This window comes from Necator americanus, chromosome IV (genome assembly GCF_031761385.1).
Source record: "Necator americanus strain Aroian chromosome IV, whole genome shotgun sequence".
In the NCBI taxonomy this organism is placed as follows: Eukaryota; Metazoa; Nematoda; class Chromadorea; order Rhabditida; family Ancylostomatidae; genus Necator; species Necator americanus.
The window spans coordinates 37,402,847-37,626,173 of NC_087374.1; the positions used below are offsets into that span (position 1 = coordinate 37,402,847).

At 38.7% G+C, this 223,327-nt stretch overlaps 26 protein-coding genes across 41 annotated transcripts; 13 read left to right on the top strand and 13 right to left on the bottom strand.

Moving 5' to 3' along the window:
* Positions 1–4,363: 4,363 nt before the first annotated feature.
* Positions 4,364–5,361, top strand: RB195_003901 (uncharacterized protein; the record flags this gene model as incomplete). The annotated part of the gene is made up of 3 exons (XM_064201769.1): positions 4,364–4,531; positions 4,587–5,109; positions 5,183–5,361. 3 exons carry the CDS (start codon positions 4,364–4,366, stop codon positions 5,359–5,361), a joined length of 870 nt encoding a protein of 289 aa, XP_064057650.1.
* A 4,350-nt stretch (positions 5,362–9,711) lies between these two features.
* On the top strand, positions 9,712–10,712 carry RB195_003902 (uncharacterized protein; the record flags this gene model as incomplete). The annotated part of the gene is made up of 3 exons (XM_064201770.1): positions 9,712–9,879; positions 9,938–10,460; positions 10,534–10,712. The coding sequence occupies 3 exons, from the start codon at positions 9,712–9,714 to the stop codon at positions 10,710–10,712; spliced, it is 870 nt and encodes a 289-aa protein (XP_064057651.1).
* A 2,851-nt stretch (positions 10,713–13,563) lies between these two features.
* Positions 13,564–35,748, bottom strand: RB195_003903 (uncharacterized protein; the record flags this gene model as incomplete). 3 transcript variants are annotated; one of them, XM_064201771.1, is made up of 31 exons in its annotated part: positions 13,564–13,626; positions 13,699–13,830; positions 13,949–14,080; positions 14,141–14,245; positions 15,505–15,573; positions 15,644–15,767; positions 16,895–17,035; positions 18,192–18,268; positions 18,324–18,418; positions 18,895–18,997; positions 19,061–19,143; positions 19,735–19,833; positions 19,900–20,002; positions 20,068–20,139; positions 20,257–20,364; positions 21,380–21,538; positions 21,795–21,879; positions 22,342–22,998; positions 24,643–24,741; positions 24,818–24,897; positions 25,989–26,069; positions 27,780–27,886; positions 27,939–28,086; positions 28,505–28,597; positions 29,376–29,575; positions 30,165–30,339; positions 31,333–31,425; positions 32,213–32,301; positions 34,369–34,478; positions 35,461–35,576; positions 35,650–35,748. In XM_064201771.1, 31 exons carry the CDS (start codon positions 35,746–35,748, stop codon positions 13,564–13,566), a joined length of 3,897 nt encoding a protein of 1,298 aa, XP_064057652.1. The 3 variants fall into 3 exon arrangements, with proteins under 3 accessions (XP_064057652.1, XP_064057654.1, XP_064057653.1); XM_064201773.1 differs by lacking the exon at positions 22,342–22,998 and adding an exon at positions 14,287–14,292 and having other exon boundaries at positions 35,650–35,724; XM_064201772.1 differs by lacking the exon at positions 22,342–22,998 and having other exon boundaries at positions 35,650–35,724.
* Positions 35,749–37,491: 1,743 nt separating this feature from the next.
* On the bottom strand, positions 37,492–38,231 carry RB195_003904 (uncharacterized protein; the record flags this gene model as incomplete). Its single annotated transcript, XM_064201774.1, has 2 exons — positions 37,492–37,626; positions 38,151–38,231. The coding sequence occupies 2 exons, from the start codon at positions 38,229–38,231 to the stop codon at positions 37,492–37,494; spliced, it is 216 nt and encodes a 71-aa protein (XP_064057655.1).
* Positions 38,232–42,136: 3,905 nt separating this feature from the next.
* On the top strand, positions 42,137–42,826 carry RB195_003905 (uncharacterized protein; the record flags this gene model as incomplete). Its single annotated transcript, XM_064201775.1, has 4 exons — positions 42,137–42,206; positions 42,263–42,411; positions 42,484–42,628; positions 42,720–42,826. 4 exons carry the CDS (start codon positions 42,137–42,139, stop codon positions 42,824–42,826), a joined length of 471 nt encoding a protein of 156 aa, XP_064057656.1.
* A 1,448-nt stretch (positions 42,827–44,274) lies between these two features.
* On the top strand, positions 44,275–56,850 carry RB195_003906 (uncharacterized protein; the record flags this gene model as incomplete). The annotated part of the gene is made up of 7 exons (XM_013449951.2): positions 44,275–44,350; positions 51,843–51,941; positions 55,341–55,489; positions 55,551–55,709; positions 55,921–56,024; positions 56,317–56,476; positions 56,725–56,850. The coding sequence occupies 7 exons, from the start codon at positions 44,275–44,277 to the stop codon at positions 56,848–56,850; spliced, it is 873 nt and encodes a 290-aa protein (XP_013305405.2).
* Positions 56,851–59,017: 2,167 nt separating this feature from the next.
* RB195_003907 (uncharacterized protein) lies at positions 59,018–71,997 on the bottom strand (the record flags this gene model as incomplete). The annotated part of the gene is made up of 18 exons (XM_013449953.2): positions 59,018–59,098; positions 65,073–65,180; positions 65,436–65,615; positions 66,155–66,292; positions 66,493–66,556; positions 66,708–66,809; positions 66,912–67,007; positions 67,074–67,148; positions 67,204–67,314; positions 67,472–67,668; positions 67,736–67,934; positions 68,905–68,993; positions 69,053–69,114; positions 69,176–69,304; positions 69,361–69,487; positions 69,559–69,624; positions 69,682–69,915; positions 71,938–71,997. The coding sequence occupies 18 exons, from the start codon at positions 71,995–71,997 to the stop codon at positions 59,018–59,020; spliced, it is 2,118 nt and encodes a 705-aa protein (XP_013305407.2).
* Positions 71,998–72,436: 439 nt separating this feature from the next.
* RB195_003908 (uncharacterized protein) lies at positions 72,437–76,773 on the bottom strand (the record flags this gene model as incomplete). The annotated part of the gene is made up of 9 exons (XM_064201776.1): positions 72,437–72,639; positions 73,246–73,413; positions 73,494–73,619; positions 73,690–73,801; positions 75,172–75,267; positions 75,397–75,502; positions 75,559–75,617; positions 75,680–75,814; positions 76,591–76,773. 9 exons carry the CDS (start codon positions 76,771–76,773, stop codon positions 72,437–72,439), a joined length of 1,188 nt encoding a protein of 395 aa, XP_064057657.1.
* Positions 76,774–78,944: 2,171 nt separating this feature from the next.
* Positions 78,945–90,692, top strand: RB195_003909 (uncharacterized protein; the record flags this gene model as incomplete). 2 transcript variants are annotated; one of them, XM_064201777.1, is made up of 16 exons in its annotated part: positions 78,945–78,971; positions 80,029–80,159; positions 80,215–80,296; positions 80,438–80,518; positions 80,583–80,674; positions 80,745–80,856; positions 81,533–81,706; positions 81,829–82,086; positions 82,900–83,298; positions 84,122–84,228; positions 86,675–86,764; positions 86,828–86,893; positions 89,028–89,037; positions 89,088–89,091; positions 90,476–90,585; positions 90,663–90,692. In XM_064201777.1, the coding sequence occupies 16 exons, from the start codon at positions 78,945–78,947 to the stop codon at positions 90,690–90,692; spliced, it is 1,773 nt and encodes a 590-aa protein (XP_064057658.1). The 2 variants fall into 2 exon arrangements, with proteins under 2 accessions (XP_064057658.1, XP_013305410.2); XM_013449956.2 differs by lacking the exons at positions 86,675–86,764; positions 86,828–86,893; positions 89,028–89,037; ... (1 more) ...; positions 90,476–90,585; positions 90,663–90,692 and having other exon boundaries at positions 84,122–84,235.
* A 3,893-nt stretch (positions 90,693–94,585) lies between these two features.
* RB195_003910 (uncharacterized protein) lies at positions 94,586–104,970 on the top strand (the record flags this gene model as incomplete). 3 transcript variants are annotated; one of them, XM_064201779.1, is made up of 9 exons in its annotated part: positions 94,586–94,627; positions 95,125–95,285; positions 96,446–96,666; positions 97,562–97,731; positions 97,806–97,877; positions 98,953–99,086; positions 101,548–101,642; positions 104,802–104,878; positions 104,941–104,970. In XM_064201779.1, 9 exons carry the CDS (start codon positions 94,586–94,588, stop codon positions 104,968–104,970), a joined length of 1,002 nt encoding a protein of 333 aa, XP_064057659.1. The 3 variants fall into 3 exon arrangements, with proteins under 3 accessions (XP_064057659.1, XP_064057660.1, XP_064057661.1); XM_064201780.1 differs by lacking the exon at positions 96,446–96,666 and having other exon boundaries at positions 94,615–94,627; positions 95,125–95,137; positions 95,194–95,285; XM_064201778.1 differs by lacking the exons at positions 98,953–99,086; positions 104,802–104,878; positions 104,941–104,970 and having other exon boundaries at positions 101,548–101,571.
* A 200-nt stretch (positions 104,971–105,170) lies between these two features.
* RB195_003911 (uncharacterized protein) lies at positions 105,171–108,324 on the top strand (the record flags this gene model as incomplete). The annotated part of the gene is made up of 4 exons (XM_013449958.2): positions 105,171–105,305; positions 107,692–107,802; positions 107,989–108,102; positions 108,175–108,324. 4 exons carry the CDS (start codon positions 105,171–105,173, stop codon positions 108,322–108,324), a joined length of 510 nt encoding a protein of 169 aa, XP_013305412.2.
* A 1,292-nt stretch (positions 108,325–109,616) lies between these two features.
* On the bottom strand, positions 109,617–155,069 carry RB195_003912 (uncharacterized protein; the record flags this gene model as incomplete). 4 transcript variants are annotated; one of them, XM_064201783.1, is made up of 31 exons in its annotated part: positions 109,617–109,686; positions 110,022–110,167; positions 111,002–111,140; positions 111,228–111,325; positions 111,401–111,496; positions 111,625–111,693; positions 111,766–111,864; positions 111,938–112,006; positions 112,112–112,225; positions 113,114–113,194; positions 114,378–114,464; positions 114,728–114,805; positions 117,294–117,365; positions 119,160–119,279; positions 119,625–119,684; positions 120,838–121,047; positions 121,121–121,372; positions 126,402–126,527; positions 130,156–130,266; positions 132,104–132,800; positions 132,923–133,012; positions 133,065–133,243; positions 133,306–133,386; positions 134,396–134,525; positions 137,777–137,856; positions 144,682–144,780; positions 148,420–148,569; positions 150,851–150,876; positions 153,545–153,615; positions 154,820–154,938; positions 155,004–155,069. In XM_064201783.1, the coding sequence occupies 31 exons, from the start codon at positions 155,067–155,069 to the stop codon at positions 109,617–109,619; spliced, it is 3,885 nt and encodes a 1,294-aa protein (XP_064057663.1). The 4 variants fall into 4 exon arrangements, with proteins under 4 accessions (XP_064057663.1, XP_064057662.1, XP_064057664.1 ...); XM_064201784.1 differs by lacking the exon at positions 144,682–144,780; XM_064201781.1 differs by lacking the exons at positions 150,851–150,876; positions 153,545–153,615; positions 154,820–154,938; positions 155,004–155,069 and having other exon boundaries at positions 148,420–148,560.
* A 3,053-nt stretch (positions 155,070–158,122) lies between these two features.
* On the bottom strand, positions 158,123–171,187 carry RB195_003913 (uncharacterized protein; the record flags this gene model as incomplete). Of its 5 annotated transcripts, XM_064201785.1 has the most annotated exons (19): positions 158,123–158,218; positions 158,864–158,959; positions 159,018–159,092; positions 159,544–159,657; positions 159,751–159,841; positions 160,523–160,605; positions 160,666–160,783; positions 162,134–162,292; positions 164,027–164,156; positions 164,838–164,931; positions 165,622–165,741; positions 165,803–165,868; positions 165,928–165,973; positions 166,615–166,724; positions 166,793–166,837; positions 166,892–166,992; positions 167,096–167,212; positions 170,980–171,095; positions 171,147–171,187. In XM_064201785.1, 19 exons carry the CDS (start codon positions 171,185–171,187, stop codon positions 158,123–158,125), a joined length of 1,818 nt encoding a protein of 605 aa, XP_064057666.1. The 5 variants fall into 5 exon arrangements, with proteins under 5 accessions (XP_064057666.1, XP_064057667.1, XP_064057668.1 ...); XM_064201789.1 differs by lacking the exons at positions 158,123–158,218; positions 158,864–158,959; positions 159,018–159,092; ... (7 more) ...; positions 170,980–171,095; positions 171,147–171,187 and adding exons at positions 165,463–165,489; positions 167,385–167,430; XM_064201786.1 differs by lacking the exons at positions 164,027–164,156; positions 164,838–164,931; positions 165,622–165,741; ... (6 more) ...; positions 170,980–171,095; positions 171,147–171,187 and having other exon boundaries at positions 162,134–162,246.
* Positions 171,188–171,947: 760 nt separating this feature from the next.
* RB195_003914 (uncharacterized protein) lies at positions 171,948–175,033 on the top strand (the record flags this gene model as incomplete). Of its 2 annotated transcripts, XM_064201790.1 has the most annotated exons (5): positions 171,948–172,109; positions 173,368–173,373; positions 173,490–173,652; positions 174,701–174,828; positions 174,896–175,033. In XM_064201790.1, the coding sequence occupies 5 exons, from the start codon at positions 171,948–171,950 to the stop codon at positions 175,031–175,033; spliced, it is 597 nt and encodes a 198-aa protein (XP_064057671.1). The 2 variants fall into 2 exon arrangements, with proteins under 2 accessions (XP_064057671.1, XP_013298135.2); XM_013442681.2 differs by lacking the exon at positions 173,368–173,373.
* A 1,866-nt stretch (positions 175,034–176,899) lies between these two features.
* Positions 176,900–177,686, bottom strand: RB195_003915 (uncharacterized protein; the record flags this gene model as incomplete). Its single annotated transcript, XM_064201791.1, has 3 exons — positions 176,900–177,037; positions 177,105–177,232; positions 177,524–177,686. 3 exons carry the CDS (start codon positions 177,684–177,686, stop codon positions 176,900–176,902), a joined length of 429 nt encoding a protein of 142 aa, XP_064057672.1.
* Positions 177,687–181,922: 4,236 nt separating this feature from the next.
* On the top strand, positions 181,923–186,896 carry RB195_003916 (uncharacterized protein; the record flags this gene model as incomplete). Of its 2 annotated transcripts, XM_064201793.1 has the most annotated exons (5): positions 181,923–182,113; positions 182,294–182,496; positions 185,236–185,328; positions 186,568–186,695; positions 186,759–186,896. In XM_064201793.1, the coding sequence occupies 5 exons, from the start codon at positions 181,923–181,925 to the stop codon at positions 186,894–186,896; spliced, it is 753 nt and encodes a 250-aa protein (XP_064057673.1). The 2 variants fall into 2 exon arrangements, with proteins under 2 accessions (XP_064057673.1, XP_064057674.1); XM_064201792.1 differs by lacking the exons at positions 181,923–182,113; positions 182,294–182,496 and having other exon boundaries at positions 185,166–185,328.
* Positions 186,897–187,842: 946 nt separating this feature from the next.
* Positions 187,843–188,982, bottom strand: RB195_003917 (uncharacterized protein; the record flags this gene model as incomplete). The annotated part of the gene is made up of 1 exon (XM_064201794.1): positions 187,843–188,982. The coding sequence occupies one exon, from the start codon at positions 188,980–188,982 to the stop codon at positions 187,843–187,845; it is 1,140 nt and encodes a 379-aa protein (XP_064057675.1).
* Positions 188,983–192,683: 3,701 nt separating this feature from the next.
* RB195_003918 (uncharacterized protein) lies at positions 192,684–194,208 on the top strand (the record flags this gene model as incomplete). The annotated part of the gene is made up of 3 exons (XM_064201795.1): positions 192,684–192,846; positions 193,880–194,007; positions 194,071–194,208. 3 exons carry the CDS (start codon positions 192,684–192,686, stop codon positions 194,206–194,208), a joined length of 429 nt encoding a protein of 142 aa, XP_064057676.1.
* Positions 194,209–196,995: 2,787 nt separating this feature from the next.
* Positions 196,996–198,508, top strand: RB195_003919 (uncharacterized protein; the record flags this gene model as incomplete). The annotated part of the gene is made up of 3 exons (XM_013442682.2): positions 196,996–197,158; positions 198,179–198,306; positions 198,371–198,508. 3 exons carry the CDS (start codon positions 196,996–196,998, stop codon positions 198,506–198,508), a joined length of 429 nt encoding a protein of 142 aa, XP_013298136.2.
* A 2,567-nt stretch (positions 198,509–201,075) lies between these two features.
* Positions 201,076–203,023, bottom strand: RB195_003920 (uncharacterized protein; the record flags this gene model as incomplete). 2 transcript variants are annotated; one of them, XM_013442684.2, is made up of 3 exons in its annotated part: positions 201,076–201,224; positions 202,271–202,370; positions 202,438–202,551. In XM_013442684.2, 3 exons carry the CDS (start codon positions 202,549–202,551, stop codon positions 201,076–201,078), a joined length of 363 nt encoding a protein of 120 aa, XP_013298138.2. The 2 variants fall into 2 exon arrangements, with proteins under 2 accessions (XP_013298138.2, XP_064057677.1); XM_064201796.1 differs by lacking the exon at positions 201,076–201,224 and adding an exon at positions 202,861–203,023 and having other exon boundaries at positions 202,233–202,370; positions 202,438–202,565.
* A 4,934-nt stretch (positions 203,024–207,957) lies between these two features.
* Positions 207,958–208,323, bottom strand: RB195_003921 (uncharacterized protein; the record flags this gene model as incomplete). Its single annotated transcript, XM_064201797.1, has 1 exon — positions 207,958–208,323. The coding sequence occupies one exon, from the start codon at positions 208,321–208,323 to the stop codon at positions 207,958–207,960; it is 366 nt and encodes a 121-aa protein (XP_064057678.1).
* A 31-nt stretch (positions 208,324–208,354) lies between these two features.
* On the bottom strand, positions 208,355–208,798 carry RB195_003922 (uncharacterized protein; the record flags this gene model as incomplete). Its single annotated transcript, XM_064201798.1, has 1 exon — positions 208,355–208,798. The coding sequence occupies one exon, from the start codon at positions 208,796–208,798 to the stop codon at positions 208,355–208,357; it is 444 nt and encodes a 147-aa protein (XP_064057679.1).
* Positions 208,799–210,550: 1,752 nt separating this feature from the next.
* On the bottom strand, positions 210,551–210,856 carry RB195_003923 (uncharacterized protein; the record flags this gene model as incomplete). Its single annotated transcript, XM_064201799.1, has 1 exon — positions 210,551–210,856. One exon carries the CDS (start codon positions 210,854–210,856, stop codon positions 210,551–210,553), a length of 306 nt encoding a protein of 101 aa, XP_064057680.1.
* A 1,749-nt stretch (positions 210,857–212,605) lies between these two features.
* On the top strand, positions 212,606–213,792 carry RB195_003924 (uncharacterized protein; the record flags this gene model as incomplete). The annotated part of the gene is made up of 3 exons (XM_013442685.2): positions 212,606–212,768; positions 213,464–213,591; positions 213,655–213,792. 3 exons carry the CDS (start codon positions 212,606–212,608, stop codon positions 213,790–213,792), a joined length of 429 nt encoding a protein of 142 aa, XP_013298139.2.
* A 1,395-nt stretch (positions 213,793–215,187) lies between these two features.
* On the bottom strand, positions 215,188–218,545 carry RB195_003925 (uncharacterized protein; the record flags this gene model as incomplete). The annotated part of the gene is made up of 3 exons (XM_064201800.1): positions 215,188–215,245; positions 215,425–215,515; positions 218,488–218,545. The coding sequence occupies 3 exons, from the start codon at positions 218,543–218,545 to the stop codon at positions 215,188–215,190; spliced, it is 207 nt and encodes a 68-aa protein (XP_064057681.1).
* Positions 218,546–220,759: 2,214 nt separating this feature from the next.
* RB195_003926 (uncharacterized protein) lies at positions 220,760–222,016 on the top strand (the record flags this gene model as incomplete). Its single annotated transcript, XM_064201801.1, has 3 exons — positions 220,760–220,922; positions 221,688–221,815; positions 221,879–222,016. 3 exons carry the CDS (start codon positions 220,760–220,762, stop codon positions 222,014–222,016), a joined length of 429 nt encoding a protein of 142 aa, XP_064057682.1.
* Positions 222,017–223,327: the final 1,311 nt, after the last annotated feature.

The following is a 223,327-nucleotide window of genomic DNA, read 5'->3' on the forward strand; positions in this document are numbered from 1 at the left end:
TAGCGGACATCCATCGGATACGAAATGATTCGGAGGCATTCGTTGTGAAATCTACTGCAGTCTCTTCACCGTTCTCCTGGATAAGGAATGAAGAATGAAGAAATGCCTGGCGTTAATCAATCCGCTTGGGACGCGCCCCCACGTTCACTTCAATTCAGAATCGTTTGAGGTTCACAAACATGTAACTGGCCTATACAATAACTTGCTGTGGCTAGCCGACGGGTCAAATCAGTTCTTTTATCCTCCCAGATGAGTCTGGTACCAATTTATCGACGCCGGAGAGATGATAGACTTGGTGAGCACTGGGGCGGATTCGAACCTCCGATCGATCGTGCAGTCATAGCCGGACCTCTTACCGATTGCGCCACACCTATAGTCTAAAGAAATCATAATTTGAAAAAAAGGATTAGTTGATTTTTAGGGTAGTGGTTTTATGTATGAAATGACCTCCTACTGACTGTGCTACAACCGCTCCAAACTCGGATAATATTTGAAATTTGTTGGAAAATTGAGAACAAAAAAAATGACTGTTGAATTAAATGTGTTGAGTGCTTTCAGTTAGGTATTCTCCTACAAAATCATTTTTTCTAAAGTCACTAGAACAGAATTTTTCCGCAGTAGTTTTTTCTACTCACTAATGCAGTTAAACGATTAACAAGTACTTAACTGCATTAGTTAAAAGAAGAAAAAGTGATAGAGGAAATAGTTGCCGGGCGAATATGAATTTTATCCGTTAACCATCTTGTAACCCGTCAAAATCCAAAGAATCCTCGTTGTGATTGGATTCTAATCTCTGGACTGTTCCGATTCCTGCTTCTCCTCCCCATATGGGAACGTTCAAAATTTACTCTAATCCCGGCCCCCTAAAGATCCTCTTTTCTGGAAAAGAATGCTTTCAGTTGAAATTTCTCTTGCATTCTAAACCAGTTTTTGCTAGGGCGGCCTTGTTTGCATTTGCACAGGAAGTTTTTTTTTTCTCTACACATAAAATGGTATGGAACTGGTCATGTAAATTCCTAATTTATACGGAAATCGCTAAACGATCGAGAAAAAAAACATATGACTTCGCAGTGCGGCGGTGGAATTCTTCAAAACGTGCACTTTTGATGGAGCATTCTCGTTGTGATACGTAGGAATGACACTTTTCCCCCCGGTTTCAAGGTGAGAATGCACATTAATGGAACCGTTTCAGTCGATTTATTCATGAGCCAATCAAATAGTTCTGTTTTTTCTTCTCAAGAAAAAAGCACCCATCTGTGCATGCAATGATTGGCCTTCAAATTTTACTTACTTATGCGTCAAGGTGGCATCTCAAGGACAACAGTTATGCCGACCGAGAAAAATTGCACATGCGAGAAGAATAGAGAGATTCCTTGTCAACACTATCATCCTGAATCGATCCCAAAACATTTGTAACAATTGTTTTAATGGTGAAGAAATCCTAAATTCGTTAGCATCTAATTTGTTAGAGGCATTCGGGAAAAATCGTGTTTTTTTCATCGACTGATTTCCGCAACTTTTTTTCGAGAAGAAAGATTTAAAAAGAAATGAAAGATATGTTCGAAAAATTGATCTTCACCTAGATACTATGCTAAATTCCTAGGTAATGTAATGAGCGAGGACGCCAATGAACGGAAGATCCTTAAAGAAATTTGATTTGTTTGTTATTTTCAATTTTTATTTTTCAGCTAAACAGAACCGCCCCTCCCCTCCTCTACCATCTTTAAAAAGTTTCAACATTTCCCTTGAGCCTATGTGATACAGTTCAAAATAATGACTCAGTCGTCAATATGGGAACCAGTGGTCAAAATCAAATATTCTGATCAGAAAATTGATTCACCAGCACATGAATTTTTCTGGATTCCTAATTAGCGACAGTATTTGAAAACTTTTAATACGATGGAATATTTTGGAAGGTGACTATCTCTGCCGAGATCTAAAATTTCCAGCTTCGATTTTGAATTTATCTACCAAGACTCTTTCCAGAATGTTTTATAGGACACCCCTCCAAGAAATAATTTCTATCTGTATTTCTGTGCTATTTCCATGCGCTATGAATTTAGAAAAGAAATGAACAAACAATAAACGAAGAGTTTCTGGTGTTACTCAATTTCCTTTGGATCCAGGAGCTCATTCTCTTCAACTCAGACCCGTTTGAGGTTTATGACGGCATGTTTAGCCTATGCAATTGCAATTGCAGAGGCAAGCCGATTTATGAAGTCAGTGTTTTTATTTTTCCAGGCAGGTCTGGTACCCATTTATCAACATCCCGGTGGTATAAAAAAAAACGTTACTGGCCTAGGATGGTTTCAAACTACCGTGTACGTTTGTAGCCAATCTTCGTGGAAACTGTGATACAGTCCCATCGTCTCTGGAAAGAAAGTACGCGCTGATCCTTTACCGTTATTTGATAGTACTTAGTACAAATATAATTAAATAACGAATAACTTACTTTTCGCTCAAATAAATAATAAAATAATAAATAATGAAATAAAGTGATAATAACTTAAGAATAATAGATAAATAATAAATAATGAATAATATAATAATAACTTAGTTTTGACTTGAACAACTCACTTTTTTGCCTAAAATGAACGTTTCAAGTCCTTTTTAGAGATTTCTTCTCCAGTCAAATGTTTTATTATTTTATGGCTCACTTGAATTCATGAAAATGATCTCTAGAATTACAAGAATTTTTTGGAAAAAAATGCTTCATATAATATTTTGCCGAACTTCACATCAGAATGAGATATCTACATGAATAGCTCAATGTGATTTTTACGGAGAAATTCGCTGCGCGGATGCAAAGAAAATTACCTAGAGAAACTGGTTTAAACTGCAGGAAATTTTCAAGGTAAAATAATTGCTCTAACTACCACACAAAAAAAGTGAATCAGTATGGATGGCAAAAATTTAAATTGATGTCGAATTTGAATTTGATGTGTTACGTGATCCCTAAAGTATCCGACAATCGCCGTCAATTTTTTTTTACGCTGATCATTTGAATACTTCCGTACGTGCCGTTAAGTGCTTAAGTAAATTATCCATGAGAATAAATAAAGAAAAATTGTGGAAACGATTCCGTTTCGATGATTTTAGAGACGATCACTTTTTCAGTAACGAATACCAGTCTAGCGAATAAGAGGACACACCACCCGTTTAATTTAGAGGTTACTTTTTGATGCATCCTATTTTTAAAGAGTGGTTGATTATTACCACCGCATACACCATCGGAACCCCTAGAAACAAAATCGGCCGCTCAACCACGGATTCACCACGGATTCAGCACGGCTTCATAACTGTAAGAATTCTGAAAAGAGTGTGAACAACGATTTTGAAATTTAATTAAAAATTAAAAGTTATTATCAATTAATTAAATTAAAAATTCAAAGGAATTAGACAGAATTGTACCGCAATAGCGGTATGGGCTGAACTCGTAATTCGAGGCCAACGTCAACTTTACCTCAAAGTATTGCTGAGGAAATGAGGTCATTCTTCTTCTACTACTAATAGTTTTCACTAAACAAAAACTAACAATTGTTCCTATGGAAATCACATTAGAAGGAGAAACTGTTGAATGCTAAAATAAATCTAAATCCACGCCTAAAACTTAATGTTTTTCTGGATAATCCAATTACAAGTAGTTAAGCGTTAATGAATTCCTATTCTTCTTTACTACTGTCTTAAACGGGACCAAAAAATAAAAATTGTATTATTTTAAGGTCTTAGAACGAGAAAAAAAAACTTTTTCAGACCAAACATAACTATCAGCTTTCATTCAAGACTATCTAAATAGTTTCTATCTAAGTAGAAATTAAAATTGTAGTATAACCTCAAAACCAAACCAACCTATCGTCAACAACTAAGTAAGTTCTAGAACAAATCATTGAACATTTGAATTTTTCGATCATCTTAGAAAATAAAAGGCCATATAAACACCGATCGAGAATGTTCCACTGCAAATCACAGGTTCCAGTATTTTTGCTCGTTTTGTAACATTAATCATGTTAAAATTACACTAGTTCCAATAAGATGAACTTTTTGAAAATAATGTAGAGACCATATCAATGAGAGAAGTCAAGATTCAAGGAATTGTTTCGTAAATAGGAATAGAAAAGGTTTAAATTTGATAAGAATAAGTGTACTTTTGTGATAATGTGCTGAGAGGCTGCAGAACTGCAAATTGTGACACACTTTTTTCACGGAATTGCGAAAAATAATTGATGAATAATCTCTCCACAAAAATTTTGACCGTCGACAAAATTTTTCCCCACAAAGTTGAATGTAACAAAAGAAAGGGGGCGGTATTGTAATCGTACAAGCATATATAAGCCGAGTACGGGAGGTATCAGCACCTCGCAAAATGGAGGCAGCTGACAAGCATCGTCTGGCTGCATATCGTTTTGTCGCCTACTCTGCTGTCACCTTTTCGGTGATAGCAGTAGTCTCCATCTGCATTACTCTGCCCATGGTGTACAACTACATCCACCATGTGAAAAGATCCATGAGAACAGAAATTCACTATTGCAAGGTAATAAGATTAAAACAAACAATCGTATTTTTGATCCTCACTTCTTTCTTTACAGGGATCTGCTAAGAGTATCTGGGGCGAGGTGACCCACGTGAAAAGCATCCCCTCCTCTAACAGAACTACTAGACAAGCAGGAATGTGCGACGATTGCTGTGCGCCGGGACCAGCAGGACCAGCAGGAGCACCAGGAAAGCCTGGCCGACCCGGTACTCCGGGCGCACCGGGAATGCCAGGTGCACCCGGTCGTCCACCTCAAAAACCCTGTGTACCGGTTGCACCTCCACCGTGCCCACCATGTGCTGGCGGACCGCCCGGACAAGCAGGCCCTCCGGGTCCTCCTGGACCTCCAGGGCAACCGGGTATGGCTGGCGCTGGACGAGGAGCTGGTGCACCAGGTCCTCCTGGGCCGAAGGGACCACCAGGTCCACCTGGAAATCCAGGCGCTCCCGGCGCTCCAGGAGCACCCGGAGAGTCGGCAGTAGGAGCAAGAGAAGCTAGTCCACCAGGCCCTCCAGGACCGCCTGGACCACCTGGTCCGAAAGGACCCGATGGCATGGGTGGTGCAGCAAGAGGAGCGGGTAAGAGATTATCGTTAATCGCTTGTCGTATCTACATTTCCAACGAAAATGTTGACTGACACTTTGACTTTAGGAATTCCTGGACCAAAAGGACCTCCCGGACCACCTGGACTACCTGGTCCTCCTGGAAATCCTGGAGCACCAGGAATGCCTGGAGCACCGGGAACACCTGGCGAACGTGGTATCTGTCCGAAGTACTGCGCTCTCGATGGCGGAATCTTCTTCGAAGACGGAACAATGCGTCGACGCTAAGGGATTGCGACATTCTTATGATGTAGTACTGAGCACTTCGTGGAAATTCTTTTCACCGATAAATAGTGCGGAAGCGAATTAGTTGTAGCAGTATAGGTTGACCATACAGTCTCTGAAACACAATGAGAACACAATCGGTAGAATTTGTATTGAAATCTATGAAATCAAACCAACTCTATTGTTTTCTGCCCCTAGAAAGTTAAGCATATAATACCTGGAATAGAAAACGCAGAGTATGCTTAAATTGCACAGCTTACGTCAATATTATTCCAAGTCAATCGAAAAGGCCAAATATGAGTAATTTTGACTTAATTGCCGTGATAACTCCCAGATATGACTTCCATACTTTTCCAGAAAAGACTCCCTGCCTTCTGGTAATAACAGAGGTAGTAAAGTACATTCGAACAAGATCATTTTAAATGAGAAATTGAAGTCTCAAGATGTTGCGAGGGAGTTGGCTAAATCCGATCTTAAAGGCATCACTCTACGAATCTGAGGTGGTGCAGATTTCAGGTGGAGTATTCGTATACGGGATGGGAGACTAGGGAGAGGGGGGTGATTCCGTCCATTTCTTCCTAATTGCCGTAAAAAACGGCCCGGAAGATACGGCTTCAGGCGTTTTGGCGCACTATTTTCTACAGGAAGCTGCAATATGCAAGGGTAGGACATTAAGTGCCTTTTCTTACTCAGATTACATCCATAAGTATAATTAAAGACAATGATATCGGCTCCATCCTTCATACTTTTCATTTATTACTTTGATCTTAATTACATCATTTTCGTATTAATTAGTACTGTTTATAAAACATCACTGGACATCAGTGTTTGATAAAAAAAAAAACTTCCTGCACGTATAGTAGGGTCAGAACGACATGAAGCACTGTGCAGTTGTGTAAGCGGCTGCGTTCGATGCGACGCGGTGAAGAAAGCGGTTGAAATAGAGCTGAGATCACCGCAAACTGCAGCGATGGAAGATGGGACCCCCTTCGATCCTTACCACTACGCTCCACCATAGCGCTTCGAGCACAATCGTTCACACAAATTCACCTAGATTTATTTCCGTTTTGACTCTCAACGTCCACGTACACTGACTTCTAATCCGTTTTTTTCAAAGGCATCATCCCCGACTCTGAGGTGGTACGGATTTCAGGTGGAGTATTCGTATACGGGATTGTAGATTATGGAGGGAGGGGTGATTCCGTCCATTTCTCCCTATATCAGTGGAAATGAGAAACCCCGGAATGCTGTTTCTTATGACGGCTTATGTTGCAATGCGCAACGTTTGCGCTCCGCCCAACCCCGCCCCGCCTGCGATTCGTGGAAATCCCATTCGGACGAATCGCAGGCGGGGGAGCGGCGCAAGGGTGGCGCGCTGCACTTGAGGACGTCGTAAGAAACAGCGTTCCGGGGTTGTCTGTTCCCACTGATACAGGGAAAAATGGGCAAGCATCCTCTCTCCATAATCTACGATCCTGTATACGAATACTCCACCTTGAATCCGAACCACCTCAGATTCGTGGTGTGATGCCTTTAAATCGAAAATGCCGACACACAACTCCATTTTCGTATAACTGCTTTCAGTTTTAGCATTGTGGATGCATATACTTACACAAAACTAAAAAAAAACCTTAACTGCGGTATAGCAGTTGGCCAGCATCCTCAGCGAAATCGCCGTTCAAACTCAACGTTTCGGGCTCGATACGCAATCCATGTTGACAAATCAAAGTCGGCGTATCACAAAATTGGACGTAGTTTGGAGAAGTGATGCTAAATACAGAGTTAGGAATGTACATTGAGAATATGACCGTGACATCGCTCAATTTTCCCTAATTGTGCAAAGAAACAGCATGGGAAACAGCGTTCGTTCCGGGGAGGTAAGCTGGGAACCCGCAATTCCCGGGAACGTGCACGCATCGCATCCACGTGCAAGCGGTCACAAATCAACGAGGTCTCCTCAGTGAGCGATTGAATTGAAACCAAAGAATAAGCTGCTGCTAGGGGATCGAAGTGAGTACTAGGATAGCGCGTTCTAGTGTATCTCGTAGGAATAAACGCTGTTTCCCGTGCCGTTTTTTTACGACGATCGATTGACCGGCTTCATGCTCGTAATTGTATTTTAAATTCAGGATGCTCTATGCTTTCTATTAGGTTTCCATGCCACGTCAATTTCGTGATATACTGTTTTTACGTATCATAAGAATACAAAATAAAGTAGCGAGAAAAATCATGCAACTGTAAAATCCCTCACAGAGATTTCTCTTCACGTATTCCTGGCGATCTTTGCTGTCTTCCGTGTTCAACCTCTCTTCCACCAAGGCTACGCTTCTAAAAATTTGTGTAAATGTGAACGGAAAAATTCTAAAAAAAAAGCTTTTTCTTTCAATTCATGTATTTTTTGTTGATTTATGTTTACCTAAAGTAAGTATAGTGAGCAGTTTGTCGCACAAACCCATATCCATAGTCAGCGCCGTATTTCACCGCTTGAAAGCGATGAGGCTTCGATTAGGCATGACAAAGGGAAGAGGGATGGAGGTAAGGGACAGGGAGAGTGTGAGCTGCCGTAAGGTGCGATCATCAAGTTTAAAACTGTCTTGGCTATGTATAATTCAAATTTAAAAAGTGAGCCTGAGTTGATGTTTTGTGGCGTAGCATCCTCCTGTCAGCGGTGACGCGGAAGCGGCACAGTTCTGCGGTCCAGAACCTGTGGGTGTAGCAGAACCATATAGATAGGGTGGTTTCATGCCCAACAGTGAAACGCGAAAGAGTTCCGCCACAAAAATTGTGAATTTTTACCCGACCCCTATGCATATAAGTGCTGCGGCTTACCTTAAAGGGCAGCATACCACGAATCTGAGGTGGTGCGGATTTCAGGTGGAGTATCCGTATATGGGTCGAAGATTATTGAGACGAGGGTAGTTCCCCTCATCTCTCCCTGCATCACTGCAAACAGCCGCCTCCAAAATGCTGTTTTGTACGACGCCATCCATTGCAACGCTCCACCCCTTGCGCCGCCTCCGCACTGCAATTCGTCGAAAATCAATTCGGACTGCCCCGATAAGCAGTAAGGGACGCCACGCGTGCAAGGGTGGCGCGCTGCAATAGAAGGCATCGTACAAAACAGCATTCAGTGCCCGCCTGCTTGCCATGATCCCGGGAGAGATGAGCGGAACCACACCGATCTCCATAATCCCGTATACGGATACTCCAGTTGAAATCCGTACCATTCTAAATTCGTGGAATGCTGCCTTCAAATGGGTTCTGCATTCGACCGTGAAATATCACCGTAATATGTCACGATATTTGTTGTTCAATCTATTTGTCGGATTTCAATCCAGGACCGTCTGATTTTTTTAAAATGAAAGTCTATAGAGTCAGTGCAACAATTTGAAGACGATGAATTTATATTTCAATCCTTTCATGCACAAAGAAAACTCTGGTACCTATCTATCGAAGACATAGGCATGAATCCTTGATTGGTCTGGAGAAATTTCGAACTGTTGACTACGCAAATGCAATGAAACTTCTCAATTCAACGAAAAAATGTCTCCTTTCAAACTCTCACCGCTTCCTTATTCCTCATTAGAACGGTGCCTTTATGGTCCATAACGCGCCTTATGACAGAGTGGAGAAGTGGAGACGAGGCGAAGGAGACGTGTGCACGTTTTTTTGCCGATTTTGATCTTTATATGTGCTTTTGCGAACCTGTGTAGCAGCAGGTCCTAACTACAATTCCGTGAAAATCATACACATTAGGTTGGCCCGTACGGTGCGAGTTTTCGCGGCGCAAAAAGTAAGGCGAAAATGGATAGTGGAAAATGGATAGTGGGTTGAGAGAGAGGAGAGATAATGTTTGTGAAAAATTTGCACAAACATACGATTTCAACCATCAGCGCAAAGGGAACGAAAACTTCTTCGGCGAGCTGCACAAGACTCATATTCCTAGAAATACACCAACGCCGGTAATGTTCCACTGCAAATCGCAGGTTCCAGTATTTTTACTCGTTTTATGACATTAATTACGTTAAAACGACACTAGTTCCAATAAGATTAGCTTTTTTTAAAACATAAAGTAGAGAACAAATCAACGAGAGAGATGCAGACTCAAGGAATTGTTCATTCAGGAACACTTCTGTTATAACGTGCTGAGAGTCTGCAGAACTGCAAATTGTGACACGCTTCTTTTTCGAGGAATTGCGAAAAATAATCGCTGCACAATCTCTCCACGAATAAAATTATGATCGTCGACTGCATTTTTCCTCAGAAAGTGCAAAATAACAAATGAAAGGGGGCGGTGTTGTAATCGTACAAGGATATATAAGCCGAGTACGGGAGGTATCACTACCTCGCAAAATGGAGGCAGCTGACAAGCATCGTCTGGCTGCATATCGTTTTGTCGCCTACTCTGCTGTCACCTTTTCGGTGATAGCAGTAGTCTCCATCTGCATTACTCTGCCCATGGTGTACAACTACATCCACCATGTGAAAAGATCCATGAGAACAGAAATTCACTATTGCAAGGTAATAAGATTAAAACAATAAACAATCGTATTTTTGATCCTCACTTCTTTCTTTACAGGGATCTGCTAAGAGTATTTGGGGCGAGGTGACCCACGTGAAAAGCATCCCCTCCTCTAACAGAACTACTAGACAAGCAGGAATTTGCGACGATTGCTGTGCGCCCGGACCAGCAGGACCAGCAGGAGCACCGGGAAGACCTGGCCGTCCCGGTACTCCGGGCGCACCGGGAATGCCAGGTGCACCCGGTCGTCCACCTCAAAAACCTTGTGTACCGGTTGTACCTCCACCGTGCCCACCATGTGCTGGCGGACCGCCCGGACAAGCAGGCCCTCCGGGTCCTCCTGGACCTCCAGGGCCACCCGGTATGGCTGGCGCTGGACGAGGAGCTGGTGCGCCAGGTCCTCCTGGGCCGAAGGGACCACCAGGTCCACCTGGAAATCCAGGCGCTCCCGGCGCTCCAGGAGCACCCGGAGAGTCGGCACTAGGGGCTAGAGAAGCTGGTCCACCAGGCCCTCCAGGACCGCCTGGACCAGCTGGTCCGAAAGGACCCGATGGCATGGCCGGTGCAGCAAGAGGAGCGGGTAAGAAATAATCGTTAATTGCTTTTCTTATCCACATTTCCAGCGAAACTGTTGACTGAGACTGTGACTTTAGGAATTCCTGGACCAAAAGGACCTCCTGGATCTCCTGGATTGCCTGGTCCTCCTGGAAATCCTGGAGCACCAGGAATGCCCGGAGCACCAGGACCAAGTGGCGAACGTGGTATCTGTCCGAAGTATTGCGCTCTCGATGGCGGAATCTTCTTCGAAGACGGAACAATGCGTCGACGCTAAGGGATTGCGACATTCTTATGATGTAGTACTGAGCACTTTGTGGAAATTCTTTCCACCGATAAATAGTGCGGAAGCAAATTGGTTGGCATGTAGTCTTTGAAACACAGTGAGAACAGAAGCAGTAGGGTTTGTTTTAAAACCTATGGAATTACCCTAACTCTAGTGCTTTCTGTTGCTAGGAATTTCAACATATAATGGTTGGGAAAGGAAACGTAATAGATATGCCTTAATTGCATGGATTACGTCAATGTTATTATAAATTTCTCGAAAAATTCAAAAAAAATGAGTAGCTTTGACTTGATTAGCGCGATAACCGTTGGATATTACTTCTATACTTTTTCCGAGAAGACACCCTGCTCTCCGGAAATAATACCAATAATGTATGTAGTAATGCACATATGAGTAAGAGTATTTTCAATGAGAAGTTGAAGTCTCAAGATGTTGCGAGGAATTGCGCAAAATGTGATCTTATATAAACTAAGGTTAAGTTTGTGAACCTTTATGCTCAACTCGGAGTGGATTATAAAAGGATAAAGTGTCTGGGGTTATTCAATCCTCTTGGGATGCGCCCTCACTTTCACTTCAATTCGGAATCGTTTGAGGTCTGCGAACGTGTAACTGACGCATACAATGACTTGCAGTGGCTGGCCGATATGTCAAGTCAGTGTTTTTTATCCTCCCAAAAAAATATGGTACCAATTTATCGACCCCGGGGGGATGAAAGGTTTGGTGAGCACTAGGGCGGATTCGAACTTCTGATGCGTGATCATGCAGACTGCAGAACCTTTGACGGTCTCTCTACGCGGAATTTATCACTGGAGCTTTTAGAGTATCTCCAAATTTCTATTTCTCCATTATAAACAACAATTTCTGAAATTTACAAGTGAAGAACACTTGGCTTCGTGCCTCTTCCTACTTAGATTATGTCCTGTATATAATTGAAGGAATCACCCCACGAATCTGAGGTGGTACGGATTTCAGGTGGAGTATTCGTACACGGGATAGTAGGTTATGGAGAGGGGTGTGATTCCGTCCATTTCTTCTTAATTAACGCAAAAAATGCCCAGGAAGATGCGGCGCGTGCACAATGCTGGCGCGCTCCAGTCGAACTCCTTGTAGAAAATAGTGCGCCAGAACGCCGTAAAGCCGCCTACGCAAATTCACCGAGATTCATTTTGTTTTAAAATGATAAAGTCACTGGTGTGTCAATCCTGGTGTTGGTATGCTAAAGCGCCTCTGCCACCGATTTTCTTTCATTTGACTTCAGGACTGCCAGGACTTTTTGGCTTCCGAGACTCATCAGCGCCCTGTAAATATACGTCAAAATGTCCTCTATAGATCCATTGAACGCTACAAGCAGCTTGAAACCGAGAATGCTTGATCTGGTCCAGAAATACATACTTCTGTGACCTCCTCAGGCAAAATCAGGAAGGAATTTGAAAGAGGTTGCAGTAACACGGCGCGCTCTTTCCACGAGAACCCGCAGACTTCGATGAGAAGAATCGTTCACAGGCTGAGATTCAAGATGCACGAAGAATATGTGCTAAAAAAATCACAGATACCTAGAAAATCAAGATAAAAGAATTACCGAAGCAACTATCCAAAGGACACTAAAGCCAACGAGCCAACGAACGAGCCACTAAAGACATTCTTTAACCCTTTTCGCAGATGAGAAGTTGTTTACAGTTGAGAAACTAGTAAGCAGGCTAATTGTTTCGAACCCTGGACACTTGTGTGTCATTTCTCTCATTCAAATTTTTCCTCTGGCATAGTTTTCCTGGGATAACAACCCACGGTAATACGTTGTTTCTCAACGAGTGAAAGTGAACTATCAGAACTATCTGGATATTCTGGAAGACAAATTGTAACCCTTCGCTAATTTCAAAGTTTTGAATAGAAAAATAAGAGGTCAGGAAAAAATTGGGAACGAATTCCAAGGATTGTTTTTTATGCACCTTTATGATTGAAATCGCTTTGCAACACATATACTTGATAAAAACCGCAGGATTTGTGCACTATTTTTGCAACGATACATCGTTGAAACGATGACTAATAAATAACAGATTTTTCAATGAATGCGCTCCGTATAATATTGTGTATAGTCACAGTTAATTCCACTGAGAAGGAGATAATTTTATAAAACAGCCGGAAAAAATTAACAACTACATTATCTTTGGCTCCGAACTTCTAAAGAACGCCCGTAAGTTGTGATCATTCTCCGCTTTTCAAGTGCATTTTCTTTTCAAGAGCAAAAAAAGATTTTATTTCACAATTGTCTCTTCCGATGAGATTTTCTTTTGATTCAAAAGTGATCTGGATCTAGAAATGGATAAGAATTTCTATCCGGGCTCACCTGCTCCTTGGAAATGGGACGTGGCTGGTGCAGTTGTGTCCGAACATAACAGTTCAGGTCTGTGTGTAGGCCTGGGAAAACCATAATTACATCGGTTAGGATTTTATGTATGAGGAAGTAGGGTTCGAAAAAAAAATCGTATTTGTCAATATTTAAACAAATTCATGACATATTTCTAGAAACCGTTTATTTTCAGCTGGAATCAACAACAGCTCAAATCGGTTTGCAGCTGGAAATCAGCTTTACTGAACCAATTGCAATTACAAACTAAGTCAATTGCAAAAAGACTAGAGAATGACTATAACATCCTGATTTTCAGGACTTTATTACAAAAAAATAGAACTTTGAATCTACAAGTGTCACTCAACTGAAAAATGAAATTCAGATTATAGCACACCTTTGCGAATTACAGAAAAATTGGGGCCAGATTAGGCCTCCACCAATCAATGAGGAACGAAAATTTTATCACTAAAGCCTCTTGTATTGTGTCCCGGATAATTACGTATTGAAGCAGCTACGATCCTTACTTAGGAGCCAGTATGTGGTGCGCTCTCCTTTACCCTGTAAATAGAAAACAAAATGGTTCGAAGCATACGCTCGAAATCTTTTAATATTTCCCTGAAAAACTCCTACCTTTACTTCCATGGTTCCTCGTTTGACTGTAACGAATTCTGGATAATCATTTGCAAGAAGGTCTTTCGATTCTTGTGATATTTGGATTTTCCCTGGCTCTCCTGTGGATTCCATCCGTGATGCCAAGTTCACCTTAAATAGGTTGAACGTAACATGTGTTATGTGTTTTACGGTTTGGTGAGTTTTTGAGTTTTTTTTTTCGAATTTTTTGAGCATGAGTTTTCACTGGAATACGTCTTCAAATGCTTACTGTATCTCCAAAAAGGCAATATCTCGGCGAGTTCAGACCAACAACAGCAGCAGCCACTGATCCACTATGAAAACCGACACGGATGACCAGTCTCTCCGATTTCCGATGTGGGATACGGTAAGTGACGAGGAACTGAAATTCGAGGTCCACAGTAATGTGGGTGTCTACATTGTCGTCCACACTTTGACCTACCTCCATGATCTCAAGGGAGATATCAGCAATATTGCAGATATGCCGTCTACCATTTTCTTCGGGTACACCGGACACAACCATGTAGGCATCGCCGATTGTTTCCACCTGCACAGGTGGACTTTGCGACTAGGCCTTATTTTCTCTACTTTTTGCTATAATGAAAAACTTATGAGAGCTCTTAAAAATGCAAATTCGAGAACTAACACTCAAAATGTTCAGAAAGTAAAAAAAAATCTAATCGAGAAAAAAAGTTAAAAAATAACAGATGACCTTGAATTGATGACAATCAACGTACTCCTATTTTTTAAATTTTTCATATTCGTGTTGATAACAAAAGTCAAAAATTATTAGATTCCTCCGAAGGTCCTGAACCAAGATACACACTTTTATTCGAACAATTATAATTCTATTATCTGTAGCCATCAATAAAATAATAATGACTATCATGATCCACCATGTATATACAACACTATACTAGATCATCATTTCCGGAAGTAAGAAACTAAAGCGGGCTGCGAGTCGAAAAAGCGCAAAAATCTCATTTTCCAGTTTCTTTTAATCATAATATTTTTCCTCTCGTGAACACAGCTTCAGCGCCCGAAACAAGTCGTAGTTAAAGGCATCACCCCACGAATCTGGGGTGGTGTGGGTTTCAGGTGGTTTATGCCTATACAGGGTCGTAAATTGTGGGAAAGAGGGTGATTCCGTCCATTTCTTCTAATTGCCGTAAAAAACGGCGCGGAAGATGCGGCTTCGAGCGTTCCGGGGCGCTATTTTCCACAACGAGTTCGATTGGAGCGCGCCAGCCTTGTACGAGCGCCGCATCTTCTATTTTTTTTAATGGGAACTAGGTAGAGATGGACGGAATCCCCCACCATCCCAGATTCGTGGGGTGATGCCTGTAGGTCAAGCCAAAAGAAGAATTAGGATGCGGTAGAACTTCCCAACAAAGTTCGAGAATTTTCCTTCGAATATGCTTTTCCACGAGGGTTAGGTCATGAAGCTTACTCGCCAGAAAATTCTCAAACTTAGTTGCGATGTTCAACCGTATCCTACTTATTCTCTTGTCCTGGCACCGTCTAACTACCATTTACTTCGGGTAATGGGTCAGAAAGAGCTGAAAAGTGAGACTTCTGCATTTATTTGACTCGCAACCGCCTGAGTTCTGCACTTCTGGATTTGAGTCTAGTGAGACGTTGTACATACGTAACAGATTATGGTTGACATTACTTTGTTGGTTGATATGGACCATGAAATTATAAAAATTGTGTGAAATCCTATGCAAGACTATCGGAATAACCTCTGTTCGTCGTTCAAAACGACTAGTTTGGATGCGAAAGTTTTCTAGAGGAAAGTCTCCGTACCTTGTAGCCATCACGTTTGTTGATAATCTCATCAAATCCCGAGTAGACGCTATTTAGCAAGTTGACGACCTGAACGTATCCACATATTTTGAACTTGCACTCTCCCATCATTGTATAACAGCCAAGTCAAATCACTAACCTCAATCGGGCTCGATGAACTGCAAAGCGTCGTGAATCCCACTACGTCAGAGAAGAATACGGTGGCTGATGTGTACAATTTTGGTGGGACAGGACGGCCATTCTTCAGCTCATTTGCCACGTACCTATAATATCCGATAAATTTTTGAATGATTGGCAATTTCCAGTGAAGTATTTCATGCTAGGGAACAGTTCCTAATAACCGTAAACTTTTTAGCTTTAAATGTTCAGAAGGGCGGGTGTAGTGTAGCTGTTAGAGATTCCGCTTCCTGCACGATCGATCAGAGGTTCGAATCTGCCCTGGTGCTCACCAAGCCTTTCATCCCTCCGGATTCGATAAATTGGTACCAGACTTGTCCGGGAGGATAAAAACACTGACTTAACACATCGGCTAGCCGCCGCAAGTCACTGTAGAGGCCAGTTACACGTTCGTGAACCTCAAACGATTCTGAATTGAAGTGAACGTGGGGGCGCATCCCAAGCGGATTGATTAACGCCAGAAACTTTATCCTTTATCCTCTAAATGTCCAAAGGCATTAATAAGTGAAGACACTGGTTTCGAATCCGTTTCCATAACTTGTTATGGGTCGTGCTGAGATAATCCTGCGCACATTTTTGTGTGGTGCATAAGTGATAGAGAAGATCATAGGCTACCCTCCAACAAAATGGTTTTTATTAGTATCCGGGGATTTTTTCAAATCACCTTCTCCCTGGCCCTTTAAATCCGATAGGCTTCTCTATGCGCAGCATGAAACGTTATTCTTGAGCATTCTGTAGAGAATACAGGAGAAAGATAAATTAAAATGCTGCTAAGTCGTGAAAAAAAAATCGTGAAAAAAAAGCTTTGAAGGGAAAGTACATCCAGTTTTGATCTGAGCTGCAGTAACAGCGTGGTGACCTGCAGTGAGGTGAGACGCAACTGTAAAGCTGTTGTAGAAGCATGTACGAAGGTAAACAATAAACAAATGAGTGAACTTTAGTCTGTTAAAACTTTAAATATTTGCCATTCTCGAATCTTCTTCTACTGCGCATTTAGAAATTCTGAGGTTTGCGAGGAAAAAATAGTAGAATTTCGCCGATAGGAGTTCCCGTAGGTGCTACGTTTAAGATTAGTGCGCAGCAGAATTTCAATTGTATTCGAAGTGATTTTATTAAATATTAAGTAAAGTAGACTAAGGTAGTATAAATTCGAACATTTAGTTGAAAAAATCAAAGTCAAAGGGCAACGTTGTCTCGTTAAAAGAGTAGTTACTTTGGTAGAAGTTGAGAGAGTAGCTTGTCGGCTCGTACTGTCGCTTGCTCTAACATTCCCGTTCTTTCGCTGACAAGTTTTTCCAGATTATTTGCATATTCCTCCATCATTCGAGTCATAGAGTCGACAAGACTTCCTTTTCTAAAAAAAAAGATCACTTAGAAATAATGTGGTCAACTTTACAACGTCAAAGAAGTATGTTAAAGTTATTTTGATGGTTTTGAACGGTTGGTATAACTTTAACACTTTTTTCTGGTCATTTAACCACTGTCTATTTTCTTTTTTTTTTGATAAGAAAGAATGAGATGTTTCATTCTATTAGTAATTCGCATCATGACTTTCTCTGGGCGGAAATTTATTCTTTATTATATCTCTGTCCTTCTTATCATTCCATTCTCTTTCTGGCATCCCAATTCTACTTTCATTCTGAACTTCTGAACTTTGGTTTAGTTGTTCAAAGGCAGCATACCACGAATCTGAAGTGCGGGGGAAAGCTAGAGATTGCAGGATCCGGGTTGGTTCCGTTCACCTTCCCTAATCATCGTAAAAAATTTGCTTTTGGTAACAGCATTTGCTCCTACGTGGCACGTTAGAACGAGCCGCCTTATACATGCTACCTCAATTACCTGTTGTCAGGATGCGGCTGCGCAAGGGTGAAATGTTGCAAGTGTCTTCCACGCCTTTTTTCTACGACGATTAGAAAGAGGTGAGCGGGACCATTCGGAACCGCAATCTATTATACAACTCCATCTCTAGTTTTTCCCCAGAATTCCCTCACCACGTCAGATTCGTGATATCCTGCCTTTAGAGGCATCACCCCATGAATCTGGGGTGGTGCTGGTTTCAGGTGAGTTATGCCTATACGAAGTCGTAGATTATGGAGAGGATGGTGATTCCGTCCATTTCTTCTTAGTTGACGTAAAAAACGGGCCGGAAGATGGGACCAGCGCACAAGCTGGCGCGCTCCAATCGAACTCGTAGAAAATGGCGCGCCGGAATTCGCGAAGCCGTATCTTCCGGGCCGTTTTTTACGGCAATTAGGAAGAAATGGACGGAATCACCCTTCTCTCCATAATCTAATCCGTACAAGCATAAAACCACCTGAAACCCGCACCATCCCAGATTCGTGGGGTGATGCCTTTAATGAAGTTTTGAACAGCTAGCAGTTAGCTAGCTAACAGTGCAGTCCTCAAAGCGCTTCCTTTTTGATTTCACATTCACAAGTCCCAACTTTTAGCGTTCTTGTAGTTCACTTCTTTCAAAAATCTCTATAAACATCATTTATAGTATTACATACGTTTTCAGTATCGATTCCGTGGACAATCTCACTCGACGAATAGTGGGTCGCGCATCTGGTGAATCGTGCCAACAATCCTGAAGTTTCCACAAATCAGTTTCTTTTTTTTTGGAACGTTCCTTCAGTTAGTACCTGAAGAAGAGCCTGGAGATCAGGATGCAACTGTTTGTCCTTCTGAACTTGTGGACGACAAATCTTCTCTCCTTCCATAGCTTTCGTGGACATCTCTGAACACACATATTATATTTAAGTAAGCTGAACTTGCGGAACCATAATTTTAGACCACGAAGAGATCCTCATTCTCCTTCCAGAACATGCACCTGATCTCTCCTGATCAGCGGCACAACATGCACCTGATCAGGAGAGATCAGGTACATGTTCTACTGCTGTTCGGTCTTTTCCTCCGCTTCGATTTCAATAATGAAGTCTTTATTTTTAGCTGCGCTACTGTATTATCGACTAAAATTAAACAACTTATTCAAATGTCCACTGTAAAATTCAGATAATTTTTCAAGAGTTAAAACTCTCCGGATAGAACAATGTACATAATTATAGTAATTTTTCATCTTTTTTTTTTGTTTTTTGAGCAACAAATTTAAACAACTGTTGCCACAAATGAATTCATAGCACACTCCCACCAACTTTTTGAACCTTTTTTTTCTGACAGTTCACTTAGAAGTGTTTCTTGTAGCCTTCGACTTACCATTTAAATCAGTTTTATCGCTAAAAGGAAAATTCCTGAAGAGTATCTCGTACATCACCACTCCAAATGCGTAAATATCTGCAGATCGTCTCTTCTCAAGAGTCTGCAAAAACAATCTCTTGAAAAAATTCTAAAAAATCCTTTAGGAGATTTCTGTCGAACTCACCTGTCCAATCCATGCTTGGTCTAAACGTCGGTTCTTGTTCTTCTCATTTGAAAGCCGTATTTCCGGAGCAACATAAAGGATGGCTAAAAGTACACAACTAACGAACGCAGGTAGTGTAAAATGAGAGTAAAAACGCAATATCTTTGTGACGTTGAAAAATAAGGCAAATTTCCAATACAAAAAAAAAGATTAGAAAAAAAAAGAACAATACTTTTGTAAAAAAAAAAGATAGTGTTCTCCTTACTTCATGTTTCTGTCTCATGGTTCTTTTCTCCAGTAGTGATTTTTGGTGTCTCGTTGGGAACTTTTACCTCATTTTGAGGTGAAAAGTAAAAATCGTGGAAATTTTTAGTGTTTTGTCTTTTCCATTAGTAAGTGAGGTTCGGGACTAAATTTTTTTTTGAATCCCAGTGGAAATGTAGCTTGGAATATACCATTAATACGGATGTAAAGAGGTGCCTCGTAGCGCAGATTGTGGTCTTTTGTTACTTTACTGGGGAATGTTTTTGAACCTGTGATCCTAGAACGATCGTTGCCACTCGCATTTCACGCAAGAGCTTTCTCTACGACCATCTGTTTCCGGAAAATTGCCACAGTCAATGAAGGCATTATTTGCTCACTTCCGTTTTTCTTTGACTCTTTCGGCTTAGAATAAAAAAATGTGTGGATCTAACCTGTTTTTTGCGTAGCTTCCGTCTTTTCTCCTCCATCGTTCACCGTTTCTTCGTTGATACTACCATGCTTCACCCATCTCCTCACGGCGTCCGAGATTCCTTAAACAATGTTTTATGCTGTTCAGAATAAGTCCTCAACTACTAAGTCCAGTGATTTTAAACTACCGTAATCCGTCAGTTTGACTAGCCAGTTACGGTCTATAAGGGTACTCCACGTGGTGAGGCTACCATGGAACCCGATATTCGATAAATGCAGATACTCCAGACCCTGAAGGTAGACATTAGAAAATACAGTAACCAGCACCCAGTCGGTTACAACCACAATAAACGTACAAGTGTGATGTCTCTCAGGAACGCTCCGTGGAATTTTTCATCCAACACAAAATTATCGTTGTAGATAATATCCTAAAAAGAACAGAAACTCAAAGGAAGGTCTTGTTGTTTTCATTGAGCTCGTGTTTGACAAAATCAGCTCGATCCATAATCTTCTGTACATCCAAAAACAAAAGAAGAACAGCTCACTTGAAGTGTTCCTCTAGAGCAGAACTTCCAAAAAAGCAACATTTCTGCCTTCTCATTGAATGCCATCCCCAGGAAAGGGTTGAGATTGTCATGTACAGCTTGCTTGATCTGGAATATATGATCTGCATGTTATTCCCACTAGTCCTTCCGAAGCGAAAATAAACGGCTGGAATGGAAACTATTGCCGAAGCTTACTCTTAAATTATTCCTAAAATTATCTGAGTTACGTTCCGTTTGGTATTCATAAGCAAGCACTTATTGGTGAATCCAAGCTTGTGGATCAATCAATAACTTAATTGTCAATGCTATGGAAAGTTTAAAGTTTATGTAAACAAAAACTATCTGGTATATGTCCCCGTCAGAAAACGTAGTGGGGGTTCTGTTTTGAAGAAAAAACCAATGAGCGTTTACGAGTTTGAAATGTTGAAATGTTCAAATCTCTCCATTAATAGATGTGAGAAGCAACGTGGTTCGTTTTGAGTGCGATCACGATCTCTTCCCAAACTAACTTTTAAAAAAGCGTGAGAAACAGCTCTGTGTGATCCCATCTCTCTACCGATGCAATTTGTTACAAAATAGAACGCGGGAAACCTCGTCGTCCAACAAAATGCGAAGTCCAAGTACCATAACTCATCTAAACAGCCGAAGATGCCCGACCTGTACAATCGTTGACGCCCTAGGAATCCCAAAGACCGCTCCGAACATCTTCTGGATTACCAGCGGGATTTAAATTGAAATTGAGCATAATATTCGAAACTACACCGCTGTCTTTATCTGCTCGTTGAGAGAAAATAGCAACGCCAATTTAGTGATAAAATGCTTCTAACCAAAATAACCTTCCGGAGGAGAAGACCCAAGTCCGTAAGCTTCATGGATCCCCATGTGATCAGCAACTCCTCAAGGCGGAACGATGATATCCCAGCAAGATCAGAGAAACCGTGATTTGAGTGCATACAACACAAGTATTCATTGTAGCGTTCGTTGTTTTGGACAAAACCAGACCGAGTATGGAGGAAATGAGGGATAGAATAGCACTGAGAGACCGGAACAGCGTGTGTAGACATAATCGTCCCTTTCGTATTTTCCAACTGGGTAAAGTCCGTTTTCAAAATCAAAGACATACCCTCATGAGTAGGATAAGATCTGCCCTAGCGAATTTGATCGGTCTTCTCTGTTCGTACATGTGGTATGTAGCATGTGTGTTCACACCGATGATAGCATGATGCTTAAGGGCAATCGCGTTCGAGCTTGACAGTTTCGTTTTTTGTGAGTTCAATGAAAGCTGAAAATAATAAAAAAAATAAAATAAAATAAATGAAAAATATCACTACGCATAACCTACTGAATCTGTGCATTTGTAGTTCACTTTAAACCCATTTTTCAAAAAACGTTTCAAAAAAAAAAAACTTCAATTCAATTAGCACTTGTTTTCTAATAATAACATCATTAAGATTTTTAAGTGAGAGCTATTTTATCTACAAATTCATACAATCTCGACAGTTTTGCGTCTTCCTCAGTCTTTGTCTAGTGTTACTTACCATAGACTTCGCTTGTTCCTCGTCAACGAGCTGCATATCATCTCTAAATATCCTCCAAGGCATGCTATCAAGCGATTTGGATTCACTGGAATAGATTATATATCTACATATATCTACACCGTATATATATATATATACATATATATATATATATATATATATATATATATATATATATATATATATATATATATATATTAATAGATGTTTCTCTCAATCATTTCAATAGCCAGATCTCAAATTTTATCTTAGAGGGAGCATATCAAGAATTTTACGTGGAAACCGCGACAAAAGCTAGAGATGAGGTTGTAGATTGCTGGATCTGAAGTGGTTGCGCTCATTTCTTCCTAGTCCTCATAAAAAAACGGCTTTGGAACCGCTCTAGTTCCTACGATGTACGTTAGAACGCTCATCTATGTATTAGGGTGTCCGGGAAGTATCTGCTGAAATACGGCAAAATTTCAAAACAACGCAACTTTTTAATAACATTTTATTATTCGACGAAATAATCTCCATCAACATCGACAACCTTCTGCCAATGTCTCACAGGATCACTGATTCCTTTGGCGTAGAACTCCACGTCTTGGAGGCGAAGAAAGCTCGAGGGTCATTTTCGAGGTGGTCACGATCATCGTAGCGCTTCTCTTCCAGGTGATGCTGAAGCGATCGGAAGAGGTGATAGTCGCTCGGGGCCAGGTCCGAGCTGTATGGTGGATGCGGTAGAACTTCCCATCCGTGCTCCAGAATTTTCTGGGAAGTCTTCTTCGGGTGCTCCTTGCGGATCTTGTCGGCCAGTCTTTGCAGTTGAGCGCAATAGACATCGGCAGTAACTGCCGCGTTGCCCGGCAGCAATTCGAAACGGTAGATTCCATAAACTACCCACCAGACGCTCAGCATGACCTTCTTCTCATGGATTCCACCTTTCACGAAAAGATCCGGTATTTCATCGCCAGCGCACCACGCACTTTTCGGGGTGGGGTTGACGTAGAGGATCCATTTTTCATCTCCAGTGACAATGGTGTCCAGCCAGTCGAATTTGCGGCTTCTGGAGAGCAGCTGAGTGCAGATGTCCTGTCGTCTTTGCCGGTTGCCGTCGCTGCATGTGAGAGCCACTGACCGAGCTGTTTCACCATTCCGAGAGATCGCAGTCCATTGCTCACGGTGGACAGCGAATAGCCAAGACCGGCAGCAAAATACCGCACACCTTCATATGGATGGTGCTCCGCCAGATTCTTCAGTTCGTCGCAGTCGCTCGACCAGAGCGAGGCTCATCTTCGAGTTTCTTGTTTCCGGCTTAGAAGCGCTGGAACCAGGCGCGCACAGACCGCTCAGAAGGGGCTTCAGTGCCGAATACTCGACTTAAGTTTCGATGGGCTTCAGCAGCGGGGTGGCCAGATTCGAACTCGTGAAGGAGTATGTGTCGAATATGGGTGGAATGTTCGGCCGTTACAGGATGAAATAAGCAAGGAAGAGGGAGCCAGATACGTTATGTGTACACAAGCGGTAGTGTCCTTGTATAATACAATATATTTAAAACGGGAACTTCCAGAACGTCTAAAAAAATCTGCGCTACTGCGAAATTTTCTGCAGATACTTTCCGAACACCCTAATACATGTTCCGATCACATGAGTCTACTCATCGGTTTCACTTGAATGGACCGGTGAGAAAACCTCATCAATCCTCGACCGCTCGCAAATGGACGCGGGGTGTGCACAACGATGGGAGCGTTATAACTGAAATCATCATGGAAAAAACATCTTCTCGCCGTTTTTCAGAACAATTGGAGAGAAATGAGGGGAACCACCGTGGATACCACAATCTACAACCTCATCTCTAGTTTTTCCTAGCGATTTTTTCACCACATTGGAAACAGATGATGTGCTGCCTTTAAACATCAGCTCTCCTTGCTCTTTCTATTGACAGAAGATAAAATTAATTTTTTATTTACAGTACACATTAAACCACTCCACTAATTAGAAAGAAGAAGAAGAGAAAGAAAGACATGAAAAAAAGAAAAAAGGAAAGAAAAGAATGATTGTTTTTCGGTAACTTTCCGATACCATTACATTCTCTTTCCTAATTCGAGATCTGGAGCAGAAACAAACTATCTGAACCCAAAGGACATTAGGGTACAAGCCTACGACTCTTTCAAGGGGTGCCAAGATAGCAAAGAAAGACGTAAGGTGGAGTTTATTTAAAGAAGAGACATAACGATAGAGTGGGTGTCGTAACCGTACTACAATTTACAGATCAGAATCATTCTGCAGCAAAAGTATGTGAAGCAGAGATTATTTAAAGGCATCATCCCACAAATATGGGGTGGTAAGGGTTCCGGTAAATGCCTTTACGGGGTCGTAGATTATGAGGAAGAGGATGATTCCGTTCATCCCTGCATCAGTGTAAATGGACGACCCTGGAACGCTGTTTCTTACGACGGCTTCTGTTGCAGTGCGCAGTGCGTTGCACACCGCCCCTCCTGCGTCTCGTCCGAAATGGTTTTCGACGAATCGCAGACGGGAGGACGCAAGGGTGGCGCGCTGCAATAGAGGACGTCGTAAGAAACAACGTTCTGGGGTGTCCGTCTATACTGCTACATGGAGAGATGTTTGGAATCACCCCCTTACCACAATTTACGCCCCTATAGGCAGTACCCAAACCCTGAAACCCGTACCTCCCCAGATTCGTGGGGTGGTGCCTTTAAAATTTGGTGCCTGACATGAAATGATGAGGTAAATCAGTGCTCAATATTGCAGTACAACTATACTTAGCGTAGTAAGTTTGCTCATTCAAACAACAAACAACCATATTTTTTGGTAAAAAAAAGTGTTCCAGATAAAAAATTCATACCAATATCTACGAAGACACCACGCTCCTATTGCAGCAAGGATAACACAGACTGTTGCCGAAATTCCAACAATAATCAATGTATAGTCGCATTTCTCGCCCCTACAAAAATATTTGTTACCTCTTAATTTCTTTCTTACTAAAGAGAGTAAAGTCTTTCAAAAGCGTCCCTCAGTACCTGAATCCACATACAGGTTCATCTACTGGAAACTGTCCATCAGTTGACGGCCAGAACGATGACAGCACTTCGGTGACATTCTAGAATTGGTCAAAAATCCACAGTTCAATGATGATGGTCAAGAATCCACGGTTCAATGATGCAGATGCAAAAATGTATACATGTTTGTTAAACCTTTCCACTCCTCACTGGAAAAAGCAAGGCATTATTTGAAATTTAGCGTCCCTCGCTGCCAGATTTGCCAGAAAGGGGCGCTTTTTTACTTGTTGACCAACTTTTCACGCGAGATAACGCTTCGGAGGAAGTTTACATGGATCTGTATGTCCAAGTTGAAAACGATCAAAGTAAATGAACTACACCATGAACAATGCATCGCGATACCTCGAAGAGTTCTGGAACGAAGTGAATATACCAATATACTGTTTCAAAACTCATCGAAGTATCGCGAGAGCACAAAAGTCCGTTGCGTCTCTTCATCAGCTTGATGAAGGTCCCCGATTTAGTTGAGACGGAAGAAAACCGTTAAACTAAGGCCGTGAACGACTGCGTTCCACGCGAAGTGGAAGGCAGCAGACCATGAAAATGACGATATCGGGATTTCTGTGGAAAAACGTAGAGTTTAGAGTGTAGATTATGAGTACGGACGTGGCCCCACTCAATCCCCTCTAAAAAAACAGCGTGGGAACCTTCTCAGTTAGTACGAAGTACGTAAGAACGTGCCATTCTCGTGCACGCGCCAATTTCCCCAGCAGGCTTCCCATTGGTTTTATTCGAATAGGCTGGGGAGGAGCGAGCGGTCGAGGGTAGCTGTGAGGAGACGTTCACAGCTACCGTCGAACGCTCGCTCGTGGATGCGGCCGCGTGCACAAGAGTGGAGCGTTCTCACGTATTTCGTAGGAACAAACGTTGTTTCCCACGCCTTTTTTCAAGACGATTGAAGGCCTTCTCCCTTCTTTCTAGCTAATTTTTCATTATTTAGTTGAAAAATCCATAGATACATAGTATAGCTAGTTAGCATAGCTTCTACTCATTCTAGAGTATCACCTCAAGGATTTCACTCAGGCTTCTGTAGGTAGCTGATCACAACTATTCTTCTTGCTCTCTATTCAAATTTAATATTTAAATTTAATAATATTAGTAAGAAGCAACGGTTAATTCTCTGGAAACTTACTATTTCGAAGCATCCAGTGCCTGTTTTCAGCCCATCGCAGTTCGCAATCATCATAGGAGCCATATTCGCAAACGGAGTTACCTAGAACATGATGACCACTAACAAACAATACAAGAACAATTACAATAACAAGTATGTTCGTTCATTTTATTTCTTGCATTCACAAAATCTACACATGAATGCCTAATTTTCGATGTTATAAAGATTTGTTTGATAAGATCGCATTCTTTGCCGGCTTGCGAAGTTTCCAGGTGATGAATAGCTGGTACTTCAGATGTCTTCGTGAGTGGGTTAATAGAAATCCCTCTATTTTTTTATAAACATCACTTTCTGCAGATGAAGTAAGAGTGAGAACAACGTCTTAAACGAAATGAAGAAACTAAAACTGCTCGGTGCCAATTTTCACACCTACCCAATCCCTATCAATCGCCCTGCCGAACACTTTCCTTTGTTGTCGAATGAAGTTCTGGTTCTCGTTACACAATTCTCAAAATACTATTATGTACTGAGTCGTGGTTGTCCTAAGCTTCTATGACCGCTTCCGTCTCAGCAGAGTCAGAAGCTCCTCATGTCGGCGGAAAAAGTTCTTCATGTCGGTCTCTTGTACGCCCGCGACATTCTGATGATGAGTTGCAAAACAGTATGCATGAAGTCATTCGTGCTGAATCATTATCAAAACCCTCTTTTTAAAGATCACTCTTGTAAAGGGGTTATATAGAGACATATTCCCCTTGGTTCAGACGGTGGACATGGCTGCCGAAGAGATCAGAATAAAACTCGTATATGAATTATATAAAGTCGATGCAGTTTTAGTCCCCGTCGAGTTCCAAAGCGCAGTCTTTCTTGCCCTACGACGTTCCTACTGGTCCTATGAAGTTACTCGACCATAGTGGATTCTCTTTTCCGCTTCTACCGCTTCAGTCAAAATTGCTTTTCAATACAGTACGCATGTGGTCATTCGTGCTGAATCATTTTCGACTTTAGGGTCTTCCTTAATCGCCTCTCTGCGGTAACACACGAACCACCGCAGCATGGCGTCTGCGACTCGTGTGACTAGACACTGACGTATTTGTTTAGGAGTTTCGGGAGACAAGGCCTCATCTTAGCTTTCAAAAATATTTTGATGATTTCAGGAAGATCCATAGTGATTTATTGACTTTCTAGATACTCCGTCAACCTAAGAAAAAGTAGTTGGTGCATGTTGAACACTTTTGAAAATCTTGCCTTTCTCAAAATTGCTACTGGGCCACAGGCGAAGCTGCATAGTGGTACCTGTTACATGCAGGAAATTCACTTCTCTCTCGTCACATGCGGTGCGGAGAAACAACAACATTATGGGCAAAGAAAACATTTGGTTTGGCTGCCTCCATTTGAATCAGCGGGCGAAAAAACATGGATAAAAAATGTGAGGTCAAGCCGTGGAAAGCAGTTCCGGAATTCGAAAATGTGCGGGACTAGAGGAATAGATACAGGGGAAGATACTATATAAGGTTGACGAATATAGTATATAGAAATAGAAGATCAATAGTACGGGAAAAAATTAAAGCAGGATTGAGTTCCTTCTTAGGGGACTGCTTTGAAGCTGCACCGGTCTGTGTGCATCAAAGAGAAAAGGTGGATGATTAGCAACGGAGGTGTCGCACCCTCTCGAATAACCATCCGTAATGTTGCCAGCATTACCTCCAAACCATAGTCTCTCGGTGAGTGCACCATAATGTATTGTGCAATAATTTCACGAATAATTTGCAGTAGAATCTCGTAGCGCAATGACAGAAATTTTGATAACAGCACCTGGTTTCTATTTCCATCAACAAAGAAGGCGGAGTAATAGGGGACTCGTTCAGCAAGATCGTCTAACATTACAGTTCCACTCCCGACACCAGCATCAGAAACCATACCTGGAAGTGCTTCCTCGATAATCTTCCTAGTTAACGAGTTGAGTATCTATACCTGGAACTGTCATTCTCCTCATCGTATTCCACATCTTCTTGCCATCAATAACAGAAGATATCTTCCCAGTTTCTTTGAGAATACGACGACCAGCGGTGCCAAACATTTTGTAGGCGTCAAAAAGCGCAATATATGCGTAAATATTGCTCTGAACGACCATTCTCTATTATGAATACCACAATTAGGACAGATACACACAACAAAAGCAACAAACAAGAAATCGGGTATAGCAAACTATGATCTTGCTGCGGAAGATGTAAGGATGTACTCCTGAATGTCTTGTCGAACCTTTCCAATTTCTTAGTTACATCCTCACCCCTTTTTGTTGTTAAACAATTTTTTCTAGGACTTTAAAATAACACTAAAAATTACTAATACGGTGCCTCCAACAAAAAAAAAATTCTACAAGTTTATTACCGCTTCATGATTTGAAGGACCTCAAAGAAACTCAGTTGTAACTCACTCCAAATATGGCTATGAGGAAAATTTTCAAGAAGATTTCTATTTTTAACACATTTTTTAAAGAAAGAATTTTAGCCATTACACGCAAGATGTAAAAAAAATACCAGATCTATATCCTTCTCGTCAAGTCCGATTGTACGTAGACGTTCCACAAACGGTGTTATCATGCGGTCATCAAATCCGTTAGTGTCGTCGATCTAAAGTACTTCTTATCGTTTTTTCTGAACATAACTTTTTTCTGTGCAAAAAAGATCAGAGAAAATATTCCCGTGAAGCTCCGATAATCGCACAAACTTCGCAACTGATTGTTGGCAAAACAAACGAAAGGGAAGAGGGAGACGATTAGAAGCTCAAGTTTCAAAAAACGTCAGCTTTTCCATAACTCACTATCATTTCGTTTGATTGAGGTGCAGGTAAGTTTTTGAGGTCTGATCAGGGATATAAACATACCTAACATGTGTGACTATCAGATTTTCTAAATATGCTTTTTTTCTTCACATTTCATTAGAGTCTGCATTTCTGGGAGGCAGATAAGAGCGATCCGTTGCTGTTTTTATTGTTTGTGGATCAATAAACATCGTTTTAGCGGTGCTGAACAAGTGACAGTACGATACAGTTACATCCCTGGCGCCATTTGTAGCATAGTTTTCATAGCCTTCTGCGTAATATTGTAGAAAAGAAAGTAATTTTTATGTAAAATACGAATTTCTCTGGTCTGAACTACAGTATTTGGTGAAATGCATTTTTTTACGCTTTCCCATTTTGAAAAACGAAGGAAGTGGACACTAACAGACTCAAATCTCTTCGTTCGTTCTAGACGAAGTCCAGACTAATAAGTACTTCTCACTCTGTGTTTTTTATGAGGACTTTCGAACCTATTACGACTTATCGATGGCGATTAATTTTTGCTGCATTTACGTTCTTCGTATGAAAGTTTTTTTCGTATCCTTTTTTTTAGAATGACACAGAACTCACCAAGACGCAATTCGTATAGGTCTTTTTGACCTTCTCCAGAATGGAACTGTCACTTCCAACAAACGGGGAGGCTCCGTTGGCTCCCTCCTGCAGCCATGGAAAGATGAAAACATATTCCGTCTCCGATAGCCCGTACTTAACTGTTGCCTCCCGAAACATCGCTGTCAAGTCTTGTGCCGATGAGAACATCACGATAACGACTGAAATGTAAATGTTGGAAAACAACCGGAATGCGATATTCACAAATTATTATAAAAGGAAATATCATTTGATAACACTAATCATTCATTTTCATTTGTATTTCTCAAAACCCTGAACAAGCAAGAAATAAATGAGAATATCATGGATGGGAAGGTAGAGGTATGGATTCCGCTCAGAAACTCTCTCAATGCTATGTAATCAATGTGAAGCGCATAACAATATCTAAATTTTTCTGTTTTTTTTTTCTTGTTTTTCCATTTATTCTTTGTTCTGTATAGTCATACTCGAACAACGCAAAATTTCTCTAACCGAACTGCCGCTAAGCGCGTCCGATTGGACGGAAACGAAGCGAATAGAGGAGCTCAGGAGAGAAAGAACACGCATCCAGAAAGCAGTTTGCCGCTGTCGCTTAGTTGAACACATTCGGCAAAGAGTAATTTTTATAAAATCCATGCCTATCGCGTTACACATCATCACTCCTTTTCAGTTAGAAAAAACTAATCCAGTTTTTGTATTCATCAAGTAAATATCAGTAATCTATCCAGAATATGATTTCAACTATTCGCTAACTGGTGAAACTCTACTTACTCCTGGAATTTGAAGTGATTTCTTCCATTTGACCACCGTTAAGCATATCCTGAACGCTAACAGACTCTTCAAATAGTATCTTCTTCGTGACTGTGATTCCACGCCGCTTCAACACTGGCTCGAAGGCCATAATTTTTTCGTAAGCGGAAGCACCAATGTTTGATACCAATGTTACCTGAATATGCATTGTATAGACACAATTTTAGTAATATATGGAATTATCACATTATTTACCTACACTTACAACCATTATTGCTAACCATCAAAAATTAGGTCGAGCAAAAAGTCTTGTACTAAAACAACTTGACTTTTCATTTATTCCATGTTATCATCTTACTCAATTTGTTCTTAATACATATTTGTCTTCTTCAAACTATAATGTAATCAATGTTATTATCTATGGCCTTCTTCTCTCTGTAGGAACACTTTTCGATCCGTATCTTCAACAGCTCGAGGTGTTGCAAGACGAAGAAGTCGGTGAGAGTTTTTTTTCGAGCAGGTCATTGCAGCTGGCGAAAGTTTTCCTTTGCAGAAAGCAGCTCATGGCTCGAAAGAGGTGGTCGTCGAAGCGCGCGAGATCGGAGGAATGTGGAACTAGTACCAGTAGAAATTCATCAAATTTTTCCGGATGATCTGCGCGACGCATCGAGCTCGCAATATCATGCAAAGTTGAGCTCCTCCAGGACTTTTCTCCTACCCCTTTGGCCAATTTCTGTAGTCCTGCCCGATGTAGGTGAACGTTATGATCCTGCTATTAGCCGCGAGTATAATCACAACTCTCACCAACACTGAACAACACCAGAAATTCGTCAGAAGAGCACTTTTTCGTCGTGGCACATATGTATCTCCGGCACCAAAACGATCCAACCAGTTGTTGGCTGCCTAGCGGTATACGATAGTGTCCTTTAATGTAATTCCTGAGAATAGTGGGTGCCGTGTTTGCGTTGCACCTTTGTTACCACTCGCAGAAGATTACAGCTCGTAGGTCTCGTAGGTCTCGTTCGTGGATCGACGTCACTTGGTTGTTGACTGAAGCCGAGATACCATAACTCTTCTTCTTGAAACTACAAGGTTTTTAGATTTTTTGTTGCATTTCTTTCCGCTTAACCTGTTACTTCTTCCTCCCGATTCAAACTAGCAATACTAATGACATTTCCAAAAATCTCACCTTCCTCCATTTATAGTGTTTAACAAAAGCAGCTGTTGACTCAGCAATAGTGTTCATGGTTCTCAAAGAAGTACGGACCAGTGTTTTGTAGATCTAAAAAACATTAATTGAACAACTTCGCAAACAAAGATGTGATCAAAGGTGGCCTAAGCAGTGATTGGCGCACACATCACACTCTTCATCCTCTTCGTTCTTTTCTAACGCAAAAACTGACGTAGTTAGGAAACCTAGGAACATATAGTTCAAAACGAAAGTAGATAACGAATAGCGGCGTGTTTCCGCTCAATTTCCCTCAATCGCCCTTTAAAAACGGCGAAAGAACCGCGTTTGTTCCTACGAGGTACTTTGGAACGCGTCATCCTTGTACTTGGTTCGCTTTTGTCAGCAGCGTGTTCACTGGTTTTACTTGAATAGGCTCCTGAGGAGACCTCATCGATCTCGACCGCTTGCTCGTGGATGCAGCGCGTGCACAAGAGTGACGCGTTCCAACTCACTTCGTAGGAACGAATGCCGGGTCTCACGTCGTTTTTTGAGGTCATTTAAAGAATTTAGCGGCTCCACGTTCATATTCGTGATCCACACCCCGAACTCTATACTTTCCTGCAGGATTTCCAACTACGTCAGTTTTGTGATACCCTGCCCTAGATCTGTCAAAGTCCATTGCATACAGAGCCTGATACAATGAATTTGAGTGGCGATTTTGTTGGTGATGATGGTCAACTCCTATACCGTGATTTAGTATTTGCTTTTAACACAGGTCTTAAACGTATCTGGTATAGATAAAAAGAGGCCGAATTCATACTGACAAAAACAAGGAAAAATGAATCACAATATTATTGTGTCTTTTTCGCTCGTAACCACTTTTCTTAACCATGCTCACCTTCTTGTCTGACAGCGAGTTGGCTGTAGCCATATAAGCAATAATAGGTATATTCCAATAGTTTGCCATTGTGGCCACAGCAATCATCTCTAAAAGACACAAACTTCCTTTTATTTTAAAACCTATCCTCAATGAAATTAAGAGTAAGCCTCTTTCTGAACATAGGTGCGACAGGGAAGAGACAGACCCTCCACACGTGAAGGGGGTATAGCTCATGGGGCGAGGCTAAAGTGATGAGGATCCCTTCGCCAATCGTCCAAAAGTGAAGGGGGTTCCTTCGCCAACCGAAAAGGGAGGGGGGGGGGGGAGGTCCCTTTGCCAACCAACCAAAAGTGAAGGGGGTCGGAGCATCGGGTGCGACTATCGCATCTATGTCACGTTGATCAGTTCTTTCCGGAACCACGATCGAATTCATTTCAAAAGGTGCGAAGTTTATTAACGGAAAGATGACCCCAGGAGTTAATCGATGTAATACGTCTGCGTTTTCATCTTTCCTGACAAGTTAGGTCCCAATTTATCGATACCAGGGTACGAAGGGCTTTGTGAGGAGCGATTCAAAGCAGTAGACCTTGCAAGCACAAATACTGTATAATGAGACCCTTGCCTGTGGGGTTGGGTAAAGGAAAAATAAAAGTTTTAATGGACCATAACTTTGAAAAATTGATCGGCTGATAACTAAACTTTCTCTGGTTATCACTTTATTAACTGAAGCATCCTTAGCAAAGATAAAGAGAAAGCTTAAAATTGGATCCTAAAAACACCCCGGACCCTGTCTTCAACAATCCGTCTATGTTCGGTCGAAATGAATAATTTTGGGCTTTCTTGTCGAAATCAAGGATTTTCATCCGTTCTTCCACCCACATCCCTATCGTTCGGATAACATGTGGATAGCTGGCAGCTTATGCAACAACGAAAGCACTTATATAATGAGAATCTGTCTGAGAGATTTTCAAGGCATTTTGGTTTTTTACTAATCCTTTATAAGCTTCTCTAGGTGGGAGGTTAGAAAAGAAGCCAAAATCAAAACAAATGTAAACCTTGTGATCTTTGCGACTATATTATGCTTCTTTTTTCATTCAAAACTGTAAGGAAAGTATCCAGAAGAACGAAGACTAGGAGTGATTCCGAATTTTAAAAGAACAGCGATTAGCATTTGAAACAAAAAGTGTAAAAACCGTCTTCTAAAGTTCCTATTAAAAAATCGAATCCAACCCTCCGTTCTTCTCAGGGACATGAACTTCTTCAAAAATTCATAAAATAGGTGCCAAATTTACATGCCACTCAGTCTCCCCCAACTTCCAGTGCCGTCAAAAATCCCTGAATTCTTCAACAGATCAAAGTTTTAAGTGTGATTTCTCAGTCAATCTGATTTCTTGGAATCAAATGGCACTTACTGTATATGTAAGAACAAAGAATAGTATTCAGGAATTCCCACTTCACAACGATGTGGAGGTGGTTTTGGGTGTTGAAGCGTTTTGCACACCTCAGGAGTGTTTCTGTCAGGATTTGCCCAGCTCAAGAATCTGACTTCCACGAAATCATGAGATGTACTTGCTGAGTTCTACACCAGTTACTCACGTGGATTATTCTTGCGTTCATAAAAGGAATAATGGAGGAGGCTCAACCCCAAGAACAAGAAGCAGCAACAGAGTGTTCCTCCTTGCCTTCACCATTGTCATTTGTGACTAGAGGACATCTTCCTCTTTTACAGCACAGAAATGAAACCTACATACAGTACCAGCGTTACTCAATACAGAGGCTAAAACGACTTGTTACATTGCTACAGAAGGATGACGGTTGGGATTGAAATGGGATCATCGCGGCCTGTAGCGGTGAGCGGTGTTAGCAAGGGCCCTCTTTCGATCCGATCCGCTACGGTCCTCGGCACCGTTTCGAGCGGACGCGCTTACGAAGCTGCTCCGAGCTTCATGTCGCGTTGACCCGGCTACACCATTTTTCATTTTATTCATTTCATTTTCAATTTTATAGGTGAATTGGATTAGTCCACCAAGCAGACGGACCAACTGACAGTTCAGCAGGTTACGACACAAAAATCTCGATTACTTCAAAGCCAATTGCTCATTCATGTGTAAGAATTACAATATTCGTCTGAGTATCCTTGAAGAAAATGAAAATAGATCCGATGAATCACCAACCTTCGGTACAGTATGGTCCCAAAAATGTGGTCACATGTTCCACGTGATAGAGATCAGCCGCCGCTGCCACTCCTTCTAAAGCGTCACCGCAGCCGTTTCGTGAGATTATTCTGAAATTATCGTTTTACACTCACATTCAAATTTAACAGTTGATTACATCTACTGGCAGAGTTTGCAAGTAAATCACTAGGAATCTTCAATTCCATTTTAGCTCACATCAGACGGAACTGTGAGAACTGTATGAAATCGAAAAAGTAATCCGGAAAAGTGAGGAAAAATGACAGCATTAATTTTATTGCTTTCTTTGCAGCAATTTCTCCTGAAATTGCTTAAATGTAGATTTTTTTTGATTTTAGATTTTTTTAATGTCGATTTTTTATGATGATTTTGGAATTAGATTTTTAATATGTAGATTCTTTTATATTAGCTTTTACAGGTAAAAGAAAAAGAGGCGATAATTATTTCCTTGAAGTGACGCTGATTTGAAAAAATGGATAGTTTTGTGCTAATGAAGCAGAGTTGTTGAAGGCGTAATGGCATTCGCAGGTTAAAGGTCAAAAATAACTTTTATCACGATAACAAGAGTTCCTTCATCTTTTTTTTTTCAAATTATCTTCTATGTTAATTGTGTATTTACGATAATTCCTGTACAATGTCAACTTCACATAACTAAAACGAGAGTAATAATGATAATAGCAATGATAAGTCAGCAAATCACATCCTCTGATTACGTACGGTACGTTCAGATTCAGCTGATAAGCATAAATTAAGCCATTTGCTACGAGAGAATGAACGGCGCATTAAAAAAAAGAACATTCAAAGATTTGACTGGGGATAAAAATGGGAGCAGAATGAATGAATTTGCGCACAGTGAGTGAGAGCACAAAACTGAATAAACGAAAAAATACCGAAATATGCGAGAGAAGCGAGAAAATGAATGAGAATGGAAGAAGAATCCCAAAAAGAAACGTTAATTTTACATTTTTGTACGGAAATCCTGTGATGGCACTAAGGTATGGGAGAGGCCACGTATATTATATTTTTACTGAAATAATTTCGGAATTCTTTCAAGTTGAACGCTTTCAAACTCACTCAATGTCAAAATCTTTTCCAAGAGTTCCATCCTCTAACAACTCTTTTCTGGAGAGCTCTAGAACCTTCTCATAATTTGGCAGAGCGCCAATCGCTCCGATATGCCCAATAAGAACCTGAAATTATGTCTTCTATTAACGTCTGCACAAAAGAAATTCACTGAATTTTAACGTTTCTCTCAAATCTTACTATGTTATCGCTCCTTGTCGAGTTTGCGATGACCTGTACGAGAACAAGGGAGAACGACAAGTAGAGGAAACTCATATCTACAAGTAGTTGACACCTCATGGACGGTAATGAATAACTGCTTCCGTATTTGTTAGAGTGTGTGTCAAGCCGTTTTGGACGGCTTTATACCACTGAGACTAAGCTCCCCTTCTTCAGTGATTGAATAAACCATAAAAATCTAGTTGAGTGATCCTTACAATCAGTTAGAGCACCTGCAGAAAAGATCCAGCTCAGATGAGATTATTGCAGATCGCTTAGACAGCTTAAGAAGCCTAAGGAGGATTCATATGCTAAGACTTGGTAAATCTACAGTAACCGCACAGCCTAGTGAGTAATATATTTTTGTAACAAAATTTGAAAACTTAAGAATCTTTGCAATTCACGGAAGATTCTTCCTCCGGGGAAAGGATCGAGGTCAGAGAAAACATCGAAGAGCACACAAATGCATTCACCAGCATTTTTCCAAGTCTAATCTTTTTAAGGATTGCACTATATGTCAAAATGCTTGAATAATGAATGCTAAGGCAAAATGATCAGTCAGTTTGACGTTGCATTAACGGTAAGTACAGTTTTCAATAAAGGAAATACAAATAAATGAATGATTTCATTTTCTTTCATTTTTAATGTTCGCGCATATTAGCGATTCAAGATATGAAGGAATTTTATGCAAACAAATTCTAGTTTTAGATTCGTGAGTACTTTAGAGAAAAATAAACGCTTTTGGACTTATTCTAACCACCACAAAAATAGTCCCATCATAAGCGGAGGCGGATATATGAAGAAATTCCTCCCCGCCAGTGTCAGTCGGATTGTAAATGGCATCCATGATCATGTTGCCAACACCTTACCTTGTCAACACTCATCCGTACTACAAACGCACAAACTCCGTACACTCACATAGTTTTCCAGTTTGTTCCAGTTATTAATGCATATTATTTCATATCATTTTCATTTTTTCACATTTTTAACGTAATCCAATCTGGTGGTAGGTTCATGCTTACGGTAGGCTCGGCTTCAATCGTTAAAATTACGTGAGAACTAAAATTTAGATGTTATTTCTCCTTTTCTGAAGCTTTCTAGAACGTGACTGATTTTGTCGTTATGTGCGTTTGTGCGATTACTGTTATCCACTTAGTAGTACTTCAAATATTTTATAGATATTATACATGAATCCAGAAGGAAGTAACAAATATTAGTGTATTTTATAACCTGTAAACAAGTACATTATTTTCTTTTCTTTTTTTCAGGTTAGACCCATTCGAATCTTGCACAATAGAAAAAACACATTTTTTTTTGCGCGGACAATGGTAAAACTATCTCCTGAGATGTGATACTGTAATTTTATTCAATTTTCACTATCCATTATTTTTTTTTGGGGGGGGGGCAATCTTACGTGGGGTATCGCTCAGCAAGTAAGAAGTATCTTATATTTCCAGGTAACTCATTGAATTTCAATCCAGTTCAAGATCATACTGCTATTTATTGGGGCAGTAACGTAAGCAAATAGATAAATAAACGATTCTAAGCACATTTAACTGCAAAACTCGAGCTCTTAATGAACTTTACAATATAATGAAATGATACGTTCTGGGACTCACGCTTTCATACTCGCTTTTTTTGCATATAATGCTCTTCATGAAAAATTCCAACATTTTACACGAGATTTGATTTCTATTTGTTCTACCACATTTTTCTTTCAATATTGCTGTAAGATGCCTGGTTAACATCATATTTTGAGGTCAAAAACAGAATTCATTGATTCATTGTCAAACAGGAAAAAAACTTTTAATAGATGTTATTCAGCTACCACCAGGGATCGTTGCAAAATCCACATGTCTTCTTGCAGTGTGCCTTAGCATGCATTTTAAGCATAGGATTCTTACAGATCGTGTTCAGCCAACTTCGACAAGCAAAACTGTCAAGGTAGTCCTTGCAGAACTGAAAAATTCTTTTCATAAATTTGTGAAAAATTCCGTCTTAATAAAAAAAATTAGTTGAAAGCATAAGCAGTTTATGATAATTTATCTCTTATTTGTATGCAAGCATCAAGTAAATCGAGTCAAACCTCATGGAAAATGTTTTCACCTTAAAGGCATCACTCCACGAATGTGAGGTGGTACGGATTTCAGGTAGGGTCTTCGTATACGGGATGGGAGGCTATGGAGAGGGGGGTGACTCCGTTGATTTCTCCCTAATTGCCGTAAAAAATGGCCCGGAAGATACGGCTTCAGGCGTTTTGGCGCACTATTTTCTACAGGGAGTTCGATTGGAGCGCGCCTCCTGTGTGCGGCGCCGCATTTCCCGGGCCATTTTTGACGGCAATTAGGAAGAAATGAACGGATTCGCCCCCTCTCTATAATCTACTATTCCGTACATGAATACTCCACCTGAAATCTGCACCACCTAAGATTCGTGGAGTGATGCCTTTAAAAAAACCTATCGCAATTTACATGCCCACTCACCGGATCGTCACGTGCGCTCACTTGACCGTACTCGACCGCAACAGTAAGGATGAGAAGGATGTAAAATCCGTATGGAACCATTTCTCTGCAGAAGACACCGCTAAAAGAATCTATCCTTAGGTCTTCGCAGCAAAAAGGCACCAATGAAGTACTTCACAGCTGAGTCGTACGGTAATGTCGATTAAATTCTACAATAACAAGATTTAAGAGAATTTGAATATTGGATGTACCGTAATAGCTAATTAAAATGTGCTGATGACTGCATGACTCTGGTGGATCATGTTTGAAATATAATTTCCTTTTACCAACAAGATATCTGCAATTTTTCCCATAGTTCCTTCAAATACACTGTTACCACAAATTATTTGGGGTAGGATATTTTTTTATTTCTTATTTCCGTTACACTTATTATTCTTAAACGCGCTGCTCGCGCCCCGAATTGGACCTGAAAGGGTGGATTACTGTCAGGATGTTAGTAACACTCGAACATCAATGATTGTTAGAATTTTTGTAATTTTACGAAAAGCTTGACAGCACCCATATTAATTGAATGCTTTTTTCTTTCCTCTCTCTTCATAAATGAATGTAATGTATTCGTTTTTTCATTGGCATATTATGCCCCTGCTAATATGCAAGGAAAAAATGAACATGTTACAGTATCGCTGCACCAACCTCCGTCTAAAAATATAAGTAGGTGAAATAACAAATCTTGCGGAAGAAAAGGATTCTTTTTAAAAAATTTCAGACAACTCGACTTTGTCAAAATATATAAAATATAAAATTAAGTAAGTACAATCATAAGTTAAATTATCAAAGTTACCTACAACGGGTTCTACGCCATTTAAAATTGTTATTTCGATATTTCCAATTTGACTATTAAACCACCACTATAACTAGATTTTTCACCAATACTTCACTCATAAAGTCCTTAAATTTTGGCCGGTTCCTCATAACTTTTGTTAATCGTTGAATTGCTGGAAGGGAATAGTGCCACACGATACCGTAACCATGAGATACGAAGCTTTGAAGGTGCTACGAAAAAAGTAAGCGCCTAGAAGAGGAGGTGAAAGAATGACTGAAGTAGAACCGCACAGATTCACTTTTATAGTGATACTAAATGCGTTGTTCAATCCTTAAATCCTTAACAGCCAATTCAGACTATTACTGCATGTTCAACATCGAGAAAGACGAAAATGATGTCATCTCGACTTCAAAATGATGTGTTTTTGCGAACTGTTTGTATTAATTTTGTATTAATTTCAAATTACACCATAGGAGTGCTTACGATGATGACATGGTGGTATTCAGCACATCTAAATTACCCCCTATAGCTTTTTTTTTAAAATAATTTTCCCAATGAAACCTAAAATTATTCCGTAAGGCTGAAAAGACCGCTTTGTAGGAAGATATTTAATTTTCGCCATCAAAATTGATAGAAAAGCAACGAGGTACCAAGAACTCTATTGAACGATGAGAGGTCTGAACGAAACTAAGAATGCTATTTATCTCTATTTTTATTCTATTCGATTCGTATTCTGGCTATCGTTTTGGGGTCGTCGCTTTCTACAGAGCCTCAAAATTCTAAGACACGTGTAAATTACTCCAACGCCTCGTCGTCCCACAATATATTACTTAGCAAACAGATTACTCAAAGACAACACCAGAGAACCAAACCAAAATAGTGCTCACTTTGATACCTATAAAATCGTGATGTTAGCAGACCACCAGTTGTTAGAGTTGCGCCGCTAGTAGTAACTAGTAACGATGCACCCGGCTCTGACCTCGTGGGTCAAAACCCGCAAAGGTCTTGGTATGGCCCCAGCTCGGTGGTTACAGTGATGCATTCTTCCTTACGATTCGTGATTGGACTTTCGGCTGTTGTATAAATCCCTTTCAATGTTTTTTGCGCCAGAACGTCTGATTCGCGAACCAAGATCGTGACTGTTATCTTGAAAGGGATATTGTCATGACAATGCTTGCGATGAGTTTTGACTTTACAAGCCCAGAAAGCATTATGTACGCAGGTCAAAGAGCAGCTAGATGGGCCCGTAAGGTCAAGACTATCAACCCCTTAAGATGCTCGTCGCAGGCGATAAACATTGGGAGCGTTTTATAAAACAGCCAGCGAGTTGGCGCCGTATCAAGACCTTTTGACATTTGGTTTAGACCTGTGGGGTCAGATTCAAGGGTTACTATTAGTGGAGCAACTCCGACAACCGGTGGTTCGCTAACATCACGGTTTTGTGGCTATCAAGGTGACCACTATTTTTAGTTTCCTTCCCTGACGGTCTTTGAGTAATCTGTTTGCTATATCATATCTTGTGGGATGAAGAGGCAGTTGAGGGGGTGGATTACGCGTGTCTTTGATTTTCCAGGCTCCGAAGAAAGCTAAGACGCTGAAACGTTAGCCAGAATATAGATCGATAACAATCTTGGTTTCGCTCAGGAAGAGTAGTACACGATTCAACTATACAACGCCAAAATTCAAAGAAGGTCGAACTTGGGACTTATTCAATGGAAGAACTGAGTATGGAGGCTTTATTTGTTATATATATACGGGATTCAATGAAAAGACAACTTTTGATTTTGGACAATGGCATTTATGCCGTTTTGAAAACTAAACAGTATGCTTCACTGACTCAATATTAGACCTGCATTACAAAAACATACGGTTATATTGCTTTCCTTATTAACTATGAATCAACAGAAAAGAACGATGCGTTACAGAACATATTCCCACTCACAAAAATATGGACTAAAAGAACCATATTTGCTTTTGATGACATTTCTTGATTAGGGGTTATTAAAAAGAAAGTTTCCAGAAAAGCGACAAAAGGTTTGGATTTGTATTTAACGTAGAGTTTTACGAAACAGCAGAGGATTTTAAAGCCATCACCCCACGAATCTGAGGTGGCACGGATTTCAAGGGGAGTATACGTATACGGGATCGTAGATTACGGAGAGGTGGGTGATGCCGTCCATTTCTTGCTAATTAGCGTAAAAAAACGGCCGGGAAGATGCGGTGCGCTCCAATCGAACTCCTTGTAGAAAATAGCGCGCCAGAGCGCTCGAAGCCGTATCTTCCGGACCATTCTTTACGGCAATTAGGAAGAAGTGGACGGAATCATCTCCTCTCCATAATCTATCATCCCGTATACGAATACTCCACCTGAAATCTGCACCACCTCAGATTCGTGGAGTGATGCCTTTAAGGGAGAGTAAAACTTTGAATAGATCAGAACTTTTCAAAAATTTATCGGAACTCATTTCCGCAAACGGTAAGGACACGGACGTTTCGCCGACGTTCACTGTGAGTCTTCATTTCACTTCACTCATGAGATCTCCAAAATCAACTTTTGCAAAAAAAAAAAATCGCAAGAGGACAACCGAATATTGTTTAAGATAAAATAGGCGTTCAAGTTATTGTGGAGAAATAAAAGCGTATTTGCTTCCATGCATCTCCCAAATCAAATGGAAAAAATCACAACTACTGCTTAGATTCAAGTACAAATTCAATCATCTTCTCGTAAAAAGACACATGAATTTTGCAATGATTACAGCTAATGTTTAGCCTTTTGTTATTTCCCATTCTGGATTTAATGCTGCAATTACTGTTTTCAGAAAAATTGAGATTTCCAGCAAATAAACGGAAGCATCCAGCTGATATTCAGAACAATATCCGTTGTTCGTTCGACTGCTTTCACTTATCATCAGACGATCTGAACGGGTTTGATTAGCGTCGTTCCTGCAGCCATTCATTGCTGCATCCGCTATTTGCGGGAATTATATCCGAGGTGCCGATGAATATCTTGTCGAATTACGGAAATTCGCCGGTAAATTCAGACGTATGTCTCAAATGGAGCTGGATTGCGATCGTCTGACCTCTTTATGGGCGGAAAAACTAGCGAACTGGATAAAAAGGGATTTCGTCGCACTGATAGGCGCTACATCAGCTGCAATTCATTATCGCTTGATTGTGGACAACGATGATCATCCAGCGGCTGTTCACCTTTTCTGTTTTATTATTCGCTATTGATTCGGTGCATAGCAGACAAAGTGAGTTTTTTTTTTCGTACAAAAACCGTACACAGCTAAAATCTTTGACATTTCAGATCATTTTGGTGAACCATGCTATCTTTGTAAATGTTTTGTTTACTATACGGACCGTGATGTGGCCGTTCCGATAAAACCGTACGCAATGGCAGCGGATGGTTATGATACTACTGAAGATCGATGTCTAGCTACTTGCAGACGAGATGAGGTAAGCCATTAGGACGAAGTCAGTACCCGTCCCCCCAATAAATCTTATAGAGATGAGATTATAGAATTATAGAGATGTCGAGCTGCTGTATACGGTATGGTGGGTGGACGGAAGGTATTCACCTGTGAATTTTATGAGGAAATTAATGCAAGAACATCACCGGTCTATTCTCCGTTCGTTAATATTTACATCAAGAGATCTACGTGTCCACTGAAAGGTAGAAGAATTCTTCTAACTAAACGAATCATAGCTACCGATTTTTTTTAAATTAAACAGAGCCAATCTTCAAGCGTAAATTATATATTCAGATGATGTCTTCCAATCGGTGGAGATGATTGAAGCGGACGATTCATCGCTAAAACGACGAATAAAACATGAGAAACTGGCCCATAGACGGAATCCTTTCGAGGGTTAAGAAGACGTAGAAATATGATCTCGTAATAAAAGAATCATTTACAAGAGCTTTCAATAAATTTCGTTTCCTAAAACACCCGCGAATATTACGCTACTTTCAAGCAAAGAACTATTGGATAGTTGGAAATCCCGAATCCTTCCGAGCTTAATATCAATGTGGATTTGTTACGGAGATGTTCTCTTTAGCAAAAAAATAAATAAATGTACCGAACCTCCTACAAAAAATGAATGGATTTTTCCAAAACATCACAACTTTACTTTCATACGACTAAAATCTTCATCGCCTTTCTAAAAGAAAGAGATCCGTCGCCTAAATGACTTCTGAGTGGGAAGCGTCTCAATTTTTTATAGCCTAAGCGATTTTTTTCTTTTTAAATTAGAAAGAGATACAATTGTTGAAATCCAATAATTGCGAGAAAAAAATTATAAGCTTACATATGAAAAACTCGCATCACATATTGATTAGTGAAAAGCAATAATAGTTCATTCGCGGTTGTGAACTCAATTCTCTAAAAATATTTATTCGGACGTTTTATGTGCCTTCATTTTGAAGAACTTTAAATCAAACTTCAATAAAATTATAACAAATATTCTACAAGTTATGATGCTACGCTCTTCTTTAAAGGTGTTATTGTGTCCTCGAAATAATTAGTCAGATTAAAGCATAACTACTAGACCAAAATAATTCCCACAAATTTCCAAGATGACGACTTTTTGGATTCTTTGACAGCACAGATCCTGGGGGGAAGTTTGCGCTGACCACAACCGTCTCCCCAAAAAAAAGGAGTCGAGCTATATGTGCAGACGAGAAGAATTACGATATAGACGGCAATTTTGAGCTTCGATCGGTTTAGAACCCAGTACTTTGCTCGAAAAGCCAACTTCTACATACGTGAGACCGACTAGGGAGGGTTTGTGAAAGAGGGGAGCATCCGGAGAAATTTTCCGCCTAGTCTTAGATAGAGTTGAGGGTGTAGTTTGCCAGTATCATAACAAAAATGCAGGGCACTCATTACAAACTCAAAAATACATAGATGATGAGAAGTGATCAATTCATCCGACAATGCAACTCTTTGAACTAGCACGAGCGACCACATAAAATCGCATAAAGTGGATTTCACCAATCGTGCGAGTGTCAAGAGCTGCTTCGTCGGATTCTCTGGTTAATCTGGGTGCTCTTCTTCCATCTAACTTCAGAATTTTTCTCCTGAAGAGTTGCAGGTTTTCATCGTGATACTTGCGAACCACATTTCAGCCCCCACCAATGGGTGGAGAAATCCCAATATCGGAAATTTTTCACGAATTTCGCTTGTCAGCACATTGGAATGCAATGAAGCACAAAAATGAAATGTATAGGCCGAGTTTACCAGTCATATCAAATTCTACCACCTTATCAAAATCCTTCAACGCTTATCACATTTACCGATGCGCATTTTTTTGTAACGAAGAATGGCATTAGAATATGGATATGTGCACGATCTCACATGGAAAAAAACAATGGATGGAGTCATAAAGCAGATAGGCGGTACCGCTTGAATTTAATATTATAATTATATTATTAGAATATTTTGAATAACAATTTCGCGCAGTAGAAATGAATCAAGACGCAAGGAACTGGATGGGGTTTGTAGCAAAGGATTAAAACACGAAAAATATATTTTGGTAGGAGTTGTCAACAAGTTGTCACGATTAGGTTTCCCTCAGCTAATCTTCCTCACTCTTCTGCTCTTTCTCCCTATTCTTCCTCTTAGACTCTCTAATATCGCACCTTTTTTATATTTGAGTGATTTTCAAGTTTTTATAACTCTCAAGAAGTACAACCCTATCCGATTGCACCAGTTCCTCGACCACAACTTCTAGGAATGAATAACTTATTATCTTCGCCTTGTTTTAAGCTGTACGGACACGTTTTTACTTCTTCTCTTTCTTTTTTTTTTTGCAATCTTTTCGTTTTCCTTAAAACTCTGAGAATCAACGCAAGGGTAGTTTGTAAATAGGAATTGTAGCATATGACTAATAGTGACAGGCCCACTGTATCCGCTCTTTCTGTTGAAAAAAGTGAATGAATTGAAGGGAAATGGTCCAGAAATTACTACGATTTAGATATCCTAAAGAAATTGTGTTTAACTCACTTTTAATCCTCATTTCCAACAATATCCTCAGAATAGATTTATTTCATCCACACACTTATTTACTATTGCTTTACTTATCAATTTTGAAAAACCACTCCTCTTCTCCTCTATACGAGAAAAATTTCCGCAACGCTGGTAAATAAGAAAGAAATACCTTTTTAAAAAAGAGAAGTCAGCAACTATTGGAACTTGCAATTCATCCCCCCCCCCATCCCTTAATGTTTTTTTTTCTAATATAATGATAACGGTGAGGGTTTTTTTTTATTAAACTAATGTAAAATAATTGTATGTACATGCCAAATTTAATATGTTGACAAAAATTTCACCTTCAGGATTGTTTTTTTTTGAGGGCAGGCAAATTAACATAAATACAAAGGTATAGTTGGACTAATTTCCCGACATTAAAATCTACATGACAACGTTTCCTTTTCAGTTTAACTAATATTTTCAGTGTTTTTTTTCTTCACAAAATTGTAATGGACGCTATATTTGTGAATGAATGTACAGAAAAAAAAACAATAATTTCGAATTCAAGTCGTTTTTTATTTGGTTTTTTTTCTAAATGTGCTTCTACTAAATTACGACTTCAAATTAAAGACTCCCGCAAAAATTGGCTATTTCGGAATTTTACTCAATAATTATTCAAAGTTATGGGCAAAAAGAAGAAAACATAAGCTGAAATATGTGCCGGTCTTCAGTTACGTAGGTATAGTGAAACTAGCCGCTCATAAAATAAAGCTTTGTAAAGACGTAATGATTTTCGTGATTTTAAGGGAAAATTTGATAGAAACGATTTCCTTTGATTCCCTCCCTTTTTTGCAGCTTAAACATCATTTCTGCACCGAGAAATCCTATTATAATAACAAAATCGGGAGTATAATAAACAAGTACCCAAATAATATGCAGATAAAGGACATCTTCTCTGGAACTTCAGCCTAGGACCTGAAAAGTCGTTCGTTTTGAAAAATAACTAATTTCAAGCACGTTACGCACTTTTTCATGATTGCCGATGCAAAAAGTACCCTTCGTTAAACACTTTTGTCGTACTTTTGTGTATCCGAGCAGAAATACCAAGCTTAAAAGCCTACTAGCTTTATGTTTATCCCATTCATACATTCTTTTACATCAGCTATACGACGAAAAATGTGTCGCGGAACGTTCCTTCAGTCAGTGTGAATTGCATCCATAAAAAAACTTTACGATAAGCTATTTTCACGCTCATCTAGCACTCCGTTCATAGGTTGCGTAGCAATAAATAACTGAGCCTGACCATCTGGACAATTGCTAGAACCAAAGTCCACTCAACGCTGGCTCGGAACATCTTTTTCTCTAGGATCTTTTGCGGAGGAAAATCCGAGAGATAACTGATTCCTGGATGATAAATTTGTACTAGACACACTTGCTACGCTATTTACAATTGAAGAGTACTTAGAATGTTAGTCTTCTTTTTGAGTGAACCATTCTTCTTAAGATCAAAAATCATCTTAAAACAAAAACAACTTCAAGGTTATGAAAAAGTTTATGGTATTTCTTACTGTAAGATTTATTACGGTAGAATAAACAGAGCGAACGCACTTATTACGGTATTCATGCTTTCAAAAAATTCCAAAACTAAATGGACAACTTCTTTCTTGCATTAAATTCAAATTTTCATCATATATAAAAATTATGTCTACAACAGTCTCAAAATGAGATCCAGAAAACTCGTGCTCACAATCCCAGAGGGACAAATCGTCACCCGATCTTTCGAACCCACCAAAAAATCCATAAAATTATAGTGTTCTTCGGATTAATCCTTCCAAATTAAGATTAGCCATTATCAAACACAAAAATTAGGAAGAATTCCATACTGTTGTTACACTAAATTTCTTTTTTTTTTCAGTGATTTTAATTTATTTCTAGTAATTTCTCATCTCTTACACTTTTTCGCTATCTAATTTTTGCTGCCACTCAATTATTTTGTTCCTTATTTGTATTATTGCATTGATTCGCAATAGGTCACAAACCTGAAATGACTTAATCTTCAGCGTCCCTTGATATGGAACACCGAACAACGAATCTATAATAATATGATAATTATAGCACCTAATCACAACACGATTAGGTATACCTATCGCCGTGGTAACCGTATAAGCAAACGAAGATGTGCGGGGCTGAAATATGTTGACAGAGTTGTTTGAGAAGAGCTTAGAATTGATAAAAGCAACAAGCACTGATTTTTGATGTCATTCAAAAAAGATAGGAAATATTTGAGGAAAAACCAAAAAAAATATTTCAAAAAAGTAGATAACATCAAGTAAGGGTGTTCATCTTCTCGCGCAAAGTTTTTCGCTAAATAATTATCATCGTTTTCCGTAGAAAAAAAAGTTTTTATATTTCCTTTTCTTTTGGTGTTAGTTTCTTTTAATTGGATAATTCTATTATTTCTCAACATTATCCGAGTTCTTCACACATACTCACTCTCGAAAAACTGGATTTAACCGTATTATTTCTTACCGGGCGGGTATAGCGTAGTCCATAAGAAGTTCCGCTGCCCGCAACGTCTATCGGGGTTCGAACCCGCTCCAGTGCTCACCAAGCTTTTCATCCTTCTGAGGTCGATAAATTGGTACTCAGAAAAAAAAGGAAAAAATAAATTGACGCTCTGGAGGAACCCGAGCTAAGTGGGTGCAGCCGACGAGACAAGGCAAGACAAGTTGAAACAAGTTGACATTTTCGACTTGTTATCCGCCACAAAAAAAAAGACAGCGTCAGTTTCCTCCGACAATAAATTGTTTAGTAAAATTTGTATATTTTTCTTTCATAAGATTTTCTGACTCAGACAAACTATGTTCCTTTTTAATTGATTTTCTTGAGTTGTAGCCAAAATTGGTATTGATCGTCTTTATTAAATAACAGCTAACGTTTCGGCGTTATCGCCTTCGTCAGAGCCTGGAAAAATCAAAGCCATTAGTGATTTATCCTCTCAAGCGCCTCATCATCCTACAGAAAGCATCCAAACGGTAGGCAAACTCAATTAAAAACTACATTTCAACATGCCGAGATTCAAGGGCAGGCGAACATGGGCAAAACTGTGTTCCATTTTTTATCATTCTTTTCTGGTGCATCATTGGTGTATGTGAATAAATAAATAAATAAATAACCACAAACAGATTGACACATATCAAAATTCATACAATATACATACATATTAATATATAAACGCTATAAAACACATGTGAATGAGAACCAAATCCGCCGATCAAAAGGATTAACCCTAATGGAAGATTTCGAAGAAAAATTGGAAACCAACAGCTATCCTACCACAATCACTATCAATGACTACTGCAGTGAAATATCCCATATTGCATTTTATGGATTTTGGAGGTCCCAGAGAACTTGTTAAGCTTTGTGTCATAACTTGTATTATCTAGTCCTGTCCTGTCGGCGGCACCCAATTAGCTCGGATACTTCTTCCGGTCACAGAAATAGCACTACACTGTCTTTTTCCGATAGACTTTTTCTTGCGGTACTGTCACTATCTGCACTGTATTTTAATTGTATTTACTGGTAAAGTACTCAGCTCCATAAAGAAAAATTTGGATATTTCTTTCGTTATCATAGTTATTATTGTTATTTGTTTGAATTTGGATATAAAAGGATATTTGAACAAAACTCACGGCCTAAATTTTCACCTTCTGATATTTAATTTTTTTGCATTTTTTCTAAACATAACACCAATAAACCTCCAACTTCTATTACCCAAAATTCATCTGGGTGTGAGCAACGGTGAAACCTTAGCGATATCCATTCGATCAGTTAAGTCATTATTTTTCTATCTAGAGAGCTCTTTTTATTCCAAAAAGCCCTTTCTGGATACGGAAATAATTCGAGTGAAGTGGTACGACAAATTTCAAAAAATCTCAGCTACATTTTCATCGTTTATATTCCCTCGGTCACATATTTCCTCAACTCTTCGACTTTTATATGCCGAGTATAAGCGTAGGAAAAATGTGAGAAAAGAGAAAAAAGTCCGAAAACTAGCTAGCGAGTTAGTTTTCTTTAGGCGAAGAACAATAATGTTGACTATTCAGCGGGTTGAAAGGGTTTTCGGATGAAAAAATGTGCCGACAGGATTTGCTATACACCTTTATGTAAACTATTTAACAAGATTATGCTTATTAAATGGACCAAATTATTACAAATGTGTTCTTCTAATATACAACTTATATATCAACTTATATACTACTTCCTATGCACAGAAAGACACCACTTCAAGTGGATTTTCGTAAAGGAAAATTCTTTAGCGCACCTATTTTGAAGTCACAATGTCATTACAAAATTCCTCATCGAGTTACTGCTAATTACGGCTTCCCTGTAAAGAAATTAGCGTATGTGTCAAAGGCCCTTTCCTTAAGAATATTATTTTAAAAAATACTGAAAAATCTTTCTATGAGAGAAACCAAGAAAATTGTAGAAAGCGAACACGGTTCTCTAGACACTGATTTGCTCATCTTGGAAATCTATTATCTCTAAATCCAAGAAAAAAAAAAACACTTTTTGATAAATAATAAGATGGAAAAGAGCAGTCGCAAATCTTTGTGAATGTTATTTTACTAAATAACACTTCCTGACACTTTACTTATACTTTACTTTACCCTTTGTGATTATATGGTATTACTTGCAGGTGTAAAATCAATTACTACAAATATTACATCTACTAGTCGGTTACTAACTACATATTTTTACACATATTTAATCAATTCTCACCTATCAAAGGTCGAACCTCATTACGAAAATGTTAGGAGCTTCTTTTGATCAAGATTTTACGCTGTCACTCCCCTCAGATGCTTTCAAATCCCTCAGACAATCTCGTTTTGGTGGTCGAAACAGATTTTCTTTCTTTCATATTCTATTTCAGGAACTAGTTCAATTTTCTATCTAATGAATTAGTTCAGATAGCTCAGATGATGGTTTGTACTCATTGAATACGCAGAAAACAAAAGATACAAACCATTTCCCGTGCCCTTACGGGAAAATAGGTCTCATTAGGAAAGACCAGTCCATTTCAATAGTTTCGCCCTCACCTCGTCAGTTTTCTCTAAAGTGCCTCGCCGATTAATCGCATCACATCGACCAAGGCTGCTCGTATACCTCCATCTACAATACACGGCTATTTTCTGGCCGTGAAGTGAGAAAAAAACCCCCGCCCACCTCACACAAATTGAGGTTTACGATCTTTGTGACTACGGAACGTAATTTGGCTTTTCGACGATGGTTCAATAGGTGATCATTAAATAAGTGGAATGAGCTCGGACAATGCTAACATCCACCGATGCGATAATGGTTCCCAACGGCAGTAGCTGATGGCGCTTCAGTCATTTGACATGTGCCTCCTTTAGCACTTGAGGACATCGCGTTCCCACCAAGTGCAAACTCACACTCAATTAGTGCTTTTTTCATGGTGATTTATTGCATTTATACATCGAATGAGTGACGGCGACGATTTAAGTGCATTGCGACAGAAAAATAATGCAATTTCATTATTAAAGCTGTTCTAAGTCGTTTTAGCGAAACATTTTTGTCCAGATTTAAGTACATATTCATCCAAAACTATTTATTTATTTATTTAGGAATGTACCTGACACTTCAACCAAAGTTAAGCGTCTTTTAATAACATTTGTCAATAAATTTGAAACCAAATGGGACCCATAAAAAACAGCGAGCGAAACTACTTATATTTACAAAGAACCAATACTGGTATTGTTAGAAGCTCCACTACAAAAAAATATATTATATTCATCATCGAATATTTTAGTTGCAATAGGAGTGATAGGAAAAATTGGTAGCTCCTTATGATGCTTATGAGTTGTTTTTTTTTTTTTTTTAATTTCTGACATATTTAAAAAGTTTTACTCATCGAAAAAAGTTCGATCAATTTTTCTTCAACACCTATGCAAACACTTTAAAATTTGAAAATCACGAATTTCTAGTGAATCCATCGTTCATCCCTCCTATTAATCCCTCAGAATATGTACAGGGTTCCAATCAAAAATAGATATGGTGAGCAGGTTCCAGGCAAAACACCTCTCCAATCCTAAGCCTATTCGCACTCTTGTAATACCGAAAATCGCAGCGATTCGATCGCGCCATGGACGAATATGCACTCCATGTCTGAATCGACATTCTTTGCGAATGTAAAACGAATTTGAAAATGATTAGCATTTTGGCAACATAAGACAGTTTTGCATCGCTTTACGCTGTATACCAATACCAATAGTAAATCTCCAGACCAGACTCTAACGAAAAATCTAATCAAAAAATTCAAAATTTCCTGATCAAAATACGAGGAAGCAAAAACTCTCTCAAAACAGGAGAAAATGTAGAGAAATTCTCTGGATGATCTGGAGAAAGAAGCCTTGTTCATCATTTCTTAATTGCAGCAAACAGAACATATGCAAATGAAATCATGCAAATGTCGATAAAGAACATTCTTTTTTCATATTTTCATATTTTGAAAAAATTCATTAATTCAAAATACAGTGTCCTGAATGAAAATTACATATTATTCCCCATTATTCGCTCCCCAAAGCGCAAAAGAGTTGCAAAGGTCGCTGTAAAACTACTCCTGAAAACTAAGTACCCCTTTGAGGAAGTGATCGGTAAAGGTGTTATTGCAAGAGACTCTGTCTCTGATTCACATCTGTCGCCTCCAAAATCTCATTTCAAGTCAAAATAACTCATGTTTACAAGTGAAAAAATTTCAGAGTTCAATTCTAAACCCATCAAAGTTAATAGCTAACGTTTTACGGAATCTTTAGAGAAGAAAACACACTTTGAAAAGGACCTTAGTTTCTTCCAAATCTTAAAAATATTCACGATAATTGAAGAGTCAACTTTTTCCAGATCGAGGATCAGACGAGCAAGAAAAAACAAGTAAAAATGGCCGACCAAGAATTGATGAAGCTTTCTGGTTAAACCAATCAGTTCCGCTTATGCAAATAGGTTTGTTATATTTCGTGGAAATATCATTTAAAAAATATTAAAAAAAAAACAAAACTTTAAAACAGACGTGAACCAGAAACCTTTTAGGAACACACTACACTGGTAATTTTCCAAAAAAAAAAACCTTTGCATAGTTTTTCTGAAATATTACTGCATTTACTCTCTCAATTCATTCTCCTTTCTTTCCTTCTCCCTCTTTTCCCATCTTCTCCACTCTCGCTAATTAAGGACCAAAGAAAAAAACATCCCATATCCAGATCAGGCTATATGAACACATAGGTAGATGGAGTTTATTTATATGCGTTTAGCGTAATGAGAAAGAACCAGCTGGAAAAAATTCTTCTAGCTTCAAAAGCGTTAAAAAAAATACTAGAACAACAATTCGCTAGCAGAAGCATAAAATTCCATAAACGTACGCGAAGCAGACGTATTTTTCACTAAAATAGGACTGAATTACATTGTGCGCTCAGATATAACTTTTCATTGAAAAACGTTGATACACTGAAGGCTGTTTACTGAGATTTTCATTTTTTTTTCATCGTGATAACAACACTGAAGTTAGGAAAAATACCATTCCACAACAATCAAGGGTAATGCTAGAGTAAGAGAATAATGGTAGGAACTTTTGTTTTTAAATATCGAAGGGGTTGGACGAGTTTGCATGGCTGCCTTTCGATTTTTGATCATTTCAATAAAATATACTTGAACATATAGTCAGGTCTCCGTGATACGTCTTGGACTAATACGTCGGAGCCGAGGCAAAGGAGAGAGAGTGTGTGTTGGACAAAGAGAAGAATGAAAAAGGCAATGAGTTACAGTAAGCGAGCTCGAGCTCGCCGGGTTGAAAATATTCGGTGCTAGCTGTAAGGTCACGTGAAAAAGTCATGTCAGACCTGTGAACTCAAATAATGAGTTAGTATAAAACTATCTCGCGGCGAAAATTAACCAAATGAAAAGAGTCCCAGGACTCACAAGTGAAACCACTTTTGTTCAGATGGATAGACACATCACACTACTCGTCCAAATCCTTAATAAACCTCAAGAACGTTTTTACGGTAGCTGTTGTCTCTAGATAACACTGTTTAGTTGCTATAATAAACTTCCAGAAACTTCCGATAGTTGACTTCAAGTATAAATACGCAATCCGCATGTGTAAGAAGAAATTCCAGACGATATTTTTATGCTTAAAAATACTTTCTTAATTCTTATTGTTCTTTGTTTTCATTTTTATTTGCCATTGCTTTTATTATATCCGAATTATACTAGGATTAAAAAAAAGAAAAAAAGTCGAAGTAAAAGAAAAAAGTGGTAATTATTATCGTTTTTACATATAGATTGTGCTATTTTTGTACTTATTTATCACTGTTTCTACATCAAAATTGTGCTGAGATTTAACGAACATTTCTGCTAGATCCCACTAGAAATTCTAAAAATATTTCTTAACAGAATATCCTTTGGGAACATGATGGAAATTGAAAACTACATCTATAAATTTCACTTTTTTGGTGACAATTCCCAAGTAGCTCCTCTATAATGAACTGGGCTTAAACTCTTTCGTCTTCCCATTACCACGCAAAGCCTAATTCCAGGAATAAAACATAGTGTTTGATACCATTACATACCTTTCCAATCTAATTTCCCTTCTCTTCTTTGTACGATCTCTTCGGACTGGTATCATACAGTATCAGTTGCCACGGGCAACTAAAATATGAGATTTTTCTGGTGATTTTTTCTGATGCCAGCTCGAATTTTTCGTTGGTATTCTGTTATTCAGTTCCCATTCCTTTCACATTTAAACCACAAAAGTAAATCCTCAAGAAAAAAAAAAAAACTAAGTCTTGTAGTGAAGAGGAGGGAAAGGGCCACTTTCATAGGAAAAGTTGAATTTTTCGAAAAAAAAAACATTTTGCCTACCTTAACCTTGTACGGATGAAGTTTGTGATTTCACTACAGTACTCCCTATTATTTTCCAGTAGTATTCTTTCCCATATAATTCACTAAGGAAAATTCAAACGCAACAAATGTTCTATGCTATACTGATCTAGTCCCCACATTACCTTTTTTCACATGACTATCAGAATTGCATCCGGCATTCTGTAGCAATAACGCAGCTTACAAATCTACAGTATCCAAAATTACTACGAGGGGTTACCGTGATACACCCCTATAGCTGCATTTGATTTGTAAGGATAATTCATATATTTTCTAATCATTCTTTTTCAGTGATTCTCAAACACTCCCGGATATTCTCGCCAAATTCTCAAAAAAGAAAATCCCTTGTTAAATACCATTTTGTGGGATCTATCGACTTTTTTTAGAGTGTAAAACGCTTGAGGCCAAACTATGCGCTAGACATTATCCCGTACATTAAAGCAGAAAATCACCTATAACTGACCCCGAACTCTGATGGATTGCCTGAGGGCTGTCAAATCAAAATAAAAATCTCCAGAAATTTATTCCGCGAAAAAATCTTACTAGTTGTTGTAGCTTTCCTATGATTCTTGTACTTTGTACTTTTCTGAGTGGTATTGGCTTCAACTGACAAAAATAGAATTTTCAGTGGACAATATTTTGTAGGAACAAGGTAAGTAAATTAAAATAAACGTTAAAAGGACTGAGGTAAGGTCAGTACACTTCAGTTAGATACAAAAAAGTATTGAATCCTTTCCAAAAGCTTCCTGTAAAATTAACGAAGGGGTCTGACATTCGAAAACGTAAACAGCCAGAACAAAAAACAGTCTGCGGCTTCTCCGAAAGTTTAAGCTCAACTGACCGTACCTAGCTCTTCTCTTCGAGGCGATCTATGTAATGTAGCTGTTTACACTCGGAACCACTCAAAAGAACAAAGCGCTGCCGAACTTAACACCCACCCCATCACCAAATGTCACCACAACTCAATAGGTGTAGGGGTAGGGAACACGGGGAGGGACGGCGGGGGACCCTTACCAAAAGTGGGCGTGGCTTGGCAGCTGACCAAATCGTTCGTTGCACTCGGGGTGGGCATTCGCAACGGGTGGCCGTCCAATTGTAGGCGTATTGCTGGTGAAGAGGCGTGTCATGACCTCATCTGCTCTTGGTGGTGAGCTCTGTGTGTTGGAGAGCTCTCATCTGCATATGTCATTGCCATTTGCGTCATATCTCTAGTGCTGTATTGTTACGCCATCATTTTGGGTCAGACATTATTATACTGGGATCCCATTTCCTCAATTCGTTCATCTAGTTTCGTACAGTCCACAAATATCGTTCAATTGACGTGACATTCCTGCCATGAATTGTGCTCAGGACGAGCAATCTCCCTTCAATCGACATAATTATTGTTTTGATGTGTTGTGCATTAACAATCAAAGCCCGTTGTCTATTATTCAGCTGTAATTAGATGTTTTCAATGCGCATTTGCAGAACAGATGTCTGCTGACCAAGAGAAGCCAGTGGAACTTGAGCAAGTCCCGCTCAAATCCGACACTGACGCTCCAGCCGGTGCGGCAGAAGAGACGACTGCCGCTGAACCTGCTCCACCTCCAACAAAGAAATCATGGTTCTTCAAAAAGGTACAATAAGATCTACTTAATCTATTAGATCACATCGAATCGAAAAAAACTGTAATTTCAGACCAAGAAAGTTGTTCTTGAAGAACCTAAGGGTGAAGAGGAAAAGCCAATTGAAGAAAAGCCAAAGAAGAAGTGTTGGTGGGGTAAGCATAAGACCGAAGAGGAACAGAAAGATGATCATATTTCCATCGGAATCGATTTGGTGAACAGAGACGAAAAGGTACGCTTTACCCTTCAAACATTCGACTCCTATGTATTCCAGTAGTATTGGTCTTTTCGCAAAGTTTCGGAGCAAAATCCTGCAAACAAACCATTTTGACTTTTTTCTGAGGAATCTAATTTCTGTGCCATTGCTGCTGCTAGTCCTTTTCACTAATTCTACTGACAAGGGTTAGGCAAAATTTTATTGATCTATTCATTTGCATTTCCAGGCTATCAACGAACACGTTAGATTCGGCTTTGATGATATTTTCGGTGAGGCCGACACTCAGCACTCATGGGATTGTGTCTGGCGACTGGTCTACAAGGTTTTCACGTAAGCATCTTTTTCACTTCCGAGAACATTTCTCTCACTTCCCTTTCTTGAGAATTTACCTGTGAATCACCGCAAAAATATTCTCTTTCTCGTTCTCGTTCTCTCGGAAACGTTCTAGCCAGATTCTGCTTAAAAAAACATCTGAATTTCTGTACTTCCCCAAATGGAAGCTATATGAACGTTTGAAAGAGGAATGCATTTTACTGAAATTCTTTCGAGCATTATCCACATACCTCATAGTATAAAAACCTAATTGACTTTACCGAATAATCGCTCTATTTCCACATTTCAGATGGACTCGCTTATTCGTCTACCGTTTATGCTCTTTGATCATTGGACTACCAGCAGCCATAATTTTCGGAATTCTCTTCGCCATCGCCTCTGTCATCAACGTGTTCGCTTGTGTGCCTATCGCTAAACTGCTCACTATTCCTGCCAACTGGCTAGCCAAGGTGAATTCTTATCCTATCACATCTCTTATGTTCATTGTCCATGTTCATCACCTCATATCCATCCGTCATCATCCATATACAACACCGCAAATGTGCAAATATTCTCTCACAGCAGGAAATGCGATATACCGCGGTAGTATCTGCGATGAATGTACCTTCGCCGATGCGTGTACACAACCACACACACATTTGAATGCAGCAACTCTGTTTGCCTACTCCATAACTACCGTAATCTTGCTCAATTTCAGACATGGTCCTGGTTAGTACACGCTATTGTCGATCCAGTTGCTAGTGCTCTCGCTCTGCTGTTCTCTTCATTCACTATCAGAAAGTACGGTATCAACTCTCAGCCAACTGATCCATGTGTCGCTTAAACGGATACGTCAGGACTCTGTTTGTCTGTCTGTAAAAAAGTTATCGTACCGATGATCTAATAAAGAAGTTCTTCTTTCTTTGGATGCATAGAACACAGCATGTGCCTGTCTGCCGCAATTATGTCGAGATTTTCGAATGCCCTTACGAGATAGTGCGTCCGGCAAGAGACGCAGTCCGACGGAACGGACGCTAATTACATGGACCAATTGTGGATGGGACTGGGGTGAAGATTTGAATTCAGGTCAACAGGCGCGTACGCTGTGGTCAACTGTTAGCTCATTGGTTAGAGGTCAGTGCACCGGGCAAACACAGAGAACGTTCTTAGGTTAAAGTGCATAAATGAATGACCCAATTAGAACTGAGAGGTTCTGAGACGTTTTTTTTTTTTGATTCTAGGTGAGAACTTGTTAGAAAGGTGATTCAAATATAAAGAACGATTGACTGGCAGCGTTCAATCTTAGCCCAAACGCATGCGGTCGACAATTGTGCTGCTCATCTGTCAATACTTTTAAAATAGGTTTTGCTATCATTCTTTAGTATATATTCTCACAGAAGAACCGAATAATCATGAAACACTTCATCGAGATGGATTTCTGATGACTGCTGATGTATTTAGCCTCTCAGGACTTGTCCGATTCTGCTAGATCATACTCTAATGCTCACTGTATTGTTGTTTCATTGTATTTACGCTATGAGAAAAGAGAATTTAGCAAAAGAAAAGGAAAAATTCCCAGCACCAAGTTCCATAAAGGTTCCAACATTCACGAAAGTTCTTTTAACCAGATATCCTCTTAAAAGGACAAAATTCCAAACTTAATTTTCCAATCATAGACCTTTCTTGACTTTTGACCTTGGCACAAAGCACGAGGATAGTTCATATCCCGCTAATGTCGGACCATTGTGTTAGGTTAGGCTCTCAAACAAATATTAATTACGCAGCATGTGTAACACTTGACACACAGCATTACAGAAAACATGGGAAAATGGCTTGCTGATGTGGGACAGGATTCCTGGATCAGTGGCAGGATTATGCAGTTCCCACAGAAAAAAAGAAACCAAGAAATTTTAACAGTGACTATATGGAGATTATAGAGTAACGGAAAACTGGAGTGTAGAAAATATAAAGGAAAAGTAAGCACTCACCTTTTATTTCAGGAATTTTCACATAATCCAAATTAGAAGGAAAAAGATGTAGTGCAATAGTGAACAATTCAACAAAATTCCGCTCACTCTTGCTTTTAACCCGTGCCTCATCGATCTTCCATTTGACCGCGCATCTCAGATCGCACAAAACCACTACGTCAACCCTTGATTCTGAAGTGAGGATATTCGCCTAGTTTCTCATGTCAGATTATCGCTAGCCCCTAGTGCTGAGGATTTCTGATTGAAAACTCTTTTCTGACCGTAATAAGATTGAAATAAAAATTTCTGAAACACATACATTATCTCGATTAGATCATTCTGGATCCACTTAAGAGGAAACGCACGTGGCACATGTTTGGCGCTATGTCAAATTGTTATTGACACAGTTAACTACGTTAATATATTATGTAATGCACGCCTCAACGTTCATTAACACTAACGTCCTTAACGAAATAGGATCTTAGTTCATTTCCTGAAAAAGGCACAGACATGGATCCATATCCTCCAAAAACCTCAACAACGCAGCAACGAAGTATGAGAAGACTTCATCAAAAAAGTAACAACATAGAGTAACATCTTAATAGATCAATTAGCATATGAAATGACATCGATACAGCGAGGACGAGTATTCACGAAGGGTGAAAGCGTAATTAGTGGAAAAGTTCACGATTCGTACGAATTCTACGTCAGCAACTAGGAATAGCGGAGAAACTCGTCCGAATGGTGAACATGAAATTAGCAAAAAGAAAAAAAAAAAACAACACAGGGACTTCGATGCAATAAAAATGCACTCGATTCGTAAGTTATGTTAGGCCTTAACAAGTCTGAGGCATAGTCGCACATAAAATGGACATTTTTTATGGACTGTGGAGAATTTCACAATGAAGTATATGATGGTTAACGATTAATGAAAACAAAAACACATATAATTTGGCCATTATTCTCTTTCGACAACCTTTACGTATGTCCATTTTACATAATCAAATTCTATCAGTATTTTGTACTAATTCCACTACACAACCATTATCGACTGAAGTTCGATAGGAACGTGAGCATCTGTTGTTGGTCCGATTGCGAGATTCCCGTTCGGCCAGACGACTTCATCTGAAATATAGGTGTCGGTCGAGAACAATGCTACGCAAGGTCATTATGTCAATGGTCGATGCTACGGTCTCATTCTAGGGATGCAATCATCACTCGATCGAAAGTAACTGCAGTATGTGGGCAGAGTCATGCAAAAAAGAGAAAAAAAAAACAGAAAAAAACCTCGATTTTTGCAGTATTCTAATCCCAATAGACATACATAAACATGTAGAAAAATTACAAGTAATTTCACAGTGAGAGTGCAGTGGTAGATTAGTGAAAGGAAAAGATTATTCAAGGTAGGAATGATCTCCAATGATCTCCCTTTGGCTAACAATTTACAGCTAAACCAAATTCTGGCAAAAAACTTAACTTCTCGACAACTTTTTCGAACACCTCTCTAGTATCAAGAAGCAAGCAATATATAACTGGAAAATGTCACGAAATTGAAGAATGCTGTTTTAATGCTGTGCGCAGGAAGCTTGATTGATGCACCATGTAAAAACGAAGAGCGATGGAGAACTATGTACTTTATTTGCTAGGCGTTAAATTCAAGTTGCAATTTGGAGAACGTTTCAAATTAAAAAAGCAGAGTATTGCCCATGTTCGACTGTCTTTGAATCTTGGCATGTTGAAAGGTAGTTTAATAAAGACGATCAATACCAATCTTGGCGACAGCTCACGAAAGTCAAATAAAAAAGCAGAGCTTGATGAAAATTTGAACTTCTGTGAGAAATTGGCTCGACATTTTCCTACTCTTAACAAGAGATCAGTCAAAGAATCACGGAGATTCCAGGCCACCTTGGCCCGTCTATTTACAAATTGCTGGAGGTTATTTTTGAAAAAAATAGGATCCATCCTTCTATTAGCAATATAGATTGTAGTTGGCATAGCATGTCGCCTATGACAATATTCGTTAACCACAACGTCAACCCCCCAGAAAGGCGAGTGAATCGCTTCACATTCAAAATCGTTGGATTATTGGCTATTATTATGAGGACTTATCTGGGAAACTACTGACCCATAAATGTAAGTACTGAGCAAATGAAGAGAATAAGATTTGCAGACAAGAATGCCGCTGCCATACGGTGGACAAATTGAGGCTGATTTATCGCAGCAAATCATCCTCTTTGCTAGGACATCAGAGTCATAAGATGACCTCAAAGATCCCTACAAATAAATCTGATGATCCACTCTATTGACGATATGGCGTCAAAATCTCCCAAGTAAACATAACCCTATAGCGAAAGATGTCGTTCATCACATTTCTAGTGACATTTTCAACGTATTCCGCACAAAAATGACATAAAATCGAATGCGATAATAAATCAAACGTGTGCTTGCGTATTTCTATGTTCTCGTTTTCCAGCTGTTTCATTTTGTCTGCAAATACATCTTTTTGTATATGGGAATTGGCATGGGAATTAACATCGCCATCACGAAAGGATGCCCATTAATTACGAAAAAAAAAAGAGATTTGTTTCAGTTAAGCTACAAACAAAATCAATTCAGCTAAACGTTGAAATTCAAATTGTTACAACAAGAAATAAATTCGCTCTTAGAAAGTAAAAACAGTAATTGTAAATAAAATGATCGAAACGGAAATTTAAAAATGATGCAATGAGCACAAATTGTAGTTCCACTTCTTTGGAACAAAACAAAATCCCAGGGATTGGGTTCCAAAGACCCCATAAAGCATCGAAACAGAATTTGCCAAAGCAACAATTCGCTGGCTTTTTCTCCTTGTTTCCAGCAGTCCCACGAACCAGTTCCATCGTAAAATGGTACTGTAGGATGTCTTGGAGCTGTTCAGACAAGCTGTGTCCTAATCTGCTGCGGCCAGATGACTTCTCGAACAATTTACTATAACAAAGCCTTGCGACCAGAACGCCATGCTTGCGGTAACCCGATACGTACAACATCAAATGTTTTGGGCGGCAAACGATTCCGAATTCAGCAAACTTTGGTCAGGAGTGTTCCAGTGGGAGTCTCATTCGAATTCCATAACAGCAAGTGCCCTGGGAGCAAAAAGCGTCGCCCACCTGATGGCTAAGATCGTTTCGAACGAATTTCTAGATATAATAGATCCTAGTCGGAGAAAACTCGTGATGCTCCAGTAGATCTCATCCTTTTCGTTGCACTTTCCCTTCATTCAATTAAAACTCAAGAGTGATGTCAGGAAATAAGTGGTTTCATTAAAATCCTCAAAAATTAAAGAAAAACTGAGAGTTATAATAGTGTCTATAGTTCTTCTTCTGCTTTTTCTATAAACCAAATGAACCAGCCGTGGTCTCCGTGGAGAAATAAGAACTGTGGAGAAAATTTGATATTCAAAGCAATATTTCTGCAACAAAAGAAGAACGCCCGGACACTCTCTGTTCTTATTCCTCTAAATCGATCGGATTTTACATGCTACAAGCAAGTTAATTTCCCACAATTCCATGAATGACTCGTGCCTAAAACTGGCTTTACAAAAATTTCCTTTTTTTTTACGAAAGTTCTCAAAAAACCAACTTGAGTGCATCTGTTCAGCGGATGAACACAGCACAAGCACACTGCCTTTGGTTTCTTTTTAGGTTATAGACTGGTGGACAATTTATGGAAGGAGTCGAGGGAGTAGGGTTAGATTTCGGTTAAAAAAAAACTCTATAAGGGATATGACCAGAAAGCACAGCAAAAGGGCGGGAATTTCTAGGTGACGATTCGGCTACATCATCAAAGACACACTAAATCATGTTATTATCTAATAACCTGCACCAACCATCACTACAAATGGCGCAAATAAATCAAAAGAGACCGCGCCCATGTGTAATGATCATTTTTGCAGCATCAAACAATTGCTGCATGAGACTTCAAAACGCCGCCGACGCAGGCGGCATCCGGGAAATAGAGAAGTATATTCCGGTTAGATGAACCTCTCTCGGCGATCCCTATTAGGAAAGGGTGTCCAGGTGGAAAGCGAGAGAAAACGTGTGCCCACGACCTCGCGTTCAAGGAGAGGGATAATCCTCGGGTGATCTTCTGCGACCGTCAATCACTCCGCCACTTATCCGTCGCTACAAATGATTATGTTGTGCACTCGATCGCACATAGCGTAAGTATGTCAATCATAACAACGGAACCACACACTAATATGTTGACATCGCAAGCAATGCGGTCGGCTCACATGGAGGGAAAAAGATAGTGAACGAAGATCTCACGACACCCTAATCCGAGACCTTTGGGAGGGAGAAAGAGGTGAACTAATAGCCAACCTCTTAACTGGACAGGAACATTTTTACCCGCCTCCTTAGCCCCAGAACAAGAAAAGTACACTGTGTGATCATCGAGTAGAAAACAAAACTAGTCCAGCAACTAGCAGAAGAATTACACGCTTGCTCGCTACAGTACTACAACTGTAACAAATTGTGGAACTACTCATCTTTACCTTTACCAAATAGCTACTGTCACCTCCGGATGTGATGATTTTTTTTCCACAGCTTTTTTCTCGACATTTTGCTTCGCTTTCGATTCGTTTCATTTGGTTTCGAACTGGAGATATGCCTCCACAGAGTGCGAATTCCCTTCGTTTACTAAAAACCAGATGCAGGTTTTCGGGTTCTTAAAGAAGATCGCGTGGTCGTTCTAATGATTCTTGCAAGAGGATTGATGTTTCAAATTCTCGAAAAAAGTTTCCTTCGACAGAAATTGTTCCGACTCACTCGTTTTAATTACCTCTCATGTCCAGCGCCAATTTCTACCATTGAGTGCCATCGATAAATGCTTCAAAGTTTGCTGTGTTTTCTTTTCTGGTTATAGTTATCAATGCTCTTTTTTTTCTAGAGATTCTGAAAAGAATTCAGCATCATCCCTTCATACTTTCAACGTATTAGCTCCAGGACAACAAAATTCGAGTTTCTGAGAAGTCTCTGAGAAGACTAGCAAATTTCAACTCGACTAATAAATAACGTGGCACTATATTAATTCAGTTACCTTCAACATTTTCAAGGAAGTGAAGGATACTGAAATGACATAAATTTTGACACTAGTTTTGCCGAAAAGTTCGCTTTCAAACATGTTAGGAATCCTTGAATTTCAACTGAACGAGTTTCATTAGACTCAGAGCAGAGTAAGGGCTATTTCGCGAAAAAAAAAATTAGCTCATTTGCACAAGACGATACGATCTTCCGCAAGCCTATTCCAAGGAACGTGGTCTGAAGTCTCCCTAGAGGGCGCGGCTGGCTAATGAATTATGCAACTAGACGAGCTCACTTCTCATCTTCCGATAGGAGCAGTGGGCGGAAGCAACACTAAGATGACATTCAGCTGTGACATTCAAGGCGACTGAATGATGAAATGATAAAGAAAGGGACAAATTTTTTATCATCTCATAACTCGACGATTCTGGGCCATCTGTGGTGGGATGAGATTAAATTATCGCATCCGGCGGAAGCACTCTACGAATATATTTACTCGCATATAAGCAGCCGCGAATCACATATGCTGGAGAAAGTCAACCAGAGATCAACGGAGGATCCAGTGACATTAATGTATCAGTATTCCCTCCTAAGAAGAAAAAAATTGTCGCGAAAGAGAAAATGGAAGCCAAGCCGCAAAGTGGTTTTGGAATGAGAAGAGTATGCAAGGAAAAGGATAAAAAGAATAAAGTCACTGGCGTATCAATCCATTAGGGATGCGCCAACGCGTTTTACTGCAATTCGTAATCGTTGAGGTTCTGGAACGCGTGTTGGCCTATACAATGACTTGCGGGGACCAACAGATGATCAAGTCAGTGTTTTTATCCTCCCAGACAAGTCTGGTACCAATTTATCGACCCCGTAGGGATGAAAGGCTTGGTTTGCATTAGGGCGGTTTCGAACCCTCGACCGTGTGGCTGCAAAGGACCTCTAACTGTGCCACACTCGCCCCCCATGCAAGGAAAATATACATATATTAGCCTCAACTTTGTCCTCTAATGAAGTTTCATTAGTGGTTAATACAATCCATTAACGAGAATGCCCATCTATCCTTTCTAATGGATAACAAAATTCCCTTCTCCCGTTATTCTATCAACATTGTCAATCTATTGTCATACTTCGATCACCCACAAGTTCCCTATGTAAGGCTCCAAGGCTCCCTGCTCTCAAATAATGATGATGCCGAAAAGCAATTTTGAAAATACAAAATCAACATTCCTAAACTGAACGCCACTTCTCAAGACGCATAAACATCCTGATTCCTGACATATGAACGTTTTTTTCTCCGAAGTTGTCGCGGAAATGAGTTCATTTACTACATTTATTTACTTAACCGTTCTTTCGTTTTTTCGTTCGTTTTTGAGAATCACGAGATTCTCAAAAGAAAAAAAAAGAAAAAACTTTAAATCTTTGTGATAACCGTATATATTCAATAATTTGTTGTATTCTATGACCCCTATTCTTTGCAAAGCTTCAGTGCCCATAAAAAAAAACGAGCTCGTCATCGTCGCCGCACGAGCATTTGTTTACCTTCAGCATTTTTGTCCAAATATCTGATAGCTGCGTATTTTCAAACTCACGCAACCAATTATCAGTAAGTGCAAGTGATAATTGCAACATTTCCCATATCTGTTGTTGTTGTTACGGCTGGAATGCATAAGGCGAACGCATCTGTTGAAGCGAAGGAGAAGTCGTCATAAATCTGGTGGCGCGACTACAAAGCGAGCGATAACATCGCTCTGCCGACCATATTGCGGAATACCAAACCAGTACGATTGCGCGAGACAACGGAGGGAGTAATTAGATTGATTTTGAGGTTTCCTCGTTGTTTTTTTTTGTTTCGAAAAGACTGATTGAAAAGACATCAACCAATACGGCTGTAACTGTAAGTGTAACCAGTGTTATCTTCTCTCACTTCCTAATACGGTCATGAATCCGATCTGCTAAGAAAGCAAGAGGTCGAAGAGAATGAGAAAATAGCGTAATCACCGAATAGCGTGACCACTTGAATGATAAATAACCATTTAAAAAAGAAATACCTGGTGTAGCACAGAGGCAAATGCTGTTTTGTGTTCAGCAGATAAAGCATTAATGATGACATGTCGATGATTGAACATCCGTTGGAAGAGTGGCGGCACCTGAGGGCCCTAGAAACATGATCGTGGATAACTAATTTTGCTGAACTGCTTCACAGCCTTACACCAATAATGTTACATTGTGACAACTATGGAATTTCATTTACTTTAAGTTTGAAGAACGAAAAAAAAAAAACTGGAAGAGCTGCATCGATCAGTCACAGAGATAAACGGTTTCGAATAGGAACAATATAAACTTTATAATCTCCATAGAAAGAACGGAAATCCCTAACTAAACATTGGATCCAAATTCGTATGAATTCTAACCTTCAGTCTCTCAGTTTTTCGTCTATTTCTTCGTCGCTTTCGAGCGTCGGCGTCATCATCACTTTCCGAACTTGAAGAAGAGCTAGAAGAATTTGAGGAACTGGAGGCTTTTCGCCGCGTTCTCCTCTTCTCCTTTTCTTCTCTGCGCTCCTCCTCTGAGTCGATCTCACCTTCGTCCAGCTAAATTTCCAATTTATTGATTATGTTACCAAAGTTAGTAGTGATTTATCCATAAAAGTGAATCTTAGTGTTTTCTTCACAAAATTACATATAACTCGCGTAGAAACTAAGGATATGACAAACTGACTTTGAAACTGAAAGAAAGGAAACAGCGACCTCATAAGCTCGAGCTTTGTTTGTCGGTTTCACCGCATAATAAACAGAGAAAGCGGGACGTTCCCGTAATTTAGAGATAACTACAGCTTAGTACAGGATATTTGCAAAAACTTTACATGAAATGTTAATATTTTCCAAGTGCTAGGTACTGTATGTACTGTACTATACGTAATGCATAATTTATCACAAAATAGTTATACTTCCGAATGAAGAGGATTACGTTTCTTTGAGATAACCTTCTGAAAAGGTGACATTAAAGAAAAAAGTGCTTGTACGTAATTTAATATCTACATAGTAGTAGATATAATAGTCGATACATACACAATATGTGGATAAATGGGAAGACATAGATAATTTTTCTTAGCGATATAAAAGTTATGCACCTCTTTCGGAGGCTTTGGAGGTTTTTCTGGAGTTGCATTCTCCTTCTTCTCCTTCTTCTCCTTTCCATTCTCCGTTTCTTTCGAAACCTGCGGCTGCTCCAATTTATCCTTGTCCAAAGCCTCCAGTTCTTCCCGAGCCTGAAACGGGAGCACAAAAAGTGTAGCAGAAGCAAAGCTTCAAGAATAATTAACTGAATAAAGCACATCACAAGAAAATAATAAGGACTAAAATTACAGCAAACACTCTCATCTCGATATGCAAAATCGTATATCGAAAAAATATTTTTTGCTACAATTTTGAAACTAATTTAGCAAAACTATGTTTGAGATAATCTTACCTGCTGCATTATCCGCATCTTCTTTGCTCCCATCTTCTTTTCCTTCCATTCTTTCTGACTCTGTCTGAAAATAAATATGACACGTGGAGTAGTTGCAATCCCTACAATTATACCAACAAAATTTTGAGAAAAGTTGTTGGAAAGTAATTATCATCGATCAGATGTAGTAAACTATTAAAGCAGATGCATTCACTACAGCGGATTCCAAAACTCACTTGAACTTCTTAAAGTCGTGCATTTCACGCGGCTTCTTAGCGGGAGGTTCTCCTTGACCCATCTTAGCATAGACAATATCTGGTTGATTTGTCTTAGTCAACCTTAAAATTTACATGAGATATGAAAATTAAAAGAGTATAGTAGGAAACGAATGATAAATGACTTATTAAAGAAGAAAATCGAGCTAAATAAACAAATCTCACTTTGCCCATGACTCAAAGCTGAGTGCTTCTCCTCCAAGAGTAATGTTGCCTTCCTCATCTTCTTCAACTTCTAGTTCACCCTCTTCTGTGACCATCCTGGAAAAAAGTGAAATGAAGGTAATCCCAAAAAAAAAAAAAAAATGAAAATCACTGCAATCTTACTTGCTTCTCTGGGCCTCTAAAAATGCACCTACTCCCATCATTACTCGTCCTGCCCGCGATACAGCTGAATTCCTCCTAAAAAGTTGATTAACTACACAGTTTTGTTCCTTTCTTCTGAAGATACCCTCACCCTCTGAACTTCCTTTTACTAGGTGCAACCGGAACATACTCCGCAGCTTTCATTTGAACCAACGTTGGTCGATCAACAAAACTATCGTTTCTGACCTCTTGCTTCCAGCCCCTGAAATTTGACCATAACACTGAGTTCGCGAGATAGTCTTGAATGATAGATTATCTCCAGATCAAAAGCTACTTTCGACCAAACATATCTAGTCGACTTATACAAAATAAAATAAAATAAAATGCACAGTACTATATAGATGGTGAGGAACTCTTACTTTATCAAATATTGCAGATGTTCTCTCATCCATGCACTCTGTGCTTCAGTGAGGTGTCGCTGAAGAGTATGTAGCATTGCCGGTCGCAACACACTATCAGGCAATCCACCTATTTGTGCTGATACTGCATCGCACATAGCATACAATTCCATAACGTCAGTAATTTCAGCCCAATTTACTCGCTGTTCAGTGACATGCTAGAAGAAAACAAGAAAAATCATTTACAGTACTAACAAAAAAAAAACAGAAAATCCGCAACCCAACCTTGATGAACATATCCGTAACATCATCCTCGTCCAGAACAGGAGCTAGTTTCACCTCAGCCGGCGAAGGTGCTGTAGTAGGCTCAGCTACCGATGGAGCAGGTGGTTTAACTGGGACTGGTTCGACTTCTGGAGGAACAAATGGGACAGGTTTCTGCTCCTCAGCGACAAACGCAGCATAATCATCAGGAGTCAAAATTCTGAAAACATATATTCGTTGCAATAATTTTGGACAGAAAGAAATACGTTTGAATCGTTCCACATGATTAAATATGCTGAAATGACGTTTTTTTTTTCTTCTTGGTTCAAGAATCATACCTTTATTCAAGGAAAAAAATGAATGAATGTAATTGCTATTGACTTGTTTTCGAAAAAAAAAAAACGGCTGCAAAACTTATCATGAAAGCAAGTGTTACGTCTCAATTTGCACAATGACCTTCTGGTAAATCCTCATACGAAATGTAAAAAGTGAAGCAAAATTGTAACATCGCTTCCAAACAGAATTTAAAATAGAAATGCTAGAGCTACGAATGTTCAGTCTAAGTTGAAACGTCAGAAATTTTCAGTTAACAACAGCGATCAATTGTAAACTTCGTTCACATTCTCTTCCTTCATTCAGCATTCAATACTCCAAAAACTAGCACGGAAAAACGCCCAACCTTCTGAATGGAACAAAACTACAGCTAAGCAACTGAAGTAGATACGCTAGCTATTTGGTTTGAATGCACTTTGTTCCTTACCAGTAGAGGTAAGTCTGAAAGTATACAGAAGTGCATTAATCGAAGTGGTCGCAGGATAATACTTGGCGTTAATCAACCCATTCGAGATCTACCAACGCACACGACTTCAATTCAGAATCATTTGTGGCTTATGAACGTGAGTACGGTCCATCCAGTAACGGAGAGGCCAACTTATCAATTGATCATTTTCGAACTATCGACAGTGCAATCGCAGCGGAATCTCTCACCACTACAGCCGTTCTCATCCGTTACTATGTAAAATAAAGGAAAAATTTAACAAAACCAAAAAGTACTCGAAAAAACTATCTGGGAACAAAAAGTCAGGAAATCTAGAGAGCACGCAAAAACACAAATAAAATCACAAGTCCTCACAGGTCACAAACGACCGGAAACGGAATCTAAACAACCAGTGTTAAAAAAACTGCTTCACCTGAGTACGCTTTGTTGTTGACCATCATCAAGCTCAAAACCATCTTCAGATCGCGCGGCATCTGCCTGTTCTTCTGTATGCATAAGAACCTAAACTGACAACTGATAAAAAAATTGCAGAATATCTTGAAACTTGCTTTAATGTGTACTTCTGCTTGTTTGTGCTGACTTCTAAGAGGGAGGAATGTGATTCGTTCGATGTGATCCGCCTCTACAATGAAAAAAAAGTTTTATTTAAAAATAGACGTTACCAAGAAGAGGTGCAAACTAACCAAATATGCTATTCAGCAAATTTTGTTCCGCTGACGTCGGCAAATCTAACGCATATATGGTGCGCTTCTTCACTTCTTCATCCGTAGGGATCTTGAAAAACGGCCGAGATCTGCATGCCGCTGGTGCAACTGAAGAAAATGTGCTGGTTGAGAGTGCGAGAAAAGGACAAAGATAGAATACGTACAGAATGCTGGACTGGCTTCAACCTTAACAGCTTGACCATCCACTCGCATTTTCTGAGCTTGTGTGTATGCCTCTCTTGCCGAGCTGATTGACTCAAACATGAACGATATGTACCCGGGCTTGGGACCCTAAAAAGGCTCCACATATTCTCCAGATTCTTTAGTTATAAGGACACTAATAGCACACAACAAAACACTACCTTCTGTTTGGTTGCCCTCTCAAACTTGATATTGAAAGACTCACATCGCGCAAGCATATTAATGATCTAGAAACTTTCAACGGTGAGAATGAATAACACGAGCATTCAGATGAAATATCTCACCTCTGGATGTGTTCTCCAAGCGCCTGGATGTTTTAAACCCGTAACAGTAAATGTACGATTATCATCTGGATTCTCACTTGAACATGGGGAAGCTGCTTGTGGCTCCGGCACTGGAGTTTGCACCTCTGCAGTGGGAGCCTCGGCTGAAGAGCCTTCGATGGCAGTTTCGATGCCGGAATCTGTTGCAGAATTTTCTGCCAGAGTTCCATTTACAGATGAGACTGCCACCGGCTCCTATATAAGGATACACTTAACAGATTTCTAGAAACCTAATAGGTGTTCATAAACACTATTTTTTAAAGCAACAATTATCATTAAACATCAGGAAACTAAACTTAAAGTCATACTGAAGCCTATAGAAAAAAATGTCTAGTACTTCCAATTCCACGAGGAATGAGCAAAATCCAGAGGTTCAGAATCAGCGTCTTTTTCGTAAACAAAACGAAAGAATAATTGTCAGAATATGGGGATGGGTATGAGAAAAACCTCTTACTGACCTTCTCACTCCTAACAAAAGAAATATGAAAAAGTATTAGACCTATGTAAGTGGATGAAAAGATACAGGAAGGCATAAAAAGACGAATATATTGGAATTTTTTATTGCTTGTTCGTCATGTCACTTGCTACTCTTCCGAATTACGAATAAAAATCCGTGCTCGGAGATATACAAGTAATTATACCTCCGAGTACGGATTTTTATTCGTAATTTCTGTTGTAGTTGTTTTGATTCCTTGAAGACAAATACTGGTCCAATAAACTGAATGGAAAATAAATTATGCACCTATCAGAGTCGCCTTATGAAAAGAAAAAAGACACTTGGAAGAAAAAAGTAGTCCTAGTAGTAGAAAAGTAGTAGAAAACAACATAAACCAGTAAACGAGCAAAAGTAGATAGTATATTCTGCCATCTTTAGTTATATTGTTGTTATTAGGTGAAAAAGCTATCCAAGGGAATGTTCCAGGAAACCACATGAAAGGCAACGGATGAAAATTCACTTAAGAGCACTGTTAGTATTTTCGGAGCCTAGTTCTTCGCAAAGATTTCTAAGTGGTTTTTCGTTTTTTCGTCACTGTTATTCAAATTAGTCGTAGTTCAACTTCAGATTTTGTAAGTATCCTAATGTAGGAGATGTCAAAGAGTTATTTCCTGGTATTAAAGAACAGCATTCCAGGGGTACTGTAAAATGTTCACATGATTATGTCAGAATTTTCGAAAATCACGAAGTTTGATAACAGTCATCCTCTTGAACCTGTACATCTCGTCCACTTCTCAACCCTTCTACTTCTATTTACATGTTAACGTCTTCAATCTTTTTTCAAACGCAGTTTGACCTGAGAACTCACAATTAGCGCGATGCATTTCGACAGTTTTTACAGGACTGCAGGACCGTCAATGTCGAGTGGCACTAATTGCCTCATGAGCTGAGGCAAGGGCCCAGTTCACCGCAAAAGGGGTATGAAAGAATCTCCTCGCTAAGGGTTCGTCTTGTATTCAGTGTCCCCTCTTCCCCATACTTTACTACATTATCCAGAACGGCAAAACTAAGAAACGGCTTAAGCCAGTAAATAAGATAACGTAAAATGGCAATTTCGAGAAGTTACAGAATGAAAAGCTTCTGATGAATTTTAAAAATCATTTCATCAGCCTATACTCGAAGAAGAATAACTGGTTAAAGACAAAAGCTAGTAAGGAATTCAAGGAACAGGTTGCAAAGAATGTGAAGAGGAAGAAAGATAAAACTGCATGCTAGATCCACAATAAATAGAAGCAAATGGACACAGTTTTATGAAACCCTCCCCCCTGCCAGGTGGTTGCTAATCCCTAAGATAGCGACCCAATAGCTCAAGGACCTCCTCTACTTCGTGCGCACTCCCCATACCCACGTCTCTGTTCTAACGGAAGTCGTCCAAATACAAACGTAATCCCCCGTCTCTTGTAGTTGATTTGTTGTCGTCGCTGCATGTAGTAAACAGCAAAAGAGAGTCATCAAGAGGAGTACAATGTTGTCATTTTGATGACACATTCCCACCACAAATTATACAACAAAGAATCGCTGCAGAAACAACACTCCTGCGAACGAAAACAAACAAAAAACAACTTCACTCTAGTTCTCAAAGCTCGGCAAAGAAATTCTCCTCTCCTCTAGTAGGAATAAACAAGTGATAAGAAGTCAACCTGAGTGGAAGAGCTCTGGTTTTCGTCTTATCAATTTATAAAAAAAAAAATTTCGAACGACATTCTCTTCCAATAAATTACCTCGGTAATATCGTGAGATCCATTTTGCTGAATTTGATCTTCTTTATCTTGATCATCCATAATTTCTAAATCAGTAGATCTTCTAAACTCCAATATAAACATATTTTCAAATATTAACATCATTGAAACAGTATTTCTGTAAAATAAACGACTAAAACGCTATTCTTTCGAGATGAATGAGTAGGTAAAGAAAATTTATTCACTAAAGAGATCTTGGAGAATTTTGCACAACTACACGAGAAGTAACCAACGTGAGAAAATTAATTGTTTTGCAGAAGAGCTACGTAGTAAGGACCTAAATTCACCACACTTTAATCAAATTAACTACGTGATTCTCAAGTAATAGTAAAGGAAGGATCTTTCTCGTAATATATATAAACTAATGATAGATTATTACTCAAGCACATGCAGATAATTAAAGATGATGAGTATGACAAAACCGAAAGCAAGAGATTGACCCATAGCTGTACACTTCGTGTTAACATATAACCGGTAAATATTAATCCTTCTTAGGACGCCAGTGGAGCATTCGTGCGTTTAACGCCAAACGTGGAGGCCTTGCAACTGTTTTACTCAACAGTTCTAGTTTCTTGATATAGACAAAGATCCATGGTTCCAGATTCTCGGGTGTCTGCGCTATCAATGAAGGTTCATAGAGTTGTAGCCATTCCAAGGTGTCCATAACATCATCAACTTGCATGCCTACAAATATTATAAGACTACGGAGTGGATCTGACGGTGGAAAAGTTTCTGGATTCAACAACCAAAGAGAAATTGATTGGGGAGCTGGGAATCAAGCAGCGACTATAAAATTAAGACGGTAAGAATTTACAAATTCATCGCGTTTCGTCTGCAAAAGAACATTAAAAACACTCAGGTTAATTATGTCTATCTCTATCTAGCTGCAGATTTTATTCTAAGAATAAAATCTGCAGCTAGATAGAGCTAGTCGTTTAAAAAAATCCAGGATGGGATTATATAACTGTACTCGCTATGACAACTCATAATAAAAATATCATTTCAAATGATAAGGAAAATAACACAATGCAAGAAGCTGCTACTCCCCACTCCTGAACTTTCTTAGTTTTTAAAGCAAATAGCTACGTAAAGCTCTCAAAGCATATCAAAATCCAAAAATTCCTCTAGCATTTGGAAGAAAAACATCGGCAGAGGAGCTTAGTAATTAGGCTAGCAGTTTTAAAGATGATATTTGCTTATTAGGACGCATTTGGTATATTAAGAAATATAACAGCATAGTTTTTCAAAGATATGAAAAGGGTTGGAGGGTTTGAAAAGCATCCAACTAACCAAGTATCGCTGCCAGTTCGGAGACGCGAATCCACGAGGTGTCCATTAAACCAGAAAGGTGATCAACAATCCTATATGCCCAGTAATGTCTATAGCTAGCAAGCCCAAGATCAGATAATGGTTTTTCTGGTGTGCCTTGGATGTTTTCACGTCGTGACAATTCATAACCTAGAGGTTACCAGTCATAATCCATGATTTCGTAGAAAAGATGTTCCGTATTGCTTGAAATCATATTTGAGTTTACTCACTGAGTTGGATCAAAAAACATCCATAACCATGCCTTTGAAAAGGTGGAAACACCAGAATGCAGCTTAAATTGAGACCATCAGCACACGTCCGCTCTTTAGAAAAATATCCAACAGGGCGGGCATCACCTAAAAAATCAGAAAACTTGATTCAGTAAATGAGAAACACAGGGAAAAACAATAGATAACCATAACTCACCAGATTCATTTACCTCGCAAAGAACGTAGAACAAGAAGTTCGACACCCCGAAGTATATGGTTTTGTGATCCATAAATAACTTCGAGAACAAGCACAAACATTGACAGTACAGCTGTAAAAATAACGGTATAGGCGTGGATGTATTTTTAGAAGTCACACTCAGAAATGAGTATACCAAGGCGAGCTGCTAGGAAAAAATGAGAAAAAAAAGTCATTAGGGCAATTTCTAGCACATTGATTAGGGGAAATATTTCAAAATTAAAGAGTCAGTGCAGTGTCAAAGTGTAATTTTAAGGGAACTGTAGAACGACTTCTGCGCTCGGTACATGGCTACAGAACAAGATGTTCTCAAATCGAATTTCAAACCACAACATTGCTGATGGTTTTTTAGCCGTGCTATTTCACTATTGTTTCTGCAGAACTATGAACATAAATTTAAAACGCGAAAGAAAGCAAAAATAGGCAAAGATTAAGTGAGCGAGCAATCGAGGAAATATCTACATATTATGCTCGAGTAAAATACACAACAAATGAACAAAAACCTATTGGTAGAGAACTGATCAAAAAAGTAACACATATACCGCATAATAAAGCAGCGAAAACGTCTACAAATAAATTCCCAAATCTAAAATACGTTGTATTCTGTATTACTCCCAACACTATAAACATATAAATACAAAAAGCCCACAAAAACTTTGAAGTCTATGTGAACTGTACAACGTATTGTGGCACTTAACATTTGGAAATATTTCCACATTTATCGCTCCAAAACTGCGAAAGCGAAAATGGCACGAAACATAACAAAAGGGGCTACTTGGTGTTGAAAATAAATAGTAGATTTATGCATATCGTAACACAATTTTTGTACAGTTGCATTCATTATATGCCTTATAATCTCAATATGCTATGTGCTACTGAGGTGTCGATCACAAACATAACATCCATGTCGAACCTCAGTTATTAGGTACAGAAGCATAAGATTACATTCACGAAAACTGTCATTTCAAGTTTTTTTTTCTCCTCTGAGGACCGATTTCTATGAAATCTTGTGCTCGGATAAAACATGGTACGAAACTGACATTCTAGAATGAAATTTGTTCCAACGCTTAGTTATTAGTCCCAAACACAAGGAGAAACATTTAAGATAATTTACACAAGCTCAGGATAACTCCAAAAAAACTAATTATGCAAAAAAAAAATAAACGTTGTGATAGTGGGAAAATTTGTTGAGAAGCACTCCAACAAATGAAGTTACAATTGATATGAATTAATGCCACATTTAGAGTCAGTACCATAAATAATCGACTGGGTAAAGTTTGAGTAAAAATGATGTTAATAGAGCAGATCCATGGTTCTGGAGGAAGCCAGATCTAACAAATTATTACGCTATCCACATATATATTCTTACTCCACGCTTGGACTCAAGAAAAGTTACCTCGTCTTTTTCTGGCGATAAATGACAACACCTTTTGCACCACGTACCTTTTCCTTCTCACCGTCAATTTCATAAACAGCAATATTTTCATTATTGTCATGATATAGCTCCTTTCCTGGAGGATGGCGCATGTTACAGGAACTCTGGAATACGATGTTGAATGCCTAACGATGAAAATGAATTTCACAACAATTTGGCTAATTTAGAAAACATTAAATCTGGAATAAATCAACCATATAACTACTAAAATGAGCCGTGTTTCAACGCCTCACCAGATGCATTTTGAATGCCCTTTCTTGTTTCATATATAGGAAGCAGCATTCACATATGTGCAAGTATTTTTCCTTTCCATATTCATCAGGATATGGAGAGACGTACCTAAAGTAGGTTAAGTAGCATACTGATGGTTTTGAACGCATATGACAACTTCTTACCAAGTGTCAATTTCAAATTCTCCAAATCGAACCACTTCAATATATTTCACTTTTGTCACCTGAAACGAGCAAATCTCAGTAAATCTCTATGCAGCAGAAGAAAAAACAAAATGAATAAAACCTCTTTATGTTCTTCTTCGAGGACATCCGAGTAATCAATCACAAGACTGTTAGGCGAGCTTTCCTTAGTTTTGCGAACCCTTTTTTCTCTACTTTCACAAATTGGCAGCATGTGTTTGAATCTCTGCGAACGAGGCTGAAAAGATGTATTCCAAATGTAGATAATGTGTATTCCAAATGTAATATAAAATGTAATAATATATAAAATGCAGCGTGATTAGCACACTGCTGTCTGGATGCAGACGTAAACAGTCTTACAGAACAGCTACTCTACCTTTTACTTTCACGTTTGGATCTTACAACACGCATAGAGTCGGTAAAGAATGAGCTAAAACGGATGTACACGGTGTGATTGTGCAATGTATGTTCTTTCTGCTCAATAAACATCTCTTTCCTCTCCTTTACCTAAGTTCCGGTTGAACAGAACCGAAGCGTATTTAAACAACGTAACGAACGTTCAACGTACCTTTAACAAAGTATTTAAATTCTAACTAAACTGAACTCAGACTTCAAATCTCGATTGCACGGCACTGTCCAGAAGAAAACGTGAAAGCGTATCATTTCATCGACCTTTTCAAAAGAATGTACAAAGAAAATTCTTACATAGCTCTTACATTCTCTCGCGACTTCTTCAGAACTTTTCACAATTTTCTAATTTAATACAAACCGATAGTGAAATAGCAAACCACCCATAAACACAATCAATACATTTTCGAACACAGCATTACTTTATGATGCCATCTTCTGCCACCGGAATTACAGAATCTAGCTATGACTGGTATCAATACTACAGGGCGAACACCCCATTTTGTTATCGCCCTCTTCAGAAAGTGGCAGAATACGCGAAAACAAAATAAGACTATTGTTTTTAAAACTTTCCACAGCTGCTAGAGCTGCTAAAGTAAATCGTACCTTCACTTTTGCTAGCTCCACCCATTGATCCAGTCTTCTGTCATCGCCATCGAAGTGCACATAGCATTCAATGCCTCCGTTCTTTTGCTCGCGTTTGTCAAGCACCGTGGCACTACGCCAACGGCCCCTTCTTCCTCTCACGAGATAACTGTTGCCGACAGCGACTTCTTCCCCGTTAAGCATGAACGTCCAGAATGTGATGCTGAAGCTTGGATTGATAGTTATTAAGAGATGTGAGATTCTAACGATACGTTGTATGACTTTGAAGTAAAATATAAGCAAAACTCAAGATAGGAATTGGAAAAATTGGAAACAGGAGAGAAGAAACACAGAGAGAACGGAGTGACGTGTAAAAAAAAAAGTTGGCACAGCCATTCTTGCCTATTTCTCTATTCTTATTTAAAATAGTAGAAACTTGTTTCTCTTTGGGTACATCCAGCAAGAAAAATGGAGTACAAGTATTGCAGGGTCAAAACAACATGAAGCACGGTGCAGTTGCGTAAGCGGCTACGGTCGAAGCGGTGCGGCAGGGCGTAGCGGTTGGAATTTGTGGAGACCCTTGCTTTACTTCACACCTCGATTCCAACCGCAATCTCAACCGCGCCGCTTCGAGCGCAACCGCTTGTGTAGCTGACCGTGCTTCATTTTGTTTTGATCCTACTATAAACACAACTCACAATATGACAAAGCGATCAACCCTTCTACAGTTATGACATAGAAAACTAACACAGGCCCAACAATAAATGATTTAAGTAATAGCAGCGAAGTGGATCACAAAGCGTAGACTACCACCCGTTAGAGAATACTAGTACCTATTAGTACTTTGTCATCTGCTCATTTCTTCTATCTATATTATATCAGATATCAGCAGCTGTTTTAGAGTTCGTAAGCTGCCGGTTCGGTTCCTGATATGAAATAGCCGTTGTTGATATGAAGCCAGTTCAGTGATGAAATATTCACAAACATAACTTGATTTTTTTTTTTAAACCAATCTTTTCACTACTTAGTATTAACTGCTTCGTGTATTAGCTTGTGATTTAGTAATTTTTGTTCCCCACATAAAATTTCCTCTTTTTTTTTCGTAAGAAGATTGCTGCTAGCCTTCCTATTTCAACAACCAGCCTTGAGGACGGATTCATTTTGAGCTTTGAAGCAATCCAAAGTTTACTAACATGGTATGCATGATCAACTAGAGAAATCTCAAAAGCTACTTGCGCACAACTGCACTTCAAACATAAACCAGTATAATCAACAATGTTCTAGATGACTGCAAAAAAAAACCCATGTGAGTTAGGAAAACTGTTAAGAACTACATCATCAACTGAAAACGCCTAAGGACTCAAAATGAGGGGAAAACAAGCAAACAATTCTTTTGCATTTCTGAACACTGAATACTTATCTATTTCATCAAACAGACAAAAGAAAAACACCAACGGAAACATCTCTACGAGTTTAATGAATATCGAAGCCGAAGATTTCTGATTTCATTAACTACCTGAAAGTTCACTCCCGAAGCCGTTCAGTAGAAGAAGAAAAGGACTTGGGAGGAAAAAAGCCCACTCTAAAAATTTCTGTGTAAAAACGGTAGCAATTCTAATCAGGACAGTAATGAGGAACGAGTGAATAAAATGAAAAGATCATCTCCATTTCTCATCGTCAGCCGACTTTGCCTACACTGTTCGTCAAACCCAATCACCTCTAATCACCTCCGAATTATCCCCTGCTTAGCTTTCTAGCAGATGACGTAATATCGCTGTAGGCATATTTCTTTGAAACGGATAAATCCTGAACATATTGATCATTATCACAAGTGATGTTCACTTCCTTTAGAAAATCATGTAAACGATGAAGTTACAGAACTTGAACCGTTAGTTTGGTTTTGGTAAAATTTTTGGACACTTTTGTCTTTGTTGACATGAATCTGGATCGTATGCGGTGCGGAGAGAAATCGGGCAAAACAGCGCTGAAGTGCAGTTCAAGAGTTCATAAATAATACAGGGTGTTGCACTTGATTTGCTTTCACTTTTCTACGTTTGTCAAAGTGCTCGTAATTATTCATTGGCATTTATCTTACAAACAATTTTGGGCAACTTTATTTCTACTCACAACTACCGCCTTCTTTATGAGATCGCGCACAGCTGCAAAGATTTAACTTTTCAACAGAAAAGAAATTAAACCATGGTTTCTTCCAAAGAAAACATTTGTCATACTACGTCTAACGTTTTCAAACTTTCCTGAGATAACTGATAAAAGACAAACACAAGAAAGCATAAAGCCCCCAGAATGTTCGTGATATGCAAAAGCTCCAAATCATTAAATAAGAGACGTCTAATTAAGCGGTTTATGGGAATCACATGCGCTTGACCTTCTTCATTAAAAATGTAAGTAAATCGGTGTAGTTTCTAAAGCAAATGTTAATATAACTAGATGGGTTTATGTGAAACAACATTAGTTCATGTACTACCTTTGATAACACTTCAAAAAATCTCATTTATAAAGAAGCTGCTTCAGAGAACAAATGCCTGACAAGTGTATTTTTTCAACGGGAGGAATACCTTCGCGTAAACTGAGAAGAAGCACAGACTTTAAGTTCAAGACTGCTTTTTAGAAAGAAACATGGATATTTGACGCAATTGACTCAGTGTTACAGACTTAGCACCTCGCAAAGCTCTTCTCTCTCCAAAAAGATGTGAAAGACAACAACAATATAGTAAACAATACTTATGTGGGAAGGGTACACAAAGAATTCGACCCAAACAACCCATCTTCACGCAAGCAACGCGAATTCGAAGAGCATGTCGTGAAATCAAACGCACGACATCATAAGTTCTACGTACCGCACAATAAACAGACGTGTGACGCCATCATTCCAGCTTGCCGAGTTCCAGATTGATGGCAGCTTTTCTCTCGTTATGTTGGTTATAGTATATGTTAACATTTTCACAGATATTGTGATCTATTGATAATTTTTCGGATTTATTAGGTTATTTCCATGTACTTTCATCTTCTTGGGTTCTCTGTTTTTTCCATCCGACGTGTACTAGTACTTCCAGTTTGATCCTAATATTCAGTCCAACATGGAATCTTTCTGGCTACCCCTTAGAACACAGAAAACTCATCATCCACTCGTTACACCTTGTTTCTTTCTAAGATTATATTGCGCTCACGTTTCCTCATCTAGCTCATCTACACATGCTAAATCTAGTTAATCAAGATCCATCAAGCATCTCCGATCTCAGACCAGTGCCTCAGCTGATCTTGTCGCGTTTTTTTCTTTTGCAACTTCATTCAGTTTCATCTGCAAGTTTTTCTCAAAGCCGAAGTTCTTGGCGATGTTTGCGAACAATATTCTAGAAATTGTAACTTCTAAACTGTTTCTATTTCACGCTTTTCGTACATTTGCGTAGCAGATTCATTGCGAAACTGTAGTTTTCACAGGATACGACAATGCGTCGTGGAAAACAGGATGAGAAGAAGGCAGAGCAGGAACGACTTCAGAATATTCTCCTGGATATGCTGAAAGAAGATGAAAATAAATATTGTGCCGATTGTCAAGCCAAGACACCCAGGTTGTTTAGATAACTGTTGTACTTACGGACATTCGATTTTAAATTTTTCATTTAGATGGGCTGCCTGGAATCTTGGGGTTTTCATTTGTATTCGTTGTGCAGGAATTCATCGGAACCTAGGCGTTCATATTTCTAAGGTAAAGAGATCATTCTGTGTTTTCCTAAAAAGTCTGGAAGTAATCCTGCTGCTATACAATTAACTAATTGCATTACTATTGTAACCAAAATTCTGTTCTATATGATACAGTCTTCCTGAAATTCCAAATTTCTTGCTTCAGGTACGTTCCGTCAATCTAGATTCATGGACAGCGGAACAGGTGCAGTCTATGCGGGTTATGGGTAACGAAAAAGCGCGTAAGGTAATATATTCATTATCTGCTCCAGAATAATTTGGAGGAAACTTCCCGTCTTTCTTATTTATAGGCTTACGAGCATTCCCTTCCGGATCATTTCCGCCGATCAATGGCCGACCATCAGATGGAGCAATTCATTCGTGCTAAGTACGAACAGAAAAGGTGAATAAAACAGATTTTATGAACAATAACAGGGACATATTGTTCGTGCTTTCTCAATTTAATTGTTCAGATATATGATGCCAAATTTCGTTTATCCTCGTGTAGATGTTAACGATTTACCTAAAGCGGGTCAATCAGTCACGAAACACAGAAGTACTACTGCTGCAACTTCACTTACATCGGTAATAATTCTTCTATTTTTATTCCAATTTCTGTGTTGTTTACTAGTTACTGGGGTGGAGTAGAACTGATAAGCATATCGTGCTATTGCTGACATGGCTGTATGAATGCTGAAATTGTCCAGTATTTTGTACGTCCGCTTTGATGTTATTGTGACTTTTTCTTTACCAAGTAAACATGTCTTTTTGACTTTTTCTTTACCAAGTAAACATGTCTTTTAAGGTTTGATTTCACATCACTTCAGGATATAAAGAGGGCTTTGGAACATGAAATTCCTTCACTAACCTTCAAAAACTCCTTGAACATCCTTACATCCCAAATTTATGTTTCGGAAGCCAGTGATATTTTTCCGCCTACGAAACGCTGCGCACTATACCACATTGATTTTGGCGTAACTCGTCCCTTTCATTGATTTTTTTCTCGCTTAAACGACATCGATGTTCTTTGGCTTCATCTTAAATATATTTGGGTGCTGAGCAATTGAGATAAAACAAGAGTGAGAAGGCGTACAGCTCAATAATAAGTGTCAGGAACTCTGCCTCTGGTGAAATGCTTTTTTTTACATATCATCATTCCTGTGTATTGTGATAGTTTTCTTTTTTATATATACCATCAAATCCTTGAGACTTTTTTTTAAACGATTCCCTCATTTTGTGACTATAAGTTGTCATTTTTCAGCCGACTAGTATACGGGTACCTGCTTTAGCAGCAGCCTCTCCTACACCTAAACAACAATCCGCTGTCGTTAGTGATCTCTTGGATTTCTCATCACCAGCTAGTCCATCGAATCAGGCTAATGGGGATCATTCGCTTACTGGAGACTTGGCATCTCTTTCTCTCACGAGCGAACAGGTATTGATAGTAGTTGACACACATACCTACCGTGTCATTTTTTTTAATGTTGGTCTCATCACTCTCATTTGTTATAGAGACAATGTATCTTTCAAATGCCCTAATTTTTATCCTTGTTATAGAACGCATCTGCAACAAAGTCGTCAGATCTCGACGACATGTTTGGATCGTTTGCCTCCGCTCCTGCCATAGACACAGCTGTGGCAACTGCTGCATCGGAACAAGCATCACCTACGGGATCTGTTAAGCAGCAGGACTCACAAACTGTGGCGACCTCGCAAGCTGCGGGTGATCTTATGTCGTTGTCTACAGGCGGCGCTGTGAACGGTGAAAAGAAGTCTAACGCGGACATTCTTTCCCTTTTTGGAGACCAGTCAAAGGTAGGAAATGTTTTATTCATGTTTGCGTTACTGGAAGGCCGTGCAGTTCTCAACAAGAATCTCTTTCATAAAATATTGCACTCGGATGTTCTTGCAGCTATGCAAGATCAGCGAAACTGAAGCCACTGAAAACTAGCAGCCAATTCTTCCATTCTGATTTCAAGTAGTTTCCTGTTTTCGTAAGCCCTCGAACTCTCTGTGGAGGACAAAAAAAATACGTTTACAATTAATAAAAAAGAATGAGATGACTTTCATGACGTTAGCAACATAAATACTGGTTAAAAAAATGAAATAAACGAATAAACATATAGACGAATATTGCTGGTGATAGAAATTTAAAGTCACTTTTCAACATAAACTCAATTTTTCTCATTGTTGTTGGTTTTCCAAGGATTGTCATTTGTACACGTCCATTTCGGTCAACGGTTTTCATTTTGTCTCCGATAATGGAGCACTTCGAAAGTATATCGTGGAGTACATATGTTATTTCCGTTGACAACATCTGATTTTCCGTTCGAAGAATTTCTTCTAGTTTAGCTCTTTTTGCATCATGGTTTAAATCCATGAAAGAGCTTTTTTAAAATCTTTTCATGAAAAATTTGATAGGTTACTAGGTTATTGACTAGGATAACTGATAAATGCTTAGGATAAGATGATAACTGAAGGAATGCGACGTTTTCTCATCAACGAATATGAATTATGAATGGATAGGATAATAAGATATGGATGTACGGAAACAGACCACCTTGTTGAACAAATAACATCTATTTCAATAATCAATTCTAAGTTAGATGTATTCAGTTCGTTTTACAGGGTCCATTGCACCCTATCATGCCTGTTGGAGGTTTTGCAGCATTTGGGCTCCAAGCTGTTCCACCTCAGGCTCAACAGCAAATGCCAGGAGCGGTCTTCGGTGCTCCTTCTGTAGGAACAGCAACAATGAGTGGGACACCGATGGGTGCTCCTAGTACGGCTTTACCACCTATGACTGCACCGTTCGGTGGAATGGTCCCACAACACCCATATGGTTTCCCGAATCCTTTCGAACAACAAGGAGGAGGAGGACCGATGATGTTGCAAGGCACACAGTTTGGAATGATGGCTCCCGCTCCGAAGAGTCCTCCATCAACGATGCAGCAACACTCACCAAGCACACCATCTGCCTACTCAACGCGAGCTAACAATGCGTTTGCGGATCTTTCTATTGGGAAGGTTGGTTATTCTTTTCGTTTTCTATTGACTTCGGAGATGGCTCAACAAGCAACATGCTTTCTTCTTTTTGTCACTATATTTGGTACTATGCTAGAAAGTAAATGTTTGTTCTGTGGAGCGAACTACGTTGGCTCAAGGTTTGTGCCCCTAGGTGGGGTGTTCTGAGCCAGAAAATGCTTTACAGTGCATTAACCAATTAGTAATTTCATTCCCATGGTCCCAATGCAGAAGTGCTGCTAGAATTCCCAATAAATCACGGTATTGGGGCTGTTGACATTGTTTTTACTTAGAATATAATACGAGATATTCCTGAAATTCTTCACTAAAAATATTGAATATCAATACTTGTACTTAAGCCACTTTCAACTCAGCTGATCATATTTTGAAAGGTTGCCAAGTTAGTAAGGATAAAACAAAGGTAGAAAACAAAGAACTCACTTTTATTTTCGCTTATTTTGCTCTTACATAGCTTCGAAGAAAAATGCAGTAACTAGTGCAAGTACCTCTTCCCTTCATTTATTTGTTTATTTGTCCATGTTCACTGCATTGCGTTCACTGGGTATTTTTCTTCAAAAGATATTCATGGGATTTACACGTCCACAAAACATTTAGGATTTTCTTCATGTGCATTTTCTCTCCTACAAAAATTTAAGATGTTTTCCTGATGCCTTAGTGATACTTATGATAATGCTATGTCGTTAGTCCACGTTCTTTTTGTCGTATAGATTAGATGGAAGTAATTATTCATGCGTGTATGACTGAGAGAGAGGTCTTGTTTTTATTTCTTTTCATTTTTTTTTTAATTTCTCGACTGAATTTTTAGGTTCTGAACATGAACTATATGGGCGGAAAGCAGTCGGTACCTCCAACTTCCACAAAGGCGCAGCCGGCTTCAACCCCATCTAACATGAACTTCGATGACTTACTCGGGTTGTAGGTCAAATAACATAGGAGAATGCAGTCGAGATTAATAATTATTTGTGAGCATCCTCATAACTGAGTCAGCTACGGCAGGTTTCGCATTGCAGTTAATTTTTTTCATTCTTTGCTCACCCATGCACTAAATAAGATCATTATATTACAATCAAACTTCTCATCAAACAAGGAGGCTTTCGAATATTATTATCTACGGCAGATGCCATTAAAATAGTGATAATTGTTTATGTGATATCCATATCCGATTCTTTAAATCGCGATCTTTCGTGAGACTGACTTTGTTTGTACAACGCTAGTTTATTAACAGCTCACTCCAGCGGCAAGGGCACTGCTTTATGCATGTATGCTCTTTAATACCTCCAGAACGGAGATGCCTTGTCCGGTAATGGTTAAACATCCTCTTGGCAATCTTAGACACAATGACTTCTTAATCTTTCTTGTTGTTTAGGTACTCCTTTTTTTTTCTCACAAACATTTCCTTGTATTCTCATTCCTTTGGGTTGTGATGTTATGTTGTGATGGGCTGTACAATAAATTTTCACAGAAAAATTTGTTCAACACTCAGTCTAGAAGCCCGCTGAATTTCCGAATGACCTAGATTAGCCATTTTTTGTCGGACGATGATTGAAACGGCTCTTAATGTTGCCAATAATAGTGATAAAAAAAATGCATTTAAAAGGTTCACTATTCCTACCTTTTCAAAAAGAAATCCGTATAACAATTTTTCTTCCATCTTTTGACCGGAGTTTTCAATTAGAATTTGGAACTTCTAGATGGAAAGATGGTAAGGTGAGTGCCACCACCCTTCTGTTCCGGATGGGTTGTGTGATCGAGACTCGTGATCTAACTACTTCCAAAGAAGCTACTAAAACATTGATAATTTTGTTATTCTCTGGTCTTATTGATTATCAGGGAATAAAAAAAAAGAAAAGGAAACCGAGTGTTTCTCAAAGAACAGAAAAGTGCGGTCAACGTCATAGAATGCTTAATTGAAAGAAAGTATTAGGAGTATCCGGCTTAGTGCAAGTGAGAAAGTGAATTAGACGTTCAATCCTACGTCAAAGGACAAGGAAGATCAGAGAACTTTCCGCATATGCCGAGAAAAGTAAGATTAGGTGGGTCGGGCACGCGATATGTCTCAACGACATTTGTTGGACCTGATCCGTGATCGATTGGGTGCTACGCGAAATCAGGCGCAATATAGGAAGACCGAGATGCCGATGATCAAAGTTTTTTTTTTAAACAAAGTTCATTCGAAACTATGATGTCCCTCATGAGAAGAGAAGCTACTGTGGAACTCTTGAGTACGATCGTAACAAATTAAATTAAAGTATTAGTGACATTTGCTCGAGGAAAATAGAAGAACAACTGGAGCAGAAATCGTATGTGTTCATATCTGGTAGTCGCCTCTATTGATCACCCCTGTAAACGCACCTACTTCACCATAACGACTGGCTAGCGGGGGACCTATGCCCTCTCCGAATGTTTTGTGCTCATGCTTCACAAAGTTTCCGTGTAAAGCTTTTCTGATCTGGTACTCGCCACAAATAGCTTAATTTGGGATGAAATTGCATCAAGCTTTACTGTATTTCGTCTTCAAGACAGTTCTTCGGTTGTTTATGGTATACAATCTAAATTCATCCTCAAAGTCGATTATAGTTTGTCCTGAAGGTGTCTCGGTTCAGAAGCAATTCGTGACATGGATGTTCATTGTTTCAGTCATATTGGGATAAGAAATCCTTGACGATGCAATCTTCGCACTCTTTTTTCTTCTATCGGATAATGAGTACTTTTCTCAGTCTTATTTCGACTTCCGTTTCCGCTCGAAGACGTGGTCGAAGTCCCTACGGGATGGTGAAATTACTAAGACGTGGTTAGTGCGTGATCCAGAGTTGTACGAGCAGTGCCGTTGGGCGACTTCCATGCCTACTCACGATTTTCTTTCTTAATGAAAAGAGAATTCACATAAGATCAGCGTAATAGACAACACAACTCTGAAAATTAACGCCTTTTTCGTTCCAGTCCTCTAATCCAGATCCTCCGATGTTGTATCTTCCGTCTATATGCCTTCCTAATTTGGCGTTAATGTCCTCTCCAACTAACTTGCCAGTGGATTTCTCATTTTCAGATCACCTCCTCCAACTCATAAAATCCTTTCAATTCGATTTCGTTTACTGCTGTAAGTGGTGAAGAGCGGTTAGTGGTGCTTACATATAGATTTTTACCATAAAGGCTGCAGGACCGTAACATGGCCAGATGAGGTGATGAGATTTTGAAGGAATTGTCGAATTTTGAAGGATCGATGACTGACGGATTGATGGATGGGCAACGAATCTAACGTCCCATTTACATTTCGTGACGGAAGTTTCTTCCTGAAAAAAATGACTGTACCTTCACTCAGCGGTAATTAATTGCTTCTTCTCTTCTTAATCTCTTCCAGAGCAAAGGAAGTGCACGACATTAATCAATCCCTGTGGAGACGCGCTTCGGATGTCCCCACACTTTCGACTACAATTCCGAATCGTTTGAGGTTTATGGACTCGTGTTCACCTTTACAATAATGACTTGCAGGGGTGAACGAGCAACGTGTCAGGTGTCTTTATCCTCCCGGACAAGGAGTGCTGCCAATTTATCGATCCTGGAGGCAAAGAAAGAATTGGTTGGCACTCGGACGGTTTTGAAACATCAATCGTGCAGCCACAGTTGATCCTCTCACCGACTGTACTGCTGGCAGATATATTTTTCTTCGTTTAAACCACCCTTACCGTGGCTTACTTATTTTTCGCCATAGTTCCCAACCTTTATGAATTGAGAAACAAGTCTACGACTCCCTGTCTCAGACATGATTATGGTTTATTCTTAGCTATTTTTTCTGATTTTGTATCAAATCGGAGAAGTCAAACTACTTCCCACTCTAGTGGATTCTTCCTGAACTTTCATTGTATCGGTTTGACGCGTTATGTGACCGCCGTGCTCGGAATTTACTGCGAGAAAAGCTACACAAAAGCCTGAATAAGTAATTGGGAAAGGGGCGTTCCTTTGAGCAAATTACACTTAGAGGGTGAACTGTCCAAGAAAAACAACTAAGTCTAGCTACAGAACAGTTGTTACTGTGTACAATTCAAATTTTAACTATGGATTCAGTATTCCTCAGTGTCCAGTGTACAAGGGCTGATGAAAACACATGAATGTCACTCCCGATTTCCATCGAATATCCTAAAAAACATTTTCACGACAGAATCGGCTGGATTTTTGGTAGCTACAACTTATCATGCTACTCCTTTCGAACAATTTAGATTTAGGTTAAAAAATGGGCAGAATTGGAACACAAACCGTAAACTTCTGTAACTCAGTAATTCTTGCAATGAACAAATTTGGATCAATTTGTATGGAATAAAATGTCCAAGAAGATCTGAGGAAAATCGGTTTGATTGACTTTGACAGGATTCACTGATACTGCTGACTCCTTTTTTGAAATGTTTTTATAGACTACTTCTCTTTAAAAAAAAACGAAGAATAAATTTATTTTGCTTTTTTTTTTGAAAGTTACTGATAAACAATCGTACTGACTAAAATATAACCCTTTAAAGTATAGTTAAGCATCTACCCAACGAAACTTTAAATATTTCCATCTGCTGCTTCTCTTCTGAAAAAACTGTTCTCAACAAAACAACTAATAGAACTTGATCTCGCGTCCATTGATACGAATATCGGTTATCCACCAAGGTCATCTCGGGAAAAGCCCGAGAAGAGGTTGTATCTTGGGGGATCCGGGGTTGGTTCCGCTCATCTCTTCCCAATCATTGTAAAAAAACGGTGTGAAAACGCCGTAGTTTCGAGCGATGTTTTTTTTCAGCCTCGCGCACGAGCTGCATCCACGTGCGAGCGGTCGTGGATCAATGAGATCTCCTCATCAGCTTATTTAAGAGAAACCAGTAAATAAGTCGTTGAAGGGACTGGATCGTGTACATAGATACCCGTTCTTATGCACCTCTTAGAAAATAAAGCAATTTCCCGTTTTTTTACGACGATTGGGGAAAGATGAGCGTAATCACCCCAGAATCCCGCAATCTACAATCTCATCTCTAGTTTCTCCGGCGAATTCACTCACCACGCCGGATTTTTTGTATGCTGCCTTCAAGGATACAGAGCACACACTTCTGAAACAGAACTAACTAATTTTAGACCAAAAATTTCGAAAAAAAAATGCAAATGCCGACTTTTGTACTTTATAATTCGTCAGGACGTTCACTGCAACTTTTTCTATAGCTTATTTTGATATCTCTCAAGCTAGCAAATTTGTCATTTAAAATGTCAACTTTTCGAAGTGATAAGTTTATGTTATTTAAATATTTGATTGAACTGCAAATTCTATTGCGTTTGTGATTGTTTTTTTTATCGCATTCTACTGCAATTGTAGTTGATTGTAGTCATAGGTATGTGCAACTAACCGTCCACTCCAATTTTCCAGATGTCTCCTTTCCAGCTGTAATTCTATTCTATTAAGTGTAAACATAAATTAACGCCATTTTGCGAAAGGCTGGAGTACTCTAGAAGCACTTTTTGAAGGATCTAGTTCTTAAAAATTCTGACTAGTTAGACGGCTGTGCAGCTGGCTGTGTACAAGGCGAAGAATAATGAATAATTCTGAATTGTTGGAAAAGATCTAATAATTGTGTCCTTTTTGTAATTTTCTACTTTAAACCACTTAATATTCTTTAGCGTTTGATTACCAATCCTCATATAAACGATATTTATTGTCCTACGACGGTTCATTAAGCATACAATTTTAGCTGTGATGAAGTTCGGCTGACATGAAGATAAAAACGTGCTGAGCATCCATCCATCGATAGGGCGGTGAGTGAACTTTTGACGGAAATAATATACTCAGAAATAAAATAATTCACATATTTTAGTTGTCAGGTGCTTAAATTTGAATTTTAAGCTCTAAAAATTTAAATTTTTAAATCGTATATCCAAAGCGTTTTAATCTTCCGGACTTTTATGTGTCGCAAATTTCAGCTTTCAAATTTCCTTAGGCAACTGTGGTAGGGATGAGATCGAGACGTTTATAGTAGGATCATGAAGCGCGCTGCAATTGCGTAAGCGTTTGCGCTCAAAGCGGTGCGGTGGAGCGTAGCGGTTAGGATCAAGGGAGGACCCTTGCTAACACCATTTCTCGCTGTAGTTCGCGATGATCCCACCTCGAGTTAAATAACGTTTCCTCAACCTCGGCGCTTTCTCCACCTCACTGCAACCGCTCATGCAACTGTACCGTGTTTAGTGTCGTTTTGCCCCAATATTATATGTTCAGTCAAAATCTGAAACATTGTGCAATTGCGTAGGCGATTGCTGTCAAAGTGACGCGCAAGGATCTTACTTCAAACTCAGATTGAAGCTAGCGAGCGTCCCACCTCGGTCCCAATCACTATAATAGATGCACGCAACATCACTAGGCTTTACGTTATTTTGAATCCTCGACTAAAGTAGTTGGAACAAGACCGTTTAATCAGTAGGATCTATATTGATTTGTTCGGGAATACTCATACGGATTCTTTCCACTAATTACACATGTTTAATCTTGAAGTGCTTATTCGTGCCATGTCACGATCCAGTTAGCAACAGTGCTGTAGAATCGTACAATGAGTTCATACCACGTAAATCTCGTTACATTTAAAATGAATTGGAGGAGATTCCTAGGAAATCATTAGCTTTTTACGCTGGAAACATTGGAATCCAAAATAATCCTCATGCTTTTTTTCTGGTTTCTTGGGATTTTCCTCCATGTCTGATAGAATAATTTTGTCGAGGTCTCTCTGAGAAAATAAAGATTATCCTCTCTTGCATATCTTGGGATCTATATGGAATGAAAAAAAAACATCTAGAATTCTCGCTGCTATGAATTTTAATAAGCGCTGATGTTTCTGGAAGACTTTTATGTAGTTTTATGCGTTCAAACACTGATTTGATAAATCGTTTGGTTCTCATGGCGGACTCAAATTTAATAAACCTCTGAATTGAAGCTTTTGCGTATCCCTTGAGAACTAATCAACTCTGAACACTGCACTATTTTTTGCAATTACAATTCTAGCATTCACTCAATTATCTGAATTTGAGGCTTATCTGGTTTTTGTTCATTCGTACTCTTTGGATTTTCTTCCTGTTTTTTGGTAGATTATCTATTATTTGTCACTATTCATTATTTTTTTTACTCCTTAATGCATATTACTACGTGTTCCAGCTTCATTTCCTTCCTTCCTCAAAGTAAAGGATAAAAGAACAAAGTGTCCAGCGATAATCAGTCTGCATCGGATCCCTTACTCTTTCGACTTCCCCTCAGAATCGTTTGAGGTTTGTGAACGCATGTTTGGTTCAGATGATTAGAGGAGGTAGACCGATCTATTAGGTCAATGATTTTATCCTCTCAGACAAATCTGGTACCGATTTATCAACCCTGAAGGGGAATGAAAAACCTGGGTGACTCTTAGAGACGTGCGGTTTCGAACTATGGACCGTGTAGTCGCAGTCAAGGCTCTTACCAGTTGCACCAAAACCGCGACTAGTTAGTATATTATCTTATGTTATGAAGGTTTTTTCTGTTCTGCTGAATGTCTATTCAAACTGCCCACATTTCGTACTAATTTATTTAGTACTTGTTAGCATTTAGTCGTTTATTATTTATTTATTTATTTATTTAATTAGTAAAAGAAATGTCTGTGAGTTCTTTTCTGCTTCAGTCCCTCCTCTGCAGGGATTCAAGAGTAGCATGCTCGTTAAAATAACTAAATATGCTCCCGTTTTGTCTGACTTAGAGACATTGTGTCTTAGAGACGTAATATGTGATTTTAAAAATAGAGACGTTAATTTCTACAGAAAATGTTTATGTCGTAGTAATTAAGGTGACGTTTTATTGGAGGAAGGTGCTATGCATGTCATCTTTTTCCATTAATTTATCCCAATGGGGAAATTTTCAATCAAAGCAATTAAAAGATTGCCTTCGGCCTTCATTTGTCGCATTGGGGTGCCCCGCAAGTCATTTTGAATTTTTTTTCACTTTTTAAACTTCTGTTCTATAATATAATTTATAATAATTTAATTTTAACTTTAATTTTATAATAATTCTGTAATACATGTATATTAAATTGGTTACTTTTCCACTGGTTAGTTTTTTTTGCCGATCATATCCCGATGTTAGCGTTATACGTGAACTGGAGAGTGCAAAAGACTTCAAGGTTTAAACTATTAACATCGTTCACGTTCGTTTTACATATGTTTTGTATCTAACAAGTAATAATTTGCCTAAATAGCTTTGCAGATTTGTTTTCACGCATATACAATTTTGCTAAGTGTAATTTCTTTGCGATATTTTTTTTGCGAGCACTTTAACGAAATTAATTTCCGTTACTTGTTTTCAGAAATCATTAACCAATAGAAATTGTTGTGAAAATTGTTATTGTCGAATGCTTAGATGGTTAAGGCTTAGGTGCAATAATTGGATGATTTCACGGGTTGGGCTCTATGACATTTCGCATAATTTTATTGAAATCGGATCTCCTTCAGACCAATTAAATATGTTGTCTCAAAATTTACGCATGGTTTGAATTAAATAGAGAACAGCTTTTTTTCCTTTTTTTCTTTTATATTTTTTAAAATTGTAACATAAATCGCAGAGAATAGAGTTATACATGGTAGAACATCAGAGGTAGTGAACTCCGCGGTTTTGTTGGCACCTACACCACTCTTTCGTCCATCACCGAAATCAGAGAGTAAAGAACCAGGAGATCTTTTATTCAATAATTCGATTGTTTCACGGTTTGTACGTCATGTCGTACCATCTTCTTGGAACCACATGTCCTCCACATCAATGTCATCCAATTTAAGGATTCAGAGCTCGGTTATCATGTCGCGATATCGAGTACCATTAACAGTAACTGCTTTGCCAGCCTCATTTTCAAATAAAAACAAAAATTATGTTCAAATGATGCCTCCAGTCTAAAATCCTCACTAAACAGTGGCACGCTACGGATGTTATTCCACACGAAACCCTATGCAATGTACTTTATACTTCAATTTTAAAGCATACAATTGAAAAAAAAACATGTTTCTCTATCCAATTCAAATCTTGCATAAATTTTGGGACATTCCACATAACGAATAGACTCATCTGCTTTGTTGTCGCCAAGGAACTGCAAAACTTTTCCACTCTTCCAGGAAAAATATAGGAAAGCGTTTTGGAACCTAGGGAAGAAATCGATTATCATCGATTGCAAACTCTGATTTTAATATTTTATGCGTTTTTACGAATCTTATTAAAAGGTATTCGCAACCTCTGTAATTTTTACATTTCTTATTTTATGTATTTATTTCTTGTATTTAATCCATTATCAGTTTGCTGGAAAAGTACTACTTTTTTTATGAAACCTCTGTCCTCGATGTTTGATCGGAACTGTAAACATCCTCATCGTCACAAAGGAATTAAACGCATGAGATATTTCGAAGAGAAAAAATGGTCTGGTTTTCTTTTGAAGAACACTGCCCTCTTTGTATGTAGAAATCATATTCTCGTTGCCATTAGAGATTGTGCACTGTTTATTTGATAATTTTCCAATCATCTAATAATGTTTTGTCTTACTACGAACCCACTTATTTTCTTTTCATATATCTCTAAGTCAAAGTGGTAAGTTTGAGGCAAAACCTTATTCCTGATGAGTGAAAGGTAGTCCATGCAGTAGAATATGGATGCTTTAGTCAGCCAAAAAAAAGAGATATTTCAGAAAGTCTTAGAAACTGGAATTTCTTGAGAATATGACCAGTATTTCTGTTTGAATGCCATGCTGGGCTACATTATACTGGATAAACTCGGGATAAACTTATTCTCTAATTGAATGAGCGGATCTAGAGTTCTGGGAAAATCTAGACCACTTAATGAAATCTATGTTTTTTCTAGGTATATGGTGAGATTGCTACTTCTTTCCATTATGTGCTCATTGTTGTAGTTCGATGCTTGCCCTTTTCCTGAATATGTGTATGTGAGAACATACATTTTTTTTAAATCTTGCTTTAACACCAAGCTTTTTCCTTTTTCAAATTCCACAAAATACAAATTTCCGGGTATTTCGTAGTGGATGTTATAAGGAGAAGACAATACGTATTAACTGATACTGGCGTAAGTAAGTATTGTTGAAAATATTCCAGAAAAATTTCTATATGATATGACGTATATGTATGTATAAATATCTGATTTTATTAGAGCGGGAATACAGAAACGTCAGCAGGTTTTCTGTTCGAGGATGTGCGCTTTCAGGTTAAGGAAGTTAAGGAGAGTGGAGGAACCGCTATTTCGCACTGACTTGCTTGACTTAATCGGCGGCGTAAAGTGAATCCTTGCGCCATCGCCAAAATGTGTCGTCTTTGAGCATAGCTCTGCCCAACCTTCTCGATCTGCTGCCATCCATTCGTCAATCCGTATACGGCGAAACGTTACGTCTCACCTGAACTCTACGCTGCGTGTTTTCAGGTGTTCCTTCACATCTCAGTCCAAAATTTCCATTTTGGACAAGGCGGCCTCTTCCAGCTTGAACCCGAGAAACTCTTCAGAACTCTTTAAACAAGGCGGTCTGCTGGTCTTTTCAGTATGTGACCAGAGTAGGAGAGACGTTTCTGTAGCCAAATTCGATGGCGGTAAAAAATGTTGGTACCTTCCAAGTGTCATCCACCGGTGCACAACATCAATTTCGCTTGATGATTTTCATTCTTGCATAACCTAGTCCAAAAGTAGCTAAAACGCCGTCTAACCGGCTATTCTGTCCCAATAACGTTATAGTCAAAACGAATCAAATGTCTGGAGTTAAATGTAATTGTATTAGCGGTTGCGCCAGAGTTGAGACATCAGCTAAGTCCAAGCAGGGTGCAGGGACGAGTACAAGTCCCAAAGTTTTGAGCGCAATCGTTCAGGTGTAGCGCTACTGGTAAGAGGTTCAATAGGTTCGATGGTTCGAAACCATCCCAGGTCAACCTAGACCTTTATCTAAGCATGATTGTATGTATTTATTGCAGTTTATTTTATATGTATCCATTTATTGTATTTTATTGCATATGTATCTATTATATTTATTGTATTTATTGGTCTCTGAGTTGTCCGGAAGAATAGAATCACTGACGTGAAGCACAGGCTTACTTCTCACGTTTTTATAGGCCAGATACGTGTTCATAAATCTCAAACGATTCTAAAGTGTCTGGATCACCGCTAGCACTTTGTCCTTTATCCTTTAATAACTTTACTACTACTTCCTTTACTTTACTACTACTCGTTCGTTCTTAAACGCTCATTTTCAGATTTGTGTTAGTGCCAATGGAGTTGTGGTATGCCATATCTACTGGATGTCTAGCGCTGGTAAGTACTGTAATTTCCCATGAAGATTGAGGTTCAAAGGGTCCGGAAGACATAGATCCGCTTAACGATGTCCAGTACAACCGAAGATGCACCCCGGATTTGAAAGTTTTGAAGGAAGTAGGCGGGCTGTCAAACTCGAATCAACCATGAGCGTTCTGTAGTACTATCCACGATCTACCTGAAATCCGAAGCAAGGAAGAAGGCAGAGTAGAAACCTGAAGCCCCAGCAAAGTTTTCCGGATAATATTACGGCTGAAAATATTAATCTTTACGTAGAATTATGGAAATGGTACTCTTACCAAACCAAAAAAAAACGTGCAGTAGCTCTTCTTCACAGAACGCAACGAGATCCTCGAGGCCCTCGTTTTTTTTATAGTTTCTACTTCTCAACTTTTTTTAAACTAAAAAAGCTACCAAGCTGTCAGAACGCTGTCTTTGCTGCGTGAAAATCCTGAAAAGTCCTATTTTTGCTATTTTTCAAGTCTTGCGAATTTCAGGTATATATTTCGGGTATTTTTTGCTGCATAATTACTATTGTTGGAAGACGTAGAACGCTAATGTACAAGAATTCACTTGGATATATTATCATGTATAAATCCGCCGCCAGTGCTATGCTGCTTACTATTCTTTTATTTTGGACGATCCCATGTTGCATATGGTAAGTTGCAGCTTGTCTAATTAATTTTTCGGTTTATACCAGGATTTTTCGTGGATAGTGGTGTATGGTGTGTGGTAGAGTCAAAAAGGAAATGAAACACGGTGCAATCGCGTAAGCGGATGCGCTCAAAGCGGCGCAGTGAAGCGTGGCGATTAGGATCGCGATGGGACCTTTGCTAGCACTAATCGCGGCAGTTCGCGATGGTATCACATCGATTCCAATCGCTGTCTCCGCCGCATCGCATCGAACGCAGCCGCTTACGTGACTGCACTGTGCTTCATGTCGTTTTGACCCCACTCTGTGTATTCGTTTCTAAAGGACTATACGCGACCTTCACTAGCTCCAATCAAATAGCATAAAAAAGTGTGTAAAGGTCCCACCCCTCTTCCCATTCTATTTCCATTAGAGAACGGTATTTTACATGTGCTTGATCCATTTAAAGGCAGCGTATCAGGATTTTGATTGAAAGCGGAAACCACAGCGAAAGCGTGAAGTTCAGGTAGCAGACTGCGGAAGCCAGCGTTGTTCTGCTCATCCCTTCGTAATCGTCGTTAAAAACTACGTGGGAACATCTTTATTTCCTACGAAATAACTTGGAACGCATTAACGTTTCAATCTCTCAACGGCCTTTTCATTGGTCTCACCTGAATAGGCTGGTGAGGAAATCTCGCTGATCTTCAACCACTTCACACTTGGATGCGGCGCGTGCACAAGCGTGGCGCGTTGCGGCTGATTTTGCAGGAAGGAACGGTGTCTTCCACGCCGTTTTCAAAGCGAGGATTAGGGAAAGATGAGCGGAACCACGCTGAGTTTCGCGATCGACTACTACCCGAACCCTGCGTCTTTGTGGGTCACGTCAAAATCTCAAAACGTCAAAATCTCAAAATCTCAAAGTAAAAACGTCAAAATACGCTGTCCTTGAAGTATTTTATTACATAAACAGTAACAAATCTATGGTATACACTCTATCTGAATTAATCTATACTAAAATCCTAATGATGTATGGTATAAACGTTCGGCATTGGAGACTACAGGTCGAGGAAAGAAACCGTAATCCTCATAAAAACATTTACATCACCCCACGAACAGCATAGATTTCGTTCTGTTGTTCTTTTTCATAGAAGAATACAATTTTTAGCACTACTTTTTTTTTATAATAGGCATTTCGATATTAAAAACATGGTATTTAATGCTCGTGTTGGCTACGCAATCATGTTCTTCAACACTCCGATTTATATGTCGAATGTGATTATTTCGGCGAATCGACTAATCACCGTAGCGAACCCGTCGAAATCGTATTTACTCTCAAAAGGACCGATCATACGTGTTCTATCGATTGTATCTGTTATTAGTTTATTTTATTCCTCTTTATTTCTTATCGGTAAGCAATGAGGTTACGAGCTTTTTCCAAAAAAAAATCGCTATAAAGTTCAACATACTATCTAAAGAGGACTATTTATTACCTTCATTTTCATATGAGAAATTTCTAGAAAATTTCATTTCCATTTGTAATTCTTCCACTATGGCAAGAAGTTTATTGAGTTTTGTAGCTAGGAATATTTCAAAAAAGTCCCAGTAAAGTCATACATGAATTTATACTCGCGAAAATAAGAACTCGAATATCTCTTCGATTTCAATTCGAGGGAATTTTTTTTGGTTGATGTATTAATTTCAGTCTTATAATTTAATTAATTTTGATAGTAATCTTTTATTAACTAATTTTAGAACTTTTTCCTCTCAAACATCAACACATTTCTGAGAGATTTTTTTTTCCCAAACTGCGATTGCGAGGCTAACTTCCACTTGTAGTTTTCAAATATGACAAATATTGAGTTAAATGGCTCTTTTTTAAGAATCACATAGTATTAATTTATAGTACATAAATTATTGATCGATTCATGAATTATTTCGTTTTTTTGGGCAAACGTTCGATTATTTCCTTTTATATTAGCAAGTTCTGTACGGATGAGGGTTTTCAATATCCCTAATTCTTCATTCAGTTCTAATTGATTAAATTCCCGGATCCAGTAGCTCTGCTCATTACTTAATGTAGTGCGATTACAGTAAGTGTTACTTCAAATAGACTACTGCTTTATGTCTACAGTATGTCAAACAAGATCATTTACCGTAGCCGCAACCATTAAATAATTTTCAAAAATTTCACTGCTTTTTCGGTCACCGGAAAATCAGTTTATAGCACGGTTACAGTGTAGAGTTTACTAAAAAACGGTACCGTATCGTTACGGTATGGTATCCACTGGAAGTACACATTTCAGAAGGATGTTCGATATACTTTAACAGTGAGAGGTTACTTTTTGTTTACTCGAATACGAAATGCGGAGAACTTCTCGCTCTCTACGGCGACTTTGCAGCTGGTGTTACTATGTTCAGCGTTTGTTTACTAATGGATATTACGTCAATATGTTATCTTCGTCATATGAGAAATGTAACCATATTTTCCTCTTCTCCATTTTTTTCCATGTTTTCTTTTTTCTTCCTGTATCAACTACAATTTTTCAGCGAGTCCTAAACACATTAAGTACTGCTAAGAGAAAGCAACGTTTTCGTATGGAGGTGGTTTTGACCGTACAGGTTAGTTAATCCTAATTTTGCCCGAATGATTTTTTAAGATTCACCTTTTTGATGTCAAGAGACAAAAATTATTCTTTGAATATAATTACTTTGCAAGGTTTATTTTACTTTATCCACAAAATATTTTTATGTGGGGACTGTAATGCGACTGTATTGATCGATCTGGTAGGTACGGTCATAATAAATCAACCACAGCACTATAGGATCTTTGCAAGTTCTGATCCAATCAATGCAGTGGAGATGATCTGAAGTTCAAGTCAGTAACGGTGTAATCTCTGTGATCCTAGAGATCCTAGAGGAAATAACATAATTCTGAAACTAAAGAACGGAACAGTCCCAACCTCAGGCATAACCCACCTGAAACCCGCACGATCCCAGATTCGTGGGGTGATGCCTTTAGTAATCTGTACGGGATGACATATCTAAACAAATAACATTATAATGAATTCTTAGGTTTTATGTGCAGAGAACATATGCTTTATCTTTTCTGATTGAGAACCAAACATTTTTAAAACAAAATCGGGTGGATTTGACCAATTTTCTCACAATCTTTAATTCGAAAAAGGATAAGTTACCTGCTGTTAGTAATTTTGGCGAGGAAGCACCAACTCAGAATCGTCTGAGGTTTACAAACTCGTGCCCCACCCAAAAAATACGTTTTGAGAGGTAGCCGATGTATCTTGTCATTATTTTTCGACCCCTCCAGACAAATCCGCTGCAAAAACTGGTTCCGGAGAAGTGGAAGGTTTGGTTCTGGAATGAGTGAGCTCGACCCTCACTATTGCGGATATGAATAGGTAGACAGAGGTTCATCTCATCGTTTAGTTAAATAGAGATAAATAAATAGAGTGAATTGGAAATAGTAAACAGATAAGATAATTCGGTAAATAGCGGTTTAAATTCGTCCCGAAAACTGAAACGTACGACTCGGACTGGCATCAACACACTGTTATTGATGGTTCACCGTTGGGTGGATGGAGTAATAGTGAATAACGGTCAAATTAACAACTTTTATTCCGAAAAAAAGTTGATTAAATTTAAATTTCTTACCACGCATGTATCTAATTAATTTCAGACGTTCGTTAACACATCACTTTACTATGTGATGATATTTAGCTATCATTTTGGTAGCGAGTTATTCAACGTTCATCCTATGATAACATTTTTATCCACAAATTTTCTTTGGTGTCTTGTTATAGCAAGTGGAGGGTTAGTAGCTTGACGTTTTATCCTTAAAATTTTTCTCTTTTGTTACATAAATGTATGCTAAAGACAATATATTGTATAGAGTAAATGTAGTCCATTTGTTTTTTTTTGGTTTTTTTCCTTGTCGTGAAATGTTCAGAAAAGTGCAAGCACATTTGAAAATATCTGGAGTGAAAATTTATCAGCACTTACAATTTTGATCTACTTACCAATTAAGATGAAATATGAAAAAAGAAAATGAAATTAAAATGTGTTGAATTTGTGTCGAATTCAATTTGAATTTTTTGTTAATTTTTAATTCGTCCGTGGATGCTATCCAGCACTAAAGTGATCCGAAACCTTAGGTAAAGCTATGGTGATCTACAAACAGCAGAGTCAAAACAAACAAATTTGGAGCTGAACCAAAAATATTGTTGGGATTTGTGCTCGTTAAGCATACTAAAATAGTAAAGCGGCATCATATTGTTCCCGGCTCGGCTCTAGAGTCCCTTGGAACGTTCTCATAGTTCTCTGCAGAAAAAAAATGCAAGGAAACCCCTTCCAGGTATTTCGGGTGCGCTAAGAGAAGTGAAGTAGTCTAGAAGAGCCACTAAAATGGAGCGCGTAAGGATTTTATTGGCCTGGGGCCTGAAGTTCTGGACGGAGTAGCCATATAAATCTAGGAAAACCGTATTTATTTCTCCATCCATACAATCTCACAATGTGCCTAGACTTCATTCCACAGGGCTATTACTTTGGATCACTGCTGAGAAATGATCTCAGGCATTGTTATGTGGGATCTCCTCGGAGAACAATCCACAGACACACCAAATAAACAAATGCGAAAGAGTATTTTCCTGATCCAGGTCAAAAATAAATCGAGACAAGACGCACGGTTCTATGGAATGAAATCTTGTTGAAAGTTTCCAACAAACAATATAATCAAATCGTTTATTTCTTAGTAAACAACTTTTGTAGTGAAGTGTTCTCTAGTCCCAATTAATTTTCTTTCGCACTTTTTTTCCTCATACCTCCACTTTTTTTCGGTCTAGTCCTATAATATAGTTGTTAACTTGATAAAAAGAAAATAATGTTTGGGATATTTTTACGAGAATCAAGCACAGAAGCGATTAACGTGCAGCGCAATCAGGCATTTTTTTTTTGCGTTTTTTGTTATTCGCTTAACTTGAAGCGATGAGGTTGAAGTGCGAACATGGGCTACGGAAATGCAAGCATTAGGAATACATTAGGGATTTGGCTATGGTTTATACAGGGGCATCGCTGACAAATCCTCTATGTATACCATGTTTTCTTGAAATGGTTCAATACTATAGAATTTAATTTTACATGTTTTACCTGCACTAAGGATGAAGGATTGATTCACTGGCGTGTCAATCGGCGTTTCGACTATTTATTTATCTATTTATATTAAAGTCATTGGCATATCAATCCACTTGGGATGCCCCAATCCGTCTTACCACAATCCATAATCGATGAGACTTTTGAAACGCATGTTGGTCTATACAATGACTTACGGGGCCAGCCGATGATTAAGTCTATGTTTTAATCCTCTCGGACAAGTCTGGCACCAATTTATCGACCCTGGAGGGATGAAAGGTTTAGTTTGCACCAAGGCGGATTCGAACCTGCGATCGATCGTGCAGGCGGCGGCCAACCTCTAAACGCTGTAACTACAACGGACCTCTAGTCGACTGCGCTACACTCTCCCATTTTTCGCCTATATTTAAAGGAGTAATATTAGTTAGGAAATCAAAAAATCTTTTGCGTTCTCCTCGGCACTCTACAGAAATAACTTTTTGATAGAATTGCTGCGATTCAGTCTTCGTCCGTACTCTCTGGGAAGCATTTCTACGATTTTTTAGATTAAAGATGAATTAGTGCCAATGTTCGAATTTTCTTTAATCTTGGCACGTTAAATACCTCAACTATGAGTCAATTTTGTGAATCTCTTACGTTACTAAATTTCAACAAACGAGATAAACACTAGCCGATGTGTTGTTCTTTGAGTTTGCCTATCGTTCGAATGGTTTTTGTAGGGTGATAAGCTGCTTAGGAAGACAAATCTCTGATGATTTTGATTTTCCCTGGTTTGACGAAGGTGAAAACGGCAAAACGTTAATAAAAAAATGTTAATAAAAGAGATCAATACCAGCCAATCATGGCTACAGTTCAAGTAAATCAATAAAAAGAACTATCTATGGTTGATGTGTCATCCGAAACTTGCTATTACCTAAACATAATTAGATCCGTTATGGTTAGAGGAGAAAATAGACTTGGGTCGGAGCTTTACGCCAAGCCAAGTGCAATAATTGAAGTATTTACAAAAGAATACGAGATACTATTATATCGCACTAACCTACAGACCTACTTTGTACCTACTCTTTTCTCTTTCTTTTTTTTTTCTAATTTTATAGGATGATATCGATTATTGTTCTAACCATTATTTAAGAGAAAAATAATTCAGGTACACTGCAGTGCTGATCTGTGATGAATTACGCGATGTTATCCTACATCCTTCACATCTTTATAAAGGAAGGAAAAATTCTCGTCAAATTGTAGGTAGCAGAGCACATTGTCCATCAGAATTTTTACGATATTGACGCAAATTACTGCGACTTATTTATTCGTTTGACTTAAATTCCTTACTTTTTTTGTACTCGTAGGAAATTCAATAAAGATTTGCTCAAATAAACTCGTTAATTTGGAGCTAATAAATAGAGATGAATTTTAAAGATAAATTAAAAATCAATGAAACAAACAGCAACGAATGGTCGTGTCGTTGCTGTTTCATAACTGTTTATTTATTTATTGACATACAACAACGGTGGACCAGAAAAGAAATGTAAAAGATAGAACCCACTTTGTCTGAGTCAGAAAATCTTACGAACAAAAAAAATTACAAACTTCATTTAAACCGGAACCCTATTTATTGTCAGAGGAAACTGGCGCTGTGTTTTTCATTTTCATATTTTCATATCCCTCATTTAAAGTACGGTCAGCGTAAAATGTAATGTCGGAGGGCGATACGCTCAGTTCTCTGTAGTAGAAGGCGTCGGCTCGCCTCCGCACAGCACGACAAGCTCCTTGGACACACATTTTTCCTTGTTTTTGATAGCACTGTAATTTTTCTAACGTTTAATATCACTTTGGAAAGAGTTGCATAAGCTTAGCAAAGCCCATTCTCTTAGATTCGCATCTTCTTTTGGTTCCAGGACGTGTCTAGTATTTTTTTGTAAGGATAAAACGCCTGCTCTAATTTTTTCTTCATGCAGCTATGCATGATTAGCGTTTCTTGTAATCGATCTGGCAGCCGAAAAAAACACTAATTTGACAAAAAAAAGATTCCAGAGGGGTTAAGAATAGAAAGGACACCAATCGTGTGTAATTACACGAGAAAATGAGGCAAAATTGAATTCCTACAATGTGGAAACTTCGAGAAATTCTGGGAATTAAATAAAATGCGGATATAATGTAAAGGAGTCTGATATAATGTAAAATCATGTAATTACGTCGGTGCAATGGGAAAGACTGGAAAACTGTGCAAACCAAAAAGAAAAAAGTTTCGAGAAGCTTCTGGAACTTTGAGGAGAGAATCAAATCACGATTTCCGTGAGGATTCGATGAGACACCTGGATACAATACCGTCTACCGTAAAGCCTGATAGATGTCAATGTGATTTCACTGAAAAGATGAACTTTTGCATGCTTTTTCCCATTATCATCGTCCATTGTCTTCCTTACTTTATACTAGAATGGATTACTGTACTCTATTGGTTACAGTATGCTCGTAGTTGCAACGAAGTGTTGTTAATTGGTGATTAAATAATACGTTTCTAATGGGTAATTTTTCATTAAAACGAAAGAAACGATTCAGGTGCAGCTGAAATTTTCACGAATATATAGTTTTTTAGTTTATTTCTTTTTCATAGTTTATTATTCACATATATTATGATAGTTTTTTTCATCGAATCCACAGTTTTCATTTTGGGAATCACTGTGGTTTTACGTATCCATTTATGAGCTTGGCTCGATGGCTCCATTATCCTTAAATTACAGATACGTAGGTGTCAATTTCGAGAGCTCCAAAAATCAAAATGACTTTTTTTAGATCCACTGAATCTTCTTAATGAAGAATTTTTCTTTTTCTTCGTTGTAGAACTTGGGCACTCAGCAATCTGAAAATTGCTCCTCATAGGTCTTTAAGTAGAGCTTTTCTTTTGCTTACCTCATAAGTATTCTACAAAGTTAGAAATTTAAATGATTTCTTGTGAACAATACATATAATTGCTATCCATTTTGAAATTTTCTAGCACTTACAGACTTCACACTCATTCATAATACTTCGTTGACAGTTTTGATTATAATTTTCTTTTGTCGTACTAGTTTTCGTGTTACTTTCATAGCCCGTATTTGGAACAGTGTTTATTTTTTTTTTGGAAACATCGATGCTGCCTGCAGTGCTGTGTGAGAAAACCACGACACATACGACATTACGTGATCTGATCTTTTCCGTCAAAAAAAGAAAAAAATCCTTGGAACGTGTTTCTTTTCCTTTTCTTTTGTTTTGATCGCCCTGTTGGGTTTTTAATTGTTTTAATCATTTTAATTGTGGATCAATGCACAACATTAAAAATTTTTTAACGAGTTACTCACAATGTAGTTAACAGAACGTAGAACTGGTTTTTTATTTGATTTTTTTTCATCACCGTCTTCTTTTACTCTTCGTTATTAAAGCTGCTGAAAGCCTAAGATAAGACCTAAGATACCTAAGATAAGGTAGTCCTAGACAGTAACATTTTTTTTGATTTTTGAAATTGAACGGAGAACTGAGGATATTATTTTGGCCCCGTAGTAAGAGTGTTGTTGTGATTGGAAGTGAATCTGGACGAGTTGTCATGCGCAATTGTCTAAAACTAAATTAACACCCCTAACTTTTCAAAAATAGTCTTTTTTTTGCCTTGAGTTCATTTTTTTGTTCATATTTCACCGGTTTTTTAAACGGATCGAGAAATCTCCGATCATTATAGGCACTAGATCAACGATCGATTAACGATGATCATTTTTAAATGCGATGCGATCGTTGATACATGTTCAGTAGCACTAGTAGTGTTCCTTTTCCATTAAGTTCTTACGGAAGGAGTCAAGAAAAAAACGTACTGTATATGTGTAGTTTAGAACCGTTAAAATTTGCAAAATACGTTATTCTCTTTATTCTCTTTATTTTTTCTTTGTAGATTTATTAGAAAGAAAAAAATTATTATTTTATTGTTTACAGGTTTCTATTGTTTTATTTCTATTATTTTACAGGTCTTTTTTAAACGGATCGAGAATATTCTGATCATTATATACAGTAGATCAACGATCATGATTAACGATGATCATTTTTAAAGGCGATCCGTTTTCTGATGCATGGAAAGTAGTAGTGGTGTTCTTTTTCCATCGGGTTAAGGAGATTAAAAAAACATAATACATTAATAAACAACTTAATATAAATACTTAATACATGTGTAGCTTAGAACCATGAAACTGTGTACAATATCTTATCTAAATATCTTTACATTTCTTTCTTTTTATTTTTTATTTTTTGTAATTTTTTAACATTCAAGTTTTTGACACTTGTTCGAGAATTCACCACGGAACCTCTCAGAATTGGTAAAAATCGTCGATCAATTCTTCTTCTGCAGACTTTCTGCTTAACACAAATATCAGTTCTTGTTAGCCCGGACCGGTATTGCTCGTTTCCACTATGCGAGATTCCATTATCCAAGAGAGAATGTTGAAATCCAGGAAGAACAGGTGTGGACTTCCCGTCGAATCCAGTTCGGGAACGTCTCAAGTTCATTTGCAACTCGTTTCAGTGGGTGGTCACTTTTGCGAAGCGCATCTAGGTCAAACTATTCGTCGACAACGACTGGATATGATCACTCATCACTTTCACTTCTGGAGAATCGCTGGATGCACTCATTTTTCCGCTTTCTCTTTTCTTTTGCGTATTATTTACATGCTAAGCCGACTTTATTCATTTCGAATGATGTGATACCGGAACTTTCGAACGGAGATTGATTCAGATTCATATTTACAGCAGAGAATGAGGTTACTCGCTTTGATCTTAGCCTGTTCCACACTTGGTTACGCTTTTAAACCAAAAAATCCAATGAAGACCAAAAAATACAAATGTATTGAGGTTGATGATGATATGGAAATTCAAATAGTTCCGAAAAAGGTGGGTATGATTTCTATTGAGTCCGTCGTAACAAAATAATAAATTTGAGCTCTCAAATCTCTCCAGAAATATATATGTAATAGTTTGTAGTTACTGTGTCGCGAAGTTTTGCTGTTTTCTAAGTGTTATCGATTAGTAGCTATTGTAATTTTTATAAACAAAAGTATTCATAACTTGAGAGCCTGTACCAATCTTTTTTTAATATGAGATTGTATTTCATTATATAAAAAAAGGAGAAAAAACAACGACATCTGACACACGATTTCACACCATAAAATCCATTAAGAACCAAAAAAACACAAATATACTTATGTTGACGATGATATGAAAGGTCAAGGATTTGACAGGAAACTGGTGAAAGACAAATGATAACAAAAAAAATCTATTTGGAACAACATATGAACATAAAAAATCGTCACAACTGCTTCCAGATGTCATTTTTACCAGCACTAATACGAACACGAATTCGTGTAAGCCATCAGGACTCTTTTTTGCTAATTCGTCACATTTTCGATCCCAATGAAGTTAAGAAAGAGAAAAGAGTCAGCTGGCTATTGCTGGAATTTCATAGAATCCTTGTATTGCATATACGTTAGGCTGAGAATCCCTTACACGCTAAAAAAAACATTTCGAATGTCATCGCAGTCGAAAGAATAGTTAACACAATGTGAATTTTTAATCTTTACGTTTTTCCCATTTTTTATAGCTCCACGGCAAAAACATGTGATAAGGCTGGTCAGAGAAAATCAGGGAACACATGACATCCTTTGAAATTATATTCATTCCACGTGAAGAGTCTCCTTCTTTTATTTTTTTTTCTCTGTATAATCTATAGCCCTCATAAGAAGAAAATGACCTCTTGCTAGCCAAAAATGCGTCATCTCCATAGCATAGTGACGTGAAAATGAAATAAGACTGTAGATAGATCAAGCACCATCGCAAAAGAGATTTTTGAGGGTTTTCGGGGACTACATTCAAAAATTCCGCCGCACCGTAGCTTCAGGGGAGCTTCAGAGGTTCCTGTAAGTTAGTGTGTAGGAGAATTTTCGAGAAATATATGATGCACCATTAGCTGAACTAAACGGATCTGTTGTTCGCCTAGTAAGCATCGGAATGTTCTAGAAGGTAGAGTTTGGTTATCCGGGAATCTCGATTAACCTTAACGGGAATGTCGTTCACTAAGTTGGTGTTACATCTATAGCAGCATGTCCAGAATTAGGGGGCGTCAGATACCTGTAGGCTGTGGTCACCGCATTCCTATGAACCCTGAAATGTGGTGCCTCGTAAACAATACAGTAACGCCGCCATTATCAGGGCAGGTTTATACTGGAATCAAAAAGAACTTAGTTCTATGGGATTTAGTCAGTTTTATAGGATTTAGCTTCCCGCTCTCTCTTCCTTCGGAATGACTAAGGTTCGATGTAAAATGGTCATGTATCCATGATTTTTCTACCATAAAATACTTGCAAGAGATGCAAGATTACGTTTTCACCTGACCAGCAGAGTACGTTGCTGCGATGGTTATCTGACCACTGTGCAAATCCTGTTTTTTCTTTCCAGTCATTTGAAAAAGTGCCTTATCGTGAAGATATATTTCATTAATCTCTTTTAAGTAGTTTTTTCATTAGGATGGATACCCGAAATTTCTTGTAACTGACTTCTGGATGATAGAATATGATATGTATGATAGAATATGATATGATATGCAGCTAAAGGGATTTTCGGTAACACATTAAAAAATATGTAAGAAGTGTTAATATAAATCAAACACAAATAAAAAATGTTTGCTTATCCGTGGGGTGCGTCAACTAGGTAAACAAAGTAGTATAAGTTTAGTTTTATTAGATACCGAGAAATGAAAAAAAAAACATTAAGAATGTTTCAAAAACTTTTCTCAATCATACAACTTTTCTTCTTTGTTTTTCGAGAGAAATAAGTGACAAAAATATTGAAAAATAGAAAAAAAAAACAATTAAAACTGCAAACCTAAGCAGGATTACGCCCTTTCTGGATAGCATCCAGCGTAGTTACTACAGTCCCCCCCCAGTAAATAACCATAAAGCTAGCCCACCATGGTTTCCTTCGTAGCACTTCGGCTTCAAAAAAACGGGACTTCTAGTCAAATTAGCATTCGCGGATCTGTAAGAGGTGAAGAAAGGAGAAGATGGACATGATTAGCTTATAATTTTATTTTTTTCTTAATCCTATTCCCTATTTTTCACTGATTGCTTGCTTGAAAGATTATTTGACTAATTGAAGATAAAAGGGGTTGACAAAAAGTCCTCAAAAACTATTTTCTGTTTCTATTTCCTAGCAAAAATAAAAGTTTGCCTTTTGTGTGTTCTATGCGTTTTGTATGCAAGAGATATCTCTCATGATTTTTAAGCCATCATTCGAACCCATGGAAAGCCCGGACGAGGAAATGCGTCTGATTGGATCGGCAAGCATAGCAAGGCCACCTATGGAAGAGGAATTCTCATTGCCAGTGGCGCATAAGGTATGTTCCGATCCTTACGGCTGCATCTTTGGATTGTACAGATCCAAAGACGATTTTTCTGAACGATTTCACATCCTGTGCAGTTTACTTACTAGTTCGATTTACTAGTTGTTTATTTACTAGTTTAGTCTACTGTTTATTCTTAAGTAAGCTGAGCTAAAAATTATCTGAACATTCAAAATTCAGGTCCCTGTCAAGCAACACGTTCCTAAGATTGTTCCGGGTCCACGCAATAATCAGGATGTTCCACGCGATAAACAAGGGCGACCACTTATTTTATCACCATCGCATTGTCAGCAGGTATGGTCCGAGAGTTCTTAGGATTGTTTACAGATGATTTTTGTACTTCATGGATAAATTGATCGATTTCAGGTGAAAAATTACGCCAATCAATATGGTGTAACAGACGTGCTCAGTTGGGTGGAACGAAATTGCACGTTCGCCAAGATGTTCCTTCCCACGGCTACCTGTGAAGATATAAACACACTTGTGGCTTCGTGCTACAAAATGAAATATCTCTGATTCTGTGATATTTTTTTCACAAATTGTTAAATGTCAACAGTAGTGAAGGTTAGTTAATAATTAAAACAACTAATAAAGAATAGATTCTGATGTTTTTGCATCTTGACCTTTAAAAACACCATTGGGAACTTTTCCGAACTAATAAACAGTACTGTAGTCGGAAAAATGCAGGAAATTTCTCTTGTGACATTTTAGGATAAAAACGAGTCATGAATCTAGCATCTATTCTAGCATGCTGCAGTCTTTGAAAGTATTGAGAACTTTTCAATGTTGGTATAAGTGGAATCAATTTCCTCAACGAGACACCTCTTTACACACACGAAATCGAATTAATGAATGAACGTAAAATAGAGTTTATCACTTGTTTGTCGTAGAGTTCCTTTCGCGATGATTTTACAGCTACACCGTTCTATGCAATTCCATTTCGTCGTTCCTGTGGGTGTAAAGAGTTGCCTAGTTGCATAAACTGAGGCCAGTGATATTCTTAATGTCTTTGCTCATGGATTTATGGTGTTTTTTGCCGACATTCTTTGAAACTGTCTCCCGTATGAAGCACCTATTTACGGCAACTCCTTTATTAGGTCATAAGGCCGCTTTGCGGAAGGTTTGGATCGAAATGATCCGAAAACCAGGGAAAAACTATAAGCGACATCTTGCAAAGCAAAAATGAGAGACAGATCTTGCTATTGAACCCTTGCTCTTCAAATATTGGGAAAAATTGTACTTAATCCGGGATTTCGGGCTTTTCTCAATGCATTTCCAATTGTTAGAGAGGAGCAGACCAATTTTAAAAACATTTTTCATCCTTTTAGAAAATTATCTCAATTTTTTAAAGATTTTTCCGGCGTTTTAGACGATCATCTAACCATGATGCAGCTGTCACAGGAAGAATAATGTTCTTTATATGATTTTTCACAATTTTTTCCCATTTTTCCCTTTGATTTTTTATCCAATGGACGAGTGCCTCCAGAAATACATTTATGCAGTCATACTCATCACACACACACATGCACTGGCAGAACACATACAGTAATTATGCCTACAGAATATCAAACTTCGAACTGAGCTGAGCTGATAATTTATTGGGCAAAAAAAAAAATTGCTTTCAGCACCGATAAGGCACAAATAAACTATCGTTTTAAAGTTGTAAAGCACAAAATAGACGTAAAAAAAGCAACGATTCATAAAAAAAGCACATAATGAAATCCAGACTTTAAGCATTTTCAACTATTGAAAGCTGTCGTAGAAAATAGCAGTCCGCATCCGTTGGATTTTATCCGAGTTTACGAGTTTTACTGTGGTGTAGTGGTGGTGGTAGTGTCGGTCACTGTCTTTTTCTTATAGTATTTCGTTGTTACATGCCTGAAAAATGAGCAATTATTTTCCAATTTATCCTTATTTTTTGAAAAAAAAAATTATGGACTTAACCATTCCTCTCTCTTCAAAGATTCAAGGATGAAGAAATATTCTTAATTTCTAAAAATTAAGAACGCAACATTTTTGATGGACATGGTTCCGATCCTTCTCTTTTAAGAATGACGTTCAGAATATGTCCTCAATATCCAAGGAGATTTGAACAACTTTTGAGGCACAATAATAGAAGAAAAAAAAGAAAAATAATAATATGTTCTATATAAATAACACAAATAATATGAACAACAATAATATAATATATAAAAATATAATAAAAAAAGAACCTTGAAATTACACCAGGCTCAAGGTCCGTTTCCACTACTCTCTTCTCCTCCTCTTTTAGAAGAGCATATTCTTTTCCGGGATCAACAGCCGTCTGAGTTTCACGTTTATACGAGACATCATGACCTTGCACATCGCGGTATTCTCCCTGAAATATGGTCCGTCTGGATATTTTTCTCATTCCAACTTTTTTTTACCTCACACCTTCACTTCCAAATCCCTATATCTGCTGTCTTCTACTACTCTTTTTCAATGAGAAAAAAAAAACGACCGATCATAAATTTCATATAAATGCAGAGAATTGGGTTAATGATCTATCCTCACTCCATGTATGTTCTATTTCTTCTGGAGAATCTTTTTTTAACGCATCTTAAAGAAAATTAGCAATAAATTGTTCTCTGGAAACAATAATAGCAATTTTACAGTCATTTTTTTCCATTCTTCTATTATTAGAACATCTTCAATGGAACAAATCTTCTTAACTTTATATTGAAATGATACTATGTACTAAAAATTAAATTACTGTAGAAACCATACCCATCGGATCTGGCTATTTACTCCTTAACTAGTTGAAATTTTCTAAATTCTCGATTAATTGGATTTTTCAGAGTTTATTCGAACATGCGTACTACAGAATTTTCCACCGACCAGTTAGAATCCTGAGGTAGTCCAGCAATTATTCTTCGATAAATTTAATTACAATTAATTTTTATCGATTGAGCCCAGCAATTAATCTTGGATTAATTTAATTACAATTAATTTTTTTATTAATTTCAGTAATTTCTTTGATTATTCAAAAGTTCACAGCAGTAAGTTTTTCATACTTTGGATGCATTTATTATTCGAGAGGTAGAAAAAACGGGGATTTCAAGAGCCATTCGAATGATTACCGAAACTATTCGCTTCGGTACCAACCAGTATGGTCGTATAATAAATAAGGAAATAACTTAAGTTAAAATAATAAGGAAAATTTGCTTCAGACCTGTGTATTAGCATGAGTATTGCTAATGCTACCAAGTGGTAGTGTTTCGTTCATTTCCTCCCTTTTGTTGAAAACATCCTGAGTAGTGAAACTTTTGTTCGCATCGGACGTTATAATACTTGTTGCAGCCGGGATCGTTCTAAAATATCAAGATTTTCAAGGATATTCCGAATACTTTGAACAATTTCTCCAAGAAAAATCGCCAAAAAAAAATCGATAAAAGCACCTCGTCTCTGTCTTTTCTTCCACATTACGTTTGTAATGTTTCTGTTCACTGTACTGGCTAAGTTGCGACACTGGGCGGCTAGTCTCCTCACGACGTGTCTGGAAAGGATATGTTTTCCTGAACCTGAGGGAAGAGAATCAGAAAAAGATGTGGAATTTTCCACAAAGACAAACCTCCTCCCTGTGACGATGATACTGTGCTTCATAGTTCGACTGTGCAGGTGGCATTGGGGACACTTGAGGAGGAGGACCTCCACCAGTGGTACTTTTCTTAAATGAGGTAAAAATTAAGGGATGACTTCTAAAAAGAAAGAAGCGAAAATCCAAGAAGTTTTAATTTATATGAAGCTCCGATCCTGTTGAGAGCACTCATCAATAATCCAAGGAAACTCGCTAACCTTCTCAGTGTGCGAGGTGAAACTGGACTGGGTGACCTGTGGTGCCGGCTGTTGGATGGGAACCGATTGCTGGAAAAAAAAAACATTTTTATTTCCACGAATAATATTTTATGGTAAGCACATTCGAGGGGAATTTCTCACCTGCTGATAGTTGTACGATGTGGTTTTCGTTATTGGAAGGTTTGTGGTATGAATAACAGTTTGTGGCGGTTGAGATGTCGTTGTAGATGTAGTCTTTTCCTTAAAGTTACCGTATCGTAAACAAGCATACGGTAACTTACAGACGAATTATTATAGATAGAAAATCATTTACCTGTTTAGAATAATGCGAACTCTGATAGCTTCTATAAGATCCACCAGGAGAGTGCATCGTAACAGGCGGCTGAAATAAAAAATGATACAAAACGAAAGAAATTTAGAAAAACAATGGTATCTACCATGAATTCCCTCCATTTTCAGGAGGTACGAGGTCGAAAAATTCTTGTACCTGATTAGTATGTGTCTCACTATGGTAGCTGCTGCTAGTAGTGTAATTCTGTGGCGCAGTGACCGAAAGCGGTTGCGTTGCCGTCTGGGATGAGAAGGATGTGCTGTGCGATTCCTGAAAAAAACCAGGCACATTAAAATATATCCACATCTGTGCATATATTAGGTTCTCCTATAAGTTTCCCTCTAATTTTTTATTTTACATATCAATTTTTATTACATACATCACATATTATATTACATTTTTATTTTTTAAATACATTTATTACAATATTTTCACATAACTCATTGTTTTTTCGTTCAATAAAAATGATATTTTAATCTACAAAGTTTTAAAAAATTAAAAAAATAAAAATAAAAGTACAAAACTGAACAGAATAGTCCATTATTCTGCAATCATCGATCTAATAGATTTTTTTTTATTCTTCTGAATTATAACGCACACCGCTGTGAATTAAAAATTCTGAGGATTGTAGAGGGAAACTTATGGTACAACATAATATCTGTATAAGTATCTATTTGTGCATCTAAAATCGAATCGATCGATTTTTTTTCTCGTGAATAAAATCGAATCGATCGATTTTTTTTTCTCGTGAATTCCTCACAATTTCTGCTCAAGTAGTTCAAATGAGTTTGATCTTGGCTTGAGTTCGATTTTGTTTATGAATAAATAACGAAAATTTTTAAACTCCACAGGATTAACTTCACAGTAGTAAACAGAATTCTGCTTAAAAAAAAAAAACAAAAAAAAGGCTACTAGATGCCTCCACATTAATTCTTAGACATGTTTACCGTACTGTTTGCCATAAATAATAGAAGAACAGAAAATTAAGTTACTGGTTAATGAAGTTAATGAATTTTGAAGTAATTTTCTGTATAACTAAGGAAAGCATTAACAGGAGAGGAAAAAGAGAGGCAAGCAAAGAAAACATGTATCAGACGCGTCGCGTTCACACCGCTGAACACCAACGATAGAAACTATAAATCGTGAATTCTAACGAACCTGAAGGTTTCCCCCAACCGAATGTACAGGAATTGATCGTGTAGTCTCCTGCTTCGAAGATTCGCTTCTCTGATAGCTCTCCTAAAATTTATTCGCTTATCATGGAGATAAGAAATATTTTACAGCATGGTTTGAAAAAAGAACAACCTACGTAGATGGTTACCTTTTCCGAATATTTTAAACAATAACTACTTTACTTGTGATTGCTCACCTACACATTTCATAGAGCATTTGTAATTTTTTTACATTGTTCTAAATAAATATTTCACATCTTTCCACATTCCAGTTTCGAAACCTTCAAATTCCAGGTAAGCGTGCAGTTGGATTATTCCAACTATGCAGTACTCTATGTAAACGCAGAAAAACTAAAAAATTTGTCAAAAATTTGCTTCACATTTCACGAGATGATGTTGCGGCCAAATAATTTCCAAATATGTACGCCATGCTGATAAAATCCAACTTGAACCAAACTACTGAGAAGTCTGATATTGTTTTTAATCCGTAGTTAAGAGGAGAGAAGTTTGATTTCTACTGTAATATTTAATCTTTCTGGGTGTGGAGTAGAATATCTGAAACGTTCACCTTCTCACATTACGAAGAAAAAACCTTATCGTTTCCGTTTCCTTCAATCAATCCTTCAAGGAATCCCTATACTTGAATAGATTTTGACAGACCGTAGGTTAATATATTCCAACCAAACGCCAGATCTAAACCGAACTTTATTTATCAGCTGTAGAGAGACTAAAGCAGCTTTAGAGAGACTTTAGAGAGACTAAAGCATGCGGTAGCTTACAAAGAAATAATTTGCCTTAATATAACTTGATTTTTTTTACTACCAAATGGATTATCTCTACCTTAGATGTTTTTGACTCCATCAATAGCAATTTCAACACTAAATATCGCTATCGAATTTTTTTTGTGCCTCCAACAGCAATTATCGTATTCATATTTGAGTTTACTTTGTTGGATAAGACTGGTAACATTTGTTTGTATCTGACTGGACCCTGGTCAGATACCGGGTCGGAAATCCCGGTCTGCTACTGGCCTTAAAGAAAAATATGAAAAATTCCTTACGAAAATTCATTGATGGAGCTAGAATCCACAAAAAAGATCTTCTCTCTCTGACAAGTGACTACTCCCGTTTCTAGAATTTTCTCCACACCCAGCTTTTGTTCTTAGTAACCATCCTTTTTTATGTATTAACTATTGAACATCACACTTTCTAGACTAATATTCAATCCTCTAATCTACTCTTTTCAAAAACCTTAAACTCTGAGTGAGTCGGCTTTATTGGCACGGAACGAGTTTCCTCTTTTGAGCTGCTGCTCTTTTGGAATGATGTTCGGCTCGCCTAAATGACGTCAAGATTATTACCGTAACGTTTAGTTACTGGTAACTAAGGGAACATGCAAGACTAAAAATAATCGGCTCCAACGAAAAAAAGACTAACTAAAAACCTAAAATCTCTACAACATAAAAGAACTAATATTCTTCATTTGATGAAACATAAAATTCTTTATTTTCCTCAAAGCAGCGGGGTTTCGCTTAAGTTTACGTCGTTCTTTTTTGATTCGAAGCAACAATCCTGAACTGATTGCTTTAGCAAAGAATAACCTCAGACATGGAGCTTGTCAGATGAATCGGAATATTTCGAGTTTCATCCGATGCGAACATTTTCCCGATTTTTTCGCCCTAAACGATAAGGAAAAACTTGAAAATAAGGACGTAATTTGTTCTATACGATTATAAAGCGATCACGACGAAATATTTCTCATGGAACAGTGCAATGCCAGGATGTGTCAAGGTGTTTCGTCCTGTTCACACGAGAATTTTCATTATAGAGAAAAAAACATGGGTCCTACACTGATCAATACGTATGTATATTGTGTGCGACAGCAAGGAATAAATAAATCAAGCATTTGAATAGGTGTTTACATGATCAAATCACCGGAGAGAGATGAATCGGATGTGAGTAAAATAGTGCTAGTAGGCACAAGAAGCATTTTGACGTTTTAGCTTTACAGTAACCGCTACAGTTAGTGAACTACGGTAAGTCAACGGGGTGCAACAGCATTCATGTCATTCGCGTAAGCGGATACGGAGCGAAGTGAGGACAAGCCAAAACAGTTTTTTTTGAGCTGCACTAAAATCGCTGATATTTTGCTGTATGACGGTGAACGTCAGTAGTTTAGGAAGAAAAAAAGATGAAGAAGAGTTAAACCGTTAAACCTTTGAGAAAAACCGAAAAGTCTTCAGCTGAGCTACTCAAAGACCGCCGGAGCAGGAAAAAAATTGTTTCAATTTTTGAAAATCTGTTTCAATGTGTTTGTTTGCAGCTTCTGTGTGTTTCACAAGAATTTGAAAATGGAATTCATTGAAAATATGAAAATCATATCATTTTCCACAGCATTTTCTGTAATAAAGCAATTTATGAAAGCAACTAAGAAGGGAGAGGGAGAAAGAGGAGGAAGAGATTCCTTTTTCTCGGAGGAAAAAGTTGAACAGTTGGGATGTTGAGAACGGCGGATGGAAAAGTGCTTGCAGCGAACAAAAGGCGCTTCTGCACTTATGTTTACCCGGATGACTGACTGCCGCATAACAATCTACGACCTTCTCCGCATTATACACAGTTTCTAGCTCATCTGCCCCATTCCAATTCCTGGCACCACAGCCGTGGGCGTCTGAGTAGGAAAAAAACGCGTTTCCGAGTAAACCTCTGTTTTGGGGGCCATTAATTACGAATACTTCGGATTGAGGGCCTCTAGAGGTATTTTATCCGACGCAGGAAAAAAAAGATCACAAGAAAATCTTCCGGTAACGTTAGGATCCTTTCGGTTACAGTAGGAAATCGTTTAAATGGCCAGTTTCAGATGCAAACGGTTCTGAATAACTCAGTCCCAGAAGTCAAACTAATAAAGTGATAGAGGATGGCTCCGCTCCTTATCCTCTGAGGAAGTGTTGAGGGAACTTTTAAATTCTCGGCCTGATAATGTTTATTCGATGGCGAATGTGTCCATTTAGGTGAGCGCTGCGGGTAATCGATTGAAGCAGGGCAGAGAGAAAAGAGAGTGCGTGTATGGTGAAGAAATAGCGACAGACGCATCGCCCCCACCTGTCTGCGCGCGCTCGTCGCCGACTATAATTGATGAGAGGCAAACTGAAAACAACTGAAAACAAGTAGATAAATAGGTGGGGGAAAACAAGGCAGTAATGTAGAGATAATGTAATGCTAAGTAGCAGTTAGGCTAGATTATGGTAGAGACAAAAGGTTCCAACAAAAGGTTCCCCCTAGAAAACAGGGATTTGGATACTGAATAAATGTTCGGTTGTAATAGAATTCGGAGAGGAATTTTCCCCAGGCCAATGTACATGAAGTAAACTTAGGAGTGAGCAAATCCTTCAAGTGATCGGTCGAAGAAACAGCTGATGATCCGAGGGGCAGACGTTGGGAGGACTAGTCGATACGAGCGTAGCATTCCCAAATGCCAGACGCTCCACACCTTTGTCAGTCCCATGCCAACCTTATCATATCGATCGATGCAGCGGATGCACAGGTGCCGTGCAACGCGGCGAGTCGCGAGACAAAAAAACTTGTGGTAGGACAGCGCCTAGCGCTTAGTGAGGTGGCGGTGGAAGATTTTTAGTATATCTTCGGAATTTTTACACCCTGGATAGGCTCTGTTGGTATATTGAAGACAGAAAGAGGAATAGCTCATTACTGTAATTACTTAATTGTTTAGTTGTATTACTGTAATTCGGAAATGTCGCAATGGATTTCAAGCATATAAAGGATGGATTTTTCCAGATGAACACTTAGTAGGACCGATCGTTACCGGATCGATCCTGGTTGATGCAGACCTAGGCAAAGAAGTAGAAAAATTACGGTGAAGCCCAGATGGAAGCTGAATTCAGTGTAGAAAATCCAAAGTAGCCATCCAAATGAGTAATGTCTGTAGTCACTAGAGATTATTTCAAAGTGAAAAGAAGATCAAAAATTCCTTGAATAGAAATCGATGCAAATTATGCAAGTAAATGTTTGTTGAAGACAGAAAAGCTAACGAAAACCTCTCGATAACGATGTCACATCGAACAGAAAAATAAGAAAACCGATGAAAGAATTTCTTTTAAATATTTGTTAATTATTTAGTTAGTAGTTGTTATTATAGCTGTGTTAAACGACCTTTAATGAAGCAGGAGGTGCAGTCGGAATAGAGCGGGTGTCCATCGAAACGGATTTGTGATAACTACTGGCCTGAATACGAAAACACATCTGGTGAGGCTTATAACTGCCGAGGCGTGGGTTTTCGAGAAACTTCGAAACGTTTTTTTCCCTCTCCCTCTCTGATGGAGGAACAGTGTAAAGTGGAGCGTCGTCCCGCTCAACTGGTCGATTCACATTACTCATATGGTCTTTTTTGAGGTAAAATTCGAAACATTCGACGATTTCATGAATGATTTGTGAATGAATGTGAAAAGCTGAGTCATTGAAAGGAAGTAATTTTGGTTGTGTGGGAGAGGTTTTGTACAGATTAAAATATGCATAGCATAAAAATTCTATGTGTAAAAATTATTACACTGTTAGACCAACAATTTGCTCTTGGTGGTCCTGAACAGAACTGCGAAGGGGAGTCCTGCGACTGATTTACCGTGGAAACTGAGTTCTAGCAAAGACATAGTTAAAGCGATCATTCGATCAGCATCATTATCCCATGGGAAATTTTCTGGAACACTGAAGAATGTTTGTGGGAAAACGCAGCCTTTCCCTCCGAGGTCCTAACACGACACTTTCGTGAATGTATTTTTCCCTCCGAGGTCCTAACACGACACTTTCGTGAATGTATTTTTAACCACCACGGTCAGTGAGAGAATCGAAAGTCAAGTAAAATTCTATCGATTTTCTCGGACGGTTGGTTCTTCAAAAAACTGCAGCAGATATCCGAATTCTCATAGAAATAGATATCACGGTTGTGCTGTCAATCCTCTCGGGACCCAAGTGTTCCCGTCTGCCACGTTCTGATGCGGGTGTTATGTTGCACGTGCTCTACGAAAGAACCAATACATCAACTTTCACATTGCGAATTTTGCACGGAAACGAGATCCGCTGCGAGAAGTTTAAATTTGGGCGGTGCCAAATGAGACGTTGACCAATGAGCGAATTTCGGCACCGCCTTCGCAGCCGGTGTCACTTCGCGTCGTTTGTACATGAGCACTTTTTGTGAAGCTTTTCAGGAAGCTTTTGTTTTAAAGTGAACAGTTGGCATAGGAGGAACTGCTCTCATCAATAAATACTGGTTCAGTAAGAATCTGCACGGTAAGTACGTTAAAGAATCGAGAAATGCGGAGGAATGCGTCTTTTTTCCTCTTGCTCCCGATAAATTCAGGATTTTCGCAAGTCAATTATCGAGCTTTTTTCCGTGCATTCTTGTGTAATTCCTCTTTTCAGCAAAGTCATGCGGAGAGCATGAGCTGTGCTTATTTTATCATTATCTCAACGTTTCTTCGTCAGAATATCACAAAATCCACGGACATTTGCAGACAAATCTTCATCATTAATCCAGCTGTAAAATATGATCAATGGTGAGGTGGTTTAGTAGAGGTAGTTTATCTTTCTTTTCTATTACGGATCCTTGAGTTGAGATAGCAGGGAGCATGTGTAAGAGATTCTATGTGTGTAAAGGTCCGTGATGGAATGAAATGCAGCAAAGTTCTTTTTCTACTGTTCCCGTTAATGAGGGACAACGGAAGGATGAGTCAACGGTGCATTGCAGCCGTTGTGGGGGATCGTGCTCTGTTCCAATAGCTTCATATTTCAGTCAGCAGTTAAATCTCTCTGTTCTTCCTTTTTTTCTATGTCCCTGAAAAAAATTGCGGCTTCTTTCACCACAATTACTTTGTTGATTTCAAAGGATAGCGCTATCCATGGGCTCGCTAAGAAAAACCCCGACGTTTACAAACTTAAAGAACGAAACATGAAACAATGACATTCTCGATGACATGCTTAAAACATCTACAAATAAAAAATTAGAGGGAAAAGGAAAAGGATCACCTCATGACTTCTTTCAAATGGGGCCGGTTTCGATTTCTCACTGGAATATGACGATTGATTGTAGCTGCTCTGCTGGTAATTGGCCGAGTTTGACACCGGTCCACTTCCTTGTGCGGTACTCTAAAAGAAATATTAAATTTATTGAGGTAAACACATACAATAAATAGATGTTGTACATGAACAGAACATAAATAAAAATAAACAAAATATTTATCCGTACTTTCAAAAATAATACAAGATGCGATACACTAGTATCACTATGATTCATTCAAGCATATTATTGTATTTCTAAGCGAAACAAGCAGTTGGAAGCACATCGTTGGCGTTAGAAGAACGTAAAGCGACAATCCATATGTCTATAGCTATGGATTAGTAACTTTTAACCTTTGATCTGTTGACTATATAACTTTTGTTGTCGATTGTGGGAGTATGATGTGGAGCAGTTGGTGGGCACTGTCCACTTACCCTTGTTTCCGTGCTAAAACTATACGTCTGTCCGGCAGGTGGTAGTGGAATCGCACTTTGCTGAAATTGAATCGTTTATGGATCTCATTTTAGCTGTCGCGAACTAGGTTTATAGTTCATTGTCAGATTTAATAAGCCCGGTTAGGAAAACTCCGCCGCTTTCCTAACCATGCTGCCATAATCCACTTTGCGCTGCTTTCATGTCAGCGCTAGATTACGAAATACATGTATAAGTATGCGGAAGGCTTCAGCTTACTTTATTATTACTATTATTATTACTATTATTATTATTATTATTATTATTATTATTATTATCATATATGGAGATTTGGAAATTCTTCCCCTGGAAAAAGATTGAGCTTCCCTACATCGTATAGTTAGTGACACATGACGATAGTACATGATAATGACGAAAAGAAAAAATCCGTTCTGATTTTTTTTTGAATAAGGAAATATTTGAGGAACTAGCTGCTTATTTAGGAACATCTGCAGGCGACGCAGCTGCTACAAGTTAGTTTTTTTTTCTCTAAGAAATCGACTGTGTCGCTGCTAGTTTAATGTGTCAATGATGCGGTTTTTACGGTAGCTGATGAACGCATTAATTTCCCGATATCCAGATGTGAGAGTACAATGATTTCTTTTCCGAGCAAGGTCTTAAAGAATTCCGTATCAGAGCGATATAATATGGGACCCATCTCAAAAATCAAATATATATTTTATCCCGCAAGATTATTTTATCTTCATCCTTTTTTATTCACTTGCATTCTCATGTACATATTTTCTGTTCCATTTGGAATAAACTCTTCCAGCAACTCGAATTTTTTCTTAACACTAAGAATAGAATTAAGCGAGATAAGAATGCTCCTAATCACATATCATGGGACAGCTGTCCTTTGGAAAAATCAATACGTTGCTACGTTATTGATTTGGACAAGTTACATGCTGTTACTCAAAAATTACTTGTCCGACCAGGTTCCGTAGGAAGTTCACTTTAGATGTACGCAACGTAAAATTTCATCAGGGATGTGTTGACTTTTCAATTATTTCCATGTTTGCCTTAATTTTAAAGGTGTATATAATTTATTCTGATTAGTTTCTAATTTAATTTTCTTTAATTGTCAGAACTGAAAAAATTATTGTATAATTTTGCTATTTTTTTAAAGTATGGACTATTAAAGAGAGAATGAAAGATCCATACGTAAGAATGATCGACCTGTGTTACGTTCTGATGCTGCGCGGACGAGGAATAACTTTTGCTGTAGTTAGATTGACTGGATTGCTCGTGATGCGATCCTGGATACCTTGGACCAGCGCGATACTTATCGAAATGATCTCGCACGTAGTCGATTTGATTCGTATTGTAACCAGTGTTCACCTGCATTTCTGCGTTACTTCCGCCAATGGGACCCGAAGTGATGTATGTCTAAAACAAAAAAGAAAGAATAGAATAATTGCAAAATTTATCTTTGATTGCAAAATTATGCGAAGAAAAAAACCTGCGGCGCTGGGATTGAATGTGTAGTATGACTCTCAGTGTGCTGAGAGCTCGTATAGCCTTGTACAGGAGCACTGGTAGCGTACTGTACTGGTTGATGATGATGATGTTGTTGTTGTTGTTGTTGTTGTTGTTGTTGTTGTTCGTGACGCTGTTGATAGCTGTGCTGATAACTTGGCTGCGATTGCATGTGACGTTCTTCGTGGTACTGTGATCGGTACTGCTGCGAATCGCCACCGCTTTGGTAATAGCTCTAAAAAGTGGAAAAATAACCAGAGGAAATTGAAACTCAGGGAATTAGGTTGCGTACGTCCTGCTACATCCTCGAGTGAAAACTACAGTACACGATTTTTTCACTAACAATTTTTTGTTATATACTTCATACATTATTTTCACTTTATATTTATATTCAGCTTTAACAAGTTTCCGTTAGAAAGAGCTATACATACTTTCAGTTTTCTTCCAATTTTTTTCCGTAAACTAAAAAAATAATTCAATGATTTGCAGAAACGTTATTTCAAAAAAAAAGTACGATTTCCAATATTTCTTCGGACTCCGAAATGGAAACGGATATGCATTCTTACTGTTAGAATAAGTTTCGTACAGCTTCCCGGGAAGAAAAGCTTAATCTGGAAATTTTGTCACTGGATATTTACCCTTACAGTAATTAGGCCACCGAATTTTCGGGACCTCTTTTTTCTGGCCTTCAACGAAATTCCAGTCTGGTGAGAATTTCCAAGAAAAAAACCTTTATTACTTCAGTAATTTATTTCAACACTTCTTTTCAACACTGAATACACATTAATCGATAAGAGCGAAGTCTTCGAAAGCATAATTATGTAATATTTGAAGAATCTTTGCTGGTCCATTAGTCCAAAGCGCTCCAATATTTCCATTTCAAGTGAGTAATTGACAAAATAAATAACATTTAAAACTTTTTTACGTTAACAAATCGAATGTGTCCGCTTGAAACTGTTTTCTGGCAGGAATAAGCTTTACTAGCTTGTCTCATGTATTGTATTTTCCACATGTTAAGGCGTCGAAGTCAACCAGCGAGGCATACGAAGTGCGCCTTGCGCTGGTGAACTACAATCGCACCGCATGACGTGTCAGTGATGAAAAGCACTACCCGAGAGATCCAAACTACCATGTGGGTGATTGCTTTTTAACTCTGAGACACGAAAATACCGTAAGAGCTGGCTGTGGGACCCAAATCATCCGGTAGACTTCAAACTATGATTTTCATACAGAAATGTGGTTGAATTTAAAAAGTTAGAGTTAATTAATTAGATGAAACTCGTTAATCCCATAGAATATGTGATGAGAAGGGGATTTATTGGCTAAGCACTACTGAGAAGCCTCGAGGAAGGCTAATCCAAGGTGAATCGTCTAGAAAGAGGAGAAACGATCCACCTTTTCAATTTTAATCTCCTTCTTTTTTCTCTGTGATGTTTTTGATTATGTCTAATTAATTACCTCTGATAGTAATTTGTGATAGGGTTCCACGAGGCAGCTGAAATAAAATAGACGGACTGCCAGTAAGAATTTAGAAGCGAAATTTGCAGAAAAGTAGGAACTGTTTAATGCTGAATTTATTTTCACATCATTCGTTATCAAAAACGTTATTGAGGAATTTTGTAAAGATTTTTGACCCTAAAAATTAGTTCTATGGAAATAACGACATAAATAGATTCGAATCCTCAAAACATTAGGCTGAGCTGCAATATTCACAAAATAGTTATAGTAACACTAATAAAAATTACTAATAATTAATTAAATTATAAAAAGTAACACTAAAAAAATAAAAAGAACACATAAATTCATCGAAGACAAAATGAATGGATAGTTGTTTGTGACCTGTTTTGATGCTATATTGATCAATTTATCAATTGTCAATTGTGATCTCCTTATATCATCCGCTATCATTCCGCTCCTTAAAACCAGCTCATAGCCTGTTTCAATTCCGACATATAATACTCCTTAACGATGCTCATTCCTACAACTCTTTAAAGGCACTTATTCGAGAAGAAAAATTACAAAAAATGACAAAATTTTCTTGCATTTCTCTTTGTTTCAAAAAGAATTGACAAGTTATTGGAGTGAGTCTGAGCTATGCACCGAAAATATCTATTTTTCTGGTTTATATCAGGACCTAGTATTATAAAAAAGGTGAAAGTGAAAGTTCTATCCAACTACTGAACCAAGGATTCACATAGTTCTAGAAAGAAGTGAAAATTTCCTTATTATGTTACTTTAATTAAAGACCAAAATTGTTGCCGACCTACACATATTCACAGCTAACGTTTCAGCGTTATCGCTCTCGTTGGCCTCCACAAAAACCAAAAAATGAAAATAAGTAAGTGCTTTATAAGTAATTTGTAAGTAATTAACATAAGTGATTTTCCCTCTTAAACGCCTAGTCTCCAGAAAATCTCACAGTAACTATTAAGGCAGTTTGGAAACTCAATGAAAAAAAAACATTTGTGACTGGTTCGTACCTCATTTTATAGAACTGGTAATCCCCGTAGAAGACGATGACAACGAGGTAGAAAAGTTTTTCCACAGGGCTCTGCCTGCCGACTCCGATAGATCAAAAACATGGAGGAGTATTGATGTGTGGCTGGTTTATTTGTGATCTACATTTCATTTTCATCCGTTGTGTTCATTCTCTGGATCTGAGGCCGTCTGCGAAATGTTTTTTTTCTTCTGCACAGCTACGCGCTCGGATTCATTCGACAAACCGGTATGAATTCCTAGTTATAGCTGTAACCTATAATTCACCTGCCGTATTTTGCCCTGATCCCTAAAAGAGGTGGAACGCTTAGTTTTCTGAAACCATTTCGACGATCTCTTGTCTCCAATGGCTTCCACATTTCCAGATGTAGATGACACTAATAGGGTGAAAAGAAATTCCCCCATGCTATGTAAGGATTCCCTGTATTAAATGGGCAACCATGGAGCCAAAAGTTGTGCAAAATCGATCAGACGCACGATTGCGTACCGACCAGTTGTCATCCGTTTTATTTATCATTTTTTCCATTTATCCAGTGGTCACTTTTTTCCATTTATCCAGTTGTCATTTTAGTGATTTTTCCTTAAATTTTCCTTGAAATGAGATTCCGATGAGCTTTCTTCATAGCCCCTTATAATCCAACTAACGAAAGCTTGTCAATTTTCTGGCGCTCAACAACAACAAAAAAAAAAACATCCTGGGGTATATGTAGTGTAATGAGTGCTGTGCTCATTGTGAATATTACAACGACGTTGTTTGAACGTTATACGTTTGCAGGATGGAAAAGAGTTGGAAAAGATACCGAAAGAGATGAGAGAATTTTTTTTTCTCTCAGGAAACTACAAATAAGCGTCAAATGTCATGGAACTTATATCCTTATGGCCGCTACACTTTCTTTGTCCGAATAGTACTTCTATACGTTCATTGTCCACACTAAAATGGAAGATTATTGGATTGTTCAAGGTGATCTTGATATAATTTCCCACAGATTAATCAATAACCATTTGATCTGATTAGTGATTAATTTTGATTAGTGCATACTACCACCCATAATTTTACACAAATAATTTTTCCATCGAATATTCCTAAAAAATAAGGAAAAAATCTTTTTCCTAACATAATGTGACGTATCTCCCTCCATTCATATTTAATTGTTTTCGTAAAACACCTACGTAACATAGATAAATTATCTATTGCTGTGTTCGCTAGATAAAAACAGCTGATAACAAGAGCATTCTTGTTTACTGGCTGGTTCTAACAAAAACAAACAACAATATACATCATCGGATGTAATAAGATGAAATAGAACTGCATGTTATTTTGTCATTCGGGCAGTTCATTTTTTAGATGATTTTAAAAATAGACAGAAATTAAGACTAATTAGAATTAAGTCCCAAAAGAACAGGTCTACAAAATCTCCACCCTCGTATGCATTCGATCAAGATCAGAATAATAATTAAAAGCTGGTTTCTATCAAAATTTCACACTGAAAAATGTGATACGAGGATTTCTGTGGATAAGCCAATATCTACGTCTTTGATGAATCCGGATCCGGACGGATCCGTGCCCCGTGGCCATGTCATGACAACGTCTCAAAAACGAAGCAAAGCACTCATTTCAAATGTTATTTTCATAACTTTCTTGCTCAGCGAACAAAAAAATTTTTAGAATAGTATTTAATATTTTATTTCATTATTTATATTTGTTATGTTATTATTATTTTTCAGTCTCATATAGTCAGCGTAGCGCTTGAGTTTTCCTTGACAGAATAATGTTAGAATTGAGTAAATGTTTGGAAGGACCCATCTAATATTAAGCCTTTATACAAAAGAGAATCCTAGAGTATTTCCTGGATCCTCCTTACATACGAAGTATAGAAAAGAGAAAAAAAATTGTTAGCAAAAAAAAAGTGTTTTTGACCTTAATTAGATGAACATTGCATTCTATAAGAGAAAAAAAAATCTTTCAAAAAAAAAAATCCCGGTTACTCTGCTCTTTTATTGCTCTCGTTGCCGCGATCACATGATGATGCGTATTGATCGATGGGGGGAGACGTGGAAAGCTATAGGACCCGCGGTGCAGACGCGCACGAGAGATGGTCGCAATGCGACGACTAATGGAACAAAAAAACTGGTGGGGAAATGTGCGCGTACGTAGCTATGAACAAATAATCGAGGTTTTGAATTTTGCAAGATTGACGGGAAGGATTTACTGAGAGGAACTCTCATCTTAATTTTTTTTTAGCAACAAATACACATATCTGCGTAACATATAGTAATAATAATGATAATAAATAACAATATTAATACTATAATAATATAATAGTTATAATAGTAGTATTTTTTCAAAAAAAAAGATGTTCTTCCGTAATGTATAATTCTAACTTTTTCCAAAAAAAAACCTTCTTCCATGCTTGTAACAAGAAACACCACATGAATTTGATAGCTTAGAATATTTTGGAAAGAAATAATCAAGTAGAGATTTTTATTGCCTACAAGCGCGGAATGTGACCAAAAAATAGCAAATAATATGTAAAATCACGCGCAAAAGGCGTAAAATATTAACCAATGGGAAAAAAAAACCCCGGCTGCAATTGCCGCTGGATGGTATTGGTGCAAAAATCTGTCACAAAGTAAGGTGTCGTAATTTTATAGGATTTTTTTTCTTGGATTGATAGATTTGCGTTAAAAGAACGTCTCTCTCAGCCAGTGAAATCGAATATTCTGCAATTTTTCGCCACACCTCAATCTCGTCATTACATCGAACTCACCGGTTCGTAAGACCGTTGAGGTTCGTACGATTGCGTCATTCCACTCATCGTATCCGCTGCGTGCTGCCAAACGTTATGCGTTTTAGCTGCTTTATTATGCCAAGCGGGCGGCTGAGGCGGTGGTACCTGAAATTTTTTTTCTTGGCATTTTTTTTTGCAATGAAATGAATATTTCTGGTTGAAACTAAGGATTTTACAGTGTTATGTGAGTTCTACGTTATTATTAGGCGGTGAGAATTTGTTGGTAAACATAAAATCAGTTGAAGTTATAGCTCTAGCATGCAATTTAGAGAAATAGAACTTATGGAATCTGTTTGTTACCATGTTGATATATGCATTTGGGAAAGAGAAAGCTGAGCTGGCTCCAGGCGGAGACGGAAAAGATTGTAGAAGTCATAGTAGAAGGCTTTTATGAGTTTAAGATGATGTATACCATAGGCGAAGAACATTTCAGTACGACGGTGCTGGCTTACGGTAGCCCTAAGCAAGAGGTTTCGGGCTGTGAATGCTGCACAGAGCTGAGCATTAGTGGATTTTTCAGTGACTGCAAGTAATCGCGGTCGGTCGCGAACAGCTGGTACGTGAGGGGGTGGAAGACGACATGCCGACCTCTACAACGATTTTTCCTACGGCCGCCGGGAAAAAAAAAACCCGAGAAGAGTTGGTCTACACTCTGCGGTTCGACATCACATTTATTCAATGGTATGCAATGTGGATTGATCCAGCTAGCCAATCTTTCACCAAAATACTGTCATCATTCAGCGGTGAAAAAATGAAGGAAGAGGAACGGAAAGGGATTCAGAAATAATGTTGGGCGATTTTGCAGAGAATCACAATGGGGATGTAGGAAAAATAAATGAAATATGTTTGGCACAAATATTCTCGAAACGAAAAATCTCATGAAGAAAGTAGGAAACTGAATTTTTCACTAGACACAGGCTATAATAACGAAAAATCTCGTCGGTCAAGGACTTTTCTGACTCTTTGCCCTGAAGCCAAAAAATTTTGCATCGCGTTTTTGTTATTCTGAGAGATTAAATGTAAGCAAAGGTAAACTTGTCAGCTCCAGAGTGTGGAGTCTAAGATGTGCGGAATTTGATCTTATCTGACTTTTTAGCATTTTTTCGATAAAATTTTCTATTTTTAGGATCCTTTCCAAGTTTCTTAGGACTCACTCGGACACCCTTCTGATAATTCAATGCCCATACAACCAGTCACATATGTGATCAAAAGAAAATGCTCAATCGTAAAGTCTTCATTCCCATTTCTATCCTTTTTCTCCTGATACTTTTTCTGATTGATCCAGTAGTATCTTTATAGCGCTTCGGTCTTTGGGGAGATAAAGTGATGAGGATAATCTTTGGATTCCTTTTGATTGAATATCCAAGCACATCTACTATCTCAATAACAGAACCCCATTGTAAAGTAAATGATGGGTCATTTCAATCCGCCATAACGTTTTACAGGATTGGGAGAAAAAACGTGGCAAATGTCTCTCCCTAAAAAAAACTCTGCTGATATGCAATTAATTTTCATCAGATGCTAAGCGTTCGACAGCTGTTGATGTTAGGATAAATCATTTGGATTTCAGAAAAATTATCCTGCATACTTATGTGTGCAGTGGAATCACATTGGTACTGTAAACCAATGTTTTATCTACTCTCCACGTTAGGGCAGTGTGTAGAAGTCTGACTGTTACCTGCACTGATGGAGCCGCTTTCATTGGACGCAATCAAGCACTCGGATGTATGCATTGGAGCTACAGAATTTGCACTTTTATATGGGGCAAGTTCCTCAACTACTGCAGAAAGTTGCTGTGGTCCAGCGCAATCCCAGAGCCCAGATCTAAGCTCCGTCTCGTGCCGTAGAACTGCCGGAAATTTTCGAGTGAACTCGAACATGCCGTTCTCTCCAGATTACTACCATATCTGCATGCACCGTTTCCTATGTTCCAGGAAACACACAGCAGAGATGGATGTATCAAAAACTACACCATCTGCTGCTGCGATCCGAATGAAAAGAAAGTAGGAGGACGTTCTGTAGCTGTTAGGAATCACTAGAACGGTGGTAGAAATAAAATGCTTATGCAATTAGTTTTTCTTGACATTGAAGTTACTTGAACTGAGGCTGAAGCTTCTTTCAAGGTCGTCTTCTCAACGCGCTCCGAAAATTCCACGAGAGTACGCCTAATTAGCGTCATGAAACATGAAACGAAGAACAACTGCTGCGATTCGAAAGCAGCCAAGGGTACATCGCTGCTCAAAGTGAGAAAAGTGAGAGAAGGAACCCTATAACAGAAACTTTCTAGCTGACGAAACCTTGACGTCAATGAAATGATGGGCAAAATAGTTGAGTAGTGTTCTGCTGACGTCGCTTTAGCACCCTTAAAACCTTACGTTAAAACCAGCTGTAGCTGCGCCCTGAGAGATGCAAACAGATTTGAGTCCCCTCAAAGCCCCCAAAAGGAATCAGGATCGATTGAGAACCTGCTGGATTTAGGATGAGTTAAAACACTTGAGTTGCATGCTGAAAAACGATGAAAAATACGAGGGAGCGCCGAAGCCAATCCGCCATTCAACTCTCTTATCAAACGATTTGTGGTCAACCCTCACCGCCAACGAATTCAAGCTGTGAGTCTACATATCCGCAATTCGCCCGGTCATGATTTCAGGATCGGACACTCGAGTATCGCTATTAACGGTGTAGGATAAGATGATGACATGCAAGGAAAAGTGCTTAAATGACTTGTTAGGCTACTATTCGTTAATGGTATGTCAAAACGAACCACTTTATACAGAAGTGGATGTGGTGAACGCGGGGATGACAAGCAGAAAACATCAACACTTGCCAAAAACACTGTCCTAGTCTTCTGAAGTAGTCACAGCAAACCATCTTTGCTTTTTTGCTCACGTCCTGAGGAGAACGTCTGACTGCCTTGTTCAAGTTGTCTTGAGGATGCTCGCAGTCTTAGAAGGCCTCCTGGTCGTAAAAGAAAGTTCTGGACGGAGGTGGTGAAAGAAGATCTGAGGTCAATCGACGTAAAAGGGCCGTTATATCAAGACGTAACGTTTCGTAGATTTCTGAATAACGACGGATAGATAGATTCTGTGCGAGCCCCAGCTGAAGAACGAGGATGGGCTCTGATATGCTTATGGAAGACACAGCTTATCGAATATGGGGATGGTAGCGTCAGGTCCCCACCATATAACTTGAATGTCAGAAGAAGTGATCTATACTTCGTGTAGTGCAATAGCTGAAAGCATAACCGTAGAGTCACCACCAGACATGTCCAGACGGTGTGATGCGACGTATCCAGGACACATGCCCAATTCTCCTGGCCGCAGATCACATGAACGTGCTCGAATGCGTCCGGGAGCGGGACCATGTATTAATATCATAGCCATTCATAGTCAGAGAGTAGACAACACTCTTGTTAGAGTCAGATTACACATGGTCAGAAAAGGCGCTCAGGTCTCGCAACCGCATAATTCAGATCATTCCGGCTTGATTCTAGGAACAAAACACTACTTATTTAAGGTATTTGTGTCTATCCTGAAGGCCGCGACGTGGATCGATTGGTAGGTGTCTTGCAAAGAAGGTGCGTTAACTGCTGGAGACTGCGTCGCGGCCTTCCTGGTGAACATAAGTAACGACGATTACACACAGTTGAAGCTTCACTAAGGATCAGTCTCTCTCGGAAACAACGTAGTTAACATAAAAAGATACGCAACTGATGAAATTTCAGACCACTTACCTTTGCCGAAGCAGGCAAATTGACTCGAGCCTCAGTATCATACGCTTTTTGTTCCCAGGCATTACGACGTTGTTGAACCGTGCGGGACCAGTTCGGTTCGTTCGTAAACACCTAAAGAGGAACGTATAGTGGACGCACTGGTATTGTGCAATGGAACAACGAGGATAAAATCTACCGAAAATGTTAGTTAAAAATCGAGATCGTGCATAGTTATTCAGATATCTTCTTCTATAGTTACGGGACAAGAAGAAGTGGAAGAACTAACATTTTCAGCAATATCGATTTGTCTAACGTAGGTAAGCGCATAACAAGAACGTTGTTAAGCGTGAATCATCTATATGGATTTTAGATCCTAGAAAATAACTCACTCGTTCGTTTATAGACGCGAAATTCTTGCTGAGAGAAGGATAGCTCTATAACGCATCAATCTTAAGAAGAATTATTATATTTAAGAGCTAGTTGTCTAATAATATGCTCTACGATCTAAAGCTACAAAAAATCTCAACGTTATCTCAACTATCTCTTATTTAAGGGACTAACGGAAATTTTGGAGCAAATTCCATCACTTATTCTGCTGTCTTCTAACATTTTCAAGTAACACTCCACAATCTCTGCACGCTCCTTGGAGTAAAATTTGAAATATCTCTTTACTCATACCTCATGTGGTGTTTACTCTCTCAGACATTCCATTCTCTTTTTTTTCAATCTCGCTCCAAATCTTCTGTTCGTAACAACTTCTTCCCACTCAGCTACCTCATCCAATTGTCCTCTCTGTGCTTCCTTGCCCCCACTAATACCTCTACGGCTGATACGGTGATTAGCATGATTTCAGCATTTGAGATAGTACGCCCCTTCTGGAAAGAAATTCTATTTTTTTTAGCGTTTGCGTGTTTCGCAGCGAGACCATTCTACCGGGTGGTGACGGTTGCTTTATGATGAACGAACGTATATTATAGTAGGGTCAAAACGACATGAAGCACGGATAAGCGGGTGCGCTCGAAGCGGTGCGGTGGAGCGTAGCGGTTGGGATCGTGTAGGGATTCCTGCTACCGCCGCCCATCTCTGCAGTTCGCAATGGTCCCACCTCGATTCCAGAGATTGACCCTTCTCAAGTTGTTTAGCGCGATTTCTCTGTGCTCTATGTTTGCTCAAAATTCGTCATTGCCAGGCTGAGCGCACCTGGATCTAGGTTGTTCTTAAGAGGAGTGGTACTGTCCGTGTGCAGAAGGTGACTGCACCATCTGGGACAAATTTCACGCGTCATTTCCGCCGTAGGAGTCACTGTTAGTCTCTGCCTTTTGGCAACGTATGTCATCAAGTAGTGTAAAAAAGTTGAAGCCAGTGCATCTCAAAACTTCCAACTTCGGAATCTCTGCAACAATAGGTAGGGCTAGGCGTACAGTCCACGAACATGAGAACAGTCACGCCCAACTCATATCAAAAAGTCCAGAAAACGCACACGTAGTAGCCCTGTTTGTTTTCCTTTCTTTCTTCATTTTTTTCCGACAATGCTGCTCATTACGGGCGATAGAATGCGGGCTATCCGCAACCTGCCTTCAGCAATGCAGATGGGACAACTTCTGCCACTCATTTTGGTGGAATAATAGGACTACGAAGAAGTTACCCGCATTCTGTCGCGTACTAAGGTGTACCGTTGGAGGACGAGATCACGTGTCCTTGTGAAGTTCTGGATGGAATTGAGCGTGATCTCTGTCATATATACTCGTAGGGTACATTCCTAACACAATCTTCTCTTGCAGAGATCCCAACATCGAAAATTGCACGGTGACGTTAAGGATGGAAAGACTAAAGAAATGCAAAAAAAGTGAGCAAAAAGAAAAAAAGACATGCAAAAGAGGAAAAAAGCACTAGTTGTGGCCGCAATGTAAGTATCGCCTTTCAAAAAGGTTACATAATGTGGATTACACTCTCAGCTCAGCTACAGGACCTGGTTGCGATTGAGCCGTGGGTCGGAACGATTTCTCCACGCTTCATGTTTGTTCAAGCTATGGTCGTGCCATACGGGTGTAGTTTCACGTTCTCGCTTTCTAAGCACGTCGTCATTCAGTAGAGTCTGCACCGTCACCTCTTTGTCATCGTAGAATTGACGTTGTGTCGCGAAATCACGTTCACGCGATAAAGTTGGGAGGCTGCCGGTTGAACCGCCGTAACGTGCCTTGTTTGCGGATAAGCTAAACGTTACGGGTCCTGGAGGAGGTTCTTGTCGACGTACAGTAATATGGTCCCTCTTAAAACCACTGGGCGGAGCAAAACTGGTGCCAAATTCATTTTGGTTAATATGGCGGACTTCATGACGAATTTTCTGATTAGAGATAGTGTCGCCGACGAGAAGATTGGCGTCTACTTCATCTACATTTGGAGCGTAGTAGGAATTGCATGCGGATCGTGGATCAGCCGAGTAGTGTGGACGTAGTCGAGGAGGGTCCGGTCCATGTCCATGGTAAGGGCCACCGGCTACGTAACCAGTACCAAAGTCCGAGCCGCCAAATTCATATCCGGGTCTAAAGCGGGACCGCGTATCATCCGCACGACTGCGACGTATCTCATAGGTGTAGTCGTAGGGTGCGGATGAGAAATGCATGCCTTTGGTGAAGTCCATTCCACCATATTCATAGCCAGGTGTGCTGAAATGAAGTTCGTTTGAAATTGCGATTTTGTCTGTCATTAGGAAGTTGAAAGGAAAACTGTCCACCAAAATTCCATAAAAACTAACGACAAACTAAAATTCATCGATTCAGAAACTTACTCTCTCGTCTCGCTGTGCACTCTTCGTCGAAAAGGCAGTGTTTGTGAGTAGGATGGACCCCAACGCGGTTGATTCGTATGCGTAAAGGTTCTGAGGGACAATTATCAGCTGGATCGAGTGCAAAAGGTCTTCGAGAAAATACCTGGATTTTTCGACAAATTCTCGTGGAGTCGTCTCGCGCGGCCTTTCATGATACGACGCCGGACGATGTCGTTCATGAGTAGGCGTCATCGATGGTGTATGATGTTGTGCGGGATCGGCTGGAGTCCTCGAACGAGCTCGTTCGCTTTTCTCTCGAGCATAAAGCGCCCATTCTGGCTCCTGAATCACGTTCGGGACATTTATGGTGTGGAACTCGATTCAACGGTGAAAATGTCCTATACCTGATGTGGGATTTGCTTTGGAGCTTCGACTGATGCTATCTGCTCGAAGAAATGCTCACCAAAGTGTCCTTCATCACCTTCCTGGAATTGAGTACTATACTTGTAATCCCTACAATTAATATGACTGCGGTCCATTTATTGGAAGGACATCAAAACTAGAAACTTTTAAAGCTCATAGATTAGCTCTTATCCTCGAAACACAGCGATGAACGTTGACGTAGAGTTCAGAGCAAATGAGGTGAGTGCAGTGAACCGAGCAAAAAAAATTAGTTCAGCTACAGCGGGTTGCTTAATGTAGTAAATAGGCTCTATGACAATAATAGTTGCTCTTACACCCCCGTTTCACTTTTTGCTTTGAGGGCAGAATTGACAAAATATTTATTATTCATCTGCAAGAGAGTACAGTAAGACTGTAGTAAAACTCGACACTTTTTATAAATATGTGTTTTAAGGGGAGTTGAACTCGGACAACAGTACTTAAGGTGCGTTCGCTTAAAAGAATTTCTTTTCAACGAAATCCATGAAACATACGAACTGAGGAAGGTTAGGACGTAAGTTAAGCTTACAGTTAAAAAAGAGAGAGTTGTAGTTAAGCTTCGAAAATAGGGTTAGAACGTTAGTCCTGCTCGGGAGCACTCTAGATGAGTGATTCCTGTATGATTTTCGCTTTTCTCCTGCCTCTTCTGGTGGTTTTCTGGGCACGATGAGATGTTTGAGGGTGTAAATCCTTTTCTGCTTGAGTTTCAAGGCTTAGATGAAGGACGGCGAGCCGAAGCGTTAACAAAGTGAAGTAATAGCAACAATTTTGTTTACAGGTTAATTAGATCAATATTGAACTCCCAATTATGATTTATGGAGCATTAAACGTAGTCGTAGAATCTTAAATGGAAGTTTTCAAGCAAATTTTTCTGACAAGCACTAATGAAATAAAAGTAGGTACACAACAGTTGTTTGCTGTTGTGCTCATGAGCTTAATCGTGTACTCTATTTTCCTGGATGAGTTGCCGCAATCCTTCTACTTGCATATTCGAACAAAGTACTCAAGTAAACAGCCCTAGAAAAGTACATATCTCAAATTTGGTCTTCATACCTTGATGAACTTGAGCGTAGCGCTTTTTGATGGATCGAAATGTTTATCTCCGGATGGCATTGGGATTGGTGTAGAGATTGGCGTCGGATCGCTACCGATTTGCTGTTGGTATTGCTCTTCGGCGGTCTCCCTAAAATTTCAGAAAATTTCACCCATTTAGCAATTTTGTAACGTTATTTTCAGTGATTAAAGCAGTTTTAGTTGCGTTCACTTGTCTCTTTGGTTTTTTTTTCCACGTTTTACCACTTTCTTAAGTTCAATAGTTTCCTGACTTGTAGATCAAATGAGGTAACTATCTACACTATCGATGAACGAAAGGTCATTTTTCGATTATTCTTAGTAGGTGTTGGCGGGTGGCAGTTGGAATTGGGAGGGAAATTTCCCTTTTCCTCATTTAGTGCCTAGAACGTAACTCTAGTAGGTGCACATAGATTTCCTTCTCTTTTTTCTTTTCTCTTCTTTTATTTTATTTTATCTTATTTTATTTTGAAGCCGCGATTTTGATTGAGGGTGAGCCAGCGGTGCCGCGTTTGTGATCATTTCGTAAGGTATTATGAGTTTCGCGTTGGAGAAAAAAAATCAATTTGTTTACGGGCGCTGCCGTTGTAGAAAGTGATCAGATACGATTATCGATTTGAAAATCTCGCGTTTACGGCGGCGATGTTCTGCGAACTCCAGAATTCTGAATTCGATCGAAATTCCGGCTACGCATTGGCTCCACTTCATTCCTCTGTCACATTCCCCTAGTTCTCTTCCAACCATAATCTTGTCTTCCCGCGATATCTCTACGGTTTTTCGAGTTTTATCCTGGAATTCGTCCAGGATATGACTTAGGCAGCCTCCTTCCTCCATTGGCATATGCCGAGAACAAGTGAAGTCGTCGTTCATTAGTGGCAATGACTACTTCTAGCATAGTGGCTAAGGCGCTTATCCATTGCGGTTATTTGCCGATGCGCCGCGAAACAATCATGCCTATTCCGCTGCTGGATCATGGACAACCGTTCCAGATGAATCTGAAGCACTTTCCAGTCTTGTACAGCTTCCTACCGGATTATTTAGTTTCGTGTTACCCGCAGATGTCAATACTGCGTCGTTCTAGCACCGCCGCTTCTCCGCAAGAACGTCCTGACAACGTGCCGACGTTTCTTGCTGTTAGTGTTAGTTTTGGGAACTTGGTGGAACTGTGAGGTAGAGCTACTTCCTCCCCTCTCCCTCCCCCCCAATCGTCTCTTTCTCTTCCAGACTTCCGGATACCGCCCTTTCTTCAACATAGGGACTGTCGCACATTTTCAACTTGCCGAGGCTCGTGATCGCTTCTGTCGGTGTCGACGTCGGTTCTGGATGACTATTTTGCATTTACCTCTATTTCTTTTCACTTCATCAGCTATATATTCCCAAAGATTTTGAAATGAATTTTGAAATTTCCGGAAAACTGTAGCGCTATCAGATTAGGGTGCATTTGTTGGAAAACATGTATTTCTTATGTTTTATATATTTCTAGATGGACCCTAATTTGCTTTTTCGAGAACGATCCCAGAATGAATCTTCACTAAGAACATAGCGATCAATACATTTTGATCTACAGAGCAACGCGGCATAGGTATTTAAGTGTGAATTTAAGCGGTTTATAATTGTGTCTTTCTCGTGACAAAAGGTGATCTCTTTTATAAAAACACAAAAAGACTTTTCGTGCGCACATCCATGAACCGGTTTTTTTTTTCATCGTTGGATGTTACTGTAGCTGAGGAGCGCCCAGCCACCTGTCTACAGTGAATGTTCTCTTTAACCTCCACCGCTGGGAAAAAATCCCCTGAGGCAGTTGGTTTGGTGGGCTGCCTCATGAACACCTGATTGTAATTACTTTCGGATATCATCGCGTCTGGAAGAATATGCTCACACATTGATCGAACGTGAAACATTGGGGACGTTGCTGATAATATTTTCTGTTTTCTCGACTAAATCAACAGACGAAGAAACAAATTCGTGGGCGGAACAGCCGCCATTGAAACATCGGTATTTTTAGCCACCCTCAATAGCTCGGTGTTTTCCAGGGCAACTACAAAAACGACGCTCCAAAACAACGCCGAGTCATCGAGTATTTTTTTAAGGACGAGTCTTCTTCCACCCATTAAATTTACTAGGAGGCTACGCAGCAACTGGATGCTACGGTAGTTCTCGGATACTATAGAATAGCACGTTTTTGCTGCTTTATGGTCGATTAAATTCTCTGGAATTTTCTTCTATCGACTGGATCCCGAATAGATTCGAGGTGTTCATTTGAGAAACACGCGATGTGTCAGAGGAGGACGGGGCTGAAGGCTGGCTGTCCGTCCGTTTAGCATGTGTAAAGGAATCAAGGCATAGATGGTGGATGTTCAGGAGGCGTCAGAGAAGAAGAGATAGCAATACGGGGCAAGAAAGATGATAAACTAACGAGATGGAATAAATGTAAACGTGAGAATATAAAGATAAACAAAAGACGCAACAGATGAGAAGACAAATTTTACAGAATTTTTACAGTATTTTACAGTAGAGAATGATCCACTGAATCGTATAATGAACATGATTTTCACAATAGCTCTAAAATTCTACACATGAAATAGAATCGCGTAAAAGGTTGGGAAAGGAGAATAAAATAAGAAGCCATGGATTTAGAGATAAAAAATAGGAAAAACTGTTAATGGAAGCGAGAAGAAACGACTAAAAATTCTGTTTTATTCATCTTATTTATTTGTTTTTATCCTATTTATTGAAAATACAAGAAAATTTCAGATTTTTGTAAATTTTATCCGTTAATACTACTCGGTAATATTTTTTTGGAAACAGAAAAAAATTTACAAAAGAACAGGATGAGCGTAGAAAAATTTAAGGTTTTCAAAATCAAGTATTGAAGTTTTATAACATTTAAACTTATTTATTCTTACAGATTTTTATTCATTGAGAATGTTTCAGGTGTTTTATTATAAAATCCTCCTCCAGAAAATTATTGTAAACTTTTGAAGTGCTCTAGAAAACGACAAAATCGGTAATTGACACATTTTAAGCTAACAAAAGTTTAGACAAAAGAGATAAAAAAGAAAATTTTTGATTTTTATAGTGTTTCACAAATTTTCCCGTTAAATATGGTTAGCATATAAAGAAATAAAATTTATGGCGCTACAATTTTCTGGATTTGATGCTGTAGGAATAGAAGAAATAGAAGACATGAACTTTCGGTTCGGAAAAAAATCGTAGTAGGAGTGGGAGGAGGCTTTTTCTTAAAAAGCAACCCCAATATTATTATAGTCTTAAAAGTAAAATCTGACTGAAGGTAGATAGCAAAAATAAGTTAAAATTATCATTGAAATAATTAAAATTTGGATTTTCCTGCAATTTTCTCACCTCGAATAGATTGGCATTGGTGAATTGTACTGCAAATGTACCGGCTGCGCCATGCTCTCCTTCTTCACCAGCGGCAATACCTGTAAATAAAAATAATCACAGTCGACCGCATTTGTACAGTATGAACCGAACAAATTTTCTCATTGGTGAATCTGAGATTCCAAGGAGAGAAGGGAGATACATAGATTGAAGTTATCGTTATATTAAGCTAAAGAATTCCTGGTGGAAGATCTGTTATTTATATCTTAGGATCCTAGAATAAAATACCAGAGAAAAAGTAATGAGATAGCATAGGTTGACGTGAGCGAGAGAAGAGAGAAAGTGAGTAAAACGATGCAAAAAAATATGTTTGAAGGCAATTATTTTGGTGCAAAAGTTTCGTCATCGAAAGAAGATCATCGAAGCAGCCGTAGGCATTCAGCGAGGTAGGCGAGTGCGACGTGTGGCTTGATGTAAAAAAGCGGGCGGCTGGCAGTTGGTGGCGGCGTGGAACAGTGAATTTCTCAGGAAAAATTCAATAAAACAAAAGATATGAGGCAAGTAGAAGATCGATGATTAAGCAACTAGGATCCGAAGGGTCAATCCTGACCAGTTTCATCATTAATAGCCGTTTTTCTTTAAATATGGTAGTTTAAATAATTTTTTGTGGGTGAGATGGACGTTAGAAGGCTCAGATTTTTCCGAAATATTCTTCAGAAATTTGCCATTCGTTTTTTTTAGAAACCCAGCAGAATGCCGCAAAAAAATCCAATACATAAGCAAGTATAAATCAAACGAACAGCAGAGTTGTTTGTTGGTGGAACTTCTGATGGCACCGTTGGAATCGGCACCTCGTGACTTCGTAGAGATTGTGGAATCATAGGAGATGCAGCAGAATGTGATGAGAAACCACTCTAAAGCACAACAAAACGAATGTCGGAAGCTTAACTCTAAAAGAAATTATGGACAGCTGTTTTCCGAAACATGTTCCGAACAGTTTAGCGTCAATTTTCGATTTGAGGGAACCAAAATCCTGAATATTATCGAAGGGATCTCATTTAAAACTGGTTGGATTGCTAAGAAAATCGTACTGGAAAAACAGTATGAAGAGCTGCTCATATTGAGCTTTTCCTCGGATTTCTGGAACAGTATTGCAAATTTTACATCTTGCCAAAAGCAGTTCTGTGTTAGTAATAATTTGGACTAATGAGTCGGCAACTTTTCTGCGGCCACCTTGGCGCATTTCTGAAAAATTACCCTTATTCCATAAAGCATGTGGTTGTCTTGAAACATCTAATGGTTTTTATTATTTGATTTATTTTTTCCTTCTAAAGTCGAGTTAGATATTTGTTTGACATTTCCTGTAATTTTATTTGCTTTCGTAGCTTATATTCATATTACAAAAGAATGACAGTAGTTTTCTGTTCATGACCATGTTTAATACTTTAGAAAACTGTCAAAAATCTTGGAGTCAATTTTGTTGGAGGATAGAAGTGAATCTCTTTGAAGTCCGGCTAAAATGGATCCTAAACAGTGCGTTACCTGGCTCGCATCGCCTGCATCACCTGTGTTTCACTTAGTCTTCGATTTTTTCGAGATAGCCCTAAAAATGGCTTCATTTTTGACGTCATGCGCAAGAGTCACCCAGTGGTTGAGCACCATACGTTTGTCTAAAAGTGTAAACGGACGACCCCGGAACGCACTTTCTTACTACGCAACCATTGCGCTCCGCCTCGCCTGCGATTCGTCGAAAACCCATTCGGACGAATCGCAGGCGGGCAGAGCACAATAGCTGCGCATTGTAGCAGAAGCCGTCGTAAGAAACAAGGCGTTTACACTGATACAGAAAAAAAAAGGACGGAATCACCCTCTTTCCCACAGTTTACGATTCCGTATAGGCATTACTCGCCTGAAACGCGTACCATCCCAGATTCGTGGGGTGATGCCTTTAAGTTCGGTCCGATAAGCAGCTGCGCTCGAAGCGGCGCGGCGGAGAAATCCAGCTGGGACCATCACGAAATGCTGCGAAGAATGGAGATAGCAAGGGTCCCTCTCGATCCTAACCGCTACGCTCCACCGCAACGCTTCCAGCGCAGTCGCTTACGCATTTGCATCAAGTTTCGTGTCGTTTTTACCTATATCTGGAAATCAGTGAAGGAGGAACGGGCTTTAACGAAAGGTTATGTATGAAACGTATCACGTGTAAAGCCCAGATAAGTTTATTTTTCTCTACTTTACATCACAAATGTTACAACGCTCATGATTTTCGATCATTGACTTGGCTTAGGGCTCTGCATCAGTTTTTTCGTGCGTGCGTGAAAAAGGATACCCCTTGCATCACTTTTTCGAATGAGTGTTCAATGATCCGCCTTTTTCTCGGGGTACGGGACATCCAGTTTTCCTGAGGCATAAGTCGAAGCAGGAAGAGTGATGGTTTTGAAAAGTTGGGCACAAAGCCAGATGTTCCTGACCTTTTCTTTTATTACTTATTTCAATGCCGAACCCATATGTTCGAAGTTTATTCCGTTTTTAAAAACTACTAATGAACCCCATTTAGAGATTAGTAGAGAAATTTCGAAGAAAGGCGATAGTGGAATTTAATAAATATCGTAGGCTGAAAAGAAATGGTAATCTCAAGAAACCTTTTAGTTATAATTATGCCTAATATAAATTATACCACAATTGCTAACAATAACTTGACAAATGAAGAGCTGGTGAGGTTGATACGAAGAATCTTTTATGGTAGATACCCCGTCACAGACTACGGTAATATGTGAGAACCAACAAAAGAAGGGGCATGCTCAATATATTTTTAAAGATCTCCTTACTTCTGCTGAAAAGCTGACAACACTATTGTTCTAGAATTATTATGCCTTACATTTATTTTTATGCTAATTTATTTTTTCCATTGACGTCTGAAAATCCAACTCTTACTTCTTCCCATCCCATTGGTCCTGAACTGAACGGGGCCTACTTCTTGTTTCCTGCGCAATGGGACCTTCAGTAAATTTCGTTATCGAACCCAAGACCAAATACTAGATGCGCTAGAATGTGTCACATGCGAGGCCGAAAACCGCGTCGCTTCGAACGTCGCAACCGCCTACACCATATTGCACCATAAATTAGGCCATTCTGAGCGTATTCGTGTGCATGACGACCGCTTCTTACGTACAGCTGCGGCTCGGTCCAGCCAGACCTTAAGTCGCAGTCCCTCCTTCGATTTTCTCGATTGGTTCTCATGATCACAAATTATGATTAAAAAGAGTGAAAAAAGGAAAAAAAGAAATAGCGATGCAGAACTGTATAGATTGCTACATCATGATGACATGCAACTGTTTTTCAGTCTTGACTTATGATCCATACATGGGCCGTGATCCCGAGAAGAAGCTGAGCACAAACACATCGCTTCTCTTTTTTTACTACTATTACTGGCGGAATAATGTTGGTTATGATCTGGCAAATAACCTCTGTAGTTCCACAATTGAAAATTCATTCACGCTTGTTTTGCCGTTGTTTATTTAAGTAAAAGTTTTAAAGAGTAAAACCAGAAATACAACCGTCGCTGGACAGCTCACCGGGAGACCACTACGCCTCTGGAGCAGAGCATTTTTCTCTATGCACACACTCCTTTCTCCTCAAATGAAGTCAATTAGGTGTAGAACTTTGCGCTGGGAAGGGAAGCGATCCAGTTTATAGTCGCTTGTATTTATGTTTACCTCGACAAACGCCATGCATCATTCGCGCTCTCCCGCTGCCTAAAATATATCTTCCTATAATTTTAGCGTCGCGCAATGGGACGTGGTCAGGTATCGTAGTGTAAACCAATGTATTTGTCTCTGCAGTTTGTGCGTTACTTCGTACGTTGAAATTCGTTATTATTAAACACAACGTATCATAAAATTAACGCTAACCCCGGCGAAAGCGTAGGGTTTGGGTTCTGGACTACGAAAACGAGGAAACTAGGCTCATCTTCAACTAATTGTAGGAGAAAATGGCGTAAAATACGGTGTGCTGTTCTGCGTAGTCGGCCGCAACGCAGAAACGTTGTCGCGCGCCGCGTCCACAAGCCAGGGATCGCAGAGTGATGGAGTCTTCTAGGCCCCCTATCCATGTGAAACCAATCGATAGGCTGCTGAGAGGACTGTCTCTTCTGCAAGAGTGCGCGTTCTAACGTACCTCGTAGGGAATAGAACCGTTCCCGCGTCGTTTCTTAAGATGACTAGAAAAAATTGGAAGGGACCACGCATGTTTTCGCAATCTACAACCCAAACTCTACGTTTTCCCTCAGAGTTTCTGCACCACTTCGATAGGGTGATACGCTGCCTTCAAGAAGTAGAGAAGCTTGCTGAGAAGTATCAAGCTTTGTTTACGTAGGAATGTTTACGTAGGTTGACACTGTTTAGAACGCGGCTTACGACTTCAGAGCCAGCACCAGACTTCTGAAAAACCCTTTCCCTGAGGTCTTGAGCATCCTCTGAATAGACTTTGCCACGCATCCAGAGTAAGTGGTGATGTGTGCTCAGGGATGGTAACCACAGACCCGAATGCCCAATGGTTCCGTTAATTCGTCTTAGCGGGGTTTCAGTCATAGATGCGAAAGTGGGAGCCGGTGCTCCGAACCACTTTACTTTGGACGGTTGATAAAGGGACCCCGTTTACTTTTAGACCGTTGCCGAAATGACCGCTTCCACCCATAGACGGTTGGCTAAGGGATGCTCATCACTTGTGCTGCACCCCATGAGTTAGACCACCTCCACCTAAGGAGGATTCGGCTCCTTCCTATCGCACCTATGGATTTAGTGATCTTTAGTTCTTCATTATTTCAACTACACTTAGGAGAGGCTCAACCATTCTAGCAAACTGAAATTCATTAAAGTGATTAAGTTAAGAGTGGTTTTATTCGAATGACACTTAAATGACCCCATAAGAGTTAAATATGGGCCAAATAAAAAAATTGAAAGTTATGGATAAAAAATAATTGTGGTTTAAAAAATAGACATCAACCTCATCCGCAGATTCTCACAAGTTGTATTTTCAATATGAAATAGGGTTGAGTTTTGCAGAAAAAAAAATTGGCCGTCATCCAACTTCTTGTGTTTCCAACCACATCAGGTTATTCCATACATTCCAAAAAAATATGCTACTGTAAAAAGTAGTTTAACGTGAACTCGTATGGCATATGTAACGTTTAGATGTGAGAACATTCTGTTAGAATCCAACTACGAATTGATCTGGTTAATTTTCGGGACAAGATTTTGTCTACGTTTCGCTCCCGAAACCTGATTATTCCCAAACCTGTGCGAAAAAAAAAGAAACCTCTTAGGTAGGACAACTTTTACAGTTCTAGAAGTATTGGAAATAGGAAAAAAAAGCGAAGAAGAAATCAGTAGTGGATGTCAATATGAGGGAGAAATAAATAAATGTAAATTTAAAATAGGGTAACTAAGGATAAAATAAGATGGGAAAATAATAATAAGGAATAAATAATGATTTTGTGTGTAACAGTAATAATAATAGTAATAATAATAATAATAATAATGAACAAAAAATAATAATAGTAACTAAAATAATAATAATAATAATAATAAGTTTCTCTATAAATTGAATTAAATTGAATGAAAGAAGAGAGGAAATATGAGCAAATCTAGATACTCTCATATAAATCGTTGACATACAGTTGATGTATCCAGGCTCATTTGGTAAATCAATGATTACCATTTCCTAGCGGAATTTTTTCCTCATTCTTTATTGTCTTTTCTTCACTTATCTTTATCGCTTGTGCTTTTTTTCATGTTACTGAATGGTTGCAGTAAATCTACATTGGAACAGATGAGATAGGTGTACAGCAAAAGCACGTGCAGTATGTCGAATACAGCTCACCACGCCACGCCCGGATCGGTACAGCTGTGCGATGGATGTGAGAAAATTGTGTTTAGTTATGCTGGAAAAGTGAACGAATTGCGATACGCAGGTCAGGTTCATTCAGAAATTAAATTTGAACAGAAACAGGCCAGGTTCATTCAGAAAATCATTCAGAAAAAGAAACAAAAAGAAAATATATTTAAAATAGAAATCAGGTACTTCTCAAAACATTAATTTCCAAGGCTACGAAAAGCTTAAACATTGAATTTTCCATTAGTTCACAGTGTCTAATCGTGCCCTTTCTATTTTTCCATGAAACGATCTCAAATTTAAAGGAAATTCTTGTTTAAATTATTAGTTATTATTTGATTTACTTTTAAATTTGTATTTTTTTCAATTTTCCGAAAAAAAAGATGAGAACAAATTTTATTTTTATTTATTTAATCTTGTTTTATTTTCAAAGACGATTTTGAGTTCATACTTCACTATGAAGCTATGATGCTAGTACGTATGTCTCGAATTACAGTCCCCAACAAATCTCTTTAACAAGCTGAGCGCTACTCGCCTTCGATTTCGATGGTAAAGGGAAGAAATTGCTAAGGGTAGGAAGATAGTAAAGGCATGCGTCGCGGCCGGTGCGTCGCGTTCACCCGGCTGAACATAAGCGATGCGAAAATAATTGATTTGTAATACAAACAACGGCTAATCGGAAAATCTCTTTGAAGTCCGCTCAGGAGATTGTTTGGTCTGATAAAGATGAATAATGTTGCATCATTATTCCTTATCTTCCTCTCATATCTTTTAGTTTTTCCCCTATATTTTTATGTCGAGGAAAAACTACCACAAAAGCAGATGATTTCACGTATTATCCTATTATTCTCCATGTGCGACTTTCGATAAACCTCGGCATGTTAGTGCTTCAATAATTGTTAATAATTAATAACAATTGTAAACTACTAAAGAAAGCAATTATCCTATTATTCTTAGTATCCACAAGATTTTGCTTTAAAAAAAACATGTAGTTATTTTATAGTAGACTTCGATTGTTTACGTTGATCTCTCACCATGGATGAGCGCATATCCGTATTCCAATCGTCAACTTGTCGGCACTCGAGTATTGGTTGCGCTCGAGGCTTTCGAAACCCAAAATTGAAGGAAATAGGCTGAAAGTGAAGGTGTTTTGTGATTCGTTCGAAGCAATAGCGCAGAAGCTCAGAAAATCTGCTCTCACTCTCTCTTAGGAAACCAAATCAAATCTGGAAGCAAATGCTAATGGATAGTCCAGTACCTATACAAAGGATTCTACACAACTAAAATTCTTCGGGAAATCGAATCCAGCCGTGGACAGAACACTGTGAAACTCAATCCCTCAATCCAATTGGTTTACTCGGAAAAAGTTTAAGAATATCTGTTTTGTACTGATTCCTTAATTTGTAACCTTGTAAGCGACACCTCTATGAAAATGATCTCTATAACTCTTAAATTTTGCGAGTTACGGACCGCAAAATATTGAAAATAATCACTGAAATAAAATATAGTGAAATAATCAAAGGTAGATACTGTACTTAGCGTTGACTGGTGTGAATTCTTTTTTATTTTATCTACGCTTGCCTAATATTTTCTAAATATTACTTCCCCTCTGCATTTGATACAAATAAAAAGGATGAAAAAAATAAAAGGATAAAGTGTCTGGCGTTAATCAATCAATCAATCTTTGGATCCGCTCCACCACGTTCACATGGATTCAGAATCGCTTGAGGTTCATAAACATGTAACTAGCCTGTACAATGACTTGGAGGGGGAACCGATGATGAAGTCAGTGTTTCTATCTTCCCAGAAAAAGTGTGTTACCAATTTATCGACCCCGAGGGGATGAAAGGCTTGGTTTCTGCTACAGCGAACCTCTAACTGACTGCGCTACACCACCCGCCTTGACAATACCTTAAGTTTACTGGAAATATTCCCTAGTTGGAAAGAGCAACACAGCCAACACTCAGCTCCACCTTCTTCATTTCCCAACACAGTAGCTGAACTCAACTGTGGATGTCTGTGATTGTCATCCACACCCCATGGATGGTGAATGGGTTCAGGACTGCGTATAATCTAAATGTTGATACGAAACGAGATGAATCACTGCTGATGGTTAGAACGCCGCCCGGATACCCCATACCCGAATTTCTAGCAGTAATCATTCACTCCCACCAGCTGCACCAATCTGTGGCTGCACCAATGGAGCCTATGCCACAGTTTTTTTTAAAGATGATTTTTTCCGCGCTCCGAAGTTAGGTCTCCTCTTTGCGTCCATTCGCCAAATATCAGTGTTAACTATTTGGATTTTTTATATGCGAGGTAAAAAACATTTTAAGGTCGCTTCAGAATATGTCCCGCATGCTACGCTGACCTTGGGTGTGCAGAAGTGGCGTGTTTTAGAATGAATTTAGATTTACTGTACCATTTCGCTTCAGTCACACCGTTAAACAGTTTCCCTTGGGTGTTTAGGGATGTTATATTCTTTGTTCAACACTCTAAATTCAGTATATTGAGTTGCTAATTAGAAATTTTCGTACATATTATGTGCATTTTATGATGCAATCAATATTCATGAAAATAACGATAACACGTAGGTGGTACCCATGTCAAATCAAGTCCCTCTATTAGGATTGTTACTTATCTTTCCTACGCAGCGTTACTCTTTACAATTTCAGTGTTTCTTGATCAGATATTGATGATCATTCATGGATGTATCCACCATGAGCGTCTATCAGAATGTTCCATCTTTCCGGAAGGGTCACAATTGAACTAGAGGTTAAAGGCATTACCCTACGAATCTGAGGTGGTACGGATTTCAGGTGGAATATTCTTATACGGGATAGTAGATTATGAAGAGGGGGTGATTCCGTCAATTTCTTCCTAATTGCCGTAAAAAACGTAAAAAACAGTCCGGAAGATGCGGCACGTGCACAAGGCTGGCGCGCTCCAATCGAACTCGTTGTAGAAAATAGTGCGCCAGAACGATCGAAGTCGTATCGTCTGGGCCGTTTTTTTACGGCAATTAGAAAGAAATGGACGGAATCACCCCCCTCTCCATAATCTACGTTCCCGTATACGAATACTCCACCTGAAATCCGTACCATCTCAGATTCGTGGTGTGATCCCTTTAAAGGGCTGAGACTCAACAAAGACATCTTGACAGTGGATTTGAAGTCAGAGTTCCCCGTTAAGCATTCCCTTAGGAGAAAACTGTACAATTCTTTCACTGACTTCAATTCCGCTGTTAAGTTGTTCTTCGAGTCCCAGTCCCCAGCTTGCTTCTGGTTCCAAGGACGTTTCAGATGCATAGCATTCTATAAACATGGAACACTATGATAGACACTTAAAAAGAATAGATTGACGGATGATCATCAATGTATGATTGAGAAAATATGAAGTTATATTGGAAAATGAGTGCGTACTGTAATGACAATCGTTGGACCAGACCCGTAGGCGACTGGATAGTACATCGGATCTAACGTACTGAAGGAAGACCGCCGACCCGATGGTCAGACCTCTTCACGAAGTCCTTCAGGGAAGGATATGATGCTCGTTGAGATCGTCGCGAGAAGAAACGTCACTGGGCAACTCTTGCGCGCCGTGGGACCCATGGAAGTATTACTGGGACCCGCTCAGGTAAATCGATGAAAAACGGAAGCACAGGTGATACAGGTGATGTTTGTGTGTAGAAAGAAACAGGTAGCATCCTAGGAAATATTCTTTTTTTTTCTTCATTTCCAAATACATCTTATAGGAAACGTTGGTATGAAGGGAAACCACGTCGAACTACTGCATCACACAATCTCTAAAAAATTAAAGGTAACGATTCCTGTCGGCTAATTTTGATGAGTTAACTTTTATGAAAAAAATTTTAATGACATTTTGACGGGATTCCTGTCAGCAAAACAGCTCGGCTACAACTTTTCACGAGGTAACAGGTAGATACATTGGTGCATCTAACCAGCTGATGAATTGGCTGGGTATTTAGTTGTCTGAAAAGTTTAATATACGAAGGAATTGAAGTTTTTACACGTCGCGAGGATATTAGACGTTTAGTGTTATTTACCTTAAGATATTTAACAAGTCCTCCATCTCCACGGTCATTCAAAAATTGACAGAAATTTGAATTTCCCTTTTTTAATATGCCACGAAACTTTCCTCGCAAGGATTCTCCTAAGAGGTGCATTTTCCTCAGGCCACTATTTCTTTCCCAGTTTCTCACATGATATTACTGTACCAGTGTAATTTCTTGAAGTGTTTTAGACTATACCCATCGAATATTCGAAAAAAAATCCCTACCCGGCCACTACTCAGATGCTTCGAGCATTTTTTTTCTCTCTCCCTCTCGAGTTTCGAAATGTTATGGACCAGTTATTTTAACGTAGTAAAATTAGTATATATCTGAATTTTCTATTATTAATAAAGAAATTTTCCTCAGCACATGTAACTCCCCAGTTCCAAAGTATTAATTCGTCCTTACAATAAAATAATGGGATTTTTTTATTCGATAGAGTTCTATTTTTGTTCTTAATCTTATTTAAATAAAGTCAGATAATTAATTCAGATATAATTCGAATGATGTTCTATTTGGGACCTTTATAAAGCTCGAATACTCGAACGACAGTGAATTCCCTTTATATCGCATTCAATTCGACTACAATTCGTATATTCAAAGTATCAAGAGAATTTCTTCAAAAAAAAATTTGAATATTCATAAAGAAGATCCTGAATACAACTATTTAAATGTCTTTCAAATCCATTGATTCACGTACCTTTGGCATTTTAAGTTTTGCTCTGCGTAGGAGGAATTTCACATTTGGTTTCGTGTACGAAAACGGTATTTGAGTTTCTCTACGAAAATGTGATTCGATTCCCGCTGGTACCCAAACATCCGCCACGCACACTTCACGCATTTGGAATTCCTAGAAAAAAGAAATTTCGACAGGAAATCTTGGCTACGTGCAGTTTGAAAATATTTGTGTTGATCTCACAGTTCACATAGAAAACTCATCAGCCTGTGAATGAGGCAATTAATCTCGTTGAGAAAAACACTTGCCGATATGGTGAGCGGGCGGAAGGCAGGGTCCGAAGAACGGAACAATTAGAAAATATGAGAATCCGGAGATTGGATATAGGATGTAAAGTTAAGAAGTTGATGCGAAGCGGAAATCGATCAGAACGCAGTTTAAAAGGCTAACGCTGAGGTTGCCGTCTGACCACATGTTAACAACACGGTTGACAGCAAACAAAGTACATGATCAAGGAGAACGATGTGATCCATGAAAATATGTCCGTCGGTGAATGTAGCCGCCGTCAAACTTACCTTCAACTTCTCCTCAACCTTCTCTTAACTTCATCTGTTCGTGAACTAATCAGTTTTCTGTGTAATAGCAGGTGTTTTTTTTCTTCCATTTGTTCAAAATTATGAGAGGTTTCCGCTGGAAACTGTGCTGAACTTGCTCAATTCTTAGCTGTTCCAGAGAGAATCACGGTCGCAGGCAAGCCCTACTCTCCCACGTACATCCGGACTTCTTCCTTCATGTTCTCCAGCGCTTGTGAGCAACTTCACACTAATTTGTGGGCGTGAATCGGTTCTTTTGTCAAGCGTTCTCAATGTTCAAAGTTCTCAATGCTTGACGCCGAGGAAAAAACCTTCCCGTTCTGTACGGATCGAAAAAACCAGAAAAATATGCCTTTCTGTGACGTTTACCTTACCTACGAGGGTATGATATTCGAAAAACAAAAATCCAGTTAGAAATCGATTTTTTCGAATGTTCAACTATCCAGAAAGAAATCCTTTGTAATCAAATGGGGATGGACTCAAGGCATCTGGATAAGGTGCGATTTTTTTCTCGTCTAAGAATCAATCCAATAGCCTTAGGAATTAGAGTCAGTGGCCTTTGTTGATCCATAAAACCGAATATTATTAAAGTCAAGAATAATGAAAGGGTTCTGTTTAAAATTAGGTTTAAAATTAGCTGTCTATGTATGAGGAGTGTTGGAGGATCGAGGCTAAGCATTTGATCCTCAAATGAGCACTGACATTGATGTACTACATGATCGACTAAATCTAGCGGTCATGTAAACAGCAGTATTTCTTGCTCAAGGCTTCCTGCTGTTAATTCCTCGCTAAAGCATACCACGAAATTGAAGATGTTGCAATTTCTACACCAAAGAAAGTTAGGGGTTAGGGGCTTAGATCATCAATATGTGCGTTAACACGCTCCAGTCCTCCTTATCGTCCCGAAAAGCGGGGTGAGAAGCGACCCGATCGATCGAATTTTGCTACGAGGCACCCAACAACGTCACACGCGCGTGCCCAGCTGTGGCATACGCACCGCGTCTGCGAGCGAGCAGGCAATCAATCTACTGGTGCTGCTGTCTCCCCTGTCCGTTGGCAGTTGTGGCGCGTATGCCTACGCCCGCATGCGCATGACCAGTTGCTAGGTGCCTCGTAGGAAAATCCGATCAACAAGGTCATTTCTCATGCTGGAGATTTGCGCACGTCTTCGGCTCTTCAACATCCATACAATATCCATACAATGAATCAATCCAGTAGTGGGATTTTCGTGTGAATGAATTTTAATCCAAAAATTCCAACCGTCAATTCGTCAATTCAGCGCTTTTGTTCTCCTAGACAAATCTGGTAATAATCTCTTGGTCCCATGGCTATGTAAGGGTCAGAAATCCTAAAGATCTTAAGGATTCCTAACTCTAAATAATCATTTCTAATCCTAAATAATCTAAATCTAATCGACGGCTAACGATCATGGGACTTTTTTTTCGGTGTTCACAGCCCACCATTCGATCAAACTTTAAAAACAATGCCTCAGTTTTTTTTTTCTCGGACACAAAGAGACCAACTTACACTGTGGTGGATAATTTTCCTGGAATATAATGTGATCAACTTGGAAAATGAACCCGAACAGTGCTTAACATTTCCGTCAAAGGAAAAAAAGGAGCTTAACATAAAGAAAAAAGAATTTAGTAGAAAAGAAATGTAGTTTTTCTTCATTTTTCCGAGGAATAATTCTGATTTTTCCTATAATCTTCGTATTCTAAAAGTTAGTCGAGCATGATGTTTATTAGCGTAGATGACGGAAAGATGAGAAAATGAAGAGACATGATCGGATAGTGGTGGAAATTGGGAAGAAATGAGCACCAGTAGGCGAAAAAAAAAGTGATCCGCCTCGAAAAACATACCAGTTGTTCTAGCGGACGTTTTCGTACTACAACGTCTTGGTGAATGAAGTGCAGCCGATCTCACCGAATCTCTTTCTTCGAAAATTAAATTATATCGAAATCAATTTGGGGGGAAAATAAACTAGAAATATGTATGTGGAGTTGTCAGTGCATGTTGAGTGTAAATGTTTAGGTGAGGGTGCAGAGCACAGCACGAATTCTTTTGTTTTACAGTCAGCTGCTTTAGCAAACCATTGTTACTGCTAACGTTGTAGGGAGAAAGAGAGAGAGAGAGAGAAAGAGAGGAAGAGAGAGAAAGAGAGTGGGAAAAAGGAGAAAAAAACTTGAAACTTGAAGATTTACAGTTTGATAATAAGAAAGCCTAAGAAAAGGCTCAAAACGTACCTATCGAACGCTGAATCAAATTATATATTTATTTACTTGTTTATTTCTTTATTTATTATGCTCAATGGCGTGTCAAAAATCATATGGGAAGGACAAATCCGAATCAAACACTGTAAATAGATGAAAATGAAAATAAAAAATGATAAAGTATAATAATAATCAATAATAATGATAATAAAATATAAATATGAAGATAAAAATGAAATAAATGAAAGGACGAAAAAAAAGAATATTATGAGAAGGGATTTGTAGACTTTTTAGATTTTTTTGAGTTTTTCGGAGTTGAAAACTTTTTCAAGAGATTATGTTTCATTGTAATTAGTGGATAATTTCCTTGGAAAAGTGAAATTTGGCTCAAATACGCTAAATATCCGATATTTTTCGAATAAATATTGATGACTATGGCTTCACACACACACACACATAAGTTCAGTATAATCTGCACGAGAGATTGATAGTATCCGTTCGTCTTTACAACCCGAATCCGAGCCCGAACTCGTGTATCGGACATATCACCGACATTGCTATACTATTAACTGACCATCTCAGGATCGATATGAGGAGACACACAAGTCCAGGATCGACGAGGAAAGAGGTTTTCCTCTATGACACCCTGCTCCCGCATGAAGTTGGTGACACTCCCCTTATAGAAGAAAAAACAGAATTTCGAAATTTTTTAGAAAATTCCTTTACACAAAAAAATAACTGCCATTTTAGAAGCGAAACCCGTTCAGAAAATCCTCCATTTTTAAGTTTTTGATGACATGAGAAAAACATAACATTGTGTAATATCTGCTCTGCCAGAGGCGTAGTTTTTGTTGGATAAAGGGTAAGTTAGAGGGAACGATCGCATTGCAAACACGTTTTTATGGTGGTGTGATTTTGAGTTAACTGTACCTTTGAACTTCAGAGTTCTAACTGAAGAGGATCAAAAAAAAAGATAATTCAGATCCCTTCACAAGCGTAAAAATGCACATTATTGTCAGAGAATAAAATAAGAATGTCGAATATCCATAAGAAATGTTAAAATTTCAAGAAATGTCGTCTCTACAGTGCCCCTATCGTGATCGTAAAGGAACTGTAACACCGCAAAGCAGACAAAAAATCGCCAAACTACATCTTTGCCAAATTCGTAGGATCGCCAGTGTTGTAGGATTGCGGAAATTGTGGGATCAACTGAAACGTCGCCAGATTAGGTACATCTCCGCAACAGATGTAGGATAACTGATTTGAAATGAATTTTAGCTAAAATAGTGTAGAGCGGCAGTACATTACGTCTCGAAAAAAAAATATAAAATTACCTCCATATCGAACAAAATCAGGAAAAGGATGGGATAGATTAAGGTAATGAAGTAAAAAGTGAGGAAGATCAAGTACTCAACTAATCTGAATTCTCTTTTCTTGACCCGATCACCTAGATTTGGTTATTTTCACTGTCATTATCTTCCACAACTCCCTCCTCTTTCTCCTCCTCCTCCCCCTACTTTCAAAGTCAATAGTTCCCCAAAATCCCATAGATTAGCCAGGTTTCATTTTTGCGGAAAGACACATATTTTCTTACCCATATGTTACCATTTTTGTGTTTTTTTTTTGCTTCATAATGGTTTTCTCACAATTTTTTTTTTAAATTTCAAACAACAATACGTTATAAGAAAAATAACTAAGTTAAACGATTTACTGATAACGCTAATTTTGTAAAATGGACTTATTTATGGGATTTTGTACTAGATATTTCCCGGGTAGCGAGATGGATAAAGATTTCCGAGCAAATATCGTTGTGAGATTTTGTCTATGGCTTCCCACAGGGTCAGGGTAACCTAGAATGTATGAGAACACGGTATCGAGCTCTTATTTGTCAAAACATTGGCAAATCCTTGTGAAAAATCCCACTGGAAATTTGCTGACGATAGAAAAAGTCGCTTAGGAGAAAATCAGCAAAAAATTATCTTAAAAATTCTTTATTTATAAAAAAAATGAAAAAAAAAATCAATGCAAGCAAATCCATCTAATAAAATAAATCCGAAGAACCTACCGAAACATTCTCTACAATAAGATTAGTAATAATTAAATTTCTCTTCTGACTACCAATAAAATCTCTGTACATCTGCACAAAATTGCAAAAAAAAAGAGTACAATATAACGATCGGATGGAATTAATTAAAGAAAAATCAAGCATTCCTCGTTTGAAATGAAACATCTGCATACGATAGGAGCAGCAGCAATGGAAAACAGATGAAATGGCGGAAATAGCAGTGTCAGGACAAAAACTCCTCGCTCAACTTCGGCCACGAATGCAACAAAGTCTGAAACCGGCCAGTAAGGCGACCACGGCGTAGCCAGCGGCTGCAATCCAACAATTGTAGGCGTTCTGATGGTACAGACTGAAACGAGTGAACTTTTTCCGTCGAGGTTTTATTTCTGCCCAGAAATTGAACCAAATTGAAACACTTTTCACTAACAAAACTGAATGAATTGTTGAATGTAGAAGTCTAAAGAATATTTTAAATTCCTTTAATATTTATTTATTTACTTCATTTATTTGTTTATCTAGGCAAATAGATCTAAAATGCTATTGTCTTCTGCGACGAGCACATTAACAGTTTCGTTGATAAAAACCAGTACTAGAGTGGTAGAAGAAAAACTTGATTTGTAAAACAGCACAGGAAGAAATCCTCTGGATATTATCAAGAAATAAAGTGTTAGAATCAGAGAAATTTTTCGTCTGATTTTTTTTATAATTTTTTTTTCTGGTTTTTTCACTGAGAGAAGATAAAAGGAAGATTTCATAGAGTAAGCGCATAAGAGGGGATTTCCTTCATCATTTTTCTTGAAAAAAATAGTCAAACCCCTATTTAGATACTGTAAATCTTCGATGTTCAGTTAGATCGTACCACAAAATTTCTTCAAAATGGTGCTTTCATGCCTTGACCATTTTTATTCGAAAAAATTCTCCAGAGGATGGAATTGCACCGTTCTCCCGGAAGATCATAAGAATTTTAGACCAAGCAGAAGAAATCCACTTGAATGTTTCAAAATTATAGTTTAGTAAAATCGCAGAGATTAGCAGGCGGCGGGTACTTTTTAACAAAAAAAAAAAACTCAAAGTTAAATCACGTGCAATTTTCCGACGGCGTTCGGAGTCAGGGACGGAAAAGAGGGTCCTGCTGTTCGGAAGCACTGCGATTCTGCTCAGTTCCGACGGCAAAGACCGCTTCCATGAAACGTTCCCGCTCCGTACTCGAGAACCCTTCGACGAAACCTGTTCAGACCTCACGAAGAAGTTCGTGTATCTCTGGGATATCTCCGGGAATTCCCTCCTTCCCCAGAAGAAGTCAGCAGGGGCGACCGCGACCGCGACGCGTGCGCCGCAGATCGAACTTCCACTGACTCGTACCTACTCTCTTTCGCTGCATCAATTAAATGCTCATTCGGAGGAGACATTAGCACACATCGATAAAAATAAAATTTTAAAATAATAAATAATAGAATAAGAAACATCATGAATTACTAATGATTTAAAAAAGTGAAATCCACAAGAAAATTAAAAGAGAAGAAAAAAGGCGCAAAGGATTCCGATCTACTTACTCAACAATGTGCTTCTTCCGACAATCCCAGTCTCCGATAGAACATGCGTTCTTGTCTTCACCAGGTAAATTTTCAAACAGGCCAACAGACTGATTATAGTAAAGACCACCAAGGATGCTCTGAAAATACGTGAAATGTAAAAATGAGGAATGCTCATTTTGAAAAAATGTTGAAGGTTTCTTACCAAGAATATAATCCCCCATAAACTTATAAAAATTAAAAACGCCATGCATTTTGGTCCACACGCCATTACCTGCAATGGTTTTTTTTTGTTTATTTTAGAACAATATCCGTATACACTTGACGACAAACAATTACAACCCCAAAGCCGCGACGCATCGGCCGCAACGCGAGCGTTTTTCTCTGCCTATTGATCTTACGTAAATCGCTCCACCGCCGAATTACTCTTGGAGAATTTCTGCGTTGATTTTGCTTACAAACACACATGACAGAAACACTCATTTTGTTTACAAACACACTTTAGAGGAAGATATTTGCGTACGGAAATTCAATTTAAATAAATTCTCAAATTTAAGGTAACTTTTAAATATTCTGATTTTCAGGAGTTCATAGTAATTGTGTTATTAAATGTTTGTTTGACTATGAGTTCAACGTTCTAGGTAGATATGATGACTTTGAAGGAAAAAAAAGTTTGAAATAAGAAATGAAAAATGGAAAAGAAAGAAATGAAAAATGAAAAAGAAATGAAAAAAAATGTAAAAAATTGTCCGAAACCCGAGATCATCCCTGGAATTTGAGTGATGTCCATATGTTCTTCCCCAAATCTCGGGATTAGATTCCAGAATTTTGTGGACTATCGATTCCACGCATTTAAAGTCTATTCGTTTGATGTAAAACGAATTTGAACGTAATTTTACCTGGTGAGTCTCGTAAAAACAGATCGGGCTTGTTCTATGTTTTTCCATTTATTCATTATTTCACTTTTTCCTAGTTTACCGAGGTAAGGTAAACAGGAATAAAGTATAAAAATCGGGATAGCTAGGGGCGGACAAAGCTATGCTACTTTAATCGCACGAAAATGATTCCTGGTAAGAAAAAATAGTAAAGAAACCAAGTAACTTTATGATTTGATGTTGCTAATAAATAAATAGATGAGCATTTTCCTGCTTTTTTCAATCTAAATTTTCAAATTTTGCACTAAATGGAGACAAATAGAAGAATTTTAATTTGGAAATAAAGCGATGGAAAAAAAAGAGATAAAGATTGATGAAAAGGCAACGAAAGTGAATTGCAAAACTAATAGCGAAGTTCTCACAATAAAAAAGGAAAATCCTCCGATTAATTCGCTAAAAATAAATAAAACCATCCAAAAAACATGCAAATATAACATATTCGGACGTCACAAATAATCTAGATCATACTTGCTAAAGGATAGCACCGGAACTGTTATCGAACGCAGCTACAGTAATCTCTTTTCAGTAAGAATCATTGGAAATCCGAAGAGGTATTGATTCAGGCAGTCTTTTGTCTTTGCTCGCAGAACGCTACATACGGTCCTACAACGAAAATCTCTTATCGCTTTCCACTAACTCGTTCCACGCCTTCACTGTTATCAGTAGGCCCTCTGCACTTCGCGCTGGCAATCGAATCAACATGATGTTAGGAGATTTTCAATAATTTTTCCTCGAAGAAATTATCTTTTGTATTCTTTACCTTCATAAACATTATGTTTGAATTGTCTCATAAATAGATGTCAGTAATTTATTTGATAATTTAATAATTAACTAATTAACTTTAATTTTACCTTAGATTTTATTTTCTGCTGTAATTTTGTCTGGTTTGCCTGATAGGAGCCGGTTTTGTTTGGTAACTAGTAATTTTTCATGTAGCGCTTGCCTTCCTTATTCTTCCCCAGAAAAACCAGCACTTATCACAGTTTTTCTCTTTTTTTTAAATAGAAATTAGTGTGACTACTGATGAAAAAAACTGGAAAATTTAAATTATCCATGAAAGTCAAATTAGCACCTTTTATGTGATTTAAAAACATGTCTCTTCCACATGAATGCTAGCACGGTAGTCGTGGAATGTTGAATCTATGTAGAGTTTTGTATGCTGATTGCTCGTTGGGCGAGTGTAGCACAGTCGGTAAGAGGTTCCGCTGTAACTGCACGATCAATCAGAGGTTCGAAACCGTACCAGCGCCAACCAAACTCTTCATCCCTCCGGGGTCGATAAATTGGTACCAGACTTGTCTGGGAGGATAAAAAAACACTGATTTGACATTTGTTTCTCCCTAAAAGTGAATGGTAAAGCGTATTATAAGCACGTACTGCATAGCTAATTTAGTAAACACTAAGTAAATACAGAACGAACTAGTTACAACGATAATGAATTATTTGTTATCCGAATATTTACCTGGAACTTGAGATCGATAGGATCTAACGAGCCTGATCCACTCCAGTAAAGAAAAAAAGCTGGAAATGACTCAGGATGCTCAAACTCACATTTTTCATAACATTTGATGAAAGTATGCACAAACGCGTTTGGGTCGCAGGTGAAATTCAAGTTTTTAACAAGAGGAAGAATCCCTGTAAAAATAATTTAGAGATATTTAAGTAAAGAAAAATTTTCATAATTGTCTCACAGTTTCATTATAGTTTATGAAGCTGATGAGAAGCTGTGTATCCTGTAAATCTGTGGAAAATATCACATTTTAACTTGTGACCCACAAATGGATTTAATTTTTTTCCTCCTGTCCGGAAATGCGTAATTTAATGAGAAAATACGCAGTTGTGAAGGTGTAGTGGTGATAATGGAGTGTCATTTTGGGACTGCAGAAAATCAACGACGCTGATATTCGGGATCCGCAATCTTCTTCCAGAATATCATCATCTTTTTCGTCAACAGTTGTTCACTGAATAGGAAATTCTGAGAATTCTGAGCTCACTGTTTTTTATCCAATCCGGAACAACATTCAACATTATACAGTCACTGTCAGTTTCAGGGCCATATCAAAATCACAATGAAATGCAAAAAAAGGAAGAAAGGCATGTTATCAGCGATCATTTTCGGAGCCGACCCAAAATAAAAATTCGTTCGTACGAAAACCACTATCCACAAATACTACATTTGACTCAATTTGTACTGATACCGTAGTGATAGTGTTTTTAAATAATTCATGAAAAAAAACTCTATAGCATGTATAGTGTATAGCAATGTCCGCAAACGGTTACTGGCACATGTACAGTTTTTCCGGGGAAAATCCTTCAATCATCGTAGAAAGCGGAGGAAAAAAGAGAAAAGAGGAAAGCAAATGGAACATCAGGATAGGAAGGATCCGTGTTAGAAGTAGAATCGGCCGGTCATCTTGTATAGCCTTCGTAACGCTTGTTTATCGTAGAACGAGACTGGATTTCCTGTTGGTGTGAATGATGTTACCTAAAAATAAATTTTACTAGTCTAAAAAAAGGATTTTGAGTTATTCATCTTAAGAATTTTATAAATATAGTCCTTAGCAACGTTACCTAAAAATAAATTTAACTGGTCTAAAAAAAGGATTTTGAGGGGTTCATCTTAAGAATTTTATAAATGTAGTCCTTAGCAACGTTAGGAAGAGCAACCTAACTTAATATTTCTATTTTTTTATTTCCTCCTCCCTGAACAAGGGATTTGAGGAAATCAGAAGAATTGAATCAGAAGAAGTACATAGCAGGACTTTTCAGGTTACCAATCCGTCGGTAAAAGATACTGTATCTGAGAAAAAGGGAAACACCACTGCATTGAACAAAACTGCTTGTCTACAATGAGAAGTGTGGAGGTTTGCGTCCAAATGCGCCCGTAACTGGACCCTAAGGATTTTTTCAATTGTTCATTTATGTATATTATATGCTTGGTTTTTTTTTTTCGTCATAAAGAGTAATAGGTTGTCCTTCGTACAGTAAAAGCTAACGAAAAAAAAAACGCGAAGAAAAAAGTTCAACTTGGAGTTGTGCCTACTATAAATTTGCTCACATTTCCTCTTTTATTGTGTAGACTAAGTTAAAATCGAAGAATTTCGATGTAAGCCCGAAAAAAGAAACTCACTCCTTGGTCATACATGAAGTGACGGTTGAATGCGTGATCCTGTGGTTTTCTCCATTCGTAGGCAGAATAAGCGAAACGATTTGCAAAGTCATCGGCCTGAGATAAGACATTTTCGGGATTTTCTTGGAATAAGTGATAAATAACACTAGCGCACCTTTAGCCGAGCTCCAACGTATCGATCCAAATACTTCTGGGATTCTTTTAAGTAGGGTTGGCTGTTTCTAAGCTTCTAAAACTGTTGTTCATTGGTTGACCAGTGTAGCGTATTTTTTTGTAAGTGGTATTTGGATACAGGACAGACTTTTTTCACTTTTTAAAGAGACTTAGAGAAAATCAATGATATAGCCGCCGGCACTTATGTTTGCCCGCGCAACCGCGACGCATACGCCAGAACTCGCGCCGTTTCTCCGCTCGATGTGCTGCCTTTTTCCAAACGAATGCTTTTCGCGGTCACCCGTGCAAACTGAAGTCCCGACACTTACTGGCTATTGGTTAGGTAGGAATTCTACTTAGTTAGTGTTAGTATACTTATTTTATTTATTTTTATTCCTTAGACAAAGTCAGAAATTTCACATTCTCCCTTAATATTTCATTTATTATTTTTGACAGTTCTTGCTCCTCCGTATCCTCGTTATTTTAAAGAAATTCTCGGATGAAAATAAATCAATAACAAAAGAAACCTCATCGAAAAAGATCCTTCTCGTCTGGAAAGTGTAGTATGGTACATGAGATGATAGTGGAGATACATAATTAATTGCAGGGCGATAGGGACGATTGATCACATCGTGAGTATCCTACGAGTAACACCGTTAGTGTAAAATAAGAATTAAAACATAAATGCTTAGTGATATATGCAAATAAATGCTCAAAAATAACATCAAAAATACCTTGAATCGAGCTACCGAATAGCTCTTGTTGTACCAATTGTGAACGTGAGGTTTGTATACCGGTACGGTGTGTACAATACGTTGAGCTTCCCTGAAACGTTTCCTTTTTGAGAGTAACAGAGATGTTATCTCCAGAATTCAGTAGGATAACTTAATCTGACTGTTTGCTGATAATAAATTGTTCTCCAGGGCTTTTTTTTAACCGAAAATAACAAAAAAAATTCAAACACATTCCACATTCAAAAGCGACACCCCACAAAGCTGACGAAGTTGGGGTCTCCCCTCGAAGAGATAGGGGTAGGAGGTGCTAATAATGACTATGAGAACAATTACGCTCAATTTTTACCTAACTGCCCTGAAAAAACGGCGTCGAGGGCCGTCTCATCGATCGAATTTCCCCACGATGCACCCAACAACGTACCACGTGTGCGAGCGCTCTTATACGCGCCGCATCTGCGAGCGCCTGAGCAAACAATGGGCAGATGGCGCTGGATCCGCCGCTCGGTGGCTGCGACGTGGCGCGTATTCCTCGCATACGCGACACGTTGTTAGGTGCTTCGTAGTGGGATCCGGTCTAACAACCTCAATTTTGTGGTACGCTTTATTTGACGTTATTTTTGCTGTTCCTTGCTGCTTTGTATCATTAAGATTAGTTGTCTTCGAACTTGTAGCTTTACTAAACATTCTCATTTTTGTTTCAATATTCCTCTTTTTCTGTCTTCCTCTTTCTGAGCTCTACAAAAATTAAAAAAAAAAAATAAAATAAAAATACCTGCAATATTGTGGAAGAGCCAACGACGGGGCGAGAGTTGAAACGGAATCTGACCGTTTGATTGGATAATCGTGTACAGCTTCCTAGAATGGAAAATTCGTAAGACAATAGAGCCTATTAAGCGTGATTATTGATTTATTCACCTTAATGTAGGTCAAATTCGTGAAACTTGCACTACGTGCCAATTGTTTGGGTCTGGTCCATACATCAGTGATGTAGTTGTCGAACATATTTTGTGCTCGTGCTCTCTCCACATAATTTCTGAAAACTCTCAGGATGAACACTCTTCAGGATGAATTTTATAAGAGCATATTATTCCACTATATTTATAAAGGGAGAAACTATGCTTGAAAGAAAAATCCCAGACAATTTTGAATCTGAGTGCTCAGGAACCTTCTATTAGAGGTAGATTCTTTGTATAAACAGTAGGCTAACGTGTACCTTTCTTCAAATTAAAAAAGTGAAAGAATTCTTTCTCAAAGGCTGCAATTACGAGCAGTCGCACATATTTGCACAAGCAACCGCAACGCTTCTGCGGCAGCTCGTACACATTGCACTACGTAGCATAAAATGAGATTGTGTGAGATAAGCTGCCCCAATCAATAACGCGTCGCGGTCGCCTAGCTAAACATAACCATTTCTGAGACGTACTGGGACTCTCAGGAGTAGGTAAAGATAAATTATTTCTAATGTTCTGAACGTTTCCAACGGTATCCGAGTAGGAGCACATTGATCCCTCATTTTTTGCTTTAAATCCACTGAAGCAAGTTTTCTCACTTTCATTTCTAGTCGACTGCAGTTTCGTCGATTGGAGCATACTCCATGAAAACTAAGTGGTAACAGATTGACCACATATTGAAAAAATAGCTCTCTTAACAATCATGGAACACAAATGGGACATCTGAGACGCATGAAGAGTATCGATCCATGACACCAAAAAACCGAAAACATCCTTGAGAAATTGAGTCGGTTGTTGTGAAATCATTTTGAGAGCGCTGCAGTCATTTTGTCGTTTTATTTCTGTTTCAGGACCCATCGGCCGATTCTTATTTCCAGTTTCGTTTGGTGCGCCCTAAGGATAGAAAAAAGAAATAGATTCGCCAAGCTTTACGGTAAATACGGTGCGGTTCAAGAACCGAGATAGTTATTTTTTCTGGCCGTAATCTATGGTGGTGGAATCTTTGCGGCGCTCATGACTCGGTCGCATCGACTGAGGACATTACAACATGTGGAGGAAACAGAAAACGATAGCTTCTTATCCTGCGTTCATTTTTCGCCGGCGACAGTAATACTGTTAGCACGGATGCCTAAACGTTTACCTATGGACAACTTTTTATGCGATCCATCAAGAAATGTAAAGAGATATCAGAGTGGATGTATTCTATGAAAGAAGCTGGAGTGTTCGGTGCACAATGAACAAATAACAGTGGAAAGATTCCAGGATATTTTTTTCTTATGGATTAAGATTTGACAACTACATTTATCATAGATTCCGAAATGATGGAAAGATTTTAGGAAGAGTTCTAAGAAGAAGGGATTAGAGCTGGATTTACGGATGTTAACGATCAAAGGAAGGATATAAATGAAGAAAATAAAATTGTGAAAACTTACGTTCTTGGATATTCCTTCCACCATTTTGTCTCGTGGTCGACGTCGTCCTTAGCGAACCGTGCAGCCGACAGTGGCGACATTGACGGATCGTACCTTCCTGAAGAATCCACCATCGAAGCTGTATCATCGTGAAAATTGAAAAAAACGATTTTCGACGTCCTGTCGGATGTAATATCAAAAATATTTTCAAAGATTCTCAACGCAGATCCCAGAACGACTTTGGGAAATTTTTCAAAGGATCTCTACATTTCGCGTTTTTTCCCTTCAGGCCCGTTAATATCTTAGCAAACTCCGCTTTCTAACTAATTTTCCTTGAGCAATCTAGGATTTAGATCCGGAAAATCGGGATAAGGAGATAAAGGTAGTAATTTTCTTAGTATTGTAAGGTTTATAAGGTTTATGAGGTTCACTATTTTAATAAGATCAGAAAAAATAAACAAATACTTCAGAATGAACGTCAAAGAAGAGCAAATGATCGTACATTGAGAAGGCCGATCAAATTTTCTCCGGAAAAAGAAGAAATAAAGGGGCAAAAGTGGCGGATAAGAACGAAAAATACTAGTGAAGTTGTCCTTAATCTTCAAGAAAAAAAGAGAGGAAGAAAATTCTCACAAAAATTATTCTTGCCCTCCCAGAAAAACAAAGAGAGAGAAGGAATGAAACGGTACAGGTAGGAGAAGATGAGCTAATCGTATCAGGAATATTTCCAGTCATGATTGCTCAGCTAGTTTTAGATACGCGTGGGATGGATGAGCTTACACAATGGACGGCTGCTGAGGGACAATCTTTTACGCGTGCGAAAAGTAGCGTATGCGACCGAGAGAGCATAGAAAAGCGGAAAAACGCCTCGATGATGAGGAGTTTGATGTGGAATTCGTAGAAATCCATGGAATTCCCGCTCACCTCTTTAGCTCTCTAATCACATCTAATGCGTTTTTTTTTTCATGTCCACTAAGGCAACATCTTTATTTCCTGACATTCTTGTGCAGGTTAAGGAATTTAAAGGATCGGTTTTTTTGTCAGGAAGATAAGAAATCTATTGGAAATGCTCACCTACTCCGTGTAGTCTTGGAAGGCTCCAGAAAAAAAACCTTAAACGCTTAATTTTGTATCTTTCAGTCTCCAACACAAAAATTACGGCAAAACCTTTATTTCTTAACATTCTTGTGCAGGCTAGGAAATTTAAAGGATCGGTTTTTTTCAGGAAGATAAGGGATCTATCGAGAGTACTTCCCTAGTTCATGTAATCTTGGAAGGTTCCAGAGAAAAAAAAGCGTAAATCTTTAATTTTGTATCTTTTAGTCTCAAACACAATGATTTTTTCATAAAGTTAGGGAATCAAAAGAAGTTTTTTTTTTTTCGAAAGAGGAACCATCAATTAAAAATGCCTGAGTACTTTATATAATCCTAGAAATTTACGAAAAAAAAAACCAAAAACTTCTAATTTTGTACCTTTTCGTCTTTAATACGAAGATCTTTTTCTTCAAGTTAGGAAATCAAAAGAATTTTTTCTTCAAAATGAGAAACCATTAATCAAAAATGTATGTATAATTCTATGATTTAGAGGAGAAATGTCTTTTCGAAGAATCCAGAAAACATTTTATTCCACACTTTGATACCTTTTACGCAAAAGATTATAAAGAAGAGGTATATCAGGTGGCATTAACGAGCACCATGAGGTGTACGAAGGCAGCCAGGATGAGACAAACACACAGAATGTTGTGAACCGACACCAATCGCCACAGTATGCACCATGGACTTTTTCTGAAACGTGTATTCTGAGACTTACCGGAGAAAAACAACCATTTTTGCTCATATTTTTTAAAAGAAAGTGTTTGTAGGCCAAATACTGTGATTGGAGCAACCGAGGAATTTTCTCGAAAATTTTTTTACCTCTCTAGTTTATCCTTTGCCGCCAGCACACGTTCGGGAACGATTTTCTTTGTGAACGGATCATCAGGGAATACAAGGACGTAAAGAGCAGAGTTTACGACCAGACTGAGGCAGGTAAGGATGTAGATGGCTGAAAAGAAGATTTTAATGTTTTTCAAATAAAAAATCTGATGCTGATGTACACAAATCGCGCGGATTTTCATCTAAATCGAAAATACAATGGAGTGAGCCAGCCTTTAAGGATCAAGAGGGGATACTTTAAATGTTTTTCTAGAAGGATGTAAATATTACAATTAGAGAGCCTGGTAAAAAAAAGACCTTGTAAAAAAGATCCCGAACACCTTCAATATTCATTGGAGATGGGCTGGAGTTAAATATTATGACTGCATTGTACACCAGATTATAATTATGTTTAAAATCTAGTTAAATTAATAATATTAAAATTAAAGTTTATTAGTCGGATGAATATTGTTGGATTTCAGCACTGGTTTCAAATTAATAGGGCAGTTTTCTTTGCATTTTAAATAGAAGAAATTTTGTCTAGAACCAAAGAATCTCGGAAAACTACTTTTCCCGTTGTTGCTTGTGTATAACTCCAGATAATTGTAAAGGATTTAGTAAACCTCGCCTTCCTTTTTTGGAACAAAAAGGTCTGTTTGGAACCAAGAACCATGTACTGTGAAAACCAGAGGAATATTTTATTATTTTTTTAATTTTTGTTTTTTCATATTTAAAAGTGTTGAAGTGCGGAATATTCTGTAACTTTTGGTGGAAAACTCGCTGTTTACGACTTCGTACTTTGTCCACTTACTCATATTTGGTACGGTAGAGGTTCTAGGTAGAGAGTTGGCGGCCAAACCCATTAGAAACACCGAGGCCATAATTCCAGTGAGACCAATAGTTAGCTGAAAACCACATAATAAATATATGTAAGCTTAGTTTATTTATTTTGCTACAACCATCATCATATGAGCTCCAACTGTTCAAGGAGATCCATGTAGGTAAACCAGACAGAACGAGTTGCAGTGAATGCGTTGCGGTCGCTGGGTGCAACGTTAGCAAAGTGCACGTTTGTAGAATCTAGGAATTGTAAAGAAATACTAGAACACTGGCCTTTTTACGCTTGGACAGCCACAAAACGCATTTGCACGGAATAAAGAGAAAAACAGAGGGATGTCATGTGCCAGGCAGGAAATGTGCAGCGGACGCGTCGCGATCAGCCAAATAAACATAAGTATTGACAGGTAAACTTGCCCTTTGCACTCAAACTCAACCGTTGCTAGCTATGAATCAAAAATGTTTAAAAGTTTCAAAGGCTCACCTTTCCCATGAGTTCCTCAGGATTTGCCATAAAAAGGCCAACAATAATGATCAGCGTGCTCAGGAAACACGGAATGAGAATAAAAAAAGGACGAAATCATACCCCTCTTTATAATCTACGATCCCGTATACGAATTCTCCATCTGAAATCCGTACCACCTCAGATTCGTGGGATGATCCCTTTAATTATTTAACAACCTAGTGTACAGTTCATCAAAAATCAATACGACCTGTTATACGTAAGAAAATCTAAATAAATTCAACTAAAAACTTACCCATGTGCTCACATCCAATCCGTTGACAATTTTATGTTCGGCAAAAAGTTCCTCAATACCAGTACTATTGCTATAGATCCAAAACATACATGTTTGAGTGTCGAATGGGAATTTTTCTAACTTGAATGGATTATTTTTTTAGTGAATAACAAGAAAATTTCCAGGAACACAAACTAATTACCTTAAGGGTACACGGTTGTCGTACAACGAGATTATAGAATGAGGATACTTGACCGAAGTAGGTTATCTGTGAAGTTTTTCTCAAATTCTGCGATTTATCCCATGAATAAGGAAAATGAGGCTCACGTAGGAATATTGTGTCTCTTGAGGAAGACTTTCTTCGGTTTTTTCGCTGAAAATCAGCTTATTATACAGGATGCAGCAATTTTTTTCTCGGTATCGATGTCCGCAATTCGGACATGACTTGACTTTTGTATCCGTTAACGTTTATCCAACTGGATAAACGAACTCTCGCGGATAAAAGCGGAGGTCCGGATTGGACACACCCCTATTATCTGAGAGTGGATACGTATTTCCATTTATTGATCCATTTATCAATGGACAAATAAGTTTGCCCATTGATAAATGGATCAATAAAAGGAAATACGCATCCACTCTTCCCAGCATTGGAAGCCCTTATCCAAGGAGCTGCTACGTCCCGCAACGAAGTACCATCTAACCAAGTCTGCGTCAGGAAGACCACCAAATAGTATTATTCTATAACTCGGTTGAAAAATGTCACAGATAGTTTAATTAATTTGGTCTATTTTTTTAACTTAATTTTTTTTGTTTATCTTTCCAAGGACATATGTAGTGGGAATAGATCCAGGTCACATAAATTCTTCACGAAATCTTACATTAATTGTTAAATACAGTCAATTTGAAGCAGATAGCTAACAGTACAGTAATAGCAATTACCTTTAAAAAAAATCTCTTTCCGCTCAAACACAGATAACTTAATACCTTTTTCTAGCAAATTCACAATAAATCCACCTGTTTCTTATTGTAAAGTCTGGAATCCAAATTTGACTTCTTCGAACATAAATATAGTTGATATCGGAAAAATTTGCGGGATCCCAAACAAGACGGGCGTCTCTCCAATCCTAAAATAATGTTCAAAATTTATGAGAAGCTCAGAAAAATGATACAATACTCAAATGTATCTGCTTACTACACTGAACTCCAGTTGGACTCGAACCGATTGTGAAACTTGATCCTGAACAATGGAGAATCCACAAGGATAAGGAAAATTTTAACGAGCGGAACTCACAAGTTGCAGAAAACTGCCATTGATAAGTTCGAATGTCACTTTGAGGTTCGACAACTCACCGCCAGCGTTGAGGTACTCGCGAGCTGTGGCTGATTCATTAACTAAATTACACATAAAGGAATCTATCACATTAGTTATTCACTTCATTTTTATTTCAAGCAAAAAATATTTCTAAAAAAATGGGGAGACAAAAAATCTGCTTACATTCGGTATGTACTGGTGCAACATCCTTCTGATAATTCCTAAAGATGTGTTCGTAGATCAATTGATTTTGGATGAGGAATTCACTGTAGTCTGGATCGATATTATGGTACGATGGAACTGGAATGAAATAATATAACAGGAAACTAATTTATCCGAAGAATAGCGAGCTACATGAACAATATTACGGTCAAATAAAACCAAAGGAAACAAATCCAGGCCGCTTTGAATTTTTTTTTAAGTTCTAATTTCAAAGTAGAACACAAAGGAGGTTAAAGGAGTTTCTACTCACCACCACTTACGAGGACAACACTGAAGCTCAAAAACAATGACTTCATGCTACTGAGAGTTTTTAATGCCTATGCCTGCATTTCATTAGTGAACAAACAGAATTTCTGGCATTTCCACCTGATACCCTGACTCGACCCATCATTGACGGTGGCATTGTGCAAATAAATTGTGCTGGAACCTGCGAAACGCTTTAATCCAAGAGAATAACCATCTTTGAGAAGAAAGATTTAGATTATTTGATATTTCCGAGAATAAACAATTCTGACAGGACATCAGATTATTTTGTGTTTTCGATTTCTTTCTCTTCAGAGGGTAGAGACGCGTAATTCGAAAAAGAGGAAGAGTCTCCAAAAATGTAAAAAAAGGAGAAGAAAAGATGATGAAAATTCTTCCTCATTGAAAGTGATTGAAAGCTATTGAATGGAATCAGAATCTGCGCATTTTTGAGCCTCATACCCGAGACTTTCACGAGCCGTTAAACGTCTAAACTTTTAATCCAGGAGCGTAATCTATTTTTTGGCAACTTCATGTTACTTGATGTTTGCAATCTCATCCTCTAAAGAAATCCAGAGGCTGGAAAAACTGCTACTCGTAAAAGTAGGAAGTACTTCTGAATGTAGAAAAAGAGAAGAGAAATATTCAAAAGAAGTTATAAAGGGAAAAATTGGAAGATGTCGAAAGATACGGTAATGTTTTGATCCACCTTTATGAATCGGATAGGATACCCTAAGATGTTAGAAAGAATTCACTAAGATGCCAAAAATTTCTTAATTATATCTAAATAAATTCAATTTCTATGACTTATCCGCTACTATGAAAAGCAAACTATGAAAGCGAAGGACATTCTATTTTGTTCCACAAAAATTAAATCATTCTTATTTTCAAAGGACAGACCCTGGTTTAGTGTTAAGAATTCTTCTGTGGCGTAGCAATTCGCCAAGAACTTGTCGTGGTTACTTTTTTCTTTACTGTAAATTAGGGCCAGTATTGTGGATGCACTTAGCACTTATTCGCAAGAAAACTGAATTCATTTCTAAACAACCCAATGATCGGATAATCTAGAAGTTTTTAGTTATCTTACAAAAATTTATGCACATTCGTGATGTAAAATTTACTTTTTCATCAAAGATTACCCGGACGAGACTTCTCGGTGAATAAGAAGGGCAATCAGTCTTTAGATCTTCAATGTACCGAACAAAAAGCAAACGCGGCAATTTGACAAATGTAATAGATACTATAATGGGAGGAAAAAATCTAAAAAATCATAAATTACAGCAATGCAGAACTGAAGAACAGCAAATCAGCCTTCGACCAAAATGTATCCGGCAGATTGATTAACGGAGATCGCAGCAAACTGAAAAAGAGTGGTCTTTGATCAAATTTAAGCTAATTTTTAGCACGTAAATAAGTTTACCCGAATGTTCACCGAAACTATCGCTCAGTAAAAGTTTTCATAGTTCAAATCAGTAAGTGGTGAAAGCAAAAATGTGTAAATGTATGAAATCCTGAAGTGCTTTTTGATCATTGACTAGTCACAGGCCAAAATCGATGCCTTCGTTCGGTTCGGACATACGGAGAAGAGATGCGACGAGAAGGAAAGCGAAGCACAAGAAAAATAATTCCTCAAAATTTATGGAATTTCAGCCTTTGGCGAGTAAAAATACGCACAGATTTTAAAGGGAAGCTTTGCTCTTAGATAAAAAATAAGCTGACGATGGATCATCTAAAAATAGTACTGAATGTGTTCTGCAGCAGTTCACTTGTCTCTTCTTTTTTCGACATAGTTCTTTTTTAAGGTGGTACTAGCTAGCCCGCAATCGTGCCTATGACAGGGTTCGTAGGATACCAAACTTCACCGTTTGCCCAAATTTCAGGCAAGGGGATTTCGTGGTATCGGGAGCTATCTATCGGATCACATGTCAGTTATGTGAGGCTGAGTACATTTATGAAACAGGAAGAGCATTATGTACACAGATCAAAGAGCACCTAGATGTGCTCGTAAAGTCAAAACTATGAACCCCTTCAGACACTCATCGCAGACAGCATTCTGACAAAACCCCTTCCAAGATGGTAGACACAATCTGGGAACACGAACGAGACCTTCTGGCGCAAAAAAACATTGGAAGTGTTTTAAATCACAGCCAAATGTCCAATCATGGGTCGTAAAGAGGAATGCATCGCTGTGACGAATGATCTGGCGCCATAACAAGAGCTTTGCCGGTTTTGACTTACGGAGTCGGATGCAAGGGCATCGTTATTATTTATTATTATAGGCACAACTTTAACAACCGGTGTTCCGCTAACATTGCGGTTTTATGGCTGTCAAGGTTGGCGCTATTTTTGATTTGCTTCTCTGATGTTGTCTTTGAGTAATCTGTTTACTAATTCATGTATTGTGATGCAGAGAGACTTTTGAAATGGTTATGTTACAGGTGTCTTTGATTTTCCAGGCTCTAAAGAAGGCTACCGCGCCTAAGCGTTAGCCAAAATAATCATGCTATATAATAACATGCTTAGTCCGTGCTTGTGTGTTTGTCTGTGTGTCACGAAAATACTCCATAATGATGCAAAACTTTGGACCGGTGAGGTGCCGAACCATCGCCATGCATGTGAAAGGCGAGCACTCTACCTTTTCACCATTGTCTAAAGTTATATAAATATGTATGCTGACTTTGATAAGGCAAGTTAGTTTCTCTCATATGTTAGTGGAGTAAATAAACTTTACAATCATGCTATATAATAAGTTCTATTGTTCTCCAAATATAGAACCGGCGCGTTTAGGGAAAAACCATAAAATCTTACATCTATGCTTGAGTTATAGAGTGAAAAAATTGAAGAATGCGTTGATAAAAAAGGAATTCTAATTTTCCAAAAAATGTCGCTGCTGTTTTTTTTTTACTGATCTTTGAAAGCGAGCGAAGCGAACACCAAACTAAGAATGAAGTCCCGACGTTCAGGCTGGTGACCAATAACAATCTTTGTTCTCATCTGAAAAAAATAGTACTTAGTTCACTTCAGTTTCTTATTTGTTTTAATCACGGAAGTTTCGTCTAAATCAGTTCCCATTTCAGACTTTTCATCGATTTGGGTCTTTTTTCTGACTTTCCAAATCAGTGCTGGCATGGAAGTGAACAACACCACCATAATTCATAGTTAGTGTGATAAGTTCACGTTTCATGCATATATATTAGTATTTTCTGGTCATTCGTCTTCCGAACAATGTTTAGAGATGCGTGAAGTTGCTGCTGCGAAGGTAATATGACTGAAATAGCGCATACCTACTGTACTATGCATGAGCATTAAAAGAATGGTGAGTAACGGTGCGACAATTTGACTTTTTGAGATCTAGCCAAAAACTGGCATATCGTTGAGAAATCGTTGACTCCAAAAACAATAATTAGAACCAAACATAGCCTGAGGTCATAGTTGAAAAATGTGCGGAGATTCAAACTTCCACCTTCTGGTCAGAACAGCAAGAAATTGTTAGAGTAAGCACAGGGAACTATTGATCTGCTTTTTTTTTACCCATTTGTGTGACTTTGACTTTGATCACTTTTTAGTTTTGTGTAAAATTGTGATTCTTTCTTACTTTGAACCTTTGTTGCAGGGAAGGAATTCATCACAACATTCGATAAAATCGCGATTCATCACAGCCACAGCTGAGTTTTGTGAGGTTCGTATTGCATGAGGGCAGGCGAACTCTGCTGGTGCACTAGAGCAAAATTTGAAAATTCCATTCTTCGTCCTTTTCCTTCCATTTCACCTATACTTTGCACCTTCGTTATTCTCCAGAACAGAGTTCATGCTGAAAGAACCTAAGCAAAGGTCTTAAAACACATAGTGTACTTTAGTTTATAGAGCTTGTTTTCCACTAAGTAGATTTCCTCGCTTTCTTATAACACTTTCTCAACGATATGCCAGTTTTTGGCTAGATTCCAAAAAGGGGAGTCTATACATACAAAATAATATTAGGGCGTTCGGAAAGTATCCGCCGAAATACGGCAAATTTTCAGAAGAACACAACTTTTTACAACATTTTACTATTAGAAGAAATAATCTCCATCAACATCGTCAACCTTCTGCCAACGTCTTACAAGATCACGGATTCCTCTGGCGTAGAACTCTGGCGTCTTGGAGGCGAAGAAAGCCCGGAGGTCATTTTCGAGGTAGTCACGATCATCGTAGCGCTTCACTTCCAGGTGATGCTGAAGCGATCAGAAGAGGTGGGAGTCGCTCGGAACCAGGTCCGGGCTGTACGGTGAGTGAAGTGTAGAACTTTCCATCCGAGCTCCAAAATTTTCTGGGAAGTCTTCTTTGCGATGTGAGGGCGCGCGTTATCGTGCAGCAGGCGAACGTTGTCGAGCTTCGGGTGCTCCTTGCGGATCTTGTCAACCACTCTTTGCAGTTGAGCGCAGTAAACCTCCGCAGCAACTGTCGTGCTCTCCGGCAGCAGTTCGAAACGGTAGATTCCATGAACTCTTCACCAGACGCTTAACATGACCTTCTTTTCATGGATTTCACGTTTCACGAAAGGATCCGGCATTTCATCGCCGGCGCACCAAGCATGTTTGTGGATGTGGTTGACGTAGAGGACCAATTTTTTATCTCCAGTGACAGTGGTGTCCAGCCAGTCGAATCTGCGGCTTTTGGAGAGCAGCTGAGTGCAGATGTCCAGGTGTCTTTGGCGGTTGCCGTCGCTCAACGCATGTGGGAGCCACTGACCGAGGTTTTTCACCATTCCGAGAGATCGCAGTCCATTGTTCACGATCACGGTGGAGACTGCCAACAAAATACCGCGCGCCTTCATATGAATGCTGCACCACCAGATTCTTTAGTTCGTTGAACGATATTGCAGTCGGTCGACCAGAGCGAGGCTTATTTTGAGTTTCTTGTTTCCGGCTTTGAAGGTCTGGAACCAGGCGCGCACAGACCTACTCAGAAGGGACTTCAGTGCTAAATACTTGACTTAAGTTTAGATGGGCTTCAGCAGCGAGGTGGCCAGATTCGAACTCGTAAAGGAGTACGTGTCGAATTTAGGTGGAATGTTTGGCAGTTACAAAATGAAATAGGCAAGGAAGACGGAGCCAGACATGTTATGTGTTTATCAACGGTCTTTGTATAACATATTTAAAACAGAAACTTCCAGATTATCTCAAAGAAATCTGCGCTACTGCGAAATTTTCTGCAGACACTTTCCGAACACCCTAATATATACAAAATCGCAAGGGTTGAGCATTGCAACAGAAGGCACCCTAAGAAAGAACGTTCGGTCGTTCGTTTACACTGATACAGGGAAGAAGAACGGAATCACTCTCCTCTCCCACAATCTAAGACCCGGTGTAGGCATTACCCGCCTGAAACCCGTACCACCCCAGATTCGTGGAGTGATGCTTTTAAGTTCCTTTTTTGACAAGTAAAGAGCGAGCGACGGTGATCGACGGTGCCGCACTGTCACTCACGCTCGGTTTTTTAATGTTCAGGTATAGTATTGAATGTAGCAAATCTATTTTCACAAGACTACATTTCATGAAAACTTGTTTTGTGTGAAAATGTCCATCACATGAATTGCTTTTTCATTGGAATGACTAAATGGGCTTAAGTCTACCTACTTGTGTTACAGTCACCATTTATTTCTTTTGGTCTGTCTGGAACTCATAATATATGCAAAACCCATAAGCTAGCGGATTTTCTTTCCTGTTGCGAGCCTTCATCCATGGTGAAGTTTCTAGAACGACAAGTTCTCATCGTATGACTCACATCTGTCCTTTTTTCTATTACAGGCGATTATAAGTGGATTTGATAGGAACATGTAAATGATATTAGTCTTGACGAATGTATTGCAACGCTTTTAACAAAAGCACTATGCAAATGAAATGTGAACGAGGTCTGAACGATCGATACTGAAATGTTCGATCATTCGTTTTCCGTATATATGGGGAAGTAAGTGCTTTTGCGTCACAGTTCCGTCGTTTTCAGCCCACTAGATCAAGGTTAAGAATTCCCCTTCCTTTCCTTATATCTTTTTCCAATTCTAAAAAGTAGAAAAGAACAAATTTAAAATTTATTGTTCCAAAACAATCTATCCTTTTTATCCCACAATTTACAGATGTATTTGCTGCCTGTGATCATAGTAGGAACAACCTTACTGCCGAACTCTTTCTGCTTGTTTGGATTTGGCAGAAAACAATCGGTGGCCGTACGAGGTCTTCTTCAATGCAACGGAGTGCCAGCATCAAATGTGAAGGTGAAACTGTACGATAAGGAGATACGTAAGTGAATTCCAATCTGCTATGCACGTGACCCACTTGAGCTCATCTTATCCTAACATGGACTACAATTTTGGATTAAGACTTGTTCTATTATTTTATTTTCTAACTTATTTGTAAGCAGATCTAGTAGGATCTTAACAAGTCGTGAAATGGAAGCAAAAGCACGAAAAAAGAAGTTGATTAGAGAAAAGAAAATAACAGAAAAAAGCACTACCGTATTTTCCTACAACTCCTCTTTTGTTTGTGATAGATTTAAAAAGGTTCAAATATCAAATATAATCAAATATCAATCATAATTACATCTATTCTATTATAATCTACTCGAAACTCCTTTTTTTTTTAATCCTTCCTCAACCTGGAGTGGGTGTAGTGTAGCGGCTAGAGGTTCCGCTTCCTGCACGATCGATCGGAGGTTTGAATCAGTCCTTGTGCTCACCAAGCCTTCCATCCCTCCGGGGTCGATAAATTGGTGCCAGACTTGTCTGGGAGAATAGACTTGGTGCCAGACTTGTCTGGGAGAATACGCTGACTTAACACATCGGCTAGCCACCGCAAGTCATTGTGAAGGCCAGTTACACGTTCGTTAACCTCAAACGATTCCGAATTGAAGTGAACGTGGGGACGCATCCCAAGCAGATTGATCAACGCCAGACACTTTATCCTTTATTCTCAACCTGTTCCTTGAAAAATTTTATGCGAAATGTTATAAGTGTGTAAAAATAATTACATAGGTTCATAGGTGATAGGTGTGAACATAATTTCATCAATGTCCAAACATCGTATTGGAAATAATGTAGATTTATGTCTTCTTAATTGGACGGTTGAGATAAGTATACAAGAGCACATTTCAGTCCTAGTAATTAAAAAAAACCAAATAAATCTCATTTTTTCGACTAATTAACTATACTATTAACTACTCCAGCTTAAACTTCAATAATAACTCATAGTATTTTAATAATAATAATAACATTTAATAACTCAATAATAGTAATAATTTTTCTTTAACTCTTAATCTTGTACTTTAAAATCTAATCAATCAATGTTATAGTTTTCGATAAGAAGCTGGACCAGGGAAAAACGGATTCATCTGGATATTTCTATTTATCTGGAAGCAAAACGGAAATCACTAACATCGACCCTAAAGTGAATATTTACCACAAATGTGGATACAAAGGGGTAAGTAGTTGCAGAATTTGCACATTTATCCTTTATTCTCTTAAATGGTATGTATTCCACATTTCAGCCCTGCTACAAGAAGTTTTCAATCACAATTCCGGATAGTTTCATAACTCGAGGCAGCACACCAAAGTCCACCTTCGATATCGGTAGAATCAATCTTGCCGGAAAATTCAAGGGACAATCAATAGACTGCATAAATTGATCTTCTGAATAAATCGAATACGATATTTGTTCGATATATTGCACGATATATTTCAACGCTTGCGTTATGTTACGAAAGGTTTGTGAACAGGAACGTAGATAAATCTTCCTTTCCTTTTTAACGATCATGGATCTACGAATGGTAGAGATTTTTCTTGCATCTCTCTCAATATACTTAGTAGAAATGACCAATCAATGGCTTAAATGTCCTTCGAAAATTGCAACTATTGAATGCCTATGGTGAATCCCACAGTTTGTATTTATGCGGCCACCTTCGATAAAAAACCTTAACGATTTCGCACTTAAGAATAAAATTGGGCATTTAAGCGCAGTAAAAGTCGTTCTATACCAGTCGTTCTGGATTTAGAACGAGAATCTTACGTTAGTGACAGAACTCCTCTCGCAATAGGAGGACAATTCTACTCCGATATCCTAGAAATGAAGAAGAATATGTCGATATTGCGACAATAATTCTCCTTTCAAATCCAGGATGACTGGTATAGATCCTCGCAAACGTAAATGCATTGGATGGAATCTCAAGTCACACAGATTCTGTTCAATCACTAATAGTAATAACTGAAGATCCCAAATTGTTGGCCCTCAATGCACGAGTCGTTGTCACTCAAAAAATGTTACTAATTTCATCCTTTCCTGAGACTAGAAAAACGCTTATTTGAGAACGTAGAAAATGTTTACAATGTGAAACACTGAGGAAAGGAAAGAATTTAGATTTTTTTGATGGGACTAATTGAAAGCTATCAAATGGAAAAGTCATGCATTTTTGAACCTGATACCTAAGATCTTAACGAATTGCGTAGAATACTTTAGGATAGTAGGAAAAATACTCTAAGACAGCCAAAATCCCTTCTTTAGATCTACATTTAACTTGTGCGATTTGTGCGACACTGTTAAGGAAGCTAGAAAATCTAAGAGCATTCAAATTCATTTAAATTTAAATTGCTGAAGAATTCAGTCTATTCCATCAAGGACAGGGATCGCTGCAACACTCGGTCCTCCTCTGTTAAGTTCCAGTTCAAGAAGAACTAATGATGGTCACTTTTTTTTAGTGTAAATTAGGACCAGTATTTTGTATGGATTTAGAAACAGTTAACAAAAAACATGGATTCATTCTTAAACACCAAGTGGTCTTATTTGTTGTATTAGATGAATCACAATGCACTCGAAATTTGGGCTGTTAAATTTATTTTTTTCATCAGCGATTACCTGGACAAAACTTCTTTATGAATAAGAGAGGAATCCTTCTCTCCATCTCCAAGGTACAAAACAAAAACAAATCGATCATCAAAGTACAGAACAAAAATAAAATTTGAGGCGTGACAAATATAACAAGAATGATAATACGAGAGAAGAATCATAAACTACAGCAAAACGAAGTGGTGTAATCGCAAATCAATCCATCGTCGAGCAAAATGTATCCGGGAGATTGATTAACGGAGATCGCAGAGAGCTGGAAAATAGTGGCACCTAAGCAAATTTCGGCTGAACAAAACCTTTAAAACTAAAGCAGAAATTTAAAGAAAATTTAGCTGAATGTTTGGTTGAAGTGCCATTCAGTTTTAGATTTGAGAATGCAAATGAAAAAGCTGTGAAAGCAAAAACTGGAAAACGTATGAGATCGGACATTTTGATCGTCTGATCAGAGGCAACAAATCGTTGCCTTCGTGCCGTGACATTTATTATTATTTCAACTCTTCCTGAAAATCCACTCTGCAATTTAAAGTTAGTTATCTTTTAGGATTTTTTCTAAAAAGAGAAACACTATCAAATAACCTTTATACTCTTAACAAGAAAGCAATAGTTTATTAGGTTTGGAAAAAAACGCCCGCGCTAGAATCACAGCAATGAGTCAATTCAAACAATCTATTTTTTCTCCTGAGAACCGGCCAGCCAGATTTATTGTTCCTATGTTAAACGTGTGCTTCGGATAGCTGCCTTCTGTAATGTACTCGTCCGGAATCGTTATTCCAAATTTCTTATAACATGGCTGAAAAAAGAAAATCTTTAGAGTTAAATTTAGACGGTTGAAGACACAGTCACTATCACATACTTACCCCCCAATAGTTACATTTATGGTAGATATTAACTTTCGGATCAATATTCGTTATTTCTCTTTCTGTTCCATATAAGGTGAAGCAACCCGTTAGATCCGTCCTACCTTCGTCCATTTTAGAATCAAGAACTGAAAAAAACCAGTAGCAGAAGATTTTCTTTTAGCATAAATTGTTCTTTCCTACTATTTTGCAATTACATTCGAAGGTAAGCTGCCTTGCACTTGAATTTTTAAAATGTATGATAATATTCTTGCATTTCCGAACAATCTAGATCTTTTCTAAAACTTTTTTTGCTGCTCTAGAGAGAAAAAAACCAACAAATGTTGGGAAATAAAAATATTCTCAATTATTTTAATTTTTTACTTATAATTTTCAAACAACTTTCTGAATTTACTGCAAGGAAACTAATTTCTACATACGTATATCTTTTTCGTAAAGTTTCACTTTAACTCCAGCAGCTGGTTGGTCGTTACATAAAAGCCGCCCTGTGACCGCAACTGACTGCTGTTTTCCAATTCCGAAAATACTGTAGCACTGAGGTAGTAAAATAGCAGTTAGAATGGCTACGTTGAATAAAATCATCTAAAACGTACACAAATAATTTAAGAAGGGAAATGTCAAAAGAGAAAAATTTGCAACCATAGCGGTTTATTTCAGGAAAACAGTTAGGAACATAAGGAACATGACTAATACTGTTTAAATGTGCATCGTATAAGTGGAACTGAAGTGATCGAACTGCTCATCGTATATGAGGGCCGGTTCCGGCTCGTTTCCAAGATGTTTTGAGAAAGACTCATCATTTACAATTGTGCTCTTCTTTATACAAGCACTTAAATAGTGCCAACGAAAAAAAAAAGAATAGGAAAAGTAGATTTTTTTGTTTTCTGGCTAGAAAGAACGATTGATTCTGTTCAGCAAAAACATTATTTCAATTGCTGATGAGTTTTCTGGGTGGGTGGAATGAAGTGAAGTTTGTAGACGACTCTGATCAACACACATAGCTTGTTAAACAGAGTTCACTTCATTCCACCCACCCTGCAATTTCCTCTACAAACTGAAAATATACGCATTATTGGACTTGGTTTGTTGATCAAAAAAGTATTATTTTCCAATGTGCACACATTTTCTGTGTATAATGACACTTTATACCTAGGAAATACTGTCTAAGAGATAAATGTGTACGAAAGGTTGCTCTGTCAAAGCGAATAGCACGAAAAGTACAACTGTACACTACACTACCGAATTATTACAAAAATAACGTGATTACGAACGTAAAAACAATGCGAAAACATGATCACGTGTGTGTAAAAAAACTTGCTCATTGATCAGTATCATCGAAAAATATTGAGAATACTGTTCTTGCTAGCATTTTAAATGTTTATATCGGTTCATCTTCGATTTATTTTTGAATTACAAATTATTGTCATCAAGTTATTTGTACGGAGCAGCCGACATAGGATTAGCAATAAATTGTGTAAGAAAAAAGAAAGAAAGGAAAAAAGGAAGAATGCAAAAGAAGCTAGGGAGAAATTTTCTAGTTTAGAAGGAGTTTGCCACCTGAAACGATACAATTACAGCATGGTGGTGGCAATGAAAGTACATATGGAACGGATGTGTTTTAATAATGTTGTTGTCAAAAGATCATATAGTTCTTTTCAATCACACTTTAGAATTTGACAAAGGGACACAGACTCGTTTACTGTGCAGTGATTAGTTAAGGAGGAAACTCTTCTAAGAGGTTGTCTTTTGAGAGGATGCCGAAGAATCTTTTTCAATGGGTATTCGTTAGAGAATTTAGTATCAAAATGAGACAAAAACCAGTAAGCAAAAAAAAGAGGAGTGTTTCCTTAATGTCACAACTGAAATTATTTACTATTATCTGCTCTCGATTAGTCTAGATAAACATATTGAAGACTATGGAAAAGTTGTGCTGTGGTGGTAGTATTCGTATCCGTAGCCAAAATTGTAGGGAAATCAAAATAGTACATTATTTTGTTATTAATGACCAGTCTGAATGTCCGGCTAAAGCCGGACTTCAGACTTTCGGTGGTTTTAACTTCGCTCCCCTTCACTGATCAATGAAAGTTGATAGTAATGGTGTTTTCTGTAAAATTAGATTTGTGTTTTTTTTAACAACGCTTTCCTTCTCTTGTTTATATTATAAAGTACAGATTAAAGATTACGAAGTTTTCCTTATAAACGTGTCAATTCTACATTACAAGAATATTCGACCATCAGCTACAAACACTCCTTCGATGCCAGAATAATATAGATACAATTTGAAAGGATTACTCGAAGTATTGGTATTCCTCCTGATTTTCCCCAATAGTTATCACAGAATGATGATTTAACATAAAATGACGTGAAAGACATCGTCCTTCTGATAAAGATAACGTTCCACGGCAGATCACATAAACATCTTGCTACTACTTAAGCAGCAGTTTGCATGCGTGCTTCCACTTTCTGAGAACGGCATGCTACAAACTTGAGGAGCGAAGAAGGAAATAAGCACGCGGAGAAGTCATAAAGGTGAAGAGCAAAGCGCCCAGTGGTCAGTGGTCGCCCAGTATCTGGCGCAGGCACATCATTCCGACGCCGTTGGATCCGTCACAGCCCCTTCTATCGGTATTTGGCGCCGGTGGACCCGTCGCACCCCCTTTCATAGGTATCTGACGCCGGCGCACTAATCCGACGCCGTTGGGCCCGTCGCACCCCCTTCCATAGGTATCTGGTGCCAGCGCACCAATCCGACGCCGGTGGACCCGTCACTCCCCCTGCTATAGGTATCAGGCGCCTGTGAACCAATCTGGCGCCGGTGGACCCGTCACACACTTTTCTATAGGTATCTGGCGCCGGTGGACCCGTCGCACCCCCTTTTATAGGTATCTGGCGCCGGCGCACCAATCTGACGCCGTTGGACCCGTCGCACCTCCCTCTATAGGTATCTGGCGCCGGTGGACCTGTTGCACCCCATTTTATAGCTTCCTAGCGTCGAGGCACCAAATCAACGCCGGTGGACCCGTCGCACCCCCCTTTTTGAATTTCGTGACTCACACACACACACACACACACACACACACACACACACACACACACACACACACACACACACACACACACACACACACACACACACACACACACACACACACACACACACACACACACACACGTGACAGAATAAGCCCGTTATTATATATCATGATTTCTCCTTTCCTATTCATGCAGAGGGGCGAGTGTGGTGTAGCGGTTAGAGGTTCCGCTTCCTGCACGATCGATCGGAGGTTCGAATCCATCCCAGTGCTCACCAAGCCCTCCATCCCTCCGGGGTCGATAAATTGGTACCAGACTGGTCTGGGAGGATAAAAGCACTGAATTGACACATCGGCTAGCCACCGCAAGTCATTGTATAGGCCAGATACATGTTCGTAAACCTCAAACGATTCTGAATTGAAGGGAATGTGGGGGCGCATCCCAAGCGGATTGATTAACGCCGGAAACTTTATCCTTTAACTTTACTCGGGCAGAAAGAACTAGTCAAGGATGAGAAAAAAAACAAGAAGGATGTTCCTAGACAGCCTGTTGCTCACTGCTCACCCTTACAAGAGATTGTGTTAGAGAGTCATTTGGAGTCGAGCTACTGCATATGAATGTATGACATGGCTCTGTTATGCAAATTCGAAACTCGGTTCGAACTGCGTAAAGAAAACATACGGAAAATGACGTCACACATTCTCAATATCTCAAGTGATTATTCTTCTCAAGGCGAGCCTCGACTGCATTATCTTCATGGGCTGGAAAATATTTTTCATAGCACAGTTTGTTTGCCTATGGGGCAGAAGTTCGGTCCCACATTAGCTTTTTCTCTTCATGACCTAAGCTGAATTACCTGTTTTGGAAGCTACTCAATCGGAGATACACAAATGACTTAACGTGTTGAACTGACCGTCTGAACACACACTAGAGAAAAACCAAAGAGCAACTGGTTTCCATCTTTAAACGTCCAGGTTGGCATTTCGACCGGTAAGTACCAACCGCAAATAGTAAAGCAAGCCTACGAGCCTAGCCTAGCGAGAAGGTTAACTTTGGCTTGTGTGATAGTTGTTTTTGATGATTTTCAGATCAGAACGTCTGAAACAAGGAAATAGCGAGGAGAACAAACACGACAGTCGAAAACTCCCACCACGTAAAAGATACCTTTCTGCTACCCTTGTGTCTCCGATTAACTGAGCATTGCCATTAGGCAGTGTCTGAGGAGAACAGATTTAGATAGCCTTGTTGCGGTTGTTGAAATACCGGCAAACAGTTTTAAGCGTAAGCTAGTTCGAAATAGCTTGTACGAAACCACAAGCACAGCACCATACTCGTTATACCATTATTCGTCAGTCAGATAGACCAGCAGACCACTTGAGATGCGGTCTACCTAGATAAATTCTTGCACATGATGTGGCGAAGAATGTATCGGTTTACCGCTCTATATTCGCATCAAAGAGAATGTGAACTGGAAGAGTAGATCACGGGAATCGAAACGCTTACATATAGAACAGAGAACAGAACAACAAAAACGACGGAACCAGTTTTAAGTGATGGGAGGTTAAATAAAGTAATAGAATAAAATAGATTACAAGAGATAGAATTGAATGGTAAGAGAGTAAACTAGAATACATAGTAATATAGGCTTGTGTTTCGCCTTCGCCTTTAAACGTGATAGAAAGTTGGAATATGGCGAATAAGTAGGAATAAATAATTATTATTATTCACGTAAACGTAAACGTATAAGATAAACGTAGCTACGTTTATCTGGGTCGGGAATTGAACATGATGAACGACCTGACCCTCGAGCTGGGCAGGAGGAGACGAGCGGCTTGGGGAGCGCATGTGAGCATCGAGAATGTAGTGAAGAAGATCAGAAACACCCGGCTTCGTGCTCACTTCTTCAACACCACCGTGCTTCCTGCTTTGACCTATGCTTCGAAACCTGGGCATTTCGCAAGCAGGAAGAAAATGCGGTGAGAGTCATTGAACGCGCAATTGAGAGAGCGATGCTAGGAGTATCCCGTTTCACGCCAGTGAGGAACGAGATTCGAAGTTCTCTTCTACGTCAGCGATCGAAGGTTAGAGACACCGCCTCGCTTGCCAAGAGAAGTTGGACCAGAGCCATGAGCGACTGGCTTCCCCGCGATATTAAGCACACTACAGGAAGATAACCGACGTGATGGTCAGATTTCTTCACGAAGTCCTTCAAAGAAAAATATGATGCTCTTCGGGTCCCACGCGAAAGGAGTAACCACTGGCCTCCCCCGGCACGCCACCGGAACAAATGGAAGAATTACTGGCGCCCGCTCGACCAGTTCGAAGGTCAGTGGAAGTCAAGGTGATCAAGGTGATCAAGGTGAATTATTCACGCCAGGGGCTCTTCAAAAAGGGGGAGTGATTAGAACTAGATATCAACATCAGACATATATCAACATAGCTAGCTATAAATAGCTGGCTCAATGCTAGCTAGGGCGGGTGTGGCGCAGTCGGTTAGAGGTCCGTTGTAGCCACACGGTTGAGGGTTCGAAACCGCCCTAGTGCTAACCAAGCCGTTCATCCCTATAGGGTCGATAAGTTGGTAGCAGACTTGTCTGGGAGGATAAAAACACTGACTTGACCATCGGCCGGCCCCCGCATGTCATTGTATAGCCCAACACGCATTCCAAAACCTCATCGATTACGAATCCCAGTGAAACGCGTTGGCGCACCCCAAGTTGATTGAGACGCCAGCGACTTGGCTTTTTATTTATAGCTATATAGGTCTGACGCCAAAAGGAATCACTACCTGAACGCCTTGTAGAAACAGGTCAAGAAGGTCACAACAACAAATTAATACTAAAATATAAGCGAATTTCTAACTTTGCGTACCTTATGTGGTTCTGGATATTTATACGTGATATTACTATTACCAACTCAGCATTTGAAAACAGCTTGAATAATTATAATTTTGCCGTAGTGTAATGTAGTTAAAAACATGAGAATAATGTGCAAGGTCCCTACAAGGTCAGAATGAGAACTACAGTTCCTGACATTCGAAGAGTTTCAGCATGTATAATAGCGGTTTTAAGTGTACTAGGGATAACTGAATTACCGTGATAAAATCTTAAAACGTAGAAATTGAATAATTCTGTCTCATTGTATTGTTTAGTGTACAAATGGTCGGTATAACAATAAATATGCAATTTTAAAGAATAAAAGGGATAAACGAGAAAGTCACTGGTTTATTAATCCACTTGAGGTGCGTCAACTGTTACTGCAATTCGTCTAATCGTTGGGGTTCTGGAAAGAATGTTGGCCTATACAGTGACTCCCGATCATCAAATCGGAGTTTTTTTTTCCTCACAAGTGTGCTACCAATCTATCGACCCCGAAGGGATGAAAGGGTTGCTTGGCACTAGGATGGTTCTAGACCATCGACCGTGTGGCTACTGCGGACCTCTAACCTCCTGCCCCACCCGTCTAAGGAATAACGTTCGTAGTGCAGTCGGTAAGAGGTTCCGCTGTCTGCACGATCGATCAGTGATTCGAATCCCCTCTAGTGCTCACCAAACTTTTCATCCCCGGGGGTCGAAATTGCTGGCAGACGTGTCACGTGACTTGGAGAATAAAAACACTGGCTTGACACAACGGCTGTATCCCGTCAACCATTGTATAGGCCAGTTAAACCTAAACCTCAAACAATTCCGAATTGAAAGTGCTAGGGCATCCTAAGCGGATTGATTAACGCCGGACACTTGCTCCTTTTTCCTTTGTTTTATCGTCTTATTCTTACTTCCTAATTTATTTTACCCTGTTTCACTTCATTTTATTTAAAAGAACTAAAAATGTTCGTGGACGAACGAAGTTTTTACGACTTTAAAACGAAACTGAGATTGTCACCAAATAGATGAACACGTATTTCTGATCCTGCCTGTTACCACAGCCGACTCTCGCAGAGAGACCTCAAGAACTAATTCGATTCTATTGTGGGACTTCTCCCTTTTTTCTGGCACGCCTCCGACTGAAAAAAAAAACAAAAAACAAACGAAACTAGTTTAGAGACAAAATAATAAAGTTGCAAAAACTTCTTTAAAAATCCTGAAGCATATGAACGTTTCCGCTAGATCGTTTTAAATGACATAGCAGAAACGTTTTTCTGTAGTTTAATTAAATCTACGAAATCAATTTTCATCCGTCGTTTATTTGTTTGATCATGGAATTTTCTACCAAATCCACACAAATTAGTTCCTATTACAGACTCTTCATCGATTTTGGTCTTTTTTCAGAGTTTCCAAATCAGTGCTGGCATGAAAATGAACAATACCACCACCAGTCATTGTTAGTTTGATAAATTCACGTTTCGTACATTCACGTATATAAGTATTTTCTGGCAATTTATCGCTTGAATAATGTTTTGGGGAGTGCAAAATTGCGAAGAGCAAAGGAAGTTTCTTTAAATTAGCGCACAACATGTGAATTATTTGAAAAATATGTGTTGTCGAACTGGTTTTGTGAAAACATTAGTTACGGAATTCACTGAGTTGCTTCTTTATTGAAATGATCATTAGAAGAACTAAGGTCTTTTCACAGTCACCAGTGTTCTAAACTCACCTTTCATTTCTTTTGGTCTCCCTGCATCTCATAACATATGCGAATCACGAGCTCGCGAAGTTTTTTTATGATCTCTGAATTTGAAAAACTTTCTAAAGTGTTAAGTTCTCATCGTCTGATTTACCACGTTTTTCCGGCAAAGGCGAGGATGTAAATTTGGAAGATAAATGGTATGTAGATGATACCAATCTTTATGAATAATCTGTAACCCTCTGATTAAAATGATACTGTGCAAATGAAGTGTGAACGAAGTCTAAACGATGAACGTTTCAGCTCTGTAAATAATTCTCCCATTCTCTGTAAATAATAATTAATAATTCTTTCTTCTTTCAAAATATTCTTTTTTTTTACTTTGAAAGTAGATTATATCTATTAGACACCAAGTTGATGATAGGTTGTCGATAATGTCCATCCTTTTAATTCTACACTTTATAGATGCATTTGCTGTCTGTGATCTTAGTAGGAACAATCCTGCTGCCCAACTCTTTTTGCTTGTTTGGAATAGGCACAAAACAATCCGTAGCCGTAAAAGGTCGTCTTGAATGCAACGGAGTACCAGCATCAAATGTGAAGGTGAAACTCTACGAAAAGGAGCTACGTACGTGCATTTCAAGTTTTATACACGCGATCCACTTAAGCTCATCCTATTCTGATATTATTTATACTTAGACTTTCCGGTTTTTTATTTTTTGAAATTTTCTAGATGTAGCTCTAGTGGAACTTCAATAAGTCCACAAATCAAAGGAAAAAGACGAAATGAAAAGTTTATTTGAGAAAAGAAGACTACAAAAAAGCACTAGCATATTTTCTCACGACAATTTGTTTCTGCTCAACTTAAAGGGACAAACATATATTTACATCTTTTTTATTATGACTAAAGTACCCGAAATTCCTTTTCTTAATCCTTCTTCAACCTGTACCTAGAACATTTTCAAATAAAATTTTATTAGCCTGATGTAAATGAGCATACATTTCTCCAACTAGGAGTTTGATTTGGAGCCCAGCTGATGGATACTAGGGTTACTGCTCCCTGATGTTCGGCATGCCCAATCCAGCCCACGCGTATCCTTTCCTGCCTCAGTAATACATCACTGCATGTTTATTCTCTATTATTACACACTATACATCTTCCGTAGATGAGAATTCATGTCATTGATCATGACCATATCCTCTAGCTCCAACCATGTGTCACCAAAGCTTATGACGACTGAGTGGCTCTTCCTGTTACGTTTAGTTGATCTTTCCCGTATCACTGTATTTCCCCAGCACGTGCCATGCACATGCGCAATATTTCCATCAATCCACAATACCCAACAATGTGCATGCGAAGCGAATACAAAGGCGATGTAATATGTCGAAGTGCCGAAGCAGTCAAGTCAACTGTATCACGAAATCAAGAAAGAAACGAAACAGGCAGAAGCAGGTGACAGCGGCGTCTTTGTATTGCTTAGGCTCGAATGGACGAAGCTTTGCTGCAGAAGTCAATTTACGTGCCGGCTCGCTGGTAAAAGCTCGCGCGTTTGACCACCGAGCGCAGCATAACAATACTCCCGCCCAACTTTGACCGAGGCGAACGGTACGAGTCAAGCACTAGGTATGAATATAATTTCACCAAACTGAAGCATCGCATTGGAGATAATGTGAATTGTTTAAAAGTTATTGTCTACGTCTATATTTTCCTTAATTGAAATGTTGAACTATATAAGAGCTGGACCTGGGTATTAAATAAATCAAATAAATGCTACTTCCTCAGCAAATTTTACTTCCTCAACTTAAACTTCAATATTTCTTCAACTCTTAAACTTATACTTTCAAATGTAATAAATCGATGTTATAGTTTTCGATAAAAAATTGGATCAAGGAAAAACGAATTCATCTGGAGCTTTCTATTTATCTGGAAGCAAAACGGAAATCACTAACATCGACCCTAAAGTAAATATTTACCACAAATGTGGATACAAAGGGGTGAGTCATTCAGTTTCAGATTGGTGCTCTATTTTCTGAAATAATAATTAATCCACATTTTAGCCCTGCTACAAAAAGATTGGAATCACCGTCCCGGATAGTTTCATAACTCGCGGCAGCACACCAAAATCCGCCTTCGATATCGGTACAATCAATCTTGCCGGCAAATTCAAGGGAGAATCAATAGACTGCATAAATTGATATTCTGAACAAATCAAAAACGACGTTTATTTATTTACCAGTCTGAATGCCCGGCTAAAGCCGGACTTCAGACTTTTTGGTATTCCCTTCACAGACTAATGAAAATTAATAGTAGTTTATTCTCTTTCTCTCCGCAATTCTCTGAAATTAGATTTGTGTTGTTCTAACAACGCTTTCTTCCTCTTTTCCTCTTTTTTTATTATAGATAAAGGCGGAAGGCCTCATAGTTTTCTTTCTAAACGCGTCAGTTCTACATTTGGAGAATATTCAAACTTTAGCATCAAACACGCCTTCGTTCCCAACACAGTGTAGACACCATTTGAAAGTACTACTCGAAGTATGGGTTTTCTTCTTCTTTCTCAAAACAGTTATCGCAGAATGATGTTTTAACATGAAATGAAGTGGACGACATCATCGTACTGATAATGATAGCGTTCCACGTCAGATCATATAAACAGCTTGCTACCATTTAAGCAGCCGTTTGTTTTCACGCGTGTTTCTACTTTCTCAGGAACGGAGGAGGCGTACAGGTGGAAAGCAACGCGGAAAGTGGACACAACTATGGAACGTTTACAACGTCCAATTTATGCACCTTCGAGTATTGCCCATGTTCGACTGTCTTTAAATCTCGGCATGTTGAAACGTAGTTTTAACTGATTTCCTTGAGCTGTAGCCAAGATTGGTATCGATCTTTATTAAACAGCGGCTAACGTTTCGGCGATATCGCCTTCGTCAGAGCCTGGGAAACTCAAAGTCATTAGTGACCTATCCCCTCAAGCGCCTCATCACCCTACAGAAAGCACCCAAACGGTAAGCAAACTCAAACAGCAACACATAGGCTAGTACTTACCTCATTAGCTAGACTTGTTAACTCAGCAGACCACCACGTACCACAACTACGAGTCACAAGGGTTTTATATAGGGACCTGACGTCCCGCCCCGTAGATCAAAACCCGCATAGGTCTTGATACGGGGATAACTCGTTTGTGATCGCAATGCACTCATCCTTCTTGTTCATTTTTGGACTTTTGGCGGTTATCCAAAAGGCCTCTAGCGTTCTGCGTGCTGTGATTTCGGACTCGTAGGATAATATACGAACTTCTACCTCTACTTCGGAGTTTGGATGACATATTCTACGGTGTGGGGTGAAGGTTTTTGATTTTGCGAGTCCATCTAGATGCTCCTTGACCCTAATACACAGTGGGCGTCCCGTTTCCCCTATATAATCGTCACCGCACAACCTGCACGTGATACGATACACCACTCCCGATATCATGCAATCACCCTCTCTGCCATACGGGCAAACCACGCAGCTGGGAGTTGTGCAGAGTCGATCATATACACGGTTACGTACCAGCTGACCCTTGAGGTTTGCTGGAGGTATTTCCACAACCCTCACGTCATTCCTTAGACCCGCTTTTCGTAGACAGCCCCGTACTGCTCTGCTCATATCATCAGATATATAAGGTAAACAGAAAGGGATCTTCTCTAGGCTATCCACTACGTTGGGTCTTCGAGAGGGATACCGTGCTTGTCGGGTAGCACCATCTCCAGCTGGGTACCCATTGGACATTGCTACTTTATGGGCCACATTTATAGACCATGCTTTTTCCTGGCTACTCGATGAGACTCTTGCCGCCGTTCTGTACATGTTACCTATAACAGATTTTTTCATTTTGCTGGGATGCGCTGAAAGACAGTGGATTAAGATGTTTTTACTACTGGGTTTCCGGTACCACTTAGTCTTACATATCCCATTCCGCAAGTAAATGTGCACATTCAGGAAAGCCAACCAGTTGTCTATCGGTCTCTTCCTTGTGAACTTAATGTGCGGACACTGCTGATTGAGAAGATTGAAGCACGCGTCTAGTTCTGCTTGGGTTGAGCAGACGACGCAGCAATCATCTATGTAACGATAATACAGCAGTGGTTCGCGGTCTGTTATAGGCTTTTCGATCTTGGCCATGAAAACAATGGCGAGAGTGGGTGCCAGCCTTTGTCCCATAGCTAGGCCTCTAAGTTGTCGGTAGTACTGTCCCGACCATCGGAAAATAGAGCAATTCAGGCATTCGTTTATCAATGTCATGATCTGCCTGATGCTGAATCCATACATGTTCAAAGAAGCCTGGCGCTGCGTGAGCAGTTCGGGACGCCCACTGTGTATTAGGGTCAAGGAGCATCTAGATGGACTCGCAAAATCAAAAACCTTCACCCCACTTGGAGCACACCGTAGAATATGTCATCCAAACTCCGAAGTAGAGGTAGAAGTTCGTATATTATCCTACGAGTCCGAAATCACAGCACGCAGAACGCTAGAGGCCTTTTGGATAACCGCCAAAAGTCCAAAAATGAACAAGAAGGATGAGTGCATTGCGATCACAAACGAGTTATCCCCGTATCAAGACCTATGCGGGTTTTGATCTACGGGGCGGGACGTCAGGTCCCTATATAAAACCCTTGTGACTCGTAGTTGTGGTACGTGGTGGTCTGCTGAGTTAACAAGTCTAGCTAATGAGGTAAGTACTAGCCTATGTGTTGCTGTTTGAGTTTGCTTACCGTTTGGGTGCTTTCTGTAGGGTGATGAGGCGCTTGAGGGGATAGGTCTTGACTAATAAACTAATGACTTTGAGTTTTCCAGGCTCTGACGAAGGCGATATCGCCGAAACGTTAGCCGCTGTTTAATAAAGATCGATACCAATCTTGGCTACAGCTCAAAGAAATCAGTTAAAACTACGTTATGCACCTTCTTCGACATCCACACGAAGTTACTGCGCGATAATTCCACACCATGACACAGGAATTCGAACCCGTGGGACCCGCCTTACCGCATTTCATAGCTTTACGACGCCGGTGGACCCGTTGCACCCACTTCTGTACGTAACTGGTGCCAGCGCACCAACCCGACGAAGTGGGAACCGTCGCACCCTTTTATAGCTTTCTGGCTTCGAAGCAACAATTCTGCGCCCGTGGACCCTTCGCACCCACCTTTTCACACACACACACACACACACACACACACACACACACACACACACACACACACACACACACACACACACACACACACACACACACACACACACACACACACACACACACACACACACACACACACACACACACACACACACACACACACACACACACACACACACACACACACACACACACACACACACACACACACACACACACACACACACACACACACACACACACACACACACACACACACACACACACACACACACACACACACACACACACACACACACACACACACACACACACACACACACACACACACACACACACACACACACACACACACACACACACCCACACACACACACACACACACACACACACACACACACACACACACACACACACACACACACACACACAACACAACACACACACAACACAACACATACACACGTGACAGAATAAGCCCGTTATTCATATCACGATCATGATGTTTCCACGCCTGCGTTATGTTTTGAAAGGCAAGTGAACAGGAGCATGAGCAAATCCTTCTTTCTTCGTTGAAATGCTCATGAATAAGTCTCATAGACAATGATTTTTTTTCGTTTTCCTAATAAGGAAGTAATTCATAATTCGAAAATAACAACAGTTGGTGGCTCCTACAGTATGAGATTTTGCGGCCACATTCGATAAAAAGTCTTAACTATTTCGTAGTCAAGAATGGAAATGGGCATTCAAGCTCTGTAGAAGTCGTTCTATACCAGTCGGATTTTGAAGGAGAATATCATAATATCATATCAAAGAATTACTCTTCCAACTTTGTCAATTAAATTAGTTCGTATTTCAGGCTTTTCATTGATTTTGTTCTTTTTTTTTTCAGAGTTTCCAAATCAGTCCCGGCATGGAAATGAACAGTACCACCACATTCATAGTTAGTCTGATAAGTTCACGTTTCATACATGTATACTACTATTTTTGGCCATTTGTCTCCTGAACAGTGTTTAGAGAAGGAAATGTGACTGAAACGTCGCATACCTAATATACTACTCATGAACATTGAAAAACCGACAGTGAGTGTCGGTGCGGCACCGTTTTCCTTCCATGACAAGATAAGAGCACCCGTTTGCTCTTAACTTGTCATGAAAGGAAAATTTAAGAAAATCTTATTATCATTAGACTCCCCTCTTTGAAATCTAGCCAAAGCCTGACATATCGTTGAAAAAAGAGCAATATGACCACAAATATGCGCCAAAATGTAATGACTGAGACCCTACATAGCTTGAAGTTATGGTTGAAAAAAAAATATCCGGAGACCCAAACTTTCGCTTTTTAGTCAAAACAGCAAGTAATTGTTAAAGGCAAGCCCAGGGAACTATTGATTTGCCATTTTTACCCATTTGTGCCACTTTGATTTTGATCATATTTTAGTTTTTCTGTAAGACTGTGGTTCTTACTTATTTTGAACCTTTGTTGCAGGGAAGAAACTTATCAAAACAGCCAATAAAACCGCTATTAATCACAGCTAGACCTCAGTTTTATGAGATTTTTATCGGATGTGGGCAGACCATCATCGTACACAAGAGCACCGCAAATTTGAAAATCCTACTTTTCGTCCTCTTCCCTTCATTTCGTCTGTACTTTGCAAAATTCGCTAATCTCCATAACAGGGGTCAAATTGAAAGAACCCAAGCAGACCTCCTAAAACACGTAGTGTACTTTAGTTTACAACACAAGTTTTCCACTAAATACATCTTCTCGCTTTCTTATAACACCTTCTCAACGTTGTTGATATGTCAGTTCTTGGATAGATTTCAAAAAGGGGAGTTTGTATTAAACAATATTTACAAAATCGCAAGGGTTGCTCATTGCTACAGAGACCGCCGCAAGAAACAGCGTTCCGGTCGCCCGTTTACATTCATGACAGGAATCACCGTCCTTTCCCACAATCTTCGACCCCGTGCAGGCATTAGCCGCCTGAAACCCGTACGAAATCAGATTCGGGAGCGATGCTTTTAAGTTCCTATTTTTTGACAAGTAAAGAGCGAGAGACTGTGCTTGACGGTGCCGCACCGTCATTTACCGTCAATTTTTTTAATATTCAGGTATAGTATTGTATTTTACAAATCTATTCTCACATGAGTACATATCGTGCAAAGTTGTTTCGTGTAAAAACATCCGTCACATGATTCGCCGAGTTGCTTCTTCATTGAAATGATCACTGAATGGGCTATCTACATGTGCTACAGTCACCTTTAATTTCTCTTGGTCTGCCTGGATCTCATAATATATGCAAAACCAATAAGCTAGCGGATTTTCTTTCCTGTTGCGAGCCTTCAGCCACGGTGAACATTCTAGAACAACAACTTCTAGAACTTCTAGAACGATAATTTAACATCGTATGACTCACATCTGTCCTTTTTTTCTATTACAGGCGATTACAAGTGGATTTGAAAGGAATATGTAAATGATACTTATTTTGACGAATGTTTTGCAACGCTTTTAATAAAAGCACTAAAAGCACTGCAAATAAAAGCATAAAAGCACTGCAAATGAAGTGTGAACGAGGTCTGAACGATCGATATTGAAATGTTCGATCATTCGTCTTCCGTATATATGTGAAAGTAAACGCTCTTCCGTCACAGTTCCGTCGTTTTGAGCCTAATACATCAGGGCTGATACTTCCCTTTCCTTTCCTAATATTATTTTTTTAACTCAGAAAAGTAGATTGTATCTCTTAGATACCAAATTTAAGATTTATTGCCCCTAAACAATCTATCCTTTTTATCCGACACCTTACGGATGCATTTGCTGCCTCTGATCCTAGTAGCAACAATCTTGCTGCCGAACTCTTTCTGCTTGCTTGGATTAGGCAAAAAACAATCGGTGGCCGTAAAAGGTACTCTTCAATGCAACGGACAGCCAGCTTCAAATGTAAGGGTGGAACTACACGATAAGGGGATAAGTAAGTGATTTTCAGATTGTTATGTACGTGACCCACTTAAGCTCATCTTCTTCTAACACGAATTACAATTTTGGACTAAGAATTCTTCTGTCATATTATTTTCTAACTTCTTCGTAAGTGGATTTAGTAGGATCTTAACAAGTCCCAAAATAAAAGGAAAAGTAAGAAGTTGATTTGAGAAAAGAAGACTACAGAAAAAAAAGCACCAACATATTTTTCTACGCCAAATTTGTTTGTGATAGATTTAAAAAAGGAAATCGAACACATAATTACATTTATTCCACTATAATTTGCGCGAAAGTCCTTTTTTGAATACTTCCTCAACCTGTCCTTTAAAAAATTTCATATGAAATGTTATTAATGTGATTAAGAGGTCACACATTGTTCAATGATAGATGTGAATATAACTTGATCAAATTCCAAAATATTGGAAATAATGCTAATTGTTTAAAAGCTATAATCCATATACATATATCTTACTTAATCCGACGGCTATGATATATAAGAGCCCATTTCAGTCCGAGGAATTAAATAAACCAAATCTATCTCATTTCTTTGACTAATTATAACTATACATTTAAAGGCATCACCCTACGAATGTGAGGTGGTGAAGATTTCAGGTGGAGTATTCGTATACGGGAAGAGAGACTACGGAGAGTTTAGTGATTCCGCCCATTTCTTCCTAATTGCCGTAAAAAACGGCCCGAAGGATACGGCTTCACGCGTTTTGGCGCACTATTTTCTACAGAGAGTTCGATTGGAGCGCGCCAGCCTTGTGCGGCGCCGCATCTTCCAGGGCGTTTTTTACGGCAATTAGGAAGAAATAGACGGAATCACCTCCCTCTCCGTAGTCTCCCATCCCGTATACAAATACTCCACCTGAAATCTGCACCACCTCAAATTCGTGGGGTGATGCCTTTAATTACGTCAACTTAAACTTCAGTCATAACTCTTGATATTTCAATAATAATAGTAACAATTTTTCTTTAACTCTTAATCTTGTACTTTCAAATATAATTAATCAATGTTATAGTTATCGATAAGAAACTGGGCGAGGGAAAAACGGATGATTCTGGAGAATTCAATTTATCTGGAAGCAAAGCAGAAATCTCTAAAATCGACCCTAAACTGACTATTTACCATAATTGTGAGCACGAAGGGGTGAGCAGTTCAGTTGCACATTAATTCTCTATTTTCTGAGGTGATAAGTTTTCCACATTTCAGCGTTGCTACAGAAAGTTTTCAATCACAATTCCGGATAGTTTCATATCTCAAGGCACTATACCGAAGCGCACCTTCGATGTTGGTACAATCAATCTTGCCAGTAAATTCAAAGGAGAATCAACATCCTGCATAAAGTGATTTTCTGAATAAATCCTAACCGATGTTCATTTATTTGTGTTTCTGCACTTGCGTCATGTTTCAAAAGGTGGACGAACATAAATGAATCTCCATGAATCTTCCTTCCCTTTTTTACGATCATGGATCCGATATTTATTGATTTTTCTTGCGTCAGCACCGGTCGTCTCCTTCAATGTACTTAATAGGAATGATCAATCAGTAGCTTGAACATCATTTGAAGATTACAACAATTGAATCCGAATGGTGAATCCCACAGTTTGAGGTTTTGCGGCTACATTCGATAAAAAAAGCCTTAGCGATTTCGCACCTAAGATTGAAATTGGGCATCGTAGCCCGGTAGATGTCGTTCTATTCCAGACGTTCTAGATTTGCAACGACAGCCTTACAGTAGTGACCGTACTCCTCTCGCAATAGGAGGATAATTCTACTCCGATATCCTAGAAATGAAGAAGAATATGTCGATATTGCGACAATAATTCTCCTTTTAAATCCGGAATGACTGGTATAGATCCTCGCAAACGTAAATGCATTGGATGGAATCTCAAGTCACACAGATTCTGTTCAATCACTAATAGTAATAACTGAAGATCCCAAATTGTTGGCCCTCAATGCACGAGTCGTTGTCACTCAAAAAATGTTACTAATTTCATCCTTTCCTGAGACTGGGAAAACGCTTATTCGAGAAAGTAGAAAATGTTGGGAATGTAAAAAAGAGTAGAGGAAAGAATTTGAATTTTTTTAAGGGACTAATTGAAAGCTATCAAATGGAAATGTCATGCGTTTTCAAAACCTGATACCTAAGATCTTAACGAATTGCGTAGAATACTTTAGGATAGTAGGAAAAATACTCTAAGACAGCCAAAATCCCTTCTTTAGATCTATATTTGACTTGTGCGATTTGTGCGTCACTGTTAAGAAAACTAGAAAATTTAAGAGCATTCAAATTCATTTAAATTTAAATTCCTGAAGAATTCAGTCTATTCCATCAAGGACAGGGATCGCTGTAACACTCAGTCCTCCTCTGTTAAGTTCCAGTTCATGAAGAACTAATGATGATCACTTTTTTTAGTGTAAATTAGGACCAGTATTTTGTATGGATTTAGAAACAGTTAACAAAAAACACGAATTCATTCTTGAACACTAAGTGATCTTATTTGTGGTATTAGATGAATCACAATGCACTCAAAATTTGGGCTGTTAAATTTATTTTTTTCATCAGCGATTACCTGGACAAAACTTCTTTATGAATAAGAGAGGAATCCTTCTCTCTATTTCCAAGGTACAAAAGAGAAACAAATCGATCACCAAAGTACAGAACAAAAATAAAATTTGAGGCGTGACAAATATAACAAGAATGATAATACGAGAGAAGAATCATAAACTACAGCAATACGAAGCGGTGGAATTGCAAATCATTCCATCGTCGAGCAAAACGTATCCGGCAGATTGATTAAAGGAGATCGCGGTGAACTGGAAAATAGTGGCATTTAAGCAAATTTCGGCTGAACAAAACCTTTAAAACTAAAGCAGAAATTTAAAGAACATTTAGCTGAATGTTTAGTTGAAGTGTCATTCAGTTTTAGACTTGAGAATGCAAATGAGAAAGCTGTGAAAGCAAAAACTGGAAAACGTATGAGATCCTCACGGACATTTTGATCGTCTGATCAGAGGCAACAAGTCGTTGTCTTCGTGCCGTGACATGAGGAAAGGGGGGAATGGCGAGGAGAGGAAGCGAAGCACCTACAAAACTATGCTTTAGAATACGTAGAATTTTTATTTTCTGCCAATTATTCTGATTATAAACCTTGAAAAAAATTATAGATTTAGATGCTTGAATGGAAAAAAAATGATAATGAATAAGTTAGAAATATAAAAGCACAAGAATAGGTACGTTCTGTAAAAGTTCAATTGCCTGACTGCTTTGTCAATCGACTGACTGCTTTGTCATCTGCGCCACTCAATCGGAGATAGACAAATGTGTTGAGGTGTTGAACTGGTTGTCTGTACCCATGAAACTCACTAGAGAGAAGCCAAAGGGCAATTGGCTATCATTTCTAAACATCCAGGTTGGGATTTCGACAGGTAGGTACCAAAGGAAATGCTGTAGCAAGCCTACTAACAGCAATATTTTCGTTCTGTTTCTCTCTTCTCATTCATTTAAAATGAAGAGACAACATGTTCCCCACGACAAAAACAGTTGCAGTGGACCTGAGGAGAGAAGGTTGACTTTGGCTTGTGTGATAGTTGTTTTTGATGATTCTCAAATCCGAAGTCTGGAACAAGGAGATAGCGAGGAGAGCAAACACGACAGTCGAAAACTCCCACCACGTAGAAGATACCTTTCTGCTACCCTTGTGTCTCCGATTAACTGAGCATTGCCATTAGGTGGTATCTATGGAGAACAGATATAGATAGCTTTGTTGCGTTCTCATCACATCTGTCCTTTTTTCTATTACAGGCGATTATAAGTGGATTTGATAGGAATATGTTAACGATATTAGTCTTGACGAATGTATTGCAACGCTTTTAACAAAAGCATTATGCAAATGAAATGTGAACGAGGTCTGAACGATCGATATTGAAATGTTCGATCATTCGTTTCCCGTATATATGTGGAAGTAAGCGTTCTTCCGTCACAGTTCCGTCGTATTCAGCCCACTAGATCAAGGCCGAGAATTCCCCTTCTTTTCCTAATATTATTTTTTTTCAATTCTGAAAAGAAGAGAAGAAGAAATTTAAGATTTATTGTCTCTAAACAATCTATCCTTTTTATCTCACATTTTGCAGATGTATTTGCTGCCTGTGATCTTAGTAGGAACAATCTTGCTGCCGAACTCTTTCTGCTTGTTTGGATTTGGCAGAAAACAATCGGTGGCCGTACGAGGTCGTCTTCAATGCAACGGAGTGCCAGCATCAAATGTGAAGGTGAAACTGTACGATAAGGAGATACGTAAGTGAATTCCAATCTGCTATGTGCGTGATCCACTTGAGCTCATCTTATCCTAACATGGACTAGAATTTTGGATTAAGACTTGTTCTATTGTTTTATTTTCTAACTTCTTCGAAAGTAGATCTAGTAGGATCTTAACAAGTCCTGAAATAGAAGCAGAAGTACGAAACACGGTTGATATGAGAAAAGAAAAAAACAGAAAAAAAGCACTAACGTATTTTCCTACAAATCCTCTTTTGTTTGTGATAGATTTAAAAAGGTTATCAAATATCAAATATAATCAAATATCAATTATAATTACATCTATTCTATTATAGTCTACTCGAAAGTCCTTTTTTTGAATCCCTCCTCAACATGGAGTGGGTGTAGTGTAGCGGTTAGAGGTTCCGCTTCCTGCATGATCTATCGGAGGTTTGAATCAGTCCTTGTGCTCACCAATCCTTTCATCCCTCCGGGGTCGATAAATAGGTGCCAGACTTGTCTGGGAGGATAGAAACACTGACTTAACACATCGGGTAGCCTCCACAAGTCATTGTAAAGGCCGGTTACACGTTCGTTAACCTCGAACGATTCCGAATTGAAGTGAACGTGGGGGCGCATCCCAAGCGGATTGATCAACGCCAGACACTTTATCCTTTATCCTCAACCTGTTCCTTGAAAAATTTTATGCGAAATGTTACTAATGTGCATAAATAATTACATAGGTTCGTAGGTGATAGGTGTGAATATAAGTTCATCAAAGTCCAAACATCATATTGGAAATAATGTAGGTTTATGTCTTACTTAATTCGACTGTTGATATATGTATATAAGAGCACATTTCAGACCTAGTAATTAAAAAAACAAATAAATCTCATTTCTTCGACTAATTAACTATACTATTAACTACTTCAGCTTAAAGTTCAATAATAACTCTTAGTATTTCAATAATAATAGTAATATTTAATAACTCAATAATAATAAGAATTTTTCTATAACTCTTAATCTTGTAGTTTGAAATCTAATTAATCAATGTTATAGTTTTCGATAAAAAGCTGGGCCAGGGAAAAACGGATTCATCTGGATATTTCTATTTATCTGGAAGCAAAACGGAAATCACTAACATCGACCCTAAAGTGAATATTTACCACAAATGTGGATACAAAGGGGTGAGTCATTCAGTTTCAGATTGGTGCTCTATTTTCTGAAAAAAATAATTAATCCACATTTCAGCCCTGCTACAAGAAGTTTTCAATCACAATTCCGAATAGTTACATAACTCGAGGCAGCACACCAAAGTTCACCTTCGATATCGGTAGAATCAATCTTGCCGGAAAATTCAAGGGACAATCAATAGACTGCATAAATTGATCTTCTGAATAAATCGAATACGATATTTGTTCGATATATTGCACGATATATTTCAACGCTTGCGTTATGTTACGAAAGGTTTGTAAACAGGAACGTAGATAAATCTTCCTTTCCTTTTTAACGATCATGGATCTACGAATGGTAGAGATTTTTCTTGCGTCACTCTCAATATACTTAACCAGCCTGAACGTCTGGCTAAAGCCGGACTTCAGGCTTATTTTGGTGTTTGTTCCGCTCGTTTTAACCGACCAATAAGAAATAGCAGTAGCGACATTTTTTGGGAAATTAGAACTGCTTTTCTTATCAAAGCTTTATCCATTTTTTTACCCGAATACTTAAGAATAGATGAGTGACTTTATGGTTTTTCTTTAAACTCTCAGTTCTATATTTGGAGAGCAATCCAGCTTGATTTCGCGTCTATATTTCCCTCAAACCTCCACAATTTGAAACATTATTTGAAGTATGAGTCTGCTCCGTTCTCAGCTATTAGCAAGAATGGTGTGTTATCATGGAATGACGTGAATATCACTATCGTAGTGATAAAAATAACGTTCTACGTCAGACCGCATAAACTGTTATTTACTACTGCATTTAAGCAGTCGTTTGCACGTGTGTTACCTCCTTTTGAAAAAGGATGACAACAGCGTTAGGGAGACATGCTGGGAAATAGATATGCGAAGGAACCATGGAAACCCATTCTACTGCGTTGGGGCTCCCGCGAACTCCGACGCAATGGAACCCGTCTTTCCCCCCTCTAGCTTTCTGGCACCGGCGCACCATTCCAGCATCAAGAGATATGCTGTAAAGTAGATATCCGAAGGAACCGTAGAAACGCATTTTACTGCGTTGGGACTCCCGCGCACCAATCCGATGCAGTGGAACTCATTTCTCTCCCCTCTATAGCTTCCTGGCACCACTCCGACCCCGTGGGACCTGTCGCACCCCATTTTATAGCTATCTGGCTCCGGGACACGAATTCGATGTCGTACTACACGTCTCACTCAATTTTACCGCGTTGAGGTCCCAGCGCACCAAACCGACGCCATAGTATTTGTCTCCCTCTGAGGAATTTCTTGACTGAGACATACGCATATACAGACGCAAACACATGGCAGAATAAGCTCGTTATTGTACAGCATGATAGTTTACAATTTTGGGAGACTCGAGTATGCATTCACCCAAAAGTTTATTTACCCTCACTATGAACATATGAGAGAAACTAACTTGCCTAAACTAACTTATCAAAGACAACAGACATTTTTGTATGGCTTTGGACAATGGAGAAGAGGAAGAGTGCTCACCTATCAGGTGCACGGCAATGGCTCGGCACCCCACCGGTGCATACTTTTGCATCATTATGAAGTATTTTCGTGACACACAGACAAAACACACACACACACACACACACACACACACACACACACACACACACACACACACACACACACACACACACACACACACACACACACACACACACACACACACACACACACACACACACACACACACACACACACACACACACACACACACACACGGACTAAGCGCGCTATTATATAGCATGATAGAAATGACCAATCAATAGCCTAAACATCATCAAGGTTTGTGAACAGGAACGTAGATAAATCTTCCTTTCCTTTTTAACGATCATGGATCTACGAATGGTAGAGATTTTTCTTGCATCTCTCTCAATATACTTAGTAGAAATGACCAATCAATGGCTTAAACGTCCTTCGAAAATTGCAACTATTGAATACCTATGTTGAATCCCACAGTTTGTGGTTATGCGGCCACCTTCGATTAAAAAAAAACCTTAACGATTTCGCACTTAAGAATAAAATTGGGCATTTAGTAAAAGCGCAGTAAAAGTCGTTCTATACCAGTCGTTCTGGATTTGGAACGAGAATCTTACGTTAGTGACAGTACTCCTCTCGCAATAGGAGGATAATTCTACTCCGAAATCCTAGAAATGAAGAAGAATATTGTCGATATTGCGACAGTAATTCTCCTTTCAAATCCAGGATGACTGGTATAGATCCTCGCAAACGTAAATGCATTGGATGGAATCTCAAGTCACACAGATTCTGTTCAATCACTAACAATAATAATTGAAGGTTCCAAACTGTTGGCCCACAATGCACGAGTAGTTGTCACTCAAAAAATGTTTCTAATTTCATCTATTCCAGAGACTGGGAAAACGCTTATTCGAGAAAGTAGAAAATGTTGGGAATGTAAAAAAGAGGGGAGGAGAGAATTTAAAAAGTCTTTTCTTTAATGGGATTAATTGAAAGCTATCGAATGGAGAAGACACCTGCTTTTGAATCTGAGATCTCAATGAATTGCGTAGTATGCTCTAGGATAGGACAAATACTCTAAGACAGCCAAAATCCCTTCTTTAGATCTATATTTAACTTGTGCCACTTACATATACGTCACTGTAAAGGAAACTGTAAAGAAAACTTAGAGCATTTAATTTCATCCCTGGAGAGTTCAATCATTTCTATCAAGGTCAGGGATCACTGTAGCACTAAGTCCTCTTCTGCTAAGTTCCAGTTGATGAAGAACTAATGGTGGTTGCTTAGCAAATCCGCACAATCCGCAATCAGCAAATCAGAACCGCAAATCAATCCATCGTCGAGCAAAACGTATCCGGCAGATTGATTAACGGAGATCGCGGAGAGCTGGAAAATAGTGGCATCTAAGCAAATTTCGGCTGAACATAATCTTTAAACTAAAACAGAAATTTAAATAAAGTTTAGCTGAATGTTTACCTGAACTGTCACACAGTTTTAGTTTTTAGAATGCAAATGAAAAAGTCCTGAAATCAAAAAGTGTAAAATGTACGGGATCCTCAAGTATTTTTTGATCGTCTTATCACAGGCAACAAATCGTTACCTTCGTGCAGTGAAATGAGGAAAAGGAGGAAAGACAAGGAGGGGAAGCGAAGCACCTGGAAAACTACTATACTTCAGAATTTGTGGAATTCTTATCTTCTGCCAATTAGCCTGATCATAGACCTTGAAGAAAATTACAGGCTTAGATGAATGAATGAATAAAACAAAACTGCTAATGGATCGGTTAGAAATATAAAAGCACAAGAATGGGAACGTTCTGCAGCAGTTCAATTTCTTTTCTTTGTTTTCTGGAACAGTTTTTTTTTTTGAGGTAGTACTCTAATCATCCAATTAAACTCTCCACGATATGAATTTTGCGTAATCGAATAAAACTCACAATAATATGTGCGTCACCTGCATCCGTCACTGCTTATGTTAATAGGTACGACCGCAACGCGCGCACTGCACTCCGGCTCTCTCTGGCTGACACCAGCTCTCTTTTTCCTTCGTCTTACCCTTATGAACTGACTTTTCGGATCACATAGTGTCTGTATCTACACGTTGATGTCTCATATTGCGATGCTTCTATGATTCGGCTGCGGTCCTTTATTGACAAGGTGGTTGATATAAGCCATACCATCTTCATCTTCACCCATCCTTTTTTCAAGAAAAAAACCGTTGGCGGAAATTTACGTTGTTTCAACGCATACTATTTACGTTTTGCAACTCCTGCCTAAAAAAATCGCTCTGCAATTTGGACTTAGTTACTTTTTAGGATTTTTCCTAAGAGGAAAAACACTATCAAATAACGCATATACTCTCAACAAGGAAACAAATGTTTATTATGTTTGAAAAAAAAACGCCCGCGTTAGAATCCCAGCAATGAGTCAATTCAAACAATCTATTTTTTCTCCTGAGAACCGACCGGCCAGATTTATTGTTCCTATGTTAAACGTGTGCTTCGGATAGCTGCCTTCTGTAATGTACTCGTCCGGAATCGTTATTCCAAATTTCTTATAACATGGCTGAAAAAAGAAAATCTTTAGAGTTAAATTTAGACGGTTGAAGACACAGTCACTATCACATACTTACCCCCCAATAGTTACATTTATGGTAGATATTAACTTTCGGATCAATATTCGTTATTTCTCTTTCTGTTCCATATAAGGTGAAGCAACCCGTTAGATCCGTCCTACCTTCGTCCATTTTAGAATCAAGAACTGAAAAAAACCAGTAGCAGAAGATTTTCTTTTAGCATAAATTGTTCTTTTCTACTATTTTGCAATTACATTCGAAGGTAAGCTGCCTTGCACTTGAATTTTTAAAATGTATGATAATATTCTTGCATTTCCGAACAATCTAGATCTTTTCCAAAACTTTTTTTTGTGCTGCTCTAAAGAGAAAAAAAACCAACAGATCATGAGAAATAAAAATATTCTTAATCATTCAAATTTTTTATTTGGAATTTTTAGGAAACTTTCTGAATTTACTGCAAAGAAACTAATTTCTACACACGTATATCTTTTTCGTAAAGTTTCACTTTAACGCCTGCAGCTGGTTGGTCGTTACATAAAAGCCGCCCAGTGACAGCAACTGACTGCTGTCTTCCAATTCCGAAAATACTGTAGCACTGAGGTAGTAAAATAGCAGTCAGAATGGCTACGTTGAATAAAATCATCTAAAACATACACAAATAATTTAAGAAGGGAAATGTCAAAAGAGAAAAATTTGCAACCATAGCGGTTTATTTCAGGAAAACAGTAAGGAACATAAGGAACATGACTAACACTGTTTAAATGTGCATCGTATAAGTGGAACTGAAGTGATCGAACTGCTCATCGTATATGAGGACCGGTTTCGGCTCGTTTCCAAGATGTTTTGAGAAAGACTCATCATTTGCAATTGTGCTCTTCTTTATACAAGCACTTAAATAGTGCCAACGAAAAAAAAAGAAAAGAAAAAGTAGAATTTTTTGTTTTCTGGCTTGAAAGAACGATTGATTCTGTTCAACAAGAATTTCACTTCAGAACTCAACAAAAGGACACAGACTCGTTTCCTGTTCAATGATTAGGTAATTCATGTAAGAGGTTGGCGAAAAACCTTTCTCAATAGTTATTCGCCAGAAAGTTTAGTATCAAAACAAAAGAAAAACAAATAAACAAAGAAGGAAGGAGTTTCGCTCTCACGACACACAGCTAAAATTATTTATTATTATTGGTTCACAGTCGCAATATATACACGTGTTAAACGTTACTGTAAACTTGTGCTCTCTGTAGTTGTAGTATTCGTAAGTTGTAATGACTCACCTCTTTCAACTATTTTCCATATTACATCCATAAATTCTCCTTTCCTGTTCATGTAGGATGAGAAAGAAAAGGTCATGGTAAAGAAGGAATGGAAGAATGATGTTCCTGGATAGCCTGTGCACTGCTCATCCTTACAAGAGATTGTGGATATGGAAACTGAATCGTCACACATTCTCAGTATCTCAAGTGATTATTCTTCTCAAGGCGAGCGTAGACTGCATTATCTTCAAGGGCCGAAAATTATTTTGCACAACACAGAGTTTTAGTTATGGGGCAGAAGTTGGTTTCCACTTTTGCTTTTTTCCTTTATGACCAGAGCTGAATCACCTGTTTTTGAATTCCGTCTTTGCTCTACCCTCGATGCATCGACTGACTGCTTTGTCATCTGTGCCACTCAATCGGTGATAGACAAATGTGTTGACGTGTTGAACTGGCAGTTTGAACCCATGAAATTCACTAGAGAGAAGCCAAAGGGCAACTGGCTTTCATTTTTAAACATCCAGGTTGGGATTTCGACAGGTAGGTACCAAAGGAAATGCTATATCAAGCCTACTAACAGGAATATCCTGGTTCAGTGTCTCTCTTCTCATCCATTTAAAATGAAGAAACAACATGCTCCCCACGGCAAAAACAGTTGCAGTGGACCTGAGAGACCTGGAGAGAAGGTTAGCTTTGGCTTGTATTATAGTTGTTTTTGATAATTTCCAAATCCAAAGCCTGAAGCAAGGGGATAGCGAGGACGCAAACACGACAGTCGAAAACTCCCACCACGTAAGAGATACCTTTTTGCTACCCTTGTGTCTCCGATTAACTGAGCATTCTCATTAGGCAGTGTCTGAGGAGAACAGATATAGATAGTCTTGTTGCGGTTGTTGAAATACCGGCAAACAGTTTTAAGCGTAAGCTAGTTCGAAATCGCTTGTACAAAACCATCCAGCACATCACCATACTCGTCATACCATTACTCGTCAGTCGGCTAGACCAGGAGATCGCTTGAGATCCGGTGTACCTAGATAAATTCTTACACAAGATGTGGCAACGAATGTATCTGTGTACCGTTCTATGTTCGCATCAAAGAGAATGTGAACTGAAGAAGTATCACAAAGAATCACGGGAATCGATACGTTTACACATAGAGCAGAGAACAGAAAAACAAAAACGACGGAACCAGTTTTAAGTGGTGAGAGATTAATTAAAGTAATAGAATAAAATAGATTACAAGAGATAGAATTGAATGGTAAGAGTAGACCAGAATACATAGTAATATAGGATTCCGTTTCGCCTCTGCCCTAAAACGTGATAGATAGAAGGAATATGGCGAATAAATAGGAATGAATAATAATAATAGTTTACGCCAGAGACTCTTCAGTAAGGCGGAGTGAGTAGAATAAGATAGCAATTTTGAGCCAGCAATTCATAGCTACATGGGTGTGACGCCAAAAGGAATCACCACCTGAACGCCTGGTAGAATCAGGTCAGGAAGGTCGCAACAACACATTAACACTAAATAAAATATGAACGAATTTCTAACTTTACGCACTTTATGTAGTTCTGGATATTTATATGTGATATTACTATTACCATCTCAGCATTTGAAAACAGCTTGAATAATTATTATTTTGCCGTAGTGTAATGTAGTTAAAAACATGAGAATAATGTGCAAGGTCCCTACAAGGTCAGAATAAGAACTACAGTTCCTGACATTCGAAGAGTTTCAGCATGTATAATAGCGGTTTTAAGTGTACTAGGGATAACTGAATTACCGTGATAAAATCATAAAACGTAGAAATTGAATAATTCTGTCTCATTGTATTGTTTAGTGTACAAATGGTCGGTATAACAATAAATATGCAATTTTAAAGAATAAAAGGGATAAACGAGAAAGTCACTGGTTTATTAATCCACTTGAGGTGCGTCAACTGTTACTGCAATTCGTCTAATCGTTGGGGTTCTGGAAAGAATGTTGGCCTATACAGTGACTCCCGATCATCAAATCGGAGTTTTTTTTTCCTCACAAGCTACCAATTTATCGACCCCGAAGGGATGAAAGGGTTGCTTGGCACTAGGATGGTTCTAGACCATCGACCGTGTGGCTACTGCGGACCTCTAACCTCCTGCCCCACCCGTCTAAGGAATAACGTTCGTAGTGCAGTCGGTAACAGGTTCCGCTGTCTGCACGATCGATCGGAGGTTCGAATCCCTCTAGTGCTCACCAAACCTTTCATTCCCCGGGGTCGATAAGTTGCTGTCAGACGTGTTACGTGACTTGGAGGATAAAAACACTGGCTCGACACCACGGCTAGCTCCCTTCAGCCATTGTATAGGCCAGTTAAACGTAAAACTCGAAATCCGAATTAAAGGTGGCGGGGCATCCTATACGGATTGAGCAACTCCGAACACTTTATTCTTTTTCATTTGTTTTATTGTCTTATTCTTACTTCTTAATTCATTTTACCCTGTTTCCCTTCCATTTTATTTTAGAGAACAAAAAAATGTTTTTGGATGATGCTTCACGAAGATGAGATTGTGACCAAATAGATGAACACCTATTTCTGACCCTGCCTGTTACCACAGCTTACTCTCGTAGAAGCACCTCAAAAAGTATTTCGATCCAGTTCTGGAATATTCCCCTTTTTTTCTGGCACACCCTCGACTGAAAAAAAAACAAAAAACAAGCAAAAGCAAACTGGTTCGGACACAAAATAATGAAACTGTAAAGACTTTTTTAAAAACCATACATTGATGACTATGAACTCTTCGTTTTAAATGATCCAGCAAAAAAGTTCTTCCGCTGTTCAACTAAATCTATGGAATCAATTTTCATCAATCGTTTATTTGTTTTGATCATAGAATTTTCTACCAAATCCACACAAATTAGTTCCTATTACAGACTCTTCATCGATTTTGGTCTTTTTCCAGAGTTTCCAAATCAGTGCTGGCATGGAAATGAACAATACCACCAGCAGTCATTGTTTGATAAATTCACGTTTCGGACATTCACGCATATAAGTATGTTCTGGCCATTTATCGATTGAATAAGTGTTTTGGGAAGTGCAAAACAGCGAAAAGCAAAGGAAATTTCGTTAAATTAGCGCCACATTTGTGATACATATGCATTCTTTCAAAAGTATGTGTTGTTGAACTAGTTTTGTGTGGAAACATTCGTCACAGAATTCGAGTTGCTTCTTTATTGAAATGATCATTAAATAAATTAAAGTCTAATCACAGTCACCAGTGTTCTAAACTCACCTTTCATTCCTTTGGGCCTCCCTGTGTCTCATAGCATATGCAAAACCCACAAGCTCGCGAAGTTTTTTTTATGATCCCTGAATTTGAAGAACTTTCTTAAGTGTTAAGTTCTCATCGTCTGATTTCCGTTTTTCCGGCATAGGCGAGGATGTAGATTTGGAAAATAAATGATATGTAGATGATACCAATCTTTATGAATAATCTGTATTCCCTCTGATTAAAAATTCTGTGCAAATGAAATGTGAGAGAAGTCTGAACGACTGATGTTGAAATGTTCTCTCACTCGATTCCTTTATATTTGTGGAAATGATTCTTCCGTCACAGCTCCATCGTTTTCAGCTCTGTAGATAATTCTCCCATTATTAATTCTTTCTTCTTTCAAAATATATTTCTTTTACTTGTGAAAGTAGATTGTATCTCTTAGATACCAAATTGATGATAGGTTGTTATTAAATTATAACCTTTTAATTCTACTCTTTAGGGATGAATTTGCTGTCTGCGGTCTTAGTAGGAACAGTCCTGCTGCCCAACACTTTTTGCTTGTTTGGAATAGGCACAAAACAATCCGTGGCCGTAAAAGATCGTCTTGAATGGAACGGAGTACCAACATCAAATGTGTGCGAAAAAGAGCTACGCAAGTGCATTTCAAGTTGTTATATACGTGATCACACATATAAGATTTTATTAGCCTGATTTAAATGGTCATACACTGTTTCAGCTAGAAGTTTGATTCGGAGCCCAGCTTGTTGTGGACGCCAACACTGCCTAAGAAAAGAAGCTTTATTGAAGTCGGACACAGAGAGGAGAGCAGAGTAGAAAGCAACATCCACATAGAAACAACAGGGTCATACAATTATGCGACGTATACAATACCGGTTTATTCTAAGCGAATAACATGGTGAAATTCCCATCCTACAACACCTCCCCTTACAAGTTATTTCGTATCGAGTTCTTCGCGGGTCCACTTGTAGCCGGCGGCGGGGTCGTCGAAGGCGTTGCATCATCGTCTCTGCTCGCGGAGTCGAGTAGCGGTAGGTCGAACACATCCAAGGAAGTGTTAGTCGCAGTTGTGCCTATCCTGGATCGCGGATGGATTGCTTACGTGCCGAGTCCATACTTCATTTCTACAGCGAACAGTGTAGGTTGTGTTTCCAACACGGCGTGTGGTAAAACCGGGAGTCCAAGTTGGTTTCTGTTCTCGATAATCCTCAGCAGAAATCGCGTCTTTGATCTCAAAGTTGCGGCGTCTTGCTCCATTTCGACGGTGGAATTGAGATTCCATTTTGAGATTTCGTGTACCGTTTGAGCGAACTCTAGAAGGTAACAGTAGATCGAATTCCATTCGCAGTCGGCATCCCAGGAAGGCTTCGGCAGGTGAACGCTGGTTCGATGCAAACGGGCAGGGAGTGGAGCTTTCTGCCATCAGAAACGTCTGTAGTGCGTCCAGTGTTGGTTCATCCCCCTTCAGCTTGACAAGTACCCTTTTGAAGGTGTCCACGAAACGTTCTGCTTGTCAGTTGCTTTGTGGATGGAACGATGGCGTTCAAATGTGCAAGATTCCTCGGGAACGGCAGAATGAAGTGGATTGAGACGACGTGAACTGCGTTCCGTTGTCCGTAACGAGCGTCTCTGGATTTCCAAACTAGGCAAAGATGCACTTCATTGCTCGGGTGGTAGTTGCTGAGGAGATCGAGGATATCTGGACGATTTCCGGCCACGTGAGTTTTCCGATGTCCGAATCCGTCGTAGGCCAATGGACAAAGCTTCTTGCAAGCTATCGTTTTCATCCCTGTTTGGCCTGGATGAGCTTTGTGCAGTGCTGAAAGAACGCGATGTCGAAGTGATTTTGGAATCACTATGCGGGATGCAGTGAGCAGACATCCTTTGACTGTCGTCATGGTATTTCTGCGGTTATAGTAGTGCCACAGAGGAAAATGACAGTTGACCTTGGGCCATTTTCTTCGTATAGTTGATCACAAGCTGGATAAGAAGATCGACTTGCGTAGCAGCCCGAATGGATTCGGCGGATACTGGAAGATGACGACAGTTCTCTGAGCTCAGGATTGTCTTAATCTTGTCGAAAGAAGACTGGCACTCCGGTGTCCATGTGTACGCAACATCCTTTTTCGTAAGGTGCGCGCAGATTGTCGAGATCTTTGACGAAGTTTCCGTAGAAATTCATGAGTCCCAGAAAAGACGTCGGAAAGATGGCTGACGTCTTTCGGAGCGGGCACCTTCTAGACTTTTTATATCTTCCAGTAAGTGAGAATCCATGGCAATGATCGTGACCATGTCATCTAGCTTCTGCCCCGTGCCACAAAGGTGTGTCTCTTCCTATTACGTTTTTTGATCATTCCCGTGCTACTGTGCTTCCCCAGCACCTGCAATGCACGTGCGCAATGATTCCATCGATCCGCAATACACAACATACTTCCACAACATACGCACAAAGCGAATACAAAGGCCATGTAATGTGCCAAAGTAACCAAGCCAACTGTATTACGAAATGAAGGAAGAAACAAAACAGGCAGAGGCAGGTGAAAACGACGTCTTTGTATTGACCAGGCTCCAATGGATGAAGCTTCAGGGCAATTCTCTATTTAGTTCTCTATTTTCTGAAGTGATAAATTTTCCACATTTCAGCCTTGCAACAAAAAGATTTCAATCATCGTTCCGGATGTTTTCATAACTCGCGGCAGCACACCAAAGTCCGCCTTCGATATCGGTACAATCAACCTTGCCGGTAAATTCAAGGGAGAATCGATAGACTGCATAAATTGATTTTCTGAATAAATCAAAAACCACGTTTATTTATTTATGTTTTTGTGCTTGCGTTATGTTTCGAAAGGTATGTGAACAGGAACATGAATAAATCCTTCTTCTCTTGTTGATATGCTCATGAATAACTCTGATAGACAGTGATTTTTTTCGTTTTCCTAATCGGGAAGTGATTCATAATTCAAAAATAACAGCAATTGGTGGCTCCTACAGTATGAGATTTTGCGGCTACATTCGATAAAAAGTCTTAACTATTTTGTAGTCAAGAATGGAAATGGGCATTCAAGCTCTGTGGAAGTCGTTCTATACCAGTCGGATTTTGAATGAGAATATCATAATATCATATCAAGGAATTACTCTTCCAACTGTGTTAATTAAATTAGTTCGTATTTCAGGCTTTTCATTGATTTCGTTCTTTTTTTTTAGAGTTTCCAAATCAGTTGTGGCATGGAAATGGACAGTACCACCACATTCATAGTTAGTCTGATAAGTTCACGTTTCATACATGTATACTACTATTTTTGGCCATTTGTCTCCTGAACAATGTTTAGAGATGCGTAAAATTGCAGGAGCGAAGGAAATGTGACTAAAATAGCGAATACCTAGCATACTATGCATGAACACTGAAAAACCGACGAGTGGTCGAGAACTGGTCGAACGGGCGCCAGTAATTCTTCCATTTCTCCCGATCGCGTGCCAGAGTAGCCCAGTGGTACCTCCTTTTGCGTGGGACACGAAGAGCATCATAATTTCTTTGAAGGATTTCGTGAAGAAATCTGACCATCGGGTCGGCGGTCTTCCTGTTGTGCGCTCAATATCTCGGTGAACCCAGTCGCTTATGGCTCTGGTCCGACGGTTGTCGTTAAAGCGCATCACGTGTCCTGCTCAACCTTCACTCCCATGTCGTCCCATTCCAACTTTCGCATTGCGTTCTCGACGGTGGCTGTGAACATTTTGGGTGAGATTGTATCACCCTGTCGGACGCCCCTCTTCACGTCAATGATGATATTCTTGTATAACGGCGAAATTCCGGTCGTGAAGTTACTGTACAACTCTCCAAGTACCTTTACTAGTACTGAGTAGGGACGCCTTGGCTGTCCAAGGCTTCCCACGACCGCTTCCGTCTCAACTGAGTCGAAGGCCTCCTTTAAGTCGATGAAGGTGAGACAGAGCGGCATCTTGTACTCTCGTGATACCTCGATGAGCTTCGAAACAATGTGAATGTGGTCAATCGTGCTGCATCCTTTTCGAAACCTTGTTTGCTCGCATGGATGTCCTTCATCACAGACTTTTTCAATCCTATTACGGATCACTCTTGTAAAGAGCTTGTAGATGACGGAGAGTAAGCAGATTGGACGATAGTTGCCATGACCCCAAATATGCGCCAAAATGTAATGATTGGGACCCAGAATGGCTTGAAGTTAAAGTTGAAAAAAATGTTCGGAGACTCAAACTTTCACCTTTTGGTCACAACAGCAAGAAATTGGTAGAGGCAAGCACAGAGAACAATTGATTTGCCATTTTTACCCATTTGTGCTGCTTTGATTTTGATCACTTTTTAGTTTTTGTGTAAGACTGTGGTTCTTTCTTACTTAGAACCTTTGTTGCATGGAAGAAACTTATCAAAATAGCCAAAAAAACTACGATTAATCACAGCAACACCTGAGTTTTGTGAGATTTTTATTGGATGTGGGCAGACCAACATCGTACACTAGAGCACCGCAAGTTTGAAATTCCTACTTTTCGTCCTCTTCCCTTCATTTCATCTACACTTTGCGCCTTCGCTACTCTCCAGAACAATGTTCAAATTGAAAGAACCCAAGCAGACCTCCTAAAACACGTAGTGTACTTTAGTTTATAACACAAGTTTTCCACTAAATAGATTTCCTCGCTTTCTTATAACACCTTCTCAACGATATGTCAGTTCTTGGATAGATTTCAAAAAGCGAAGTTTGTATAAAACAATATATACAAAATCGCAAGGGTTGCTCATTGTAACAGAGACCGCCGCAAAAAACAGCGTTCCGGTAGTCCGTTTACATTAATGAACGGAATAATCGTCCTTTCCCACAATCTTCGACCCCGTGTAGGCATTACCCGCCTGAAACCCGTACCACTCCAGATTCGTGGGATGATGCTTTTAATTTCCTATTTTTTGACAAGTAAAGAGCGAGCGACTGTGCTCGAAGGTGTCGCACCGTCACTTACCGTCGGTTTTTTAATGTTCTGGTATAGTATTGTATTTTACAAATCTATTCTCACAAGAGTACGTACGTCGTGGAAAGTTGTTTCGTGTGAAAACATCCGTCACATGAATCGCCGAGTTGCTTCTTCATTGAAATGATCCCTGAATGGGCTAACTATATGTGCTACAGTCACCTTTAATTTCTCTTGGTCTGTCTGGATCTCATAATATACGCAAAACCCATACGTTATCGGATTTTTTTCCTGTTGCGAGCCTTCAACCATGGTGAACATTCTAGAACAACAACTTCTAGAACTTCTAGAACGATAGGTTCCCATCGTATGACTCACATCTGTCCTTTTTTTCTATTACAGGCGGTTACAAGTCGATTTGAAAGGAATATGTAAATGACACTGGTTTTGGCGAATGTATTGGAACGCTTTTAATAAAAGCACTAAAAGCACTGCAAATAAAAGCACAAAAGCACTGCAAATGAAGTGTGAACGAGGTCTGAACGATCGATATTGAAATGCTCGATCATTCGTCTTCCGTATATATGTGAAAGTAAACGCTCTTCCGTCACAGTTCCGTCGTTTTGAGCCCAATACATCAGGGCTGATACTTCCCTTTCCTTTCCTAACATTATTTTTTTAACTCAGAAAAGTAGATTGTATCTCTTAGATACCAAATTTAAGATTTAATGCCCCTAAATAATCTATCCTTTTTATCCGACTCCTTACAGATGCATTTGCTGCCTCTGATCCTAGTAGCAACAATCTTGCTGCCGAACTCTTTCTGCTTCCTTCGATTAGGCAAAAAACAATCAGTGGCCGTAAAAGGTACTCTTCAATGCAACGGAAAGGCAGCTTCAGATGTGAGGGTGGAACTACGCGATAAGGGGATATGTAAGTGAATTTCAGGTTGTTATGTACGTGACCCACTTAAGCTCATCTTCTTCTAACATGCATTACAATTTTGGATCAAGACTTCTTCTGTTATTTTATTTTCTAACTTCTTCGTAGGTAGATCTAGTAGGATCTTAAAAAGTCCCAAAATAAAAGGAAAAGCACGAAACAAGAACTTGATTTGAGAAAAGAAGGCTACAGAAAAAAAGCACTAACATATTTTCCTAAGAGAAATGGTTTGTGATGGATTTAGAAAAGGAAATCAAACGCATTATTATATTTATTCTTTTATGTTTTGTGCGAAAGTCCTTCTCTCGAATCCTTCCTCAACCCGTCTTTTGAAAAATTTCGTATGAAATGTTATTAGTGTGATTAAGAGGTCACACATTGTTCAATGATAGGTGTGAACATAACTTGATCAAATTCCAAAATATTGGAAATAATGCTAATTGTTTAAAAGCTATAATCCATACATATATCTTACTTAATCCGACGGTTCTGATATGTAAGAGCCCATTTCAGTCCGAGAAGTTAAATAAGTCAAATCTATCTCATTTCTTTGACCAATTATAACTATCATTTAATTACGTCAACTTAAACTTTAATTATAACTCTTGATATTTCAATACCAATAGTAATAATTTTTCTTTAACTCTTAGTCTTGTACTTTCAAAAATAATTGATCAATGTTATAGTTAGCGATAAGAAACTGGGCGAGGGAAAAACGGATGATTCTGGAGAATTCAATTTATCTGGAAGCAAAAAAGAAATCTCTAAAATCGACCCTAAACTGACTATTTACCATAAATGTGAACACGAAGGGGTGAGCAGTTCAGTTGCACATTAATTCTCTATTTTCTGAGGTGATAAGTTCTCCACATTTCAGCGTTGCTACAGAAAGTTTTCAATTACAATTCCGGATAGTTTCATATCTCAAGGCACTATACCGAAGCGCATCTTCGATGTCGGTACAATCAATCTTGCCAATAAATTCAGGGGGGAATCAAAAGCCTGCATAGAGTGATTTTCTGAATAAATCACAAACGATGTTCATTTATTTGTGTTTCTGTGCTTGCGTTATGTTTCAAAAAGTGTTTCAAAGGTGGAGGAACATAAATGAATCTTCATGAATCTTTCTTCCCTTTTTAACGATCATGGATCCGATATTTATTGATTTTTGTTGCGTCCGCACCGGTCGTCTCCTTCAATATACTTAATAGGAATGATCAATCAGTAGCTTGAACATCTTTTGAAGATAACAACAATTGAATCCGAATGGTGAATCCCACAGTTTGAGGTTTTGCGGCTACATTCGATAAAAAAAGCCTTAGCGATTTCGCACCTAAGATTGAAATTTCGCATCCAAGCTCTATACACGTCTTTCTATACCAGGCGTTCTAGATTTGCATCTTCAGCCTTACATTTGTGACCGTAATCCTCTCGCAAGAGGAGAATAATTCTACACCGAAATCTTAAAAATGTAGAAGGACATTGTCGATGTTGCGACAACAATGCGATAATTCTACTTTCAAATCCAGAATGACTGGTATAGATCCTCGGAAACGTAAATGCATTGGATGGAATCTCAAGTCACACAGATTCTGTTCAATCACTAACAGTAATAATTGAAGGTTCCAAACTGTTGGCCCACAATGCACGAGTAGTTGTCACTCAAGAAATTTTCTAATTTCATCCTTTCCAGAGACTAGAAAAACGCTTATTTGAGAACGTAGAAAATGTTCACAATGTCAAATATTGAGGAAAGGAAAGAATTTAGATTTTTTGATGGGACTAATTGAAAGCTATCAAATGGAAAAGTCATGCATTTTTAAACCTGATACTTAAGATCTTAACGAATTGCGTAGAATACTTTAGGATTGTAGGAAAAATACTCCAAGACAGCCAAAATCCCTTCTTTAGATCTACATTTAACTTGTGCGATTTGTGCGACACTGTTAAGGAAGCTAGAAAATCTAAGAGCATTCAAATTCATTTAAATTTAAATTGCTGAAGAATTCAGTCTATTCCATCAAGGACAGGGATCGCTGCAACACTCGGTCCTCCTCTGTTAAGTTCCAGTTCAAGAAGAACTAATGATGGTCACTTTTTTTTAGTGTAAATTAGGACCAGTATTTTGTATGGATTTAGAAACAGTTAACAAAAAACATGGATTCATTCTCACAACGCACTCGAAATTTTGGCTGTTAAATTTATTTTTTTCATCAGCGATTACCTGGACAAAGCTTCTTTATGAATAAGAGAGGAATCCTTCTCTCTATCTCCAAGGTACAAAACAGAAACAAATCGATCACCAAAGTACAGAACAAAAATAAAATTTGAGGCGTGACAAATATAACAAGAATGATAATACGAGAGAAGAATCATAAACTACAGCAATACGAAGCGGTGGAATTGCAAATCATTCCATCGTCGAGCAAAACGTATCCGGCGGATTGATTAACGGAGATCGCGGAGAGCTGGAAAATAGTGGCACCTAAGCAAACTTCGGCTGAACAAAACCTTTAAAACTAAAGCAGAAATTTAAAGAAAGTTTAGCGGAATGTTTAGTTGAAGTGTCATTCAGTTTTAGATTTGAGAATGCAAATGAGAAAGCTGTGAATGCAAAAACTGGAAAACGTATGAGATCCTCACGGACATTTTGATCGTCTGATCAGATTCAACAAGTCGTTGTCTGCGTGCCGTGACATGAGGAAAGGGAGGAAGGGCGAGGAGGGGAAGCGAAGCACCTAGAAAACTATGCTTTAGAAGATGTGGAATTTTTATTTTCTGCCAATTAATCTGATCATAAACCTTGAAAAAAAATTATAGATTTAGATGCTTGAATGGAAAAAAAAATGATAATGAATAAGTTAGAAATATAAAAGCACAAGAATAGGTACGTTCTGTAGTAGTTCAATCGCCTTTCTTTGTTTTTCGAAATAGTTGTTTTAGTACTTACATTGCTGAAAGAACTATTCCGTATTAAAGTTCAATCGAATAAAGCCCACGAGAATATGTAGTTTGCGTCACCTGCATCCGTCAGTACTTATGTTAACAATGACGACCGCAACGCGTGCACAGCAACTCCGGGTCTCTCTGGCTGACACCAGCTCTCTTATTCCCTCGCCTCACCCTTATGAACTGACCTTTCGGATCACATAGTGCCTGTATCTACACGTTGATGTCTCATAGTACGATGCTCCTACGATTCGACTGCAGTCTTTTATTGGCGATGAATTCAAAAAAAAGCCGTTGGTGGAAATTTACGTTGTTTCAACGCACATTATTTACGTTTTGCAACTCGTCCCTAAAAAATCGCTTTGCCTCTTAGAGTTAGTCCCTTTTTTTAAGGATTTTTCTAAAAAGAAAAACTCTATTAAACAACGTATGTATTCTTAAAGACATCACCCCACAAATCTGAGGTGGTGCAGATTTCAGGTGGAGTATTCGTATACGGGATGGGAGACTATGGAGAGCGGTGTGATTCCGTCCATTTCTTCCTAATTGCCGTAAAAAACAGTCCGAAGATGCGGCGCCGCATAAGGCTAGCGCGCTCCAGTCGAGCTCCCTGTAGAAAATAGTGCGGAATAACCCCCCCTACCTAGTCTTCCATCCCGTATACGAATACTCCACCTGAAATCCGTACCACCTTAGATTCGTGGAGTGATGCCTTTAACAAGGAAACAATAGTTTATTATGTTTGGAAAAAAACGCACGCGTTAGAATCCCTCAATGAGTCAGTTCAAACAATTTTTTCTCCTGAGAACCGGCCGGCCAGATTTATTGTTCCTATGTTAAACGTGTGCTTCGGATAGCTGCCTTCTGTAATGTACTCGTCCGGAATCGTTATTCCAAATTGCTTATAACATGGCTGGAGAAAAGGAAATCTTAAGAGTTAAATTTAGGTGGTGGAAGACACATTAACTCTTAATTACCCTCCAATAGTTACATTTATGGTAGATATTAACTTTCGGATCAATATTCGTTATTTCTCTTTCTGTTCTATAAGGTGAAGTAGCGTGCTAAATCCGTCCTACCATCGTCATTTTGGAATAAAGAACTGAAAAAAGCCAGCAGTAGAAAATTTTCTTTTGGAATAAATTTCTCTTTCCTATTACTTTGTAATTACATTTGAAAATAAGTTTTCATGAATTCAAATTTTTAAAATTTGAGAAAACATTTTTTTGAATTTCCGAACTGTCTAGATCTTTTTCAAAAACTCTTTTTTTTTGCCGGTATAGACAGAAAGAACCTAAGAAATATATTTTAAAAAATGAAAATATCCTAAATTACTCAAATTTTTCAGTTTTGAGTTTTTAGGGAACCTTCTAAATTCACTGCAAGGAAACTAATTTCTTCATACGTATCTTCTTCGTAAAGTTTCACTACTGCTGCCTGTTGGTCGTTACATAAAAGCCGCCCAGTGACCGACACTTCCAATTTCAAAAATACTGTGGCACTGAGGTAGTAAATTTTCTGGCTAGAAAGAACGATTGATTCTGTTCAACAAAAACCATTATTTCAATTGTTGATGAATTTTCAGGGTGGGTGGAATGAAGTGAACACTGATTAACAAATATATTTCGCGTAATTTCGTCTACAAACAGAAAATATACGCATGATTGGACTTATAATGCAGGTTCTTTGGTTAAAAAACTATTATTTTCAGATATGCACGCATTTTCTGTGTGTACTGATAGTTTATACCAAGGAAATACAGTCTAAGAGATAAATGTGTACGAAAGGTTAGTCTGCCAAAGCGAGTATCACGAAAAGTACAACTGTACACTACACTACCGAATGATTACAAAAATAACGTGATTACGAACGTAAAAACAATGCGAAAACATGATCACGTGTGTGTGAAAAACATGCGTGATCAGTATCTTCGAGATATGTTGAGGATACTGTTCTTGCTAGCATTTTAAATGTTTATATCGGTTCATCTTCGGTTTATTTTTGAATTACAAATAATTTTTATCAAGTTATTTGTACGGAGCAGCCGACATAGGATTAGCAATAAATTGTGTAAGAAAAAAGCAAGAAAGGAACAAAGGAAGAATGTAAAAGAAGCTAGGGAGAAATTTTCTAGTTTAGAACATACTTCAGAACTCAACAAAAGGACACAGACTCGTTTCCTGTTCAATGATTAGAAAATTCATGTAAGAGATTGGCGAAAAACCTTTCTCAATAGTTATTCGCCAGAAAGTTTAGTATCAAAACAAAAGAAAAACAAATAAACAAGGAACGGAGGAGTTTCGCTCTCATGTCACACAGCTATAATCATTTACTATTATTGGCTCACGGTCGTTCTATATAAACATATTAAATATTACCGTAAACCTGTGCTGTATGTAGTTGTGGTATTCGTAGGTTGTAATGACTCACCCCCTTCAACTATTTTTCATATTACATCCACAAAACATTTCTCTTTTCCTGTTCATGCAGGAAGAGAAAGAAAAGGTCATGGTAAAGAAGGAATGGAAGAATGATGTTCCTGGACAGCCTGTGCACTGCTCATCCTTACAAGAGATTGTGGATATGGAAACTGAATCGTCACACATTCTCAGTATCTCAAGTGATTATTCTTCTCAAGGCGAGCGTAGACTACATTATCTTCAAGGGCCGAAAATTATTTTGCACAACACAGAGTTTTAGTTATGGGGCAGAAGTTGGTTTCCACTTTTGCTTTTTTCCTTTATGACCAAAGCCGAATCACCTGTTTTTGAATTCCGTCTTTGCTCTACCCTCGATGCATCGACTGACTGCTTTGTCATCTGCGCCACTCAATCGGAGATAGACAAATGTGTTGACGTGTTGAACTGGCAGTCTGAACCCATGAAATTCACTAGAGAGAAACCAAAAGACAATTGGTTTTCATTTTTAAATGTCTAGGTTGGGATTTCGACAGGTGGGTACCAAAGGAAATGCTATATGAAGCCGTGAATTATTATTATTATTATTAATATTATATTATTATTATTATTATGAATTACCGTGATAAAGTCTTAAAACGTAGAAATTAAATAATTCTGTCTAATTGTATTGTTTAGTGTACAAATGGTCGGTATAACAATAAATATGCAATTTTAAAGAATAAAAGGGATAAACGAGAAAGTCACTGGTTTATTAATCCACTTGAGGTGCACCAACTGTTACCGCAACTCGTCTAATCGTTTGGGTTCTGGAAAGCATGTTGGCCTATACAGTGACGTGCAAGGCCTCCCGATCAACAAATCAGAGTTTTTTTTCCTCCCAGACAAGTGTCGTACCAATATATCGACCCCGAAGTGATGAAAGGGTTGCTTGGCACTAGGATGGTTCTAGACCATCGACCGTGTGGCTACTGCGGACCTAACCTCCTGCCCCACCCGTCTAAGGAATAACGTTCGTAGTGCAGTCGGTAAGAGGTTCCGCTGTCTGCACGATCGATCGGAGGTTCGCATCCCTCTAGTGCTCACCAAACCTTTCATCTCCCGGGGTCGAAATTGCTGCCAGACGTGTCACGTGACTTGGAGAATAAAAACACTGGCTCGACACAACGGCTGTATCCCGTCAACCATTGTATAGTCCAGTTAAACGTAAACCTCAAGCAATTCCGAATTGAAAGTGGTGATGCATCCTTAGCGGATTGAATAACTCTGGACACATTATTCTTTTTCCTTTTTTATCGTCTTATTTTTACTCCTTAATTCATCTTACTTTGTTTCATTTCATTTTATTTTGAATAAGTGAGAAATGTTCATGGACGAACGAAGTTTTTATGACTTTTAAACGAAGCTGAGATTGTGACCAAATAGATGGACACTTATTTCTGATCCTGCCTGTTACCACAGCTGACTCTCGCAGAAAAACCTCAAAAAAATAATTCGATTCTATTGTGGGATTTCCCCTTTTTTTTCTGACACGCCTCCTACTGAAAAAAAAGAAAAAATAAACGAAACTAGTTTAGAGACAAACTAATAAAGTTGTAAAAACTTCTTCAAAAATCCTACATTGAAGCGTATGAACGTTTCTGCTAGATCGTTTTAAATGACATAGCAGAAACGTTTTTCTGTAGTTTAATTAAATCTACGAAATCAAATTTCATCCGTCGTTTATTTGTTTTAATCATGGAATTTTCTACTAGATCCATACGAATTAGTTCCTATTACAGGCTCTTCATCGATTTTGCCTTTTTTCAGAGATTCCAAATCAGTGCTGGCATGGAAATGAACAATACCACCACCAGCCATGGTTAGTTTGATGAATTCACGTTTCGTACATTCACGCATATAAGTATTTTCTGGCAATTTATCGCTTGAATAATGTTTTGGGAAGTGCAAAATTGAGAATAGCAAAGGAAATTTCTTTAAGTTAGCGCCACATTTGTGTTACATGTGAATTCTTTCAGAGGTATGTGTTGTCGAACTGGTTTTGTGTGGAAACATTCGTCACAGAATTCGCCGAGTTGCTTCTTTATTGAAATGATCATTAAAAGAACGAAGGTCTTATCACAGTCACCACTGTTCTACTCTCACCGTTCATTTCTTTTGGTCTCCCTGAATCTCATGATACGTGCAAAATCCACAAGCTCGCGCTGTTTTTTTTTTTATAAACTCTGATCTTTGATGAATTTTCTAGAGTGTTAAGCTGTTATCGTCTGATTTACCACGTTTTTTTTGGGATAGACGAGGATTTGGATTTGGAAAATAAATGATATGTAACTGATACCAATCTTTATGTATAATCTGTAACCCTCTGAATAAGAAAATACTGCGCAAATGAAATGTGAACGAAATCGGAACAATGAACGCTCTTCCATCAAAGATCCATGATTTTCAGCTCTCTAGATAATTCTCTCATTAATAATTCTTTCTTCTTTCAAAATATTCTTCTTTTACTTCTCAAAAGTAGATTCTCTAGACATCTCCCCACAGTTCTTTCTCTTACACACCAAATTGAAGATTGGTTGTAATTAAATTATATCCTTTTAATTCTACTCTTTATAGATGAATTTGCTGTCTGTGATCTTAGTAGGAACAATCCTGCTGCCCAACTCTTTTTGCTTGTTTGGAATAGGCACAAAACAATCCGTGGCCGTAAAAGGTCGTCTTGAATGCAACGGAGTGCCAGCATCAAATGTGAAGGTGAAACTCTACGAAAAGGAGCTACGTAAGAGCATTTCAACCTGTTATATACATGATCCACACATACAAAATTTTATTAGCTTGATTTAAATGGGCATACATTGACGACTTTTGCACGCTTCTACTTCGCCTATCCTTTTCATCTATTTTCTACCTCGTGTCACAAAGCTGTGTCTCTTCCTATTACGTCTATTAATCCATCCCGTGCTACTGCGCTTCCCCAGCACGTGCGCAATATTTCCATCGATCCACATTACACAACCTACTTCCACAACATGCGCACAAAGCGAATACAAAGGCCATGTAACATACCACAGTAGCAAAGCCAACTGTATTACGAAATCAAGGAAGAACCGAAACAGGCAGAGGCAGATGAAAACGGCGTCTTTGTATTGCTTAGGCTCGAATGGACGAAGCTTCGCAGCAGAAGTCAACTTACGTGCCGGCTCGCTGGTAGGAGCGCGCGCGTTTGGCCACCGAGCGCAGCATAGCAATGCTCTCGGCCAACTTTGACTGAGGGGAACGGTACGTATGTACGACACTAGGTATGAATATATTTTCACCAAATTGCAAACGTCATATTGGAGATAATGTGAGTTGTTTAAAAATTTATTGTCTTTGTCTATACTTTCCTTAATTGTAAAGTCGAACTATATAAGAGCTGGTCCTGGTTATTAAATAAATCAAATAAATGCTACCTCCTCAGCTAATTTAATTCCTTCTACTTCAACTTCAACATTTCTTCAACTCTTAATCTTATACTTTCAAATGTAATTTATTGACGTTATAGTTTTCGATAAAAAACTGGATCAAGGAAAAACGGATTCATCTGGATCTTTCTATTTATCTGGAAGCAAAACGGAAATCACTAACATCGACCCTAAAGTGAATATTTATCACAAATGTGGATACAAAGGGGTGAGTCATTGAGTCGCAGATTGGTACTCTCTTTTCTGAAATAATACTTAATCCACATTTCAGCCTTGCTACAAAAAGATTGGAATCACCGTTCCGGATAGTTTCATAACTCGCGGCAGCACACCAAAGTCTGCCTTCGATATCGGTACAATCAATCTTGCCGGCAAATTCAAGGGAGAATCGATAGACTGCATAAATTGATTTTCTGAGTAAATCAAAAACCACGTTTATTTATTTATGTTTCTGTGCTTGCGTTATGTTTCGAAAGGTATGTGAACAGGAACATGAATAAATCCTTCTTCCCTTGTTGAGATGCTCATGAATAACTCTGATAGACAGTGATTTTTTTCGCTTTCCTAATCAGGAAGTGATTCATAATTCAAAAATAACAGCAATTGGTGGCTCCTACAGTATGAGATTTTGCGACCACATTCGATGAAAAGTCTTAACTATTTCGTTGTCAAGAATGGAAATGGGCATTCAAGCTCTGTGGAAGTCGTTCTATACCAGTCGGATTTTGAATGAGAATATCATAATATCATATCAAGGAATTACTCTTCCAACTGTGTTAATTAAATTAGTTCGTATTTCAGGCTTTTCATTGATTTCGTTCTTTTTTTTAGAGTTTCCAAATCAGTTGTGGCATGGAAATGGACAGTACCACCACATTCATAGTTAGTCTGATAAGTTCACGTTTCATACATGTATACTACTATTTTTGGCCATTTGTCTCCTGAACAATGTTTAGAGATGCGTAAAATTGCAGGTGCGAAGGAAATGTGACTAAAATAGCGAATACCTAACATACTACGCATGAACACTGGAAAAGCGACAGTGAGTGTCGGTGCGGAACCGTCGGGCACTCGCCGGCTCTTAACTTGTCATGAAAAGAAAATTTAAGAAAATCTTATTATCATTAGACTCCCCTCTTTGAAATCTAGCCAAAGCCTGACATATCGGACATATCGTTGAGAAAGGAGCAATACGACCCCAAATATGCGCCAAAATGTAATGATTGGGACCCAGAATGGCCTGACGTTAAAGTTGAAAGAAATGTCCGGAGACTCAAACTTTCACCTTTTGGTCACAACAGCAAGAAATTGGTAGAGGCAAGCACAGAGAACTATTGATTTGCCATTTCTACCCATTTGTGCTACTTTGATTTTGATCACTTCTTAGTTTTTGTGTAAGACTGTGGTTCTTTCTTACTTGGAACCTTTGTTGCAGGGAAAAAACTTATCAAAATAGCCAAAAAAATTAAGATTAATCACAGCAACACCTGAGTTTTGTGAGATTTTTATTGGATGTAGGCAGACCAACATCGTACACTAAAGCAACGCAAGTTTGAAAATCCTAGTTTTCGTCCTCTTCCCATCATTTCATCTATACTTTGTATCTTCGTTATTCTCCAGAACAGGGTTCAAATTGATAGAACCTAAGCAGGACCCCTAAAACACATAGTGTACTTTAGTCTACAACGCTTATTTTCCACTGAATAGATTTCCTCGCTTT